This window comes from Ylistrum balloti, unplaced genomic scaffold (genome assembly GCF_031769215.1).
Source record: "Ylistrum balloti isolate Yb309-2 unplaced genomic scaffold, AGI_CSIRO_Ybal_v1 Utg370110, whole genome shotgun sequence".
Lineage (NCBI taxonomy): Eukaryota > Metazoa > Mollusca > Bivalvia > Pectinida > Pectinidae > Ylistrum > Ylistrum balloti.
In genome coordinates, this window is record NW_026782132.1 from 283,727 (window position 1) to 493,224 (window position 209,498).

At 35.4% G+C, this 209,498-nt stretch overlaps 6 protein-coding genes and 1 non-coding gene across 8 annotated transcripts; 3 read left to right on the top strand and 4 right to left on the bottom strand.

Annotated features, from left to right (window-relative positions):
- The first annotated feature begins 13,813 nt into the window (after positions 1-13,813).
- LOC132550186 (uncharacterized) lies at positions 13,814-18,668 on the top strand. Its single transcript, XM_060214218.1, has 3 exons — positions 13,814-13,900; positions 17,104-18,412; positions 18,613-18,668. The coding sequence occupies exons 1-3, from the start codon at positions 13,814-13,816 to the stop codon at positions 18,666-18,668; spliced, it is 1,452 nt and encodes a 483-aa protein (XP_060070201.1).
- Positions 18,669-46,741: 28,073 nt separating this feature from the next.
- On the top strand, positions 46,742-46,813 carry Trnaq-cug (transfer RNA glutamine (anticodon CUG)). Its single transcript has one exon. It is a non-coding gene; the product is annotated as a tRNA-Gln (tRNA).
- Positions 46,814-53,991: 7,178 nt separating this feature from the next.
- On the bottom strand, positions 53,992-76,225 carry LOC132550224 (uncharacterized). Its single transcript, XM_060214263.1, has 8 exons — positions 76,119-76,225; positions 66,447-66,573; positions 64,897-64,953; positions 60,110-60,349; positions 57,692-57,820; positions 56,230-56,398; positions 55,031-55,173; positions 53,992-54,108 (listed from the first exon to the last, which is right to left on the bottom strand). The coding sequence occupies exons 1-8, from the start codon at positions 76,223-76,225 to the stop codon at positions 53,992-53,994; spliced, it is 1,089 nt and encodes a 362-aa protein (XP_060070246.1).
- A 10,895-nt stretch (positions 76,226-87,120) lies between these two features.
- On the bottom strand, positions 87,121-107,250 carry LOC132550187 (arginine kinase-like). Its single transcript, XM_060214219.1, has 6 exons — positions 107,097-107,250; positions 106,522-106,781; positions 104,945-105,093; positions 96,002-96,167; positions 87,821-88,007; positions 87,121-87,284 (listed from the first exon to the last, which is right to left on the bottom strand). Exons 1-6 carry the CDS (start codon positions 107,248-107,250, stop codon positions 87,121-87,123), a joined length of 1,080 nt encoding a protein of 359 aa, XP_060070202.1.
- A 21,232-nt stretch (positions 107,251-128,482) lies between these two features.
- Positions 128,483-139,019, top strand: LOC132550221 (serine-rich adhesin for platelets-like). The gene is made up of 5 exons (XM_060214261.1): positions 128,483-128,941; positions 131,761-131,856; positions 134,804-135,037; positions 136,414-136,570; positions 137,353-139,019. The coding sequence occupies exons 1-5, from the start codon at positions 128,483-128,485 to the stop codon at positions 138,966-138,968; spliced, it is 2,562 nt and encodes an 853-aa protein (XP_060070244.1). The 3' UTR covers positions 138,969-139,019.
- A 7,982-nt stretch (positions 139,020-147,001) lies between these two features.
- On the bottom strand, positions 147,002-172,803 carry LOC132550209 (mitochondria-eating protein-like). The gene is made up of 12 exons (XM_060214245.1): positions 172,717-172,803; positions 164,000-164,105; positions 160,850-161,084; positions 160,361-160,456; positions 160,196-160,291; positions 156,444-156,686; positions 154,819-154,950; positions 152,950-153,163; positions 152,417-152,575; positions 150,925-151,100; positions 150,550-150,676; positions 147,002-149,589 (listed from the first exon to the last, which is right to left on the bottom strand). The coding sequence occupies exons 1-12, from the start codon at positions 172,801-172,803 to the stop codon at positions 149,440-149,442; spliced, it is 1,821 nt and encodes a 606-aa protein (XP_060070228.1). The 3' UTR covers positions 147,002-149,439.
- Positions 172,804-176,565: 3,762 nt separating this feature from the next.
- On the bottom strand, positions 176,566-209,209 carry LOC132550170 (nuclear pore complex protein Nup98-Nup96-like). Of its 2 annotated transcripts, XM_060214197.1 has the most exons (40): positions 209,128-209,209; positions 207,566-207,669; positions 206,955-206,987; positions 206,263-206,451; positions 205,820-205,960; positions 204,723-204,818; positions 204,376-204,539; positions 203,950-204,082; positions 203,202-203,392; positions 202,600-202,725; positions 202,008-202,167; positions 201,223-201,261; positions 199,672-199,821; positions 199,347-199,395; positions 198,867-198,978; positions 198,580-198,723; positions 198,013-198,221; positions 196,394-196,586; positions 195,506-195,710; positions 195,133-195,272; positions 194,490-194,603; positions 193,638-193,712; positions 189,015-189,240; positions 188,271-188,405; positions 187,411-187,554; positions 185,720-186,022; positions 185,150-185,289; positions 184,841-184,985; positions 184,313-184,408; positions 183,733-183,848; positions 183,268-183,447; positions 182,874-183,010; positions 181,970-182,245; positions 181,663-181,818; positions 181,327-181,456; positions 181,003-181,126; positions 180,639-180,796; positions 180,389-180,483; positions 180,004-180,096; positions 176,566-179,568 (listed from the first exon to the last, which is right to left on the bottom strand). In XM_060214197.1, exons 2-40 carry the CDS (start codon positions 207,606-207,608, stop codon positions 179,463-179,465), a joined length of 5,466 nt encoding a protein of 1,821 aa, XP_060070180.1. In that variant the 5' UTR covers positions 207,609-207,669; positions 209,128-209,209; the 3' UTR covers positions 176,566-179,462. The 2 variants fall into 2 exon arrangements, with proteins under 2 accessions (XP_060070180.1, XP_060070181.1); XM_060214198.1 differs by lacking the exon at positions 201,223-201,261.
- Between the last annotated feature and the right edge of the window lie 289 nt (positions 209,210-209,498).

The following is a 209,498-nucleotide window of genomic DNA, read 5'->3' on the forward strand; positions in this document are numbered from 1 at the left end:
TGTAGACATGTAGAGAACCTAATAACATAGTCTGGAGTTCTGTATAGACCTTTATATGGAGAGTGGGATTTGCCTTTTACAGATAAACCATATCAAATTGGTGTATATCATCAAGGAAGTTTTTTATGTATGCTTGTCTTTGAGTTACTAAAAATGCCGAAAAGGGAAATTGTCTTTACCAGGACAGGTATAACATATCCTATACAAAAAGGTTAAGAATACCTTTAATTTGCAAGTACTAAATACACTATAGACAGATGGTCAATATTAAGGGTGTACCTATGTCAGGAATATACAGTACCTACAGGTGGTCACTGTACAGGGTGTACCTATGTCCAGATCATACAGTACAGACAGGTGGTCACTATACAGGGTGTACCTATGTCCAGATCATACAGTACAGACAAGTGGTCACTGTTCAGGGTGTATCAGCAATATTTAAGAAAATATCAGAGGAGTGTAATTATTAAATATGTTTGTAGTACAGTGTATAGTATATTGCACCATCATTATGAGGGAATTTATCACTTTAATGTGTTTAAATTTCAGACAACACTATGGTCAAATTGGACCCAGCTATTCAGTTAACTGATAACCATGTTTGGCAAGAATTTTATATGGCCTGATAAATCAATAGCTCTAAACAGCATATGTTGACCTACAAAGGGAAATTATCAGTTACTATTAATAGAACTCAGGTATGTGTTATGGTATGGCAATCATGGTGGGTGTTCATAACCAATGATTCATCACAAATCACAATTTCATATCAGAAAAATAATCATTTTTGGCCCTCTCACCACACTTTCCATTTGACCAGTCTAGTGCCATGTTACCGCTGACTTCATCAATGGACCAGACTGACTTAAGACTTGAAGTAATCTGACCATTCTTCACTGGACCAGACTCTTATGGTAATCTGATTATCCCTCATTTCCTCACTGGACTAGATTTATAAATTGTCCATCCCTCACTTCCTCACTAGACCAGATTCGTAAGTTATCCACCCCTAACTTCTTCACTAGACCAGATTCGTAAGTTATCCACCCCTAACTTCTTCACTAAACCAGATTCGTAAGTTATTCACCCCTAACTTCCTCACTGGACCAGATTCGTAAGTTATCCACCCCTAACTTCCTCACTGGACCAGATTTGTAAGTTATCCACCCCTAACATCCTCACTGGACCAGATTTGTAAGTTATCCACCCCTAACATCCTCACTGGACCAGATTCGTAAGTTATCCACCCCTAACTTCCTCACTAGACCAGATTCATAAGTTATCCACCCCTAACTTCCTGACTAGACCAGATTCGTAAGTTATCCACCCCTAATTTCCTCACTAGACCAGATTTATAAATTGTCCATCCCTCACTTTGTCACTGGACAAGATTCATAAGTTAGCTATCCCTCACATCCTCACTGGACAAGATTCATAAGTTAGCCATCCCTAACTTCCTCACTAGACCAGACTGATGTTATGATGAATTCCTCAGTTCCTCAGCAGACCATATTATTTATATATGAAGTAGCACCAAATTAACATCTGTCTATTAACCATAACCAGCATGCTGAACTGTATGTAGGAGATATTTACATATATGTACACATTTGCAAATGTAAAGGCAGAAAGCATATGTACATGTATACAACTTAGGTGTTACATGTGGTATCACCTTAAACAGGTTGAGGAAATGGTGGTAAAAAAATTCCCACTACACTGACTGGTCTGAGAAAAAATTGATAATTGGTGATAATTATGGTGGGGATGTGGAAGGACAACCTATTAGTGGTGATAGGATGTGGAAGGACAACCTATTTGGTGGTGGTGGGGATGTGAAAGGACAACCCATTAGTGGTGAAAGGATGTAGAAGGACAACTCATTAGTGGTGATAGGATGTAGAAGGACAACCTATTAGTGGTGACAGGATGTAGGACAACCTATTTTGTGGTGATAGGATGTGGAAGTACAACCTATTTTGTGGTGGTAGGATGTGGAAGGACAACCCATTAGTGGTGATAGGATGTGGAAGTACAACCTATTTTGTGGTGGTAGGATGTGGAAGGACAACCCATTAGTGGTGATAGGATGTAGAAGGACAACCCATTTGTGGTGATAGGATGTAGAAGGACAACCTATTAGTGGTGATAGGATGTAGAAGGACAACCTATTAGTGGTGATAGGATGTGGAAGGACAACCCATTAGTGGTGATAGGATGTAGAAGGACAACCCATTTGTGGTGATAGGATGTAGAAGGACAACCTATTAGTGGTGATAGGATGTAGAAGTACAACCCATTAGTGGTGGTAGGATGTAGAAGTACAACCCATTAGTGGTGGTAGGATGTAGAAGTACAACCCATTAGTGGTGGTAGGATATAGAAGTACAACCCATTGGTGGTGGTAGGATGTAGAAGTACAACCCATTAGTGGTGATAGGATGTAGAAGGACAACCCATTAGTGGTGATAGGATGTGGATGGACAATCTATTAGTGGAGGTGGGATGTGGAAGTACAACTTATTTTGTGGTGGTAAGATGTGGAAGTACAATCTATTAGTGGAGGTGGGATGTGGAAGGACAACATATTCTGTAGTGGTGGGGATGCAAGAAGATAGAAGGACAACTTTATTATTAATGGCCGGAAATGCTTACAACAATTTTTTTACTGACCACTAGACATTGTACTACAATCCAATGACCAAACTTATCAGTGGTCACTGCATAGAAAGACAACCTTCTTAGTGATCAGTGGATAGAAGGACAATCTTAGTGGTCACTGTACAGTAGAACAACCTCATTAGTAATAGAAGGACAATCTTCTTAGTGGTCACTGTACAGTAGAACAACCTCATTAGTGATCAGTGGATAGAAGGACAATCTTAGTGGTCACTGTACAGTAGAACAACCTCATTAGTGATCAGTCGATAGAAGGACAATCTTAGTGGTCACTGTACAGTAGAACAACCTCATTAGTGATCAGTGGATAGAAGGACAATCTTAGTGGTCACTGTACAGTAGAACAACCTCATTAGTGATCAGTGGATAGAAGGACAATCTTAGTGGTCACTGTACAGTAGAACAACCTCATTAGTGATCAGTCGATAGAAGGACAATCTTAGTGGTCACTGTACAGTAGAACAACCTCATTAGTGATCAGTGGATAGAAGGACAATCTTAGTGGTCACTGTACAGTAGAACAACCTCATTAGTGATCAGTGGATAGAAGGACAATCTTAGTGGTCACTGTACAGTAGAACAACCTCATTAGTAATAGAAGGACAATCTTCTTAGTGGTCACTGTACAGTAGAACAACCTCATTAGTGATCAGTGGATAGAAGGACAATCTTAGTGGTCACTGTACAGTAGAACAACCTCATTAGTGATCAGTCGATAGAAGGACAATCTTAGTGGTCACTGTACTGTAGAACAACCTCATTAGTGATCAGTCGATAGAAGGACAATCTTCTTAGTGGTCACTGTACAGTAGAACAACCTCATTAGTGATCACTGGATAGAAGGACAACCTTCTTAGTGGTCACAGTATAGTAGAACAACCTCATTAGTGATCAGTCGATAGAAGGACAATCTTAGTGGTCACGGTACAGTAGAACAACCTCATTAGTGATCAGTCGATAGAAGGACAATCTTAGTGGTCACTGTACAGTAGAACCTCATTTGTGATCAGTGGATAGAAGGACAACCTTCTTAGTGGTCACTGTACAGTAGAACAACCTCATTAGTGATCAGTCGATAGAAGGACAATCTTCTTAGTGGTCACTGTACAGTAGAACAACCTCATTAGTGATCAGTCGATAGAAGGACAATCTTAGTGGTCACTGTACAGTAGAACAACCTCATTAGTGATCAGTCGATAGAAGGACAACCTTCTTAGTGGTCACTGTACAGTAGAACCTCATTTGTGATCAGTCGATAGAAGGACAATCTTAGTGGTCACTGTACAGTAGAACAACCTCATTAGTGATCACTGGATAGAAGGACAATCTTAGTGGTCACTGTACAGTAGAACAACCTCATTAGTGATCACTGGATAGAAGGACAATCTTCTTAGTGGTCACTGTATAGTAGAACAACCTCATTAGTGATCAGTCGATAGAAGGACAATCTTAGTGGTCACTGTATAGTAGAACAACCTCATTAGTGATCAGTCGATAGAAGGACAACCTTCTTAGTGGTCACTGTACAGTAGAACAACCTCATAGCAAAGATTAACCCAGAAGGGACAGATTAATAAACTATAAACATTGATAGTAACCCAGCAGGTCTGGTGGTCAGTATCATAAATATCTGTATGTGTTAACACTTGTATTAGGAAACATGTGGCTGAGGTATGCAACAGTCTACATAGCTGACAAAAAAAGCTTTCCATACACATTTTTCCATTGCATTGAGACACTGACTTGCAAAAATGTAAAATCCTATACAATATCAATTAAATTTAAAGATTTATTTTAATGCTTCAAGCTCAATTTCATCAGTACCTGATATGAGAGTATAATTTAACATATGTAAGAGTTTGTAACATCCTAAATTGATCAATGAAAAGAGATTTATCACACAGTAAATAAACCAGAGGCAATAACAGGTGCGTCACAAATACAGGGAAAATAAATCCTCTAACTTTCAATAATGTTGTTCAAAATTATAGAGTAAATTAGAGATTATTATTCGATCTTGTTAAGACTTGTTGTAAAAAACATAAAACCTAAGTCACTATCAAAATAGATCAAACACCTGGATATATACACCCATGAGAATAAAATTGTGCATAGTCATTATATTGTTTTTTTAATTTGCATTAACTATTAAGGATGACACTAAAAAGGTAGCTATTTATACACCAGTAATACAATAGCTATGTATAGTTCAGTGACATGCCACAAGTCTTTCACATTTTTTTTCATTTTGATGTGCTCTGTATATTTCTAATTTTTTTAATTGAATTTTGATAATATTTGGCCATTTTGTATAATAATATCCATAGTTTCCTCTCATGATATTCATTCAGTTTTCCGTTGTTTATTTCAGATATAATACAAAATTATCTACACTGCTAATTTCCATGTGACAACATTTTCATTTATACGGTTACCAAAATGACATCAAAATGTCATCCCGAAAATCATGTTACAAATGGATTATTATTTCCCTGGTGATACAAAACGGAAAACAATTGATATAATATTAGATGAAGCAGGAAATAATTTTCAAGAAGTGTACAAAATTTTTTTGTCTAAAATGGTTCATGAATGAAGTCCAGAAAATTCATTGAAAAATGTTAGAAATACAAAGAATATATAGTGAAATAACAAAACATGAAAGACATGGCAGGTCACTTTAGCTCAGTAGGTAATGAAATTGGGCCGTTCTGTTGTGTGTGGTTCTATCCTTTCTTGGGCCAAATTGTGTTTATCTGGGAGATGATCATAGGAAATGGACTGTTCTCTGCTATTACATGGTTTATTGTTGATAAGCTCATATCACACAAACTGTACCTTTGTCTCTTAATGATGTGAATACTTAATGGTTTCAAACACTTCTCATTTCAGATTATAGAAAGGAAGATTGAATAAAATAGTTTCATGTTATGAAATTTGTAAAATATTCTATAAAAAGATGACTGGATTAGCGTTGTGGGAACCAAAACACCTCATAAATACAAGTTAAAAAGTCGGTATAATAGCTGATTCAGATTGTGGTGTATGACTTCAGTTAACACACTTGGTTGGTAATGTTATTGTTGACGAGCCTCTTATTTTGGTATTTGACTATGACACCTGATAATGGTTCTCAGGTATGCCCTCACCTGGTACGCCCACCTGTGCCTGTCAAATTTTCATATTCCCTAGATCTACAAGAACTTGTTGTGAATGTAGGATTTCCCAAATTGAAAAGATATCAACATCATCAATATGTTCTGCTGACAATTTATTTGGATGCAGAACAATGTATCGAAATCATTGTTATGAATAAACCCAGTACAGTGTATTGTGTAATAAATTTGATATACTCTACCAACTGTACATGGACTGGGTGTTTCTATGGAATATTTCTGATATTGTATAATTTCTGATACATAATGCTGAGGATGGTTCACATCTTTATTTATAGTATTGTTTGCACGAGTAGAAATCTACCTGTAACATGAACACCAGATCACGACTGTTTGTTAATACATATATTGGTATATTATCATCTGATACAAATCTCCACTGATTTCATTCCCCTAAGTTTATACAACACACTGGAAGTGACAGATTGTGAACAAAGTGGCAGTTATTTCCCCCTGGTATCTTGTTGGTCTGTAGTACCATTACATCACTTGCAGAATAATACTGAACTCTTGTACAAAAATACAATGAAGAACTTTGGGTCAATGTTGTCAAACATACTTTTTTTATAAATTAAAATTTTATATCTTGAAATATATGATATTTGCTATTGGTTTTTAAGATATATGATTTCTGAACATGCATGATAAGGTACGTGACTATAGACTGAAAAGTTTAATCCTCCAGAACAACGAAATGAAATTTTTTTATTTAGCAATGGTGACTTTGTTCTTTACTCCAAAGGATTGACACATAAATCTTTCTAGGAATAATGTTATATATACATGTATTAAGTTTGATGACAAGAAATGGAGTTTGACTGCAATATCATCATAGTATAAATGTTTACAATGCTTTACATATCTTTTTACATTCATATCTATATCACTGAAATAAAGCAAAGTACTTCTAATTACACTGCTACAAAGTGTAAATTATTTCTCCAAATTTAAAGGAAAAAAATTAATAACAAAAACATGTATTAAGCCTGAAATTGATATTTTGATGTATTATAAATCCATTGGTTATGTAAAATATAAAATAATCAGGCAACCCCATATAATTTCTTTCCATACAATTAATCAACCTTTTTAATGCTTTGTCTGATCATCAGTAAGTGATTCCAATGTTGTTCAAATGTTCCATAACAATCTATGCATTTTTCAGTCTGCTATACTATATATATGTTGATAACTTTTAAAATAAAAAGTTTAGGCATCAAATATCTATATATATCTGAAGAAATGTGAGATATATACCTGGAGGTTCATACTTTGGTGACTGCTGTCTGTTGATAAACACGGTTAACATGCATGTAAACAAACTGATACAGTATGGTACAAGTCCTACCTAGTATTTCCTAATCTCATACTGATGTGATGTCACCAGTCTAGCCTAATGTCCATGCAGGATGTCTCATAGTCATATGCGGACATTTCCACGACAAAGGGTGTGTTAAGCCATTCCAAATAAATTCTGACTCTGTGATCCCTGATGACCTCTGACCCAGAATCATCCCTCACTTAACCCTTGACCTGTGATCAGAACTGTCACATCCTGCACTAACCCTGTATTGTCATTATATTTATGGTTGGACTGTATACCTGTACATTACTCTATCTATTATCACCTGGTCACTGTATACATAATTAGGTATATTGGATTACACTGCCCAGCAATGACCAAATTAGTTGAATGGTTGTCATGGTCACATGAGAATAAAAATATATTTATGTTCAGTTCTATTCCTTAAATAGATCTGGCACATTTGCTTATCATAATTACTGTTACACTATAAAAGACAACTGACTACGTTTGCAAATGTGATTCATCCTTTAATTCATTTATTTAGAAAGCCTTGCATTTGTCTTTGGAAACAAATTTTAAAATAAAAAAATTTCAAAGTTGACTGAATCCTTGATAAATGTAATGTTCACTGGTATTGATACAGGGTTAAAGTCTGTCTTAGTTGCTAAGAAGGTCGAGGAATTCTTCTCTGCATCAATCCTGTAATGATTATTTTGATATTCAAGACTTGCGAATGAAATGTCTCATTCATACATTTTTTTAAATACATGGAGTATAAAAGAACAAGAGGCCCATGGGCCTAACAATCATCTGACTACAAAAACTTTCAGTGGGGAGAAGGGTTATTTTTTCTACTTTGAATGAAATCTTACTAAGGAGCTGTTTTCTATGATGCAGATGGTAGTTTGGTGGGGGGTAGGTAACTGTAACAAGTGTTACCTATATTTTAACAGTAAGGTTGGAGCTCAATCCAACTGGGAAAACCATGATTGCGTTACAAAATGGCCTCCTTAGATGCCGTATCGAAGTTTTGACAAAGTCGAAATATAACAAGGATTTGTTGGCTACCTTTCCTTAACATTCCCACCAATTTTTAGCTCCATGGCACCAATGGAATTGAAGAAGTTTAAAATATGTTTTTCAAGATGGCCGACATGGTGATTTCAAACATACCCGAAAAATAACAACATTTGGTCTGGACCATCTCAGGATCATTTCATGCAAGTATGAGCTCAATCCCATTGGTGGATCTTGAGAAGTTTGAAATGTCAAAAGTTTCCACATGGTGGATTGCGCCGCACAGTGCATGGCAGATGATGATGGGCAAAGCACAATGAATATAGATCATTATGATCCTTGGGGTCAGATGACCTTATAACATCAGCATATAACTTCTTTTTGATAAATGTATCTGTATCATTGATATATCAATAAACAGCCAGGTTTATTTCCTTGTGGCTGGTGGCTACCTCACTGAAAAACATACAGGAGGTCTGACGCATGCTATCCTCAATAATCAGGATAAAGTGTCTAGCCAAGAACACAAGCACAACAATACAGACAGGTCTGTTTCCCAGCTTTCCCAGAAACACAAATTGTCACAGGTAGGAGTGTCAAACTACACACCTTGTTACCTGAGGATATGTAGGCTAGCATTCTTCCCAAATGAGTTATCATGGCCTCTAAATAAACAATATAAGTCTGTACATTGGTATGAAACCTGTTTCGTTATATCACTGATATTTCACCTCATATTTTGCACAAAATGATCTTGACATATTTTGATACAATGACTTTCAGCACTGCAAGGATGTTGCCAAATACACACACCAGACGTCTGATAAATCAAGGGAGATAATTATCCACTACTCTCGGATGTGTATGAGAATACGTCATTTGTAATCAAAATTTTATCTCAGTCAAATCAATAGATCTTGTGTTGGTAACCAATGGGATGATGTTGTAAAAGTGATGGCACACTGCAGTATGTTACTCTGAAAATTGTAAAATCTCCTACAAGTAACACTTTTTAATAAGCATCAAACTTCTCAAAACCATTTCAAGAAATGAGGAAGATGGTTTTAGAAAATACATACTTTTTTTCCCATGTAGAATAAATCTTTTTACAAGCTCAGCTGATTTATTATATACTCCAGTATAACTTTACATAATCGAGAATGACACAGACCACAGACTAAAAATACACTTATAATGATATACATACGCAGAGCCATACATTCAAGTGCATGGTGACAGTAGGTAATTATATGGTCCCATATATTGACATAAATTGGTTAAATAGATTTCTAGAAATATTGATAATCATATCTATTGTAAGTACTCCATGTCTGTAGTTGACTGGACAAGCTACAATGGAGAAGAGCTGCTCTATGTATGTAACTAATCCCTTTAGCTCTAAGTCAATATCTATGTGTTACTTATATAGGTTGTTCAGGTAATCTGCTGACTGTACATTCTAGCCAGTATTATACACCTGTGTTAATGTTGTACTTACAAACACATATAAATATTGTTATAAATGATATAAAAGAAGAACAGTTCTAAAGGTATGTCTCTTGATCTTCTGAGATGTATCCCATAGAACAATGGAGTATATCTCCATGAAATGTGAGCTTGTCTCATCCACAACAGATCACATGAGGATGAAATAACAAGAGGTCTCTTCTGAAGTGTACTCCAGGTAAACAGTAATGCCACACAAGTGTTAAATGTGTCCTGGTTCGTGGGGTGGTGCAGTGGTAATACCCTTCACCTCAAGGCATTATACCCGAGTTTGACTCCATCATCAGACATGGATTAACTGAGTTAGTGATTTTAAATAGAAATCAAACCTTAATAATATTTACAATGACTGTTTATATGCTACTCCATATCCTGTCTCCTTTGTATATTGTTTGTAAAATGAATCTCTTGTAATACAAATGTGTGGCCAGAGAAAAATGTCAAGCAGCTTGTCTGCAGTATATCTACATATGACTTAACTTGTACTGTATGAAAATTCTCATTCTCCTAACAAGCACTAGTTAAAAACTTTTATCTGAGCAGTATGTCTATTCCACTTTGATGTTTTCTATCATAAAACGTCAGTCCCGACTAAAACCCAATGATATGGATGTGAAAGTAAAGGGAGAGTAAGTGTAAGTGAACCTTGAATCTGCCACACCACGTAACATTATACTACTTCTCTTGTTGTACGTAAACATGATCGATGATAAAGTAAATCCAACACTGTCTTGTCACAATTTCTCTCTCCATTGGGGTTTAGGGTTTGACTGCGTCAGGCTGTCACTTGAGTTACAGTTTATCATGTGGATTATGTAGTAAATTAATGACTTCAGAAATGAGACTTAAATATGCAAAGCTTCATAAATTGAATTAAAGAATTCTAAAAAACTAACATGAAGATCATCATAACAACATTTGAATTGGCTTTGACTTAAAAACAGCGACAAGTTGAACGGATCTCATGTTAAGACAGAATCCATTGAGCTAGACATTTTAACAGTGACGCTGCACTCTAAGCTGTATGAATATGCAGTGACATCTGTAGGTAGATAGATTCTGATGCATTGCATACCTATAGGGCAATGATGCATTTTCTGTGTAAGTAGGGTTTTGATAGCACAGAATATGCTTTAGAGTGATTTTTCATAGAGCAGTTTTATCACAGTGTCTTTAAGTTCAAATAATAGTAATTACCGAGAACTGTCTGCATTTGGCTACTGAAGAGTATACCCTGGTATTTTAATGGCAATCGTGAATCAACATTTTATTTCTGCGGTACATACATGTATTACAGTGACGTGACCCGTAAATTTTGCTAGTGTCATATTATTTATTCATTACGAAATAGAATAACACAATGAAGAAGGCGTCAACATTGATTAAAAAGATTCCCAACTGAAATTATCAACCATTGTGATCTTTTTCGTTGACAGTATACAGACATATAGTGGTACAATATGTATATAGGTAAGGAAACTTAGGTCAATTAGGGCTGTCCCTCGTTAACCTTGGTCAAGGTAGGACTGTCAAAGCATTTCAAAACAAACAATAACAAGTAAGAATTCAAATCTATTGCAATGAACTATATAACAGATTCTTAAGGATAATTTGCTTTAAATTCTGCTTGATTTATCCCGTATTTTACTAAATACAAGATTTAGAGTCTCTGTTGTGTGTGGCTGAAAACTTTGTACTGGTCTATCAAAATAAAAAGAATTATGATGCTGTATACATTGAGTATCAAGTTCAGTACACAAACACCCAGGCAACACCGATCTGACTCACTATCATCCTGTTTTATTTCAGCAATAATAAAGTTTGATTTATCGCTGGGTAAACAGTCTATAAATAGCTATGGGTACACAAATCGTGTCCTTACCTTACCGGGTGGGTAGGTTTACGACTGTTTAGTCACAGTTATATAATTATCCACTGACTGACTGGTCTTTATCCACTGACTGACTGGTCAAAGACTTAATATATATATATCCCTATGTAGTCACTGTGTAAATCCACCACCTAGTAATTTGGAGATATGTGTTGCAGTTCCCCCATCCTCCATCCACTAGCCTTCAGCCAGTTTGTCTTGTGTATATACCAGATGGTCAGCATTAAGCTATTAAATAAACAGTAACCTGCAAAAATGACTAGTCCTTCCATCAGTGAGATCTATTCTATTAACTATTTAAATGTGTAGCTTTCATCACAAATCATTGTCAAATGTATATCTATGTTCAAACTTTCTTCAATTATCTACCTTTAATAATTAGTATAATAAATGCCATTTTCTTTTTTTGTTTGTTTGTTTTTTTCCATTGTCATTTCAGAATATTTGAAAATAAAATACAATGTTAACACTTTACAGTTAAACAAACCTGTTACAAAGTGTTCTCCTAAAATGTTTTATCTACGTAATGAAGGTACATAACAATGCATTATTTCCGTCCAGGATTTATTACGAAATCTCAACTCTCGTCTAAGTTAAACCATAGAATAGGTTTTTTTCCAATTTCCTCTTCATTATGACCTGTCTATATGTAGTTAGCATGTTAATCTGTCATCATAACATGTAAATAGCCTTCAGCTGAAATGGACAGGTAAACAATGTCATCTTAACATACTACGTAGATAATAACATCAGACCAGGCCAACATAAATAAAGACTATTGAAACCATATGAAATATCTCCTATAATATATCTAGACTACTAGCCATAATTATATATAAGTCTCAACCTTTAATACACATTAACTTGTAATGTTGTTATCTGTATCAGCACTATTTCACAATATTGTATTAATACCTGTGATTAGACAACGATACCCACAACTGTACATAGAAATTTACCTGTATTTTGTCAGTATACAAGAAAACTAGACCTTGATAAATCAGACTGTATTTAGTCTACAGAATTGTTTTATTACATCATCTCCATAGTCTGAATATCAGAATCATTATAACTTGTCCAGTACATGATCTGACTATATCCTGAATCCCAGTAAGACTGTTCATGTAAGGAGAGTGCTATGTCATTTTGGTGTTAATATCTAAAGAAATGACATCCTTCTAGTAAACCTACGCTCAAAGGCATCCAGGTAAACCTACCCTCAAAGTCATCCTGGCAAACCTACCCTCAAAGTCATCCAGGTAAACCTACCCTCAAAGGCATCCTGGCAAACCTACCCTCATAGGCATCCAGGTAAACCTACCCCTCAAAGGCATCCTGGCAAACCTACCCTCAAAGGCATCCTTGCAAACCTACCCTCAAAGGTATCCTGGCAAACCTACCCTCAAAGGCATCCAGGTAAACCTACCTTCAAAGTCATCCTGGCAAACCTAACCTGAAAGGCATCCAGGTAAACCTACCCTGAAAGGCATCCAGTTAATCCTACCCTCAAAGGCATCCAGGTAAACCTACCCTCAAAGTCATCCTGGCAAACCTACCCTCAAAGTCATCCTGGCAAACCTAACCTGAAAGGCATCCTGGCAAACCTACCCTGAAAGGCATCCAGTTAATCCTACCCTCAAAGTGATCTAGGTAAACCTACTCTTAAAGTCATTCCGGTACACAAACCTACAAAGTTGACAAGGTAAGCATTCTCTCAAAGTCATCAAGTTACACATACCCTCAGTCATCCAGGAACACCAACTCAAGATGGACAAATATCATATGTCAGTATCTGTTACCTGTATGTCTATACTACATGTCTAAAGCAACTACCTATCTACAGCCAGAGACAGTCCCTATTCAACTCTATTACCTGTATATATTGATTGCTTGTCTAAAACAACCACCTGTCTAAAGCCAATGACAGTCTACTCTCATCATATGTCTGTATCTATTACCTGTATATCTGTACCATCCATCTGATTTAGAAGAAATTTGTGAGAAAAGCTAGGAAATGGTCCTATTTTAATTTGATCCTTCTGTAATGCCTTATATATGGGATAATATGTGATATTAGAAATAAATCATGAGTGCCAATGTTTATGTAATCTATGTAAATACTAATCTCGACAAACTGCTCGGCTAGAGAGAACTCTTCAGCTGAACCGGTTGAGAGTCAGACAATGAAATGAATAATGGCCTCAGTTACATTTGCGCCCATTTAAGGATTCTGGAATAATGCTTAGCATTACTTTCACAAGCATCGCTGTAACCACTGGAAACTCCAGGACCAATGCTTTCCTGAAGGAGGAGTATGTAACCTTGGTAAATACTAGTCGCAATATACAACTTGATCAGTTGAGGGTCTGACTAGTAAGCCCGAGGTCCTCGACATGAATCCTAGTGGAGGCATTGAAATAAATAACCACATTGGTTATGTTTACTTACTTACACCCGATATTTTCTTCATATAAAATAGATATCTTTAGGGAGCTTGGAGGTACAGGGTTGGAATCCTCCAGCCTAGCTGGCCCAATCTTTTCTTCTATCTCAGTAAGTAGTGATCATGATAATGTCTTGATAGACTAGCCAAGGTACAATACTAGAAAACATTAAGGGCAAAGACTTAAAAATGGAAGGCAAAGTATAACACTCACTGGACCTGCTACAGGCTATTCTCAATAGGTAAAAATCCTTATCATTTTGTGTTCAGGTTTCAATTTGGGTCTGTCTGCTCCATATTACATATTCTCATCACGTATTAGACAATCCATTTAATTAGAAAGGTTTATATTGTCTCCTGAACTTCACATTTGTTGCAGTCTCTCACAGCTTTATGGTACAGCCCATATCCATCCAAGTACTGTATACTGCAGCAGAATCTCTGTCTCCCAATCATTTATCATCTATCTAAATCTGTTATCTGTATATATACACACAGCAAACTTTACAGATCCAATTTTCAGTGCTGTGTACTTTTTACGGCCTAAGAATACATTATCACTACATCCTTTCAACATTATCTGCTAGATCTCTAAAACTACAATCCCTTTTTGATTGCAACTCCCTGACCTTAGAGTACTAAACAGTTCCTTTGCATCATTTACCTGTGTATTACCTTAATCTTATGATTACTACTTAGTTAAACAATTCTGTCACCAAACAGGGGAATCCCAACTATTTGTTTACATACAGGCTAAAAATATACCATACCAGGGAACCTCGCAGAACACTTGTAGTAGAACTCTTTTGTACTTACCTTGCGAAATATCTTAATCCAAGTCTCTAATAGCTAAAATAAATCCAGTAAAGAAATTGTGAAAAGCTTGCATAGGCTTTAGGACTGCTGCTACACATCGAATGCTCCTTACACACTGTCACTCTGCGTCATGCATGACAGACTCAGATGATGGCATGGTTCACTGATTACCGTGTAAATATTTGTAGATGTGTGACGTATGTACCTGTGGGACTATGAGTAAGGGTCGAGGTAATATATATACATATGTGAGCACAGTATACCTGTATACATGTATGACAAGGAGAAACTTCAGCTTTACACTTATATGACCCACACTGATATTTCACCCCGGGCATATCACATCTGTGTGGTCAGAGCTTTACTCCGCCTGTTCATTCTGATTTGTCATACCTAGGTGTTTGAGTTACACGTCAACCTGTCAAAGTACCAATACCAGCCCAATACCTACCTGCAGAGCTTCATTTAACATACACCATAGTCAACTTAAAACTTCATACCTATACCTTATCAAACTCAACACATATAAAAAGGTGGGCATACTTTTCTTAGAAATTTCATTTCCCAAGGAAGAAGGGATATTGTATTATGAAAGAAACATGAAAAAGTTAGACTGGAGTATTCTGTTTGACCATGACAAGCTGATGGAACAAACCTTAGTCAAATCACACTCATGGATATATGACATGGGGAGAGGGGGGGAGGGTAGGTTGGTATGATAATTCACTGACCAAATATGGTCATCTCCATCAATTTTTGAGGTTGAGATCATTACTAGTTATGAGTGGACACTGTGGTTACCATCAGGTGTGAGTATTTGCCTGTTTACGAGTTGATACTATACCTGTGATTTGTTTATAATTGCAAATACATAATATGTAAATATGAATAGATTTCGTTTGACCCTTGACTAGTTATGTGTACCTAGTTCTATGAACTTTTCAACTCCCCCTTCTATATAAAAGAAATGATTGACAGAATAATTGTTAAGAAAGAAACAGATTAAATTTGAAATTCTATAATTTGATGGGACAAAATCCTGTTTAAGACAGCATGATTTCAATAACTATCTTTGGATTTAATATTGGTACTTGAGAATCAACTGGTATTTTTGTTACATTGTTCCCAATCAACCAGGGGACACAACTCTGATATTGTTCATGAAGTTGACCTAATGCAATCTTAACTGTAGGGCTATTTAATGTCAACCTAACCTCCAAGTCTAATTGTCCTCTAACATCAAATGATATATCAATATAGACATAGATACTATGGTATAAGGAATCAGGGTACACAAAATATATATGCAAATTTGTTACATAGAAGATATAAAAGAAATGCTACGTTTACATGAAGCAACAGGCACATTGTGCCTCTAGGTAGAAGATTTCCCATTCAGTTCTTGCAGGTTGTTGCTGGAAATTCTAATGCATCTGATAAATTGTGAATGAGTATATGTCTGTATACGACAAGTTCATAATGTACTACCATCTTGTCAGTGTCTGTCTCTGACCAGTTCTATGGGTGTAATGCCATCTTTAAAGTTATTTCTGTATCTGACAAACTCATGATGTACTGCCATCTTAAAAGTTACTTCTGTATCTGACAAACTCATGATGTACTGCCATCTTTTGCATAAATATCTGACCAGTTCTACACCAGAAAAACATCATATTTAAACTTCAAATGAAAAGCTTCCTTTTTAATGTCCTTTAGTATGGCTTTCATAGTTCTTTTCTCTGATAGAGTTTGGATTTATGTACAACAGATTCTAAATCCATGTTCCTGTTGATTATAGGTTTAAGAAATCATAAGCCTGTCATATCTATTAAACATCTTCATCAAAAAGATGCTTAATTTAAAGTAAAATACCATGTAGATTGATCATAACAACTAAAGCCCTGATTTCAGATTTCTCGTGGCAAGAAATGCTTGTAACACATCTAGTTTATAACATGATAACTTACTTTCCTTGTTACCATGGTAACATTGATATAGTGTTATTATTGGGCAGCCAGTTAATAGTCCATGAGAGCCAATCACCATTCACTCTGGCCAAAACAGTGTTCAATGCAAAATAAATAATCTGTACCAAGATCACTTCAATAATGATATTAAGGCCTGGCAGCATCATTGAAGATCATTAGAATGAAGTATTCAGAAATACATGGATCTATGAACATTGGACCCACCCTAATGTCCTTATGAAGAAATGTAGTACCCTTGGAGATAACCCAAAGAGAAGACTTTAGATACCAACAGTGATTAGACAGAAGAGGAAGGGGGCATTTGTGGTAGAGGTCAGCAACCAGAGGGGAAAGACAGAAGAGGAAGGTGGCATTTGTGGCAGAGGTCAGCAACCAGAGGGGAAAGACAGAAGAGGAAGGTGGCATTTGTGGCAGAGGTCAGCAACCAGAGGGGAAAGACAGAAGAGGAAGGGGTCTTTTGTGGCAGAGGTCAGCAACTGGAGGGGAAAGACAGAAGAGGCAGGGTGCATTTGTGGCAGAGGTCAGCAACTGGAAGGAAAAGGCAGAAGAGAAAAAGTATGTTTGTAGCAGTGGTCAGCAGCAGTGGACAGAAGGGAAAGAAAACACTTATTGTAGTGGTCAGCAGCAGTGGAAAGACAGAAGAGGAAGATGACATTTGTGGTAGAGGTCAGCAACCAGAGGGGAAAGACAGAAGAGGAAGGGGTCTTTTGTGGCAGAGGTCAGCAACTGGAGGGGAAAGACAGAAGAGGCAGGGTGCATTTGTGGCAGAGGTCAGCAACTGGAAGGAAAAGGCAGAAGAGAAAAAGTATGTTTGTAGCAGTGGTCGGCAGCAGTGGACAGAAGGGAAAGAAAACACTTATTGTAGTGGTCAGCGGCAGTGGACAGAAGGGAAAGAAAACACTTATTGTAGTGGTCAGCGGCAGTGGACAGAAGGGAAAGAAAACACTTATTGTAGTGGTCAGCGGCAGTGGACAGAAGGGAAAGAAAACACTTATTGTAGTGGTCAGCGGCAGTGGACAGAAGGGAAAGAAAACACGTATTGTAGTGGTCAGCGGCAGTGGACAGAAGGGAAAGAAAACACGTATTGTAGTGGTCAGCGGCAGTGGACAGAAGGGAAAGAAAACACTTATTGTAGTGGTCAGCGGCAGTGGACAGAAGGGAAAGAAAACACTTATTGTAGTGGTCAGCGGCAGTGGACAGAAGGGAAAGAAAACACTTATTGTAGTGGTCAGCGGCAGTGGACAAAGGGAAAGAAAACACTTATTGTAGTGGTCAGCGGCAGTGGACAGAAGGGAAAGAAAACACTTATTGTAGTGGTCAGCGGCAGTGGACAGAAGGGAAAGAAAACACTTATTGTAGTGGTCAGCGGCAGTGGACAGAAGGGAAAGAAAACACTTATTGTAGTGGTCAGCGGCAGTGGACAGAAGGGAAAGAAAACACTTATTGTAGTGGTCAGCGGCAGTGGACAGAAGGGAAAGAAAACACTTATTGTAGTGGTCAGCGGCAGTGGACAGAAGGGAAAGAAAACACTTATTGTAGTGGTCAGCGGCAGTGGAAAGACAGAAGAGGAAGATGACATCTGTGGCAGAGGTAATTATTCATTTCAATGGTCTGCACTAGGGATCGAACCGAGACCTCTAGCTTTCTCAAGTCAAGAAGTGCTCTCTTGTGGAACATTTTATATATCATATAGTATTTAAAAGAGATACACCTAGAAGTATATCTTCAAATAAATTAACTTATCATACAAAACATTTGTATCTATTTAAGGCAAGCAATTTCCTTCACAGGCTTTATAAAATGCCAGGAATGTCACCCTAGCAGCTTTAAGAAACGAGATAGTTAATGAGCCTTGGATTCCTGACTTGTGTGTATTAATAACAGGTCATCTCATACTGATGTAAATCCAGGTGATTTTAACCATAGGCCTCATTATGAACCCAGAATAAAACTCTGGACATTGCTAGTCTATCATATTTAATATAATTTAGACACCATTCTAAACAATTATGGTAATTTCTAATCAGTTCTCACAGTAACCAACACACAAAATATCAGTTTTCACTTTGTGCAGTAAGTGAGTATAAACGTCACGGTGAGCTACACTAAAGTGTGAAATTTCCCTGTGTACTTAACTGAAGTATTGCTGCACACAAGAATTACATTCCACTCTAGTACCTGTGTGTCACCATACTAGAACCAGTATCAAACACATGTCCCTTATATTACAAGTGTAAAAAAGGTCCTCTCTTGACCAGTTGGTAGGAAGCAGGGAGACTTTGTATTAGGTATATCTATACTTTGGTATATCTATAAATATTAAGTACAGTCCATCCTGGGAAACTGAAATCTGACTTACCTCAAGTATGTAAGTAATGTAAAAGATGAAATCTGCATCATACAAAGGTAAGATAACAACACATCATTACAATTGTCCACAGGATAGGTAAATAACCATGTTTGTAGTCACGTTAACTGAGTCACCAGGTCCTGTTTTAAATCGTGATATCAGTAGATCCTGTTGGGAGGCAGAAGACATGTACAAATATTCCAATATTCTCAGGGTATTGTTACATCTTAGTCAAGGTAGTAAAGGTCCCTTCTCACCCCTAAACAATGTCATTTATGACATCTAAAAATGTACAGTCTGACCCCTAAACAATGTCATTTATGACATCTAAAAATGTACAGTCTGACCCCTAAACAATGTCATTTATGACATCTAAAAATGTACAGTCTGACCCCTAAACAATGTCATTTATGACATCTAAAAATGTACAGTCTGACCCCTAAACAATGTCATTTATGACATCTAAAAATGTACAGTCTGACCCCTAAACAATGTCATTTATGACATCTAAAAATGTACAGTCTGACCCCTAAACAATGTCATTTATGACATCTAAAAATGTACAGTCTGACCCCTAAACAATGTCATTTATGACATCTAAAAATGTACAGTCTGACCCCTAAACAATGTCATTTATGACATCTAAAAATGTACAGTCTGACCCCTAAACAATGTCATTTATGACATCTAAAAATGTACAGTCTGACCCCTAAACAATGTCATTTATGACATCTAAAAATGTACAGTCTGACCCCTAAACAATGTCATTTATGACATCTAAAAATGTACAGTCTGACCCCTAAACAATGTCATTTATGACATCTAAAAATGTACAGTCTGACCCCTAAACAATGACCCTTCTGGCCCCTTAAAATTTTTTTCATGCCGAGACTTGGAGAAGTGATAAGACAGTTAGACATAAATATCGGAAACCATTCTGTTGCAAAAAGTGTAAACAGAATTTGAACGTGTTTTGATATGAGACCATTCCTGTAGTACATGAATTTATAGGTTATTGAGACCAGATTGACCATGCCTAAAGCACAGCTTTCTTGAGAATCAAACATCCTAAACAAAATCACCGGTATCATATACCTCAAAGAAATTACCCTCTCTCCATGCACCCGGTCTCAAACCCTTCCCACTATCCCCCTCCCACCCCACTCCCTCTCCTCCTTTATCAGTACAAAGTTCTACTTACCTTCATACTAATGGGAGATGATCAAGATCTAACATTCTGAAAAATACATGTCCGAATTCTCCTCTCAGGAATTATCAAAATTCCAATCAACAGATCAGCACATGTTAGAACGTACAACTCTCAGGTCTACGAGCCTAGAATCAAGATGCACTGAGGGGTATACAACAGAAAATATCCAGTTTTTCCAGCCAAAGAAATGAAACTTGAATAAAATAAATGGCACTGAATTTTAAACCTCTCCATTAAGCTGTTCAGATTAATACAATCAGCATCTGACCAAACACAAATCACAATACAGAATATATTTGATAAAAGTGATGATTTAAATGATATCAAGTTCTTGATATCCGCAGCTTTCACTCAGATCAGGAATTTTAGGGTGAAAACAAAGTATTTCTAACGAGTAGAAGCGGAACCTATGTTCAAATAGAACATTTCCTCACAAATTGTTCTAGACCAGTCTAATCCAGAAGGCTATATACTACCAGGAAGTTTTTACAATTTTATCAATCAGGGATGTTTTAAGCTTCCTAAATACACACACAGTGTACATGTGTACATTGGCAAGCATTCGATCACCCCAGAAGTCCTTGAAGCTTTTCACATTTTGAACATGTGTGTACTCATTAGGGTCTGGGATAGGGTGTCACTAAAATTTTGCATATATCCTAAATTTCCACATCAATAGATCAGAACTTCCACAAATCACAATCTAACTTTCATATCTATATATATATTAAAGACTCCTGTCTTCCTAAAAATATAAGTATCTTCTAGTCGATAAACATTATTCAAAGGTCAGTTACGGACATTTTAAGGTCAGCTTATGGATGTTTCCAGATTCCAATAGACCTTTAGGAGATGACTTTACCCTTAACAAAAGTTTTGACTCTAAAGCATCAATGCATATGTGTTAATACCATCCATGTTTTTCACCATTCAAATTTTGGGGAAAATGTTATGTCTTTTAAAATTTGAAAGTCAAGAGTCAAATATCATGCATGGTTCTCCACAAACATTAACAAAAAACAACAATCTATCTTTAATTCCAACTTTATGTGCATCTGCAATTTTAGATCGTCCAGAATGGTTACATTGATAATATTACAGGATCGTCCCTATAATGTGTCTAAAGCAAAAGTAGACAAGACGCAGCATTAGTCACCGATTTCTTCCAGAATACCTTTTGTCATAGGGGTTTGCACCAAGTGTATGATTCACTTAGGAAAAACACAAAAATCAATCCCGTGCCATCGAGGGCCAGATTGTGTGTTGACAGTGTGTCAACAGAGTGCCCAGTACAGCTCGGAGATAATTTTGTTCCTGTTTAGGATACGCTCATACTAGTAACATACTGGTAAGCATGTCATATAGGTCTCTCCATCAGGCCAGCTTCACATAGCAACATTCCCATGGTGATTAGGTGACCTTTAACAATTTCAAGGTCACATTGACTCATGCATGTATATTGAATGAAAGTTTCATCTCAATGATTCTGATATCAAGTCCTAAGGATAAACATATAATAGATTTCAACACATTTCTGTTTCCTTAACAATAAATCCTGCCTGGATTGCTCTTATAACTGCCATTCAATTTGAAAAAAAAACAACTTAAAGTTAACAAGTACTACATTTTTCACATTTAGCTGAATATATTGGTCACATTTAGTAGATTATATAGGTCACAATAAGTAGATTATATAGGTCACATTTAGTAGATTATATAGGTCACAATAAGTAGATTATATAGGTCACATTTAGTAGATTATATAGGTCACAATAAGTAGATTATATAGGTCACATTAAGTAGATTATATAGGTCACATTAAGTAGATTATATAGGTCACATTAAGTAGATTATATAGGTCACAACTTAAAATAGCAGTTATGGTCCCTTGTTTTCACCCATAAATCCAACTTATCCACTGATAATGTCATATAGAGTTTTCATCACGTAATAATCAAACATTATCCCAATGAAATTTGAAATAAAGTCTCATTCTGTTGGACAATGGCTATATGTAATCTTTTACAGATCCTATAATAGAAGTTTAACTTTTGTTTACTTGGCCAAGATGAAGTTACTTGACCAGTCCCCAATATCTATGTAAGATCTTGTGAAGTTATGTTAGGTTACCACACAACCATTTGACACTGGTGTAAAGAAAAGATGAAGACACCACTGCTGGTTCTACGTAAGTTACTCTGCCGTCAGTATGTAAAAACACAATACAACACTCATACAATGATGTATTTTACAGACACTAAACTATAAATAACATTTGTTTTACACAGATCTAAACCTGAACAATATGATAATTGAAGACTCTGCAGAAGTACATGGACATAAATAGAACCCCAAAATAGGATTATTTCAAGCAATTTACAAACACTTTTATATATACATCCTCTCTATACAGGGCACAATAACCTCTATATACAATAACCTCCCTATATCAGGCACTTCTATATATACATCCTCTCTATACAGGGCACAATAACCTCTATATACCATAACCTCCCTATATCAGGCACTTTTATATATACATCCTCTCTATACAGGGCACAATAACCTCTATATACAATAACCTCCCTATATCAGGCACTTCTATATATAGATCATACCTCTCTATACAGGGCACAATAACCCCTATATACCATAACCTCCCTATATCAGGCACTTTTATATATACATCCTCTCTATACAGGGCACAATAACCTCTATATACAATAACCTCCCTATATCAGGCACTTTTATATATACATCCTCTCTATACAGGGCACAATAACCTCTATATACAATAACCTCCCTATATCAGGCACTTTTATATATACATCCTCTCTATACAGGGCACAATAACCCCTATATACCATAACCTCCCTATATCAGGCACTTTTATATATACATCCTCTCTATACAGGGCACAATAACCTCTATATACAATAACCTCCCTATATCAGGCACTTTTATATATACATCCTCTCTATGCAGGGCACAATAACCTCTATATACCATAACCTCCCTATATCAGGCACTTTTATATATACATCCTCTCTATACAGGGCACAATAACCTCTATATACAATAACCTCCCTATATCAGGCACTTTTATATATACATCCTCTCTATACAGGGCACAATAACCTCTATATACAATAACCTCCCTATATCAGGCACTTTTATATATACATCCTCTCTATACAGGGCACAATAACCTCTATATACAATAACCTCCCTATATCAGGCACTTCTATATATAGATCATACCTCTCTATACAGGGCACAATAACCTCTATATACAATAACCTCCCTATATCAGGCACTTTTATATATACATCCTCTCTATACAGGGCACAATAACCTCTATATACAATAACCTCCCTATATCAGGCACTTATATATATACATACTCTCTATGCAGGGCACAATAACCTCTATATACAATAACCTCCCTATATCAGGCACTTTTATATATACATCCTCTCTATACAGGGCACAATAACCTCTATATACAATAACCTCCCTATATCAGGCACTTCTATATATAGATCACACCTCTCTATACAGGACACAATAACCTCTATATACAATAACCTCCCTATATCAGGCACTTCTATATATAGATCATACCTCTCTATACAGGGCACAATAACCTTTATATACAATAACCTCCCTATATCAGGCACCTTTATATATACATCCTCTCTATACAGGGCACAAAAACCTCTATATATAATAACCTCCCTATAAAAGACACTTCTATATATAGATCATACCTCTCTATATAGGGCACAATAACCTCCCTATAATAGACACTTCTATATATAGATCATGCCTGACCATACTGTCTTAAAATATTTCTATATATGTGTGTTCTGTTTTGAATTTGAAATCAACATTTCTACATACTTGCGTGTTGTGTTTTGATAAGAAACATTCCTTATTTGTCTTAGTACTTTTTTTATTCGTTTGTTGGCAATATGGAAATGGGCATGGAGTATCTCATCAGCCGCTGTCTCAACCTTGTTAACTTACCACCAATAAAATATTTTATGATTACACTTCTGATGGTGCAGTGCTGTCTTTACCTTTGAATTCTAATTATAACAAAACAGGTCTTCATGGCAAGTAATAGCAGAAATTACCTAGTGAAAATACTCACTGTTCATCTGTTGGGGGCAAGAGAGTTGACTGTACTGTAACTGATGAAAGAACCCCTAATGATTAACCTCCCTATAGACAGGCACTTTTATATATTCCTCCTATAACACAATACATCTATATACAATAACCTACCCTATACAGTTATATCTATATATACAACCTCTCTAAACAGGACACAATAACCTCCCTATAAAAGACACTATATATGCCCAAGGAATCTCTATACAGACACAGTAAGTGTTAAATTAAATACTATATATAGGTCCCTCTCTATAAGGAAGCAAATAACAAAATCACTTAAAACCTTCTATATATGTATGTCTCATACTGTCTTAAAATATTTCTATATATGTGTGTCTTGTTGTAATGTTGAAATCAACATTTCTACATATTCAAATATTGTCCATACATAGTCATTCTTATTTGTCTTAGTAGCCAATGTGTATTGTTTGTTGGGAAATGGGCACATGGAGTGCTTTGTTACTGGCCTATATTTAGGACCAATAAAATATTTTACATACACAACCTTCTGATGGTAGTGCTGTCAATACTTTGAAGTATCTAATTATAACAAAATAAACTCATGGCAGAGAGCATGTGATTATTGTGGCTATATAAACTGTTAATCTGACAGGCAAGAGATTTGTCTGTACTGTAACTGATGAAAGAAAAAATGGGGTTGGAGATAGAGGCAGTTGTGGCAGATGGCTAATTCAAAAGTGTAGACTTGAAAAGTATATCTCTTGTAGGGACTAGAGGGAGGATACAAATGACAAATATGTCATTGTATCATATACTATACCAGGTCCCTAGAGACTAGTATTAAACTAGTGAGATGGTCCCATCATTTATGAAATAGACAAAATCACTTAAAACCTTCAGCACTGTATGTCTCAAGGTCAAAAGTTCATATGTCTGCAGTTATTGTGTCTTGTTGTAATGTTGAAGTACAGCAGTCGCTATTCAAATATTGTCCATACATAGTCATGTCTACCTCATAATAGTAGCCAATGTGTATTGCCTGTGGGAAGGGCACATGTCAGTGCTTTGTTACTGGCCTATATTTAGGACAAGATCTACACATACACAACCTTACCCATAGTATACCATCAATACAGAAGTATACAGATCTTAAAAGAAAATAAACTCAAGGTTCAGAGGGCATGTGATTATTGTGGCTATATAAGGTTGTAATTGACAGGCATTTGTCTGTTGTTGTTGGAGGGGTGGGGTTGGGAGAAGACAGTTGTGGCAGATGGCTGGTCAAAAGTGTAGATGAAAAGGTAAAGTTTGAGGGAGGTAAGAGGGAGGATACAAATGACAAATATGTCATTGTATCATATAACCAGGTCCCTATAACTAGTCATTGAACTAGTGAGATGGTCCCATCATTTATGTAATTAGTCAGTATAAGCTGATGATTAATTAGTCAGTAACCTGGTGGTTAATTAGTCAGCATAACCTGATGGTTAATTAGTCAGTATAACCTGGTGGTTAATTAGTCAGCATAACCTGATGGTTAATTAGTCAGTATAACCTGGTGGTTAATTAGTCAGCATAACCTGATGGTTAATTAGTCAGTATAAGCTGATGGTTAATTAGTCAGTAACCTGGTGGTTAATTAGTCAGCATAACCTGATGGTTAATTAGTCAGTAACCTGGTGGTTAATTAGTCAGTAACCTGGTGGTTAATTAGTCAGCATAACCTGATGGTTAATTAGTCAGCATAACCTGATGGTTAATCAGTCAGTAACCTGGTGATTAATTAGTCAGCATAACCTGATGGTTAATTAGTCAGTATAAGCTGAAGGTTCAAGTTAAAAACAGAGCATGCATTCACTTTTTATAAATATGGAACACATTGTCAGCTGATTATGTAATTGATTTCTTATGAATGAAAGCCTTTCCAATTTTAACCAGTAATCAATTTGGGATTTAACTGACTTTTCTTTTGGATTTAACTAACTTCCCATCACTAGTTTACATACAAATAAATGTACGTATATAGTTTGAAGGCAGGTAAGGAGTGTGTCTACTTTATCACACTAGACTGACGCGATCCACTGCCAGCTGCATGACTACTGATTATACTATCAAACAAAGTCACGCCATGATGTGTATTGTGTTTTTTCTTTCAATGAATGCTAGACATCTGACAGGGGGGTCACTAAGTAATTGGAACAGCATCTGATTTGTATATACATGCTATTGTACTCTAGCCAGTGCACCTTATCCACGCCCCATAGCCCACCATTAACGCTATCTATCCACATTCCATCCCACTTTATCTGTATACATCTTGACAGCCATTGAAGATTGATGATAACACCACAACAGACCAACTTATCATCTATGGACAGTCCTACTTTCATTTTAGCAACGGAAAACCCTACTTTCACTTTGAAGTAAACAAGTTTGATGTCAAATAAGTAAAGACAGGTTGTCAGAGAAGCTAAAGAAACAATTTTAATATGTGTTAAGGTTGTTCTTCATGTATAAAATTACAGTATAAAGAGCTAGTTAGATATACCAGTCACCAGGCCTTCACATACTGATACACATGTCCCTTGTTGTATTAATTGTAGTGTTGTACCAGAAATCATTTCCACAATTTTTCATCACATCAATCATCTGAGACAGCACAACTACATTATTACCATTTACATGAATAAAAAGATGGGAAAAAATAATTCTACGCTATATCCAGAAGAAACCTATGGTTTGTGAACTCCACAGAGATAATCATCCTAAATTCAGTAATAACTGACCCAATGAAATGTAGTTTTCTTCCTCATCCTTCGACATTGTCATTAACTTCTCTAATACCAATAGATTTGTTGAAAGTTAGACATAGGAGCTCAGTCTGAGGGGAAAGATATTTAGGTGGCAAACATGAGGCTTATTCAGAGTTTGGCAACTTAATAATCTTTCCTTGAATGTTGAGATCCCTAATATCTCATCCAAAAGGAGTGAGTTATTATTTTTCATTATCCTGCTGGCTTTCCCATGTATGGAATGTTATCATCATCTCAATCGTGGCATTGTTGACATAAAAGCATTGAACTGTTGACACATAACAATTTTCATGATAGGAGAACCCCCCCACCCCCCTTGCAATTCATCTATCTCCACAGTAGGTTGAGACAAGGACCATCAGCAAAAGCATTGATACACATGTCCTGGGTAAGAAAAAACAAGGTCATACACCGAATTCTGTTTTATCTCTGACGCGATAAACTTGGGGTGAACAATGCAGTGAAACAAACAAATCTAGAACTCCCCAGATCTCTAGACACAGCCAACAGTTGGTCACCACTGGTCACCACCGGTCTACCTAATCTAGTTCCGTCATATTTCAACAATAATTTCAATTTCATACACATACAGGGTCCAGTATTAACTGTTCTGTTAAATATTTGTAAAGAGAGTGAAGAATGCAATCATCCAGACAAAACAATCACAAACATTTGATATTCCTCCAGGAACGATAGGAGGCCTGATGGGAAGTTCAAGCCTCTGTCGGTCAGTGTCTGATCCAAGTGTTTTATACCTATGTGGAAGAGATTAAGACATTTAAATAAACGTTGGCCTCGTGAAAACCTTCACTTTACCAGTCCTGTATACACTATCAGTATACAAAGGGTTAACTTAGAATACACCCCTCCTTATGAATATCTTTGGCTGAACACCAGCCGGTCAACAAGGGCTAGTGTCTTATTCACCCAACAGTGTTTATTGTGATGTGAAATGTTGATGACCTTATCCTTTCCATGTCCAGTAAAACAACCCAATAAACTTGTATACATATAAAGGATATCCTGTTCAAACTGTTTACCTTACATCTGGAATTGTCCTGTTTTAGTAGGTTACAGTGTAAAATGTGCTGTAATCAACAGATGTCATCAAGCTATGCAATTTCCAGGGCTGTGGTAAAGACGGAGTAACAGAAGGAATGATTGAGATCTGCAGACTACCTGAGACCTCAAGTTTATCTGAAAAATTTTCCATTGAATAAAACTTTTCAGGTTATAAAATTATTACAGTCTCCTACTTTTTCTTTAAGTTCAACATGCCTAAGAAAGGGACCCGTTCAGACAGACAGAAAACTAGACGTACAAACGTAATTCAAGAAGATTGAAGGACAGGATGACTGGCCAAATCCACAACCTTCATATTCCTTTAATTTCCCATTTGTCTACTAAAGATATTTTAATGATGATAAAAATTTGTCCTCAGACCTAACTGATTTGTCATGCTGCTCTACTTAACTATCAGTCGAAGAAACTCCAGCAAAATTATCATTACTTAGCTATTCTCTGTCAGTGTTGTACTACAATTAATTCTTTCCTCTTTTCTCCATGTTTTCCTGAGTATACTGTTCATTTTCTTTTCCTGTCTGGCCATCCCTAAATTTGATCAGGTCTAATCTATGTATAACCCTCCTTGACATATTATCTATCCCCAGACAAGCAATCATTAGGCTGTCTTCTCATTGTAAAATATAAGCAGCTTTCTATGTTCACTGTCATTACACTAGAGTCATTTCAGCCTCATAAACTATGGTAAGTGCTCTTATGTTTTGGTGACTAAAATGTTAATTCATTAACAGAATAGGATCATTACTGTTAAATATTCCAACATTTTAATCTGTCACAACATGACTCTGTTACTAATTAATCACCGCAGTTATGATGGCATAAACACAACAAAATATGGTAAATGTCCTGAGTCACTGTGGGATAAAAACAAAATACGGTAAATGTCCTGAGTCACTGTGGGATAAAAACAAAATACGGTAAATGTCCTGAGTCACTGTGGGATAAAAACAAAATACAGTAAATGTCCTGAGTCACTGTGGGATAAAAACAAAATACGGTAAATGTTCTGAGTCACTGTGGGATAAAAACAAAATACAGTAAATGTTCTGAGTCACTGTGGGATAAAAACAAAATACGGTAAATGTTCTGAGTCACTGTGGGATAAAAACAAAATACGGTAAATGTCCTGAGTCACTGTGGGATAAAAACAAAATACGGTAAATGTTCTGAGACGATGATGACATTAAATAACATTCCTCTCTAACATCATGAATACAGTCCACACTATTTCATATACTGTTTGATCTAAAAAATGGACACATGTTACTTTGTTAGTTAGCGCTATCTGATTTTCGTCATTTTACTAAATTTGGTGCAGATTGTCACATAATCAACAAAACCAACAGGTTCAACAAAGAAAAATTATACAAATCTTTTTAAAAAATTGTAACTTTCATAATACATTATCTTTAAAATTACAATGGTCACCTTTCTTGAGTAGGTATAAAGTATTTTTTATTCATTTATACATGACATGTGTTAGAACACGATATTCACTAGGCCATCCATTTGTAATTTTTAATCAAAATCAGTTTTTCTTTCTTGTAAAGATAAAACTTAACATATTCCTTGTCGTGGCTCCTTTGGGTGTTTGGTGTTGTATGCCACCAAGCAATACACCCAACTAAATGATAATGCATATTAAACTGGGGTAACCCCTACTCTAACAAAAACATAAGTTAGCTTTGCTACCTAAATCATATATGCTCATACTGTATTTTAAAATAGCGCATTGACAAATGTTGAAAGAAGGCAATCTTCTGAAATGGTTAAAGGTGGTATGACATACAGGCAAGTAGCTGCACATTTCCAGGTCAACCACACTTTTATTTCTCGGTTAATGCAGCGTCTGAACCCAAACTGGGCATGTTGATGAGTGTCCCAGGTCTGGCAAACCTCAAAAGACAACAGATAGAAAATATAGACTTCTGTGTAGATAGAAAAGGTGAACTCCATCTACCTCTGCCAACAGATTGAGGACAGCGGATTGTTGATGTTCACATTAGGCAGTGTACCATCAACAGACCTGTAGTTGTACTGCGTTTCCATACTCATCCATTGGCAGATCAGTCGGTATCCTAATGAATGACAAAGTCAAACCACAAAGTGCAACACTATCTTCAACAAGAAGTCATAGGGACCGTCCCTTAACCTACAATGTCACAGGACATGAACCAAATTGTGTGGGACAATCTCTGACATAACGTCAATGCACATTACGGACTGTACTGATACAGGAGTGGCAGAGGTTTCCTCAGAACAGACATCAGAATCTGGTCAGTGGTAAGAGACAACAAGTAAAGGAAGTACACCAGAAGTGTGATGACTTTACCTGATATTCTCATACCCAATAAAACTCTGTAGACTTTAAGAATGACTTTTTCAGCACCATGTTTTTAAAATGACAAAGCATTTCTAGTTCTGTAAACTTCTTTTCTGATCAATTGTATGTAATGTTTTTAGATGCCTTAAAAAACCATTCCTATAAATCATGTTGAGTTGTCATTGGATATCTTTCTAAAGGTAAAGTATTTAACAAAAGCTAAAATTACACAACCTTGTTAGAGGTTTCCCAGTCAACAGCTCTACAGAGCTGGAAATATCCTTTATCTACCTGCATGTGTAGGTGTACATACAAATACCTGGTCACTTCAGATATTTCGTAATGAAACATATCAAGACTTTAAATCTATTTCAGCTGTTATTTTTAATTTGCATGAATCTTTATCACATGACATCAACTAGTGGGCTCAAATTTCTGGGAATCTTAACTTTTCACACCCAATATATATATATCATCCAGGATCCACTTTTTAAAGGAAAAACTGAAGGTTAAAGTTGACTATCATAAATCAATTTTTTAAATAACATTTATCAAACATTTAATCAAGTGAATCATTAAATGTTGATGTAGTGCTGATAGTAATATTAAAAATTTTACACTACTTTCTTATACACTGTTACCTTTTCCATGCAATTGACCTTCAAATGATGAACTTCAGTTACTTAGAGGTCATACGCACTATCTAGATGTGCACTAGCATAATCTGTTTACTGAACAGTTTTTAAGTCATTCCATCTGTAGTCTCGGAGACATAACATGTTTGGTTTCCTATAAAATCTCTGGTGCGTATTTCAGGTCTTTTTGTATTGAAATTTACTTGGTATCAACAACCACGTAGCATTACATCTCCAGTTTCTTTGTTGTTCATTAAGTTGAAGTCTGACTTTTGAGCCTATATTGAGTTTGTGAACTTTTTCCTTTTTTAGATTTATGTCCAAACAAGCAATTAGCATTGTTTACCCACAAATTCCCTAGGTTGGATGAAAAAATGATAATGTTTATCTTTCCCTGCTCACAATGGGATTTTTTCAATTAAACCAAAATCACCAATTGACATAAACATCAAATCTGAAGTAAGCTATTAATGGGGTAAAGTATAGAAAACTAAAATCTGGCTAGTAAATGTAAATTAGGAGTGGTACAGTAATCTAAGGACATGTAAAAATTACTGTACAAATACTGGGCAGATATTAAATATCTACATATACTGTAAAATCATTCATTTTAGTGGGGAAATTATTTTCATTTATTCTGTGGGTACTCCACAAGTTTATATGTCCACAAACTGTTATAATTAGTATAATTAGTATAATCCACAATGATTTTACACAGCGTTATATTTTTCAACAAAAGTGATATTAAATGTCAGACTGTAAAAGAATTACGTAACTAGGTGGTAACCAGTGTAAAAATCCGCCTAATCCTGTTGACCTTCTTAGAATTTTGACAAGAAGATTGTCAAAACTCTGAAGCCTCCTTTTTTCCAAACTGCTTCAAAACAACATATATTAAGCTACTATATCTAGTGGGAAGATAAGATTTTTTAAAATTACGAAAAAAATTTAGAGGACTGATATTTCAATTCTGTATAAAATAGGGGCCAGAAATTGGAAGTCTTTTCCCTGAATCAGAAGAAAACTAGTAATAATTTACCTAAAATAACTTTGATGGTGAGGTACAGTCGGTGACCAACAGTATTTAGATACATGCCATTGGAGCAATGACTGGGTTTTTTTGGTTTTTTTTGCGAAATGCAGATTATCATAAGAATATTGTAAAAAATTAATGATAATGAATAAAGTCACAAAAATTATGATATACCTGTATGTGATAATAGTTACACATTATAGTACTGGTATGTATTTTTCCAAGCAGGTTTTATTTTACCATTACTCACATTAACCAACCTACCATCCAGTGGATATTGCAATACCGCACTAAAACAGGATTGATAGCATTTGTCCACTCTCTCCTTGAACTAAGTGTCTAATTTGTATGCGATGTCTTGCATGGTGATATGCTCCTAGGCAACCAGCTTCTCATAAAATAATGCTGAGTCAGCACACATCGTCATCACCATCCACTAATGGTTGCCAAATCAATCAATGACATATTCATAATTTATCATCTGATTGTCTACCTATGCCTTTTATCAGGTGTATTTCTATCTTAACATATAAGTAAAATCAATATTGATATCATTTTATAAATACAATTACAGCACACAAGTAACCATCAAATACCTGGAAGATCTAGAGACACAGTCACATGGAGCTGTGGACTAATACAGCCGTGAATTATAAGTAATCATCTCTCAGTAAAGAACCACATGTGGTAAAAAACACCCATGTCTGGTAATAAACCCACACCTTGTTAGAAGTCCATGTTTGGTAATAAACCCACACCTTGTTAGAAGTCCATGTTTGGTAATAAACCCACACCTTGTTAGAAGTCCATGTTTGGTAATAAACCCACACCTTGTTAGAAGTCCATGTTTGGTAATAAACCCACACCTTGTTAGAAGTCCATGTTTGGTAATAAACCCACACCTTGTTAGAAGTCCATGTTTGGTAATAAACCCACACCTTGTTAGAAGTCCATGTTTGGTAATAAACCCACACCTTGTTAGAAGTCCACGTCTGGTAATAAACCCACACCTTGTTAGAAGTCCATGTTTGGTAATAAACCCACACCTTGTTAGAAGTCCATGTTTGGTAATAAACCCACACCTTGTTAGAAGTCCACGTCTGGTAATAAACCCACACCTTGTTAGAAGTCCATGCCTGGTAATAAACCCACACCTTGTTAGAAGTCCATGTTTGGTAATAAACCAGCATTTGGTAATTAGCTCATGCCTACTAATAAACCCACACCTTGTTAGAAGTCCATGTGTGATAATAAGCCCGCATTTGGTAATTAGCTCATGTCTGGTAATAAACCCAAATCTGGTAATAAAACCATGCCTGGTTATAAACTCACCAAATTAAAGTCTCAATTTCAACATTTGATTGGCGGGAGCCCTGGATTTACTAGAGGATTAATACTTATTACGGATGAAAATGGAATATTTTATAAAACGATACAAATTCACCTATAGATAAATAAAATTTGCAAGAAAAAGAATGCCCCGTAACCATGGAAATTTGGACATTACAAGATTTACACAGTTCTTACGATATATATTAAAGGCTAAATAAGGAATTTGCATCATCCAAAAGGAGATTATTAGCTATGATTACACAGAATTAACAATATATAAGTAAAAATCAACAGCTTTCAGAGATGGAAAAGACCACGCCTCCTTACAGACCTGCTTGTGTATATCAGACTTTTAAGCAATAGATATTTACAAGCTCTGTTAAATTGACTTTTCCCAGGCTTCGCCTTACAACTATCTGAATTCTGTTCAAATTTATGGGTACATGAGGTCATGCATGCCCTATATCACCTGGGGATATAAAATCACTCCTAAAACACCTGAAATTAATCATGAACCATCTGGTAAACAGTGAGAACTCAGGTAAAAATATACATATTTATTCATTGAAATAGATCTGAAATGGTTCAACATATATAGCTTACCTACAACAACCACATAGAGTAAATATATGATGCAGCAATGTATTACATTGTAACTACAAAGAAAAGTAGGAAAAGTCACATTTAATACACCTTGCATATTAAGGACAAAATAAGCTAGTGTAGTCATATGTTTTTCTATTGTTTACACCAATAAAAAGGTCAGACCTTGGAAAAACTGAAACTGAAAGAGCTGTTGATATATTAACTGCAGATATAGGAACTGTTGAGGAAACAAGGAAGAGAAACACTGGTGACTATATATATAGTTATGTATAAAAAATGTAAGAAGGGTTTGTCATCTATCCCAGCATTGATCTCTATCCAATAACTATCCTTCAAAAATATCTATATCCAAACTACAAGTAATCCTACCCTGATTAAATTCAACACAAGTTACTCTCCTCTAATTCCACTTAACACAAGTTACTCTACCCTAATTCTGCATCATGCATACCACACTTCCCTAATTCTACAGAATACAACACAAGTTATCTTTCCCTGAGTAATTTGACACAATACAATGCAAATTACACTATCCTAAATCAGCATCACTCATGTTACCCTACCCTAATTCTACATTATATAAGTCTAATCAAATTCTACTCAACACAAATTACTCTACCCTAATTCTACTTTACACAAGTTACTCTACCCTAATTCTACACCAAACAAATCATGTACCACTTACAGCCCTCAGACTGACTGTACATACTACGTGGAGAGATGTAGTAATTAGTTGTGTGGACCAGGAGGAAGTGGTTAAGTGGGATGTCATCTGTACTCAGTGTTAGGATTATAACAAAACTAATTCTGTCACCAATAGCATGCAGCCCTTGATCATGACCTTTACTATGACCTGCTCTTTGCCTACAGATCATGAATGCAGACTTTGAGGGCTCTTCACATGTTCCAAAGTTACTGTCTCAAATTACTAACAATGAAATCATACAAACAAAACAGTACTTACAAAAAGAACTTATAAATATGTTTACATACATGTTTGTACCTCTATCATATTTACTTGTCATCAAGTTGTTAGAGTAGTTCAGTAATTTGCTTCTTGCAACTTGATTGATAACATTGATGAAATCAAAATTTTTTTACAACCTGCTTGACAAACAGCAAGTTGTAATAAGTTGAATTTAGAGTCAGTCATTGATAAAACAATCAATACTTCAGACATAATTCTGATATGAACATCTATCCTGAGGGTACCAGATGTTTTTTTTTTAATTTTGAAAAATATTATTGAACGGCAGCCATTTCAACTAGAAACTGGTATAGTTGTCAACAACCCGTCACTTCATTGTTACATACACCAAGTTTTATATCAATGTACAGGTCACTGCATACGTCAACTTAATTTTGATGTAAAAATGAAATCAAAATATTTCCTTGGGAAAGTGTTAAAACTTCAATGCAGAAAAATAGTTTTGGTGTTCGTTAAGGAATTACATCGCCCAAAATTTTAAGTGAACCTAACAAAACAATTACTCAATATCAAAAAACTGTACAAGATGAAAGATTGATATTAATTGTCACATAAAATAACTAATGTTCTATCAATTAACTGAGAAATATTTAGATAATATGAAAAAAGGCAAAGTCCAAAAAGTCTGTAATATTTACTAACCTATTACATGTATATTTCTAATTACTGAGGAATTAACAAGGCATAGGTTTCATTTGTGAGTAAAGCAAATAACATGTAGAAGTCGTGCTGCATTGATAAAAATTTGCGATTGAATTTAAGTATTGACTGGTTCTATATAATACTTTTGTTTATATTACGGTCTTGTCATCTTACAGACAGTAGTAAAAGTGGTGTTGACATAAAATTTTCATTATCAAATGTAAATTGCTCTTCTAGTTCATAGCTCTTAGCTTGCAGATATTTTCTGAATGAATGAAAACATGTTTTCTGATGTCAGTGAATGACATCATAACTCGCAAGTAATTAAATTGTGCACTGTAGCAACATTTCTGATATGTTCATATAAAGAATTTAGCTCTTATCATGTTCACTCAGTCGCTTGATCTCTTCATAAGATTTTAAGGAACTAGTTGAGAAAGACTTTTTTCCCACTGGAGTACTGATTCCAGTTTTTTTACTTTAAAAAGATAGAGGTAAAATTTATGGAAAGGGAGGTAACTCAGTCCAGTTACTGATTTTAATTCCCAACCTCTAGTCTTTGAAGAGCTCTACGCAGCGACCTGTGATGCCCCAAAGCTACAACCTTATGAATATCTCTCTATTTTGGGAAGTGTTACCTTACAGGATTATAAACATCCAGAATTGGTTACATGAATGATCACGAAGTCCTGTGTACATGTAAATCCAGAACAACCTTTTCAGGGTAATCTGTCAAACTGCTCTGACAATGATATGGTCCTAGTATACACTGGGTATACCGGAATTCGGACATGCAATGAAATTAATGATAAAGAAATATGTTTCACAATGGGAAAAGAAAGGCAATGAAAATCAGCAAGACCAAGGCCAAGTTATCGTAAATGAAACAACTTCAGGTATATATTACACCGAAACAGATATATCATATAAAGATTTTTGCTGAATTTTTTAAAATATATATATATGTTATCATGACTTTATGCCATAAGATTACACACTATTACTAATACACAATCTAGTCTATTTTGGTATCGTTGTGATATGCCTCATCAGACCTTTCACAGATAAAACGATTCGATTGTTCCCAATGTTGACACAAATGATAATATAACTCCCGACTAGGAAAACCCTGAGGTGTATGACAAATGACAAAATACATAAAATAAAATAAATAGGTGGATAATTGAATCAATTTGTATAACAGCAAGAACGCTGCTGGCCACTATCGATAACTTGGTGGTAGACTGCAGGTCTGAAAAAGGTATGAATCACACCTCAACATCCACCGACATACACGGCAGGATTACTGCAGTTTTAGCCAGTGTTAATCCCTTGGTACTGAACTTTTTTTACGTTTTGTTTTTAGATTTCTGATGGTTATTCAGTCCCTCACCAAAACTAACGCAATGAGAGAACAATATGATGACAAGCAACTCACATTTTACAACATCGCAAAAATCTACTCAGTGATGTGTGATGAATCGCAGAGAATACAGAATCGCTCAATCACCACCTTAGAAATCATGCATGAATGACATGTTTGGTATAAAATTATGCCTATTTAAATGGGAGGAAAGGGGGTTTGTCACATATTCTAATCAATATTACAGATTTTAAAAGTTTAATTCATTCTCATTATGTTCTAGAAACTTACTTGAATTCCTCAAATCTAGTCACACACAACTTGAAATGCATTAATTAAAAAAAAACATCATTTGTCAGATATACCAATTTTACAATGGCAATATTTTTAACCTCTGCAATCTTATTACAGACACAAAATGCTTTCTAGTTTACCCAGTATACCGAAGGTATCAGCGCATTGATGGGAAGTAATCCTGTGATTACTTAGTTCTAACGCACTAACTAAATCAGAGTTTATAGTTACTTTTGTAATGTTTATAGTAAAAAATGCAGTCAACTTGAAACAGTTTCCTGTTTTGTGATCTTTGGCTTTTTTCAATGTAAAACAAATGTGAGTATCACTGCATGCCAATCTGTGGATATCTTCCTTACCAAATAGAGTGAAAAACAAAGGTGTCCACTGCAGTGTTATATCTGAAGATAAATGCATTCTACACCATATGAATAAATTTGTCTGCATGTTATAGAACAGGTACACAAATATTAGGATAGCGACTTGATAAGGAATGGGGTTTGTGAAAGTAAAGAAATATCAATGTTTTTTATTGTCTAACTCTCACTTTTCAATAGATGTCTATTACAAAGTCTGATTTGTTTTCTCAAATTTTTATGTAAAATGTATAGGTAACAATAAATTTGTTAAAGGAAATAAAAAGGTCTAGAAATTTACAAATTTCCAATCCAGACTCATATTGACGAAGATTTCCAGCAGTACACGGGATCAAGTATCAAAGTTACACGTGTCATGCAGAATTAGGTAATAACAGTATACCTACCTTTTCTACCTCAAACACCAGAGATGTTAAAAGAGTATCCATGTTTGACAGTAGGACATGTGTTGGACCATCACAGTGACAACTGTCAGTACTGATAGCCCTGTAATACACTCATATTGAACTGCAACATTTACATATTACAGAGGGTCAATTAAGGGTCATTCTAAGTCTGTATCTAAACATGAAATATGATGATTGCCAATCAAGTGTTCATAATGAAAAATGTATTTATTAAAGTTACATGTTTTAGCATATCTTTTTGAAGTAAAGTCAAATTGATTCTTCCATACAATTTCGGATTGTTTTTTGTTTTAATTTTCCAAATATTCACCCTTTGATGTGCCCCGCAACAAACCCTTGATAAGTCTTGGAAAGGGTCCTGGCTGGATCCTGTATGAATCCTGTTGCTGACACAAGCCAGGAAACTGGTCATCACCATCCTCCGGATCAAGTGTGGATTACAAGTATACACAACAACAAATAGGAGGCTCTGACGGGGCAATGCAAATGCTCCAAATCCAAATGATATATATTAAAGATAAATTATATTGAAGATTTAATATGGGGCTCTCTTTTTATCCTGTGACTACCATAGTTTAAGGAAGATAACATCCTGACAGCCAATGACATAATAGTAGGGTGGCTCTAATATAGAAAGCAACATCATCAGTCACACGTTTACTGAAGTCTGGAGTAAACAACAGCTTGGAACAGAACAAATTTGTTATACCACTTCTTCATTCACGTATACAAGTATAGAATAAATAACGCAGTGTAAAGGGGGCACATCCATATCATCAGATACATTTCCACAGGTCTGGAATAAACAACAGGTGGAAACAAAACAATTTATGATACCTAGAGTAAAAAACACGACTGGGGCAACCAACGCATCAACAGGCCAAAGTGGTACAATTTACAATATCTAGAGTAAACAACAAGTCTTGAATGGAGCAACATATGTACCGATTCAAGCTACTCTATTGCAGGTCCAGAAATCTACCACACCTGCAAATACCCACTGCATGATTTTAGAAAAGTCAATAATGATTGATAACACTATAGAAAACTAGATGGACAACCTGGCTGTGTTCTCAAATTTGTAATGGCAAAATTTAGTTTATGCATCTATCAGCACCATATTGTGTACTGACTCAAACTCAAAACATGGTAAGCTAATAGTTATTCCCCTTGATATATAAGCTTAAACAAGCAAAGAACATGATAATTTGGGGGAGGGGCATTATACTCTTTTAGAACTCTGATTCTATGGCTATTCTGCCTTGGATTTCTGACGCTGGTAGAATTTAATGTGAAATTGAATTCTATCGACCTCTCAGGGTCACATATCAACTTTCTCCATACTGTCATTTAGGGGTCAGTCAGAAGTTATTCATTTGCAAATGAGTATTGCAGACAGTATATTAGGTTCCACCACGCTGCAAATTCATTTTCATTGACCATTCAAATAAGGTGAATAAGAAACTCGGAAACAGCTTCCATAAGGAGACAGTTTCACAGCACTCTCGCAAATTCTCTCTACTTTCCAAATACATCTTGTTTCTAAAGACCTTAAGATGGCAATATACTTCTGGTTAAGGCTTGGTACCACACTTTCAGTCAAATGGGAAAGTATTTGTCCCATGACAAAGACAAGGAATTAAAGTGATGTTCCTCTTAAGTTCAGTTTTGGTTCTAAAGATATCAAAATGGCCTAGTTAGCCAGTTGTCAGTATCATGTGATGCTACCATGCCTAGGTTTTGATATTTCAATGGGATAACACTATAAAGTTTTGAGTGACCCTATCATCTGTAGATATTCTCTTCAAATTAATTTCACAAAGTCACTAGACCTTATGTAAAAGCTTGTCATCTAAAATTGCTTGTCATCTAAAATTGCTCATCTAGACCAAGGTTTGATTCCAGGACCCTTCTAGATGATCTACTGATTGAGCTACCTGGTTGCCGACGATCGACCCAGTCCAGTTCAGCTGCACATGTATAACTTGAATAAGAGCATGTGAATATTATACAATTTGTGGTTTCCCCAGGTAGATACTGACTCACCACCATTATAAACCTGTATAAACATCAATTATCAGCTAATCCAACATGCACACCACTTTTCTATTGCTAATGCTAACCACTAATATGCTATATGCATCACAAAAATATTTATGTATCAGTTCAAATATTTTTTAAGACATGATTATATGATTAATTAGATATCTTCAAAAAAACACATAACTCAGCTTGTATGTATATGTCATAAAAGTGACACATACATTACAAGTACAACTATCTCCTTCACAAGTAGCTAACATTTTCATGTCCCAAACAAGTGCAAAACTATACAGAGTAACTCTTAACATCGGTAATATGCAGTGTTAATTTGACAATAATAACTTCATGACTTGTTAAATTTCGTCTTTCTTAGTAATAGAATTGCACCCATATTAACTTTTAACATATCACTTGGATCAGTGAATCATCATATATGTTGCGATATGGATACATTTTTTAATGTATTTTTTTACCTTGACAAATATTATCCTAATTTTAAACAATGCATTTTTTTTCAACGATTAGACATGTATAGATGTACTTTTATTGAAATATTCACTGATAATCTCTGTGACATGTGATGTTGTCCATTTATCAAAGATATCTGCAGTTTGTACTGCATATCCCATATGCATACCTTAAACTTGGTGTAGATTCACTGAAAACAAATCTATCTGTACGTAGAGGCATGTTATACATAATTTATCCCGTCACAACATATACATACAGGTAAGTAGGTATTGATTGAAGGATAGAAGCTATTGCTTGTGGCTGGAGTTGTCAAACTGGCAGGACTACGTGCTGTTAACATACTTTTATAACAAGAGATGATATAACACATAGGAGCCAACACATAAGATTCCTAGTCTTAGCTTATCACCTGACCAGTTCTCATCAACAGCTGCCTCTTTTGTCTAAGATCTTCAGGACATAACACAGGTTTTTGTATCACCTTCTCAAGTCACTGATTTGGACAAGGGTCAGAGGTCAGCATTTAGACTTATGACCACTGAAAATAGCTAACTTATCCAGCCACCAGGAATCACCCTGCTTACTTTATAAATATAAAATGAATAATTATCCTTGCAATAAAAGTGAGTTTTTTATCCATTTTTAATCACCACCATTATCTTCGAAATCTGATATCTTTAAAGCAGATCTGAGCATTACTAATAGGTACAATAGAGTTGTATTATACAGTGTATTTAAAACAGTATTTATGGTAACCCCATTCACGTATATATAGATATAAAAACCCTGGGAAACCTTTACTATTTTGACATAGATTAAGAGTTTATATCTGACTGTTGAGTTACGCCAATTTCTCACCTCCCTTTTTTATCACAATAATCTATCATCATCTTGGATATATAAGCACTACAATTTGTCAACTCTTTCTGCACCCTGGAGCTATGGTAGAGCAGTACACTGCTTACCAACGATGATCATACCCTCAATTACTGCTGGCAATATCTATCACACACTAAACTTAAACGATGGTTAGAGGTAAACAACAGAACATGACCAGTGTACGATATTTTTACAGGTAGCGATGTAGGCCAATATTATACAATAATACACAGAGCTGTTTTAGCGAAGTTGTTGAAATTCCATGGAATTTTACACATCACTGCCCAAGCGGACCGTGGACTATCGGAGGCCATGAGAATATTGTACAGACACTACACATCGGTTAGCCATGAAGAGGAGATAATCACTGCTTTCTCAATCACGCAATGTCTAATGCACTTCTACAGCAAGGTCTGACACAGACTTTTCATCTTAAAAAATATCAAAGATAAGCATATGTAACATGGCTACACAAACACATTAAAAGTTCTGGTCGAGGCTGTCTTGGGTCTTGCCTTTCAATATTGTTGTTCTGTCTTAAGATAATAATGCCACACAGCATACATGACTAGACTACTACTTAGTCTCACATGTAAGTTTCATTTTTTAAGCTGTCTTCTAACCCTACAAAAATGACCTTGGCTTGCAACTGGGTAGCATAATGGGAGGGAGGCACCCTCACCTGGGGACAGCAGCATGCACCCTCAATAGAGATCTGACCCCAACTAATGTCAACCCAATAATGGCATCATTTAGATGTAACACATGGTAATTACATATTAACTTGCACTTGATGTGGGTAGCATCCTTTCCACCTCACCCAGGTGAAGACTGAGCTTCTTATATACAGTGCTGTCAGACATTATTAGCTCTAGAATAGTGGACATATTGTCGTCATTGTTTTAGTTTAGAGATCAATCTGCAAATAGACATAAAGATGTCACAAAGTACATACTGAGCACCCTTCCAACTCAGATATATACATATGATCCAGAGAACCCCATCTTCGTAGGTGAAAATACTTACCTGAATGTAAATGTTTGTCAATATATACTTGTTTACAGAAAACCTTACGATATCAGGTTCGTGCTGGAGCCAGACTAGGATTTGAACTAAGGACCCCAAACTAAGGATAGATAATCTAACAATTGTCTATCTAGTCATTAATAACTAAGTCAGGAAAATTCTAGTACATGGGGTGTGGGGATGGGATAGCTCAGTTGGGAAAGCATCAGACTTTAAAATATCGAGTGAAGATTTATTAGCTTTTAATGATTCATATAAAGGCAGTTTGTCTCACTCAGGATACTCAGATCATAGATTGTTCTGTGCTGTCTTATGTGGTTGTATCATTAAACAAGAGACTTAATTGTTTTGGAAAGCATGAAGCACTCCCCCATGTTGCTCAGTAAGGAAGCTACAGGCTACTACAATGAAACCTGGTATCTAAATGACCATACCTAGTACACAGGTGTACTCTACACAGCATACTCCAGACACCAGTCTGGTACTCTACACAGCATACTCCAGACACCAGTCTGGTACTCTACACAGCATACTCCAGACACCAGTCTGGTACTCTACACAGCATACTCCAGACACCAGTCTGGTACTCTACACAGCATATTCCAGACACCAGTCTGGTACTCTACACAGCATACTCCAGACACCAGTCGGGTACATAGTACATAGTCTGGTACTCCAGACAGCAGTACATTAGCAGACTGTGACACCAGTCTGGTACTCTACACAGCATACTCCAGACACCAGTCTGGTACTCTACACAGCATACTCCAGACACCAGTCTGGTACATAGTACATAGTCTGGTACTCTACACAGCATACTCCAGACACCAGTCTGGTACTCTACACAGCATACTCCAGACACCAGTCTGGTATATCATTAGACTCTACAGGGTAAACTCCAGACACCAGTCTAGTACATTAGCAGACTGTGACACCAGTCTGCAACACATGCACTGGTCTGGTATTCCGGTCTGCTCTACAGGGTACACTCCAGACATCAGTCTGGTACACAGGCCCACTTCAAAGTCCATACAAAAACAAATGTAATTTTAGTTATGATTTAGTCATTATTAGCCCTAAATAAATGTTTGTCAATGACTTGTGTTAATACTTACAAATTCTATAGGAAATTGTTTTGTAACTGAAACATATTTGACTGGTTCTACAACCTGCGTCAGGTAGGTGTCCTGATAGTTTTCAGCTTCTGAAGTCAATTTTCCACTGATTTCATTCGTAATCCTTTCACTTTAAAATAATATCATTTTCACAAATACACTTTCTTCCTTTTAAATTTCTTTTATCGAAACAGAAGAAAATATTTCTAAAGGAACTAATATTTTCCATGAAGTTTGGAAGCCTGTATTGATGTGGTTGTATTTTGTGGTAATGTGACTGAGAAAGAAGATTTTGATATATGGTGCTTTAAAATGAATCATGCATACAAGCATGTTGCTCAGCATGTGAAGGACTCAGTCAGTGCAGGCACATTTAAATATATATAAACCTGCTGTTAATACATCCATTACATATTGTTAGTGCCCAAGTCTAATATAGATACTGTAGACCTGAATATGTTTGAGACTGATCGTGTGATACTGATCGTGCGAGACTGATCGTGTGAGACTGATTGTGTGAGAATGATCGTGTGAGACTGATCGTGTGAGAATGATCGTGTGAGACTGATCATGCGAGACCGATCATGCCAGACTGATTGTGTGAGACTGATCGGGTGAGATTGATTGTGCAAGACTGTTAGTGTGAGACTGATCGTTTGAGACTGATCGTGTGAGACTGATCATGATCATGTAAAACTGATCGTGTGATATTGATCGTGTGAAACTGATAGTATAAGACTGATCATGTGAGACTGGTCGTGTGAGACTGATCGTTTGAAACTGATCGTGTGAGACTGATCATATGAGACTGATAGTGTGAGACTGATCATGTTAGATTGATCGTGTGAGATTGATCACACTGGGTATGTAAACTAGGCCTGTATCCCCAATACAATATTACTGATTTACCACAATGTCATATATAATCCATACAGTTATTGTGATAATCTTAATCTTAACAACCATTAATTGACCAAAATATCAGCACAAATCAAATCCCTGATTATGACAAATGACACCAAGCAGACAGCTATTTATGTACAGACAAAATAGACCTTTCTTTGACATATTCATGTGATTGATTTTTACCTACATCCCACCATGCGACAATCATCTCTACAAAGCACACAGTGATCTTTCATACATCCACTCTGTGAATACAGATCACCTGTCTACAGTGATTTTTACCTTGTCAAACAAGACCATCCCTCCCTACCACTTGGCAGCATTGGTAAATTACTACTCATCAAAACAAGTCAGGTGACCTGAATTTTCTACATAACATATACATTAGTTATGTAATGAAAATGAAAGTGGAATATCCTAATGACAATGTATATTGTAGTGGTAACATGGACACGTTATCAGTGTAGAAATATTTTTTTCTTTTTAACCATTGAACCATTCAGGTACATTAATACTCCCTTAGGCAACACAATCTTCACACTTACTGATTAAATGTTAGACCTCACCATTAAAACTATAGAAAAAATAGGAAACAATCTTCAAACTAAAAGATTTCATATTTCAGTGGATCAGATACATCTGGTCTCACACATAGCTTTATCATGTAATATATGTATAAAATTGTAGTGCATTGTTTATAAGCATTTGTCACAGGTGATTGCTCAAACAAGTAACACCAGTTACACACCAAGCTGATTAACATCTTGTTACTGTCATTGCGTATATATACTTTTAATCAGACACCAATCATTCCTCCCTCTTCCCTCCATCGTGTTTACAATACATGGAATCCATTTATTTTTGGTATTGGCTCTGACAACGTATGTTGATCATAGCAATGTATACAAATATAAACAATAGGCGCAATATACAGGTAAAAAATGATATCTTTGAATTATAAAATTCTCGTTCACAAGGATACAAATAATTCTCACGTGAGAGTTACTAAAGGCGTAATGATTTAACCCAGGAACAATGAATAACCCTAGATTCCAGACGGTTTTACCTGGACGGGTACATAAACACATAAACACAAAACACCTGATACTGGGGGGACCTTTGGGGACAAGTGGGCGTGTACAGCAGGTGTCACAAAATAGTGTGGAACTGCCACGCCCATCGTGGTATTTTACGCGTAATGTAACAGTAACATATTTCTAAATCATTAATTTAAAAAAACACGCACATTTTGACACCTGAAGAGCAAATAAAAGATTCCGGCAAGATGACTGTCAGTTGTGTATTAAAACTGGGTCATATGACTTAGCCTAGCAGACACCCCATTCAATGGCCCGACGGATTTTCCCGCATAAACAGGCCTCAGTCTGCGGACAGCCTGTAATATTGACCATGCACTAACAGTCATCTATGTCCTGATAATATATAAATAAGGAAGAAAATATGAAGAATTACTTACGAAATCTGCAGCTAGTCCCTTTTAGTCACCCGTCCAAGATATGAAGCAATATATCCACTGACTGATTATCCTAGGGTAAATATAGCTCTGGCGCATTCGCAGAACTTACGGGTTTCCCCGTGTCTGCTGTGATTTGATTGGTCGATACAAAAGAAAATCCACACCCATAATTATATGGAAAGGGGTCATAGCTGTAACAAAACAATGTCTTGTAAAGCGTGTATACACGTTTTGCGCTGGAAATCACACAATTCCTCATTGTATATCGTTCAAATCAAGATGAATATTGGATTCAGTATAATATCAGCAAAATTCTATTCCTTCGTAATCAATAAATATGAAACGAAAGTGGTGACTTGTCAGTAACAATGTTCTTAGTTATTCTGTCCCAAAATGTTTGTAACAAGGTTCTATGGTGTAATGGTTAGCACTCAGGACTCTGAATCCTGCGATCCGAGTTCAAATCTCGGTAGAACCTGAAAATATTATATTTTTTTTTTATTAATTTTTGTTGTTGTTAATACATAATGTAAATAGCTTACCGAATGTTGACCAGCACAACGACAGATTTCAGTCCATTTTTTTTAAAAAAAAACTTTTTCCTCTAACTCAAATACCAAAGCTGACAACATCATTCAATTTCATAAATGCTTTAGCCTTGGCCATTATTTATTACTGATTTTGTTCAATCTGAACAAACAAGAAGAATGTTTACAATATCTTTATTAATAAGGCAATATTTTTTTCTGAATCTTGCTGTGTATTTATTGACACAATTACTTACTTTGAAAAAAAGACCGGTAAATATGTATTAATTCCTTGCAGTAATTATTTTTGCACCTACTCATGTGCAGTCATTGAAAAATTAGAATAACAAGGTTTAACTGGATAACTGGCAGCAATCAAACAAAATCATTCTCCTGGATAAATGATGGCATTACAATATGGTTTTATGGGACAAATGGTAGTATAACCTGATTTTACGGGGACAAATAGTGAACGTACAAGGTTTTACGGGGACAAAAAGTGAAAGTACAAGGTTTTATTGGACAAATGGTGAAGTACAAGGACACAAGGTTTTAATGGACAATTGATGGTAGTATAACAAGGTTTTACAGGGATAAATGGTGAAAGTACAAGGTTTAACTGGACAATTGATGGTAGAATAACAAGGTTTTAAGGGGACAAATGGTGAAAGTACGAAGTTTTACTGGAAATATAGTGAAAAAAAAACAAACAATATTCCAAGTGAACCAATACAATTTATTCACAGTGCTAACTGTAACAAAACTCATAGTACAGCTGGTGAGGTGTGATAAGAATTTTGATCTTAAAGAAACAAATATGGTTATCATCATAATAATCATTGTTTTGATGTTTTTCTATAAGTTTTTACAAAATCACTATAAATACAACTCAACCCCTAACATCAATAAACATACTGGTCCTCAAACAGTGGGATAACTTACAACTTATTGCAGTATAGCAGCTTTTTTCTCCCACAGTAAGATCCCAGCATGCTTCCATCTGGACCATCGAAAGTGATTTAATTGATACAACTTGTTTCACAAATGTTGTAAAATAAACAAAGTCTATATTCTTACGAACAAATGAATTTTATACACTGTACACACCTTTGCTTTTGAAGTAGAGTTACCTCCCTTATTTTTATTACATACGCATTACAGATCAACTAACCAAGTTCAAATGACCATATGTATAAGATTATTTCAGATCTGATACCAGAATGAAAACCTTTCAGAAAGGAGTCTCAGAAAGGAGTTCCATTCATAAATAAAGAGAGCATATAGCCACTAACTTCTATGTCAGAGTAAATAACAGTCAAACCTGCTTTAAAGGTCACATGTATATAAAAAATATTTGTCTACAAATGAAAATGATTTCTGGTCCTGGTGTAAAGAAAATCACTGTGATTGAACCTCTAGACAAAGTTCACCTGTCTAAAAAGACCACTTTTCTCTGCTCGCTTGCGTGGTCTTTAAAGACAGGTTTGACTGTATAGCATACCGTCATTACTTACATGGCAGATTGATATGATAAAGCCTTAACATCTATGTGAAAGTAAATGGTTCATCAGTCAAAAAAAGCATATAGCCTGAACTAATATTTCCATGTGAATGATAAAGTAAAGAACACAGAAAGATTATCTAATATAAAATAAAAACTAGTAATTTCTGAGGTAATCTTATATCTGTTACGACTTTTGAGAAATGAAATTACATTGTATATAGAAAAACGGCAATCAATCAGGATGGATTGATTTCAAATGGAACAGGACGGACATGATTTACCACTATATGTCCCCTTTGTCTATAAAATGGCTGGGACTGAAAGATCACAACACAATGACAGAGAAAACTAAAAGTATACCTTATAATAGTGTTATATGTAGAGTCATGGTTGATACAAAGCAAATACACTGTATATCAACACTCCAGAAGCCAATCAATACACTGTACATCAACACTCCAGGGGGTCCCTCAATACACAGTATATCAACACTCCAGGGGGTCCCTCAATACACAGTATATCAACACTCCAGGGGTCGATCAATACACTGTTCATCAACACTCCAGGGGTCCATCAATACACTGTATATTGACACTCCTGGGGTCCATCATTACATTGTACATTGACACTCCAGGGGGTCCATCAGTACAATGTATATTGACACTCCAGGGTCCATCAGTACAATGTATATTGACACTCCAGGAGTCCATCATTACATTGTATATTGACACTCCAGGGGGTCCATCAGTACAATGTATATTGACACTCCAGGGGTCCATCATTACATTGTATATTGTATATTGACACTCCAGGGGTCCATCAGTACAATGTATATTGACACTCCAGGGGTCCATCATTACATTGTATATTGACACTCCAGGGTCCATCAATACACTGTATAATGACACTCCAGGGGGTCCCTCAATACAATGTATATTGACACTCCAGGGGTCCATCATTACATTGTATATTGACACTCCAGGGGTACATCAATACACTGTATATTGGCACTCCAGGGGTCCATCATTACATTGTATATTGACACTCCAGGGGTACATCAATACACTGTATAATGACACTCCAGGGGGTCCCTCAATACAATGTATATTGACACTCCAGGGGTCCATCATTACATTGTATATTGACACTCCAGGAGTCCATCAATACACTGTATAATGACACTCCAGGGGGTCCCTCAATACAATGTATATTGACACTCCTGGGGTCCATCAATACACTGTATATTGACACTCCAGGGGTCCATCATTACATTGTATATTGACACTCCAGGGGTCCATCAATACACTGTATATTGACACTCCAGGGGTCCATCATTACATTGTATATTGACACTCCAGGGTCCATCAATACACTGTATATTGACACTCCAGGGGTCCATCATTACATTGTATATTGACACTCCAGGAGTCCATCAATACACTGTATAATGACACTCCAGGGGGTCCCTCAATACAATGTATATTGACACTCCTGGGGTCCATCAATACACTGTATATTGACACTCCAGGGGTCCATCAATACACTGTATAATGACACTCCAGAGGTCCATAAAATACATTTTATATTGACACTCCAGGAATCCATCGACACACCCTGTATCAATACTCAAAGGATCCAATCATACAAGTATAATAATTGAATAATGTACTTATTACCGTGTTTTAGACATCCAGTTTCATTGAGTGTAAACAAATTTAATACCATGTTGTTATCTTTGTAACTGCTATATATAATTTTAACACAATTAACATCAGCATACTATATCTAAGTAGTAAACAGAGTAGATGAAGTCAATATTACTGTAATACAGCAAATATCACTAATAAACAGTAAACAGAACTTGAAAACAGTTAATATTAACATACCATGGAGGATATATACACCTATCAAGGCAGAGTTTCTAAAGTCAGTACAACTGCAGCATGGAAAATATAAGCACTGAACAGTAAAACATATTGGGAAAAAAATTATCATCAAGTTCAGAGTCAAGATAAAACTTGCATTGTTAAAACAAAAACAATCAAGATCTATACAAACTGAGGTATTGTTAGAAATAGTGTTCTCTTCATCATGAATGGATCATGGAAATATGTGTTATATACTGTATAGCATGTCAGTATGGGACAAACAATGCTGGAGTGAGTGTAATGTGTTTGTGTTACTGTGTAATATCTAAATGTGATTATAAATATCAGTGTAATGTGTGGATTGTAAATATTGATGTAATGTGTGGATTGTAAATATTGATGTAATATGTGGATTGTAAATATTGATGTAATATGTGGATTGTAAATATCAGTGTAATGTGTGGATTGTAAATATCAGTGTAATGTGTGGATTGTAAATATCAGTGTAATGTGTGGATTTTAAATATCAGTGTAATGTGTGGATTGTAAATATCAGTGTAACGTGTGGATTGTAAATATCAGTGTAATATGTGGATTGTAAATATCAGTGTAACGTGTGGATTGTAAATATCAGTGTAATATGTGGATTGTAAATATTGATGTAATGTGTGGATTGTAAATATCAGTGTAATGTGTGGATTGTAAATATTGATGTAATATGTGGATTGTAAATATCAGTGTAACGTGTGGATTACGAATATCAGTATGATGTGTGGATTGTAAATATCAGTGTAATGTGTGGATTACGAATATCAGTGTAATGTGTGGATTGTAAATATCAGTGTAATGTGTGGATTACGAATATCAGTGTAATGTGTGGATTGTAAATATCAGTGTAATGTGTGGATTGTAAATATCAGTGTAATGTGTGGATTGTAAATATCAGTGTAATATGTGGATTGTAAATATCAGTGCAATGTGTGGATTGTAAATATCAGTGTAACATGTGGATTGTAAATATCAGTGTAATATGTGGATTGTAAATATCAGTGTAATATGTGGATTGTAAATATCAGTATGATGTGTGGATTGTAAATATCAGTGTAATGTGTGGATTACGAATATCAGTGTAATGTGTGGTTATGAATATCAATGTAATGTGTGGATTACGAATATCAATCATAAAATATCAATTCTGGAGATTAAACAATCATATAATAACTGTTGTTAATAATTTTCTGCACAAAATAATTTCAATCTATAAATACCTGGTACACATGACAGATTTCACTTCATCATACATGTATGAGAGATATTCAGCAGTATAACTAGTAGAATAATTATCTTGTGTTAGATGAAGGCTTCTTAAATTTAAACGATATAACATGATAGAAAAAAGCTAACATCATTAATAAATCAAGACTTAAAATAAAAATCACAACCGACCAAGTTTCTGGCTGAATTTTGATCCCAGAGTATAGGTGATGAGATGTAAAGTGTATCTGTTATGTAGATCAAACACATTCTATGACTAGCTATTGAGATTCCTACCTATACTATACATCTGATATGTATTCCCTGCAAGTGTATTTCAAACAAAAAATCTATTTCTGCATTGTCATCCTAGCATACTTCATTACTGATAGCATCCCATGAGGATTTCATTTCCCTATATTATAGTCATCATTCAAAAAAAAATTAAATAAATACCAAGTGAGAATCTTCCAGTAAATTAAATTTTTCCAAAAATGTCACAAAAAGACACAAATATGTAGATATACTCCCATGCTTCTTGCTAAATTTTGACTAGGTGGACTGTACAAAGTGTAATAACCATGAATTAGCTGCAGAACAAACCAGGACACCTGTATACCCATATAAAAATTAAACAACTATATGATGACAGAATTTGTTCCAAGAAAGAAGGTAGCCAAGGTTAAAATTTTAAGCAGGTCAGTACTTTATCATTAAAAACTCATAAGAAATATACCAAACAAGCACCTGCTCTATATATATTTAGTAACTGCTTATTGTGAATAAAACATATACCAGGTACAAGTGAATTTTATTACCATAAAATATAGCATGTTTACATCATTGCATCTCAAACCAAATGAACAAGAAAAAATACAACCTTAGACACTCATCTCTTTAGATAATATTTGGATATACTGAAAAGAGAAACAGTTTAAACATGTAAATTATGGAAAGTAATGCTGGTTGGACATTCAGAAATGCAGATTAAAATATTAATCTACTAGTATAAGATTATACAATGTTATAGATCCCACTACTTGTACCAGTATACAGTACTTTAAACATGTTAATATTTCATCGACTAGGTTAGTTTTATATCCTGCAGGTTTATATGTGATTAACTTCATTAAAAGTGGATGATATAAACAATTACACACACATTTTTAATAGTGCTACAAAGTATTCAAAACCCTTTGTGCTTCTATTCCTTTAATATTTCTTATGTAGATATTAATATGTAATTGTATCCCTTGATAAACAGTTTAGTATCAGAGATGGTATTATGTTACTATTATATTATCTCCCTTTGACAAGTGTTATTACCTCCCACCCAAAGCATACACTATCATAGATGCTGTATTAGTATGATCTTATCACCAAGTCAAGTAATGCCACTTTGTATGACTGGTGATTAAGTAAATAGAAATATGGGTACATGAATATTATATTGCAGAACAGTCACTTGTACTTGTTCTTTAATACAGTTATCACAACTTAATTCAACTAAAACTAATTACTCTCCTCAAGATTTTCATAACAGCCTCAACAGAAAAACAAACAAACAAAATCAGTTATTTTGAATATTTTGGCTTACTAGACTGACACTCTACTGAATGTAGTTAAAGAGAAATTCTCCTTTGTCTTGTCATTCAGAAATAGTGGGTATTTACCAGAGTCAGCTTTACACAGAAAGATTTCTTCAGATGTTCTTTAAATTTTGGTAAAACTGATGGAATCCTTCCTTGTGAGATGTGGCTGTCAACAGCAATCTCTACAATAACTAATGAAGACAATGCATGGACTATATAAAGAAGTTAGAGGCTGGGACTGATGTCTGCAATATTCCTTGAAATACTTGTTGAAGAAACAAGGTTTACAAGAATGAACAGGGTTGTCTCCCTTGTCACAGAAATTCTCAATATCCATTAACAACAAATAAACTGTTAAAGATTTATGCTATTGCTCTTTTGTTTTCAAAGTGAACAATATTAACATGTATTATGAGTTTTATGTGTTAAGTAAACATGAAGTTGAAATTATACATTCTTAAAATAGAGATTTTGTTAATGTATATCACATATTGCCTTTGAAATGGAATGCTTGGACATATACTTTTAGATACACAGATCTCTTTGTAAATATCACACAAATAAATTCTTTATCCTTGTAAATATAAAAGAATCTCTAGAAAAGTTGAAGGTCAACAAAAAGTGACCGTTACTTTTACCAGGTAAGTTTCTAGTTATGATATGACATCAACAAAAATTTGTGACAATATTTCAAAACTATAAATCCCAGCATGTTTTTTAATCAAATGAACACTAAGGCTCAATTTTTTTTCTAAATACAAACCAGAAATATTGCATCAGCCAGCAACCTCCTGATTTGTCAATGTAAAATTCAGATATGCAGGACAAGCCTACTACAAATATTTCAAATCTAACTTCACACAATGGCAAATGGACAATGGAAGATGATGGACAAATATAATATAGATCAATCATTCTGTAGTCTTCACCATTCCTTCCTTCACCATACGTCGAGCCAGGGCAACATTTTTGGCTGTCTGATATCCTAGAGCAACCTGCCTGTCCACGCTTTCCACCAGATCCTTAACCTTGATACCCATAAAAGAAAAACAGTTATTGACATCCTCTATACATTAACATTACATTACACACTCCAGCCTCCTTCTCCCTCCTACACACCTAACCCAATACTTCTGTAATGTTTATATCTAAAGATACAAAATAACATTATGAATGATTCACTGACAACGTACAATAAGAGGCCCACTAGTCCCGTCTGACTTCGATGTAAAGACACAAACGTAAAAGCAGTAGCAATAGTAGGAACAATTATGAAACCATGAAAACCATTCTGATCTGTAAGGACTGTACATTGAATTAATTCTTAATAGGTGTGCATTAAATTTTTTAACATATGCAGAATTTTATATCAAATTGTCCATGAAGGTAGACAAATATGATTTCAAAGTAGATGATTTCAGTAGAATTTTAAGGAAAACATCAAATTCCTGTCATTTGTTGAGTATTCTCAAATATTTTGCCCCTTTGGATAACCCTTCCCTGCCTCCCTGCAGGACTTGATCTTATTTCAAAATTTTGATCTGCCTTGCCTAAGGGATACTTGTTGTCAACCTAGTTTTTAAGGAGATGTCAATAATGTTAATATTAGTATTTTGTTGTGTATGTTGATGGAAATTAATCAGGGTTACACAGGTTGGAAGCCCCTTCTCAGGGTCTAGGGACAAACCCTTGGGACGTTGCTTGGGGGATGAATCTCCCTTAAAAGAAATTAGAAAGATGTGACAAATAACTTCTTCATATGAATTATGTATACCCAGCTACACATTTACATAAAGTCAGCTATGTGCATGTTGTAAAATGTGTATACCAATTCATTCATCAATATCAGTTGAACAGCTTATTGTTATCTGATTTCTCTGATAAAAGTTGACGTAAGATCATTACTTATATTTATTTATGACCTACAGAGTGCTTGTATATGACCTTTACCTTACACGAGTTGGTAATAACTGCCCCTTTCTCTTGTAGAGTTTTCCTCATGTTACTGATGTCATCAAGGTTGACCCCACGAGCAGCATCCTCTATAAGAATTGTTCTGTAGCCATGTTCAAGGGCATGTACTCCTGTAGAACCTGTAACACCATCGTATTAACAGCAATACATCTACTTACTGATAAAACTTCATAAGAGAACACCATCATATTAACAGCAATACATCTATCTGAGGTGGAAAAACTTTATAAGACAACACCATCATATTAACAGCAATACATCTATCTGAGGTGGAAAAACTTTATAAGACAACACCATCATATTAACAGCAATACATCTATCTGAGTTGGAAAAACTTTTTAAGACAACACCATCGTATTAACAGCAATACATCTATCTGAGTTGGAAAAACTTTATAAGACAACACCATCGTATTAACAGCAATACATCTATCTGAGTTGGAAAAACTTTATAAGACAACACCATTGTGTTAACAGCAATACATCTATCTGAGTTGGAAAAACTTTATAAGACAACACCATCATATTAACAGCAATACATCTATCTGAGTTGGAAAAACTTTTTCAGACAACACCATCGTATTAACAGCAATACATCTATCTGAGTTGGAAAAACTTTATAAGACAACACCATCGTATTAACAGCAATACATCTATCTGAGTTGGAAAAACTTTATAAGACAACACCATCGTATTAACAGCAATACATCTATCTGAGTTGGAAAAACTTTATAAGACAACACCATTGTGTTAACAGCAATACATCTATCTGAGTTGGAAAAACTTTATAAGACAACACCATTGTGTTAACAGCAATACATCTATCTGAGTTGGAAAAACTTTATAAGACAACACCATTGTGTTAACAGCAATACATCTATCTGAGTTGGAAAAACTTTATAAGACAACACCATCATATTAACAGCAATACATCTATCTGAGTTGGAAAAACTTTATAAGACAACACCATCATATTAACAGCAATACATCTATCTGAGGTGGAAAAACTTTAAGAGAACACCATTGTGTTAACAGCAATACACCCACCTGAGAGATTACCAATATTATTTCTATATTATACATTTCTCTTGTTACAGCTTGCCTAACTGAATTAATGCACTCAAAAAATGTCTAAAAGAGATGTAAAGTTGATAGATGTCAAAGGTTTACACTTACCTACACATACATCATATGCTACACCACACAAGTATACATCAGTGACTTTATGTTTGGACAGGATTCGGACTAGATCTGTTTCAGCAAGTTTGTTGTTGTCCCAGAATGCAGAGTAACTGTCCACATCTGGCCTCATTCCTTTGTCCACAATCACACCTCCTTCAACAAACTGTAAGGGAAATAACTTTATTTAGTTTCCAAACATGTTAGTAATACTTGGACTTCATGGAAAAATACAGAAGATTCAGTCTGCATACACATGGTCAATGAAAATTACTCAACATTGACAACAAAGTATTATCTCAACTTTTTGCTTTAAAAAACCAAAAGGATTTTGACCTTGTTCAAATATGAATTTAAACGGACATATTTTCTTATTCCTGACATCAGGACAGATTTTTCAGACATTTTGATTCCTGATGGAGGGTTGACTTTTCAGACCAAGTTAAATTCCTGACATCAAGGTGGATATTTCAGACCCCAATTCAGTTCCTGGTATCAGGGTGGGTTTTTCAGACCACAGTTAACTTAACATGGTAGGTAAAATTTATTTATGTCTCTGTGTTACCTCCCTTGATGAATGTACAGCAAATTTTAATAGTTTTAAGATGTCTTTTGTATTATTCTTTAAAACATTTCTCATATTTAACATTTAATTCAAGGTTTGTTGAGTTTAGTTTCGTGGGCATGACATTGTACAAAGTTGGTAAAAAATACAGGAACTGTGATTGGAACCACAATAAGGTTAGGCTAATGGCATGGATTCATGAATGCTATGCTTATGTACTTTTTAACAACAAAAATATATTAAGTCTAAGCTAAGATTGACTGGTGTATGTCTAAAGACAATCTCATTAAATCACTGTTTTCTCTAGACTGACATTGTTGGAGCAAGAGTTTGTAAACTGTCAGTTTATCATCATCAGTCACCAGTTTGTCTGACTCAATATAAGATTGATTTGTCTCTCATTTGTTATCTTTATTTAAGTCTAATTCATCGAAATCTTGGTAAAGTATCTTCTGTGATATTATACTAAGATATATGGGGACAGTACACTAATTCTAAGTAGTTTCAAAGGTGATAGTTATAAATTATCTTTTTGACTTTAGCTTTAATAAATATATTTTTTTACTTACAGGTTCATACATGAACAAAACAAAAAGCAATCTTGAATTGTGACCAATACAAGCAAGTGTAATTGGTCGGAGATGTAAACAACCTCAATGTCCTAAGAGGATCATTTGTGATGATTTCACCTCACAGGAAATTGTAGTATCCTTCACCTAAATAAGTTGACAAAGTGTTTTACATGAACCTAAGTAAACAAACAGCAACATTCGCCGACATAATAAGTAAGGCCTCCCCAAACGAATTCTTTTAAATTTATTTACACAAATTATTTATTCTTGCTTCAACTTTCCTCTGACTTTTTACTTTAATTACTAAACATGAACCATTTACTTTGAGATCCGAGTGGATTTCTGCACCCCATGACCCCTGAACACAATGGGACGGCCACAGCTTCTGCTCCGTAACAGGAGGTCCAGCAAACACCACAGTGTCCAGCACTTTGGGAGGCACCTGTGTTTTCTGTGGGAAAAAAGAGCACATTTTACATTTTACTTCAGTACAAACAGGACAGTGTCAAGCACTTTGGGAGGCACCTGTGTTTTCTGTGGGGAAAAAGAGCACATTTTACATTTTACTTCAGTACAAACAGGACAGTGAAAAAGCTCAGAATGTTGGAATTATTATAAAATAATTTAACAAGTATCCACAGTGATCTAGTGACCTTGCATGGATGTTTATTTGTGGGTTGTTATAAGTTTGTGTAAGAAGTTAGTTTAACATTTACATGTTTGCCATACTTACTTAGGGATACAAACATCCTGCAATAATAAAGTCGCTCTATGACAATAACCTTTTCAGTACCTGGTACTTATTATTCATTAAATTTTATGGGAAAGAAATGAAAACAAACTAACAAGCTGAAGCCCATCCAAAACTGACAAACACTGATACAGTAGCAATGGAATTACTATTTAGTCCTAAATCACTGCACATGCTATTTAGTTTGTCCATGAATGGAGTAAAAATCAATACAAGATATTCTCTTCTGGGCCTTGTTCAAGGAAATTATCAAAGCACATGGATGTTTATTTGTGGGTTGTTATAAGTTTGTGTAAGAAGTTAGTTTAACTCATTTGTCAACAGTTCCATAGAACTTAGATGAGGGTTTGTTTGTAGAGGTTGTTGGTCAAGATTTACATAGAACTTACATGAGGGTTTGTTTGTAGAGGTTGTTGGTCAAGATTTACATAGAACTTACATGAGGGTTTGTTTGTAGAGGTTGTTGGTCAACATTTCCATGGAACTTACATGAGGGTTTGTTTGTAGAGGTTGTTGGTCAAGATTTACATAGAACTTACATGAGGGTTTGTTTGTAGAGGTTGTTGGTCAACATTTCCATGGAACTTACATGAGAGTTTGTCTGTAGAGGTTGTTTGTCAACATTTACATAGAACTTACATGAGAGTTTGTCTGTAGAGGTTGTTGGTCAACATTTCCATGGAACTTACATGAGAGTTTGTCTGTAGAGGTTGTTTGCCAACATTTACATAGAACTTACATGAGAGTTTGCCTGTAGAGGTTGTTTGTCAACATTTACATGGAACTTACATGAGAGTTTGTTTGTAGAGGTTGTTGGTCAAGATTTACATGGAACTTACATGAGGGTTTGTTTGAAGAGGTTGTTTGTCAACATTTACATAGAACTTACATGAGGGTTTGTTTGTAGAGGTTGTTTGTCAACATTTACATAGAACTTACATGAGGGTTTGTTTGTAGAGGTTGTTTGTCAACATTTACATAGAACTTACATGAGGGTTTGTTTGTAGAGGTTGTTTGTCAACATTTACATAGAACTTACATGAGGGTTTGTTTGTAGAGGTTGTTTGTCAACATTTACATAGAACTTACATGAGGGTTTGTTTGTAGAGGTTGTTTGTCAACATTTACATAGAACTTACATGAGGGTTTGTTTGTAGAGGTTGTTTGTCAACATTTACATAGAACTTACATGAGGGTTTGTTTGTAGAGGTTGTTTGTCAACATTTACATGGAACTTACATGAGGGTTTGTTTGTAGAGGTTGTTTGTCAACATTTACATAGAACTTACATGAGGGTTTGTTTGTAGAGGTTGTTTGTCAACATTTACATAGAACTTACATGAGGGTTTGTTTGTAGAGGTTGTTTGTCAACATTTCCATGGAACTTACATGAGGGTTTGTTTGTAGAGGTTGTTTGTCAACATTTACATAGAACTTACATGAGGGTTTGTCTGTAGAGGTTGTTTGTCAACATTTCCACTAAACTTACATGAGGGTTTGTTTGTAGAGGTTGTTTGTCAACATTTCCATGGAACTTACATGAGGGTTTGTTTGTAGAGGTTGTTTGTCAACATTTCCATGGAACTTACATGGGAGTTTGTCTGTAGAGGTTGTTTGTCAACATTTCCACTAAACTTACACGAGGGTTTGTTTGTAGAGGTTGTTGGTCAACATTTACATAGAACTTACATGAGGGTTTGTTTGTAGAGGTTGTTTGTCAACATTTACATAGAACTTACATGAGGGTTTGTTTGTAGAGGTTGTTTGTCAACATTTACATAGAACTTACATGAGGGTTTGTTTGTAGAGGTTGTTTGTCAACATTTCCATGGAACTTACATGGGAGTTTGTTTGTAGATGTCTTTTGTCAACATTTCCATGGAACTTACATGGGAGTTTGTCTGTAGAGGTTGTTTGTCAACATTTCCACAGAATTTTTTTAGGGGTTTGTTTGTATAGGTTGTTTGTCAACATTTCCATGGAACTTACATGGGAGTTTGTTTGTAGAGGTCTTTTGTCAACATTTTCTATGAAGGATATGTGATCTGCAGGGTGCCAGTCCCGTGTGTAAACAACAAGGTCAAAGGTCACTGTGTCCAGTACAGAGTTGATTGCTGGAATCACACCATTCCCATCCTGTCCAGCAGGGCAGTTTCGTAGTGACAAACTTCCATCAAGGAAGTCATTTTGTACATCAACAATTACCAGGGCTGACACTGGCTGTAAGATCTGAAAATACCATATATTTAATGAAATCCTAAATCAGACTGATCTTAAACTGACAACAGAGTATAAAGTACAGTTTTAATAAAATTAACATTAGTACTGCAATTTATTGCAAGATCTAAAATTCCAGTTCCAAAATACTACAGACAAACCTGTTTATAAAGGTCACAAAATGGAGCAAACAGAGTGTTCACAGACGAGTGACCTTTACATAGAGGTTTAATTAATTACAATGATATTAAAACCCAGTGACCTTTATAGACGGGTGGTCTTTTTTTCGTAATTTACAAGTGGTCTTCAGGGAAGTTTTGACTGAAATAGAATGAGTATTACCAAAGTATTTGCATTATGTACAATATGCATTTCTGAAAACAATCTTTGTGTGCCGATTAAACTGATAATGTGTGCAGCCCTGATTTAACATATCTCGCCCCTATGACTATAACTATCCTGAGTAAGCTGTTAGTAGAAATATAAAAAATATAGTAAAAACACTAGACTGAATAATTCATTGACTAAATGACATCTTTACAGAAGGCTTTCCCCACACTTGGCTACACAACATTGAGGCTTGACACGAATAGCCACTGGTATAATACAGACATGCATTGTCAATGCTAGGTAGTAAAATACCAACATGTATTACTTATATCTATCTATAATATATCATACTTCTAGTTGTCACCATGCTAGCTTCATATTCAAATAAAGTCTTTGTTATCATTTTCTATTGTTAGCAACAGATACTGAGTAAAGAAAACCAAACAGAGAAGACATCTCACTACAGATTTATCATTATTCTGTGTATTCACAGTCAGAAATCATAATTTTGTACTGAAGAATTACAAAAACATACAAACTAGTTAGGTCTGATGCTCCAGTATTAATCTGACCGAATTTCTCCTTAGGTCATCAATACTAAGTGTATATATAAATAACATATTTAGACAACTGGTGATCAATAGTGCTGTTTGTATAGTCTGTGTACGGGAGGACATCTCTGACGTTATCCCAGACTGATGTTAAACAGGCTAGATACACTATGTTAATATCCCAGACTGATGTTAAACAGGCTAGATACACTATGTTAATATCCCTGACTGATGTTAAACAGGCTAGATACACTATGTTAATATCCCAGACTGATGTTAAACAGGCTAGATACACTATGTTAATATCCCTGACTGATGTTAAACAACAGGCTAGATACACTATGTTAATATCCCTGACTGATGTTAAACAGGCTAGATACACTATGTTAATATCCCTGACTGATGTTAAACAGGCTAGATACACTATGTTAATATCCCTGACTGATGTTAAACAGGCTAGATACACTATGTTAATATCCCTGACTGATGTTAAACAGGCTAGATACACTATGTTAATATCCCTGACTGATGTTAAACATAGACTTCATCAGTGGGTAAAGAAACACCCTGTTAATGTCCCTGACTGATGTTAAACATAGACTTCATCAGTGGGTGAAGAAACACTTTGTTAATGTCCCTGACTGATGTTAAACATAGACTTCATCAGTGGGTAAAGAAACACTCTGTTAATGTCCCTGACTGATGTTAAACATAGACTTCATCAGTGGGTGAAGAAACACTCTGTTAATGTCCCTGACTGATGTTAAACATAGACTTCATCAGTGGGTGAAGAAACACTTTGTTAATGTCCCTGACTGATGTTAAACATAGACTTCATCAGTGGGTGAAGAAACACTTTGTTAATGTCCCTGACTGATGTTAAACATAGACTTCATCAGTGGGTAAAGAAACACTCTGTTAATGTCCCTGACTGATGTTTAACATAGACTTCATCAGTGGGTGAAGAAACACTCTGTTAATGTCCCGGACTGATGTTTAACATAGACTTCATCAGTGGGTGAAGAAACACTCTGTTAATGTCCCGGACTGATGTTAAACATAGACTTCATCAGTGGGTGAAGAAACACTTTGTTAATGTCCCTGACTGATGTTAAACATAGACTTCATCAGTGGGTGAAGAAACACTTTGTTAATGTCCCTGACTGATGTTTAACATAGACTTCATCAGTGGGTGAAGAAACACTCTGTTAATGTCCCGGACTGATGTTAAACATAGACTTCATCAGTGGGTGAAGAAACACTTTGTTAATGTCCCTGACTGATGTTAAACATAGACTTCATCAGTGGGTGAAGAAACACTTTGTTAATGTCCCTGACTGATGTTTAACATAGACTTCATCAGTGGGTGAAGAAACACTCTGTTAATGTCCCTGACTGATGTTTAACATAGACTTCATCAGTGGGTGAAGAAACACTTTGTTAATGTCCCGGACTGATGTTTAACATAGACTTCATCAGTGGGTGAAGAAACACTCTGTTAATGTCCCTGACTGATGTTTAACATAGACTTCATCAGTGGGTGAAGAAACACTTTGTTAATGTCCCTGACTGATGTTTAACATAGACTTCATCAGTGGGTGAAGAAACACTCTGTTAATGTCCCTGACTGATGTTTAACATAGACTTCATCAGTGGGTGAAGAAACACTTTGTTAATGTCCCTGACTGATGTTTAACATAGACTTCATCAGTGGGTGAAGAAACACTCTGTTAATGTCCCTGACTGATGTTTAACATAGACTTCATCAGTGGGTGAAGAAACACTCTGTTAATGTCCCTGACTGATGTTTAACATAGACTTCATCAGTGGGTGAAGAAACACTCTGTTAATGTCCCGGACTGATGTTAAACATAGACTTCATCAGTGGGTAAAGAAACACTCTGTTAATGTCCCGGACTGATGTTAAACATAGACTTCATCAGTGGGTGAAGAAACACTTTGTTAATGTCCCTGACTGATGTTTAACATAGTCACCATCAGTGAGATCCCTGACTGTTGTTTAACATAGAAACCATCAGTGGGTAAAGATACACTCTGTTAATATCACTGACTTATGTTTAATATAGAAACCAAAAGTGGGTGAAGATACATTGAGTTAATATCACTGACTGATGTTTAACATTGACACCATCAGTGGGTGAAGACACACTATGTTAATATCATTGACTGATGTTTAACATTGACACCATCAGTGGGTGAAGACACACTATGTTAATATCATTGACTGATGTTTAACATTGACACCATCAGTGGGTGAAGATACACTATGTTAATACCCCTGACTGGTATTTAACATAGTCACCATCAGTGGGTGAAGATACATTGAGTTAATAACTCTGACCGTTGTTCAACAAGCACACTATTAGTATCATGAAAATCAACAGAAATCTTAATACAACAAAAAAGGGGAATTGAAGGACATTTCATACTCCTAATTCTGATATGGATTATAACCTGAGCATGAATTATTTGTTATGCAGGTTTTAGCAAATCTTTAATGATAACAAAGTTTCAGCCTGGAAAATGGCATTCATCAACTGTTTGCCTTTTTATTTCCAGATGTTGAGGTCATGGGAAGATGTACATAATTCTGTATATTGTTTAAAGATTACAGCCTGGAGCACATTACATTAGATCGAGATACATAGAAACATCACTCATTCCACACCAGTGGTTCATTGTAACTTTTATTGTTCCTTTTTTATCTTAGTAAATGTTGTTTATTTTGAGAACAATCATTGTTACATTACTATTTATAAATCAGCACAGAAAATTTGATGTGCATTAATTACCAACCTCTAACTTATATTCCATACTGAACCAATACATTCTTAGTCTGTAACATTGCCAGATAGTATTTTAATCTATATAATATGGGATGTAACAATGAGAAATTTGTATACATTTTCAGCTTGAATGAAAATGGTAGCATTAAAAGAAGTTCATCTATCTGTTTACTTCAAAGTCATCTGAAAACAAACAATTTTTCTCTTTTTAGAATTGTAAGAATTCAAATTTTTGATTTCACAACAGATTAGACAAAGGGAGAATTCAACAGGGTTATAGGTTTTGCTGTATCATGCTTGGACTCACTTATAATGGCTAAGTGACAAAAACCACAAAATCCCAAAGAAAAACATATGACTGAATGAGCCTAAAGATGTTTGACATTGGGCGTGAATCCAGAGGCCAACAGAAAAGTAACACCAAAGAATCACTTTCGTTCTGAGCCGAAGACAAGACAAAAGCAAAAAGTTTGGACAAAAATGTAAAAGAATTTGTGAAGTTCTATCAAGAAATAATTTCATCCTGAATACTTTAATCATATTAAGCTTTATCGACCAGACATACTTTACTTCTTCATACTTTCTACAAGTAGGTAGGTGTATACTCAATATAGGATATTTGCCCTCACACAAAACTCTAGAGAAATCAGCACTATTTCTACCAGACATCACAGGTGTTCACCTCAGACTGATTTTTATCATCTCTTTAATGCCAGCAGAGGTTTATAAAGCAATTTTTATGCTTAATAATACGAGCTGTTAAAATCATTAACATTACATGAAATCAATAAATTTTGTATGCCTGTGACGCACACGACATATCCATTATATATAAGTCACTCAACTGTCCCAACCTTAGATGGATATTTACCTGTTTCAGCCAATAATAACTGTTCTCCATAAATTCTTTCTTGCTAATTTTACCATCCTGTTGAGAAGAATACAAGCATGTATTATTGAACACATTGAAATGTTGATACAATGCGGGTCTTTATATAGACTTGAGCTGCGGTTCTAGACACAATACCTGTCTTTATAAGGGCAGACTTCAGGCTCTGTCATAATCATATTCTTGACTGTTAAGTACCATGGTATGAGTATGCCCAGCAGCCGTACCCTAGGTATAATAGCTTGGCAAGCTATAGGCCTGGACCATTAATAAGAGTAATGTGCTGCTGTAGCCATGGAAGTCTCTGATCTTCACGACATAGTCTACCTTTCTGTGGACCCAAGAGACACTGTTCATACCATTAACCCCATATAACACTAACAGTCTGTTATCAGTATATACAGAATCCTACATAAGTGTATACAAGAAATTCATGAAGTCTTCTCACTTTAACATTATCAATGCAGCAAAATGAATATTCCACTTCAAGCAATGGTGTCACAATAGTCATGGGTAGACTTTCCTGTAGTTAACAGGCTATAGCACCTGGAAACAGTGATATAAGTGATTTTTGATGATTTGTTAGTATGGTAACAGAAAAAGGCTAGAAAAATGTCTGTAGTATATAAATACCCACACTGCCAACACATTAGTTTCAGTGTTGAATCAGTTGATGATTTCCTATATATAGCAAGGTCACTTGATCTTGGGTCCATGATATACAACAATGTCCAAAGTATACTCATAACTGACCTTTGCATAAAGTTAGACCAAAATTTATGAAAGTTGCTAAGTATTTAAAGTGAATCAGTTGATGATTTTCTAAATAAAGTTAGAGTGACCTTGTCCATGACCTTGATGACCTGTAACATAATGATGTCCAAAGTATACCCATATTAAAACCTTATATATAAGGTATGACGTTTTACTAAAATCTGCCAAGAATTGCTAGGTGTGTACATTCAATCAGGAAAGGATGTGACAAGACGGGACGGGAGGGAATGGGATGAGAAGTGATGTGACAGGACAAGAAAGAACCAACATGGGCATTGCTATATGGGCCCCTCTCCCCATTTTATGACAGGGGATTATAAAAATTCAATTAATGCCTACACAGAATGTTTTTAAGTTATCGTGAACAAGTTTTAGATATGATCCAAAAACTTAATCTGGTGGAGATATGAAAAGTTCCCTATAATATATAAGCAAATTGCATATCTCCTTCCAGCTTTAAGGAATAAGGATAAACAAACACATCAGAATAGTTTAATATACCGGTAACCAGATCAGTGAAAACCCTGGTGAAGGACATCAACCATTTAAACTTCTTAAAGTCAACATTTATAACAATGACATCTAAGCATTTACTTCTTGTAAGTGCTCTAGAGCTACACTCTATGTCCAATCAACAGTATAATAATTATGATATTTACTGTAATAAACTTTAAAACTATTTTCTGACCCTAACATGTTACATTTATAGCCTTGACCTTTGACCTTACAGTTTCTTTAAGTGCCTCAGAGCTACATACCTTGTCTACATCAAGAAGTTCCATAAACTGAGACAGCACTTGAGAGCTGATTGGGTATGACTGTCCTCCATCACAAAACAAGTCTGAAAGGAGCCCCTCAAATTCCGTCTGGCTCAATGAACCATCCCTAAAACAAAAAAGTCAGCACAAGCTATTACTTCTACACAAATCTTCAACCAGTATCCTTCAAACAAATGTTACACAAGTATCCTTCCATACAAATATTACACCAGTATCCTTCCACACACATCTTACACCAGCATCCTTCCACACAAATCTTACATCAGTATCCTTCCACAAACATCTTACACCAGTACCCTTCCACAACAATCTTACACCAGTATCCCTCCACACAAATCTTACACAAGTATCCTTCCACACAAATCTTACACCAGTATACTTCCTAACAAATCTTACATCAGCATTCTTCCACACAAATCTTACATCAGTATCCTTCCACACAAATCTTACACCAGTATCCTTCCACACAAATCTTACACTAATATCCTTCCACACAAATCTTACACCAGTATTCTTCCACATAAATCTTACATCAGTATCCTTCCACACAAATCTTACACCAGTATCCTTCCACACAAATCTTACATCAGTATCCTTCCACACACATCTTACACCAGCATCCCTCCACACAAATCTTACATCAGTATCCTTCCACACAAATCTTACATCAGCATCCTTCCACACAAATCTTACATCAGTATCCTTCCACACAAATCTTACACCAGTACCCTTCCACAACAATCTTACACCAGTATCCTTCCACACAAATCTTACACCAGTATACTTCCACACAAATCTTGCATCAGCATTCTTCCACACAAATCTTACATCAGTATCCTTCCACACAAATCTTACACCAGTATCCTTCCACACAAATCTTACACTTGCATCCTTCCATTCACATTCTACACCAGTATACTTCCACACAAATCTTACACTTGCATCCTTCCATTCACAACTTACACCAGTACCCTTCCACACACATCTTACATCAGCATCCTTCCACACACATCTTACACCAGTATCCTTCCACACACATCTTACACCAGCATCCTTCCACACACATCTTATATCAGCATTCTTCCACACAAATCTTACATCAGTATCCTTCCACACAAATCTTACACTAATATCCTTCCACATAAATCTTACACCAGCATCCTTCCACACACATCTTATATATCAGCATTCTTCCACACAAATCTTACACCAGTATCCTTCCACACAAATCTTACATCAGCATTCTTCCACACACATCTTACACCAGTACCCTTCCACACACATCCTACATCAGCATCCTTCCACACACATCTTACACCAGCATCCTTCCACACACATCTTATATATCAGCATTCTTCCACACAAATCTTACACCAGTATCCTTCCACACAAATCTTACATCAGCATCCTTCCACACACATCTTACACCAGTACCCTTCCACACACATCCTACATCAGTATCCTTCCACACACATCTTACACCAGTATCCTTCCACACAAATCTTACACCAGTATCCTTCCACACAAATCTTACATCAGCATCCTTCCACACACATCTTACACCAGTACCCTTCCACACACATCCTACATCAGCATCCTTCTACACAAATCTTACAAAAGCATCCTTCCACACACATCTTACACCAGTACCCTTCCACACACATCCTACATCAGCATCCTTCTACACAAATCTTACAAAAGCATCCTTCCACACAAATCTTACATCAGCATCCTTCCACACAAATCTTACACCAGTACCCTTCCACACACATCCTACATCAGCATCCTTCCACACAAATCTTACACCAGCATCCTTCCACACAAATCTTACATCAGTATCCTTCCAAACAAATCTTACACTTGCATCCTTCCATTCACATTCTACACCAGTATACTTCCACACAAATCTTACACTTGCATCCTTCCATTCACAACTTACACCAGTACCCTTCCACACACATCTTACACCAGTATCCTTCCACACACATCTTACACCAGCATCCTTCAACACAAATCTTACATCAGCATCCTTCCACACACATCTTACACCAGTACCCTTCCACACACATCCTACATCAGCATCCTTCCACACAAATCTTACACAAATCTTACACTAGTATCCTTCCAAACAAATCTTACACTTGCATCCTTCCATTCACATTCTACACCAGTATACTTCCACACAAATCTTACACTTGCATCCTTCCATTCACAACTTACACCAGTACCCTTCCACACACATCTTACACCAGTATCCTTCCACACAAATCTTACACCAGCATCCTTCCACACAAATCTTACATCAGTATCCTTCCACACACATCTTACACCAGTATCCTTCCACACAAATCTTACACCCAGTATACTTACACACAGCACTAGCATCCTTCCACACAAATCTTACATCAGTATCCTTCCACACACATCTTACACCAGTATCCTTCCACACACATCTTACATCAGCATCCTTCCACACAAATCTTACACCAGCATCCTTCCACACACATCTTACACCAGCATCCTTCCACACAAATCTTACACCAGTATACTTCCACACAAATCTTACACCAGCATCCTTCCACACAAATCTTACACCAGTATACTTCCACACAAATCTTACATCAGCATCCTTCCACACAAATCTTACATCAGCATCCTTCCACACAAATCTTACACCAGTACCCTTCCACACACATCCTACATCAGCATCCTTCCACACAAATCTTACACCAGCATCCTTCCACACACATCTTACACCAGCATCCTTCCACACACATCTTCAGTCAGTATCCCTCCACACAAATCTTACATCAGCATCCTTCCACACAAATCTTACACCAGCATCCTTCCACACACATCTTACATCAGCATCCTTCCACACACATCTTACACCAGTATCCTTCCACACAAATCTTACACCAGTATACTTCCACACAAATCTTACATCAGTATCCTTCCAAACAAATCTTACACTTGCATCCTTCCATTCACATTCTACACCAGTATCCTTCCACACAAATCTTACACCAGTATACTTCCACACTAATCTTACATCAGTATCCTTCCACACACATCCTACATCAGTATCCTTCCACACACATCTTACACCAGTATCCTTCCACACACATCTTACACCAGCATCCTTCCACACACATTTTATATCAGTATCCTTCCACACACATCTAGTATCCTTCCACTCCAGTACATATTTACACATATCTTACACCAATACACAACTGTTTTCCTGAATGTTATAAAATGAGGAGAAAACTGATTTTTTGACTTCATATGCATGTCATCTTTTTGCACTGAAAGTAAGAAGTCCATCATAAGATGAGCTTTCTTTAACGAAAAATTTAGTCCAATTGATCGAGACTGATGAAATTTTTATATCATATTGCAAAAACGTTGTATTTGTTCATTTTTATCTTCCATTAACCTAATAAAACTATTGATTAACTATCAAGCTATCACAATCATGTGTTTAATATGTTTTAATCAAAAGTAATATTGAAATGAGTTTTAATGAATTTTGAATTATCACTTTCAAATGACATTTACAGAAGGCAGTGTACATGTATGGTAGTTATATAATACTGTAACCCGAAGGTCACTGTTGACACACAGGTAGATAGTTACAGATGATTACCTATAGAAACAGGTAGACACAATGTAGCATATAACCTGCTTCAGCTGCACTATGGTCCAAATACAACGAAAGCTATTATGTTAGCTGGGTCTGCTAAATTTAGACACACAATCAATACTACAAATTAAAGTAAGATCAATAGAGTACATGTTTTATCATTAATTATTATTCCATATATGTTTGGCAGCATGTGGAAGCCAATATTTCTGTAATCAAACAGTCTGATGCTTTCAACAAACATAGGGTAGAGAACAATGCAAACCCTGCAATATCAACATCAGCACCATGTGAAACATAACCACCATGTAAAAACCACCATAATGTACAAACCACCATCACATAAAAACCAACACAATGTAAAAATCTCCTTAATGTAAAAACCAACACAATGTAAAAATCTCCTTAATGTAAAAACCAGCATAATGTACAAACCACCACTACATAAAAACCAACACAATGTAAAAATCTCCTTAATGTAAAAACCACCATAATGTACAAACCACCATAATGTATAAACCACCACTACATAAAAACCAACGCAATGTAAAAACCACCACAATGTAAAATTCACCACAATGTAAAAATCCACCACAATGTAAAAATCACCACAATGTAAAAATCACCACAATGTAAAAATCACAATAATATAAAAATCACCACAATGTAAAATCCACCACAATGTAAAAATACTGACAATGTAAAAACCACCACAATGTAAAAATCTCGACAATGTAAAAATCACCATAATGCAAAAATCACAATAATGTAAAAATCTCGACAATGTAAAAATCACCATAATGTAAAAATCACCATAATGTAAAAATCACAATAATGTAAAAATCTCGACAATGTAAAAATCACCATAATGCAAAAATCACTATAATGTAAAAATCACAATAATGTAAAAATCTCGACAATGTAAAAATCACCATAATGCAAAAATCACAATCATGTAAAAATCTCGACAATGTAAAAATCACCATAATGTAAAAATCACCACCATGTAAAAATCACCATAATGTAAAAATCACCACCATGTAAAATCCACCACAATGTAAAAATCACCACCATGTAAAATCCACCACAATGTAAAAATCACCACAATGTAAAAATCACCACCATGTAAAAATCACAATAATGTAAAAATCACCACCATGTAAAAATCACAATAATGTAAAAATCACCACAATGTAAAATCCACCACAATGTAAAAATCACCACCATGTAAAATCCACCACAATGTAAAAATCACCACAAAGTAAAAATCACCATCATGTAAAAATCACAATAATGTAAAAATCACCACAATGTAAAATCCACCACAATGTAAAAATCACCACCATGTAAAATCCACCACAATGTAAAAATCACCACAATGTAAAAATCACAATGATGTAAACATCACCACCACATAAAAACCAATACAATGTGAAAATCACAATAATGCAAAAACCACCACAATGTAAATATCCCAACAATGTAAAAATCACCACAAAGTAAAAATAACAAAAATGGGGCAAAGCCACAATTTGCCGGGTTGCGGGATGAGTGCAATGTTATATGGTATTTATAAGACAGTTAAGGGTGTTTCATTTGTTGAGTATGTACAATATTTGTTTTAAGAGAGAAAGTTTGGCTGTATTTTATGAATTGGTGCAGAAGAATGGCATCTGAAGAAAGAAGTTGCAGCCATTTTTGATTCAGAGATGTTTAAAAAAAATAGACCATGGACATCTAGGGCCCCAAAGTGATTTAAATGAGAGGCAAAGGCTGCAATCTTGGATTTTTCAGGCCAGACTGTTGAAAATGACTAAGTTCCAAAGCCCCAAAAATCAAGAAAAAATGTCCGGAATGAATCCATAATAATAGGTGCACATCTTCAATATATATATAAACACCCTACAAAGTATCAAGGTCCTACGTCAAAAACTCTAGGAGTTGATTCTACAAAACTGGTACCCCTTTTCCTCACCTGCCCGTCCGCCCGACATTCACCATTATACCTGGATTTGCACTATGTGCAACCCGTCAAACAATGTTAAAATTACCACAATGTAAAAACCATCACAATGAAAAGTCACCATCAACACCATGTGAAAAATCACCAACATCAACACTATATTGAAATATCACTACCATCAGCACCATGTTAACATTGCTATTACATTAAATCAGAACCATCTCTTCATCACCATATCAACATGAACCATGTAAACAATTAATCCACGTAAACAACTATACGATGTTAACATCAGTATCATCATTACTTATCCATACTGAGAATGAAGACAGAGAAATTGTATCTAAGTCTATCAAATATCACTTTCCATTTACCAGGCATCATTCCTTCCAAATGATCATAGATGATTCTGTCTGGTTGTTACCTAGAAATCTTCAATCACTATCATAGATGATTCTGTCTGGTCGTTACCTAGAAATCTTCAGTCACTATCATAGATGATTCTGTCTGGTCGTTACCTAGAAATCTTCAATCACTATCATAGATGATTCTGTCTGGTTGTTACCTAGAAATCTTCAATCACTATCGTTACCTAGGAATCTTCAATCACTATCATAGACGATTCTGTCTGGTCGTTACCTAGAAATCTTCAGTCACTATCATAGACGATTCTGTCTGGTCGTTACCTAGAAATCTTCAGTCACTATCATAGATGATTCTGTCTGGTCGTTACCTAGAAATCTTCAGTCACTATCATAGATGATTCTGTCTGGTCGTTACCTAGAAATCTTCAGTCACTATCATAGATGATTCTGTCTGGTCGTTACCTAGATATCTTCAATCACTATCACAGATGATTCTGTCTGGTCGTTACCTAGAAATCTTCAATCACTATCAACAATTATACTGTAGAAGTGGTTACTTTAGCATGGTTCTAATTTTTTCAACCATGAAATATACTTCCAGTGAAAATTAAGTTCTTTGTTAATAACTTATTTATCTATATTTTTAGTCCTATCTATGTTTTGATTCTAGCAGCCATCAAAGTAAGGTAAGGACATTGAATTTTTTCAATTTAGTTAAAAACTGCAAATATAACATTAGAGACATGATTTTCATCAATATGTGAGGTAGGAATTTGCTAAACAATGTGGAAACATCTACAGAAAACCTTCAGTCTGTTCAAATAGGCAGGTAGTTTTAACACATGATTTCTTTTCAATGAAAATAATAATTTTCTGTCTAGTGATAGTTCAAACTGTCTCAAGTGTTGTTTCACTTACAATTTGTACTGTTCGAACACAATGTGTGATCACACATATAACTATTGATAAAGATATTGGCACTGCAATAATCACTCCATGCGGTCGCTATATACACATCAACGTTAAATGTTGCGGGTAGCAGGCTGGAAATGACCAAATTAGCAACTGATACCACCATATTATACACATAGATGTCACTTAATCAGCATTGATTCAGTGTGATTTCTTTCACATTTTGCCTTCAGCTTGCGCTCATGCCAGCTGACACAAATTGAGGCGCAAACTCTGCGTTACGGACCATGGGAAATCAGCATGTGTGTTGTCAAAGAGCAAGTGTTTCACTTCACATTTTACATTTTGATAAGATAATCAAGACAAACCCTTTTTGTCATGTCAAATAAATGATAAGTGTCAAAAACATTAATCCACAGTCATAAGTGTAAATCCACACTTTGCAGACTGATATGTCAACACTAACTTCTGCCAACAGACAAGAAGACAGTCTTTTTTTCATGGACTATATTTTACATGGTTTCTTCCTTGCAATATCTAACGTGATAAAGAACAAAATAAAACATGTGCCATTATCATATACAGTAAGGGTTTAAAAATAAAATCAGATTATAATCAACCTTTTCTTTTCCAGAAAATACCATGACTGATTACTAGTTTCCTGTCTTGCAGGAACACTTTACACGCTTTTAAACACTTTGTTATCATTTTGGGCAATGTCAACTCTAATTCATCTTCACATGTATGATTTGAACAGGTTCATTAAAAATTTATTTCATTTAGTTCAGATTGACTGAAGTTTTACCATACTTTGTTATGTAATACTTCATATTTCTACACATCAATTGCTAAAAAAATGATCCAGAGAAATTTTCAAATTTACTTAAAGAAAAAAGGCAACTTTTACAGAAGTACTTGGAATAAAAATCTATTTATCATAACATATAGTGGATGTCAGTGACTGTGGTATGGTGTTGATGATCTACAGAGATCATGTAGTGATTGGTGGTCAGGGATGTCAATGACAGAGGTACCGTATTGATGATCTACACAGGTCATCTTGTGATATTGACATGATCTGGAAACATTACATCGTGATAGAGGCAATTCAATTAACATCAGATCCTTTACTTCACTGTTTTTTTATTTACTTTGCTATATGAAGTCCTGTTGGAATCACCACTCTGATGACCTTTATAAATAAATGTCTAATACATCAATTATTGACTATCAAGATTGTCCTTTCTCTAAATATTTAGAGCATGAAAATAGTTCAAAATCATTGACAAATTGAAGCAAAGGTAAAAAGGTAAGCAGTTTCACAATATGCACATCAGATCTTCAACAGAGGTTTCATAGGCCAAAGCTCTAATTGACAACAAGTAGCAAGTTACTGCTGTATGATACTTTCAACTGCTTTTGCTTTTAATTAATGTGAAATGTATAGTTTCGCAAAATATTATGCCCCCAATGCCCTCCTCTTAACAGGGAGTGACGGCAAATATGAATCAAGAGTGACAGAGAAAAAAGTTATAATTAAAAACTGAAAAAAATATAGTCAATGTTCCTAAATAAACTTCATTGAATTCACATGTGCATGACTGTACAGGAAGTGACAAACGCCTTGCTGAATAACTCAGGTGTCTGAGAACTTCAAGTGTTTGATCACTTGATATATTATCATACCTTCTCTTTGGTTTAAACTTGTCAGGATGTTGAAATAATGCGTCCAATGTAGAACAGTTCCATGTTAATTATTTTTGGCTCAATGTCATGAATTGGCTAATGTTTAAATATTTTTTAACATACAGTCAATGTTCAAGTAAACATGTAAATTACATAGCAAACAATCTTACTAAATTGTATTTGATGAAAACAATGATAAATTTTTTTGATGATTTTTTTTTAAATTCCACAATTTTTTTTTAAATTCCACATTTTTTTTTGAATTAGCATATGGAACCCTTAACTCATTAAACTGGTTAAACTGACTGGTTTACAGGTTACAGCAGTTAATATCTTTGTGAATTATAGGTACTAATAATAATGGGGTGTTCTTTATATTAAGTTTGAACAGTGCAGGATTTCTTTTTCATCTAATCTTTTACGAAATTGATACTCTAATTGTTTACAAGGACCAGTCTATTTTGAAATGTAAAAAAAAAATAAAAAAAATAGTTGGAGTCCATGATGAAATATCAGTATTCCCCAGCTGATTCTGCTGTGACTATCAATTTTCACAACGTCTTTTATTTTAACACATACTAATCAAATGTCAAAAGAATTATTATCCCATTGTGTAAAACACCAAAATAAATCACCGTTAATATATACACCATCATTCAGCACTACAGAAAATGTAATATTAAATTGTCATAAGTGTATATAGAAGAAGAAGAAGAAGAAGAAGAAGAAGAAGAAGAAGAAGAAGAAGAAGAAGAAGAAGAAGAAGAAGAAGAAGAGCTGGAGCACCGGCAAATCCGATTATATAAGCAGATGTGCAGGTGTTACAGTAGGCTACCTGCCAGTAGGACATAAACCACACGAATACAAAATCAGTTAATTAGATTAAGGTCTCTATGATGGATTGCTTTCCATGATTTTCTAAAATTAGCCGTTCAATATCTCCTCAAACAAGTTGTGTTTACAGAAATTATTTACAGATTCAGGCATCTATGAAGAGCTGTCAGCCTGCATTTTCTATGAGAACATCGGAAACAAATTTCAGGTAAAAGAATACCAGATTAACCTCAGCTTTATCTTACCTGTCTAAATCGTAGTGATGAAAACATTCACTGCAACAGCGTTTATCGAAATCAATCTTTCTATCTACAAATTTTTCAAGGAAATTGTCCCGATCTGTCGACAACATTGTGCACGTCTGCCTTGGTTGTTTACATTCAGGTATTTCCTGTTTAATAAATAGTCGTGTGGCTACTTTCGGAGAGTTATAACCAAACTAACACACAAGCAAGAAGAGATCCGAATGACTCGACACATCTAAGCTAGAAACCAGACGTCGGATATTTTTTCCGTGTTCATCAAATTTTCATAATTATCCGACTGAAATAATAACGATGATAAAATAATAAACACAAATATTACATTACCAAATGCCTATCAAATTTACCAAATAAAGAATGTTATGCAGTCATACAAAAGATACATTTAAAATATGACGGTAATATAGAAAGTTATCATTAGCAAGCGGTAATTTTTACTAATTGTTATCAGAGACAAAAAAATGTTACATTGTCAAAAAAAAACTTTCTATTATTACTGGAGAATAATTTGTTTGATTTCTGTCTGTCCCTGTTGCCATGCACATTTTTGTAAGTACTTTGTCGATAATGAAAACTTGTTGATATTAAAACGACATAACTTCTATTATCGAATTTGTGTTTGTTTGAAAAAATATCGTTTCCTCTATCTCATCGTGTAAAGTATAAATTTAGTGACAGAAGAGTAGCAGCAGTATACATGGATATTTAGGACAATGGATCATTATCGAAATATTTACTTGAGTTTTAAAGAACATAGAGTTGAGATCCAGATAGAAGGCTCGGAAGACCGTAGACACTGGAAAGAAAAAACTGGGTTATAGTCGGTAAAAGTGATGGAGAAACGAAACAGATATACACATTTTAACGAGATTGTATTCGGCATTAGTCGACTTGTATTTTAATCTAATAACATTCTTTTGCATTAAAAGATACTGTTCAACAATCTTTTCCATTTAGCCGCATGGTAAACTATCTTGGTCTTTACCCCCCCCCCCCCCCCCCTTCCTTTACAGCCTTCGATGTTAACATTCAGTCGCATTTTAAAAAATAACGAATTAAAACGCACTTTTATCTAACATTCTTTTGATATTGTTAAATGTCCAAAAGCATTAAATAAACAATATATGGGTTTAGTTCATGGACAAAGCACGGACCATACAACCGTTTAGCTAGTTCTAGTCCGGTCTTAGTGTACCGCTGTCTCCTCGAAAATGAAGACAAGCTGGGCCTGGTTATATGGAGAACGTGGGCAATCTTATGTACCCTTTCCTATGCAGAAATAGGAAAATGTCTTTATTAGTATCAAAATATGTCGATACTGGACGTCTGCAGAGAGTATTTGGTGCTTGATAAAGTCGTCGTGTTCTTTTTCTGGAGATAGAATGTTTATGCTTGAATCATTTTCATGATCCATCATCTTTCGGTATGACTAAGGTTCAACGGTTTTCAGAACTAGTAAAAAATGATATATTGTACTTGTAGTATTTTCGAAGAAAAACCAACAATAACATACCGGTGTATGAACAATTTCAACACAAACTCAATATCGATGAAATATTAATAACAGACTAATTAAGTCGGAGACTATTGACAGGTATTCTTGCATGGATAATAAAAGCACTGCGGCTATTCTTGAAAGTTAAGAGTCTTCTCATTCACGCATCATGTAGATCTTGTTTAAAACCAGTAAGTAACATCACCTTCTACGGTGAAAACCATTCAAGTTTGTATCAATGAAACAACCGACCAAACTAGAGAATGTTGAACTCTTAAAACTTTATATTGCACAAGGAAATAGAATATTCCTTAATCAGATCACGGTGGCGACCATGCGACTTCCCCGCAAGTTTTCATCGATATTAACTTACTAATCAACTGCAAAGCGAAACAGAAAGTTAAAAAAAAAAATCTAATCGAGTTGATCTTATGTTAATAGTACTGTAAACAGTCGTGAGAAATTTTGACAGGGACATGTCTGGTGTGGACACATCGCCTATCGTCTGTACGACAAATTGCTTTGTGCCAGTATCCTTAGAGTAGCTGTTGGTAACCTCATGGAACAGCATATAGAAGCCCCGTCACAAGCTACCTAGAGCAATTCAGGTATGGTGACACGTTCACAACAGCTCAGTAAGACTTGTTTCTCGGCTTCCTGAGAAATCAAACAATGTTGGCTATGAATGTGATGGTATATCCCTGTGGTCAAATTGTAGTACAGTTCACGGTGTTTATCAGAAAGTTGTCAAATTTGTCGAAATATTGTTACAGATATTTTTGTACATGTTCCAGTTAAGGTTTTGATATGTAACCACTTAAGTGTTGGTTTGTATGTTGACAGAATAGTAGATATGTATCAGTGTTATTAGTATATCATATGGTTGATTGATAGCCTATAACGGCTTTGTAGAGGTATTCTATCAGAAAGCAATCAACAGCTGTAATGAAAAATTGAATAATTCATTAATGTGAATAACTCTGCTATATATTACATCATTAAAGCACATGAAGTATAAAATAATGTATGTTAAGAGTGTTGACCTACATACTTCAGTTGAAAATGCGTGGTTCGATACTACCTAACCGTGTCGGTTTGTGTTTCTCAGGAAACTGAGGAACGGGCCGGCTTGTTTTGATGTTATTGTGATTGCTCTGACTGTCAGGTGGTGGGCCTTCTGAATGTTGCTCAGTCAGGTAGCCACTAGCTACCACAAGGGGATCCATCTTCAGAATGACATGACTGTTCTCGGGATGATAAACCTAACAAGTTATGGCTATGAATTAATCATTATCTAATTTCCTAAGTAATTGACTGAATTTGGTGTCAATGCATTTTCCCATCTAGGTTTCTGATATTACATTCGATCAATTTCGATTTTTTATTCGCAGTCACCTCCTTATGTTAGAACACTGTAGTCCTTCATAAGGACTATATAGGTGTATGTTTTAGTATAATTCATTAGACTTCACTATATCCAATTCTTCATTGAAAGGTACTATATTCACTTTTGTGGGGTTTTTTTTCGTACAATTCTTTATTACTCTGACGTTCTATCGACTTCTTTATGTCGAAGTCGATGTTTCCAATGCATGTTAGTACCTGATGGCCTCTTTGTTCTTCCATCTGTTATTTTGAAGTCTATATAGAATTTTTAAAGGTAACAGATGTGGTAGATCATGTAGTTTACTGATCTATCAAAATATATATTAAACCCAGGTACACTGCTTTATACAGGAAATTCAAATATAAAACTTTCGGATCAACATATATTGCTGTGTATATTGATTGAAATGTAAATTCGGTGACGAAGGACGACAATTTGTGTCCTTTCCAGGCCCCAAACTCACGACCTACCGACACCAAATCGCCTAGCCAAGAAATTCGACAACTGCAAAACCAAGTACACCACCCCGACATCCCCAAAAAGTACGATTGGAAGTGATAAACAGCTGGAAATTCTTTCATATATAACAAAAAGTATAAATTAACTGACTTTGTGCTATTCTACAATTCAACCTCGTCTGGAAGTAAAATACAAGTCAGACAGTGTATAGTTGTAAGTAGAGTGGTGCCTGTAAATCACAGTCTCTTACTATATACTCAGTAAATGTTGTATATCTTACTGTGTGGAAACATATTGTAAATATTATACACAGGTGGCATTAGTGCTTTATATCAATATGTAACAGTAGCAACAACAATGGATTGTTTATTCATAGAATAATTATTGTAGTAACATTTATCATACCAAACTCACAACGATAACAAATCCGGGAAACATTTAAAATCACAGCGTATATTTAATGCAGGATGATTATACATCAGTTACATATATTTACCATTTTATTTCTTTACTTGACCATCTGACACTAGATTAGGGTCTTTTATCAATATAAAAGCCATAAGACCTGTCGGCATAAGATTAATGTTACAGGAGTTCCGATGGTGATAGTCATCTCATAAACCATGTAACACCAAAATTAGCAAGCGTGACAATAAAATGGATCATCTACCTGGCCTTAATGGCAGTGATATTATAGTATATGTATGCATAGTAAAAAAAACTTGATATACTTGGGTATTATATGGAACCCGTTTACTGACATGCTTTATACTTTTTTCTCGTTTTTACGAAATGTTGTCTCGTTTTTACGATATAATGTTTCGTTCTATCGAGTTAGTTTTTTCGTTTTTGCGAGCTATCAATTCGTTTTATCGAATTTTTTATTCATTTTATCGAAATATTATTAAATATTTTCGAAACGCTATCTCGTTTTTACGAAATGGCAGTTTTTTTTATGACTATTGTCTTATTGTTTTTCCGTATTAATTGTATGCTACTGAGACGAATCTCATGCTTTTGAGCAAAAAGTTAAAATGTCATCATGCGAAAAAATCTTCACTATCTGCAAACGAGAATCCGCCATGATAAAAGTCAGTAAACACTTTTGTCACCAAACACTAACATTGAATTAAAAATAAACAACAACAAAGACGCCCACAGGTCTTGTATCGCTCATCTGGTTTTTGTTTGCTCTATTTCCACCAATGGCCGACGCCCATCCTTCCCCAGGGTCGGAAACCAACTGTTCATACAAAACTTATTCCCTTCACCAAAACATGCATCATACCAAATTTTGACAAAATCCAGGCTTTTAAGATGTTGACCTAAGTATTGGTCCTATTCGCCCCATCTCTCCCATCCGAGTAGGCTGATATCCACCGTTCATGCAAAATTGATTCCCTTCCTTTAAACATGCTTCAGACCAAATTTGGACAATATCCTGCAATGCCTGAAGAACAAGGTAGATTTAGATAAGTTGATTGATTTCACTCAAAGGGATACGCCCCTCAGGCCCATCGCTTATACAAAAAAATCGCTTCCCAACAGGGCTGTTACTGACCAGTTTGGTTAAAATCCACTCAGTTGTTCATGACCAAAAGTGATTTATAAGAAAAGTTGACAGATGATGGACGACGGGCGCCAAGATATCATTATAGTTCACCTGGAAAAACGAAATGAGTATGAAGTATGTCAGTAAACGGGTTCCGTAGTAACGACCTGTTTTAGTACACCTCACATTAGTATAATCGTATTCCGGATGACATAGCACATAGGATTGGAAAATACACTTTTGCTTAAAGTGTACCAAAAGTGCAAAATTAAATGAAAAGCTTTGTATATGATATACAATAAGAAGTTTGAATTTTACTGCAGTTGTAAGATTTCAGGTGTTTGTCCAGAATTTAAGAATATTAGTTGTAAATTTATACAGCTTTACACGTACATTGCTATCTGTAGCTGTTATCAAGCTAACAAACTTATACATAGTTGGATTAGTAGACACTATCAATATATAGGCGTACGTACATTGCTATCTGTAGCTGTTGTCAAGCTAACAAACTTATACATAGTTGGATCAATAGACACTATCAATATATAGGCGTTCGTACATTGCTATCTGTAGCTGTTATCAAGCTAACAAACTTATACATAGTTGGAGCAGTAGACACTATCAATATATAGGCGTCTAATATCAGTTTGTCGTACTGTATTTTGTTAATTGGAATGTTACTTTGTAGATAATCTTCTAGATTCAGATCAGGCATTTTCATCAGAACTTGACTAGGTTTGTATATATTTATCGTGCCATCTTTGTTTATGACATGTTTTAACCAGTTTATATTAAAAATGACTGGCTATACCATACATCATCTATACTACATTCTTCTGAAATAGTCTTAATAAACAGTAACCAGGAACTATGACAATCATTTGAATAATCGTAATGTAATAAACATTATAAAAACAACATGAATATTCTACCCTATTTAGTAACAACTCTGGTCTTGATCTGTATATTTACTGGGGCACGACCAGATTCCCCATGGAACATTAACTTTGGAGTTCTCTTTTAAACTGCACTCACTAAACAAACAGTGTTAGAATAGCCGGAGCATTCACAACCAAATAGTAGAATTGGTACAATAGTTTGATGGAAAAGTAGCAACTGACAAACGATTGGTAGATATAAAGTATTAATTCTAATATATAACGCATACATAGACTTCTTCGCTTGTGCTACAAGATTTGCCTTCACTGCAGCGAAGTTTCCAGACTTTTTAAAAATAACAATCAGTTATTTCTAACAACCTCCATCTCGACATTTTCTCCATTAAAAAACGGTTATTCGATCTGCCTCTGCTATTTAAGATTACAAATTTTGTTTTATTAACATTCACATTTAATTTAAAGTCTTCACAGTACTTAGCAAAACTATTTATATTTTTCTATAGGTCATCTGCATTTTTTGCAACTGCAATAGTATTATCGGTATAACACATGGCAATGATATTTATACACAAATCTAGCATTTCACTTTCACTTAAATCAACACGTTTACAGCTTTCTTATAATAAAAAAAAGCTCTCTAAGTCGTTTAAAAACAGTGAAAAGAACAAAAGAGATAGATTTCTCCCTTTTCTAACATTCTCTCATGGAAAAAATGGAGATACAATGTTGTTTAGCTTGATAAAAGATTAATACCTTGTTACATATTAAAAATCAAATTGAAAAATTTACCATTTATGCCACCTCTAAGTTGCTTATTTCCGAGTCCTATACGCCGAATTGTGTCAAATACCTTAGAAAAATCTATAAACGCACAGAATAAATTCTGTTTTCGAGATTTCAAATCACGAGAACATGCATACATGACAATAATTTGTTTGTCACTGTCTACCGCTTCAAATTTCTCGTTCTCTCTTGTAGCACTGTTCAAATCACGCGAATATACATACAGGTCATTAACGTTAACCTTAGTCCGTTTGTTACTTTTGTTCGTTTTGTTTCGGGTCCATTGTTCTCATTACACGTAATTCGTTAACCATTGTCTCTTTGTGATTTGTTTATATGTTTGTTTGTGTTGTTTACTAAATGCTTGTAAAATCCGTTTATTGGTTTCACTTTTATTTTTCTTTTCTTTGCCATATGCTAATGTTTCCGTTTTTACACTTTGCTCCCAACATGGCTTTATTTTTCGCTTTAATACCGATGTATTGGCGTGTGATGTGTATGATTTTCACCTGTCCTTCTACTAATGATCAGCCAACTGTCGGCTGTGACGTCACAAGTTCAACGACTGGAAGCGGTGGCCACGGAGGGAATATGCGAGTTTGAGAGCAGAGCTCTATGCCATGCAACGTCAGGTTACAAATGAACGTTTTTCTATTTTTTTTTTTTTTTTTTTTTGTTTGTTTTTTTTTGTTTCTTGTCTTTTTTTTTTTTTTTTTTCTAATATAGATTTGAGGAATAACATAATTCTGAGGATAACATGATGAAGACGACGAAGAACTACATGAAATTTTCCAGAAGTGGTCAACTTAAACACAATTTATATGTGATAACATTCACTATCATGGAAATACGCAAGCATGTACAAATGTACAAATATTCTTTCTATCAAGATCAAAATCTGTTACTAGACTTCGTGGAGGACTGTGCATGTCTGAAGATATTTGAATTAAGGTCTGCGGTAAGATGAGGATTTTCGAACGACATTGTATCCAAATCACACGCAACATTCAAGGTAGTGAAATTTTAGATCAAAACATTTCTTTAAATTGTATAAAGATGACAATATAAAAAGTAACGAAAGATGTTTTCACAAAGGATCACCACAAGTACACGAAGCATTATCTAAATTGACTAGTGAGTGTGATTACAACCATGCAGACGACTCAAGGGTAACGAAGCATGGAAGTATGGTATACAATTCCTGAGCACAATTGAGGAATTTGCCGTACGTATTTCATGTCAGAATTTCCGAATTCCACAGCAGTATATCGTGGTAACACTTCGGTTCAAAAATACAAAAATGTATCAGTACTTTCGAAATAAATTCAAAGTTGGCGTATGCTGTTTTTTATTAATGATAAGAAGTATGATATATTCACGGCAAAATTTAATATACGTACTCTGTAATATGTTTTAAACACCAATACGACAATATTGTTGAAAGATTAATAAAAGCAGCTTGTTAATACATCGTGGTTTTAATACTTATTCACTTTAATACTTACTGACTTCTTCCTAATACGAATACCCGCAATCAGTGTTTCGCCATTAATACCAAAACTTGGCTCTATCACTCTGTATGCTGTTGGACGGTGATAAGATTACGAAGGAATGTTTGAGGTAACAATATCAAAGTACTGAAAGTTCTGAGAGTTGAATAGGATGAAAATAATATTCTGTAGGCAATGTCCGTTGCGTTTAATAATTTCTTTTTATCTGGGTCATGTTCGTTCATCAAGATAAGATATTATCAGAAACGGTTAATTTTGATTTTTGACGTAGATTTTCATAGTCTAACCTCTATAACCCTCGCTTTATATCGATCATTACTTTCCTTGGAACATTGGATATCTATGTCTTTGGACGTCTTGGTAAAGAGTTCCATCTGATCAAACCTTGCAGCCCATTATAACTAGTGCAGACCTTTTGGTAAAAAGAAAGTTTGCTTTAAAATTTAGATATATTTGATCATAGGGACCTAAAAGTCAGTCAAGGTACTGTAGCTGTTCGTCAGACCGTGCTTCAGATAAGATATTACCATATTGACCTAATGACTTTAAAAGTTGGAAAAAATCATTCTTGTATCCAAACATACCACTGGCCAAGCAAAATCATTTTGGGCCTTTTGATGACATAAAATCACGTGTTTATAAATATTATTATTGTTTATTCTTGTGAAATTTAAAGTGCACGTGGGTAAAGGTCAAGTGTCTGAACAAATTTGGTAATGAGCTAAAAATCAACGATACAGTTCGGTCAAAATGTTTCAGAAAATAAGACTAATCCAGGAAGATTGTAAATCTTTATTTGGAATAAATGGTACGTGTATATTTAATACAAAACAAGCCTTCGGCTAAGTACAGCACCTAGACTGGGATTCTTGATCAACACGAGACCGTGGCTTTGTCTAATCAGGCGATTTGATAATTTAACTGAAATATGGTTAATACGACAATGAATAGGCACTTTGTCTTGTTAACTTCGACTTTTGACATGTGGGCAGCGAACATAAAACAAAGGTGTGTATTTTAATCGGTTTGTGTAAAGGACAAATATGGATACAGCAATTTGATATTTACTTATGTAAAATAACCAATTTACCATACCTGTAATGTTCAATATAACAATAAAAATTATTTAACAGTACACCAAGCATTATTTCAGTATTTTTATGATGAAAAATGTTAAGGAAACTGATAGCAAGCGAAATAAAATCTCAGAGTGAGTACAGCCAGGACAGACACGTGAATAATAGCTTTTGATAATTTGGAGTAAGAGAAACCAAACAATGAATTAAACTGCATCATACATCTCTTCTGTCCTTCTAGGACCCGTCTATGATGCTAAGGGCCTAAATTTTGAGCCTGGGAGGCGAATAAGAAAAATCCAAAGTGATCGTAAGAAAAGGCAAAATCTCGACGGGGAGGTGCAGCAACCCCATAATTAAATACATTTCGCAATATTCATATATCGAATTATTTTAAAACAGGGTCAAGTACATGAGTATTTTCTTAACCGCGCCACTGTTCGAATGAATCAAAACCATGCATGCAGGTTACGGGAAAACCTCGAGGACTTTAAGTCCACCATCAGTGTCTACCACCTGAGAATGGACAGGGAAATAGAGGGGAGGGTTGCTGTCGCTGTACATACGAAGATTAAGCCCCAAGTAGTATAACGGGGAGGGAGAGGAGGGTTGTAAATAATGTAAGGAGTGGGTCGCCTACAACTGTTGTTGGAAAGCCAGGACGACTCCGTATAGTATAGTATACTAACCAAAAAACCAAAAAAATAAATCTCCATAAAATAAAAATTTCCCAATAAGGTTGGCATCTCCTAGAAACAACACTATATAATTAAAATATATCTTATAATACTTTAACAGGATATTTACCTGACATCAACGATACCAGGTTCTATACAACAAGATAAATCTGTCACCAAGTATCCTTGAACCTTTACAAGGCATTAACGATACCAGGTCCAATATAACAAGATATAAGTGTTACCAAGTATCCCTGAATATTTACCGGGCATTAACGATACCAGGTCCAATATAACAAGATTAAACTGTCACCAAGTATCCCTGAATATTTACCGGGCATTAACGATACCAGGTTCTATACAACAAGATAAATCTGTCACCAAGTATCCTTGAACCTTTACAAGGCATGAACGATACCAGGTCAAATATAACAAAATATAAGTGTTACCAAGTATCCCTGAATATTTACCGGGCATTAATGATACCAGGTCCAATATAACAAAATATAAGTGTTACCAAGTATCCCTGAATATTTACCGGGCATTAATGATACCAGGTTAAACACAAGAAGATGAATATGTCACCAAGTATTCTTGACATTTACCGGGCATTAACGATACCAGGTCCAATATAACAAGATTAAACTGTCACCAAGTATCCTTGAACCTTTACAAGGCATTAACGATACCAGGTCCAATATAACAAGATATAAGTGTTACCAAGTATTCCTGAATATTTACCGGGCATTAACGATACCAGGTCCAATATAACAAGATTAAACTGTCACCAAGTATCCCTGAACATTTACAAGGCATTAACGATACCAGGTCCAATATAACAAGATTAAACTGTCACCAAGTATCCGTGAACATTTACCGGGCATTAACGACACCAGGTTCAACACAACAAAATTAAACTGTCACCAAGTATCCTTGAACATTTACAAGGCATTAACGACACCTGATTCAACAAGTAAACCCTCATATTTATCCATTATCACGCGAAAGTAGAATTATTACAATATAATGAAAATACAAATGATTTGAGTTCCAACTAAAATTAAATATGAACTGTTCAATGGCCACAACACTCCAATGAATTGTATTAACCATCGATGTTAGGGATAGGAATGTCTCTAGTGTTTTTACAGTGTTGTGTCACTGCCATCCAACCTCTTTTCTTCGGCGAGTACAGCCTCAACGCCTTTGATCATTTCTCGAACAACCTGGATCTCGGTTAAACCCAGTCTTCTCTTGTTGGAGATGTCGTAAACATCACCAACCATTTCCGTGTGCACTCCATTGACTCCTAAATATGTATAAATATACCATTTCAATGAGGATAATTAAAGCACAGAAAAATCTAGTTCAATACCAGGAAATATTGTATACTTCTTAATATTTTATTTGTATGTAGAATTGTATCATAATTTGACCAATCAGAGCGGGTTTTCCCCCCATTAACTTTCTGTTTAGCTGTTTGATCACATCAAAGCAACAGGCTTAAATTTTACCGCTGTTACAACTTCATTGTGCCAGGATTTTCCTAATACCAAATTTACGAACTATCTTAACTCGTATTTGGCATTGCTTGGTGCCGGTGTATAATGACATAGCGCTTTACAAAGAGCTGGCGTTGCATTACTTTGGATGGGATTCGTGAAATATATTGGAACTCGACAGGATGTTATCAAACATTGTGATTCATGTTTTTTTTACATATAATCTGGATGAAGATTGATTAGGTGTCACCAAAATGGCTATTTTAAAAAAAAATAACTGAAAACGTGAGCCTGATATTTTCATCCACTCACGCCATTCTGATTTAACAAGGGAACTACTGACCTCTTACTTGCAGGTGATATTTTTCTAAGAAATCATGGAAATACGGTTGGCCCGCAAGACATGGTATTTTGATATGTACACTGGCCCTCAGTGTGGTACCGAGATTGGAGGGACAGTACGTTAGGTAGCCCATGTTGGGGTGGTGGGCGAACTTCAGGTCAGTATTCTCGTCAACAAATTTCAGGGCCTGAAATAAAGTGCCTCATTTTAGTATTCAACACGATTAATATTGTGTATTATTTAATGCGCTATTAATAGTACAAAACGAAACTTTCCTCTATCTATACCCTATATCTATAGTACGTATGTGGGGATTCCCCCAAATCATCTACATCGTGCGTTGGTAACCCACTTGAGAACATGTAACCTGTTTTACCACGTGAATGAAATGGGTAATACAATATATAATATATATGTTTATATTATATGCAAAAATACAAAATGAATATTGTCCTCTTTTTACTGTTTACATCCTATTTCTACAGTACATAAATGGGATTCTCCCTAACCATTTACAGAGTGCATTGTTGACCCACTTGAGAAATATTGAACCGGGAAATAATTCATTACTGTATTAATCCTACCTGCAAGACTGCACAAAATCGATGGAATTTTGATTTCACGTATTCAGGAAAAACAGAACAGTACTATTACAAATTCATTGAATGTAAGAGATATATCATTAAGTTAAGTGAAATAGCCAAGAAATGAAACACATGGACATACAATATTTAATTTCAGAATTACTGATTTAAGTTTGTACTTCCGAATATAGCAATCAAAGTGCAGTGTATGCAGTTATTCGTTCACTGTAGACAGCAAGCATCAAGGGAAGTCTGATATCATCTGACGGTCCGGGTGTTCTCCCGGAATTCAAAAGTCCTGTCAGAAACGAAAATCAAAAACAGCAAAAACAACATCATATCACACAACTCATTCAAAACGTACCCTTAAGGAATCAGAGAAGATAGATTTGTTGACTTTAATAAATTTTGAATTTGTTTAATGCTGGGGAATTCTGGAAACCGAACACGACTGTTACCAACTGGTAATTAAGGATGATGAAACTCGTGTTTGACCGGAAGTAGGACAGAGTTCAATGTAAAATTAATTTCAACGTAGTATCTTAAACTTTTGTGTCTATATATTCCTCGCTATGTGTAGTTGTATCTATACCAGACAAAGCTGAGTGAAAATATGACGACTTGTAGAATGTTTAATTGTGGACTACATTTCGTAACAGCGTAGTTGATTGACGCCGTAATTCGGTTTTTAGTGGCAACAATTTCAACTACATACATGGGATGCTGTAGTGAGTTGGAAGAGTTCTGGTTTCATATACTTGCAAATGATAGACAATGAAACTTGTGTTTTACCTTTTATATTATACATGTGATAAGATAAAGATGTATTATAATACCTTAATCATGCTTCACAAACTTTTCTACACAAGGACTATAATAATAATTTCTGATGCAAATTGTAGGTACTGGTATGGCGTAAGTTGTACAGTGTTTAACTTGTGCCCGTTTCCTTTTGAAATATTTTCAAATGAATATTATCAAACTAAAATATTAACGTTTTTCCACACTAGGGTACTTTTCTCGAGTATAATTTTGCAAGCTCTGTGTATAATTCAAAACAATTTTGCCAAATCACTCTCTTGATTTTTTAGAGTCCCAAAATTAATATTTCAGATTGTTTCTTGACAATGGAAATGGATGTTTGGGTACAAAAAGTAAAAAATAATTACAGAGACTCTTTTTAATAATAAAAATGATAACCATATATTTTTCTATCAAAGTATAAAGTCATGAAAAAAGTTAAATTTCAGAACATTGACAAACAACGGACATTGACAAACAACGGACTGAATAAAGTTTTCAAAATTAACAATTTCTGGTTGCTATGGAGTTTTTGAGCCCTTATTTTCATATTATTTCAGAATCATTCTGTTGCGTTTTAATAGAAAAAGATGTGGTAGAAAAAGACCCCGTCAATCGAAAATAAGTAAGAACGCTCATTATTAACGATAAATAACTAATTATTCCCATTATGCATATTCTGACGCCTGTGACGGTAAAAGAAACGCAGCATAATAATGTTTTTCATTTATTCATTTATTTATTTATTTATCTATCTATTGATTATTATTTTTTTCGGCTTTTTGGTTTTTCTTTTTACTATCATTTAATATTTCGAAACCAGAGCAAACGTTAAAACGTTAATTTCTATGAAACTACCAGCTAATATCTCTAACTAGTCTTCTATCAGTCACAAACTACCAGCTAATATCTCTAACTAGTCTTCTATCAGTCACAAACTACCAGCTAATATCTCTAACTAGTCTTCTATCAGTCACAAACTACCAGCTCATATCTCTAACTAGTCTTCTATCAGTCACAAACTACCAGCAAATATCTCTAACTAGTCTTCTATCAGTCACAAACTACCAGATAATATCTCTAACTAATATCTCTAATATCTCTAACTAGTCTTCTTCTATCAGCTAATATATCACTTCTACAGTCACAAACTACCAGCTAATATCTCTAACTAGTCTTCTATCAGTCACAAACTATCTAGTCTTCTATCAGTCACAAACTACCAGCTAATATCTCTAACTAGTCTTCTATCAGTCACAAACTACCAGATAATATCTCTAACTAGTCTTCTATCAGTCACAAACTACCAGCTAATATCTCTAACTAGTCTTCTATCAGTCACAAACTACCAGTCTTCTATCAGTCACAAACTACCAGATAATATCTCTAACTAGTCTTCTATCAGTCACAAACTACCAGATAATATCTCTAACTAGTCTTCTATCAGTCACAAACTACCAGCTAATATCTCTAACTAGTCTCCTATCAGTCACAAACTACCAGCTAATATCTCTAACTAGTCTCCTATCAGTCACAAACTACCAGCTAATATCTCTAACTAGTCTTCTATCAGTCACAAACTACCAGCTAATATCTCTAACTAGTCTTCTATCAGTCACAAACTACCAGATAATATCTCTAACTAGTCTTCTATCAGTCACAAACTACAGATAATATCTAATATCTCTAACTAATATCTCTAGTCTTCTATCAGTCACAAACTACCAGCTAATATCACAAACTATCAGTCACAAACTACCAGCTAATATCTCTAACTAGTCTTCTATCAGTCACAAACTATCTAATATCTCTAACTAGTCTTCTATCAGTCACAAACTACCAGCTAATATTTCTAAATATCAAACTACCAGCTAATATCTCTAACTAGTCTTCTATCAGTCACAAACTACCAGCTAATATCTCTAACTAGTCTTCTATCAGTCACAAACTACCAGCTAATATCTCTAACTAGTCTTCTATCAGTCACAAACTATCAGCTAATATCTCTAACTAGTCTTCTATCAGTCACAAACTACCAGCTAATATCTCTAACTATTCTTCTATCAGTCACAAACTACCAGCTAATATCTCTAACTAGTCTTCTATCAGTCACAAACTACCAGCTAATATCTCTAACTAGTCTTCTATCAGTCACAAACTACCAGAATTTTCTTTTTTGGTCTTCTATCAGTCACAAACTACCAGAATTTTCTTTTTTGGTCTACTATCAGTCACAAACTACCAGATGGTCTTCTATCTCACAAACTACCAGAATTTTCTTTTTTGGTCTCTATCAGTCACAAACTACCAGAATTTTCTTTTTTGGTCTTCTATCAGTCACAAACTACCAGCTAATATCTCTAACTAGTCTTCTATCAGTCACAAACTACCAGCTAATATCTCTAGCTATCTTTCAGTCACAAACTACCAAAAGTCTTCTATCAGTCACAAACTACCAGCTAATATCTCTAATATCTCTAACTAGTCTTCTATCAGTCACAAACTACCAGCTAATATCTCTAACTAGTCTTCTATCAGTCACAAACTACCAGCTAATATCTCTAACTAGTCTTCTATCAGTCACAAACTACCAGCTAATATCTCTAACTAGTCTTCTATCAGTCACAAACTACCAGCTAATATCTCTAACTAGTCTTCTATCAGTCACAAACTACCAGCTAATATCTCTAACTAGTCTTCTATCAGTCACAAACTACCAGCTAATATCTCTAACTAGTCTTCTATCAGTCACAAACTACCAGCTAATATCTCTAACTAGTCTTCTATCAGTCACAAACTACCAGCTAATATCTCTAACTAGTCTTCTATCAGTCACAAACTACCAGCTAATATCTCTAACTAGTCTTCTATCAGTCACAAACTACCAGCTAATATCTCTAACTAGTCTTCTATCAGTCACAAACTACCAGCTAATATCTCTAACTAGTCTTCTATCAGTCACAAACTACCAGCTAATATCTCTAACTAGTCTTCTATCAGTCACAAACTACCAGCTAATATCTCTAATATCTTCTATCAGTCACAAACTACCAGCTAATATCTCTAACTAGTCTTCTATCAGTCACAAACTACCAGCTAATATCTCTAACTAGTCTTCTATCAGTCACAAACTACCAGCTAATATCTCTAACTAGTCTTCTATCAGTCACAAACTACCAGCTAATATCTCTAACTAGTCTTCTATCAGTCACAAACTACCAGCTAATATCTCTAACTAGTCTTCTATCAGTCACAAACTACCAGCTAATATCTCTAACAGTCACAAACTAGCTAATATCTCTCTATCAGTCACAAACTACCAGCTAATATCTCTAATAGTCTTCTATCAGTCACAAACTACCAGCTAATATCTCTAACTATCTTCTATCAGTCACAAACTACCAGCTAATATCTCTAACTAGTCTTCTATCAGTCACAAACTATCAGCTAATATCTCTAACTAGTCTTCTATCAGTCACAAACTACCAGCTAATATCTCTAACTAGTCTTCTATCAGTCACAAACTACCAGCTAATATCTCTAACTAGTCTTCTATCAGTCACAAACTACCAGCTAATATCTCTAACTAGTCTTCTATCAGTCACAAACTACCAGAATTTTCTTTTTTGGTCTTCTATCAGTCACAAACTACCAGAATTTTCTTTTTTGGTCTACTATCAGTCACAAACTACCAGAATTTTCTTTTTTGGTCTTCTATCAGTCACAAACTACCAGAATTTTCTTTTTTGGTCTTCTATCAGTCACAAACTACCAGCTAATATCTCTAACTAGTCTTCTATCAGTCACAAACTACCAGCTAATATCTCTAACTAGTCTTCTTTCAGTCACAAACTACCAAAATTTTCTTTTTTGGTCTTCTATCAGTCACAAACTACCAGCTAATATCTCTAACTAGTCTTCTATCAGTCACAAACTACCAGAATTTTCTTTTTTGGTCTTCTATCAGTCACAAACTACCAGCTAATATCTCTAACTAGTCTTCTATCAGTCACAAACTACCAGAATTTTCTTTTTTGGTCTTCTATCAGTCACAAACTACCAGCTAATATCTCTAACTAGTCTTCTATCAGTCACAAACTACCAGCTAATATCTCTAACTAGTCTTCTATCAGTCACAAACTACCAGCTAATATCTCTAACTAGTCTTCTATCAGTCACAAACTACCAGTTAATATCTCTAACTAGTCTTCTTTCAGTCAAAACTACCAGCTAATATCTCTAACTATTCTTCTATCAGTCACAAACTACCAGCTAATATCTCTAACTAGTCTTCTATCAGTCACAAACTACCAGCTAATATCTCTAACTAGTCTTCTATCAGTCACAAACTACCAGAATTTTCTTTTTTGGTCTTCTATCAGTCACAAACTACCAGAATTTTCTTTTTTGGTCTACTATCAGTCACAAACTACCAGAATTTTCTTTTTTGGTCTTCTATCAGTCACAAACTACCAGAATTTTCTTTTTTGGTCTTCTATCAATCACAAACTACCAGCTAATATCTCTAACTAGTCTTCTATCAGTCACAAACTACCAGCTAATATCTCTAGCTAGTCTTCTTTCAGTCACAAACTACCAAAATATTCTTTTTTGGTCTTCTATCAGTCACAAACTACCAGCTAATATCTCTAACTAGTCTTCTATCAGTCACAAACTACCAGAATTTTCTTTTTTGGTCTTCTATCAGTCACAAACTACCAGCTAATATCTCTAACTAGTCTTCTATCAGTCACAAACTACCAGCTAATATCTCTAACTAATCTTCTATCAGTCACAAACTACCAGCTCATATCTCTAACTAGTCTTCTATCAGTCACAAACTACCAGCTAATATCTCTAACTAGTCTTCTATCAGTCACAAACTACCAGATAATATCTCTAACTAGTCTTCTATCAGTCACAAACTACCAGCTAATATCTCTAACTAGTCTTCTTTCAGTCACAAACTACCAGCTAATATCTCTAACTAGTCTTCTATCAGTCACAAACTACCAGATAATATCTCTAACTAGTCTTCTATCAGTCACAAACTACCAGCTAATATCTCTAACTAGTCTTCTATCAGTCACAAACTACCAGCTAATATCTCTAACTAGTCTTCTATCAGTCACAAACTACCAGCTAATATCTCTAACTAGTCTTCTATCAGTCACAAACTACCAGCTAATATCTCTAACTAGTCTTCTTTCAGTCACAAACTACCAGCTAATATCTCTAACTAGTCTTCTATCAGTCACAAACTACCAGCTAATATCTCTAACTAGTCTTCTATCAGTCACAAACTACCAGCTAATATCTCTAACTAGTCTTCTATCAGTCACAAACTACCAGCTAATATCTCTAACTAGTCTTCTATCAGTCACAAACTACCAGCTAATATCTCTAACTAGTCTTCTATCAGTCACAAACTACCAGCTAATATCTCTAACTAGCCTTCTATCAGTCACAAACTACCAGCTAATATCTCTAACTAGTCTTCTATCAGTCACAAACTATCAGCTAATATCTCTAACTAGTCTTCTATCAGTCACAAACTACCAGCTAATATCTCTAACTAGTCTTCTATCAGTCACAAACTACCAGCTAATATCTCTAACTAGTCTTCTATCAGTCACAAACTACCAGCTAATATCTCTAACTAGTCTTCTATCAGTCACAAACTACCAGAATTTTCTTTTTTGGTCTTCTATCAGTCACAAACTACCAGAATTTTCTTTTTTGGTCTACTATCAGTCACAAACTACCAGAATTTTCTTTTTTGGTCTTCTATCAGTCACAAACTACCAGAATTTTCTTTTTTGGTCTTCTATCAGTCACAAACTACCAGAATTTTCTTTTTTGGTCTTCTATCAGTCACAAACTACCAGCTAATATCTCTAACTAGTCTTCTATCAGTCACAAACTACCAGCTAATATCTCTAACTAGTCTTCTTTCAGTCACAAACTACCAAAATTTTCTTTTTTGGTCTTCTATCAGTCACAAACTACCAGCTAATATCTCTAACTAGTCTTCTATCAGTCACAAACTACCAGAATTTTCTTTTTTGGTCTTCTATCAGTCACAAACTACCAGCTAATATCTCTAACTAGTCTTCTATCAGTCACAAACTACCAGAATTTTCTTTTTTGGTCTTCTATCAGTCACAAACTACCAGCTAATATCTCTAACTAGTCTTCTATCAGTCACAAACTACCAGCTAATATCTCTAACTAGTCTTCTATCAGTCACAAACTACCAGCTAATATCTCTAACTAGTCTTCTATCAGTCACAAACTACCAGTTAATATCTCTAACTAGTCTTCTTTCAGTCAAAACTACCAGCTAATATCTCTAACTAGTCTTCTTTCAGTCAAAACTACCAGCTAATATCTCTAACTAGTCTTCTATCAGTCACAAACTACCAGATAATATCTTACCTGGTCATCTTTCAGTTACAAACAACCATACAATTTCTTAACTAATCTTTATCAGTCACAAACTATCAGACAATTTCTTAACTGCTCTTCCTCTGTCACAGAGTACTACAAAATCGAGATATCTACTTTGGCTAGATCGACCTTTTAGTGTACCTCTATGACGGTTAGTGAAATATTAGTCATTATAACAAAACGTTATGTATGAATGAACAAATGAAAAAAGAAACCCCGTCTGAGTATATTGTGCCCACAATGACGAAATTCTAATTCAAAATTGATACAATAGGAATAGGATAAATGGACAAGAATAATGGCCGCCAACGATGGCTTCACCACAGAGGATTATAAATGGTCGTACCGTGACCAACCGTTTATAAACGGTTCCCAAATCACTGCCCTCCTGCATAGAGATGAACCTGAGATGATCCTCTTCATTCACCCATACCAAAAAAGTCTTTGCTGGGTTGTAGAATATCCCACGTCCAATCGGCCAATCATCGTACACGTTGGCATCACCAAGAAATCTGAAATATATAAGGTTATTATTTTGCAATTTGAAACCTGTCACTAATTTTCTTTTTTCAATTACATTTGATTAAGTTTATACATTCATTTTACATGTTAAACAATATTTTTTTATTCAGTAATAAGCATTTAATTACAGACAGGTACGCATAATCTTATGGGATGGGAAAACAAGCTTAAAGCTTATATTAATTCCTTTCCCATGTACATACAAAGACAAATATAAATCGGAAATGGAACACCTAACATCGACATTGGATGAAAAAGTAATATTTGGACATAACAATAAAACATATTAACTTACGTATACGCACATGTGGTGGATAGAATTACAAAATGTAATTTACAACTTAAGTAGTGGCGCCTTAATTTATTGGTATGTAAAAAAGGTTACCTTTCAAAGCTCCATTCAGATCTATGAAACAATACATAATGTACAGTTTTATAATAAGAATTAAAGGACAAAAAATATTAGGTAAAACGTTTACTAAGCTTGATATAATTTTGCACGGTCAAGAATATTTGTTCATTTTTCTGATTAGAGTAAGTGTCGTTTCCCCATAATAGAGTTTTTTCAGTTAGAGTAATATCTAGTTGAAGTAAAGTATTTTGTCGAATTATGTTATAATTAGCACAAGACAATAAAAAATGGTGGGTACTTTCTACTAACCCGCATGAACAAAATGGACTTTCTTCCAGATTTCTTAAGTATAAATGTTGTTTGAGATTACTGCATTTAAGTCTCAATCGTGTATGTAAAATTTGAAGGTTTCTACTTCCAATATTAAAATAGTGTGGAATCATTACATTTTCTTTTTGTAAAAATCTTTTGATAATCCTGACAGACGGATTTTCGCGAATGTCGATTGGTAAAGAATTCCATAAATGTACTGAAGAATTTAAAAAAGATGTTTTATAAAACTGAGTCCTGCAATTAATTAATAGTAAATTGTTTGAATTTCTAGTATTATGTCTGTGGGTATCTGATACCTTACTTGGAATTAGACTGGATAGATAAAATGGAGTTTTCTTATGATACATTTTATGAAACTGCAAGAGTTTATGATTTTCCCGTCTTTTAGAAAGTTTTTCCCAACCCACATCTTTATACAATAAACTAACACTTGACAATTTAGTAGCACCTGTAACTATTCTTGCAGCTTCTATTTGGATGTTTTCTAAATTTTGACATAAATAATTGGGTAAATTATCCCAAACTACGTCAGAATATTCCAAAATAGGTCTGATAAAAGCAAAATATATTGTTTGGAGAGAATTCCTATCAAGTATGTTTTTTAAATTTCTTAAAACCGCTAGTCTTGGTGACACTTTCTTTAATATGTAATCAGTATGATTTTTCCATGTACCATCATCAGAAAATAACACCCCTAAATGCTTATGAGATTTTACATTAGTTACATTGACATTGTCCATAGTGATAGGATCATAAATTCCTGGTATAGTTTTTCGGCTAATTAATAAAGATTCTGTCTTGTCTGGATTAAATTTTACTAACCACTTATTTGCCCATACATGTATTTTTGAAAGATCATTATTGATGGTATTAATAGCAATCGTGGGATTTTCAACTATGATATACAAGGCTGTGTCATCAGCAAATAACTTTATTTTACAACTAATATCATTCACTATATCATTAATATATACTAAAAAGAAGAGAGGACCTAATATTGAACCTTGAGGTACACCTGCTTTGATATTTTGGGTTTCAGAGAAAATACCATTTATAACAACCCTTTGACTTCTGTCAGTTAAATAATTTTTGCACCAAGATAGCAATTTACCAGAAACGCCAGATTTTTCCAATTTATGTATAAGACCCCTGTGCCAAACCCTATCAAACGCTTTACTTATATCACAGAATACGGCAATGATTTCTTTACCCGCGTCTAAAGCCCTCCCAATATCATTTGTAATGTCTAATAATTGATTTGTTGCAGAATCCCCAGGTGTGAAGCCCGATTGACAATTTGTAAAATAATTTGTATCTCTAAAAAAATTGTAAAGATGTTTAAAAATACACCTTTCCATTAGTTTGCCAACGATACTTATCAAAGATATAGGTCTATAGTTTGAAACAACGGATTTGTCACCTTTTTTAAAAACTGGTGTAACATTAGCGACTTTCCATATAGAAGGATATATACCACAGTCGATAGATTTGTTAAACAATTTAGAAAGAATTGAAATAATAGACCCTGTCTTTGCTTCCTTAATAATTCTTGGACTCATTTTATCTGGACCAGAAGCTTTAGAAGTATCTAACTTATTTATTGCATCTTCAACATCTTGTTCAGTGATATCAATATTTTCAAGTGTATTATTAGTAGCTACATTATTTGGTAGTGTTACATTAGAGTCGTCGATAGTAGACTGGCTAATAAAGTAATTGTTAAAAAGATCTGCTTTTTGTTTACTATCACCATAATATATATCATTTTGCATTAACGTTGGTATATGAGAAGTTTTGGTTGAAAAATTTGTAAAATTGTTAATCAACTTCCACCAGTCACGTGTTGATGTAGACATACATTTTATCTTACCGGTTAACTTTAAAACATATTCATTTTTTGCTTTCCTTATAGCGTCAATACATTTATTTCTTGCCTGTCTAAATTTCTGCCAGTGATACGGATTTTGGGTACCTTTAGCTTTTCGGTGTAATCGTTTTCGATCCCTTATTAATTTTCTTACATCATTATGCATCCATAGTGGTTCATTATGCCTTATTGTTACTGTTTTATTAGGAATACATATTTTAGCAGCATCTAATATTGTGGAATTAAAAAAAATGGCAAATTCGTCAATTGATAAATTTTCAAATGGACTAATCCAGTCGATATTATTCAATCTATCCCGAAACATTTTGTAGTCACCGTTTTTATATAACCATATATGCCTTTGAATACTTGATTTCAAACTGTTACGACTAACATCTAAAAATGTATAAATAGGGCAGTGATATCTAGTCTCAGCAGGTAAAAAAGATTCTCCAACAACAACTTCCTTAATAACGCCTATATTATTTGTCATAAATATGTCTAAAAGAGAGGATGAATTTTCTGTGAAATGAGTAGGTTCATCAACAAGTTGAATAAAATTATATCGATACATTAAATCAATAATACGATTAGGGTTTGTAGCTAATTGATTTTCATTAAAATCACCTGTTATCAATATACTATCAAATTCATAATTGGCAACCATATCAATAGAAAGATCAATTAAATTCCAAATTTCATTCCCAGAGTTCGGAGGTCTATAAAAGGTTCCTAGCATAATAATTTTATTGTTAAGCTGCAGTTCTATCCAAATGCATTCTAGATTATTAATTTCAAATTCCGAACGCCGGATCGCAGTAATATTTTTATTAACATACACGGCAATACCCCCACCGATTCTATCAGACCGAGATTTTACAAAAGGGTCATGAAATTTAGAAAGAAGAAGTTCGCCGGACTTTTCTGTTGTAGGTGATAACCAAGTTTCAGTAAAGGATAAGATATCATATTGATGTAGTTCACTAAAGATTAAGTCCACTTTAGGTAAAAGGCTCTGAACGTTGTAGTGCACTAATGATAAATAATCTTGGTTAAGAATTGATAAATCTGAAAGGGATGAACTACCAGGACCCGGGTTACTTTCAATATCTCCACAACGTACGAGTAAATGTTGAAAATATATTAAATATACACTACCCATGCCAATCGACCAACTGTCAATAACACTTACAAAGTTCAAGTTGGGGTACGGTCCCCAAATATAGAGGGAGTAGTAGACAAAGGAGTAATACATAGCACACAATAATGTTCAAAACAGCATTTACATGTACATTATTAGAATATTCATTCGACTTATTTACATTACTTAAGTTTAAAGGTTTGTCTTTCATAAGCATATGAAGAAATACCATAATAGGCATCGCATTGATTTTATAAACCAAAAATAAATTGGTTGCTAAAATGATAATGAGGTCTAATTGTTTGCTCAAAGGTAACCGACTTGACCTCGCGTGATACAAACCAATAAGGACACGGTGCGAAAAACAATCAACGGGCATTATGTAATATGATATGCATAGTAGGGATATCTCCGTGTCCAAACATAGTCAGTTTGCAAAAGACGAGGTTTACGTGTTAAAAAATAGCGCCACTTCGTTACGATGTACATAGGATTTAGTCGTGAAATTACTTTACCAATATACTTAGCAAAATAGGTATCATAAGTCACCACATTGCAAAGACATAGAAAGTAACAATGGAAAAACTGGTATAACCAGGAGAAATAATTTGATTTGGATGAGAAATTCTGGTGAATTTGGCCTGCTACTAGTATTTACACAACATACAACAATGTTTATATATTACAAACTCTATACTTAAATTGAAAACTTTATCATCTCATGCCCGGACAGAATCCACCATACTGTACACCATGCACAAACAAGTCCCACATAATACACTCTAACATCACACCCTTGTAATCTAGTTTGCGTGCACAATACATCCATGCGCAAATGATATATTTATATTTATACTGCCTACTTTCAAGATAAACATATGTAAAAAACCAACATGATCAGATTCAAACACAAATATTTACAGGTAAGTACGTGATCATTTTATGAACGTAATTTGTAGTCTATAGAACGTGTGAAAATGCACGTTCATTTAGATTTTCAACTGTTAATAAATCATGGTAAGTAATATTGGATAGTGGAACAAATTCAATGCCATCACTCAATACAAATGAACGTCATTTTATATGAACATGTGACGTCGTTTAAATTGGTGCAGATAAATACATATTACCATTTTTCATGAAAACAATTTGTAATGAATAGAACGTGTATAAATGCACGTTAATTAAGGCTTTTACTGTTAATAAAACGAGGTAAGCCATATTGGACAATTGACTGGAAAAATGCATGTACTTGTGTATAGACACAAAACTCAACTGTGATCGGTCCGTAATACAAATAAACGTCATTTATATGAACATGTGACGTCATTTAAGTATATGCAGGTATAAGTACATGTTACCATTGTTCATCGCAATAATATGTAATGAACGTTAATTATGACATTGCCTGTTATGTAGAACAAGGTAAGCAATATTAATCACTGTGAGAATACACAAATGCATTGCGAACTCTTTGCATAAATGTACGTCATTTTGTATGAAAATGTGACGTCATTTAAGTTTATGCAGATATAAGTACATATTACCATTTTTCATGGAATTAATTTTTAATGAATGGAACGTGTACATATGCACGTTAATTTAGACATTGGCTGTTATATGTTTAAAACGAGGTAGACAATATTGAACATTGTGAGAATACACATAATCATTGCGATTCTTTATATAAATGAATGTCATTTTTTATGAACAAGTGACGTCGTTTAAATTGATGCAGGTACAAGTACATATGACCATTTATCATGAAAATAAAATAATTCTTAATGAATAGAACGTGTAGAAACGGACGTTAATTAAGACTTTGATTGTTAATAGAACGAGGTAAGTAATATTGGACAATTGACTGGAAAAATATATGTACATGTGTATAGACACAAAACTCAATTGTGATCACTCAATATAAATGAACGTCATTTTATATGAACATGTGACGTCGTTTAAGTTTATGCAGGCATAGGTACATATTACCATTTTGGAAATAATTAGTAATGAATATAACGTGTACAAATGCACGTTGATTTAGACATTGGCTGTTAAATAAAACGAGGTAAGTAATATTGGACACTAAAAAAATACACAAATTCATTGAAATCCCTCAATATAAATGAAAGTCAATGAAAATATTTTGTAATGAAGAGAATGTGTACAAATGCACGTTAATTTGACTGTTAATAAAACGAGGTAAGTAATATTGGATAAGTAGTAATGACTGGAAAAATGCATGTACATGTGTATATACACAAACTCAGTTGTGGTCATTCACTATAAGTGAACGTCATTTTATATGAACACGTCACGTCGTTTGAGTTTATAGGTAAGTATATTACCAATTTTTCAAGAAAGTAATTTGTAAAAAATAAAAATTGTACAAATTCACGTTGAAACATTGATTGATAATAAACGATGAGATTAATATTGGACACTGGAAAAATACGCAAATTCTTTGCGATCACTCAAGATAAATAATCATCATAGGCCATGTGAACATGTGACGTCGGTAAGTTTACAGGTAAGTATATTATCGTTTCCTTCTTAAAAGGAATTGATAATGAATAAGTGTGAACATATTCGGACTGTTGGTATAAAGAATTGATCACATGTAGGATACTCAGAAATTGACTGACATTTGAACACCTTGTGACGGAGGTTATTCGGAGGTACTGAGGACGTGGCCAAACCTACACAAATCCTTCTCCTGGAAGATCTGATGATTTCGGTCCGAATTGTCTTTAACCATCACTTTACCGTCCCATGTCCAGGTCTGGACCACTGGATTAGAAGGATTCTTCGCCAACTGACGGCAGAGAAATGCAAGTTTGTCGCGATATTTAGTAAGGTCTTCATTTACTGACACAGACTTCGTGGTAGGACACTCCCGAAATTTTTTACTTGATTTTAAAAGTGTACGTTTGGTTTCGTATGACCTTAGCCTCATAATAATCTGGCGAGGTCTGGACCTCGTTTTCGTGGGATTTCCAACACGATGCGACCTTTCAATATCATCAGCAGTTACAGGTATCCCGGCTTTTTCAATGACTTCAAGGACAAGAGCAGTGGTATTTTCGGATTGGGATTCGGGGATCCCAGAAATTCTTACCAGAGGCCTCCGGCTATATTGCTCTAAATCGTCCAGTTTAAGCCGGAGGTCTTGGTTTTCTAGCTTCACGGCGTCTAGCTCAGCCCTTAGTGGTGCTGTTTCCTTTTGTATGAGGCCAGATATTTCACTCACTACCATTTCTTTAACGGCCATAGCTATATCTCGTATGTTTTCCGGAGAGAGATTAACATTAAAGGCTTGAGTATTAGAGGAGTGGCCCAGAGGATACCCAGCAGTTTGAGGATAGAAGTTACCAGGAAGGACGTTTCCATGAGGAGTTGAGGGAGTCGATGTACCCATCGGAAGGTATAGGCCGGGTTGACTAGGGTACATAGGGTAATTGGGTGGGCTCTCTTCAGTAAGGGATCCCTGTCTGGCCTTTTTACTTTCAGGAAAAATTGGAGACGACGATGATGAAGAATTCAGAAGATGTTTATTGGAAGTTGAAGTAGTATTCATGATGGATTAACAAACGTCAAAGCATACAATATTTCAGGAACCGTTCATGCACACACTGGAAATGTAAACAAACAGGTGAGTACAGGTGTTTTACACGGCTGGGGTCAGCGAGTCTATACAGGTAAGACACAGTATATCGTGGTCAGCAGGCGTGACGGACACGAGCGTATACACGAGTATGTATGTAAAATAGTATGGCGATCTCAGGATACGATGCAATATTTGGACGAGCAATATCAGTAATTCATGTTAAATTTATAGGAGTCCAGCTATACGGATACATTCCATACTTATTATATTACCATAGTCCAGCTTATTTGGCCAATCAGCAGGCTGCAATAGTGTAGAATTCCACATTTCAGGCTGAGCGATGTTACTGGGTGTCACCAGTCCGAAGGCCGGTAACTCATCCAATGTTACATGTTAATAGCATGATTACAACAGTATCAGATCGAAAGACAAGTTGAGGAATATTTTGTGTGGATTTGTAGGGCATCAGTTAAAGGCAGAATACATGCATTCCACATATTTCATCTATCTCAACATACAGCTGTTGTCTGTACCATTTATGATATTATACAGTATGCCGTAATGAATAAATGGATATCACGTTTTGTCTAATATGACTAGATTACCATGTTTTCCTTACGTATCCTCAAGGTGTATCCATATAAACTATGTGTCTCGATATTTTTGTTATATGTTTAAAAAATCCTACTAGAATTGCTGGAACATCCATTCTTTGATTACAATAATATATATATATAAACTTTTCATGTTCAAATAAAATAAACCAAAATTAGTGGTTTTAAAGTTCCTTTAAACAAACTTTACAGTTAGTCTCCTATGTTTATAGAACATATTATAATTTGACTATTTGTGAAAACTAGTTAAGAAGGCTAGTTGGGTATCACTTAATGAACTAATTTCATTACTTTCACTCTAGATCTGTGGAGTTAGAGTTAATGGCTCCTTCACTCAAAGAAGGTATACGGTTAGAGTAAAATTCCATGTTAATGCATCATACAATATCAGTACCTGGTTCTCGATTTGTTGCTATGTAGGACACATACTTAATTATATTCATATTCCCATTTATAGGACCTCTCTCCTATAGTTTCTGGATATATCTTGTTGCGTGATGTCACGTGATCTATATAATTTACATATGTATGTATCCAAAATGTGATTTATGTACTCCTGTATAAATAATTATATATACTAACAATGTAACGGAATCTCAATAACAGAAAAACAAAAACTATCAAACGAGGGCAAAATATGAACAAAGGAAAGATAGACGAACCGATGAAAGTGTGGTGTTTCAGAGGGGGAAGCGTCTTCTGCTTTATTGACGACATGCGTCGTGTAAATCTTGACCAATCAAAATAAACGTTCACAAATGAAAACAATGTAAGCAACAACAGAATCACCAAGCGTATCATCAAACTCATCTAAACTCATATAGCACACGTGAATAGAACATATACCCGTTACCTATTATCCTGTAAATAGAGAAAGTGATCTTCAGTCAATTCATGTTGTTTGGCTTTACTCATCTCACCCAATGGAAAATAGGATCCCTTCAACTCCCCACTGAAGGTTTCCAAAGCATTCTTAGCCCTAGATTCCAGTTCAATGCGATCCTGCAAAGTGGATACATTTTGTTCTATTGTATAATATAGATAACGAATATGATAAATAGATACATTTTATTTTATAATATAAATAACAGATATGATGAATAGATAAATTTTGTTTTATTGTATAATATAAATAACGGATATGATAAATAAATACATTTTGTTTATTGTATAAATAACAGATATGATAAATAAATACATTTTGTTTATAATATAAATAACAGATATGATAAATAAATACATTTTGTTTATAATATAAATAACAGATATGATCAATAAATACATTTTGTTTTATTGTATAATATAAATAACAGATATGATAAATAAATACATTTTGTTTATAATATAAATAACAGATATGATCAATAAATACATTTTGTTTTATTGTATAATATAAATAACAGATATGATAAATAAATACATTTTGTTTATAATATAAATAACAGATATGATCAATAAATACATTTTGTTTTATTGTATAATATAAATAACAGATATGATAAATAAATACATTTTGTTTATAATATAAATAACAGATATGATCAATAAATACATTTTGTTTTATTGTATAATATAAATAACAGATATGATAAATAAATACATTTTGTTTATAATATAAATAACAGATATGATAAATAAATACATTTTGTTTTATTGTATAATATAAATAACAGATATGATAAATAAATACATTTTGTTTATAATATAAATAACAGATATGATAAATAAATACATTTTGTTTTATTGTATAATATAAATAACAGATATGATAAATAAATACATTTTGTTTATAATATAAATAACAGATATGATCAATAAATACATTTTGTTTTATTGTATAGTATAAATAACGGATATGATAAATAGATACATTTTATTGTATAGTATAAATAACGGATATGATAAATAGATACATTTTATTGTATAGTATAAATAACGGATATGATAAATAAATACATTTTATTGTATAATATAAATAACGGATTTGATAAATAGATACATTTTATTGTATAATATAAATAACAGATATGATAAATAGATATATTTTGTGTAATATAAATAACGGATTTGATAAATAGATACATTTTATTGTATAATATAAATAACAGATATGATAAATAGATATATTTTGTGTAATATAAATAACGGATTTGATAAATAGATACATTTTATTGTATAATATAAATAACAATTCCAATTTCAATACAATATAAAGAATAAAATGTATTTTGTGCTGTTGTCATATACACATTTTTTTAAGGTTTCATCTTTTCTCTGGCAACTTCAATGTTTTCACAGAGGCTGAGTGGACATTTGTACAAGTTTACCAGTATTGACATCTGCATTTTTTCTGTATGCCAATTTATATTTTCTTTAATGACTATTGATCAATCTAAACAAAATTGATAAAAATTATGACGATTTTCTTACCTTAAGTTTGGCAGTAGGATGAAAAGGGAAGCCCGCTTGTGAGCGCCCCACACGGACACGAGTGGAAGATATATACCTCTTTGAAGGATCGAGATCTCCGAACCCAAGATTGTTAATATCTCCAAAATCTGGGTTAGGATGACTGACCTGATCAACTTTATGGTAATCTTTAATGACCGGGTGGAATATTTCCGAGAACACATCGTATGCTTCAGGGTCAGAGGCATACATGCCACATCCGCTGTCAAGGTTGATACACCCTTTAAACGACAAATTGTCGTCATCAATTCATAGAAAATTATTAATTATTCATAAGAGTAATTATTGATTTTAAAATACAGCTGTATATCTTTAGTTAGAAACCCTTTCTTCACCTATTCGGTACAGTTTGCGACATATCTTGGTCGAGTGAACTTCACTTGTCAGTTTAGAAGCTGCTCAGAATACGTAGATCTGGTGCAATAATAAAATTCTTAAAATGTTTTACCCTGTCTGATTATATTTACATGCTTGTTCTCCTTATCTGAATTGTGTGTATGTATACATCTAGGGCAGCATACAATAGTATGCATTACCTCCTTTGATGCAGTCCAATAACGTTCCATTGTGAAAGGTAACCCTGTCTTTCAGCTGTCTAAAGATAAGTTCTGTCATGTTTCTCTTCAGAAATGAAGTCGATTTTGCATGTTTTAGTCTGTTCCAATGTTCCAATAAAGACGTGGTCGACATGTTGTTTCTGCGTAAAATAATAAATACCTAATAACACGAAACGACAAAATGTATGACAGCATTTACACACAAAAACAAAATACACTGCAGCATCGACACAAAACGACATAATGTATTACAGCATTTACACACAAATACAAAATACACTGCAGCACCGACACAAAACGACATAATGTATTACAGCATTAACACACAAAAACAAAATATACTGCAGCATCGACACAAAACTACGAAATGTAGTACAGCATTTACACACAAATACAAAATACACTGCAGCATCGACACAAAACGACGAAATGTAGTACAGCATTTACACACAAATACAAAATATACTGCAGCATCGACACAAAACGACGAAATGTAGTACAGCATTTACACACAAATACAAAATCATCATTAACATAAAACGTTGAAAAGATACAAGCCAGAACATCAATAAAGTTTTGAATTCAATAATAAGCGATAAAACGAGGTCAAAATGTGAGACAAAAAAGTCCTGCAGTAAAAAAGTACAAGGAGAATAAGGCCATGGGTTCTTCAGGCTTACACATCATCTGCTTCGTCCGTTATCCATCCTATCTATAAAGATCAATGCAAGCATGGCATGTCATGTTTTAAACTTAAATCTCAAAAAAAGTTCATTAAAAAACAAAATTTCATAGCTTCAAAATCATCGGGCATAGTATATCAGTATAGTAAACAGCTTACTTCATCTCGCACTAGGAAATACAATAAGTCCCAGGTCGGATACCACCTCATCAGTCATATAGGCAGAATTACTACAATTGTATATCACTAGATTTTAATTCTGCACATCTTGAAATGTATACATCAGTCTCCGACAACAAATAGGGTATTCTTGCTGAATTTTTTTGTATTTACTTTGCTCACTCATTTATTATAAACCATTAATTTACGACATTTATTATGGACCTCATCGTCTACACTTTGACAATTAGTTTGATGAATTTGTATATTATTGTTCGTCTCCTATCTTAAGTCCCTTAGCATCACTGACAAGTCCTAGAGGGACGAAAAATACCACAGGGTACAATTTCATTTTGCTGCATCTAATTCTAAATTCACACTGAAAGGTGATTTTAAGTCTTTTGTACAAACTATCATCGTGGTACTTTTAAAGACGTCACCGGTTTATGTGTAATTATAATACAACTTTCCACCAAGCTGTATAAGAGACGTTAAAATTTCTTTTTTTTTTACTATTAGGTATTTTTTCCATTTCTAAATAGTAAAAGCAATGGTTCCCGAATAAATGGTGATAACATGCCACAGCTGTTTTGATACCCGAGGGTTTTTTTCCCCAATGACACGATTTCCATACAGGATATAAGCAACTGACAGATAAATTCACAGGATTTTAAGAGCTGTACTTTGATGATATTTACATGGAAGTGTTATGGTCGACATAATGAAATATTTGGAAAATCCCGTTGTTATTTACCATGTAATTCTCATTTGAGAATGTGAAATTGGATTGACCACGGTGGCTGTCGTCGTTTAAACAGAAGCTGATAATTCCCTCAAAAAGCCTTGTCTTATTCTCCTATTTTCATCTTGTGATTTTCCAGTTGTAAAATCTTCCTTTTGTCTATAGCTTGCCAGCGTTACATCAAATTCAAATTGTGATGACATGTCGGTATTTTCTGTTTACTTTTAAAATCGTCAAATATCTTTTAAATGTCTCTCTCTCTCTCTCTCTCTCTCTCTCTCTCTCTCTCTCTCTCTCTCTCTCTCTCTCTCTCTCTCTCTCTCTCTCCCTCCCTCTTTCTCTCTCTCTCTGTCTCTCTGTGATAATATCAAAATATTACCTTTACGAATTATTCAATGGAGATGAAATCGGCTAAATCTACTACAGTAGCAGGTAATATAAACAGTTTTCTCCTTCTTTAAGTTGCGACTAATCAAGTATTGGAGAATTAATGATGGGTTGGTTTATATTACTTGCATTATAACCCTCATCGCATCCTGGCAAAAAATACCAAAACTTTATTGAATAGCTATTAGTTGGTGGAGAAATAAAATGATGAAATTTATTCTTAAATGTTTCAATAAACACGCAAGGATTTGACTTCGTGTAGCCTTTACAGAGAACCTGTTTTATTAGAAAATTCTGGTACAGAACATTGTCAAAAATAACAGCAGTATAGATCCTATAAAAAGTATCGGAACTTAGATTACTGACTTCTATAATTAACCTCTGTCCTACCACATGTAAAAACAATACTTTTCCATCCCTATTGATGCTATTCAATTATTTGATCTAATGTGCTACGTTTGCTAGAAGCCCAAACATGTCCGCATTTCCCGACTGATGAGCTTGTTTTTTGTAACCAGTCAACTGGATCGCAGTCAGGTAAAATTTTTGTATCGTGTCATATCATGTACATTTTTACAGGCAGGATCTACATTGTTCATCAATTTTTTCCCACGAGATATGTGCAATTGGTTTAGTTGGCGTTAGACATTTGAACAAAGATGTTAACAGTAGAATTACAGAAGACAAATATAATACCTAAAGCGAAGAGAAATGATGAATTTAGCTGCACCAAATAAGCTGCTTTAACATACCTGGATAACTTACTGACGGCGTAATAGTTATAATCACTGTATCACCACACTACTCTCGGTCGACCTCCTGACTGAAATACAAAAGGCGTCTATGCTTGGTGGAATATGTACAGTCACTGACGTTGCTGTAAACATTCGTCACGTGACAATTGCTTAGCCACCATTAAGAGAAGACTCAATTAACACAGATATTGTTGTATACATCTATATAACTGGTCAGGTAGTGTAAGATAATTGACTAGTTCCGGATATTTGACCCGGCCTCCGGATCCTTGTTTTCGTGTTTATATGTGTGTTGTTGTTTTCCGTAGAATAAGTTGGCGGTAAAGAGAAGACAGCGTGGTTTTCTAATCTGTGATGTATGGGTTTTATCGTGCCTCTCATAGCCAAGCAAACGGGTTTCCCCTGCACCCCCATAACATGGTGAAGAATTCCAGCCTTCATCTTGATGCTGAATCGGTTGAGTTTTTGTGTTGTTTTGAATATTGACTAATTACTCGCAAACATTCTATGATTCATACCATGTCGGAGACGGACGAATTCTTGAATGATGATTTCCTGAAACAAAATGAACTTAAACTTGTTGATGATGTTGATTATTGTGGAAACGGTGACTCTCCTGTAATGTTGCCGAGGGATCAGAGTTATTCTAAAGTACCTAAATCTAGAACTGATAGTGTTGGTCTAGCTGTAGACATTTCCAAATTACACAAGTTTGGAGGCCTTTGTCATGAAAACGGTGAACGTTTATAGTATGAAATCACAAAGTTTTTCACATGAATCTGTAGTGACGATTTACTTATGATCTTGTATGAAATGATTATGATTGCCAGCAATAGAATGTAACAATGTAATTCACTATGAGGTTATACAAATCCTGCGCAATTTGATTTCATTATGTGTTGCGGCCGAAACTGTGAGTGTAACTACTTAGTGCACAGGTGATTGTAAGAGATGTTTGTGGTAACATATATTCAATGTCTTATTGTCAGTTTTTGAAATTTTTCATTACATTACTATTATAACCTGGTTTGTCCTGTATGGAAAAAAAATCTGTCATTTATCCTGCAATGATCATGTTTATACACTCCGTTTCATAATAATATTGTGTCATGCTAGTGTGCATCATTTGATCTCTGGGAATAACATGTATACCTTGATCAATTTTCTTCATAAGGTTTATAATATGTCATTAATTGTATCTTTTTGCTGATAATGCTTTCCTATATCAAATTTCCTTTAATTCATGTATTCTAATTAGGATAGAATTCCATATATTGTGTTCCTTTATCGTACACTTGCTTACCAGTGTCTTCCAAAATTGCTTGCAATTTTTTTCCTGGGGGGCGGGGATGTTGTATACATCTATATAACTGGTCAGGTAGTGTAAGATAATTGACTAGTTCCGGATATTTGACCCGGCCTCCGGATCCTTGTTTTCGTGTTTATATGTGTGTTGTTGTTTTCCGTAGAATAAATTGGCGGTAAAGTGAAGACAGCGTGGTTTTCTAATCTGTGATGTATGGGTTTTATCGTGCCTCTCATAGCCAAGCAAACGGGTTTCCCCTGCACCCCCATAACAATATATCTGTGAACCAGATGTCGTCTAGAACTGCGTAACCTCTGGAATTTATGCAGATAAGGAGAGCAATTAACACCAAATAAGCTGCTTTAACATACCTTGATAACTTACTGACGGCGTAATAGTTATAATCCCTGTATCACCACACTACTCTCGGTCGACCTCCTGACTGAAATACAAAAGGCGTCTATGCTTGGTGGAATATGTACAGTCACTGACGTTGCTGTAAACATTCGTCACGTGACAATTGCTTAACCACCGTTAAGAGAAGACTCAATTAACACAGATATATCTGTGAACCAGATGTCGTCTAGAACTGCGTAACCTCTAGAATTTATGCAGATAAGGAGAGCAATTAACACAACAGATGATAGGAAAAAAACATCTGTTGTGTTTCACGTCTATGTTTTATATCAACATTGTCAGAAAAGGTAATTAAAAATAGCAAAAACACAATAAAAATGACAAAATGGAGTAAAACGAAATATGAAAATCAGCCATGATGCTCCAGAAGTGTGAGCGTCTTTTGTTTTGCCAACAACACTCGCTATAAAAATCTCGATCAATTCAACAAGCGTTTTCTAACCAGGATGATGAAAACAGAACTACAAGTCAGACTTCGCTTGCTAGTGTTTCTGTCTTTTGTATGAAGTTCCATTCACCACCACTAGATATGTATATCAATGCATGTTGTACAGCTCAAACTGAAAAATGCTTTCAAAATGTTGTGAATTACATCAGTAATTTTTGTTTGTTAAATTATAATGGCAATGTACAATCACTAGATTTACGAAATAAAACTGTATAATATTGGTAAATAACACATAAACCAATGTTGACACGCGTTTACACGCCGTACACAACTATAAGGACGTTCACACACTGTACACAACTATTTGTATGTTTACACTTTGTACTAAACTATTAGACGTTTACACTTTGAACACAACTATTAATCGTTTATACTTTGTACACAACTATTAGGACGTTCACACATTGTACACAGCTATTATGACGTTTTACACTTTTTTACACAACGATTATGACGTTTTACACTTTGTACACTACTAGAATGACGTTTTACACTTTGTATACAACTATTAGGACGTTTGCACTTTGTACACAGCTATTATGACGTTTTACACTTTGTACACAACGATTATGACGTTTTACGCTTTGTACACAACCAGAATGACGTTTTACACTTTGTATACAACTATTAGGACGTTTGCACTTTGTACACAGCTATTATGACGTTTTACACGTTGAAAACAACTATTAGGACGTTTGTATGTTGTACGCTACTATCGTGACTTTTTATACAGGATACACAAATGTTGAGACGTTTTTAATGTTGTTCGTGACAATGTTTGATATGTTACTCGCAAAAACTGAAATCTTTGACTTGCGATAAAAAATATTTCAATTATCTTATACACAAATATTAGAAAATTTGACATTATTTTCATAAATAATTTCATCGTTTTGCACCGCAATGTTTCATATCAAAAATAATTCTGACGGTGGATACAATAGACACACTATGAAAAAAACATTAGTCTATTTATATTTACAACTTTACCACAGCGTGCACAATATTTTTCGATTTAACGATTGTTTTTTAAATGAGGTTAACCAAGTATTTGTAGATGTCGAGGAAGATTTTTTTCTTTTGCCTTATTCTTGAATCGATGTCGCCCCCAGTTCCTATAAGTAAGCATCAAGTTAGCAGTCAGAGAGAAACATGTATTGAAAGGAAGAGGTAAGATCTAAAAAAGAAGAACATATACACGTCGTGAAGTATTTGTTGGCACAAATGTTATAGACAGCTCTATAATTAAAATAGCAATTACCAGAATGTCTGATAGTATCTTTACGCTCGGGTACATGTTAAAATAAACGTCTGATCTAAACTAAGAGGATGTATTATTCATTATACATTTTAATTCTGATTTCAAACATGACAGAAAAAAACTTTTTCTTGACAAATCTAAAACTATTCAATATTTTCTCAGTCAGCTTGGAAAAACACACTTAACACCAATACCCTTTTAAAGAATGAGAGACATAACTTTTACCTGGCATATATTTATCATCGAGACCTAATTCTGTAGTCAATCGTCCATGCCCCCTGTAAACTTCATATAAGATTACATCTCCTTGGCGTTTCGTTAAGATCAACTTTCAGTTATTACTCCCTGACTCCTTCTGCCTTGGTGAGAAAGAGCGGTGGAGTAAAAACCCCAAACTGAATTCTGTGATGTTCTTTAATATATCTGACGCTTTAGAATAAAAATTCCAGGAATCATGAAATAAAACACGGGATCCTTATACAAACCGTAGATAAAGGAATGTAGAATTTGAATCTCAACATTTTTTTTCAATTATGAATAAAAAGAAACATACTAATAGATACTGGAACGTTAGGCAGTCATTATAAAACAATGGTACAAAAATTAATTTGGGATCCGATAGAGTAAAGCCATATAATGAAGTTAATTGGGTTATACGGCTATTTCTGTCTAACAAGACTCGTCAGTAATACTAAGGGTCTAAATGGTTAAAACCTGTGAGGCGATTTATTGGTAAAAGTTAATGTCAAAAGCAAGATAGAGAGGTCACTAATCCCAAAGAATAATCATAAGAAAATCTTATTGATTGGGTTCTACCCGTAGGTAAACAATCAAACTAGCGTACAGTGAAGTATTGTAACAACAGAAATTAATCAAATGATAAGAACATACAACTATACCAGATATTGTTAATTCTGTGATATAACATGTGGATGTTTAAATGTGAAAAGTGTGGCATGTTTCAGTTCCATTTGACTGGCGCATTGTAAATTACACCTCCACATGTCTACAGAACATTGTTCAAAGCCCAAAATGTACATTTTAGTAAAAAATTACCACCCATTAATGATAGCTGCAGACAGTAGGAAGGTATTAATCTCGACAAATTTTTCTTTGTATTAACATATTCTTGTGCTCGAATATTTGTAGAAGGCCTCCGCAATGACAAGTTAACTCGTCAGAGTTTTGTCAACCTTTAATGGCGGTAAAACTCGACAAAAAACCGGAAAAACATCAACAATGTCTAACACATAAAATAGAAACCGGTCCGGCGGTCCGGAATCACGGCCGCATTACACCATCCCCCTCTAGGTTCTCCTTTAGCTCCTGCTAAAGGTCAAGTCGTATAGGTTCCTTATATTTCCGTCCAAACCGAGAAGTTCGTCCATCCTGTTCTGGTTGTTGTGAGGAAGTTCCAGCTGGCAGGAATGCCCTCGGATCAGAGCACGATACGTCGCCCTGAGTGGAAGACAGATATGATGGGGGGAACTGCTGCCCAACAGGGATTACTTCCCTGTCTGTCATTGTTTCCTTTACATCAGGGGAAGGGTGGTCTTCCTCAACAATTGTAGGAAGGACAGAGGTTTCAAGGGTATGTTTCAACTTGGTGACTCAGGCTGGGACGACATCCGATAAGTAGCGCTTCAAACGATCGTGGTGAAGAACAGACACCTTCTTGCGGTCACTTACCTCATACACGACAGGGCCATACTTCTTGGTGATCACAAACGGACCTTTCCAAACAGGCTGAAGCTTTTGGGACTGACCCAGTGTTCTTGACTGGTTCTTTACGTATACCAGGTCTCCAAGTTCGTACTCCCTTTCCCTAGCGCGTAAATCGTATAATCTTTTCTGGTGGACCTGGGAAGCCTTCAAAGTCTTTCTTGCTACCTGCTCAGTTAGGTGTATTCCCTCTAACAACCTATCAAGATAGGTGGGGGGATCGTAAGGATCGCGCAAGGTTTTAAGATCCCTGTAAATCAGGTCGGAAGGGGCATGGACCTCTCTGCCCAGCATAAGGCGATTTGGTGTAAACCCAGTAGCTGGATGTGGTGTACTTCTGTACGCTGATAAGAGAAGCGGTATGTTTTCGTCCCAATGTGCCTGCCCATGGTCTAGATAGCACCTTATCATCTGAAGCAGTGTGCGATTGAATCGTTCAACCTGTCCATTGGAAGAAGGGTGGTACGGGGTTGTCCTGGTCTGTGCTACTCCAAGAAGTCGGCATACTTCCCTAAACAGAGAGCTTTGGAAGTTCCTGCCTTGGTCGGTATGGATCTCCAGAGGTGTACCATGTCTAGATATGAACTCCATTACCAATTTCCTTGCAGTCGTCTCGCTGTCCTGTTGCCCGATGGGGTAGGCCTCCACCCATTTGGTAAACTGGTCTATAATGACAAGTATATACTTGTTCCCAGCATCACTGGTTGGAAAAGGGCCAACGATATCCAGCTGTAATCTATCCATAGGTGCCCCACTGATGTAGGTCTGGAGAGATGCTCTCATTGTCTTTGTGTTCTTTTTCTCTGAGGCACAGGCATGACATTTTCTGACAAATATGGCCACACCTGTTGACATGCTGTGCCAGTGAAAGCTTTTCTTCACTCGCTCAAGGGTTCTCTTCTCCCCCTGGTGACCTGAGAATATGGCCCCATGACAGGCCTGTATGACTTCCTTCCTTAGTTGGAACGGTACCAGGAGTCGCAGTGACTCCTGTCCAGCATCCTCCCATTGGTAGTAGAGGACATCCTGTACCAGTTTGAGTTGTGTGAGAGTAAGCAGGTATTTCCGCAGGGCGGGACTACGGGCCTGGGCCTCCTCCTCGGCCATTGTCTCTCCATTGCATATTATGGCATGCAAAGGTTTTAGATCCTCATCTTGCATTTGCTCTTCCTGGAGACAAAGCATCCGCATTAACATGCATCTTTGACTAATCTGCTCCAGCCATCTTGCTAGTTGTCCTTGTGGTGATTTGAAGCGAAAAAGCCAAGACAGGCCGCTATGATCTGTTCGCAGTGAGAACCTACGGCCGAGAAGGTAGTGCTTGAAATGTGTACAGAAAGCTACAACTGCAAGAAGTTCCCGTCGTGTCACACAGTATTTTTCTTGGGCGGGAGTCAATCTTCTGCTCGCATAGGCCACAACCTTCTCCTCTCCGTTCTGGATTTGCGAAAGGACGGCACCTATACTCCGGTTTGATGCATCCGTGTCCAGAACAAACATGCAGTTGTCAAGTGGATAAGCCAGAACTGGAGAGGCGGTAATTGAGTTCTTTAGTGCCTCAAACGCCTCGGTTTGCCGATCTCCCCATTCAAATTTAGCATCTTTCTTTGTGAGATCGTGTAATGGTAGAGCAATCTCGGCATAACCCCTAACAAACCGCCTGTAATAATTGGTAAGACCAAGGAAAGACTGAAGCTCCTTAGAATTACCTGGAACTGGCCACTTAAGGACATCTTCCACCAACTTTGGATTAGTCGAAATTCCACTGCCGTCAATGACATGACCTAGGAACAGTACCTTCTCCTTGAATAGGCAGCACTTTTTCGCTTTGAGTTTTAGACCATGTTCACGTATCCTAGTAAAAACCTTGCGTAGATGCTGCACATGTTCCTCAAAGGATCTAGAGGTCACTATTACATCGTCCAAATAGATCAGGAGAACTGACCACTGGAGTCCTCGAAGGACTAGCTCCATTGCACGCTGGAAAGTGGAAGGAGAGTTCGACAAGCCAAAAGGCATCCTGGTGTACTCAAAGAGTCCTTGTTTTGTTACGAATGCAGTTTTTGACCTATCCCTTTCATCAACTTCAATTTGGTGGTAGCCACTCATCAGATCTATGGTCGAAAATATTGTTGCGCCACTTAAGGTGTCAAGACACTCTTCAATTTTTGGAAGTGGATAGGCGTCCTTAACACTGACTTCATTAACCTTTCGGTAATCAACGCACCATCGCACGCCACCGTCTTTTTTCCGAACTAGCACTACTGGTGATGCCCACTCGGAACTTGATGGGATGACAACTCCAGTTTCCATCAGTCCTTGAAGGTGGTTATCTTCTTCGCCTTGGAATCCTAATGGAGTTCTCCTGGCTGGCTGGCGTATTGGCCTTGCTTCACCGGTGTCAATTCGATGTTTTAAACCGCTGAAAGTGTCCAAGTCGTAGTCGTCCTTTGCAAAGATATCAGGGAACTTCTTTAGAAGCATACAGAGTCTCTGTCTCTGAGGATTTGTTAGGCCATTCGAGGATTTGTTAGGCCATTCGAGGATTCTGAGAAAAGGTCCTGCAAATGTAAAGGAACACCTAGATCCACACCTACAGAGTCTTGTAAATGTTTTGTTTCTGCAGTAGGGAAAACTTCCTCTGCGTTGTTGAACTTCTGGTCAACATCTACCTCCTCAACTTTTCCTAGGAAGGTGCCCTCCGAGAGTTTGATCTCGCAGTCCTTCAGATTAAGGACTCTCACAGGAACAGTTTGGTTCATACAGACAAGACATGATTGAATGTCTCTAATATTGCCTGGGAAGGTGGAGAGGGATTTTCCAACCGACCCACTATCACTTTCTCACTTCCTGGTGGAATCGCCACGCTAGCATCAACTCGCACTACACTTCTAGCAACATCAGTATCAGCCATTTGGGAAAGACCTGGAATTAACTTCCCACTGACTTCAATATTTTTCTCTCCTGTATGGATGACTGCATGTACCGATTGGAGCAGGTCAATACCAACTAGCATGTTATCCCTAATAGGGGCTATCACCACTGGTAATTTCTTCACTTCCGCACCAAGTTGGAGAGTCGCAGTGACTACTCCTACCCCAGTCATCTGTGCCCCGTCTTCCGCTGTTAATAACTTTATTTCCGTTCCCGGTTTCTCATACTTGAGTCCAACCTCTTTCGCCCACCTGTCAGAGATAACTGTTGCGTTCGCTCCCGTGTCGATGACAGCTTCAGTAGGTTCCCCATTGACAATTATCGGAACAACAATGCCTTTCCCCGTTCTGCTGGCCCTGGTAATCTTTACGTCATGTCGCGGAGGTGTAGGCGATCTGGACCTACCAGAGCTACAATCTCTCGGAAAGTGACCCTTGCCACCATACCGGTAACATTCCTTACCTTCCTTAGTAGCCGACTGGCGTTCCTTCATAGTTTGATCGAATCTTGATCGACACTCCAGCGAGCTGTTTTTAATCAGATCCTCAAGTTGTTTCATTCTCGCCTCAAGTCCATCCCGGCTGGCGGCAGTTGGCGGAATTTGAACACGCTGTGCATTCAGCACCCCTTCATCATCTGTATCCGCACTACAGGCCCCATCTGCCCATGAAACTCTGCGGGCTCTGTCTCGTAGTTCTTTTTCTCTCCCCAGGGTGGCTTTAAAGCTGTGCTCCTGTGAAGTTACCATTTCTATTGCCTGATTGAGCGTTTTGGGGTTCTTGTTCAAAACGTCGTATGCTATCCGTGAGGTCTTGTACCCCTTAAGAAAGGCTTCTGCAGCTAATTGGTCCTGTAAGTTTAAATCTACCCCGGATAAACCAAAGTAACTAGGCGTCTAACTTCCTCTCCAAATTCATCGTTGCTCAAGCTATGTTGCCGTATTTCGTGCAGCTTTGATCTTGCTGTTGTTGGAGGGTCCCTCCGTCCAAACCGCTGGACAAGACTTTGCCTCAGAATCTTTTCTCATGTTTTCTGGAAGTGAGCAGACATACCACATGGCCCTCCCCTTGAGACATTCATACAGCCTATCAACCCTCTCACTATCTGACCAGTGATACCGATCTGCTAGTCTTTCAAAAGGAACAATGAAAGTCTCCACATCTTTTCCTTCAAATACCGGGAGTTTTGTCTGCGGGCCTTTCCCTGGGCCCCTGTGGAGGCGTTCTGAAGCGTGCATTCCGAGGGTGTACTAGAGAGCGAGTTGTTCAGTCCACTGAGTTGGGAATAATTTTGGGCTTGAATATGAGTATTCTCTCTCGCGTATCACTCGCAGTTCCTCATCAAAGCCGCCATATGATCTTTGATCCCGTGTGGTTTTAAATCCATCTTGTTGCTCGTCTGAAACGAAGGACCTCTGGGCTAATGGTGGTGCTTGCTGAGACAGGGCGCTCCTGATCTCTTGGCGCGCCTCCTGCATGAAAGACCTCATCATTTCATTATGTTCCGCGAGGTGTTTCCTTTTTTCCTCATTAAACTCTTTCATAACCTCACGAAATATTCCCATTTGTGTTTCGCGTTGTTCATCAAAACTCTTCATTATGACAAGAAGCGTGTCATTTGCCACCTTGGGATCAAATGACGCCGTGTCATCCTGACCCCCCAGCTGTTCCTCTGGAGGCTGATCACCAAGATGTTCCATGCTAGTCCTTTAGCTTGTTCGAAAGCTAAAAGTTCCTGTTTGTCAACTTCCACTTCTAGCACTTCCTTATCAATATAGCACTGTTTTATGATGTCCAATCTTAATCGACACCCCCACTTCCTTGTTAGTAGTTCTCCGGGGTGTAGACCATCCTCTAGTAAGTCTATGAAATAGCGCTCTTTCCCTTTCTTTCTGCAGTCACGCAGGTCAGCATTAAATTTGAGTGTTGTTGTTCCGAGTTCAGTATTGAGACTTTCAATTTTAGAATTCAAGAGCCGTACCTGTCTGGCAACTTCATCATCTGATTCGAGGAATTCATATGGAGATTTATGACCTTTAATGTCGTTGTAGAGACTCACAGAGTAAACTGGTACCCCTATAAACTGAATTTTGCATCCCCGTTTAACTGTGTAATCTCTTGCACATTTGTAATTATGATTTTGTTCACAGTACTAACACAACTCCCGGCAATGTCTATGAATTTACCTTGCTTTGTTGTGATATCACAAGTTCCACCCCAGAAATAAACATAAACAGGTTTACCAAATTTCCTCTTTAGTATGGGGATTTGTTCCTTGAGTAAGGCAACAAGGTTTGATGAATTGGCACCAGCTCTACAAGCAAACTGTATGGGCAGTTTTGAATTATCCCCCTACATACACCTGCTAGTCGTTTTCCTTTGCTGTCAGACACTAGCAGGGGCAGGTAATCTGATTCCTAATGCGGTACTGTCACATTGTGTGAGTATATGTAATCTACAAGATCTTTTTCTGACCGCTGAAAGAGAAAAGTTGATCGTTCGCTGTGAACGATTCGTTTAACAAGCCGGTGTTCGCAGTGAACGCCGACAGTACTGTTGCCAAAACAATATAAATGTAAGACGAAAGTACATGTAGTTCAAAACATGCCTCATATAAACAAAATGCACGAAAACTGCCTAAATTGCGTGAATTTAATATGTCGACATGCTTCGGAGTTAAACGTGAATAACTCTCCCCTAATTATAATCTTAACTAAAATGAGGAGAATGAGACAAGGAGCAGTCGTTATGTGACACTACACTAGCTTACACCGTACACTATTATGTGACACTACACTAACTAACACCGTACACTATTATGTGACACTACACTAACACCGTACACTATTATGTGACACTACACTAACACCGTACACTATTATGTGACACTACACTAACTTACACCGTACACTATTATGTGACACTACACTAACTTACACCGTACACTATTATGTGACACTACACTAACTTACACCGTACACTTACAAACGTAGTTTGAACTTCGAGAACACTTATTTGGCCGCAGTTTGCCATTTTTTTCTTCAATATGTGCAAAACATCCTTATATTGAGCTTGTATGTCAATACCGTACTGTGAATCGTAGGTTGAAGGAATTTGACCATAGCTGACCGTAAATAAGTATATTTGGCTATAGTGTTTACCGCAGTGTTGACCGAAGTGACATGGCAGTGCGGTTAGTACTACGGTCAAGTTGGATCAAATAGGGACAACTGTAAACCTGAGAGTTACATTTGAAGTCCGTTCACAGTATGTTCACAATACGGTTAAGCTGTTAACCTGGGTCGGATAGCCATTTTACTCTTAGTTCAAAGCAGTTGCCCGTATTTACACGAAGTACGAATTACTATAACTTTATTTTTAAAACTTGTATTTGCTATTTTGAACCTACTGCGGTCAGGTGCGTATACCAATTAGTGACTGTAAGATGTACATAAAATCGCCTTTTTGAAATAAAAGGAGATCAGTATTATCTATGATGGAACATGGTCACGCCTGATATACGGTGATATACGATGTCGACACGCCTTGTCAGGTACATTTAGTTCGCATGGACTTTAATGTTTTTGATATGAAAGTAGCATGCCTATGGAGAGAGAGAGAGGGGGGGTGGGGAGAGAGAGGGAGAGAGAGAGAGTGAGAGTGAGAGGGAGGGGAGAGAGAGGGAGAGAGGGAGGGGGTGAGAGAGAGTGTGTGTGTATGTGGGGGGGGGGGGGGAACATGTCCATAAAATTACTAGGATATAGTTAAAACATTATGCAGCTATCTTAAAATACTAGAACGAGTCAAACATGTCCTCAAAATACCAGACACCACATAATGTACTGTGACACAGGTGCTTCCCTGGGAATTAGCTCTTAGTGCTCCAATGTCACGTGCAGGTTCTAAATCTTTAGACAATAACGAGAATTCTTAACTGTCTTCTTTCATCGGCGTCTTGTTCGAAAGTGACAAGAAAAGTCGTGGACACTATTGGTAAAGAATTCTCGACACGTCTCTTAACCAATCAAATTCTATTTTTCATATGACATTGAGTAGCATTTCGGCCTCTGACCAATGGTATTTAGTCTAACTGTCAAAGCTCCTATTGCGACCTGTCAACAATAGCTTGGCTTTCACTGAGATATTGTGACACCATCGAGTAATGCTAACAGACCCCTAAATTGCAGACAGTAAAAACATTTCGTGAAAAGACAGTGAAAATAAAGTCCTGTTTCCAACTTATATTCATCACTCTTGTTAGCTCGGATGGAAGCTCGCGAGAGGTCTTACTGTGGGAGGAAACCGAAGTACCCGGGATAAACTCACGTAGTCGGGCAGGTGACCCCATGCATTTTCTCATCCATTCCGGGAATCGAACCCCGGACGGCTGGTGAAAGGCGACTTATTAGTGCATTAAGTTGGTAAAATGGTGAAATTCACATTAATAATATGCATAAAACAAACAAACAAACAAAAGTAGAAAATAATGATAAATAAACTCACATGCACTTATTGAGGACATACCGCGTTGCACCATGTCTGTACGGGTCTCCGCGTAAATGGTACCTACGTTGTCTGTAATAGTACTTTGATAAAATCACTCATCCATAATTTGCCCATTATACCTGTGAGCTATCATGTCTACCACTCGATAAACGCTAAGGGGACGTAACCCATGGTATCTCGTAGAAATAGCGACATCTGATAAATACATAGATAAATAATACAAAAGACATCGTGTAAACACGTTTGAAAAAATCAACAGAAACTAAAGTACAGCATTATAAAACCAATGTTAAGTGTTTTGCGTGCCAGCTTATCACCTCTCAAACAGATCTACTACAGTTAAACACATGGAAGATGCAAAAATCACATAAAACTACCTGTAAAGCAGGAGCGAACACTTTCAGTGTTTCAGTGGAGTTTCAGTGAAGCATACAAATGTACCTGTAAATGACTTATCTCAGAAGCCCAGAAAAGCGAACTAGCGATAATGATGACAAATAAAGTGAAATTATATATGACTATATGTGTGTGTGTGTGTGTGTGTGTGTGTGTGTGTGTTTTTTTTTTTTTTTGGGGAGGGTGTGGGTGTATGTGGGTGAAGGTGTGTGTGAGTGTGATAGAGAGAGAGAGAGAGAGAGAGAGAGAGAGAGAGAGAGAGAGAGAGAGAGAGAGAGAGAGAGAGAGAGAGAGAGAGAATTAAACTAAATTAACTATTAAAATTTTGTTCTTTTTCATGGCATACGAATATGTTACCATAGTAAGAATAATGAATATACTAATCCAGAAAAACAGTGTTTCATTACTGAAAGAGTTGCATCCCTATAATTTCAAGGTCCCAATACATGATTAGCGTTGAAAATTCACCTATTTTCTTATCCAGTCTATCAATCCACACGTTCATCCTTCGACAAAGTTGTATTCATTCTACATTTACAGTTTTACTACATTTATATAATTTGAATCCAGTCTAATAACAATAATTATAGTATACTTTGATACGGTTAAAAGGGTGTAACGGGTTTGCTTATGATGTTACAGTATTTTATCAGAGAAAGATAGAAATTATGTGACATTGATCTATTAAGATCAAAATAAACTATTGATTTATTGAACAAAACATTCAATTATCTGTTGATTTTACCTGAGACCGTTATGTCTGAATATTTTATTCCAAATATGGAATGTCAATAACGGTAGACATAAGTAGTTTTTATCTCTTTCCTCTTATTCAACATACAGAGGGCTTCAGTTTTGTAAAAAAATAAAAATCAGAAATATTTTTTAAATGATAATGTGAATTGCTTTGATGTTGTTCAATACACCAAACATTCATTCAGTGTCTTCCTGACCTTTGAACTAGTTGCATGATTATTCAACATAGACCTTTTAGAATGGTCAAATAAACATAGATAATTTAGCAAGGACAAAAGATAGGATGTAAACAAAGTTCATGATAATCGGAAAAACGTACTCATACCAGATTTGATTTAGATTTATTTTCCGAAAAGTTCGGAATAGCTGCCAGTAGGAAGGCTAGATATTCTGTTAATGCGCAAATACTTGACTTGTAATATATTGCTGTTTGATATTCAGTGAATCTAGACAATACCAAAATGACCCTTGTTATGTGTTAGAGATATAGACTTTCTACTTCCTGGTTAATAAAACGATGAGACATGTCTGGCACCTATTGATTTCTCTAGGTTTCTTTTATTATATTTATAATACCATTTTTTAAAAAGAATTCTTTAATTAAAACTAAAAATGCATTTTTCAGATAAATTCAGAGAAAAATATATGAGTTTCAAACAGTTATCCCATACTTTTCTAGCTTGTAAAACAGCCTATGCAGTGCCCCGAGGTAATGTAAACATGTGATTTTGTTTACCACATAACTTAAAATCAATGAAACATATATTCAATAAAAAGTTCAGATAGTGCATATAAATGCATTTAACTTTGATCCACTAGTAGTTGAATAGGATATAAAAAATGTAACTTGTACAAATCATACTGAATGTTAGCTGTTATTGTAGATCTACAATAGCTGTAGGTATTTGCAGCTCCATCGAATGTTCACTTTCCTCTTATACATGTTCTGCATTTTCATTTGTTTGTCATGTTTGTCAGACATTTTGTGTTTTGATCTTCATATTTGTGTTAGAACACAGAGAATGCTGTATGTGGGCCAAAAATGGAAATATTTTTTTTTTTCTCTAAAGTTCAAATGGGGTAATTTGGCCGTATTTCTTTAAAGGACGTCTTCTCTGAATCTAATAGATGGTTTTTGAACCAAATGTGACTGAAAGCATCCTGAGGTAGTGGGGATTCAAAATTATACAAATGGTGAGGCTGACCCCTAGGGGGACTGAGGGCGGGGCCCAAATGGGTAATTTGGCCATATTGCAAGGCCCAAAGTCCAGAAAAAGCAAATAACTGCTAATTAGCTATCAAACTGTGAACATTTTGATAGACTTATGCATTTGAAAGTTGTAGGGACTAATTTGTTAAATATTTGTAAATCTTTGAGGGTCAAAGGTCATTTGCAAGTAGGAGATCTTACACCACCAATTTTCTCCAAAACTGTTATAATATAAAATCTTTTTGTATAGGCATTTGCAAATAAAAGTTGTAGGGACAAATGAAAGGAATATTTTTGCTAAATTCCAAGGTCATGGGCTCAAAGGTCAAAGGTCTGAAGATCAAAATGGCCTAAACTTTCAACAATTTTCTTCTCCAGACCCATATATGCTTGAAGCCAATACTCTTCATATATGGAAGGGTCTTGAGGTGCCTTATGAAAGTTCTATAGAAGGTCATTCAAAGATAAACACAGATATTTTAAACTCAACTTGTGAACATAGTTTGTTTTTTTTTTTAACCATGTTTTGTACTTTTGGCTTGTATCAAAAGGTGTGTAGTTGGGCAGGTTATTTCAAGGTTGGAATTTAGTTGCATTATTGATTTATTGTTTGAAGGTTCTTTCAAGGTTAAACTTGGATAACGTAAACTCAAATTGTAAAAATATTTTGAATTTTAAACTCCTGAAATATTTGGGACGTATTACTCTTGATTTTTGGCCAAATTCTTTGAAAGGTTGCGGCAAGTTTAATTTGAGAGTTGGGCTTAAATTACCTTGCTGATTTATTAATTGCATGAAGGTTTCATTAAGCTTTAGATGAAGAATTGACCTACATTTTCTGCAGCTTTACCCAGTTTTCAACTTACGTCCATTTGTATTTATAATGATTGGGTTAGCTGATTGGTTCAGGTCTGGTTTGCATAAAAAATGTTATGGACACATAGCAACAATCCAACCTTATTGCCATTAGCAGTTTATTGTGAATTTGTTTTGGTACAATGTGACTTGGACCACCTGTAAAGACATGCATGTGAATGTTGTGGGAAATAAAGTAATTGTTAATATGTGTATCATTGTTCCATGAAGTTGAATACAGATACTTATTTATTTCTTTGTTTGGTATTGTTTTTTAAAGACCAACAAACTGCTTTGTTTCCATTATTTGCTGCTGAGGTCACAGTGAATTTAATGTCCAATCAGCATATTAAGGCTATTTACTGACTGATTTGCCTGTGACAGTTGAGTACCTGACAAATTGCACACTGTAGGCCTAATGCAGCATCTTTTTATGTACTGAAAATGCCTTTATTACCCCAGTAAATTGAGGTTTGAGAACAGCCCAACACTGAAGGGAATGTTCGTCAGGCTACACACCATTATAACTATGACATGACAGACTAGGCCTCAAGGCAGGAAACAACATCCAGGGACATGGACTAAAGCAGATATAGACACAAATAATGGGACAACATAACCTTTACCTTAGCACATGTCTAAATAAGGATTACCACAAACATAATAACCAGAAACATGTATTTGGTACATAAAAGAAAAGGTGTTGTATCAAAAGTGTGCACATTGATGCAAGGATCTGAGTTTTACCTCCATGTTTTCTTAAAATAGTACTTGAAGCTTCAGGGAGCCCAGGTAATATATAAGGAGAGCGCAATGTGGCTTTTGTTGCTTTAAATTCCAGGTTCTTTCCCATAGTGTGTGTAAGTACGCACCAAAGCCAGATTGCAGTTTCCTCACTTTCGACATTTAAGAGAATAAGTGAAGAGACTGGTTTGGCCTAGAGTAACATTGCACCCTGTGTGTATACCTCTTTATGATGGTGTCACCAAACATGGAGTGTGTATACCTCTGTATGATGGTGTCACCATACATGGAGTGTGTATACCTCTGTATGATGGTGTCACCAAACATGGAGTGTGTATATCTCTGTATGATGACACCATGCCTGGAGTGTTTATACCTCTGTATGATGGTGTCACCATACACCAGTGTGTATATCTCTGTATGATGACACATGCCTGGAGTGTTTATGCCTCTGTATGACGGTGTCACCATACATGGAGTATTTATACCTCTGTATGATGGTGTCACCATACATGAAGTGTGTATATCTATGTATGATGACACCATGCCTGGAGTGTTTATACCTCTGTATGATGGTGTCACCATACACGAGTGTGTATATCTCTGTATGATGACACATGCCTGGAGTGTTTATGCCTCTGTATGACGGTGTCACCATACATGGAGTGTTTATACCTCTGTATGATGGTGTTACCATACATGAAGTGTGTATATCTATGTATGATGACACCATGCCTGGAGTGTTTATACCTCTGTATGACGGTGTTACCATGCCTGGAGTGTTTATACCTCTGTATGATGGTTTCACCTTGCCTGAGTGTGTACCTCTGAATGATAGTGTCACCATAGTGCGTGCGTGTGTGTGTGTGTGTGTGTGTGTGTGTGTGCGCGCGCTTGCATTCTACGTGAGTAGTTATGTAAAGTTTGCTGTAAGCGACTTAAAACAAAATGAACACACTGCTGGAAATCCCTGTTTACACGATTGCGATAAATCCCTGTTTACACGATTGCGAATTGGGAAATTTACGGTTTGAACTAATCAGGAATAGCCGAATCGGAGTGCATAATGGCATAAATAGCCTGTTTCTTTCTATGTTATCTAAACAGCCAAAGCAACAACTCAAGTGAAAAATACAGCTGATAGGAATAAAACTAATTCCAATGATGAAAAAAAAAAGTGAGAATACAACTTTTACCTCTGTATCTCTACAATTTCAGTCTCATTTGCAACCTTGACTTCTGTATCCACAGTGCCACTAACTCATTTTACCTCTACATCTGTATCTGTCCTACTTACAAACTCGATATCGATGTCTCTGTCGCCTGTTTAAATAGTTTGACTTTGGTTAGCATATTTTTTCTTCTGAAAGTTGAAATACAATTTTAGCTATGCATCATCATTTTCGAAGTGCCTTTTGAGACCATAAATTGACAGACGATTCCTATTTCAAAAAGTACATATTATTACTTCGATAAAAATAAATAAAATGTTCGTTTTGAACTAATTCAATTAAGAAAAAAATTGTGAACAATTATTTAAGAAGACATGATTTTAATTCATGTCTTACGCAGGGCTCAAAACCGAGAGTTTTCCTTCCCTGCCGCTTGAATATAACATCCGGATATTAATCGTGTTTCCGTTATACGGTCATACTCTTACTGTAGCCAAACATAATCTTCCTAAACGCTTGATCATAAGATGGAATATCACTGTAAGTAGAGCTTGAAAAGAACGGCGATCGCAGTAAAAACGAAAATTTGTTGACCGAAACCAAGATGAATTATTTCCTGTACCGTCAGAAAATAGCAACGGGTTTGTTGCACGCATATATAGGACTTTGCGTCTCGCTAAAATAGGCTAATTTGGGGTTTATATTGATTTTCTGCAAATCCCGGTGCCAAGAATGTGTGTCCCAAATTTGAAGATGTTGCAGAGGGTTCAAGAATTATCAGCTTGGATGGGGATTTGATAATTCTGATACAGATCTACTCAGAGACACCATGTTTTTTCTAAGTTAACGGAAAAAATGACGTGTATGGTTAAATCAAAGGTGTAATTCATTTATTACGTCTGAAAATAGTTAACATGGAAGGAGAATTAACTTGTGGAATCTGTTTAGAGTTTTTTGACAATCCCCTTATGCTACCATGCAGCCATAATTTCTGTAAGAAATGTTTAGAGGGAATTATTAATGCCAAACAAAATTTCCGTATGAGGCGTCCACCTGGTGTCAATATCGACTGTCCTCTCTGTCAGAGACATTGGTCCTTGGACAATGGTCTGGATGGATTACCTGGAAATCTTACACTTGAAAACATCATCTCTCATTACAAGTCAAAAGGAGCTATGCCTTATAGTGAAGCATCATGGAATTGTGATTTAGATATAACCGAAGTTATATGCAAAATGCATAATCAACCAATGACCTTTTATTGCATGACCTGTGATTTTGCTGTGTGTAAAGACTGTGCCTGTTGTATTGAGAAGGGGTCAAAAATGGCTCATCGTTGTGCTCAGATAAAGGAGCATGCATCATACCTCCAGGTATAATGAAATTCTAGTATAAATTGGAGTGAAGTAATCAGTTAAGATCCTGTACTGGTAATACTCATTAGTTTGTAAATAATGCTATGAGTTTATTTATAAGTTGCAAAGCAGTAGTGGTGACTATTAAGTCCATACAAAACTATTATGATAGTATTGCTATAGTAAAACTACTATTGTGATATTATTGCGATAGTCAAGTAACTTGTGATACTATCATATTTTTCAAACCTTTGAAATGTTTTCATATCAAGAAATAATTGTTTAATTTACCAAGTGGTACAGATGAAAAAACTATGTACAATTTGTATACAATCAAGTATGTACCACAGTGATATTTGTTACACTATTATATTTTAATGTTATTCATTTTACACATAAACATGCTATTAGGCGATAATTGTGTAACTCACACACAGCTGAACTCATGATGATACAATATCATATAAGTTAATGTTAAGTCAACCTATGATTATACCACTACAAAGCAGGTGAATACCAGATAACACAGAGCTGTTGAGCTTTTGATTTGATAAAGCACCCCATGTTAAATTTTTAAGTAGGTCTGAGGTTAAAGTCCTGTCAAGCAGCAGTAAATATTGTTGTCTTTATAGGGGGCAAAAGCTCAGAAAAGGATTTAAATTTGAAGCTGGACTGCATATAAATAAAAAGTATACTTACTGTATTTAACTTTGTTGATGATGATGAGATACAAATTTCTTACATTGGTAAAATTTGACTACAGTTAGAGGTTCTTGGTTTATTGCATTTAATTTTTTGTCTTCTGTTAATCAGGTACATGTATATGTACTGCTTACATACTATAGACAACCATCAATTATACCATGTTTTATGTAGTGCTGTAGAGGACAGGAAGGTTATAAATATATATTGTTTTAGGTAGTTCTGTAGAGGACAGAACAGGAAGATTATAAATATATAATGTTTTATGTAGTTCTGTGAAGGACAGAACAGGAAGATTATAAATATATAATGTTTTATGTAGTACTGTAGAGGACAGGAAGATTATAAATATGTAATGTTTTATGTAGTGCTGTGATGGACAGGACAGGAAGATAATAAATATGTAATGTTTTATGTAGTGCTGTGAAGAACAGGACAGGAAGATTATAAATATGTAATTTTACATGTAGTGCTGTGAAGGACAGGACAGGAAGATTATAAATATGTAATGTTTTATGTAATGCTGTGAAGGACAAGACAGGAAGATTATAAATATATAATGTTTTATGTAGTGCTGTGAAGAACAGGACAGGAAGATTATAAATATGTAATTTTACATGTAGTGCTGTGAAGGACAGGACAGGAAGATTATAAATATGTAATGTTTTATGTAATGCTGTGAAGGACAAGACAGGAAGATTATAAATATATAATGTTTTATGTAGTGCTGTGAAGAACAGGACAGGAAGATTATAAATATGTAATTGGATGATGAATCAACAAGCTAAGGTATGATTTGTATGTTGTGTTTCATAAAATTGTAGTGTTAGTTTCATAATTTAGCAATTTAATCCATGCATTTATTATCTATATTTAAAGTTATATACTACGTATACACAAAATCCTTAAACAAAGTACAGCAAAATATTCTAAAGCTATTCAGCTGTGTAAGCATTTGTTTTTTGAATACATAACAGATTATTTGCTGACAACATTTAATTTATTAAGGTCATGCTGTGTATTTTCATTTTCACCACATGAACCACCACTGTAAGGGCACAGACATCCTATTGTGTTTAGTGAGAGGTCACTTCAGGTAGACGGATATGACTACTGTCTTATCAACATTTATAGCATTGTTGGCTTTGGGCAACTTTAACATTTAGGTCATACATATACGTTTGTTTACTGTAATTTATATATCTATATACCTAGTGTTGGAGTGTTGACTTCATCATTCAATTATATGCCTAAAAATTTGTATTTGTCATATGGGTCATACAAGTGTATTTGACTCGACAACATTGTACACACAATGTACAAAAACCATTCTGTAGACATTCCATTGACCCAAGATAAAAAAATACTAAATCTGAGATGATATAAAATGTTCATACTGTATATATCTATTAATTAAGGCATGCAATGTATGTGTCATCAGGGTGGTCATTTTGTTTTTATACACCTGTAAAAATTAGGATGTGTTATGGTATACCATTGTCTGTCTGTCTCAAACTTTATTTGTCGGGAGATTTCTTTCTACAGTTATCATTTGATCTTTTAAACCTTGGTAAGCTTATTCAGCTCAACATAAATTTATATTTTCTTGGACAACTGTGTGATTTGATTGTTTTTATAGGAGTTATTGCCCCTTGTTTTCATTGTGTTGATTTTGACTGGAGATTTTCTTTCCTAGTTTTCTACCAATATTTTTGAAACTTTTTAGGCTTTATCAGCGTAATGTTTTACACTAATTTCACTTAAACTTGGTGGGCTTTATAACCATTACATGAAACGATACAGGTGTTAAATGTAAATTGTATCTTTGTGAACCTGTTATAGTAACAAAATAAACAAAACAGAAATGTTCGGGGTACACTGTTTAGACATGTACAACAGCTTTATTTTAATTGGACTTGTGTACCTGACACTAAAAACTTTCATAACATTTTTCTATTGCCAACATGTGATAGACATTTACATGTATGAACACTAGTTTACAGGTGTAACATTGTAATATACAGAATGAAGTGTTATAATAGCTGTCTTAAGTGCTATAAGTCTGAACCAACCCTACCATGGAATAGGAAGACCTTTAACGTACATGTAGATGTTCTCATCCTGTCCTGTTTCAGGCCACTATATCCAGTAAACTGACAGAAGTAAAGAAGAAAGTGATTCCTCTCAATGATCGCATACAGCTGCTGGAAGACATCATTCGAGGCATAGATGTAAGTATGCTTGGGGTAGACACCAGTATTTAGATTAAGAATTATTGATGTTGATAAAAAGGTAATTGGAAACATTTATATATCAGTTGTTATGATGAATATCCATTTGTATATTGCTGATGCCTACAAAGTTGCACTGTACCTCAAGTTCAAAGTCTGATTTCACAGTCTCTGAGCTCAAAGTCTGATTTCACAATCTCTGAGCTTAAAGCTTGTGATTTCATAGTCTCTAACCTCAAAGTCTCTGATTTCATAGTCTCTGAGCTCATAGTCTGTTATTTCACATTCTCTGAGCTCAAAGTCTGTGATTTCACAATCTCTGAGCTCAAAGTCTGTGATTTCACATTCTCTGAGCTCAAATTCAGATTTCACAGTCTCTGAGCTCAAAGTCTGTGATTTCACAATCTCAGATCTCATAGTTTCTCGATTTCGCAGTCTCTGAGCTCAAATTCAGATTTCACTGTCTCTGAGCTCGAAGTCTCTGATTTCACAATCTCTGAGCTCAGAGTCTCTTATTTCACTGTCACCGAGCTCAAAGTCTCTGATTTCACTGTCTCTGAGCTAAAATTAAGATTTCACAGTCTCTGAGCTCAGAGTCTCTTATTTCACTGTCACCGAGCTCAAAGTCTCTGATTTCACTGTCTCTGAGCTAAAATTAAGATTTCACAGTCTCTGAGCTCAGAGTCTCTTATTTCACTGTCACCGAGCTCAAAGTCTCTGATTTCACTGTCTCTGAGCTAAAATTAAGATTTCACAGTCTCTGAGCTTAAAGTCTGTGATTTCACTGTCTCTGAGCTCAAATTCAGATTTCACAATCTTTAAGCTCAAAGTCTGTGATTTCACAGTCTCTGAGTTCAAAGTCTGTGATGTCACAGTCTCTGAGCTCAGTCTCTAACTTACCTGCACACTTCTTAAGGACCTCCAGTGCTTATATCAGTTGATATATACTGCTGGATAAAAGAAACTGTAGTTTGATTGTTAAATTTGTAAACTCATACTTAAAATAATAAATTATATTTTGTACCCAATTTTTCTCTACATTGCTTTATCTTCATAATGATGCCTGTGAATCAGACTATCATTCAGTCAATATTGAAAGTTATAGCCTCCAAAAGGAATACAAACCCAGATTCACAAGTGAATGACCACTATTTGAATTGATGCATGCTACATGTTAACTTTACATGAAAGTGATCAAATTATGCTGAAATATATTGGGAATGTTCTGCAATATGTCTGACATTGTACTACATAGTGCATAAGACATCAACAGAGGGTTTGACTTCTGTTCTATTTCAACCAAAACATGCTTGATTAGAGACAAATCTGGTGATACAGTCAGTGTTCAACACATTTTAAACTGGTAGACAAGAGGACCATCCATAGAAAAAAAATCTGGTAGACCTGGATAAAGCGAGGCCAAAGGCTTGGTGTGTGAGTTGGGGGTCCGGGAAAATTCCCCCCTCAAAACCTGAAACCTATGTAGATTGCTGTAAGTGCATGCATGATCCCAAGGAGATACCATCATGCATTTGATTCAGACTTAGAAGATGATGTGCATTATTCACGTTATAGACTAAGTCAGAAATAAAAAACAATGAAATGTACAGTTTACAAATGTCATAAATTTGAGGTGGATACCCGATGATCATAATTGTATATTTATGATTATTTATGGCGAAATTTTGAACGTAGCCCGCTAGACGACTGCAAAATGGTGTTATACTGGCTGTTACGGATAAATGGAAGACCATATTGACATAGGATTTTGTCACAGTAATGCACACCAGTCAAGTTGCCTCCCACTTTAACCAAAGGGGTCCTTCCATGTATTGTAATGCCACACAAATGATAACGTCCTGCACTGAACTGACAAAGCTGAATTATACTAATATCACTGTAATGACCTTGCAGCTGATGGTAAGACTATCACTGCTATAAAGGTGAAATCTGGACCTGTCTGTGAATAGCACTTCAGTCCCAGTTGGTAAATTGCAAATGTATCCTGCATAATGCTAAGTGCCCAACTCTGTAGCAAATCTGAAAGGATAGCAAGACATCATGGGCTGATGTTGGTCTCGCGCAATCTGTTTCATATGGCTATGGAACTGATCTGTTTAAGTCCTGGAATGCTTCTAGTAGTCAATGAAGAGGTCTGAAACCAATCACACAAATGCGAGGTCTATATAGGTATCTTGCCAACGTAGCTTCACACAATGAGGTCATGTTCAAAGAGGGTCTCGTGACGTATTTGTCTGCTGGATATGCCTCCTAAAAAGACTTATTAATGTGAACCTCAAATTGTCTTGCCACATTATTCTGACATTTCCACCAACTAGCATGCCAATAACACACAAACATTTATTTTTGCCTTATGCGACATGTTCCTGGCAAAATTCTCTGATTTTTTGCTACAGTGAATAGAATACTACCCATAGATACAAGAAAGTTAGACTTCTCTTAGTATGCGTTGCCAAGACCAAAAAGTTCTAAACCAATTCCGTAAGCTTTTGATACTAATAAACATAATTCTTTTTAAGTAATTGGTAAGAACTTTATTGGAGATATTCTGATACATTTTATTTATACAGGCAGTTTTTTTTCATTGGTATATTAGATGTTATTTGATATCGATAAATTCATCATTTATGGAAGATAAAAAAGTGTGATCAAGGGGCATTGGTAAGACTGAGTCAGAAAAACTAATTAGAATACAAGATAACTTGAATGCCATTGTATACCAGCATTACTGTGTACCTTTTGTCAGTAGACCCTGGTTAAATCTTAACTATGACTATTCAACTCTTCAAAATCTGAACACACTATTTTTGTCTCCAAAACTGTTCTTTTTTGTTTGTTGTTGTTGTTGTATTGATGTGATATATACACAAGGGGCAATAACTCATTTTAGTTTAGGATGCACGTTTAATGTTCCTCATACTAACAGGAGAATCAGAAGAAGGTGGAAAAACAACTGGAGTTGGAGATTGCCTCCCTTGTCTCTCTCCTTAACAGTCGCCAGGAGGAACTGACCCGTCTTCTTGGTAATGATATCCAGGACATTCGTAGGCCAGTTGAGGACCACTTAAGGCGGTACAAGAACCTCCAGACAACAATACAGGAACATTTCAAAAAACTCAGTATGGTCAAGGGTACCAAGGACATCAGTCTTAGGATCAAGGTCAGTAAATACTGGGACACTTGAAAATACAGGAACATTTTGAAAACCTCAGTATGGTCAAGGTCAAGGTCAGTAAATACAGGAACATATCGAAAATCTCAGTATGGTCAAGGTCAGTAAATACAGGAATATTTTGAAAAGCTCAGTATGGTCAAGGTCAGTAAATACAGGAACATTTTGAAAATCTCAGTATGGTCAAGGTCAGTAAATACAGTAACATTTTGAAAAGCTTAGTATGGTCAAGGTCAAGGCCACTTAATACAGGAACATATTAAACAGTCAGTATGGTGAAGGGTACCATGGACATAAGTGACCATTTTTCTCCAAAGCGACCACAGTGATTGCTGTGCTATGTCATTGTTCTGGTTTCCAGCAGTAATACAATGCACAGGGATAAACATTATTTTGTATAAGAATCCCATTATCTTATATTTTTGTGGTATTTGTTCTGTATTTGTGTATATTATACTGTACATATTAGGGATGTCAAGGAATATTCAAATATTCGTTCAGTAGTGCAGTACTCGAGTAATTAATAATACTTGCATAGTTGTTTTCACATTTGTATGATATCAACGTTTGGGAAGATAACTTAAGTTAATCTGTTTACTGTCAATGAATTGTTGGAATTTCTTAATGGAATTTTGTCAGCTAAATTACCAAAGTATTATTAGTGTTCAAAGTTGTACACCTGTACAACTCATCTTGACACTAATTAGTCTGAGGGCCTGAATCACCACTATCCAGGTAAGGTTCACAACTCATGCATGTGAAACAACAAAGATCAAAGCTGTACATGTAATACTGTCATGAACTTAGGTGTTAACAGTATTGTCAGTCACTTTCATCAGCATTCCATTGTGCCATTTCTGTTGAAGAATTAAGGACAGTAATTATGAAATACAGGTAATATGAACATCCAATATTATCATCTGCAGACATTTTAATTTGGAATTGACATGAAAATGAAATATTCAAATATTTGAATACTGAGTCAGATAAATATTTGAATATTAATTTCTATCGAATTGACATCCCTAATACTACTCTAAATTGTTTTGGAAAAAGGAAGAGAAAAAAGAATTCAGCAGGTAAATAAACCTGTGGTATAAATTAGAAGGAGAATGCTTTGTATACTGGCATACTGTCAGATATGTAGGTATAGTACAGTAGAGAAAACCCTGATGTGTGTTTATAGAATATCATATGTAGGCTTTTCTGCATGGCTAACTTCAGTGTTAACAAAATCATTATTGAATCCAGTTAGATATTTGGATATATCAGCTGTCAATGTTTTGGTGAAATCTAAGCAGATTTGAAGAGTTTGGGGTTTTAGATACGGTTGAACTAAGTACTATGTAAATTCATTTATACAGCTGATGCAGGATTCTGAAAAACAGTTAAACAGTCTGCTGTGTTTTGACCTGGCCTGGTTTTCATCCAATGACATGCCGGCAGTAGATATGCCTGCTTGGTTACTACAGAAACACAATGTAGAGAACAGTATTTCAGAGCTATCATGGCAAAAAACAGGTTTGTATACTACATCGGGGAATAGGATGGATATGGGTAGATAGAAACACTCTAGTGTAATAACACTCTTCATTGTCAGTCTGTTCACAATCTCTTCCTCTCAAAGTGTAAGATTTTTCTCAAGACAAGTTGAAAATATATTAAAGACTTACATTAGAGTAATTCCTTAGTAAATGTTTGAAATTTCAGAATGAAAAAAATATGTCTTCCATTTTAACAATTATAAAGGATTTATAAAAAACATAGTGTATAATTTATAAATATTTGTTCTCTGTGTTGTATAGAGCCAAGGAAGTTGCAAACAATGAATGCAGTTATTTGTAAGACTATAATATGTTTTGTATGAGGCATTGTGAAACAGTCTGTATAGTGACAAAGTTGTGTGAGGTATCGTAAAACAGTCTATATAGTGACAAAGTAAAATTGTGTGAGGTATCATGAAACAGTGTATATAGTGACAAAGTTGTGTGAGGTATCGTGAAACAGTCTATATAGTGACAAAGTAAAATTGTGTGAGGTATTATGAAACAATCTATATAGTGACAAAGTAAAATTGTGTGAGGTATGATGAGACAATGTATATAGTGACAGAGTCAAAAAGAAGCTTCAAACATTGCTATGTAGTAATATAGTTTATTTTGTTTTCCTTACTTTTATTCTTTGGATTGTATAACCAAATAAGGTCTCTATATGGTTATTCTTAAAAAAGTTATCTATGAAAGCAGATATTTATAATAGTCAGTATGAAAGTGTGATATTTAAATTGTTATTGAATTTTCCAGGAGGGGACGGTGCCAGGCCATTGATGCCCCTCGTGCCTTTGCAAATGCCAGTGCTGAGTCAGTCAGAGCCAGTATCAGTGGGATTCAGTAGTCGAGGCAGCAGTGCCGAGCGAGACTCACCAGGATTGACAAAAACACCAATAGTTTCCAGTTTTGATTCAGGATTTGATTCAGGAACTAAAATTGCCACAGGGTCATGGGAAGCTGGCAGGAAATTGTCACAAGAAATGGCCAAAACACCTGTTGTCCCTGGATTGGACTCATTTTTTCAGCAGTCAAGTGCAGCTTCCTCCAGCCTGTTTTCTTTGCCTCAGGGTAGCACTAGTACAAAAACAGATACTTCCAGTACCAGTGGTTCTATCAATGTTCCAAAATCTAGACGCTCTGACAACAGTGTTGATGTTTCTTTCCCATCTGGGGGAGGAACAAAGCTATTTAGTCTGTCTCTTTCAGGGAACGGAGGTCCCCCCAATGTAGTGAGAGCTCCAACAAGTGTAACCATGACAACACAGAGGCCCGTTTCCACTATACAAACAGCTATGCCTCTTAAACCAACAAGTACAAGCTCTACTTTTAAATTTGAGAGCTCTACAGATCCAAGTGGTGCTCAGTCAGTCATGTCTGGAGCTAGACCAGGGGAGACAACAAGGAAGTATCCAGTATTAACTACATCTGATTTTTTACCGAGGAAGTCAGTCTCAGGCCTCAGTAAATCGGGTAATGTGATGTCTGCCATGCAGGAACAGCCTATGGAGGTAGTGTCAGAGTCCTGTTCCATGGCCAGTAGTATATCTGTGTCAGTGAACAGTGCTGCTCCCCAGAGCAGTGTAGCTACTGTTACCTCGGGACTTGACAAGCTCTCTCTCTCAGATACACAAACTTTTCCTATGTCATCTTCTGTTATTTCTCCCTCCATCAATCAAAATACACCCTTCGAGGTTAAAATTCCAGTTTTTTCTGGAAATTCAAATAATTTGAATTCCAGTTCAGGAAGTGCTTCAAGTGGAGCTATTTCATTTCGAGTTTCTCTTGGTCAAAGTTTACCTCCCTACTCTCCTTCAGCACTCAGCACAGCTGAAAAGCCAGCCAGCATGCCTCATTCTTCTAACATCAATTTCAGCAAGCAGTCAAATATTTCAATTAAGGGAGATAATCCATCCAAACAAACAGCAGGTGGAGCATCTGGTTCAAAGACTGAATCTCCAAGTGTAACAACTTTGACATTTGGTGTGAAACCCAAAACTTCAAGTGGTTTCATTTTTCCAAACAACCAAAACATTTTCAAGCCAGTGGTAAGTGCTGCCATCACAGCCACTTCAAGCACTTCTGAATCTGTTGTTTCTCAATCAGCCACTAACTCATCCACACCAGTATCAGATTCTACAGAGACATCACAGCAGATAACCCGACGATCTAGTGCTCCAGTCCTGTCAACAGCCAGTGATGGTAACGAGGAAGAATCAAGGTCAGCAACTGACGGGGGAGTGACAAACTTTGGTGATGGCCTTCCTAAACTTTCATCCCGTGATTTTTCACCTTCAAGGACAGGATCTCCTCCCAGAACTGTTATATACCGACGTACTCTTAAACCCAAGAAGAATTTGCCTCGAAAATGACTTTTTGTTGAAAACGTTATTTATGTGTTACTGAAAGTTTACTTGTATATTGCAGCTCTGTTATTTATTTCTTCAAAAAGTTTTGTTTCTATTGTAAAAGTATTCATTGAACACAAAATATACCACTGTCATTCTCTTCAGATTCAGTTAGAAAGTAGCGTTTATCTAATCTGTTTTAAGCTATTCAAAGTAATGAATGGGATAGATTTTGTTTAGGCAATGTACCTAAAATACTGATACATAAAACAGTTTAAAGGTCATCAGATCAGCAGGGTTTCAATAACCTTTCATCTAACATCATGCTTTATCCTCTGTTTTGTGCTGTGGTCAAAATTTTGCTTTTAGAAAAGATTTACTCCTCCTTAATGCTTTAGTCAAGGGGGTTAGTAAGTGTAGAGTAGGGGTAGGGGCCCTGGTATTGGGACCCATATAGAAGGTAATAAAAATCTTACTTTAGGTCACTAATGGTCCTTAATGCTTAAATGCATTATAACCAAATTTAGTCTGAAACACCATTGGGGAAGGCAATCAGTTATAGAGAAGTCCAGCAACCTTCTTTTCAAATTTCAAATGGATAATTCATATAGTGGATAAATCGTTTGATTGTCAGATGACTGTTTAGGCCTCTTGTTGTAAATAATTAAATTGATTAAACATTGAATATCAGTTTAATCCTATTTAGTAACAATTATAAATCAGCTGGTCCTACACATATATGGAGATTTATGATACAATTACTTAAGTCCGTGGTTCCAGAATCACCTGGTTCCTTTTTGTACATAGATTTGTAATCTTGTTCTAAAAATAATTATTACAAACATTCATCAGTAAATCTGTACAGTTATCACTAGTACAGATGACTTGTCTAACATGGAATGATATCCTACAATTACTATATCACTAGTACAGATGACTTGTCTAACATGGAATGATATCCTACAATTACTATATCACTTGTACAGGTGACTTGTCTAACATGGAATGATATCCTACAATTACTATATCACTTCATATGAATGGAGTTTAGGAGATCACATATTTACACATGTATTGTCACACCTTCTGGTATTTACACATGTACTATCACACTGTTTACACATTTGGTATCACACTATTTACACATTTGGTATCAAACCTACCAGTATTCACATATATACCATCTTAACTCTTAACAACTGTACTAATAAACCTGTTTACACATGTACTATGACTCTGTTTACACATTTATTAACTCACCTGTATATACATGTACTTTCACATGTGTCACACATGTACTATCATACCTTTTTACACATGTACTATCACATTTATTTACTCTCAAAAATGTTAAGCCATAAGATACTGTAAAATAATGTATTTTCGAGGGGCTCAGTTTTCAGGGTCTTTAGGGGGAAAAAGAAAAGCAATTTCCTTGCTTTCACTTGATTTCGTGGATAGTTATGTCTCAATTAGTCTACTTTAAGTAACTTTTTTAACAGTTCATTGACATGTGAATACATGGGTAAAGGATACGCACAAAATCAATGAAAATAGATCAGAAAATTTTAGTGTACAATCATTGAATTGTAAAACACTTTACTCTGCCTTATGTTGAGATCTATGGCCAGGCGAGGACCTCCAAATAGTGATGATATCTACAGCCAAAATAAATCCCTGACTTGTAATGATATCTGTAGCCGGGATAGATCTCTTGACTTGTAATGATATCTACAGCCAAAATAAATCCCTGACTTGTAATGATATCTGTAGCCGGTATAGATCTCTTGACTTGTAATGATATCTGTAGCCGGTATAGATCTCTTGACTTGTAATGATATCTGTAGCCGGTATAGATCTCTTGACTTGTAATGATATCTGTAGCCAGTATAGATCCCTGACTTGTAATGATATCTGTAGCCGGTATAGATCTCTTGACTTGTAATGATATCTGTAGCCGGTATAGATCTCTTGACTTGTAATGATATCTGTAGCCGGTATAGATCTCTTGACTTGTAATCCCTGACTTGTAATGATATCTGTAGCCGGTATAGATCTCTTGTAATGATATAGCTCTTGACTTGTAATGATATCTGTAGCCGGTATAGATCTCTTGACTTGTAATGATATCTGTAGCCGGTATAGATCTCTTGACTTGTAATGATATCTGTAGCCGGTATAGATCTCTTGACTTGTAATGATATCTGTAGCCGGTATAGATCTCTGACTTGTAATGATATCTGTGTATACTTGTAATGATATCTGTAGCCGGTATAGATCTCTTGACTTGTAATGATATCTGTAGCCGGTATAGATCTCTTGACTTGTAATGATATCTGTAGCCGGTATAGATCTCTTGACTTGTAATGATATCTGTAGCCGGTATAGATCTTGTAATGATATCTGTGACTTGACTTGTAATGATATCTGTAGCCGGTATAGATCTCTTGACTTGTAATGATATCTGTAGCCGGTATAGATCTCTGACTTGTAATGATATCTGTAGCCAGAACAGATCTCTTGACTTGTAATGATATCTGTAGCCAGAACAGATCCCTGACTTGTAATGATATCTGTAGCCGGTATAGATCTCTGACTTGTAATGATATCTGTAGCCAGTATAGATCTCTTGACTTGTAATGATATCTACAGACTTGTAATGATATCTGTAGCCGGTATAGATCTCTTGACTTGTAATGATATCTGTAGCCGGTATAGATCTCTTGACTTGTAATGATATCTGTAGCCGGTATAGATCTCTGACTTGTAATGATATCTGTAGCCGGTATAGATCTCTTGACTTGTAATGATATCTGTAGCCGGTATAGATCTCTTGACTTGTAATGATATCTGTAGCCGGTATAGATCTCTTGACTTGTAATGATATCTGTAGCCGGTATAGATCTCTTGACTTGTAATGATATCTGTAGCCGGTATAGATCTCTTGACTTGTAATGATATCTGTAGCCGGTATAGATCTCTTGACTTGTAATGATATCTGTAGCCGGTATAGATGACTTGTAATGATATCTGTAGCCGGTATAGATCTTGACTTGTAATGATATCTGTAGCCGGTATAGATCTCTTGACTTGTAATGATATCTGTAGCCGGTATAGATCTCTTGACTTGTAATGATATCTGTAGCCGGTATAGATCTCTTGACTTGTAATGATATCTGTAGCCGGTATAGATCTCTTGACTTGTAATGATATCTGTAGCCGGTATAGATCTCTGACTTGTAATGATATCTGTAGCCGGTATAGATCTCTTGACTTGTAATGATATCTGTAGCCGGTATAGATCTCTTGACTTGTAATGATATCTGTAGCCGGTATAGATCTCTTGACTTGTAATGATATCTGTAGCCGGTATAGATCTCTTGACTTGTAATGATATCTGTAGCCGGTATAGATCTCTTGACTTGTAATGATATCTGTAGCCGGTATAGATCTCTTGACTTGTAATGATATCTGTAGTCGGTATAGATCTCTGACTTGTAATGAAATCTGTAGCCAGAACAGATCTCTTGACTTCTTATGATCTCTGAGTTTTGTTGAAATATGTATCCAGTATATAATATAATTGATGTTAACCGGTGAACTTGATGTTTGACAAGCTTTGTGGAACATTTTCATTCCACATTAGTGCTAACCAGGATCAGATGTGCTGAATGATGGTGACTAATTGATACTCTCTCTTTTCATATATTGTTTTAACTTTATGGTGATCTTGTGCTGACCTCACAGTGACCTTTGTTGACTTGTGATTACCTTGTATTGATATGATGTTGAACTGGTGTTGACCTCATGATGACCTCGTTTTGATTTTATTGTGATGTTGTGTTGACTACTTTGTGACCTTGTGTTGACTAACGGTGACCATATGTTGATATTTCATGTTGTGTTGACTTTGTGGTGACCTTTTGTTGACCTCATGACCTTTTGTTGATATTATGATGACCTTGTTTTCACTTCATGGTGACCTTTTTTTGACTTCATTGTGATCTCGTGTCGACCTCTTGATGACCTGGTGTTGATATTATGTTGACCTTGTGTTAACATTGTGATGTTGTGTTGACTTAATAGTAATAGAGCAGGAATGTCTATAGAATTAAAGATTCTCTTACTACGTGATAAAAAAGTGTGCTGAAGATTGGATGTTAGCTACGTGTGAAGACTTGTTATTAAGTCTACCTCTGTTACTGAAAGTTTGACATGATAATTATTTTATGATTACCAGATGGTTTTTTAAAAAGCTGAATTGTTATAGAGATTGAAATCACTTTTGTAATCTGTTTAACTTTTGTGATTCTGTTGATGATTTTTTTTGTAACAAAGATGTGATGCTTTGTGTTTGCATGATCCATGATTGATGATGTGCATGTCTTATTAATACTCATTATATAATTAAGGCAAGATTTAACCTGCTGAGTCTTTGATATGAAAGCAGATATTTGTAGACTAACCAATTCTATGCATGTAAACAATGTAACTTGCAGATTGTCAGAATGGGACTTTGACTTGTCCCATGTTGAGAAGACTTCCGAGTGTAGCTACATGATTACACCTTGTTACCAGACCATGTGTTACATTTCCACTGTTTATGTATTATATATGATAGAATTGGTCCTTAATACTTCATAGTGTTTGCCGTATCTGTGTGATTGTCCCTTTTTATATTTACTAGGCCTTGATCATACTTTGCATTAGGCTCATTAACTCTGACACAGTGTACTAGAATTCCACAAGTCTTTAAGCTTCATATAGATATGTATGTTTAGAAAAAACTACACCAATACATTAGAAGTAGGTCTCTCTGTGCCAACAAGTATTATAATGTGATAGTGTTGCATTGCTAAATATTGTGTTTTGCTTCCTAATCGGTAAGTGTGCCTTAGAATGTTATCTCCATTATAAAAAATGCCTTCTTTCATTTAAATGTTATTGTACAGAATAACTTGTTATCTCCCTTGTATGACAGTTTAACTTATCTCCCTTTATAACAGTTTAACTTGTTATCTCCCTTGTATAACAGTTGTTACTTGTTATTTTCCCTATTATAACATTTTAACTTATGTTTTTTGATATTGGGGGGTTTAGAACATAGTTAAATGATCAACTTTCTTGTACAACTAACTTCTACTCCATCAGAAGATGTTGGCGTTAAACACAATCAATTTTATATTGGCAACATTGTTTTCAGTCACCTTTTCATGAACATATGTATTTAACCTAAGCATGGATGTGATATTCTGTTATATTATTTCTGAGTGTTTATATTGAGTTCTCATTACTTATGCCTGGCCAGGTTAGTGAGTATCTACCTGTAAACTGTGGTGTTGTATCATCTTGTGTGTCCATCTGGAAAGATATATATGGAAACAGTTATGATCCCCACCCTGACCTTTCCTCTAGGAACTTCATTGGAGGGTGGGGTGGTGTTGTATGGAAACAGTTATGATCCCCACCCTGACCTTTCCTCTAGGAACTTCATTGGAGGGTGGTGTGGTGTTGTATGGAAACAGTTATGATCCCCACCCTGACCTTTCCTCTAGGAACTTCATTGGAGGGTGGGGTGGTGTTGTATGGAAACAGTTATGATCCCCACCCTGACCTTTCCTCTAGGAACTTCATTGGAGGGTGGTGTGGTGTTGTATGGAAACAGTTATGATCCCCACCATGACCTTTCCTCTAGGAACTTCATCAGACAGGCTATATATAGAAACAGTTATGATCCCCACCATGACCTTTCCTCTAGGAACTTCATCAGACAGGCTATATATAGAAACAGTTATGATCCCCACCCTGACCTTTCCTCTAGGAACTTCATCAGACAGGCTATATATAGAAACAGTTATGATCCCCACCCTGACCTTTCCTCTAGAAACTTCATCAGGCAAGCTATATATGGAAACAGTTATGATCCCCACCCTGACCTTTCCTCTAGGAACTTCATTGGAGGGTGGGGTGGGGTTGTATGGAAACAGTTATGATCCCCACCCTGACCTTTCCTCTAGGAACTTCATTGGAGGGTGGGGTTGGGTTGTATGGAAACAGTTATGATCCCCACCCTGACCTTTCCTCTAGGAACTTCATTGGAGGGTGGGGTTGTATGGAAATAGTTATGATCCCCACCCTGACCTTTCCTCAAGGAACTTCATTGGAGGGTGGGGTGGTGTTGTATGGAAACAGTTATGATCCCCACCCTGACCTTTCCTCTAGGAACTTCATTGGAGGGTGGGGTTGTATGGAAACAGTTATGATCCCCACCCTAACCTTTCCTCTAGGAACTTCATTGGAGGGTGGGGTGGGGTTGTATGGAAACAGTTATGATCCCCACCCTGACCTTTCTCCTTCTTTATCTGTTGCCCCCTGTGTGAAGCTGTATCCAATGTGTGGAAATAAAGGGAAAATTCTATATTATGAAAATATTTTGCCACAATTGTTTAATGTTGAAAGGAACAAAAAGATGCAGGCTCACTCACCCTTCCATTTTCATTGATATTTGTACTATAGGTTGCCAGTCCCTTTCTTACAGTACAGGATGTCCAATTTACTGGTGTTTACTTATTTGCTTCTAATTTATGTTGTTACATGAACTGATCACACAGTAGTAAGGTTGATCTCACAGTTTCTGAGCCTGTTGTATTTATTCTATAAATAGTGATTGTTTCAATAAGATTTTCCTTGTAACCACAGTGATCAAACAAAAACACTTCATTTTTTATTAATTTTGTGTACACCAATATAATCACTTCTCTGTTCACTTTATTTGTTCCTCAGTTTTTTCTCAGCACTTTATATGAATATGATCTTAAACGAATGCCCTCCTAACCCCCCCCCCCCCGCTTCATATTTTAAGATCCAAAAAACTTTGTAGTACAGTTACTGGGTGGGACATCTACTTTCTAAAAGCTACACTGGTGAAATAATTGAAAATTTCTGAAGAAAATCCTCCAAACTTGGTAATGGTTATGTAGTTTTTGGCCAAAGCATTTTAATTACTAGTTACCAGTGACTGTAGGATACTAACATTGTTTAACTGGAATGATAATTGGGTCAATAAAGAAATTAGTGAGAGGCATTGAAGCTGTCATTTGTGTAATAAATCAGAGACTCAAATGGGCTTTGAAGCAGAAATGGTCTTTCCCCAGGAGTAGTTCTGTGTAACATGATATTTCAAAAGTTTTTTCCACCCATAAAATATGCATAAGACGTGTTGCATATCATAGTTCTAGACTGCATGTTTAATTATCTGATGAAACATTTAGTTAATCAAGAATTCAATTTCATGCAAAACATTTCCCTGGCTACTAAAGTTTTTTTGAGCCTTGTGTTGCTTGTTTTCCATTACCTGCAGTAGTTCTAAATGAGATGTGGTTTTCAGAAGATGTTATTAATACATGTATACCCAATTTAAAACATGTTAAGTTTTTGCGTAGCAATCAAACTTGTTGTAATAGTTTTTAGTTTTCACATTGTGTTAAACTGAAATCTAAAATAAAATATGTATGCAAAAGTTAATGAAAATTGTCTGGTGTTTGATCTGGTCTCAGTTGCTGATTTTTTTATTTGATGTTTCTGATTACACAAAATACAAACAGAAGCTTTGGTAATCTTGTGTTCATCCGTTGTAAAGTAAATCCATGTTACCAGTTTTACAAATATGTAATATAGATCCTCAGCATGTGGCTGTCAACTGAAGCAGAACAGGTATGACATCATACGTCCCCAACCATTAAATAGCAGAGGCATAAAACAAATTCAAGTTCGCAAGTAAGGAACTTCACAGATTTTGATGAAAATCACACCATTGTTTCTTTCATTTATGTGATCTCTTGTCTCTTCAGAGAAAAGCATTGTTTTCAACAAGCTCCATGACAGGCATGTCATGGACTGTTTGCAATACTTACATACATATACAAGCAGGTCAAGGTTACCTATAGATGTCAAATATGTCAATTCAAGGGAATAACTTCAAGTAAAAACTCCACTTTTCAAAACGGTCAAGGTCATTTAGCTGACAAGTGAATAACACTAAGATAAAGCATGGTAAATAGATTTTACTATGGTATAAAACCTACAATAATATACAGTCAGATCAATTGGCAATATACATATTCTGTGCACAGTGCTCCTTCAACAATACTTCTCTTGAATAAAATAAAGTCTCTTTCTTGTGGTAGTGCTTTTCTAGTGCATAATACTCAAATGTATACTCTCTCCAGGTGGTCCACACAAAGTCTTATCCATCAATCCATTTTTTTTATCTAAAAATATCTATGAAATATCACACAAAAACCATATAACAATGTCCCTTAAAAGGTTTATCCCTGTTAATATTACAAAAGAATACCATATGATATATATCACAATGAATTATGACTAAAAGACATTAAAAGATATAATATTTAACGAGCTGGACGGACAATTGATGTCTCTGCACTTTCTACTTCAACATGTAAAATCAACTCAACATTGAAAAAATAAATATATCTACAATATTACAATTTACAAGTATGGAATATATGATCATAGCTTTAAAAATTTCATCACCAGTATCACAGCAGAAATGTAAAGTTGATATAGACAAATAATCATGATTTCACAGCCTGAAAGAAAAACACCCAAATCCTAAAACAAAAACTTCTTGAATGATTATCAATGATGGAAACGAACGATTCGCAGGAAAATTTTTTTCCATAGACACAAATTTCAACATGAATTTGGCCTCATGTAGACTTTCACTGCCCTGTCGACAATTTGAAAGTTGACAAGGATTTTTATAGTTTGTGGAGAGATGACTGTCAAACAACGTTAAAACAAACGTTTCCAGGCACGTCAGACAAAATGTGGAAGGAAAGTGTTAGAGAGGTGTGTAAAAAAGACAGAATTAAAATCACTACAACATTTGTAAATAATCGTCTTGGAAAAAAAAATACAAGTTAAACATTCACCATTAACAATATGTTTTGAAACCATTGTGTCCTAAGCACTGATAATGACGCCTCACAACATGAAAGGTTGGGATGGTTGAATGAAGGAATGCTTGGTGTTGACCAGTTACGGCCGCCCTGACTCTCTGACATCACTGAGGGTGTTAACATGATCAACAAACTTACATGTCGTCCGTGAATTACCACCGTTTAATATACCGGGTCTGAAAAAAGAGTCAAAACATTTGAAAAAAATGAGTCTCCTGCATCCTTAACATCATGTGTAAACCTGATTTATAAGCCTCAATGTTTCTGTTCAAACACATTTAAATCATAACTTGATTAAGGATGGAGCATCATAGGTTGAAACATGACATACACCTTTATATAATAGCACTTTTTGCATGTGGAAATAAATTTTTCAAACTGACGCTTGTACACACATCTTCATTCAACGTGACATTAAAATATGCAGTTCCATGAATGCCTCCACACAAATTCTCCAACATATTTCTGATATCCTGATAAAGACCTAACATATATACCGAGGGAAAATCTACTGGACAGCATACAGAAATATGACAATAAAGGAAAAATAATGATTGTGCCTTCCAAAAACAAACAATAACATAAAAATTTTATCACAGTCGCTTGGACAGTATTGCCCATATCGGGTCAAGAAACAGAGGATCAATTTAAAGAGATTAAGCACACAGAAATGCACACAGGTGATGAAATGAAAATTGGTGTGAACTGTAAGATCACAACTGTAGCGCCAGGATCCTCAGCTTTCTCCAGGAGAGTCACTGGGACGTTAGATCTGACTTGACAGCACAGGTGTCACAACTACATATATGTGTGACATAGAACTCCAGAGAGAAAAAAAAGAAGTATTTAAGCTTACTGGTAGAGAGCCAGTGAACTTTATTAATAACTAAGATCAATAACACACAATAAATACTGAATTCTATAAAGTTAAATACTAAAACACACTCAACATAATGTGTAGAGGTCATTTAATACAAAATTTCACACTAATAAATCTTCATCTTGAGTGAGTAAACCACCCCAAATTCAATTACCACATTTGTATTCTATTCACTGGGAAGCAAATAAAAACAACATTTTACACTATTTCTCCATTTATAAACTATAGGCATGAACAATTTTTCTTGCACAAAATGACCTTTCCACTCAAACCCAATAATACAAATATGTTACAAATATTAATAGTGTACTACCACCCATTAACGGTTAGGGTACAATACAAATTTCCTGTACAAGGTAGGATACATGCTCACACATATACGATATATACATTAAGGTCACCATGCCCAACACACTACAGCATAAGTTATATAAAATCTAGGACAAAAATATATTTTCTGGTTGGCATCCACCACCAAGTTACGTTCAATGGACGAGGTTAGCTGGTAAGGATCGCCAGCAGGTGCGACCAAAGCGATTTAGAGACAGACAGTCTATAGATGATGGTATACAGTAGAATATTGATGTAGAGCCTGCTGCTACAGACAAGACTGGCTGAGAGATGGCTGTCGTTACCACAGACCTGAGCTGTAGGTGCTTCGGCGTGGGCTGGGGGAGCGACTACGACGGGAGGGGCTCAGAGATCGAGATCGGGAGCGAGGGCGTGGGCTCGGACTGATGGAACGGGAACGAGTAGGGCTTCTACTCCTCCTGGACTGTCTCTGTAATAAAGCAGACCCACACCATCAATGTGTAGGGGAGGTGACGAAACAGTGTCAAATGAATATAATTGGGCTATAATGGTTAACTGTATCATCTAAAAAAAGGTAGAGTGAACTGAAGAATAATGGAAACATGCTTTCTAAACTTTCAGCAACATAATTGGATGAAAATGAAAATCACAATAAGTCGAAAATGAAAATCGCAATATCTATATATAGATCAAACCAAAATAAATGTAAATTTTTCCATAAAACTATCACCATAATAAACCATGCACATACATCTACTACTTAGAGACAAGTCATCCACGACAAGTCCAGACAAACAGGAGTGCATTCATTTAAGAAAATACTTTGGAAAAATTCAAACCTCTGTTTTTGAATCCTGATAAATATCAAGGGTTCTAAACTTCTGAAGTTTGACCTTTCAACCTTTAACCTTAACAAATGTCTTCCCAAGGTCATTTCTAGAATTTGTTTGCCCTGTGAACTGCCTGGGTAATTTTGATGTGGGGTTTCCTGGATGTAGCTGGTGGTTATCTCACAGAACAACATAAGGAAGACGCTTTGCTATCCAAAGCAATTATGGTAGACTGTCCCTCCAAAGGATGCTATCCATGTCAGCACAGATCAGTCCATTTCTCAACATCATGAGAAACACAAACTGCCATGGGTAGGGAGTGTCGACCCACACTCCTCAGATTTTCACCTGTAGTTATGACAACTAATGCTCTACCAACTGAGCTATAATGGCCCCATTTGTGTCTAGAACTTTGATGTAACCTCACTTGGGTATAAACATAAACTAAATTGGTTGAGGAGTTTGTGACATATGACAAGTGTTTGAGAGTAACACATATGAATACATGTATTTTGATTTAAGTTTGAAATGTTACAAAACATTCTTTGACTGAAAACAAAACACAGCCCAGTAAAATGTAAAAAAGGGAGATAACTTACCAATGAGGCCCCACGAAGAGTCACAGCTTCACCCTTCATGATGATCCTGACTCCATGCATGAGACAAGGCCAAATGTGATGGTTGACAAGGGGTGCAGTGAACTCAGAGTCATAACTCCTTCTGTACCTGTGTAACACACAACATTACATGATACATTCAGTAGTATTATTGGGTGTTAAAAATATATTAAAAAAGTGCATAGCATTGGTAGTTAATCCCTTATATCAGTATATCTTATGTATATTAATGACCTGAATGACAGGTTGGATAAAATGTAACATGAAGAAATAACTGATATATCTTTCAATTGTTAAAGAATCAAATCTACAGGATAAAAAATTGCAATCAAACTTCTGTGGAATGAAAAATCTTACTTAGTGTCATCAAACAACTCAGCATCTGTAGCCACTGAAATGTCCATTGGGTGAGCTAGGGCATTCATCTGCCAGGCAAGCTTGCAGACTTCACGGATGAATGGTTGAATGATGGCGAAGGTACAGTCAGGGGGCAGGAAGATCTTGGGGTTACGGTTCAGTCCTCTGATCACATCCTGTGAAAGGGCAAACTGATTTACAGGATGCAAAATAAATTATTTGTCTTTTGTTGGGAGATTCCATTAGTAAGAAGCCAGCTAGCAAAGCCACAGCAATCAGCAGCATACATAACACAGCAGTCACATCAAAGGACAGCAGCAAGTTACAAAGTTTAACACTGTCTACAACCATCAACTCATACAACATATAAGACTCTCTACCACTGTCCACCTATACAAAGTCTACCATTGTCTACCTATACAAAGTCTACCACTATCTACCTACACAAAATCTACCACTGTCTAACTACATAAAGTCTACCATTGTCTACCTACACAAAATCTACCACTGTCTACCTACATAAAGTCTACCACTATCTACCTACACAAAGTCTACCACTGTCTACCTACACAAAGTCTACCACTGTCTACCTACACAAAATCTACCACTGTCTACCTACACAAAGTCTACCATTGTCTACCTACACAAAGTCTACCACTGTCTACCTATACAAAGTCTACCACTGTCTACCTACACAAAGTCTACCACTGTCTACCTACACAAAGTCTACCACTGTCTACCTACACAAAGTCTACCATTGTCTACCTACACAAAGTCTATCACTGTCTACCTACACAAAGTCTACCACTGTCTACCTACACAAAGTCTACCACTGTCTACCTACACAAAGTCTACCATTGTCTACCCATACAAAGTCTACCACTGTCTACCTACACAAGTCTATCACTGTCTACCTACACAAAGTCTACCACTGTCTACCTACACAAAGTCTACCACTGTCAATCTATACTAAGTATAACATTGTTTACTGCTGTCAACTATACAAAGAATACGAATGTCATCACACATTGATAATTAGTGGTGCCAATTACAGCATAGCCGAATACAGCCAGCTTATACAATATGCAGCACTTCTTTCTTTGAGAAAGTAAACAACTGTTAATATAGAATGAAGAACAACTCATAACTTTCATCAGGAACATCAATATTTGTGAAGAACTTATTATAAATTGTAAAGAAAATTAAAAATGTTTGAACTAATGTAAAATGTAACAGCAAAAGCACTGCCACTGCAAAACATGTCAATACATTAGTATATAAAGTCTTTTAACTGAGACAAAGAAACTGGTACATGTATAGCTGTAAAAACATCATCAAACCCTACACACCAAAAACACATGATAAAGCTTAACAAAAGTCTATGTTATCAATGTCAAGTTGCCTTCTTTAGCTATAATAAAATTAACATCATGACCGGTGTGCTGCTGTGGATTTTTTTGGTTTGGTGATGTTACAAGTGCTATGTACTCACCGCCACCATTCCTGGCAGATCGTACAGGTCTGTATTCCTGTTGATGTAGTCCTGGACTGCCTCTTCCAGGGTCTCTGGGCCGATGTGAGTGGCTGACAGGTTAGCACGTACCTTCATCTTGAATTGACGGAATGCGATTTTGGCCACGCTGTATGCTTCCTACAACAGGAAAGGTAAATAGATTGAAATTTTAATGGAAGATCCAAGTTTTGTCCATGAAATAGTGATAATCTTTCATTATCAAAATTCAAGCTGGCTGCATGTCTGTCTGCCATTGGAACAATGCACAACTAGGAAGCAGGGGGTCCCTACATGTGAAATTTGAGAATGATCCATTAAGTACTTCTCCAGAAATGGCAGTAACAAGAATTATTTCAGGATATATGGATTGACCGAGGATGCTGAATGATTTAAATAACTCACCCTCTGATGATGGTGGGCTAAAAACTATTTTTTCTTTAGGTCTGGCAGATACATCACTGATCAGGTATGTTATGTGGTAATTGTGTTTATCAAAACAAGGCTCTACAAACCTGTACAGCAATGAAGATGATGCGTTGGTTATTTTCATTGTCATCAGAATACCGGCGCAGTGTATCTAACGCATCAAGTCGGGCTCCAGCAAACAGGTCATTCCAGTGCGAGACCAGGTTGTGCTGGCGCACTTTCTGGACAGGGTCTTTGAAGGACAATGGAGAGCCAGTACGGAGTGGGTAACTGTAGCGTGACAGGGATCCAATCAAGTCACTGCAGGATGAACATTGAGAAAACCATTTAATGGAAGCACATTTTTCCTAGTTATATGTTTTTATCCAATTTATTCCATTAATGGATTGCTCGTATCTAGCTTCACGTGATCTGAATGCTTTCAATTTCAGGAATATTTTTCAAGAGATGAATGTAGCTATTCATTCAAGCACGGAATTCACATTTAACTTTTATACACAACTACCAGATACTACAAAAAGGAAAAAAAAGGAAGAAAAGAAATATAGAATATTGAACTGATTTTGTATAAGACTATGAAAAATCTTTTGACAAATACCACATATAAAATAAGTGTCAAATACTGTGATATCATGCAATAACATTAAAATGCAAAATGAAGTAAGCTTACCTCTGTCAATATATTGTTATCTCATAATTGTATATATATATACACAAAGTGTTATGATGGTGGTTAGTACGTGCGGGAAGTTTGGGGTTAGATAATCACAAAGGACAGTATTCTTTATCTATAAGTCCCAGGGCTTAATCAATGTTACAACACTGATTCACAAAAAGCATTACTACACAGAACCTCTTGTTATTCTCAACATCATGTAGCAAACTACAGACAAAAACAAAGGAAAGAAACTTAGAATAGTTGATGTTTGGGGTCTCTAACTAGAAGATGGAATTTCAAAGCTTTTGAAAATGTCTTACCTGGGTCGTTTAGAGCTTTTCATAAAATCAGAAATGAATATGAGTAAGTTTTTTACATGTTAGGTACATGTCATCTGTGCTGACGATGTTGGTAATAAGACAATGTAAACAGTTAATCAGAGGGGAACATGGTGCTTTTATACAACAGGCATTTATGGGATTTAGCTTTATTGACTTCATTTTCTTATCCAAACAAATGTTTCATTCTGACCAACACAAGTATACCACCATGCTGAGCAAGCTTGCATTCCGACACCTCTCACTTCCCCCTTTGTTTCTGATTTAGATATGTTTACAATAATTCTGATGAAGTGTCAGTGAGAAAATCTGTCACTGAAATAATTATTTTTAGATACTTAACCTTGACAAGCAATGTGAAAATGAGGCTACTGGAGGGAAACAAAACTGACTGGCCTGTCTCTTGGTATTCTAATGATTTACTTATCCACAATTTTGTTGTGTACATACATAAAATATCTCATTTCCATAAAATGTGACTTTTTCAGCAATGGAACCTTATCAATAAATTAAGTTTCAAAAAAATTTGAAATGTTAAGTGGAATTCCTTAAATAGTTATAATATAGGGACTTGATCATGATCACATTCATGACCACCCAAAGCATTGGTATATGTTTGGTCAGTATTTAAATTCCCATTTGTTTGGATAAGTTGAAGCTACTCTTTAATATACATGTGTTAGCAGTTCCTTTTTTACCTGTTTGTTTTGTGGGTTTTTTGTTTGATTTTTCTTTTTTTGTTTTTTAAAAAAAATATTATAAAGGAAACATATGTTAAAAGCATTTTCTGAATATGGTGCTGTAGAGGTTCTTACAGTGATGTAAGGGATATCATCAACTGGTGATTAAAAAGTGCCTCTGAAATATACCAAAAAGCATCTAATGAAAGGAAAGATTGTGTATGTTCAGTTTGAAACGGTCATTGTAGGCTTTCCATCACCATCAAACATATGGCTTACCTATCAAGATAGCTCTTTTTGGAACTGACAATAGAGAGCTCGTCCCTAAGATTCCTTAACTCCCGCTGATAATCATCAACAAGACCAGACCTAGCTCGTAACTTGACAATTTCATCTTGAGAGTCAGCCAGCCTAAAGAAAACAAGGATGGACATTGTCCAAGGTTACACAAAGTCAGAAATGGGAGTGAATACACAGCTCTGTGTTCATCTTACCCATTCTTGTGTCACCACAAGCAAATGTTTCCAATCTACTGATAAAAAAGCACATTAAAATGCCATGCATTAGTTCACTGCTTATCCATAAGGCCAGAAAGCAAAACAGCCAACTGAAAAATTTGTATCAAAGAACATGTCAAATGTGAAATTTTAAAAGCTTATCAATAAGGAAATGACCACTTGTTGAGTGTAAGGTATCTTTATCATTATAGAATTGTATCATAAATTTATTTCATTTTTCAAAATAAAACATTTTTAGTTTGGTTTAATATAGATTAAAATGCAACATGAAACCACCATAAAACCAAATCAATTCTTTAGTCTGTTAAATCTGACACTAAGTTTTAGTAGGTCTTTCTTTACCAGCCATTTAATCTCGGTACGATATCATCACTTTTTTCTCTACAATAAAAAAATCAAGGGAGATGACTTACAATTTTGTTCCTCAGTTATCTTTATTTAGTTTTTTTTTTTTTTTATTTGGCTAAAATTTTTTACTGAAAGAAATTGCCAAGCTAAAGTACTACATAGAAAACTACATGAAACTTGGTTTTAATCTAACTTGGTTCTATGCCATATTATCTTAATCATAAAATTATAATAATAAATAATAAAAGTATAGAATCAAAGGTACTAATTATCAGGTTCTTTTTCAAAAAAAACCATTTTAACAGCAAAAGAACTTCTTTCAAAGCTTCAACATCCAAAGAGTTCACCAATGAAATAAATACACACAATATTACAAAAACCAGCACCTCAAAAAAGACAAAATCTCCGTTTATAAAAAGTAACATCTACAAAGATGCAAAACACACTTTTTAATGCATTAGAATTTAAAAAAGAAAACAAAACAGACATGATCAAGCTGGTCATAACACACAATTTTTTTTTAATCCATGCTAACATTTGCCTATAGTTCAACAAGAATGGGTATAGGTGTACAATAACACAGAGAACAAGTTAGGCACAGAAAGCTCCCTTCTCCCAGGCAAATCCGTGGACAAACGACACTGTAAAATAAATATGATGGGCGGACTTGGGTTAGCTATATGATGGGTGTAAGTATGATGAATGCGGGATAAGTATGATGTAGATGATGAGTATGGAAGCTAGGATGAGTGTGTTGCTTCTTGAGTAGGATAAGACAGACACAGTTACACACAATGGACTAGCAGTTTTAACAGAAGTGGTTAAAGTCCTTGAATTTTTTTGCTGTCACAACCTACCAGATCAATGAATAACTACATGAATTTAAGTCGAAATAAATTGTATTCAAATACCAAAAGGTTTGTTTTCTATAAAATGCAAGAACTTTAACCACATGTAAGTGCAATCTAGATCACACAGAAGCTTGCTACAAAAGCTCTTGTTCATGTAAAATACAGCTGGTGCTACTACCAGTCTTACCCAGACTTATCTTTATAAGAATCGGTCTTTTTAGGCAGGTCATCTTTTAATTGTGAATGTGATGACAAGTAAGTGTCATCCTTTAGGGGCAATGACATGGAGGAAGAAGAGCGGTACAAAGAATCTCTCCTAGATGTAAGCAATGCGATATCGTCACGCAAGCGGCGCACTTGGGTTTCGTAATCAGTTAGCAATCCTGCTTTGGATCTTAATGTGCGCACTTCATCCTCAGCTAGTGCAAGTCTAAAACAAACATGAAAACACACAATGATGGTTTGTATGGTAGCCATGATATCTAACGAAGAGACTCGTCTTCAACCAATCAGATTTTCTACAAATGCATTGGCAGCAAACCTATCTACAATAATTCTGATATAATCAATTTCACTCCTAAAAATAGTTCATATCCATTGAAACCATGAAACATGCATCACACTCACCTTATCAAGAATACTTATATTAGATCTTGATTTTTTTCCCTTTTTTTAAATCAACCTGTGCATTAATAGATATTTTGATAATGTTATGCATTGAAATTGAATTGAGATCTAGATATGCATATTCGTCTTTGTGATGTTTTTATTAATGATGTTGCTCTCTATATATATTCGGGTTGTGTATTAATAGTAGGTAATCACTACACGATTGGTACAATTAACATCAATAATACTACACGTATCATCTGTTCTGAGTATAATAGGTGTACCTGTATAAAAACAGACCAACAATAGGTTACAATAATGACTTTTAGCCAAGTATGACAAACAGGTTTGCCAGAATAATTGTTTCATACGTGTGCCCTAGCCACCATGAAATCTGATTAGGTTTGCATATTTTTTCCGTCGGTAGTAGTTTTAAGAGCACGCTGAACTACCGAAGCTATTCAATAAAATATTTATATGGCATAAGATATTGTTAACAATGGTGTAGTATTGGCATTGTGACAAAAGCCTACTGTAGTAAACTGGTGATTATCATGGATTACCATGCTTGAGTACACACTACCATGTTCCTGCCAGCTTAGTGTGTACTAATTATCTATCAGTAGTGCCTGCTCTATAAGACAAAGCATTGTGGCCAATGTGATGAGACTCCAGTACCCTAACATCTTGGTGACTGGATCATGTCAAAGCTAACACTGGACACCTGTACCATAACTCAGTCTGTAAAACAGAGGGTTATCTTGCATGCTGAAACTTGTTAAAAACAGCTCTGACATGACCTTGTCACAAAAATGTCTGATTGATTACACATTTAATAGAGAGCAATTCAAAAGGAATTCAGTTAAAAAAATTTCAAAAGTAAAATAAAAATTTATACTGCATTTTCTGGATTTCTTTGAAAATGTTGTAAATATCCATCTATTTTTACTCTAAAGTGAGAGTTATATGCTCATCACAGGTGCCAGATGGTGACAGGTTATAGTGTATAATGATATGTAGGATGTGCAATGTAGTACGTGCTGGACATGTGAGGTTGATCATAGACACAAACATCTATACAAGCATAAAATCAAAGTCACCTTATTACAAACACAATCCTCCATCTCAATAATCACATCTTCTATTACTGAATGTTATATCAAGTAACAAATAGGATGTAATGACGGAGCAATAATTAAATAATTATAATGCTGAAAATTAACAAATACTGTATTTGGCAGGAATATTATTCATACATTCAAGAGCTAAATATCAATATTTTCTGACAAATAAAAAGAAATAATGTATTTTTACTGGTGTCTAATTTATCCCTGATAAAACAATAACAAAAATATGTCAATTACACAAACAACTCAATCTAAAATCAATTTTAGCACGTACAAAGCCACATGCATTAAAGCTACTGATGATCGTGCAGCAATGCAATCCTGTTTAAACAACATTGAAGAAGCAGATGGTTAAAGTCCCTCCAATTCAGACTACCCACCACATAGATCAGTCACAGAAACACAGGCCAGATCAAATTACATCAGTCACAGAAACATAGGCCAGGTCAAATTACATCAGTCACAGAAACATAGGCCAGGTCAAATTACATCAGTCACACAAACATAGGCTAGGTCAAATTACATCAGTCACACAAACAGAGGCCAGGTCAAATTACATCAGTCACAGAAACACAGGCCAGGTCAAATTACATCAGTCACACAAACAGAAGCCAGGTCAAATTACATCAGCCACAGAAACATAGGCCAGGTCAAATTACATCAGTAACAGAAACACAGGCCAGATCAAATTACATCAGTCACAGAAACATAGGCCAGGTCAAATAACATCAGTCACACAAACAGAGGCCAGGTCAAATTACATCAGTAACAGAAACACAGGCCAGGTCAAATTACATCAGTCACAGAAACACAGGCCTGGTCAAATTACATCAGTCACACAAACAGAAGCCAGGTCAAATTACATCAGTCACACAAACAGAAGCCAGGTCAAATTACATCAGTCACACAAACAGAAGCCAGGTCAAATTACATCAGTAACAGAAACACAGGCAAGATCAAAGTACAACAGTAACAGAAACATAGGCCAGGTCAAATAACATCAGTCACACAAACAGAGGCCAGGTCAAATTACATTGGTCACAGAAAAAATGAAAGGCCTTTCTAATCTTGTCAAATTAAATAATTTTTTGATGCATTGTGGGTATTTTGGTCTAAAACAAAGACATCTTCAATCAGATGAAGAACAACTAGAGATGAGGATTTATATTGGGAGCTCTTCAATCTGGAATCTGATTACTGATAACAATTCACTCTGTCACCAGTGTAGTAGATTAACTGAACTACACCAGTATATGTAAAGAGGTACACATAATTATTGAACCTGGTTTTTATTGTCAGGACTATTCACCTGTAAGAATGTTTCTGTATAAACAAGTACAAAAATGATACTTTCTTCTGTACACAGGTATCTACTCTACTATAAGAATTAAATTATTATGGAATACCAAACCAGTACTAGGCTCTGGACAAATGTATGTCTACACCTGCCACCATCACTATAAACATCCTGAAAGACTGGGATCACCACTACATGCAGGGTAAGGTTAAAATAAACCCTTGGAGGTACAGGTAAGGAATCTTGTACAGGACTGAGAAGGGACTGATAGTCAGAACTGAGTAGGGGCCAACAGTCAAAAGGAGAGTATTTTGATCAGCACAATACCCATGATTTGGTGCAGTGAGCATATACAGAGTGCCAGACTAGAGGTGCGAGACAGGGTGCACTTTTGGTCTTGACTGGGTATTGCATGTCAAAAGCTCAATAGACCCTTGTGTTGAATTAAGAAAACAAAATCCAAATTTACAGATTTTCATGTGGAGGCTACAAATCCATAAATAACTGCTAATTACTCAACGATCAGTGATATAAATGGAACATATTTTTGTGGATAAATTACCAAAATACTGATGTGTTATTATCATCAAGACTATGAGAACGTCTAACAAAACATGCTATACAAGAAATAATATATGCTATAAATCTATTTCAAAATTACATAATACAAATAAGATAACCTAAGTAAATATACCACTAAAATGTCCTAATAAGGCAAACGCAATCTCTTGGATATGTCAAGCATCAACTTTGATGATGTAAATTCAACACAGCATTTTCCTGGTTAATTGAAGAATAAGGTATGCATGAATGGGTTAGAAACACCTAGGAGCTATGAAGAAGCCAGAAACTGTTGTCACCACAAGTATGGTTGTCATGACAACAATTTATATATTTTTATCTTACTTCCGCCTAAGCTCTCTAGTTTCGACCTCGGTTAACATTTTATCACTTGTTGATGTACGCAGAGTTCGGTTGAGCTCCTCTTTAGCTTCAAGTAACCTGTGGAAAGGAGGAGAAAACAAGATTTTTAATCAAACAGGACAGTAATAAATATAATTAGGTGCTTACTTTCTCCTCAACTCCTGTACTTCAGTCTCCAGGAACATCTTGTCACTTTGTGAAGAACGCATGCTGCGATTAAGTTCATTCTTTGCGTCCAAAAGCCTGAAAAATCAGCATAATTAGGTGCAGAAGAGATTCCTATAAAACCAGCTAGTAAAGAGTCCATGCTTATTCCCACATGATGTTTCCTTCATTCTGTCAACATTAGCTCTAGCTGTCATCAGATGTGTACCCTATAAGCTGATAAATACACTGCGAGTTTTACATACATTTTCAGAAACAAATGTCAATAACCCACAATAATCTTTACTTGTCCATCTTGCTCTCAAAGAAACCCTTTCCCTTAGAAACTGACTTTTAGGTCATCATTCTTTTTTAACATCACCAGGTGTATATAAACCTTACATCTTTTCCTCCCTGTGTCCCTCTCTTTCTCCTTCTATCAAGATAATTATAGAGGTACAGAAGCTCTACTTGTCTGGAAATAGCACTTACTCATCTCTGACATCCTGTAGCTCTGCCTTCTTGTCATCTAGGTCGCCCTCTAAATCCTGCAGAGACTTCTCATACATATCCTGGAGTTCATCTAGTTCACGGTTTTTGCCAGCAGCTTCAGCAAGAACAGACAAACTGGCATCAGCCGTCACAGCTCCTCCAGAAGTAAAGAAGTTACTGCCAAGGAAGGGAAGGAGGCGGGACTTAATGATGGCGGACCCTCCATACAAACCACCTATAACAGAGATAAACAATTGGTTGTAATCATTTATGTCAGGAAGATTAAAACAAATATTCATTTTCATACCGTATTATACTCATGGTGTAAGATAACTATCTCTTTTTTAATCTCAAATATAACTAACCGAGGGCTACTACAGTACAAAAATTATGGCTTTCCTAGAGAATTAACATATGCTCACTAAGGGACAAGAAATAATAATACAAAACATAGTACACAAATAGCGTAGAGATTTCTTTGTTTTTCAATTAAATCCCTTATCACAATAAGAATTGCATTTCAAGCATACATTAAGCTAAAATATTCACATACAAGCTGCAATAACATTCAAAGGGCCAAAAAAAACATTACTTTAGCTTGACATGAAATGTTGATGTCTCTGCCATTATTACTGTGTGGTGACGTGACTCAGTCTGGTTTGAGACGGTCAAACATGTCAACATGATGGGGCAAATGTAACTTCTATACTAAGATATTTACCATTAAACTGGTATAAAGTTGCATTGTTAAAAATTAAAAATAAACATTCAGACAATAAGTGTTCATCTAGTGAGTAGCGATGTAAATAGACTATTTATTACATTTTTAAAAATTTAATTATATTTTATCATCAATGTAAAATTGATTCATGCTATTTAATTAAATAAAAATTTTCTAATATGTTCATATCTGAATCTATATAATACCACTACAAATAATCCACTAACTTAATGATAGTATGGTCAGTCAGACCAGCTTCACTCAGTCTTGTTTGGACTGATCTAGAACTCAAACAATAACTCAATGATTTGGAAATGTTCACACCCTATACACATAATGTACACAGTTAACATCAAAATGTAAATTCAATTGCCTTATTTTATTTACTAGGTTCCAAAACGGTGAGTTTGGTGACCTTAAGCATGAATTAGTTATCACCACCAGTAGATTCCGTTTGAGAATGGATTGTTCTGTAACAATGTATAGTCATTGTTGTCATTGTCTCTGTGAGCTGGTACAACACATTACAAGCTGTATTCTACATTTGTATGGGAGATATTTCAATTATTTTGTGTTTCAAACAGCAGTAGGTAGTAAACAAAAATCTAAGGCTCATACTTCCTTGTTTATCAACACAACTTTTGTCTCAAAATCTTATTTAAAAGACTATTCAACAAATTATCACTACAACCTTATAAACGACACAGACATCTTTTTTAACTCTATTAAGCATGTACTTCAACCTCAACCATGACTACTGGAAATACTATGGTTCTCTCTCGGTGGGCACATGAACTATGGCTATTTCTAATTCCATAGTTCTTTCTCAGTGGGTAAATCAACCATGACTACTGGAAATTCCATAGTTCTCTTTTAGTGGGAACATGGTTCTTTTTCAGTGGGTTCATCAACCATAACTATTGGAAGTTCCATGGTTCTATTCCAGTAGGTACATCAACCATGACTATTAGAATTTCCATAATTCTCTCTCAGTGGATACATCAACTGTGACTATTGGAAAGTTCATAGTTCCTTTTCAGTGGGTAAATCAATCATGACTGTTAGAAATTCCATGGTTCTCTCTAAGTGAGAACATCAACCATGACTGTTGGAGAATTTGTAGTTCTTTTTAAGTGGGTAAATCAACCATGACTATTGGAAATTCCATAATTCTCTCTCAGTGGATACATCAATCATGACTATTGGAAATTCTGTAGTTCTCTCTCAGTAGGTACATTAAACTATGACTGTTGGAAATTCTATGGTTTCCTCTCAAGGGGTATATCAACGGTGATTATTGGAAATTCCATTAGTGGGGACAACAACCGTGAATTTTGGAAATTCTATGGTCCTGTCTTAGGAAAAGCATCAAGCTTTTTAGTGAGAATAAGTACTGGAATTTTGTTTTCATTTAAGCATGTTATATCTAAAACATCCTTTTCACTAAATTTCTGTAGAAAGATAAACCTTTCTTCATCAGTCATGCATATTCCTCTTTGGCACAATATGACTTTGGTTTTGGATCCAAAAAGGATAAACTTGAATCAAGATATCCCAGGCAATTGATCATTACTAGAATCTCATTTTACAGGTCAAAAACACTAACATTTTCATTACTAATGAATGAAAAAGTCACCAGATTTTCACCTATATGAGGAAAAAGGCTTGCTAGTGAGGGGAAACAGTCTTTTCTAAATGTAAAATGAGACGAAATAATGATTAATATTAACAAGATACTGCAGAGTATAAAGCAGCTTACATTGGATCGCGTGTAGATATAAGGTACACCAAGGAAGTATAGTATCCCAATCACCCAATCACCCAAATATCCAAAAATTCACTTTTATACTCATGTATATTGTTTTCAAAACTGTCTGATGTACATCCATTTTGACTATGACATATGATGTCATTAAATTAAGGCAATGACACATGGCAGCATTCAATTATGGCTAGAACACCTGACATCACTCTATTATGGCTAGAACACCTGACATCACTCTATCATGGCTAGAGCACCTGACATCATTCTATTATGGCTAGACCACCTGACATCACTCTATTATGGCTAGACCACCTGACATCACTCTATTATGGCTAGAACACCTGACATCACTCTATTATGGCTAGAACACCTGACATCACTCTATTATGGCTAGAACACCTGACATCACTCTATTATGGCTAGAGCACCTGACATCATTCTATTATGGCTAGAACACCTGACATCACTCTATTATTTGCATTGTGATGTTATGTTTAGATAATGTTCACATATATTACTTAATTTAGTTCTGACATGACTGCCAATTCTAGCTTTATATCAGTGAGAAATGAAGACAACAGATTGATAACACTACTAATGACACACCAGCCCCAATCTGACATCAGAAATAGGAAGCCATGTCAAAGAGAAATAAAAACATTACCAGCTTCTGCTGTAACACTTAGAAGTTTGAAGAGCTGCCCCTGCACTTTGGCGTTGAGTTCGATGATTTCACAACAGCGTGCCACATTCTGGTCACATGTGTTGATCTGTGAATACAAATCCAAAAACGAGATTATTAAATCTTACATATAGGCTGATTGACATAAATCAATGTAAGCTATTGAACTTCTTAATCCTAAATAAACAGTTTGATATGTGATCAAAGTGATTTATTGAAAATATGGTTGCACAAGATAAAACACCTTTTTCTCTCCATGCACCTGCAAAAATTATGTTTACCGAAATCAATTTTTACATAAAAGAACCGTCCTTTCAAGATAGCACTGCTTGAAGTTAGCAAAAATTTACACTTAGTTGGACTGTTTGAGATGCTAGGGCCAAGGGTCTTAGTTCAGGTATTGGCTACGGAGGTAGTAACGGTCATTTTTTTTCTCTCTGCTTTTTAATCAATAAACTACTATACATAATAAGAGATCCCAGAGGGGTCTTGGCACCCAACATTGTTTGGTCTTTATAAGAGATCCCAGAGGGGTCTTGGCACCCAACATTGTTTGGTCTTTATAAGAGATCCCAGAGGGGTCTTGGCACCCAACATTGTTTGGTCTTTATAAGAGATCCCAGAGGGGTCTTGGTGTCCAACATTGTTTGGTCTTTATAAGAGATCCCAGAGGGGTCTTGGCACTTGGTGTCCAACATTGTTTGGTCTTTATAGAGAGATGGCACCCAACATTGTTTGGTCCAGAGGGGTCTTGGTGTCCAACATTGTTTGGTCTTTATAAGAGATCCCAGAGGGGTCTTGGCACCCAACATTGTTTGGTCTTTATAAGAGATCCCAGAGGGGTCTTGGTGTCCAACATTGTTTGGTCTTTATAAGAGATCCCAGAGGGGTCTTGGCACCCAACATTGTTTGGTCTTTATAAGAGAGAGGGGTCTTGGTGTCCAACATTGTTTGGTCTTTATAAGAGATCCCAGAGGGGTCTTGGCACCCAACATTGTTTGGTCTTTATAAGAGATCCCAGAGGGGTCTTGGTGTCCAACATTGTTTGGTCTTTATAAGAGATCCCAGAGGGGTCTTGGCACCCAACATTGTTTGGTCTTTATAAGAGATCCCAGAGGGGTCTTGGTGTCCAACATTGTTTGGTCTTTATAAGAGATCCCAGAGGGATCTTGGCACCCAACATTGTTTGGTCTTTATAAGACATCCCAGAGGGGTCTTGGTGTCCAACATTGTTTGGTCTTTATAAGAGATCCCAGAGGGATCTTGGCACCCAACATTGTTTGGTCTTTATAAGAGATCCCAGAGGGATCTTGGCACCCAACATTGTTTGGTCTTTATAAGAGATCCCAGAGGGGTCTTGGCACCCAACATTGTTTGGTCTTTATAAGAGATCCCAGAGGGGTCTTGGCACCCAACATTGTTTGGTCTTTATTTGTTCTTTGAAAGGTGGATCTTTTCCTTCTTTTCTGTTATCTGTTTTTGCTCTTATTGATAAGAAATTTGAACATTCCTTTGTAGAATTACGATAATAAACTTTAACTGCAAAATCCAAAATGCTCATCTATGGGAACCTACATATGAAATTTGAGAAATATTCATTCAGAACTTTCTCAGAAATAGCGATAACAATCTACACAAAGCAAAATCCAAGATGGCCGTCTGTCTGCCTGTTTTTCTTAGCAGTCCAAAAATGAAACAGGCACAACTAAGGACCAAGGGAAACCTACATATCAAATTTGAGAAAGATCCATCCATTACTTCTTAAGAAATAGCAAGAACAAAAATTGTTTACAGATGGAAGACGGACCAATAACATAGGATGATTTGAATTGCCCACCATTTGATGATGGTTGGCCAAAAATAATAAGTAAATTTGAGTTTTGTAGTAAAGAAAAAATCAAAATTACGTGCATCCCGAAAAAAAGCTTGCTGTTTCTTACATAAATAAACTTCCGTAACTTCCAAAGAGAGATTAATCTGATTTTCAAGAGTTAAATTTATCCTTATTGTACAAAACATAGAAAGCAAGTCTAGACAGAAATTACTGGAATTTCAGGGGCTTTTACCTATAATCACAGGTAAGTAAGTACACAAGTAGACGATACAGGACTAGTACAATACTTCATTATATTTTTGGTTTACAATGTCTCTCATATAATCACTGTTTTCTTATAATATACAATTCTATACGAGGCAGACAAGTGAAAGCTTTTAAATGGCCCAGCCAGACATTAGGCGATAAAAATTCTGTTAAATCCTACCTACAGAACCCTGTTGAATATCATTTGACATTTAAACATGTCCTCATGTTGAAGAGCACCTAGCCCCTACTTGTAACCTCTTAAACATCACAATGGAAACATAAAACCACAGTATTTACGACATTTCACCACCTTTTCTAAAAACACATGGCAGGTTAAATCTTATACAATCACTCCCATTTACATGGATAACTTGCAGTAAACTTTTTTTTGCTTCTGCAATTTTTCTCCTTCTTAATTTAATGACAAACATATATTGTATTGTCATTTCCAATGTAGCTTCTATAATGATCAAACCTGGTTTAGCAGATCTGTTAGTGTAACTCTGGAATATTGAAATGGAACAATAAGGTATTTTCATGTAAGGTCTTGAATGTGCTGATAAGGAAACCTAGGATGATGACCTATGCATTATCAAGTATTCACATAAACAGTAACTTTGACCTTGTTACATGAGCTGCCAATCAAGAACTCACTTGACATCTCCATGTAAATATATATCATGTAGTGGACACTTCATCCAATGGTAAAGCTTATGTACTTAGAATTGTTAAAATGCCTTCAAAAATAGTGAAAAACATTTGTATTACAATATAGCCTTGACCATTAAGTGGAAGAAACTATACACCTTATCTAAATATGTGACACTTGAACCAATTCTGAGAATCCATTATGATCCCACAGGAGCTATTTCGGGAGAAGAAAAGCATTTCCTTTCTACTGACCCTTTCACTGAGTTTCAACCCAAACCAAGGGTGAAATTGATCTAGAGCAATACTTGTTTGTTAAGTCAAGTAACTGACAATTGCACAATGTTTATGGAAGATATCATTAGCTTTATAGAAAAAAAAATCATATGATCAGTAATGCTGGCAATTGCCTTTGAGTTTCTTTATCTATTAATAGTTTACTTAACTTTGAAATAACAGCTTGCTGGAGGTTATACTTCCAATATCTAATGTACATTGGATATTTATATTGGAGTATTTAAAGTAGACAGTGATATCTACCATCTGATTGGGTCCAACCATTTATGTATGTGTCCATAGAAATTGAAACCGTAGTTCAAAACAAAAAGGTCATATGGGGGCAGATATCAGGGGAAAGTTTTTACATTCAATACCCTTGAATCATTGATATCTGGTGAAGCTTCCACCTCTCATTAATAATGTATGACAGATCAGTGCTGGCTGCTTTTATACCAGAAGATTTCAACACCTGATTGACCTAGTTATCAGGTTTACCTAAACATACCACACATTGCGTGTGAAATGACATGTAAAAACAGTGGTTACTTTATCATCTGGTATGAAATGATTCCTAAATACAATCATTCATTTGTATTGATTTTGTGCCATTATACTGTGTACTTGTGTATCACATTAAAAGAAGTGGAAATAGTTCAAATTACACTGTAATGACAAAACTATTTCTTATATAAATGATTCCAAAACACTCCAATTATTCAATTATTACAGACTTGTAGTAGTTTGTCTATTTCATGTGCCAACTAAACAAGAAGCATTTTACAAAGTATACATGTGGCATTACCATAATAAAGCTCTGATGAACAAACTTGATAATTACCTTCAATGATCACATAATTATATCTATCAGTACCTTGAATTGCTGATCATTTTATTAATAACCTGACAGAGACAAAGGAAATGAAAAGACTATCAACCAAGAAGTCTGGCTCTGTGTTTCTGCAAATAAGTCAGTTATTATTTTTCAACTGTATAGATGGATAAGATTCGGACACGTTTTTTAGACTCCTTTAAGATGATCTTGATAAATTGGTATTCATTAGTGACCAATAAATTTAATTAGAATAAATTTAATTCATTAAATTATTTAGACCAAATATCACATGATAATTGACATACACAATTACCATATATAACTATTATATAAATGACCCATTCTGACACCATTTCCTGGTGATTTCAAATTACTGTAATATGTGTGAATGAGTCACCAATACAATATTCTCTTAACGTCACACTTTGATCTGTAAATCTCTTAAATGATTTCCAGGCTGGATAACATCAGAGGAAAGAAGTCAATAGAAATGATGAAACCATATATTATAAATGTTCTATAAACAGTTATGCACTGTTATCTACATTTATATAAAGTCAAATTAACTGAGCCAGTGACATTTGGAATACCTTAACAGTATTTAGGATATTTGAATTCTTTACAATACCCAACAAAAACATCACATCAACATTATCGATATGAGTGTTTTGATGTATTTGATTTGCCTGAATATTAATGTTAAGGGTTGAATGGTAAACTATGTCAGCAGAAAATCTGATTACACAGGCAAGGATTCAATGAGGATAAGGACTACTCAGTATTTAATCAATTTACGTGTTTGGAATTTACACTACGGAACCAGATCAATACACAGGTACAATAAGCACATTTACCTAACCTGAGTGATAAGTATATATATCTACAGAGTTACAGATTTACCTATAATCTCTAAATAAATACACACAGGGACAGATAAGGAGCAGATACACAGGCGAAACTTTTCAACATTTACATACCATCTATCATCAGATTAAAAAGGTTTTCTTTGTAAAAGAATTCCAGGGCAAAGAAAGGGGTTGGACATTTTTTTTATTGCAGTATTGGTACCTGGGTATAGCTTTTCTTGTAAGAGGTTCAAATTGAATTGAAATGCAAGATCAAGATTAGGAGGTCAATATTTATCCACTGACAAATACTACTTTTTTTAGAGTATATACTGGTATCGCATCTTTAGATATAAATAAAATGTTCTAGTATGTATACCCACACCCAACAAAGTCAAGCAGACTCACGATTTGTAATTCATCATACCAAATGAGGACAAAACTACGATTCAACAAAATTTGGGATTCATGTATTGAGACTTAATCATCCGCTCGATAAAATAGTGAAATTATTTAGAAAATGTCCCACAAAAGCTTAACACATTTTCTTTCAAAAAGCTATAGTTTCAATTACCATCCAAATTCTTAGTCTCTTTGATTAGAGGAATATAATGTCAGGACATTCTATTGATTGAATGTGAAATTCTCTTATACATTCCGTAGTGATATTCATTGTCAGTTCTCCAATACAGGTAATAACTGATAATTCATGTTGCAACAGGTTGTTATTTAAACATGGAGCCTAATTGGTTTACTGATGAAATAAGGAGATTTTCACACAATAATCTAATTATGTTAAAAACGTGTTTAGCGTAATAAGAAAGTCATTGTATGAACAGTCACTTCCGTGGTCACATTTATCCTTGTTCATATCAGTCATGGTTCCAATACAAAGAACATACCAAATGAAGTTTGCAGGGGGCCTAGTAACCATAGTATTGTACCTATATTAATTTACAATGTACTCATAAACTTTTAAAGATCTGGCTACAGGAATGCATGGTGTGTGACAAACCATCATTATAGAAAAGTTACAATATGACGTATACCCTGGTATCTGGAATTCAGCTGATTCTAGAATTGCCCTATTAAGTTTAAAGTTTAATGTCTCTAAGCATATTTCCTCAGCATAGATGGCATATTTCTGATCAGTAATTATATTAAATGGTGTAGATTTCCCAGTAGATGAGTTCTGCATCTTAAAAAGAACTGCCACACTAGTACCCGCCATTTTCTCAATTTCCAAATTACTAGTATACTATATACATAGATGATTAAGATCTTGTCACAACCTGTCTACAACAGCATGTGAGCTGCCTTAATTCAGGTGTATCAATGAAACTTGCTGAGACATGCAGAATTCCAGTGTATTGGCGGTAAAGGTATATAACATACATATGTGGTACACCTGATCTATCATATATCTACAAGCTTTTATCTGGGACATTCTTTGTTTGTTGACAGTTCAAGTTTCACAGATTGAAAAGACCAAATACAACCTTTAAAGTAGCCAATGTATTTACACACTCCAGATTGATGGGAGTGTTTCGACACATACTGAACTACTGTACAGGAAGGGTAATAAATGTCCACCCTGGCCCACCCCTGGTCTCCGGTAGTAGCCAGTCATCACAATACACTAAACCAAACAATTGGGCTATTTAGAGTAGGATCAATGTGGGATTTGGGTGATTGTACCTAGTGACAAGTGACCGAAGTTATTGACCCTCAATTTCATAGGTCTGCCAGACTGGATAGTTTGATATACTCTTGATCACATAGACAAATATTTTTAAATTATCTAAAACATCCCCAGATAAATCAATTCATGGCCAGATATATAAATTCATGAAATTAATCAACATTTCTCTGATTTTGTTTTCTTTATAAACTAACAGCTTATAAAATTAAATGAAAATATTTGCTCACAATTCTGGTTTTCTGTTAATTAAACAATAATCAGTCTGCCCCAGTCAATATTTCCCGAGACTGATACATGTACACCTGCATGTTTTACCCTAGTAAACCTGAGCCTTTTCACATGGCTATACAATATCATCACCATAAAAACTGTTACAATAACAGTCAACAAATGGATTACTGATTCATTATTACACCCATAAATACTAAATGAGCATATTGATCATGTTTTATACAAAATACAGGGCAAATCAATACACTGTTTTCCGGTTGTAATTTGTAGCAGAGTCTGTGTTCTCCAATATTGAATATCAACATTTCCCTCTGGGCCAAAGCTTAGAAATGACTATTTCAATATATAATTCATTTTGTTTATCAGTTTTTACTTTTTTTCCACACAAGGGTTTGTTAAAAAATTATTTTGTGCTCAGATAGCATATTTTAAAGTTTTTCAGTGAGCAGTGTACAATGAAACGAAAATCAATAAAAACTCCAATACTAAAAATATTTCATGTTCTGAAAATTGTTGGAAGTTCTAGTCTGGTGTTGCCAAGAAATCCTTGATTCTTGTAACCAGTACCATATAATCTGCAGATCAAATTCCCCCCACCTTCACAAAAAAAAAAAAAAAAAAAAAATACACATCAATGATAAATATTTTCTGAAGCTTCTGATACAAGTACTGAGAGCTTAAGTATGAAGTTCTTATTCTTGACATAACACTTGAACAACACTACAGTAGGATTTGTTGGGAAGAAATGTAAATCAAATTCTGACACAAATGTCAGTAAAATTACAACTGTCCTCCACTAACTCCAAGTATATACATTAGTCTGTTCTATTGTAACCTCATACTAACAATTCATTCAAAGTACATTATCCACAGTTGAAATTGCAATTCAGAAATTTGATTCACTTATTTTCCCCAATAACTCAAATTTCAATTGCCTTTGGTATTCATGAAAAATTTGAATATACTAAGCTTCAAAGTTACTATTTTGCATAAAAAAAAATGATATAAACTGCATGTTAAACATATGTTCCTCTTTAGTCTTTGATCACAGTACGTCATATTCATATGTATATTTAAACATATTACATAGTTCTAAAAACTTGTATTTTACAGCACTTTGTTAATCTGTCTTAAAACTCTTGGCTCATATCCACCAAGTGTAGAACGTAATGAACCAAAGCATATATCTGCCCCACATGTATAGGAATCATTACCACTAAATAATGTACTATACATATACCTACTTATGGGGTCAATAGAATTCTAAAACTGCTGATCTGCAGATCTCCAGATCAAAATTAAACATTCATGAGAGAAAGAATTCCTGTTTTAAATATTTCAAAATAACTGCAACTTTGAATAAACAAATTCCAATTATCAATAGCACAGGTCTATCACTTTTTGTTTTATCAGAATGACATATACACATTAAGAAATTATTTCTGATATAAGATGGCGATATGGTTGCAGAATATATCTTGAAAAACATGTTTTATGTTTGAATTTTTTTCCCCTTTTCAGGTTAATTATGACAGAAATCCCAGTGCTGACATGCATCTTCAATATCACACTTATTTCAATATTTACCTAGATTATTTAATGAAAAACAACATTCAATAATCCTTGAAAAGTAAACGCAAACATTCTGAAGATTGCTTAAATGCTTTATCTTGGCAAACATTTGACCTGCTACTAATAAGTGTTTTCAAAGTTGACATGTTCTTTTCTAAATTAAGCAAAGTATGTGCTAAAGTTTTTCATTCAACCGAGTCTGGACCAGTTTTTGTAAAGGCGGCAACAAAATTAAAGCAATGCAATGGACATATACAGGCATATAACACGCATTATATCACTTTTGTATAATTTAAATCAATAAAAGTAAAAGTGCGGTATGCACTGTCGAGGTTTGCATTTCCTCGTATAATCATGCATACTTCACATAATCACTCTGTCGGCCTAGCAACCGCACCGGATCTTGATAGTTGTGGATATCATACGTGTTTATGCAAAAAATCAAATGGTAACAAGTGCAAAAATATATTCGAAAACTAAGGGATGCTATATTTGTACCGTACTTACATAATAATTTTGCAACCATCTCTCTAACTTCTCTTGAAGCACAGTAAATGTGCCAATATTCACCAAACGTCTCAAAGACTCCGCCATTTTCGACGCTTTCTCTCCGGCTCTCACGGCGATGTGATGACGCATGCGTAATGATAGTATATGTATTTCCTCTGATAAAGTCACGTGATCACTTCACAGGTGTACAAAGATGTGATAACGGAACTCTACTATTAAGCTAGCTAACGGTAAACAGGTAACCACACTATGACGTCAAGACACGATTTGATAAACTGTATACGTAAATGAAATTATGTTGGTTCTATCTATTTTAAAATATTCACCTTGCTTAAGCGCTGGGAAATACCAAATATTTTACGATGTATATGACTTCAACACTTAGCAGACACAAATACGTTTTTCTTTGTTTTTTTTTTCGTCATAAGATATGTTCAAATATCTAATCATAAACAACTATGAAATATTCTGAACATACATTTATTATTTTGTATATTTATACAAATTTTTCACTCCGATCATCGAGGAAAGGATTAAATTTGCCAAAAATCATAGTTTGAATCTCTTCAGTCTGTCAAATAAATGTGAATTGGAACAGTGGTGTATGACACCTTGATGTGACACAGGTCCAAATGAGAGCTAGGACAGTTTGTGGATTATACGCAACTCATTATATTGGATGTCCAATTTCAAGTTTTATTCCTGTAGAAAAAAATAACATATTTTGTTAAGATGGCAGCAACAAAGCCATCTTGATTGCGGTGCAGATCCAAGATTTATTCCGTCTCGATACAACTTCACATTCATGAGGAATAGAAAAAAGATTTTTAGGATGGTATGGCAGCCATCTTGATTGTTAAATGGTTTGGATTTTCATTTAGATCCAGTTACCAACTATGGGCCATACCCAACTCACCAGTGGATTAAGGTCCTATCACTGGGTCATCTTCTGTCCGTGGTCTGTTCGGTCCGTCCGTCTGTAAACAATTTTTATTATTGCTATTTCTTGAGAAGTACTGAATGTGTCTTTCTAAAATTGCATATGTAGAATCCCCATTGTCCCTAGTTGTACCCAATGAATGATCAAATAAACAAAATGGCCCAAAGATGGCCATTTTGGACTTTTTCAATGAAGATTGTTATTGCTATTTGCTATTTGCTAAGTGTTGAATGGATCTCTCTTAAATTTCATATGTAGGTTCCCTTTGGTCTCTGGTTGTGCCCGTCTAATTTTGGGACTGGTTGGAAAAACGAAATGGCCAACAGGTGGCCATCTTGGATTTTGACTTTGCAAGATTGTTATCGTCATTTCTTCAGAAGTGCTGGATGGATCTTTCTTAAATTTCATAAGTAGGTCCCCTTGGTCTCCAGTTGTGCCCATTTAATTTTGGAACTGCCAGAAAAAACAAAATGGCTGATAAGCAGCCATCTTGGATTTTTTCAATGACGTTTATTATTGCTATTTCTTCAGAAGTATTGCTTGGATCTTTCTTAAATTTCACACATAGGGGCCCCTTGGTCCCTAGTTGTGCCCATTTTATTTTGGGTCTATATAAATATAAACTTTATTTATTTTACAACAATTGCGAAACAAGTTATGTCAACTTATACTAATCACTCTTGTTGGCCCGGATGTAAGCGCGCGAGGGGTCTTATTGTGGGAGGAAACCGGAGTACCCGGGGAAAACCCACGTGGTCCGGCAGGTGGCCCCTTACCTTTTCACGTCCGTTCCGGGAATCGAACCCCGGTCGGCTTGGTGAAAGGCGAGTGCGTTAACACTGCGCCACCGGACCTTGGGTCTAGTGAGAAAAACAAAATGGCTGAGAGACAGCCATCTTGAATTTTGACTTTGAAAGATTGTTATTGTTATTTCTTGAGAAGCACTTGATGGATTTTTCTCAAATTTCATTTGAAGGTTCCTCTTTTGCCCTATTGTGCCTGTTTGATTTTGGTATTGATCAGAAAAAAATGGTTGACAGGCAGCCATCTTGGATTTCATGTCTTTAAGATTGTTATCCCTATTTCTTGATAACTACTTGATGTTCCCTTTGGTCTCTCCTTGTGCCCATTTGATTTTGGAACTGATCACAAGAAACAAAATGGCTTTCAGGTGGCCATTTGGATTTGGCAGGTAAAGATGATCACAATTTCTGCAAGTGAATGTTCAAATGTCTTATCATTAAGAGCAAAAACAGAAAAGAAAAAAGAGGAAAAAAGATCCATCTTTCAAAGAGCAAATAAAGATGGGATCTCTTGTTTGGAGACTTGGCAATAATGTGAAATTCCTTACAGTTAGACACACAGATGCTGGACAATATTTCATGATGCAAGCTTGTTTGGTGTCTGACATGTTGTGTACATAGGTGACATTCATAGATATTGATAAGTTTTTAAGGCATCAGCAGTGAATATGTGGTGGTCGGATGGTGCAGTGTTAACACACTCGCCTTTCACCTAGCCGATTGGGGTTCGATTCCCGGAACGGACGTGAAAAGGTAAGGGGTCACCTGCCTGACCACGTGGGTTTTCCCCGGGTACTCCGGTTTCCTCCCACAATAAGACCCCTCGCGCGCTTACATCCGGGCCAACAAGAGTGATTAGTATAAGCTGACATAACTTGTTTCGCAATTGTTGTAAAATAAATAAAGTTTACATTTTTTTTATAGTGAATATGTTGTGAATTCCTTCCTGACACCTGATCTTATTCTCAACTGACTTGTTCAAGAGATTCTGTGAATCTTTTTTTCAATCATATTTTCCCTTCACTTCCTCAATTTTGATTTTGAATTATGACCATGTTGACATGGTTTTTTTTAACAATATGTCTCTATAGCAGGTTTAGTGTCATTATTAATTTGCTTAAGGAATATTGTTTAAAGGAATATTGAGTCACTTTAAATGTGTTGGCCTTTTACCTTAACAAGCAGGATTCAATTTCCCGATCAGACATAACCTGGACCAATGCAGAATGATTGATATAAGCTTTAAGATTTTTCTTCATTGCTGTAAGATAAATAATCTTTGTTCATATCTCATATAACGTGTTGCAAAGCTTAAGTTAAGAAATATCAAGTTTGTTCATATGAATGAACTTGAGACTGACAGGGCATCCCTGGGATCTTGGGTGTTGACCTTTGAATTTGAGACTGTCAGGGGATCCCTGGGATCTTGGGTGTTGACCTTTATATTTGAGACTGTCAGGGGATCGCTGGGATCTTGGTACTGAGGATTGTATGATCTGCATCACAAAGTAGTCTCAAAAACTGAGAAAGATTCATAGTGTAGTGAATTTGTAATGTCTAATGGGTATCCACTTGTTATTGTCGTGTGTGTGCAGTCACCTGTGATGTGAGGGAGGCATGTGTGTTTGTTGTTCTGTTTACATTGTAATGTGACCATGGGCCGTTATTCAGGTAGCGTGATTGGTATATAAGCACGCAAATTACAGGTAACCAGGCCCCTTTTCACTCCTGACACACAACCAAAAAGGTATAGCATCACCCAACTTTCTGAGACCAGCTAAATGTCGGATGGACTGCAGTAACTTGCAGAGTGCTGGGCATGGCATGAAGGGTGCGGGATTGGCACCAGAGCGCACAATGCGCCAGAAACGCCAGCGCTGGCGGGTGTGGCAGTCCTGCTAACATCAAGGAATCATGCGTACTGCAAAGTACCAGAGGTGCTCTATTTACACTGGTCACACTCCCTGAATGGCAGGCCACTCCTTGTTAACCATCACCTAATGTTATTGCAGGTATTATATATCTCTCCCTGATAAAACTTCTATTCAGTACTGTGCTCTGGTTGTACGGAACGCTACACTAGAATCAATTCTTCTATAGAAGCAATGAAAAACCTTTTATTGTTCAGATCCTAAACAAACAAAATACACACTATTAACAATTAACAATTTGAAATCTTGCAATCTGATGATGATTGGTGAATAATGAAGAAGTATTTGTGTGTGAGAAACAGTGGGGTGGGGTTGAGAGTTGGTGGTTGTAAGAGGGAATATATTTAAAAATTTTAAATCTCAGAAATGATTTGATGATTTGAATCTCTTTAATTTTCAAACCAAACAACGTGATAGTTGTACGCTAATTTAATACAATCCTTGACAGTCTTAGTTATCAAGAGGAAATCGATCTGTACAATAGAATTGTATACAGTACAATGATTCATGAATGAATATGATGTCTTGACAGAACTCAGGAAAGAAATAAGATGCTAAAATTCAACATGTCTAACTTGATGTACTGACAATGAAAAACCATTCATGTAGATATTAACTTTCTTATAATAAACCTCACGTGGTCCCAGACAGACAGATGCCACCACATATACCAGTAAATGTATATAATACAAATTAACAAAGGGGAAGTTTTAGGATCAGATGATAAGTTACACAATCATGGTTTGGGCAACAAGTTATGTCCCCTTACACTCAAAACTCAAAAAAAAGACCTGCATTTAAAATATGCTTGTTAGTAAATTTAAATACTTGCAAACAAATGGTATGAATTACATGAATCAAATTTTCTATTAGAACATACATGTATATCTAAACCATACATCTACACTTGTGCAAGATATGATGTTGTGGATGAATGAATTTTTGCGATTTCTCCACGAGAGATAATATTGACAATAGTCATTACAAAATGAAGTCTGTAGATTTAATATGACAACAAAATTTTATACATGTACAATGACCTTACCAGATGTTTTAGGCCCATGATGTTAAAAAGACAAACTTCTACAAGAGATGATGTTCATGAATAGAACTACATGCAAATTATAGACCTATGATATTATATCAGTAATAAATTAACAGTTTATATAACATGTACGATTTACTCATTGGGTTATTAACAGATTATATAATGTGTACTCTTTGGGTTCCAATATGGCATTGTGACATTAGTATCATTGTCATTAGATCATCATTTTACAGATTATAGAACATCATGTGTACGAATTATTCCTCACATTACATCATGGTGTTATGACTTCAGCATCTGTACATTATTTTACAATCAATACATGTGTTACATGATGTCAATGTAGAAAAAACAATTCTGAATTGGTCTCCATGGTGAAAACACAATTGGTACAGTTACAATCAGATCTAGATTCATTTAACACTTCTGTTTCCCATCGAAAGCTTCTAGCATTATTTCAAAATGGTCAGAATATCAATCTACAAATGGATCAATACCCCACATGTTCTCAAATAACAGAAGCAGGAATAATTAATAATTGAGTTATAAGGGAATTAAAATGTGAATGATAAATAATTAAACCATATATAGAGGAATAGATTCCATCATCAAGGAAAAAAGATGTGAAGACTGAAGTTGACATACACAATATGGGTAAGATGTGATCTTTGACATGACTACTCCTGTACTCTAATTCATTTTATACATGTTACAGTTAATTTAAAACAGCAAGCTCTCCCAGTCGACAGCAATATACAGTTTCATGATAATGAAAGTTCCATAAAAGTTGGGTAAAAGGTTTATTGAGCATTATACTGGATCTGCAAAAGGGTATAACTGACAAATACAGTCTTAATACTGAGATACACTACATAAAAATAAAGAAACATACAAATAGCTACTTCAAAATTGCAACACCAACTTTACGTTAAATTGACTGCGGATTCCTCTCACTTTACAGCAATCATTTGCCTTTATGCTAATGCTTAAGTAACACCTCAAGATGCAATCTGTTTTAAAACACGAGTAGTTGACAGTTATGTGATACATTTCAGACTTTGGAGGAGACTTACATTTCCTAGGTAATTATTGCTGAACCCATCTCTGATCTTCCTAGCACTAGCTAACATTTACAGAATTACACCATTAACAAAATGTTGGAGGAACTAATTCTCAAAATTAGCCACATGTATGCCGACAGAATCATAAATCACATACTCTACAAAATGAGCAGTATTGTGCAGTAACAGATACTTGATTCATCTATTACCTCCTGTATAAAAGTTTAGAAATATAGGATCCTCAACATTCAGTATTAGTTAATTACTATACCACTGGATGTTGAGTATCCTTGCTTTTTAGACTTTCGTGTACTACATTGTAAGGATCTGAATACCTTACATTATCCATCCAGCAGCAGTACCGCATTTGACACTTTGGAAGTGTTGGTTCTCTTACCTTATTCTAATTTTTCTTTTATAAAAGTTGCAATAACTAGGATTCAACCAGATACATATCAATTAAAAATTATTCTCCTTTCTGGAATAACTTGTACATTTCCAACCTCATTCCTGTTTCTAAACATTACATATTAAAGGCTTTTATGCTTCATTTTGCCAGTGTTTAATCATATAATATAACTGTAGATAATAATAAACATTGTATGCATTGAAATTCTTCACCTTAAGTTGTCGACACACATATCATTAGGGAATGACAAGTATCATCATCCATTAAAAGATCACGTTTATCATTGCCTGGCTTACACAATACCAAAGTTTCACAACAATTCTAGTCATTCATTAAATTCAGTGGATGAAAGGATAATTCAACACTATTTTTTAATCATATATTCTCTTGAAGATTCCATTTTTTCAATCATCTCCAACACCTCTATGATTGTGGTCCATTGGTCCATATCACCATCAGCAACATTATTCCTATTAATCATCACTTCGTTTGGAAAAATAATTGAATAGCCAAAAAAAAAAAAAAAAAATAAAAAAAAGATTTAGACACTATCATGTAACTGTTGTTTCTATAATGTGGCTCCTGACAAGTTCTCGTAGTTCCTGAAGACAGTAATCCTCTGGCATAGGTAACCTACTGATGTAGGGAGCCAGTAACCTGTAATACAGAAAACATGTACTGAATAAGTTTTCATGTATTAAAACCAATTTGAAAATTTAGAGTTTGTGATGCTTTGATAACTACACTGTGACTCATCTGAGAAGTGACCAAAAGCATAACTTAGTGATGATCAGAAAAATAACACAAAATTCATCAATTAGTGTTCTTACAAACTGTTACATAATCTTGCAAGTCATCATTATCCTTATCACTTCCCACTAAATAATCCCACAAACATTTACTTTTTGTGTATCTTTTTTCAAAACATAAATAATCTACTAACACAGGTTACATATTTTCTTAATATCATTTCTCATGAGTTAATAGAAGATTATTTCAGTAAACATCACCTATTCTGTACAGCTAAAGGGGAGAACCTGTGTTATTGTAACACACAGTAAACAAACCTGTAATTACACAGTCTATACTGACCTAGAGGGTAGATGATCCCCATCCTGTCCTTGTAAAGTTAATAATGTCCGCAGGAGATAAGCACATTTCTTTGACATCTCAGACTGACATAACCTGAAAAAGCAACAGTGGACAAATGTAACCTGAAAAAGCAACACCTTACTTAAATAACTTAAGATTTGATAAAGATCACAAACAGTTATCATACTTCTAAGTTCCAAAGTATCTTAAGTTCACAGCTCTTCTATCCTCATCCTAAAGTATACAGTAATGATGCCATAAAAATCTTAAGAGGAAAATCACACAATCATTTTTCATTTCAAATGAAGTTTGAATGATATCCATCTACACTGAAAATGCATTGAACTATTGGGAGATAGAGGACAGCTTATCATTGGTGACATACCTGTCTTTTGAGTTATTACATACTAGGCTGCCTACACGGCTACACAGTGACATCACATCAGAATGTAGGCCCTCCAGGTGTACATTGGAGCGTTGCTACAAAACATAAATTGATTTAATTAACAAGTTTGAAAGAATTTATAAGGAAAGTTTTTTTCTGAACATGTTTAGGCAAACTTGTTGCATTAAATGAACATAAATAGAAAGAACTGGATGAAGTGATAATGGTCATAAAGATGAAGAAAGCTTACCTCATCCTTTTGAAGGTCTTTCTTCAGATTCTCCAACTCCTGACATAGATTGATGTAGTCCACAAACACATGACCGCCTCTTGACCAATCAACAACTTTGTTGCAGCGTGTTGCAGGAGATAACTCCACAAGAAATTTTCTAAGATAGTCATGGTTTTCTGAAAGTAAACACATACTTATTGAAACATTTTTTTCATCGATACTTTCCCATCCCCCATTTTTTTTAAACTTGAAGGTAAATCAAGAAGTTTCTTCTATAATGAATAGACAACATTCAGTTGATAAGGACTAAGAATTTAATATTTATTCAGTGCAGGTAAGTATCCGGAGATACTGTAAAATTATTAGGTGCCCCAAAGCTTACCATTGATGATAGCATCTGCTGCAATGTGTTTCAGTACCACTCGATGACTGTCATTCCAGTGTCCAGATTTTAGCAAATGCCAGGCTTCTTCATGGGGACGGTTCTCAAATCTTGCTCGCATTGCCTATCAACAGGGTACAAATTATAATCAAAACGTATCAGAGAACAATAACACAACTGTCCTTTGTTTATTGTGTTTACTGTATTCTAACCTCTAAATATTATATTACAGGTATTACACAATAACAAAAGATACAGAGGTTAAGCAATGTCAACAGGATTAGAAAACTGTGTAGCCCTCGTGAAAATTCGCATTTTTGTTACCTTTGCAAAGTGAATCCACTCTGCGGGGACATCAAGTTTTTCTCGCAGGAACTGTTCTTTTTCCAAATAGAAGTGGTCTTTAGATAGGCCCACATGGCGGAGTAACAGCTCTCTCACAGCAGACTCTCGGCTGAAACAACACAATCTAGATTAAGGCTCAGGGAACTATATCTTGATACCAACAAAGTTACAAGAACTTCTAACATTTTCTCCAGTAAAGTATTTCTGTATAGGGGTTTATAGGGGACATCGAGGTAGAGATGTTGTATTGACAAGAACTGCTATGCTCCGGCACTAAAGTTTTAACACAGAGACATTTAAGGTGAAGGTACTTACTACACTTGCTGTTCTATGTGGAGCACTGCAAACACAGCCCACTCCCATAGACCAACAGACTCAAGTTGGGAGGCAAAGTTCATGTGTATGGAATTCCTATGGTAGGAGGACAGATGTCTGTAACCAAGTGCTTCGAGGGACTGGTGTAGATGCCAGCTGTTAAGAAGTAAGAAAACATTGATAGACATATATTGTACAAAACCAAGCTTTTTCTGTATTGGGGATTCTTTCGCATTAGTTTTCTAAAGAATCAAAAATAAAACTGTAAAGGTCAAGGTGACTACAGGAAGAGGGATGAAGAGCTTACCTGAGTCTGTAGTCGAGGTGACTGGAGGTGGATGAGGATGGATTGAGAAGCGGCTGTAGATTGTGTGATCGCTGTGAGTAAAGTTTCAACAGGTGATAACATGTGTCCTTGGTTTCCCAGTTATCTTCTGTCCCCATGGTTGATAGGTCAGAGGTCATCTCCAGGTAAGGTGGCAGTGGTGGGTTACAATAACGACCATATGTGGTTGCCCCTTGGAAACCATTTTCATACTCTTCGAGGGCTTGTTGGATTGGGGAGCTTGGAGGACATAGGTACCTGTATACATAATCAGTATCACAAATTTTTAATAACTTTCCATCCAATTTCGGTCCATTAACGTTTTACTGTTGAGCTACTTCATCAAAGTATTGTATATTTTCCATTGATGAAAACCATTTTGTACCATTTTGAAAGGAAAGAAAACTGATTGATGTAATCATGAAGTTAATTACAGAATGAAATTATGTACAAAGGATTTATTATTTTGTAAGTTGAAATCTGCTTGGTAGTTCAGAAGTCGAGTCACTGTTACCCATTATTCTGTATAACTCTGAACAAGTCCCATGTCATGACAGTTGGTTGAAACCTGCTCATTACTTCAGTTAAAGAATTAGTTTATCACAATCAACTTATCGAATTCATCTGATCCTGCCACACAAAGAGGGTCAGCCCCTTTATATCTTGAAGTCTAAGGAAGCTACATAAAAATTCAATTGATTTTTTATTGCTGTTCAGCACATTTACAGATGTTTTAAATGGAAAAGTTGCATACCAATTGGCCTACAACCAGATAAACATATATTCTTTAAGCCTTTATTCTATTACAGATGACAAGAATACTTCGTGATCAGTGGAACATTCAAAAGATTCAGTACACAAACCACCCAAATTTTGTGATCGTTACCAAAGATGTAAAGCAAGAGCTCGTTTCCAGTCCATGTATTCACATGTATTAACTGTGGATTCTGGGGTAGGCCAGACAAGGCGACCCGCCATCAGGGCATAGATCTTCTGGTGTACAGGGTCCAGGTAACTGCAAGCCTAGGACATAAGAAATATTTACTGTTAATTCAGGAATAGATATTTTATTGTATACAACATTTGATATCTAAGACTGAAATCCCCAGATCAGCAAAACATTAACGAATCACTGGTATACATTTCATGTAAATGATTTCATGTTCTCGTATACAATATTGTAGACAAATTGCAGTGCTTATACACAATGCATGCAGGTGATTTGCTGTACTTGTATGTAATATATGAAGACAATTTCCTATATTTTACATAATACTCACCTCCAATTCTATCCACTCATTAAGCATGCTTTCTACCAGTTGTCTGGGGATATGACTGCCTGCAGCCTGGGCCAATGTCAGAGCCAGGCGGTGGTCAGAGGAGGCCTGGGCCAGAGAACATGCCTCTGATATCTGGTTACCACTCAGGTAGGCCAGCACTGCAGGCAGGTGGTTCTTATTCTGAAGGGATAATTATTCAATATGATCAACATGTACAAAATGAGACTGTGGAATTTGAATTTTGCATGCCAGATAATCTATATATTCAAATATATTAAACATATATCATATAGACTTCAATAACAGAAAACATGAATTTCTAGGCTAAATATAATTCACTCCTAACTCTACAGTTACTGACACCAATGTGTTTGTCCAGTCTGGGCTTTATTGTAAATTCTTCAACAATCATCCAAACAGATAAATAATATTTCCCCCGGAGACATGATGATCATTAATACTCACTTTGTACTTTGCATCATTTATCTCCTTTTTGATAACCTCCTTGGATGTGTTCATAAGCCAGTGAGACACCGCCTCTCGTCGGTCATGATGGAAGTCATAACATTCCTCTATATTATCTACAACACACACTTTTAGTATGATATATTTATCTTGATAACACATCATTTTACATATTCTCGTCCACTGAAAGGACGAAGGGCAGTAAAAGTGGAGTAAAACCTGTTAAATAATTAATAAACATCATTCTATACTAAATCCTCATCAATTTCTGTTACAGACCTGACATCAATCTTACGACAGCTGAATCAGTGAAGGCATGCACCATAAAGGAGGGAGTGAGATGAAGAAAGTTAAAAAATAGTATCTCATTATTTAATGGGAAAGGCGGGTGGAAAATCTGTAGCAAAAGGTTTTAGTGGTAACCAGCTATGTTTTAAACCATTGACAAATACTAGCCTGATTTAACAATAAATCAAACATTCACAAAATAAGTACAAGTCTGGAAAATTGTTCCATAATATCTCTCAGTATTGTAACTGTATCATGTTCCAATTTCATTCACTGGTGCATGTGTACTTACCAAGGTCTGGAAATGCTGACAATCTCCCCCATAATGACACACACAAGTCAAACACAGTGGTCATATGACTAAGTGAGTCATAATCTGGGTGTCCCTCTGTAAAAGTTGAGGTTAAAATCTGGTATATACATATATATAGTTTTCTACAAGTTTCTTAACATAATCATAATAGTTGCAGAAATTTGTTGCTAAATCTTACACTGAAGTCTGGATATCTTAATAATCTGTTTATCTTATACTGTATAGCTAGTTACATTTTTGTCGGGATAATATTTTTGCAGGCCTGAACATAATAATGAAAATTCTGTCCGTACATTAATAAGACATATGTAAATACAATCCTTGACATAATTAAACTCTATGTATAGACAGTTGTCTTATCAGTATAGTCACTAGCAGATGCAGCTGAGTCGTCTAAAGGTATTTCTACATAACAATTAAAATGATTATGTTATTTTTGATATATTTTTTGTCAGAAACCAAATCAAATATTTGTTGTTAATCTATTGAGGTGTATGGTTACTTTACCAGTGTCCTGGGTGTCCAGTTTGGCCCTATCTGCATACTGATGCAGGGCATCCACACCTGGACTGGGGACAAAGTGTGGACAAGAATCAGACCGTGTCTTCTCTGCATGGTCGAGCTGGATCATCAGGAGCTCCTCATGGTTATGCTAGAATTAGGTCAGACCAGGGTAATTAGGTCAAGAATAAAAGCAAGGTTTAATTAATGAAAATAGGTCATACTGGGATTACTAGGGCAAGAAAAAAAGCCAGGTTATATTGTGGGAAAAAGTCAGACCCGGTACAGAAATTATTGTACATGTACTACACTAACCACCACTGTCGTATCCTCCTGCCTGAAGTAGCCAGCCACATCAACCTTCTCAACAGTAACCTTCCACTCATATGTACTGTCCACAGCAGGCCGTGTTCTACCACCCGACAGCAAAGAAAAACCAACTGCATCATTGTCTTCTGAAATACATCAATGTCAAAGAAATATGAAAAAAATTGACTTAACTAAAGACTTTCAATAGACCATCCAAAAATCTCCCCAATTCTTCCAAAAGGCTGATAAAAAGTCATTTATCAATAAATGAAAATTAAGGTCACTTTTTACAGAAATTAAATACTTAGAATGAATTAATGGCATCGAAGGTCTGACTGAACAGTGTCAAAACTATTACCTGGTAACAAAAGCCATTCTCTTACTAATAAAGACATTATTGCTTATCATTCTTCGAAGCTTTTCTATGATTGTATACAAATACTTATGACACCATTTCAGTCTTCAAGCCTTCCCTTGAATGGCCCCTTAATACCCACTTTGAGTTGCATCTGTGACACCACTGCCCACACAAAACCACCACTCAACAGACAAAGATTGGACTTTTTCAATGTATACCTGTGATATCTTTTGTGACAGGTGTCCCACAATGAGCAAGGGTCCAATTTGGTCCCCAGCCTACACGGAAAGATCGCCCCATAAATAAAGCTGCATCTTTTATCAGGCTCTGCTTCCCATACATTTCTGATTTGGAATACTCTGGGATTTCTCTTTGGACACGGGAACCCACGATCTTCTGTGGGAAATCTTCAGGCTTCATTCCACTCGCCAGAGTCATATGTTCAGCTACAGGTGGATACTGAAAATTCTTCTTAGCGGGTCGTATAGGCTCAGGTGTGTGGATACGAGGGGGAAACATTCCTGATTCAGAAATAAAACAGATTGTCAGAAATAATTTTCTCTTAATTAGAGTATCTGATGTCTGTTAATACTCACCCATCAACACATGAGAGGTCATTTCGGTCATCCACCGGTGAAAGACACAAGGATCCAAAATGAAATAATATCAAACAAACTAAAAGGTAAAAGACAAATGCTAACAAGAGGCCTAGCGGATTTGATGGTCCCCTGAGATAAGCAATATTGAATACAGAGGTTATAAAGTGTCATGAAAAAGGAATTGTGACACTGAATATAGTAAGTTAGTGTCAATACATGCATGCCATCAAAACTGACATCCTATACTGGTAATTGTTATAAAATGATTTCCAGTGGGAAAAAGCTAATGTTATGCCCAAAATGCAATTTTTCTATGAAAATTACAGTCTGAAAAAAAAAATTCCTCCCAAGAAAGAAATATGAAACTCATTTTGGTAATTAAAGCACCTCAAGATGCTACCATTCATGAAGAGTGTTTGATTCTACCATATCTGAGTTTTGAGAAGACAATTTTTTTAAATTTAAGTCAATTTGACCCCTTTTGGCCCCGCCCATCAGCCCCTGGGAGTCAGTCAGGATCATCCTTCACTCATAATTGTAACCAAATTTGAAACATTTCCAATGGAAATTAAACAAATTATGCTCAAAAATCTAGTTTTCCTATACAAACTATAGTAAACTTTACCCCCTCCCCATGGGGAAATATGAGACCCTGGGCCCATGAAATTCACAATTTTAATAAAGCACTTTAAGATGCTTCCATTCATGAAGATATTTGATTCTACCATATCTGGGTCTTGAGAAGATGATTTTTGAAATCCGAGTCAATTTGACCCCTTTTGGCCCCATCCCTCAGGCCCCTGAGGGATGGCTACTGTATAATTAACAATTTTGATCCAACTTAAACCAAAGAAGGTTTCTGTAAAATTTCATTGAAATCGGATCAGGTGTTTTTGAGAAGAAGTTGAAAGTGTTAAATTGTTTACAGACGCATGACGCAAAACACATGTCACACAAGGCTGGATAAAGGGTATTAGAATAGACCTAATGGTGACCTAATCATATTTATTAAATCTGTTTTTGTTTATGGTTAATTTCATATTCATCCTAATCACTAACTTATCATTACCTAAAGTCTGTGTTATATTCCTTAAGCTATTGTTACCTAAAGTCTGTGGTATATTCCTTAAGCTATTGTTACCTAAAGTCTGTGTTATATTCCTTACCTTGTTGTTCCCTAAAGTCTGTGTTATATTCCTTAAGCTATTGTTACCTAAAGTCTGTGTTATATTCCTTAAGCTATTGTTACCTAAAGTCTGTGTTATATTCCTTAAGCTATTGTTACCTAAAGTCTGTGGTATATTCCTCACCTTGTTGTTCCCTGAAGTCTGTGGTCTGCGGCCTCTGTGACAGTTTGACAGGAGACATACAAGCAGACTTGTAAGCAGAGCTAAAAAGACTTGGACCATGTCTGTCTGTGGTTTCCTGACCTTTCTTGGTCTCCATATCTCCACCTGTATGGAACATACCAAAACTTGTATTGGATGTACAGGAAGATGCATTACATTGAGACAGAACTACTGAAATAGTTGACCCAACCTAATAATACTGTTTCTATTGGTATCACCATTGTCCTTTAAGCAGTTTACCTATTAATATTTTTCCTACTGGTATTACCAATGTCCCGCAAGCAGTTTGCACAACCATACTGTCCCCTTCGGTAGTACCAAAGTTCATAAAATAGTTGACCTGACATGTTTAGATGCTTATATCTACTTTTATGAAAGAGAATTAGTTAATGGAGTAAAATAGTTTCTAGCTGAAATTGATTCTAAAACAAAACTAGACTGAAATATTTGTCTCAAATATCTGGTATGAATATTTTCCTTCTTAAAAATCAGAAATGAATATAATTTCCATAGTATCTCATCTTGATACTTGTATATTGTCAACTTCTATATCTAGTCACATGATGCCACATTGGTGGTGTGCTTAGTCAAAAGCAAAGGTGTCTTGTGTATAATATAGTAGGACATGATTAAGTAAGCTGAACCTGTTATCAATCTTTACAAAGTGGAATGTTTTAGATTTTCACATTTACACAATCTTCAGACATGTAAGCTATACTACCCTGACTACAGTACAGTAATTTATCATCACCACTGGTGGAAAAACTCTCAAGTTTTCATATTTTTTTTTCCCTGAAAAGGATATCAGTACTGATCCCTACCTCTTGCCTGTTGCTCTTCCTCGCCACCAAAGAAGGATGCCTTCATCATCTGCATACTGTGGGCACTGACCCCCATACTGGCAGCGAGTCTGTGTGAGGCTGGCCCCTCGTCCTGATCACCGAAGTCATCATCACCTACACAAGGAATCACAGACATTATAACCACAGATAGCATTACATTAAAGAACTGCTTGGTACCAGGGAATAATTCTTAATTGTTGAACGTAAATAAATTGTTCTCTTACAAACAGGAGGAAAAATGAAATCCTAAGTCAGTACACCAGTTTTGAGCAACCGGGAGCTATTCTTAATGGTTAGAAGTAAATAATGTCTCATTCTATTACAAACAGGAGGAAAAATGAAAATTTTTAAATCAGTACATTTGTTCTTAGCAACAAGGAGTTTTTAATATTGGTCAGAATTAAATAAAGAACCATTTGATAATAACACAGGAGGAAAAAAAAATCTATGGACCATTACATTTTTCTGGTTTGATTTCATTTTTCAAGATAACATCAGTTCACTCATTCAACATTTTTGAAAAATAAAAATAAATGATAACTTGGTAGATTGAAAGTACTATTGATCTGATCATTAAAAGGTTTCCTTAGGACAACTTTCTTCTCTTTTTTTCTCTCTCTTAAAGACCAAGAGTATATATTTTATCCTGCTAGCAGCTCGTACATCGTAAAGGACAGTTAATTTCAAATCTAAATTTAGAATATGAATTCTTCAGTGTTATACCCATATCATCAAGGTATTCTTCTGGAATATCATTGTGTGAGAGTTCTGGCACATCATCATCATCCCCCATAGGTACAGGACGGTCATCCATTGTCGACTGTGAAATATCCAATGAGAATTTGGGTGGTGGAGCTGCACCATTGACAGTCTGCTGAGGAATGTAAGGTTGTGCCTGTCCTAAGTGTTGTGGTACCTGGTTCGACATGCCAGGCTGCTGAATGGCTTTCTAAAATGAACACAAAATGATGATGGTGATAAAATAACATGATGATTTCAGCATACTTAATTAAAGAACACCCTGATACTGTTATAATGATTAGTTAACGAGTAAGGCTAAGCCCATATAAGTGTTAATTACAACAGTTTCGTCCGATATTGTGAAACATTTTCTTCAGATTGGTAAGTACTATGACATTTTGTTGACTACACTGGCATCACATTATTTTCCATCTTATTGCACATCAGTTACGTTATAGATCTCATACATGGTATAAAATCAGTTTGTGTAGTCACTGCGAGGTCTTAACATAAAAACAGGTTGCAACATAAAATCTTCTATTTTTTGGCGTCATCAGATATTTGTTTTCTCCAGTGTTCACAGGTCAACACTGGTGGTTAGATGTTACATAACATCAGCATACGGGACAAAGTAATCTGGCCATTACAGTGATTTAACAAATTCCACAATATTCGGTGACCTTTCTTGATCTGTTCTTAAGACCACTAATCCCTATTGTTACCCTGTTATCACTTCCTTGTTACCAAAACACAGTGTGTGAGTGAGGATGTATGAATTCCTCGCTCAACAAAACAGTATTAATGAAGAATTTATACATGTACCAGTCTTTTTATTACTATCCTTCAAATACCTGGAACATTACCTGGTATAACTATTCAAAGACAAACAAATTTTTGTTGTATTTTATACGGGAACCAAACGGTAAATTTCCCATTGATATCACATCAACATTTTAAAAACATCATGGTTGTATCATTGTAATTTTTGATATTTTAAATTCAGAGATTTTTTTTTTGGTAATTTAATGCTGCTGTCCAGGGCTTCTTATCAAGTTAAATTATGACAAATTTTATCATTCTGTGAAACCAAAAGCTATTATACAGTATCATTATCTGTATCAAATAAACCAAATCAACAGATCCATTGAAAATTTCAAAGTGTAACAATAATGGACAATAGAAACAGAATTCCAGATATCAGCTTACTGTACATAAATCTTTTGAACACAGATACTAAGACAGTACCAAGGCCGTTATTCTATGAAGAGTCTTGTTAGTTCCTTGTATCCCTTGCTTGGATACTTATCAGTATACAAGGCAGTTGGATAAAGGGTCCAACTACGAATTAGATGGGGTTTTTTATATTTAGTTTTAAGGTATAGAGAATCTTACTTGAGTACCAATGTAATATGAAATTAATAAAACAAGTTCAATAATTTCACAAGCCTTCAGGACAGTAATGTAACAGATTATTGAACAAGTATATTCTTTCATACATCTATATGAGACAGACTATTAGACTTCCATATTTTGATGCAGATGTTACCTTTTTCACTTCTGAGACATGACTGTATGACAGGTCTCAATAGCCCAGTTATAAGACTCATTATGTTTTTATTTTCAACTTTCACTGATTCTTACTATCTTAATGTCTGACTTCATGTCATGCTATAATTAAAACTTATTAGCCATTTTAAAAAGTTTTTGTAAATTCAAGAGATATGAAAATGTATCAAAAGCAAGGAAAGGGTTTACTATCACTGCTATGTAGCATCACCAAATGGACTGCTTGGGTTGCTGGAATCATGAAACTAAACTTACGTGACTGATGAAATGACACCGACAACAGTAGTAAAAGCTGTTCTTATTACTGAACATAATTTCCATTCCTATGATAACAACATCTACCGCTTTTCTTCAAATGATTTTGTTTCCTATGATAATTATAACAGACACCATCAATTCTGGCTTAAGAATCTTTCAAGTTTTCCGTTAAACGTACTACAGCACCTTCAAGCAGCTGTTTACTATCACATTTATAAAGTTAAGACCAAATTTTGTCGGGCGAAACATATATCTCTACCAGGTATAATATTATATAGGTCTTTAATAGCAATGCACATTTTTAAGGACAAAAACTTGGCCAGGGTCTTAAAATAATGTCCAAGGATATATCACTGTGAATAAAACTACACAATCTACCTTTTAAAACAATAATAGCCATCACAAAGTAAAAGTAGCACTGCTTTTTTGTTTTTAAAAGTATTTTTATTTCAAGCAAGGAATATAAAACACCATACATATAACAACATCCATTTAGTTTAAGCCTTAGGTACATGTAAAAAATATATACTGACTGTATACTGGTATTGTTACATTTGTCCAATTATAAACCAATATAGATTAACATGTGATAAAGGTATCCTAATCTACACAGGTCTGTTTGAGTATACAGATAAAATCTGTGCTGTACATTTCTCCTAGACTTTTCACAGGAACTGCTAATTTATAAACCATCATATAAACAAGGCTGCTATCAGGTGATTAAAACTTTTCTATAATAGCAGATTTCCTACATATAGGAGGAAAGCCAAGATTAATGATGTTTGATAAACTTTTATTAAAAATTGAAATTGTAAAAAAAATATAGAAATGACCTCCACCAGTGCATCTTAAACAAAAGTTCATGAAGGTATGCACATATTGTATGAAGTGTAATAAATATCTATTAAAATCAATCAGACTGAATTCTTGTAAGGATCTACTAAAATCATACTGGTGACATTATGATGGAGAGATAGAATCCTGATCCCAATGTCATAACGTTAAAGTTCTGTTTATTATGTTTTCCTCTGTTCATATTTCCTATATATCACACATATCAGTAGTTCAAATTGTCTAGTTTAAGAGATATAGTTTGAAATGCTTCAACTATTACTGAATCAAGTAATTATGTACAATATATGTAGTTGGCACCCAGGTCTTGTTCCATTTATCTGAACAAGTCATGCATGACTACATGAATCACAAATAATTACTTAAATCCTATAGTTTTTCATTTTTAAGTATATCATATACATGTTGTCTTTCTATTTTTATGAACCATTAATGGAAAACTATATTAAATTTTTATATACAGAAACTCGATTTATACAAGATTACATCAAAATGATTATCTTAATATTCTTGTAGAGGAAGCTTTAATTCTGTAGGATTTGGGAAATTTAGTATGTTACTTAACACAGTAAAAATATCAAGATTCACATAGATCACATCCCTGGTTTACAATGATGGACATCATCAGATGTCTGTGGATGAACTTCTTTGATGATAATTTTCATAGTTTACTCTGATCTAAAGTTAGTAAAACAGTACATATTTATACACATCACATCCCTGGTCTACAATGATGGACATCAACAGATGTCTGTGGATGAACTTCTTTGATGATAATTTTCATAGTTTACTCTGATCTAAAGTTAGTAAAACAGTACATATTTATACACATCACATCCCTGGTTTACAATGATGGAAATCAACAGATGTCTGTGGATGAACTTCTTTAAGGATATTTTTCAGAGTTCACTCTGATCTAAAGTTAGTAAAACAGTTCATGTTTATACACATCACATCCCTGGTCTACAATGGTGGACATCAACAGTTGTCTCCATTTCCTTGAGGGTGTTTTTGTGAACACCAACTGTGAAAGTCCTTAAGAATATTTAACATTAGACAACACTGTACAGCAAAAGTGTGGCAAAGAAATGCTGTATCTTTCAGTCAAATAACACTGCTCCTCAGCTCAATATCAGAACAGGTATTGTTTGAATATGAATGAAAACAGAAATTTCCAAAACTGGACATCAGATGTCTGTGGATGAACTCCTTTGAGGAGATTTTTTTATAGTTTACTCTGATCTAAAGTTAGTAAAACAGTACATGTTTATACACATCACATCCCTGGTCTACAATGGTGGACATCAACAGATGTCTGTGGATGAACTTCTTTAAGGATATTTTTCAGAGTTCACTCTGATCTAAAGTTAGCAAAACAGTACATATTTACATACATCACATCCCTGGTTTAAAATGGTAGACATCAACAATTGTCTCGGGATCCATTTCCTTGAGGTTGTTTTATTTCTTTTTCATAGTTTACTCTGATCTAAGGTATCGTTTAAATGTAAAAAAAACAGAAATCTCCAAAAAGGTTCTGAGAGTTTTGTAGTACACAAATTTTTTATATGCAGATTTTGTTGACTTATTCTTTCTGTAAAGATTTAAGGACCACAAAAAAGATTGTGTCTGTTGTTTCCTTCCCATCACTTAGTGAGATTGTTTCTGTTCTTATCTACATAATCATCTAAACTTCTTATTTACTCTTCTTTTGTAACAATTCTGAGATTTTCTTATTTGTTTTTGTTTGCTTTCAAATTTCGTCAAACGATGCAAATCCAATGGTGAAGATTTATCTGTATCCACGAACAGCTGAGATAACAAGACATTTTGAGTCGAGTCTCTCATCCTGTGCGGAAGGATCAGCTACTGATTCAGGGATCAGCTTACATCTGCAGTGGGTTGATATCTCTACCGACCAGTACTGACCTGCTGTTTCTGAGCCAAGTTGGACAGATCCTCCTCATCACTCTCGTCCATTCCATATTTAGTGAAGTGCTTCACCTATGAGAAACAAAACACCAATTATATCTAAAAACAGTAGTTATTGTGTAGTTTTTTTTTTAAACAGTAAATAGGACTATGTCTGGATGGTAATCTAATATATAGGATATCTCTACTAAAAAAACAAAAAAAAGGACCACATCTCAGGATGGTAATGTAATATACCGGGCAATATCCTTACTACAAACCACCCGAACCCTGTCTCAGGAGGGAAATATCATGCATAAGATATAACCTTACCTCAAACACCCAGGACCCTGTCTCAGGACAGAAATCTAATGTGTAGGATAATGTCCTTACTACAAACATCCACGACCCTGTCTCAGGACAGAAATCTAAATGTAGGATAATGTCCTTACTACAAAAATCCACGACCCTGTCTCAGGATGGTAATGTATTATACCAGGTAATGTCCTTACCTCAAACACCCAGGACCCTGTCTCAGGACAGAAATCTAATGTGTAGGATAATGTCCTTACTACAAACATCCACGACCCTGTTTCAGGACAGAAATCTAAATGTAGGATAATGTCCTTACTACAAACATCCACGACCCTGTCTCAGGATGGTAATGTATTATACCAGGTAATGTCCTTACCTCAAACACCCAGGACCCTGTCTCAGGACAGAAATCTAATGTGTAGGATAATGTCCTTACTACAAACATCCACGACCCTGTCTCAGGACAGAAATCTAAATGTAGGATAATGTCCTTACTACAAACATCCACGACCCTGTCTCAGAATGGTAATGTATTATACTAGGTCATGTCCTTACCTCAAACACCCAGGACCCTGTCTCAGGACGGTAATCTATAAATCTGCCACCGATCCTGTGCGTGATTTCTTCTATTTTCTCCTGGTAATTCATTGCAGACAAACGCTCAGGACTCTACAAAATAAAAGGCCATGATACTTCAAATCATCCAGTTTAAAAGCCTTCCACTCATAAATATTCACATGTGATATGTTGTTTAACAGGAGTTGTTGTATTAACACAAATTCTTTGTAAAGTATTTATTTTTTTGTATTTGTATATAAAGTTCTGAAGAACCCAGGGAGGGCGAAACCGGTAGACGATTAATAATAAAGTCAAGGAATAACCACTCTGCAGACTGTTGTGATTGATACTTATTATCTGATTCTCTCTCCTGATCAATCACCCAGCATACCTGGGGATATCCAGCTGAGGAGTGGAGGCATCTACTATCCACCCAACGAGAACGCACGGCGTTGGCTCTAGTGCCTGAACTCATTTATATATAAAGTTGATGTCCCTAGTGTAATAGTCTAGTATTACGGCTCCAGTAATGCTATATTTTATTGCTGCACACCTTTAATCTAAGAGACACATCCTAAATATTCCATGATAGAGAAAATGTTACACGCATTTCCAGCACAAATCAAAAGCCATGTCTTACCTTGATAGAGGTGCGATCACTTTTGTCGATCGGCCAGACACAGTCTAGTGTGATCTCAGCCTTCCTGTTCAGACCGTCACCAACCGAAGGTTTGTTGTCATCATCAGGATAAACTACTACTTCCTTTCTGCGGATGTGTACTGGCAAAATGAATAATACAAATCTTCAGATTCCTGATACTAGAACATAATTCAACAAAACTCTCTGGTGACTTAAAAATTTATCTTCATCTTTCATGAAAAAGTCTGTATCTTCATGGCAACCCTTATTTACATTCAATCTAATACAATTTAGACAAAAAGCGATTTAATAAAGTTTTCCATACAATCAAATTTCATTAACTGCAGTATATGTAACCAGGAGTAAATCTCACCAATTTCATCCAAGTTAAGTCCAGCAACACTGAAGACTCCAGGGAAGAAGATACTTCCGTATCTCTCACGTCCAATGGTGAATCCATCCACAAAACATTCTCCCTGTTCATCCACCATGTCCCCCAGCTCCTCCATACTAGGGATGGTGTAGTAGCCGGGCCTTGTCAGGGTGATGTCAGCAGCATGAGGAGGAGGAGGTGTGGTCTGTAATAAAAAGTGTACCAAAAGTCAATTAACACATTAAACACAGACATAAATAAAGGCTACATTATGTTCAAATGTAATTTCTAGTCAAATTAAAGAGGTTTGTTGTAATATTCATTCTTTATATAAATACAATGAGGTTTAGTGACTAAGGTCAATCTTCACAAGAATTTTCAATCAAATACATTTTGGAACATTTCCTTCAAGTTAATAATGTCAATAGAATAGAGGTTCTGATAATACAACAAGTGGAAGAGTGTGACATTTCAATGACTACACAGTCACCTTCATCAGACAAATGACCAGTGTGAAGCACACTAACACTGACATACATAGTGTACAAGATGATGTGTTTTTTTTGGTCTATGATCAGTTTACCATCTCATCATACTATTTTCAGTTTTGGTGTATAGAGGATTTTATTACAGTCAAAAAAGTTGGAAGATTCTTTACCATCTCATACACTACATAAATCAGTGCTAGTCTGCTCTACACCGATAATTTGCCTGAAGGTGACCATGTAATCACTGAAATGTCACACTCTAATCTTCTACTGGTTGTGTTATAAGAACTTCTATTCTATTTTCAATCAAGCTTTTTTTTAATTTCAACAAATAAAAAATTATCTAAATTTCATACAAATGATGATTCATATATACATATATACAGTGTATAAGACATACCGGCCTCCTCTCCATACTGTCCTCTGCCTGTGACATGTCGAGGTCTGTTTCATCGGGTGATCGCGACGTGATACGATTTGGAACCTTTGGTACATTGAGCATTGCCATGGTATCGTCCATACTTTGGTTGTTGGGTTTCTGTACAGGGGTGGTCAACTCTGGCATCTGTACTACTGGCTCTGTATGTACAGTCCTGTAATAACACACCAAGTGATGTTTATACATCAATTCATCAGGTCCATATTATTGTTTCATAAAATGACATGCCACCAGTCAGCTCCAGAATGATCTCACATAAGTATCATCATTCTATGAATTGAATTGCCTTGATAAATACTGTAATTCATATATTGGTTGGTAGGATGTTAAGTAATTTAAATCCAAACCAAACTTTGAGAAATGGAGGTACCCTGTCCATCAGTATCTAGTAGAGTTAAGACCTACAATCACTGTTGATAACTTACAGAGAGGTGTTAGAGGTATTTGACCCATCAGTATCTAGTACTGACCTACAGTACTATAATAATGGTTGATAACTTACAGATTGGTGTTAGAGATACCCTGCTCATCAGTATCTAGTACTGACTTACAGATTTATGATAATGGTTGATAAATTACATATTGGTGTTAGAGGTATCTGGCCCTTCAGTATCTAGTACTGACTTACAGTCCTATAATAATGGTTGATAACTTACAGATTGGTGTTAGAGGTATCCTGCCCATCAGCATCTAGTACTGACCTACAGATCTACAATCACTGTTGATAACTTACAGAGAGGTGTTAGAGGTATCTGGCCCTTCAGTATCTAGTACTGACCTACAGTACTATAATAATGGTTGATAACTTACAGATTGGTGTTAGAGATATCCTGCCCATCAGTATCTAGTACAGACTTACAGACCTATGATAAAGGTTGGTAACTTACAGAGAAGTGTTAGAGGTATCCTGCCCTTCAGTATCTAGTACTGACTTACAGTCCTATAATAATGGTTGATAACTTACAGAGAGGTGTTAGAGATATCCTGCCCATCAGTATCTAGTACAGACTTACAGACCTATAATAATGGTTGATAACTTACAGAGAGGTGTTAGAGGTATCTGGCTCTTCAGTATCTAGGACTGACTTACAGATCTATAATAATGGTTGATAACTTACAGAGAGGTGTTAGAGATATCCTGCCCATCAGTATCTAGTACAGACTTACAGACCTATGATAAAGGTTGGTAACTTACAGAGAAGTGTTAGAGGTATCCTGCCCTTCAGTATCTAGTACTGACTTACAGTCCTATAATAATGGTTGATAACTTACAGAGAGGTGTTAGAGATATCCTGCCCATCAGTATCTAGTACAGACTTACAGACCTATAATAATGGTTGATAACTTACAGAGAGGTGTTAGAGGTATCTGGCTCTTCAGTATCTAGGACTGACTTACAGATCTATAATAATGGTTGATAACTTACAGAGAGGTGTTAGAGATATCCTGCCCATCAGTATCTAGTACAGACTTACAGACCTATAATAATGGTTGATAACTTACAGAGAGGTGTTAGAGGTATCTGGCTCTTCAGTATCTAGGACTGACTTACAGATCTATAATAATGGTTGATAACTTACAGAGAGGTGTTAGAGGTATCTGGCCCATCAGTCTCCAGTACTGACAACTGTTGACTGGGTTCCCCAATCACCGATGATGACCGACTTCCAGGTGATGAGGAATCAGATCCACCCTTCTTTATCACCAACTTCTTGATGCTCTTTTTAGGCTGGAATGTCTCATTTCCAAAACTGAATCCTTCATCTTCTAGACCTTCAAACATCTGTGACTGAAATATAAGGAAAGGCTGCTTAAAAATGAGTTAATTTAAAGTATTTGGAATGGAAAGCAAGCAACTCAATAAACTTTTTTTTAAATATGCATAAACGTATCACAGCCATTATATCTTTCATTTCAATTTATGAAAGACCAGTTTTAATCTTTAATAGAACAAGCAGATTTTCACAAAATGAAAGATGTATTACAAGATATTTCTTAGTTTTGATTAAAACAAAACTGCTAATTATCATATCAGCTTTTTCTTTTCCACATTATCACCATAAAACATCATATCTAGTGCTCAGGGCTTCACTGTCATTTTCATCCTGATTAATTTCATTGTGTTTATCCAACACCCTGTTTTCTACCTTTGATCCATTCAGCACACTGTGGAGAGACTTGGGTTTGACTCGTGCCGTGGGTCTTGGGCTGACCTTGAACTGGTTGCTAAGAGCAGCTTTCTGAGCTGCTGGATTGGTGGGCTTAAGCAGTTCTTCTCGCTTGATTTCACTCTGAAAATTTCAACATCGATATCACATACAATGCAGTGACAAAAATTTCTAACGAATACCTTCAGAAAGCAATACTTCATATTTTCTTAAAAACAAAGTTTTAGAAAAATAAATAAAATAAGAATGTCACAAAGCAATTTTACCTGTTTCAGATTCATGAAAAGTGGTGAGTCTCCATAAGGGGAGTTTACCAGGTTCATCAACTGTTGCTGTATCTGAAGCTGATTGGCTGAGTTAGCAACAGCGCTGGGTGCCCTGAAAAGTCAGTTGAGGCAAAGTTCAGGTTTAATTAGAAAAAACAAAATAAAATTGATACATTGTTAACCTTATACAGTAAAAAGGGTCACTTTGAATATAAGTATCTTACATTTCAAATTGAAGTGGGATAACTGTACACTTGTTGTTGACAAGGATATTTATTTTTGAAATTATGTTACTTTATAAATACACATTTCAACATTAAATGTTTATGAGGCCATGATTAAACTGTATTTCCCTAATTTTTATATGTCTGAACTTATATCTATAGGGTAATTAACATGTAAATCTAGATGTGGTGAAATACACGAGCTAACAAGTACATGATCTAGGTTACACCTGACAACAAACACTGGTCTACTTACGTGCTTAAGGTAGTGTTTCCCAGAGTCAACTGTGTGTTTGCAGAAAGTCCTAAAAACATCAAATGTAATCCTTTTTTCAGCATTACTGGATATTTCAGAGATATCAAAATCAATGTTCACTATACAATATTTCAGCTAAGTCTGTGAACATATCAAGTCAAAGTACCAACCTTCTTTACAATCTCAATATTTCATCTAAGATTACTGTTCTTCCGTTTATCCCATATCATTTAACAATCGCATGGAAAGACTCATTTGAAGACTTCCAACATTTGAAACCAAAATTGAATTGGCTATATGAAACTTTTAATGAAGAATGCATTACCTGGGAATGCTGGTGTAGCGGTGTTTCCAAAGCCTCCAAAAGCTGGTTTGCTGAGGGTATTATTGAATGTGTTGTTGAGTGCCAGACTTGGGGTGCTGGTGGCACCAAAACCTAATGGCTTACTTCCAAACAAACTGTTACCAGTACTGCCTTTAAAATAAAAATACCTAAATTGTTTACAAATTTAACAATGAACTACTCATAATATAGCTTTTGATAGTTTTTCCTCAATTTTTCAATTTTCTAAGCAAACAAATACCAAAATACACATATATAGTGAAGGCTTGGAGATACTTTTCTACAATCCCTAAACAGGACTGAGTAGATTAGACCAAAATACAAACAAATGTCTTTCCCAAGAAACAACTAATTTCAAGGGCCAATATATACTCTGTACAAAACATGGGTCTATGAGAGGAAGTTCTAACATGAAAGTGTGACCTTATGTGTCTATTTCACTATCTTTTGCAGTAACTTTTTTTCAATGCAAAAAAAGCAACAGCACAATTTTGACATCAGAAGAACTGTATGATGTATGCTTGCATATATACTTACATCTATATTTGTACAACACAGCATGCATGACCCCAGTTTGCATTACCAACTACTTAGGTTAAGCTACTTCAAATGTTGAGGTAACCAACCCCTAATCAGGATTTAAATCATCCGTTCATAACAACAATTTGGATGTTTCATAATATCACAACTAAAAAGGAACTTCCCACAAGCTCTAAGCTAGTGTCTACACATATATGCACATCCATCAACAACATGTGATACACAGGCTCTCGTCCCTCAAACATGGTAATCTACAACACTTCAATCTATTAAAATGATAAATATATTGTGCCTGTTAGATTATCTTGTACAAGGGAAGTGAAGGTTCAAATTATATTACTGTTAATGCACATAAACACAAAGTTTTTTTTACAAAAATAGACAGAATCTTCTCTATAACAGTTCTATTATAAAACAGAAATGATCAGAGAGCGATAATGAAACTGATAAATTATAGTCAACAAAAGAAATCATTCTAAAAGAACCCAATTTTCACAAATTCAGTACATTTGATTCTGATGCTGAGTTATACTGACAAAAAAAGAATTGTTAGCAAAAGATAATTGGATGCGAGAAGCAAATTCACACAAGAGATTGAGAGATGTTGAGAGCTATAGAAACAAACATCCTGACAGCCTGTTGTTCTGCAGAGTCTACTATACAGAAAAGTTTATGACACACAGCACAAGGCATCTCTGTGATAAAACATTGTCTTAAGTACTCATTCCAAACTGATTTTTTGTATTACTAGAATAATGTGAATGGTAGAATATCAAACCTTTAAATTACATTTATATTTCCAATCTCCAGAATGTGAAAAACAATACATGTTCTAAGAAATAAAATATCTATAAATGTATTTCTTTTTTCAAATTACATTTAATGATCACCACCAGGACAGCATTATTCTGTATCATTATTTATGTTGGTGAAGAAAAATGCTTTATTCACAGAGAAGCCTTAAGATGGATTTAAAATGGTGGTGATACCTACCAAATGTAGCATTACCAAACCCTCCAAAACCAGTGCTATCTGGTAGGGGTTTTAAAAGAAAAAAATGGAAACCCTTTAAAAACTAATTATTTTGGCAAAAGAATATATTTATTTCAATAATTAATTTTCCAGTTAAAACAAATGAATTAGTCTCCATTTTAAAGGAAAATTTATGTGAAACAAAAAAAATTAAATAAGAAAAAAATGCACCTATTATCATATACTAATTGCTGTTTCACTAAAAGGAGTTTATAATATAACTTAGACTATGCAATGTGAATATTATATAAACATGATGTCTTACTAAAAACTGAACAGAAGTTCCACAATATCAGTGGGTTGTTGTAAGTATGCCTTTTGAGTAAAATTTCTAAAAACTTTGTGTTTGCCAATGCATGTTTATATGATCAGAAGAGTAATCAGGTTGACATTTTATTACAACTGATCAATTTTCAGCATTATCCATTAGCTCTCTAAAAATACTTGAATATTTCCTTCGAAAATTTCAGTGTCCTTTTTAAAACAACCAGCAGAGATGCTATTGCTTGTGTTAACGTTTTGTTATCCCAATGACAAATTGATGCACAAACAGATGGTCTTTATATACTTAAGTTGTGTATTCATGAATCTGAAATATCAGACGTATTGCCTGTAACAAATGGCTCGATTTTCAAAATAACTGACACCTGTTGTACCAAAACAGTAACTGGAAGAAGATCCTTCCAATCAAGACATTTTGAATAGGTAGCATTAATTGATTGCTTTGCAATGCTTAATCCACTTACTTCCAAAAGTAGACGTAGTTGTGTTCCCAAAGAGGCCAGTCCCTGTACTGTTTGCTGGTTTAGCAAACAAATTAGATGTCTGTGATACTCCGAACCCCGTTGGTGCTGATGTGGCAGCTGCCCCAAAGAAGGGCTTTGGTTTGGCACCAAATAGACCTACCTAATAACCAGAAAATTAAGGTGTATATAACTTTCATTCTCAATGACTTGGACTAAAATAGGGGTTGTTACCTATAGTTTTTTAATTAGGATGGAGAATTAAATATCAAATTTCAATTGGAAAATGACCAAACTATTCACCGACTTCTTGCAGCATGAATGATTCTAGTAATTATTATTTTCACACAATATATAAAACAATAGCTGGAAAGACAGACTAATGTCACCAACTTAATATTTGTATGGTGATTTTCAGGCTTATCTCATGAATTAAATGAACTAATTAACATTTGGATAGTGATTTCCAGATTAATGTCACCAACTTAATGATTGCATTAATACTTTATGCCTGATTTTAAGACAAATGTCACCACAAACTTAATGACCTATTAATATTTGTATGCTGATTAATGTTGTCAAGACTAATAGTTACCCCAGTAGTTGCAGTCCCAAATCCACTTGTGGCCCCGAAGCCTCCTGACGGCTGTGCGCCAAAGGTAGAGTTCCCGAAGAGGGAGGGCTGGGTTGAGGTTACAGCAGATGCTCCAAATCCACTTGCCTGTTAACCAGAAAAGTTTTGTTAGTGCACAATTACTATCTATTGGAGACAGTCACCACTATTTTATGAACAAGTAGCACTAGGTGACTTTCAACCTGTTAGCAGTTAATGAACAAAACTGATATGAAACCACCTTTTTATACCTTTAAACTATGACTATTTTTCAATACCAGATCATTACACAATTTCACACAAATCCTTTGTTTAATGTCATTTTAATGTAAATATATTACTATTCCAAAACAACCAATAATGGTTCCCCTTGATGTGAGGTTTTAGGGATACCATCAATAACAACCATGGTCAAGACTATTTTTGTGAAACATTCATCCATAATTCAATAAATTATTTAATTTTAAAAGTAAGGAAATCCAACCATGGACAGAAGTGATTTTTTATAGAAAATTGGAGTGAAATAATGTTTCACATAAATAGTCTTAACCATGGTTGTGGTCAATTGTTAAACCTTCAGATACCTTAGGCTGATTGCTTCCAAACAGTGAAGTTCCTGTGTTTCCAAAGCCAGTACCAAACCCAGCAGTACTGGTGGCTGTGCCAGTTGCAGTACCAAAGATGGATTTGCTTTGACCAAATGGGCTGGCGGTAGCTGTCTGATTCTGTGGCTGACTAAAAAGGGACGACTGTGTTGCTGGGGTAGTTCCAAACGCTGGAAGGAGAAATACATTTGACTCAAAAAATCTATCATTTGTTTTTCCTGTTAAAGTGACAATACAAAGATGTGTAAACAATTCTGGAAAGGCATCAAAATTTGGGAATCATGAGAAATATTCTTAAGCTTATGTTCTAAAACTTGATGCAATAATGAATAATCTAACAATCAAAATGCCAATTATTGTTGATCGTTTAAACCATCACAGTACTGTGAGGCAGAACAAAACATGCCCATAAAATACTTCAGTGCCATGATTTGTGTACTAAAATCAAATGTATGAGAAGAAATAATGAATCCAAATGTTACAACAGAAATCACTACTCATAAAGTCCTACAAGTTTCACAGAGAATTGTTAGGAAGTCGGACAGATCTCCAAACAATATGCAGAAAAAAGGGCAATAACTCTTTTTAAACTGAAATTCAAATGCCAATACAAAAACAAAATAATGTGTCATGATAAAGTTTCACAGAGATATATTGCATTCACCGCCATCCTTCATCTGTAATTGGTAATGTTACTCCCACTATCAAAATGTGTTTAGTTACTTACGTGCTGCTGAAGCTGCAAAACCTGTTGCCTGTGGTTTGTTAAATGTGAAGCCACTAGAGCTAGATGGTGTGGCTCCAAAAATGCCAGACTGTTTGCCTTTCCTCCCAGCTAAGTAATCTTCAACCCTTAGCTCCTGTCAACATATTCAATTATAAATGTTGCATTTATGTCCAAGAAAGCAATGACAATGAACACAGAGATTAATGTAAATATGCCAATGGCATTTGAAACATTTGAAAAATGCAATAAAAAAGGAAATAATCGAAGCCTTCATCATTCTAATCGACAAGATAATGACCCCCAAAATAATAAACCCTCAGATAATTTCTATTTTCAGTCAAGCAGTTAAAAATCATTCAGTCTGAAATTCAACTGATCAAGAATTTCTCAAGTTCTCCATTAACCTTTTCTGAAAGATCTTCTTACCTCCAGACTTTTGTTCTGATATTCTTTCATGGCAGTTATACACTGGTGGCGTGTGCTGATGTGTGTGCTCACTCCATTCTTCACCATGGTGTCCTGACTGACTGGTGCACTGAATTTCAGGTTTGTGCCAACCTGGGAATTCTGCTGCTGTTGCTGACCAAATCCTATACACAGATAAAATCAATAAAGCGTCTATTTTCATCATATCAAAGGTGGGTAAGAACTTTAAAAAGTTTTATTTCAGTTTAAGGGAAAAATTTTAGTTATGAAAGTCAAAGCCAAGTATCAAAAACATGATTGATCTTGTTCTTGAAATATCAAGTTGATATTTTAAATCTAGTCATTACCACTTGTCCCAGCCGTCTGTCCAAACAACGCAGTGTTACTGGTTTGCTGACCAAACAGACTTGTCCCTGTCCCAGGGGTGGAGGTAGCTCCAAATCCTAAAATAACAAGTAATAAACATTACAAAAAACGCCCGTCCTATGTTGAGCAACCATAACTGGATGAATTCCAGGCGGTAATTTTGGTTTCTAGGTTGTAAGATTGATTTCGAAGATTATCTACTGAATTTCTATAAAGTTAATGGTGCCTTTGCAAAAACTGCTAAGACGGTTTGTAGCAAAGGATATCTTTGATTCGTACGAAGGATTACTGACAACTCTTAAACAAACTGACATTGACGATTGGTAGAAAGGTTTCATTCATAGGAAGGCTTATTGATGATTTGTAGAAATGTTTATTATGATATTTACTAAAGTTCACTGACATTTCGTCATAAAAGTTCACTGACGATTCATTGCCATCATTTCCCCTTCTTGATCGCTGTGTGTTTTACAGTTTGATGGCCCTAATGACCTTTTATATGTTGACGGGTCGTTAAGAATGTAATAATAATAATTTCCTCTTCTTGGCTATCAAAGTTACCCAGCTTCCATGACAATAAAACTGCCTCAATGAATTCCATTTAATTGTTATTACGTAAATTATTGAGCAGAAACCTTTTTTGTAATAAACCTTCATATGAAGTTCTAAATTAATAAATGAAAAATCACTCAAGTTATTGAGTGGAAACCTATTTTGCAAATGTACCAAGGGTCGTAACTCTGTAAATAATGGGCTTTTATGGTAATAAACCTTCATGTAAAGTTTCAAATTAGTCTGTAAAAAATTATTCAAGTTATCAATGGAAACGTATGTGTGCCCGCCCGCCCACCCGCGTTAAAACAATACCTCCTGTCTTACAACGGGCGTATAAAAAAAAGAGACAGTTCAAGATCAATTTTGTAACTGACTTTTTACCTGTACACACCAAGGGATTTTTCAAAAACTTCAATTATTTTTTTCCCAAAATAAAATTAAAAATCTCTAATGTATGTGTAGTAAAAGTCTGCCACAACACATTACACTTTTAATGGATAATGTTACATATATCTGTAATTACCTCCAAACCCTGGAGTCTTGGAGCCAAATGCATTGGCGGTAGCTGGGGTTGAAAAAAGACCACCACCTGTATTTTGTTGTGGCTGTTGTCCAAATAGGTTCCCTCCACTGGTACTGCCAGCAGCTGGGGTAGCTCCAAATGCTGAAAACAGATACAAAGTTTTTTCTTGAAATGTGAATATCAAATATTTCAATACAGTAATTATTAAAACACTCATCAATATTTTAACAAAATATAAAATATTAATATTCAAATAAATTACTTTGAAGTACCTTGATAGCTTTTTGGACAAATTTTATATTCTGTATTTAAAGTTTAAACAATAAATTAATTACATTTGTATCATGTTTTAAACGCATTTTTTCTTCAAAAATAAGAGATGAACAAAACAGCTTGTATATTGTAGTATGGAATGGTCTCAACATTCCAGAGCCCCAACTTACCAAATCCAGTCGTTTGTCCAAAGTTCCCAGTAGCTGGCTGAGTCCCAAACAGTCCACCGGAACTGGTGCTAGACTGACCAAAGAGTCCCCCAGTAGAGGCAGGAGTGGGCTGTGCCCCAAATACACTTCCAGTATTGGGAGTACCAAATCCAGTTGTTCCTGCAGGTTTTGCACCGAAGGCATTATTGCCTTTAGTAGCATAACCCATTCAACATACAGAACAAACCAAGACAAATTAACAGGCATGCATGGAACAGAAACTTTTAGAATCAAATTAATGCATTCTATGGAAGAACATGCTTTAAATAAAAGGAAGCTAAAAACAAATTGAAAGTACATGTCAACAAATTAACTTGACAAATAACAAAACCTTAAAACAAATAAAGAAATGAAACAGAAGACAAAGAAATAAATAATTTGATGTTAAGTATATTTACTCCAGCAGCTTATCTCAAAGAATCTGTCTTCCATATATAAATTGACTTTTAATTAAACAAATTTGTTGTGTAATTTTAGTAAATGTGCCTAGCATTTAAAGAACTTCAAAATGCAATGTTTACTTTGTATGAAATTTAAGCTATATACACTCCTTATGTAACAGTGCCGGTAATTGTAATATTTGAAATTCTATCCCAATGCTGTTCTAAATACAAACTGGAAAAAGAGCATTTCAGAGAAAAATCGATACATACCTGGTCCAAAGGGCGTAGCTGTTCCAACATTTGCTGTTAACAAAAGATTATCAGAATCATCTAGAATATCCATGTCAACAAAATATGCTACATCTCTGACTTCATACCTTGTTTCATATTAAGTCAAATTGAAATACAAAGTATCAATTCACAACTAAAATGATTGTTACTTGAGTCATACAAAGAGCACTTATTGGGCATGTATGACACAATAATTATTTAACATAACAAAAATTGGTAAAGTTATTATACAAACTTTGTTCACCAATACATGGACAAAAATTAGAAATGATCAAACGTGGGATTTATAAGTTCAGCATAAATAAGACAAGGCTTATATTTTTACCACCCTTGCAAGACAGAGACCTAAATACATGCATTATCAAATATAATTGCCTTGCTAATGTCTCCAATCAGTCCCACACATACCAGTAGAATCCCTCAACACGAGACTAAACTTGTGTATCAGGTAATTAAAGTGCCTTAATTTACCCATCTATTTGTGATTAAATCCCTCAATGCCATTGAACACAATAATTATAGGCATATCATTACAACTTACTCAATTAATTAGTCAAAGAAATAGGAACCTTACAATAAGCTGTACTTACTGTTTGCAGGGAAACCAAATGGTATCGGTTTTGCACCAAACATTCTGCTACAAGGTGTGATTACTACATGCAATTCTTATAATTGTGATCTCTTTGCGACTGAGCTGAAACAGAGAAAAATCACTTGAAATTATTTGAATACACTTTGATTTACAAGGGGACATTGTTAATGAATCTGATATTATGCTAACATGTCAGTTATCACTATTCATTTTTGCTAAAAAGCATTGTTTAATATGCTGTTGCACGAGTGACATTTTCAATATCATAATTATTTACCATGTAAATATAAAACACAATGTGCCACAATTACCTACAATCATTACAGTTTACTTGATGACTTTGAATCTAAGTCTCCAATCTAGTTCAAAATTGTATTGAGGAATATATTACATTGGATTTAACAAATATCCAACAAGATCAAACGTGCAAAAATTCATATTTCAAAGTAAAAGCATACTACAAGAAGATTAAGAAAACAAGGGATTTGGAGCTTGACATATTTGAAAATATAAAATATCTTATATTTACACATTTCAAATTTTTCACTAGTCACTATCACCAATGGTATTGACCAACATTTTTTATCCTTTTATAGACTATTTAGCCTTAGTTTCTGGATTCAATGGATGCAAATTACATATATTTTGTTAAGACTACAAAATGGTAAGATACTTTTTACAATAGTTAAGTGAGTTTCCTAGATGGCTCTATGCTCCTGCACCAGATGTTGAACATTTTGATGGAAATATGTCTGGAATGGAAACCTGTCCATCAAAATGTCTAACTGGTGAAAGAATCTTGAGAAAACTGAGGCTAGCTTTTGACAATTATTTAAAGAAAAATATATGGTGTGACTTATTTACTTTGGTTGATGTGAATGTTGTTTTTGTAATGATTTTCCATTGATATCATCAGGTCAAGGAAAACCACAAATTTGCAAACTAGCCTATTATATGCAAATTTGGGTATGGAATTGTTACATGAAATAATTAAAACCACTTTTAACTTAGATTTTTCCAATTTTTGTCACAAGTCAGATTTACTTATATCGTCATGTAACCTAACAGACTGCAAAAACATCCTTTTTCTGGTATGTGGGAAAGTACCGAAAATACAATGTAGATGCAGGACTTCCAGCCTATGTTACAATAGTACAGTTACTATGGCGGGGACCATTACCAGCACTTTCAGTACACATCATTGTGTTAAAACTTATTTACTCTGTCACAAATTAATGCCAATTTTAAAAAAATATATTGCAAAAGTTACTGCTTATGCGATTTCTGATATCTTTTAGGAACAAATCCGAACCAAATTGGCGTATCATAGGCTAGTTTACATATTATACGCAAATTTGGGATTTTCCCCGACCTGATCATCACACAATATGTGAATAATTATTATGATACAGCAGCGTTCCCTGATCTTATCATATATGATGCAATGAGAAAAATATGAAATTTGGCACCGGAAAATGTTATAAAAAGCACTGGTACGTCGGCAGTCACAATGCAAAACTCTACACCGCAGCGCGCAGCCCTGCTAACCATTTCACTTACCAGGGAGACTACCAATACCCACGAGTTGTGGTATTTGGTTTTAATCAAATATGTAATATCATTAGTCACATATTTAGACTATCTTTCACTTCCACTTGCCATGCCGGTCTAAGAAAATGGCGGTTGATTTTCCTTTCAAAAAAGGCATAGTCTCCCGAATGTTTGTAGTCGAAGTACAAACTAAAATGACGACCCTAGAGCGGACGACATATCCGGATACGGTTGAGTACTCCACTCCCCCTCCCTCCACCTCTCCTCAACACACGTACACACACACACACACACACACACACATTAACACACACATTCTTTTTCCATTTGGTTTGAAAGAGGAAAGGGGATGGGAACGCCAATATGAACCATGATTTAAA

Coding starts and splice junctions, on each gene's coding strand:
- LOC132550186 (XM_060214218.1), top strand. CDS start 13,814: ATGCTTAGCATTACTTTCACAAGCATCGCTGTAACCACTGGAAACTCC. Junction 13,901..17,103: donor AGGAGGAGTATGTAACCTTG/GTAAATACTAGT, acceptor AACAGTGATTAG/ACAGAAGAGGAAGGGGGCAT. Junction 18,413..18,612: donor AGATGACATCTGTGGCAGAG/GTAATTATTCAT, acceptor TTTCCTTCACAG/GCTTTATAAAATGCCAGGAA.
- LOC132550224 (XM_060214263.1), bottom strand. CDS start 76,225: ATGTTGTCGACAGATCGGGACAATTTCCTTGAAAAATTTGTAGATAGA. Junction 57,821..60,109: donor CTCTACAAACAAACTCCCAT/GTAAGTTCCATG, acceptor TTTTTCCCACAG/AAAACACAGGTGCCTCCCAA. Junction 55,174..56,229: donor AGCATATGATGTATGTGTAG/GTAAGTGTAAAC, acceptor ATGGTGTTACAG/GTTCTACAGGAGTACATGCC.
- LOC132550187 (XM_060214219.1), bottom strand. CDS start 107,250: ATGTCGACCACGTCTTTATTGGAACATTGGAACAGACTAAAACATGCA. Junction 105,094..106,521: donor ATCCTACTGCCAAACTTAAG/GTAAGAAAATCG, acceptor TCCACTTTGCAG/GATCGCATTGAACTGGAATC. Junction 87,285..87,820: donor ATATCACCTGCAAGTAAGAG/GTCAGTAGTTCC, acceptor ATACATATTTAG/GAGTCAATGGAGTGCACACG.
- LOC132550221 (XM_060214261.1), top strand. CDS start 128,483: ATGGAAGGAGAATTAACTTGTGGAATCTGTTTAGAGTTTTTTGACAAT. Junction 128,942..131,760: donor AGCATGCATCATACCTCCAG/GTATAATGAAAT, acceptor GTCCTGTTTCAG/GCCACTATATCCAGTAAACT. Junction 136,571..137,352: donor GCTATCATGGCAAAAAACAG/GTTTGTATACTA, acceptor TGAATTTTCCAG/GAGGGGACGGTGCCAGGCCA.
- LOC132550209 (XM_060214245.1), bottom strand. CDS start 172,803: ATGGCGGAGTCTTTGAGACGTTTGGTGAATATTGGCACATTTACTGTG. Junction 164,106..172,716: donor GATGGTTGCAAAATTATTAT/GTAAGTACGGTA, acceptor TTGTATTCACAG/ATCAACACATGTGACCAGAA. Junction 150,677..150,924: donor GAGTTGTTTGATGACACTAA/GTAAGATTTTTC, acceptor TGTGTTACACAG/GTACAGAAGGAGTTATGACT.
- LOC132550170 (XM_060214197.1), bottom strand. CDS start 207,608: ATGTTTGGTGCAAAACCGATACCATTTGGTTTCCCTGCAAACA. Junction 189,241..193,637: donor ACTTGGCTCAGAAACAGCAG/GTCAGTACTGGT, acceptor TGTTCATTTTAG/AAAGCCATTCAGCAGCCTGG. Junction 180,097..180,388: donor TGTAATAACTCAAAAGACAG/GTATGTCACCAA, acceptor TTGCTTTTTCAG/GTTATGTCAGTCTGAGATGT.